General features: G+C 38.4%; 6 protein-coding genes, 1 long non-coding RNA gene and 1 pseudogene across 8 annotated transcripts; 6 read left to right on the top strand and 2 right to left on the bottom strand.

Moving 5' to 3' along the window:
- The first annotated feature begins 32681 nt into the window (after positions 1-32681).
- Positions 32682-34471, top strand: LOC132255070 (uncharacterized). Its single transcript, XM_059742703.1, has 2 exons — positions 32682-32865; positions 33240-34471. Exons 1-2 carry the CDS (start codon positions 32682-32684, stop codon positions 34469-34471), a joined length of 1416 nt encoding a protein of 471 aa, XP_059598686.1.
- A 29721-nt stretch (positions 34472-64192) lies between these two features.
- Positions 64193-77591, top strand: LOC132255043 (disease resistance protein RPS2-like). The gene is made up of 3 exons (XM_059742627.1): positions 64193-64303; positions 74225-74776; positions 76664-77591. Exons 2-3 carry the CDS (start codon positions 74585-74587, stop codon positions 77105-77107), a joined length of 636 nt encoding a protein of 211 aa, XP_059598610.1. The 5' UTR covers positions 64193-64303; positions 74225-74584; the 3' UTR covers positions 77108-77591.
- Positions 77592-84611: 7020 nt separating this feature from the next.
- Positions 84612-90145, top strand: LOC104881536 (uncharacterized). Its single transcript, XR_009467628.1, has 6 exons — positions 84612-85457; positions 87843-87998; positions 88108-88253; positions 88328-88415; positions 89605-89698; positions 89807-90145. It is a non-coding gene; the product is annotated as an uncharacterized LOC104881536 (long non-coding RNA).
- Positions 90146-93250: 3105 nt separating this feature from the next.
- On the bottom strand, positions 93251-104944 carry LOC100254907 (probable disease resistance protein At1g61190). Of its 2 annotated transcripts, XM_010661997.3 has the most exons (4): positions 101663-104944; positions 100658-101176; positions 95019-95844; positions 93251-93790 (listed from the first exon to the last, which is right to left on the bottom strand). In XM_010661997.3, the coding sequence occupies exon 1, from the start codon at positions 104451-104453 to the stop codon at positions 102831-102833; it is 1623 nt and encodes a 540-aa protein (XP_010660299.1). In that variant the 5' UTR covers positions 104454-104944; the 3' UTR covers positions 93251-93790; positions 95019-95844; positions 100658-101176; positions 101663-102830. The 2 variants fall into 2 exon arrangements, with proteins under 2 accessions (XP_010660299.1, XP_010660302.1); XM_010662000.3 differs by lacking the exon at positions 95019-95844.
- Positions 104945-112615: 7671 nt separating this feature from the next.
- On the top strand, positions 112616-168854 carry LOC100260005 (probable pectate lyase 10; annotated as a pseudogene).
- Positions 168855-171280: 2426 nt separating this feature from the next.
- LOC104881578 (uncharacterized) lies at positions 171281-173001 on the top strand. The gene is made up of 2 exons (XM_010662150.1): positions 171281-171448; positions 172321-173001. The coding sequence occupies exons 1-2, from the start codon at positions 171281-171283 to the stop codon at positions 172999-173001; spliced, it is 849 nt and encodes a 282-aa protein (XP_010660452.1).
- Positions 173002-216958: 43957 nt separating this feature from the next.
- LOC109123847 (uncharacterized) lies at positions 216959-217609 on the top strand. The gene is made up of 2 exons (XM_019224842.1): positions 216959-217213; positions 217346-217609. The coding sequence occupies exons 1-2, from the start codon at positions 216959-216961 to the stop codon at positions 217607-217609; spliced, it is 519 nt and encodes a 172-aa protein (XP_019080387.1).
- A 21803-nt stretch (positions 217610-239412) lies between these two features.
- LOC100251445 (glucan endo-1,3-beta-glucosidase 2) lies at positions 239413-244430 on the bottom strand. Its single transcript, XM_002265360.5, has 4 exons — positions 244070-244430; positions 240076-241329; positions 239888-239915; positions 239413-239787 (listed from the first exon to the last, which is right to left on the bottom strand). The coding sequence occupies exons 1-4, from the start codon at positions 244122-244124 to the stop codon at positions 239640-239642; spliced, it is 1485 nt and encodes a 494-aa protein (XP_002265396.3). The 5' UTR covers positions 244125-244430; the 3' UTR covers positions 239413-239639.
- Positions 244431-288358: the final 43928 nt, after the last annotated feature.

Below are 288358 nucleotides of genomic sequence, written 5' to 3'. Positions count from 1 at the left end.
AAGACAAAGCTACTATAGCATAGTGGCTCTAGGATCGTTCACTGGGATGAGTTTTCACTTTGCAAATGATATTAATTCAAAGCTGAATTGGTGCCTTTTCATTTCAAGGTTAGCTTTAAAAGAAAACATAAAGATGTTTGAATGAAAAAGGTTTAGATTTAAACTAACCAAAAATAGTAACTGATTTTACTTACAAAGAAAAGTGTTTCTTGGAGTTTCAGATCACTAGGCTCATATTCCTCATACAAAAAGGGAGTTTCGGTCACTTGTTTCTTTTCCTCGCATTAGAGAATTAACATATAGTCAATTCTCTAACCGGTGTTGTACAGATGCTTCCCATTAATGGGTTCAAACATTAAATCCCTCTCACTGATGCACCTTGCAATGACTCATACCTCTCACCTAGCACTTGCCATTCAAGGTGATCTTTAACCTTGGATTACCCGTCAAAAGCTCGCAAGAGATAACTAATGGATGTCTCCTTGGAGTCCAAAAGCTTACCAAGTGTTGGCTATTCTAGAAAATCCTACCTTCAAACCACCTACCAAAAGCTCGCAAGAGATAAACTAGTGCATCTCCATGGACGGAGATCACTTGCCTTACCAAGTGTTGGCTCAGGTGAATTAAAGGTGTTTTAAGTTAACTAAAAAGATAAAAACCATTAACGGGTCACACTTTCTCTTCATTAAAAACTAAAACAACAAAACTTCCAAATTATGCATGTGGAAACTTACCCGGATTTCCTTCACTCCAAGAGACAAAGAGCCTAGCCTCTCATCCTCTGAGGAAAAATCCTCAGAGTTTGGTTGGCTAGAAATAAAAAGAAATGAAAATGAAAGAGAAGGAAAAACAGAGCAAGGCTCTATATATTCTATATATTTATATATCTATCTATATCTTTTACAGTGGATGCAAGGGAATATATATAGAGATGTTTTTCCAACCTTCCTAACTAAGAAATCTTATGGTTGGTGGATTACAAGGAGAAGAATGGAAATTTATACAAAAATATCTGAAGAAAAGATCTAAAAGAGTCGGTGCACAAATATCGGGAAGCACTAAGGACCATTTCGCAGGTGAAAAAGAGGTCTGCGAGATTTCGCAGATGCACAAAAAGGGCTGCGAAATCACTTCGCAGCAAACGGCTGATTTCGCACCGCTGCGAAGTGGTCTTTCAGCTTGCGATGTTCGGCTTCCAACGTGTCGGGAAACTTCAGGGGGAATTCCACAACACTATGCAAAAAGGCTGCGAAATCATTTCGCAACAAAAGGGTGATTTCGCAATGCTGTGCAAAATTCTTCCTTCAACTTGGAGTGATCGGCTTGCAATGGTTGTAACTCTTTCATTTCAACTCCGAATTGCAAACCGTTTGAAGCATTGGATTCTTGACTTCCTGAGCTTTCAAAATGGTATATAGCATGTAGAAAATGGACTCCGGGAAGTGCTCCAAAAGTGCGAAAGAAGACTGCAGCTGCTGTCCTCTGTTTTCTTCACTCTGTTTTTCCTCTCTCCGTTGTTCTTTCCTTGCATGCTTTGAACGACTTTCGAAAAGGGCTATGGAGCTCCAAATCTTGGTTCTTCATGAATTTGAGCTTCCAAAAGCTTTGCCATGAACTATATACAACTCTCCCTCATTCTTGGATTGCTTTGGTGATCAAAAAGCTATTAAAACACCAAAACTTAACACAATTTGATTAGAATTGATTGCAAGGGTCCTTAACATGTTAATTGGGTTAAAAGGCAATAACTACTACTCAAAAGTGTTTAAAAGAGTTAATTACAAGCTATCAAATAACACTTTTTGAGTAGTAATCAAGGCCCTCCATCGGCCCGAACCATTTCAGCGAAGAATCGTTTGATTACATGGCTTCTTCTCATTTTCATCCGAAGTCAAGCTATGTCCCCAATCGAGAGAAGGTATGTCCATGCAAGACTTCATGACTTTCGAGATGGTAGAAGTGGTAAGTCGCCTCCCCTTTTCTACTAATTTTGCCTTAGCTTTTTGTTTTACAACAGTTTCCCTGTTGTCCCCTCAGGTGATAGCTAGAGTCCGGAATCTCATACGGTTGCGTGCTCAGCTCTTCTACAGGGTTGGAAGTAGCTGAGACCATGAGGGCATACCTTGCCCATCATATGGACCGGAGTGAAGCTCTTCTCGCTAGCTTGAAAACAACGAAGAGTGAAGTTGCAGCTGCCCGGAGAATTGTTGAAGAATGAGTTAACCTGCTAAGGAAGGCAGAGGAAGAGAATGAGGCAATTCGAGCTGAAGCTCGTCAGTTGGCCGAGGAAAAGGAGGCAATGGAGGTCAGCAAGAAGAAAACTGAGGAGGAGACTGAACGGCTGAAGCAGGAGCTGTAGGATCTCTAGGCGGGGTTTGCCGCTCAGAAAGAAGAGTTAGAGGCTGAGTACCAAAAGCAAGTGGATGACATGTCCTTCTATGGCTATCAATGTTGCATAAAAAAGCATGGCATTGCCCAGGATACACCCAATTTCCATTCAGATGATGAGGATGAGGCTCTAAGTGGCCCTGCCCGAGGACGAGGAGATGTTTCTAGAGCTGGTCCCTCTAGCGAGCAGGCTTGATCTTGAATTTATTTACTCTGTTCGGATGTGGCCTAAACTACTAAACTTGTAAAGACAATGGTTGCCTTATTTATTTGAATATACTTGCTTTATCCGTTTCTCATATATTATTTTCGTAAGCAACTTTATTGAAAGTATTGTTTTAAATAGGATACATTCCACAAGCGAAGCATGGGTATGTTGTTTAGTGTTTGAAGATGGTATGCCCCTAAGTCTCCAGTCTTAGTCAAAACATACGACCCTTTCCAGTTAGCTTGAAGCTTTCTAGGCCCTACTTCGGCTATGTTCTTAAAGATTCTTCTGAGGACTAGAGTTCTTGTCCAGAAAAACCATGGTCGCCCTTTTTTGTTGTAATGAGCGATTACCATTTGATGGTAAGAAGTCATCCGGATAGCAACGTCTTCTCGTATTTCATCTGCCCAATCCAATTGTCTTATGAGTTCTTCATCATTGTCCCTTTGATCTTGCACAGTCGTTCTAACAGTAGGCAATTTCAGTTAGAATAACAACCTCCATCCCATAAGCAAGGGCGAAAGGAGTAGCTCATGTTGGCCATCTAGATGTTGTTCAATAAGCCCACAAGACTCCGAACAGTTCATCCACCCATTTCCCTTTAGTGTCTTCCAACCTTTTCTTATGTGCATTCACTATAGTTTTGTTTGTTGTCTCTTTTTTCTCGTTGCTTTGAGGATAACAAGGCATTGAATACAGGTTTCTAATGTTTAACTTCGAGTAGAACGTTCAGAAGACAATACTGTCAAATTGTGGCCCATTATCCGCCACAATTGCTTGTGAAACTCCGAATCGGCACACGATGTTTTTCCAGACAAACTTGGAGACGTCCTTGTCTTTGATGCTGGCATAGTGTAGACCCCCATTTTGGGGAGCTGTGATTTTTCTCACGTTTCCTTTCTTGCAGCTAGCTATGGCCAGATGTCACCATCCTAGGAGTCCACATGCTGTCCTAAGATTGGCTGTTGTGGAATCAAAATAGTGGTTTTAAGAGCCAATGAGAAGGTGACACGGGGTGAGGGAATCTGCAAAAGCTGCAGACCGTTTTGCCAGCTGCAGGGAGAAGCGGATGGGAGGGGGGAGATGCTTTTTCCATTAGAGGGAAGGCTGCAGAGATTTTTAAGGGGAGAGGAGCTTTTGTTTGGTTATTTAGAGAGGAGAGAGAGATATTTTTTGATTAGGGGGGATTTTCTGGAGCAAGAAAAAAAAGAAGAAAGCTGAGAGGAACCACAGAGAGAAGGTAAGAAAAACAGAGAGAGGAGGAGGTTTTCTGAGCAGCTTAGAGAGAGAGATTTTTGAGGGCATTGCTTGAAAAGCAAGCCGGACTGGCAGAGAGAGAGGGGGATAATTTTCTTGCCGGTTTTCAGAGAGTCTTGAGCTTCAAGAGAGGTGCTCTGAGTTAGAGGAAAGGAGCTTGGTCGGAGGCAGGATAACTTGGAGTCCTGTTGGTCTTTGCTGGAGAAAAACTCCCTCAGGTATGATTACTACAGGCATATTGATGTTTTTGGCTGTTTATCTCTCTTCCATATCTCTTTTTGATATCTGGATATTTGTTGGTTTGCTTGGGGTGGATTGATGAAGGCCACTTGTTGCTTGTTGATATATAATCTTGAACTCATGTTTGCCATTGTTGATCTTAATGCACCTTGCTTCTATTCCGAGATACCTATGAGAATGCTCATAGTTGCCTTTGAAATGATTTTTCTCACCTAATCAGAGGGTTCACGGATGACTCATGAAGTGAAATCTCTGAAAATCACCTTTACTCATTTTCTTTTGTGTTCTTTTCAATGGATTTTTCTTTGTTGTGTCCAATACTTTGCTTCTGGGCCTCGTTCAATGTAAAGGCTGTAAGAAAGTAGATCTGGGTCTGGCTGTGTACTCATTCAGAGATCAAATATGATGGGAAGGGACTATGATTAGGTGATGAGATTCTACTATGAGGTTCAAAGTGAAGGTGACGATCTCTAAGGGGAAGAGGAGTTCAATTTTTCCGTTGATGACTTTCATGATAAGCTTAATATGACAATGCGTGATTGGGTTTGCGCATCATTTCTCTTCTCTATTCCGGCACTAAGATTTGATATCAACCAAAGGGGAGTGGCTCTCTGTGGAGTTCTCTTTTCCCTGTTGAATGTCTCCAGTTGGTTTTGAAAGGACCCCACCAAGAATGTCATGCTCTTCATCAACTCCACTGGTGGTTCCTTCGGTGTTATAGTGGCAATTTATGACATTGCACAGTCGGTTGTTCTGTCCAAAACAAGATGTATGAAAACTGAAATAGGCTGACATTGAGTCCTTCAAGTCGGACAAACGATTGATGAGGTTGTCTTCAAGAAGCAATACCATAGTCAGCATCTTGTGTTTGTTTATCCTCTCGTTCAGTTTCGGTTTTGTCGAAATCTGGGTGGCGCTGACCATGACATCGATAGTATTTGATGGCTTGTTGAAAGAAAGGGACATTGCTATCATTTGGACCCACAGTAGTCACCTTGGCTTTCATCCATTGTTGATACCCACTATCACCGAAATACCCATTAAACTTTCCCTTCATCCTTCTATCTTCCATACTCATCTTCATGCCCACTACCCTTCTCATTGACCACCATTCCCATGCCCACTTCCAGCACCCCATACCATCACTCCCATGCATGCATCCACGGCCATCAAACCCACCTCAAGCTCACCATCACACTTACCACCATGCGTTCAGCTATCACGCTTCCTGCATGGCATATTCATTGCCTTTGCACCGTGCACACCTATTTGACTCACCTTTTTCATCATACCCATGACTCTATTTCCATTATACCCCCATGCATTTTTCATACCCATTCTCATTCTCACCACCTACTGTGCACACGTACTCCCCTCCTCCTTGCTCATAGAAGAAGTCCCAAAACCCAAAGAAATGTGTCAAAGCCCAAGGTTGTTCTCGGTATCTCTACTAAGGAAAGGCCAAGTCAATCACGCTAAGGTCTTCAAGGCATCGAAGTGATTCAGCGGGCTGAACTGACTTTTTCTATACAACCAGGTGCACCAAATATCAAGCCCAATGAAAATCTGGGCTGTTCTCATTGATTTGGGCCTGGGACTTTGGACATAATCAAGTAATAAGTCCAAGACATCAGCAGCCTAGAGACAAGACAGAGTTGTAAAATTTGGAAGGTCATCGGGACTTTTGATGCAAGGAGAGGACGTTTTACAAACTGGTTGAGGAATTGAAAAGAAGGCCCCGAACAGTTTACATCCTCTCTGCAAATGGTGTCATCTGCAATGTTATCCTTCGCCAGCCAGCTATGTCTGGTGATACTGTTTCATATGAGGGTTGTGGCCATGCTGCAGCTACAGAGGGTTCGTGATGTCCGCGATGGTTGAAGGTGAGAGAAAAGGCAGTAAGCCATCAGTGGAGACCAGTGTGTACCACATGAACTGTACAGAAGATGCAAAGTTTCATGCTATCAAGTCTCTTAATGAAGCTAATTTTCCCAAGGAGAAATTAAAGATTGCATAAGGACTTCGTGTTAATCATCAGCAATTTCATCAGATCCTTAGTTACACAAAATCTGGTATTGAAGCTGGTGCAGTTTTTGGTGTCAGATGCGGGAAATTTGGTTCTAAAAGCTATTATATCCAATCCACCGACTTCTCAAATGTCCATGGTAATATGTTGATAGCAACAGAAAAGATTCTTATACCGGTGCAGTTCATTTTGAAATTCAAGAACCTGGAATGTATGCTGTTGGTGATGAAAGAAAAAGGGGAACCTTTCCTGAAGCCATTTCCAACAACGTGCTTGCAATGGAAGCTGCCTTTGGGACGAGAAGACTCGCTACTGAAGTCAAATTCAATGATGATGAATCGAAGTCTGGAACATGGTTTCTGTCAGCGCCTTCTTAGCGGCAAGGAATGATGAGCCTTTGCATGGCAGAATGCATGTTATTTGTGACACATGGCTGACTATGAAGCTCCAGACATGAATGAATCAGAGCAACATCCGATTGGTGAAAATCTAGGAACTCATGAGCTTGAAGTACTCTTTCAACATGCTATAGTCAAGGCGAAGACCCTTTTTGGCAGACAATCAGAAATCCCATTGATTGGTCCGAATTATCTTGGATTTATCAAGCTCAAAGGACGCAAGATTGGAATTGTGCCTGGATGCATCCATGAACTAAGACATGTGGCAATCGTTTCCCGATCTGATACACTGACGCATGGAAGCGCCCTTTCAAATTATTGCAGTCGGATTGAGGGTAATTTACTCTTATAGGAATTGTTGGGAATATTAGGTGTTTTGCTGCTGCATGGGAATTTTATCTGTCGTTGTCGATGCATGCTGGTTCTTGAAAGTCACTACCATTTTATACCAGTATAAATCCCACTTCTTTGGAGTGTGCTTTTGCCTTACTACAGCTCCGACGTCTTGCACTGTCCATTACAGAAAGTCAGTTGAAAACAAGACATCTGAAATCGATCGGATGGTTTATAATGATGAAAATGTCGTGGGTAATGGGAGTTTTCATTCCTTTGTTGGAAAAGTGGCCTAGGAGAATACGTTGGAAGTAATGTGGCAGGGATTATCCTGGCTATGGGCTGCTGAGTGGTAACAGGAAGATTGGGTTTCGGCGATATTCTTTCTCTCTCAACCAGGGCTCCAAATTTGTTATCATCAGTCCAAAAGGGTTAAAACTGGCAGTCCTATTCCTCATTCGAGCACTCCCCTTGGCCCTCCTGCTATTTCTTCACCTGTCCATTTATCTGGCCCAGTGGTATTGGAATTAAATGGTTCACGAGTGATCTGAGCCTGTAGCTAAGGGCCTGCAAAGTGGAAACAGCAAAAGTTTGCACCAGTTTTGAGCATTCAGTGTGTTGGGGTTCAAGTCTACATGGCCGAAACACTAATGCAGAGATGGAATAATATGCAGTCAGTGCTCAAGGTGCCCCAAGTTCGCATTTCTAGTCTGCACGGCTTGCTTAGTCACCCCTATACCACGTGTCACCTCCCATTCCATCCACCTTTTGGCTTAGAAAAATAATTTTCTGACTCCTTTCTTGCAAATAACTTTTTTTAAACATCGATTTTTCAAATAATTTCAATATTTTCCATCTTTCATCCTTAGGTTTTCTTTAGGTTCCAAAATTCTGTTTTTAATAAAATTTGCTGCCATCTCTCTTCGGCATGCGACTTTCATAACTTCTCTGATTTTAAAACGTTTTAAATAAACAAGCATTAAATCTTGTAATTCCTAGTGATGGAATTTACAGATTTGATTCATGCAAAATAAAAGGGCTTTGGTGGGGGCCCAACATCAAATAAATTTTCTTTAAAATAAAATTGAGTGAAATGACACATGTGCTATTGATGATTTTGTATTCAGTTTAGTGACATGTATGCTATATCTTGTGATCATTGTTTTGTACTAATCTCATTTTCATGATAGCGCATAGCGGCTCGCTGCTCAGGTACACACTCATTCCCACTCTGGTTAGTCTATATGCATTTTCTAACTCTCATATGTGCATGATTGATTTGAGTATTCATTGGTTTTCGCATTGATTGCCATGTCAGCTTCATCTCATTAGTAGAGACCCGATTTTAGGGGCTTAGAGGGGTGCTACGGTCTTTACCGTACCTTCCCGATAAGTAACCTGACCCCCGAACCTGATCCGGTTTTTCACAGAGCACCTTTTCCAAAATAAGGAGTCACACTTAGGGTTTTTCTTTCTTATTTTGTTTACCCTTTAAAAATAAAACAAAAATAAGTGGCGACTCCAAGTCATTTTCAATAAAAATCAATTTTTCTTTTTCAAATAAAAATCGAGTTCGCCATCGAGTGGGAAACGCATTCGAGCGATCGAAATGCGGGGTCCACACATAGGCTTCTGCTTCCACCCATTTGTTGAAATAATCGGTTGCTACGAGCAGAAATTTCTTTTGCGCCGCTGCAATGGGTACGGGGCTGACTATGTTCATCCTCCACTATGCGAACGCAAGGACTTATGACCAGGTTGAGAGCTTTAGAAGGTACTCGAGGAATGGGAGAGTATATTTGACACAAGTCACATCTCTTAACATAATTTTCAGCATCTTGCTTCATAGTGGGCCAATAGTACCCTTGCGTGTGAGCACGATGTGCCAGGGTTTGTCTGCCTAGATGATTGCCACACACGCTTTCATGGAGTTCAACCAGGATATATTTAGCTTATGGATCGCTCAAACACCTTAGATACGGACTTCCGAATGATCGTCTATAAAGTTGGTCATTGATCAAAATGAAACAGCTTACCTATACATAGAGTCTGTGTGCCTGCTTTCCATCTTCTGGTAATTTCCCCATTTGGAGGCATTTCACGATGTCATGCATCCAGCCGGGGTCCGCTTCATAGGTACTGCACGTTGGTTAGGGTACGGTTGAGGGCATGGCTTGGAGATAAACGGGCAACATCACTACTTCTTTTATAGGGAGAGTGGCGACTATGCTAGCCAGTGTGTCTGCCTTCAAGTTCTCTTTGCGGGTCCCTCGTCTAACAATTCATTCATCTAGTTGTTTCAAGCGATCTTCCACCATGGCGAGGTAGTGAGTCATGCATTCATCCTTTACTTCATACTCTCTTTGAATTTGCCCAATAATTAGCTGAAAGTCGCTCCTAATTTCCAACCTTGTTACAGCCAATGTTAGGGCAAGGTCTAGCCCTACTAGGATAGCCTCATATTCTGCTTCATAGTTGGAGGCAAAAAGAGACATATAGCTTGTTCTACCAGTTCTCCGGTTGGTGATTACAGGATCAAACCTATTCCAGACCTGGATGCTCTGGATGTTCCGTCTACTTGAAGTGTCCACCATTGTTCTCTAAGGGGATTAGTTAGATGTGCCGATTTTTGAGGGAGTTCGACTATAAATTCAGTCATAACTTATCCCTTTAATGATAACCTAGGTTGGTATTTGATTTCGTATTCATTTAACTCGATGGCCCATTTCAACATCCGTCCGGACAGATCCGGTTTGTGTAGGATAACTCGGAGTGGTTGATTTGTGAGGACAGTCAATTGGTGAGCTTGGAAGTACGGGCGAAGCTTCTAGGGGGCGTTTTTCAAGGCTAGGGTCGTTTGCTCTATTATGGAGAACCAAGTATTTGCGTCTACCATTGCTTTGCTCATATAGTAGATGGGCATTTGCTTTTTATCTTGCATGTGCCGAAATAAGATGGCATTAATAGCACAGTCATATACAACCAGATACATGTAGAGTTGTTCGTCGGATTTAGGGCTGCTGAGAATGGGCGGTTCAATGAGGTAGTGTTTGACTACTTCAAATGTCTGCCTGCACTTATTGGGGCTACTTGAATTTCTTTGATTTTTGCTGATTGGGTTTTTTTTGGTGTTTGGACGGGTGTTTTTGGCACTGTGTTGAGAGTGGAAAAAAATGGAAGCAATTAGAGCAGTTGAAGTAGGACATGGGTAGTGGCAGGTTGGAAAGGACTTCTCCTTGAAGAGTTAGAATTTTTTTTTTTTTTTTTTTTTTGTATATATTGGGATATCTTCTATAAAAATGGGTGGGAGGGATAGGCATAGGAAATCCTAGTTCTCTCTTCTCTTTCTCGGTTTTGTTTTGTATATATTTACTGTGAGGAGAGATTTATTTTGGGATGTTTTTGGAGCTGCTGAGAGATTGCAATTTTTGTTGGGGCATTATTGTGTAGGTATACTCGAATCCTTCCCCTCATTTTGTTATATTTTTCATCTTTCATTTTATTTCGTTTAGTTATCTATTTATCTTTATCAGTTTTATGTAAATATTGTTTTTTGATATTTAGATTTTATTCATCATTGGAAAAAAATGTATGAATAGTGTAATTGTACGAGATATTATCATTTGCTTTGAATCTTTGTTCATATCTTGTTATCTCATTTTTTTTAAAATATTTTTTTTTTGTTATTATCATCATCATTATTCTACTTGAATTTTCATGTGTTTTATTCTTTTCATTTTTTGTTTGTTAATAAATCTGAAATAAAACTTTTTTTTTAAATGATAAAGTTTGAAAACCTTTTTTTATAATAAACTTGTTTTTTTATATGAAATTAAAATAAAGTAACAAAATGATTTGTTTTTACAATATTGAAATATTCATTCCTTTTTTTTTTTTTAATAAATTGGAAAACTTTTCTATAATGAAACTTTAAAAAAAAAAGCAAAAAAGGACTTTTTATTTGAAATAAAATTCAAAAGCTTTAAATCTTTTTTTATCTTTATTTTATTTTATTTAGTTATCTTATTTGTTTTTCTCTTTACTTTTTTTTTTATTAAAGAATTGAGTGAAACATTTTTTTTTACCTTAAATAAAATCACTTCATTTCTTAAATCAAGCTCCTTTATATATATATATATATATATAACTACTATCACCAACTCCCATTTTTTACACTTTAAAAAGAAAAAAGAAGGAAAAATCACATGAATAAATATGTGATTACAAATACTAGACAGGTAAATATCTTGGGAGAAGATCTATTTCTATTATTATTTTTTCTTCAAAAGCATTATTTTTTCCTTAAACTCACACTTTAAAGTCTATATATCTATATATGTGTACACATCTACTAAATTTATTAGTTAATGAGTATGACTTCATTATGGTATCTGATGCCTTCTTTCGTAACTTAAAAATTAATGTTACATTAACTTCTTGGAAAATGTAAGAGAAAAATAAAAATATAGTATGGAAGAGGGTGCAATGAGAATGTGAGAGATTTTTGCATGAAAAATGTTTATGCATATAATGATTAGAAAATCTTAATTATTTACTTCCATAATTAGTTTGAGAAGAAGGTAAGATTTAAGTTCTAAAATATAGTTTTTCCAAAATGAAACTCTTCTTTAAGCATATGCCCTCATAATTTCTATAATATCAAAATTAGAAATAAAAATATTAAGAGTTAAATATTTCAGAAAAAGAATAAATAATTATTGAAAAAATAATTTTAATCTCACTTTTTGAAATTAATATTTATTATTTTTACGATTTAAACACAGTGGGATTATTTGTCTATGAATTCAAATGTTTAAATCAGATCAATGGTGGACCTCATCCTGTTGTTAAGGAGTCATCTATTTGTACATGTCACACTTGTCTCCTTCGTTCTTCGATCTTTTTAGAAATATTTAGTTAAAAGGGATGAAATAATCCTCAGAAATTTTTAACATTTTTCATGTTTTTTTTAGAAAAATAACTAATTTTTGACGTAAATATTTTTTTTATTTTAAATATTTATATGTAGGTTTTAAAAGAAAATGTTATTTTTATAAGAAAATGACGAGGACCTTTTTTTTTTTTTTCCAAATGATGTAAAAAAAATGGGGAGGTTAAATTTTGGATTTCAAATAACCCATCTTTTTACCACTTATCCGTTACGAATTCAGGCGACCGTTGGACATGTGCAGCTGGCTTCAGCTTCAGTCTTCACGGCTTTCACTCGACTTTTCGGACAACGTTATTTTCTTTGATATAAAACCCTGAGAACAAATTCAAATGAGCGGCCTCAATCTCAATTTCTCATCCTCCTTCTTCACTGCCTCTGCCTCTAATCCAATCCCAAATTCCAAACCCTAAATTTCCTCGATTCCAACATACTCTTTCAGAAATCGACAGACTAAACGATGTTGTTTCATCATAGTACCACATGCTAGCTCTTCCGATCTTTTGCTCCTCCCATTTGATATAAACCAGGTGAGTTTCAGAACCGATTCTTCTTTCTCTTCCGTGCGCCTCTCTTTGTTTTTCTGGAAAGGGTTTTTGGAGAATTTCTTTTCTTTCTCTTTTCTTTTAAGAAATAATTTTGCTAGACGTGTTTGGAAAATGTTGGTCTTGATGATTCTTTGTTGGTTGTCTGTCTTCCTGGAAAATGTTGTCTGGGATAAGAAAATTATTTTTCTATTATTATGGGGGTTGGAGAATTTCTTTTTATTTTTATGGAAATAATTTTTTCTTGACGTGTTTGGAAAATATTGATCTTGATGAGTCTTTGTTCGTTATTTGTTTTCGTGGAAAGAATTTTCTGGTATACGAAAAAAATAATTGGTTTTATTATGGTGCTGGATAATTTTTTTTAAGAAAATAATTTTTCTAAATGTGTTTGAAAAATGTTAGTCTTGATGATTCTTTGTTAGTTGTTTGTTTTCGTGGAAAATGTTTTCTGGGATAATAATTATTATTTGTTTTGTTATGTGGTTTGGGGAATTTCTTTATTTTTTTTTTCATAAGGAAATACTTTTTCCAGAAGGGTTTGGAAAATGTTGGCCGTGATGATTCTTTGTTGGTTGTTATGCTCCTATGGCTCTTCGCCATGTTTTGCTATCTGAAGTTGGATTGCTGCAAGTTTTAATTGTTTCAATGACAAATTCTTTGTTTTCCCGGATGGGTGTTTGGAAAATTTCTTGGAAAATGATTTTCTTAAAAAAATATTAATCCAAGTGGGTTTGGAAAAAGTTGGTCTTAACAATTCTTTGTTCATGAGGAAGGCTGTGATTCTCATATCTGGATGGTTAATTATTCACTTGTAAATTTTTATTGATTTATCTTGTGCCAACAGGCTCCTAAGGTGGAATTGTTGCAAACATGTATTGCAACTCCTTAATGTGGGCAGAAAAGGAGCCTTCTGTCGATTGTGATGAAGCTTTTGTTCCATCATTGGCTGAACGAATATCCTTTGCAGCACTTCAACCTGTAACAGGTAAATGTGTCTGTGATCCTTTCCACTTTTCTATTGCTATAGAAATTTACCTGAGTTCTATGTCAAGCCATATTCTTTGTTAGATCCTTAGACACTGCCTTGACTAAAGCTTTTTCATCCTTTTTCTGCCTTCAATTCAAACCAAATTATGTGTCCGGTGCACTTTAGTGAAACCAAGTTAGAAAGCAAGGGGATGGACCCTTTTGCATAAGGAGAGTAGAATCTTTATCATGCCAAAAATATGGAATAGAAAAAGAAAAACAGGAAAAGAAAGAGAAAATACAAGACTTATTCTTATCTGGGGAACAACCTAAACTATTGATGAATCCATGAGAGAATGCATCATGCCTATCAAACAACCCCAAACCAAAAATTGCATGACTAAAAAACCCTTCTTTGAACTTGGGACTGTCAGGCTTAATCCCTTCAATAGTTCTCCTATCTTTGCCTTTCCAGATGCGCGCTAGGTTTCTAAGATTTATCGTAACCAACTTAGCATGCAGAATTCTTTGGCGTTTCTAGTGAATCTCTTATACCCCTTTTTTTTTTTTGTTCTCTCTATTGCATCATCGTGTAAAATTGGACTGTGAATGTAGTTTCTCCTTGTCTCAATATCTGTATCGTAGAGTTGAATTAGAATCTGAATTGTGTTGCAAGGAGGTGACTGGGTCAAATCCATACTGTAGTTAGGTTCTATTTGTGCAGGCTGAACTGCAGAATCTCCAGATTTGTTTAATTGGGTATCCAAAAAGATGGAATGTAGCAACTTTCTTGCTAGCCTTCTGGTACAAAGTTAATAAGCCTCCATAGCAAATGGGTCTGCCTTGTGACTGCTCAGAAGACCACTCGAAGCTTGTTGTCCTGTGGACAGAAACTTCCTTGAACTGCATTGAGGTGGTAAGAAGAAACTAGTTAAAATAAGTACAAGAAAACTAGGCAAAAAAAAAAAAAATGTTACATGATTAAAGAGACGCTGCAGCCATAGATACAAACAGACTGTGGAAGCCTCACTCTTTAACTAAAAGAGAAACTTAGAAGATAGTAAGTTGCAAGATTAAAGAAAGTTGGGGGGCTAAAGAGAGAAACTTCCTCTGTTTGATTCAGTCAGTGCAAACCTGTGTCAGTTTGCTTCTGCTGTTTCCTGTTTCTTCAAAGGAAACAAATTTTGACAAAAACCGGGTTAAAGAGAGAAACTTCCTCTGAGTGAGTGTATTCCTAGCTCCACAGTCATTTTAGTTTGATACTTCTTTTTCCTCTATCTTTGTTTATGGTATTGGAGCGAAGATAACTCCACTCGACCACAGGGCACAAGCTCACAATAAAACAGGGCAGTTCCAATCAATTAAGACTGCACAAAGGCTACCAAGCCTTAAGACCAATAGAAAGAATAACTCCCCTTTTAGCATTCTTGAAACTTTAATAGTGAATATATGATGGGACTTTTTGGTTTTTGTTTTGAATTATGGGCAATTATAATATTAACTTGCTTAATATCTGATCGAAGAAATACATTGATGGGCATAAAACTAGTGTTGAACAATTGGAAACTAGACAACATGGTTTCCTAAATACAAGCTCAGATCCATGATGAGCCATGTAGAGACATCTCCTTCAAATATTTCACGATTATCTTGGTTGGATGACCCATAAGGCACTATGAGGATGAGGAAAACCAAAAAGATAAAAATTAAAAAATTAAAAATAGAAAATTGTTTTTGAGTTTGTATGAAAAGGCAATCATGGATTGTAATTTATAGAAAACATGGTCTAAGAGGTCTAAGAGTGGACTGGTGGGTGGAAAAGGAATGGAGGCAACATAGAAGGCAAAAGAGAATGGTGGAGAGGGGGGGGGGGGGGGAAGGGAAGGGTGAGGTGGTTGTTTGCTTTTTAACATTGCATTGATTATGTACCCTAAGTACCAAGTGTTGAGCTACAGTGATAATCTATTAAGCCTGGTGTTGATCCATAAGGGAGGTTGCGCTGGAACTAGAAGGGAGGCTGCGTTGGAACTAGAGTAGACGCTGTGCTGGAACTAGAGTAGAGGCTGCGCTGGCTCTAGAGTAGAGGCTGCGTTGGACCTAGAGTAGAGGTGGAAAGATAACAAAGAGGACATGTCATAATGATGTGAGGTGTTGTGATTTTCTAAGTGACATAATGAAATAGACACCAATAAAACCTATAACTTTAGCTATGTGGCAACACTTGGGTTGGTTGAAAAGGTCCCACATATATATGGTCTATTTGGTTGAAAAGGTCACACATATATTATTTGTATCTTGTTTTATTGACTCGGATCTCTTGGTTGGTTGAATTTTTAGGCAGAAGATTTTTCCATTAAGATTCATTCAAAAACTCTTCTCAAGTACTTACATCTTAATTTAAGAACCTGATTTAAGCATTGGAAACTCTTCATTCTTATCTTGTGGTCTTCTTGTCAAACTTGAACATTAAAAAAAAAAAAAAAAGAACGATTTTGAAAGTTCTAATGCAACTAAATTGGAAAAACTCCCCATTCTTGTCTTGTATCAAATCTTGGACTTCTCAAACTTGAACATCCAAAGAAAAAAAAAAATGGTTTTTTTAAAGTTTTAAAGCAACTAAACTAAACACGAGAACACTTGCTTGCCATATAACACCAAAGAACTGAACTGCTACTACACACCATGAATCTGCTGAAAAATTTAGCTGGGGGGTGCTATTGGATTTCTCCTTATGAAGCCGAAGCATAGACTCCTCTATTAGACTCAAATATGACTTTTTATGTGTTTTACGAAACCCTAGGTTCAATGACAGATGTTAGGATTGCTGGAGTCAAACAAAATTAAACAGCTCAAATGCATCTCCACTTAGTGTAGCTACCCCACAGGTAGGCACAAAAGGCTGACCAAGGGCATCCCACCTAAGGTGGTGGCTAAGGTGGTGCACCCACCACAAATGGGCACTCAAGGTGGCACAACAACCTTGTTTTGTGTTGTATGTTGCAAATATTTGCTTTGCATTGCTGCTTTGCAGCTTGATTGATTCTCATTCTTGAGATTTTGTGCACTCCTAACCAAAGATTAATTCCATAACTTCCAATTTTGGTTGCTTGGTGATGCACCTGGAAAACATTGCAAAAAGCTCAAAGAACTTGAGAATACCCCACATTGGGAGATGCACCCACCACAAATGGGGCACTCAAGGTGGCACAACAACCTTGTTTTGTGTTGTATGCTGCAAATATTTGCTTTGCATTGCTGCTTTGCAGCTTGATTGATTCTCATTCTTGAGATTTTGTGCACTCCTAACCAAAGATTAATTCCATAACTTCCAATTTTGGTTGCTTGGTGATGCACCTGGAAAACATTGCAAAAAGCTCAAAGAACTTGAGAATACCCCACATTGGGAGATGTACCCACCACAAATGGGGCACTCAAGGTGGCACAACAACCTTGTTTTGTGTTGTATGCTGCAAATATTTGCTTTGCATTGCTGCTTTGCAGCTTGATTGATTCTCATTCTTGAGATTTTGTGCACTCCTAACCAAAGATTAATTCCATAACTTCCAATTTTGGTTGCTTGGTGATGCACCTGGAAAACATTGCAAAAAGCTCAAAGAACTTGAGAATACCCCACATTGGGAGATAACTTAAACTTTAGGAAATGAGACTGCTCCAAAATATAACTAAATATTGATCGTGGGAGCAATTGAGATTATTATTGGTTCAATATATAGTGAAAGTTATGGCCTTCTTAGAGTGTAACGGTAAACTAGGGTTTAACTTAAACTTGAGGAAATGAGACTGCTCCAAAATATAACTAAATATTGATAGTGGGAGCAATTGAGATTACTATTGGTTCGATATATAGTGAAAGTTATGGCCTTCTTAGAGTGTAATAGTAAACTAGGGTTTAAATATAAACTTACGAAGAGAAATTGTAAATGAAAAAAATATCATATAAGAAAATGAAAACAAAATTTGAAACTTAAAATAACATTGTTAATAATCACAAAATAACAAACTTATCAGGAAAAATTACTTGCAATGTAAAGGGATGAAAATATATGCGAGGAGTGGAAGCTTTGAAGCTTACATTTGAAAGGGGAATTTTGAGTGATGGCACGGCGTCATGCGTGGCACATGTCCTCGCGTGTGCTGTGCACGATGGTGGCATGTGTCACGCGTGGTGGAAGACTTCTTGGCACGCGCGGTGGCACGCGTCCTTCTGCGCGCAATGGCTTGCGTCTTGGCACGGACGGTGGCACGTGCGGCGCATGGACGGTGGCACGTGCGGCGCACGGACGGTGGCATGGGCGGCGCATGGATGGTGTGACTCCGTGTGACGTCGCTTCTTGTCAGCCCACTTCTTCATTTTCTTAGCGGCCTTGTCCAAGTATGAGCGCGCTATGTCAGCTTGCTTGTGCCACCCTTTCGCGAACTTGAAAGCCGCTGGACTTCTCCCCGTATAGCCAATCGTTAAAGTGTGAGGAGTTAACGGTTGCTGCCCTGTGGCTAACTCGAACGGGCTCTTATTGGTTGCCTCACTCCTCTGCAGGTTGTACGAGAACTGGGCTATGTCTAACAGCTTAGCCCAATCCTTCTGGTTGGCACTCACGAAGTGCCTTAGGTAGAGCTCCAGTAAGGCGTTCATCCACTCTGTTTGCCCATTCGTCTGTGGGTGAAAGCTTGTGGAGAAGTGAAGCTCCGAACCCATAAGCTTAAAGAGCTCCGTCCAAAACTTCCCAGTGAAACGCGGATCGCGATCACTGATGATGAACTTAGGCAACCCCCAATACTTGACTACGTGCTTTAGGAATAACCTCGTCATCTCTTCCGCAGTGCAGTCAGTCGGGGCTACTATGAAGGTTGCATACTTAGAGAACCTGTCCACTACCACTATGATAGAGCCGTTGTCCTCTAACTTGGGTAGCCTGATGATGAAGTCCATGGTGACGTTGTCCCATGGGCGCTCTGCTATAGGTAGTGGCTCCAACAGGCCTCTAGGCTGTCGTTGGTCCACCTTGTCTTGTTGGCACATTAGACAAGTCTTCACATAGGCCTCAACCTCATCTCGTATTTGAGGCCAGTAATAAGCCAACTCGAGTAGTGCCCTTGTGCGTTGTTGCCCAGGGTGCCCAGCCCACTTGGTGTCATGGCACTCCTTTATCAGATTCCGCCTTATGTTCCCCCACTTAGGCACATAGAGTCGTCTCCCCTTGGTGTAGAGTAGGCCGTCCTCCACCCAAAACCTCTTAGTCTTTCCTTTATGAGCCAGGGCGATGAGACTCTTAACCACTGGATCATGTTGCAGTCCCTCCCTTAGAAGATTCATTATGTCTCCTTGGGGCTGACTCGTCATGAACGCTAGCTCTGCTTTGCGGCTTAGGGCGTCGGCCACATGATTAGCACTTCCTGGCTTATACTCCAGCGTATAGTCGAACTTGGCCAGGAAGTCTTGCCACCTAGCTTGTTTGGGACTTAGCTTCTTTTGTGTCTGGAAGTAGTTAGTGGCAACATTGTCGGTCTTCACTATGAAGTGAGACCCCAGAAGATAATGCCTCCAGGTGCGCAAGCAGTGGACGATGGCGGTCATCTCATTTTCTTGCACCGTGTAACGCCTCTCCGTGTCATTTAGCTTGCGACTCTCAAATGCGATCGAGTGCCTTTCTTGCATAAAGACTCCCCCAATAGCAAAGTCTGAGGCATTTGTGTGTACCTCAAAAACCTTGGTGTGGTTGGGTAGTGCCAACATCGGCTCCTCAGTCACAACCTTCTTAAGATCTTCAAAGGCTTGTTGGCACCTTTCGTCCCATTCCCATGCCTTATTCTTCTTAAGAAGATCAGTGAGTGGAGCTGCCCTTGCCGAATAACCCTTGATGAACCGCCGGTAGTAATTAACTAAACCAAGGAAAGATCTGAGTTGAGGTACTTTGGTTGGTGGATCCCATTCCTAGATGGCTTTCACCTTGCTATCATCCATCATCAGCTTGCCATCCTTAATATGATGCCCTAGGAAGCTCACTTCTAGGGCAAATGAGCATTTTTTTCCCTCTTCACGTATAGCTCATTCTGCCTCAAGATCTTAAAGACCTTCCTCAAGTGCTCTACGTGCTCTTTTAAGGTGTTACTGTAGATGACTATGTCATCCAAGTATACCACCACGAACTTGTCTAAGTATGGGTGGAAGATCTTGCTCATGAGGGTGCAAAACGTTGTTGGGGCGTTGGTGAGTCCGAAAGGCATCACTAAGAATTCGTATGAGTCGTACCTAGTCACACACGTGGTCTTCGACTCGTCCCCCTCCGCAATCCTGACTTGGTAGTAGCCTGACCTTAAGTCTAGCTTTGTGAAGTACCTTGCCCTTCCAAGTTGATCGAATAAGTCAGCAATGAGCGGGATAGGATACTTGTTCTTTATCGTCACTTTGTTGAGTGCCCGGTAGTCGATACACATCCGTAGGGATCCATCGTGCTTCTTCTGAAACAAGACCAACACGCCATAGGGAGCCTTGGATGGTTGGATGAACCCTGCGTCTAGCAACTCCTTAAGTTGTCTCCTTAGCTCCTCCAACTCAGGCAGTGCCATCCTATATGGCCCCATAGCAGGGGGCTTGTTTCCCGACTCCAACTCAATCTTGTGATCTTCCTCTCTCGTAGGAGGAAGTCTCTTAGGCAACTCAGGTAGCATCACGTCCTTGAACTCATTAAGGACCCCCTCGATTTCCTTAAGCATGGGTTCTCCTGACTCAACATCCCTTTCTTCCTTCAGGGTGGCGAGGTAGGTCACCTCTTTCCTCTTTAACCCCTTCTTAACTTGCATAGCTGATAGCATAGGGGTCTTGAGCGTACCTTCGGTGACCGTAGGGACCATGCATGGCTTCTCGTCCCTTAGGATAGCCATTGAGCGTAGGAAAGGTCAGCACAGCCTTGACCTTCTGCAAGAAGTCCATCCCTAGCACCATCTTGAAGTCATCCATGGGTGCCACTGTGAAGTTGACCCTTCCTTTCCATGAGCCGATGTGCATAGCCACCCCGCGAGCTACTCCATGTGATGGCTTGGCAGTTGAGTTAACTGCCTTGAGCCATCCTCCTTCCTTGGATGCTTGGAGCTCTAATCTCTTTGCCTCATCCCCCGAGACAAAGCTATGAGTGGCACTAGTGTCCACCAGGGCCTTGGTGGCCTTCCCATTCACAAGGGCCTCTACGTACATTAGCCCTTTGCTTTGAGGCGTCTTAGGCATCATCTTGGCCTTAAGGGCATTTAGGAGCTGCAACGATCCCACTTTAGCATCGCCTTCCTGCTCCTTTTCCTCAATCATAGCATTTAGAGCTTTCCTCTTAGGGCAGTTCTGATGCGACTCATGGTATCTTAGCTTTAAAGGCGTATCAACAAAATTTATACCTTAAATACTATTACTAAAGTAGCCAAGCTACTATAGCATAGTGGTTCTAGGATCGTTCACTGGGAAGGGTTTTCGCAAACACTAATGATATTCAAATTAGAAAAATAGGTGATTTTCTTATGGATGTTAGCTTTAAAAGAAGATGTAAATGTTTTAGAAAGATTTAAACTAATCTAAGTTAACATTAAAGACTAAAATGAAAGAGTGTAAAAACAAGTTTCTCAAAGATAGGATAGCTATGCTCTGGCTCTTATGCAAATTGGAAATCTCAAGATAGGCTCCTCGCGTTGGGGTTGCAACTATGGTGATGCTTGCTTCCCTAACCGGTATGGATTTAGCAAATCAAGTTTTAATCCTTTAAAATGGCAAAACAGATGGTAGTGAATTTCATCAATGGTTATTCACCTTAGACTTCCTTTGAATGGCTTGTAAGAGATAACTAATGGTCTAAAGCCAAAAGCTTACCAAATATTGGCAACTCAAAGTCATTCCAGGTGATAAACTCACCTTTCAATGGCCATTGAAATTGGTTCTAACGGATTAATGCAAAACTTGGAATTGAAAACCTCACCTTCCAATAGCTCGTAGGAGATAACTAATGGATAGAAATCCAAAAGCTTATCAAGTACTGGCCGTTGGAAGTTGTCCAAAGGAAATAAAAGCCAAACTTTGCATTAATGAACCATTAATGAAAAACGACTACCTTACCTTTTAGGTGCGAGAAATTTCCATGGGATTGCATCCAAGCCATCACATAACATCCATACTTTGAGAAACTAAAAGTTTTAGCCAATCATCCTCTGAGGAAAAGCCCTCAGAGGCTGTTTGGCTACTAAGAAAATAGAAATGGGGAAGAACAGGAGAAGAGAGAAAAACAGAGCTTTATATATTTCTAAGTTAATGTACAGAGGATCGATCCCCCAATCATCCAATATCTTTTGGAGGTGTTGTGCACCTCTATATATAGCAAAATTACAAGATAAAGCCTTATGTCGGCTGAATACAAGGTTACAAAAGGAATTTACATGAGAAAATATCAAGCTACAAATATCTGGGAAGTCGGTGGTGCGTGCGTGGAGAAACAGAGGAAATTTGGCAAGGGGAAAGATGAAGGGTCCAAATTTCGCAAGGTGAAAAGCCACATTGCGAAATTTCACAAGGTGGTTCTTCATGGTGCGAAGTGGCCAAATTTCGCACCATGAAGAAAATCTCCTTGCGAAATGGTGTTCCCATGACTTGATGCAGTTGTCTTCCGAAGGCCATATCTTCCTCATTTCAGCTCCAAATCGTACACGGTTTGAAGCGTTGGATTTTTTACTTCCTGAGCTTTGAAATGGTATATAGCATGTAGAAAATGGACTTCGGGAAGTGCTCCAAAAGTGCGAAGGAAGACTGCAGCTGTTGTCCTCTGTTTTCTTCACTTTGCTTGTTTTTCCTCTTTGCTTCTCTCCTTTACTTGGCTTATCTTAATGATCCAAAAAGCTGTCAAAACACTAAAACTAGCCACAAATATGATTAGAAGTCATTGCTAAGTCCTTAACATGCCAATTGGAATAAAGATGGAGAACTACTACACAAAAGTGCTTAAAACATAGTGAATTAAAGGTGTAAAATAACACTTTTTGGGTAGTAATCAAGTCCCGTGCCCAGTGTGGACCATCGCAAAGGAAGCAATTGGTCCTGGGCGTGAACTCCTTCCGCTTATCCTTGCCTTTGCCATCCTTGCCACTAGGGCATTTGCTTGATCTTTTTCCTTAGAAGTGTGGCCTCGTGATCCCTTATCTCCCCCACCTTTGGCTTGGTTACCCTTGGATGGTGGCTTGGGCTTGGAGGAGTCTCCCCTTCTATAATCTACCAAGGACTCTGCTATTGCCATGGCCGTGGCTAGGTCTTGGACACCACGTCTCCTCAATTCTTGCTCGGCCTAGCTTTGCAAGTTGTCCATGAAGTTAAATAGTAACTCCTCGGCCATGTTGGGTATCTCAAGCATAAGCATAGAGAATTCCTTGACATACTCACGGATTGAGCCCGTGTGCTTAAGACGCTTCAAACTCTTCCTTGCTAGGTAAGCCACATCTTCGGGATAGAATTGCCTTTTGATTTCTCTCTTAAAGGCGGAATTGTCTATGGTGCACGTCCCTTTCTCTATGTCGGCAAACCGTCGACGCCACCATAGAGTAGCATTATCGGTGAGGTAGAGGGTTGCGGTGCGTACCTTAGTGGCTTCATCCGTCAATGCAATGGCCTTAAAGTAGCGCTCCATGTGCCATAAGAAATTATCCAGCTCCTTAGCATCCCTCTTGCCACTGAACGTGTGTGGCTTGGGCACCTCCACCCTTGGTGCCTCATGAGTGGCCATGACTTGTGTTGACATCGTAGTCTTATAGATGGCCAGCTCTTGACGAATCTCTTGGTCTCGGGTCTCCATGCGCGTAGCCAAGGCCTCCATCCTTGACTCCACACTAGCAAACATGGTCATAACCTTGTCTTGGAAGGACATGAACTCCTCGTGTGACACCGGTTGAACTTGTGAGCCTAGCACCCCCTCGCGAAGGTCTTGGATCTGCTCACTTAAATCCTCTAAGCCCTTCTCCATGCCTTGCTCGATCAAGTCCACCCCTTCCCGGGTGTCCGCCATGGCTAGCTCAATCTTGGCTAGCCTTGCCTCCATTTGGCTAAGGCGTCACGAAACTTATCCTTCCTGCCTCTGCCCCGGGCAGTTTGCTCCATCTCCCTTCCACGGGTTTGCTCGCTAGTTTCTTCCACGTTAGAGCCCGACATACTTCCTTTGCTATGCCCACCTCGTAATTGCGCTCTGATACCACTTGTCACGGACTTAGTCGTTCACTAAGCTCGTGCGGCACTTAGGCAAGTCAAGACGCTTAATCTTGTTAAGTTAGTCTTGCTCCCCAATGCTTAGCTTGCTCGGTTAAGGCACTCGCGACTCAAAAGCTTAAGAAGCTTAGTAGGCAACTCTTTAAAGAATGGAAGCTTTTACTAACTCAAGGAAACCTTTACAAGTGCTTGGAAGCTCACTTGCTTGGTGCCTTGGCCAGATGAGGCCCTCACCTATTTATAGGCATTTATAGGCACCAATGGAACTCTCTGGAACCTTGGAGGGTTCGTTACAACTCAAGTATATTCTAGAATGTCCTACATCATTCTAGATACAAGCCTATGTACAAGGATATACAAGAGACTTCTGGAATTCTCTAGAAAACCCTAGACTCCTCTCATGCCTTCCACCATAGTGTAGAATTGTGTGGATTCCTTTAGGCTTTTCTAGAACCTTCCACACTCTTCCCACTCTAGGAGTCTCCAGAAGCTTCCTGGCTCTATATAAGCCCATGGGGAGGCTTATTTGAATTAGCTTGTGACATAAAGGCTCTGATGATGCAGGAAGGTCAGGCTGAGGTGGAGGCAGAAGACCCAAGTGCTGCTGGATCTGGCGAAGTATAGTAGTCTGTTGGTTCGGCTGGGAACGCATCTAAGCCATCTGCTGGAAGAGAGCAGCGTGTGTGGTGGACAGTGTCTGCAAGGTAGCTACAAGGCCGCAAAACTCCAAAGCAGAGATGGTGATGGAAGGCTCGGATGTAGTAGGAGCAACAGATGGAACAGTAGGAGTCAAAGGGGGAGCAGTAGAAACAGCCTCAGGCATGGGCACTGGTTGTGCTGAAGTAGGTGATGCAGGGGCAGGTGGTATAGTCTCTGTCAGAAGCTCGCCCTGCTCTGTAGGTACTGGAGTAGACTGTATATGCTCCGTCTGTGGGGGTTCTAGAGGTGATGCTATGGGATGGGCTCCTGGAGGTGCAAAATAGCCCGCCAACTGATTCCATTTGTCAAAAGTGAATCACTCTCGACAAATGCGGCGACGCTTGTGCTGAGGCTCAGTAGGAAAGCCCATATGCTCCAAGATTTGGCAAAGCAACCTCGGGAATAGCAATGGAATGGTGTCCGCCCTCTGAAGCTTCTTCCTATGGAACTTCTCCTTAAAGTGGATGAGGGAGGCCATGATCAAGTGGTGTGGGCCAAAGTAGAAGCCTTCTGATATGCGGAAAAAAACATCCAAGATAGCTCCTCGCCTCTGTACCGAATGTTGTAGGGGAAAGAGGTTGGAGCGTAGCACCACATCTACGAAAAGCATCTCAGGTGGGGAAGCTCCTTCCGAAGAAGGATCGAATCTGTAGAGGTCCCCTTGGATAAAATGCGGATCATGTTCCTCTGAGATACTGGGGACCATTGGCGGAAAGCAGATGGATCAACTAGCTAGAAAGGAATCTGTAGAGCCTCTGCAATATCTCTGGCCTCGAGGATACCATGATGTCCATTAATGGTGAAGTGAATCGAGGTAGGACTCGGGATGCCATGAGTAGTCATGGACTGGTAAAAGTCTAATGCTACTCTAGGATAAAAGCACTTTCGAGGAGTCATAAGTTGATCAAGATAGTACCTCTGCAGTAGGCCATAAGAGTCTCGGAGCTCATACTTCTGTCAGAAGGCCTCCTAATCAAAATAGAACTCCGAATGGAAAGGTCTTGATCTGCAATCTGAGTTGCCCTCAATGGGCGGTGCTATGAGCATCGGGCGTCTGATAATAGATCCCGGTGACATGTCGGAAGGAAGCTCAGAATCTGCAGGAGCTCGAGTATGTGTAGCAACAGGAGGCTCAGGTTGTGAAGCTTTGGATGACTCGCCTGGGCATGAAGTCCTGGCTCGAAGGGGGGTGTCGAATGGGAGAGGGACGGAGGAGTGAGATGTGAGAGGGGGGGGGGGGCGTGTGAACAGAGGCATGGGGTGACACTGTGAAAAGGCCGCAAGGTGGCAGAGAGATTCGCAATGGGAGGGTGCTTGCGATATGGGGGAAAAAATAGGGGAGTTAGGGTTTGGGAGGTATTTTAAAATAAATTTGCAAGGTTGTTTTGCACAGTGTTAGGTGTGCGAAATGGGTTAGCAGACCCCTTAGATTTTCGCACAGTGTGCGAACTGGTGTTAGGTGTGCAAAATGGAATTTAAAGGGCTCAAAATTGGCAGTAGCCGACCTTACTATTTGAGAAAGGTTTCGCATACCCTGCGAAATTTTTGCAAGGGTATGCGAAATGTCTTGGTGAATTTTTTTTCTTTAGGGTTTTTCCTCTGCCAAGAATCTTTAAGGACATGCCCAACAGCTTTGAAGTCCCTCCTGAAATTGATCATAAAAAACCTAAGTTAAATCAAACCAAAATAAAATTAAAGTGAGAAATCAAAATTAAAACAAGTTACAATACAAGAAAACTCTCAAATAAAAAATAAAACAAAAAGATATGGACTTGATAGTCTTTAGAAAGACTAAGTCCATTCAAAAACTGGTCTTGTCAAGCTTGATGTGGATCAAGGAGGATGAATTCCTCCTTGTCACGAGAAAAAGGCTCCACAAAGGGCTTGAGACGGTGGCCATTCACTTTGAAGCTACTGGTGCTGTTGGAGTTGAGTAGTTCCACTATTCCATTTGAATGCACTTGGTGAATGATAAAAAGACCTATCCACCTTGATTTCAGTTTGCTCGGAAAGATGTGGAGCTTAGTGTCACAGACTTAGTCGTTCACTAAGCTCGTGCGGCACTTAGACAAGCCAAGACGCTTGATCTTGCTAAGTCAGCCTTGCTCCCCAATGCTTAGCTTGCTAGGCTAAGACACTTGCAACTCAAAAGCTTAAGAAGCTTGGTAGGCAACTCCTTAAAGAATGGAAGCTTTATTATCTCAAGAAAGCCTTTACAAGTGCTTGGATGCTCACTTGCTTGGTGCCTTGGCCAAATGAGGCCCTCACCTATTTATAGGCACCAATGGAACTCTCTAGAACCTTGGAGGGTTCCTTACAATTCATGAATATTCTAGAATGTCCTACACTATTCTAGAATATTCAAGAGACTTCTAGAATGTCCTACACTATTCTAGAATATTCAAGAGACTTCTAGATTTCTCTAGAAAGTTTTGGACCCTTCTCATGCCTTCTACCATAGTGTAGAGTTGTGTGGACTTCTCTAGGCATTTCTAGAACCTTCCACACTCTTCCCACTAGTGGCTAAGTGTGGATGTCTCCAAGGGTCTCTAGAAGCTTCTCACCTCCTATATAAGCCATGGGGAGGGTCATTTGAAGCATCTTGTGACACTCTCCCCCACTTAAGCCGCAGACGTCCTCGTCGTGTCTTCTGCCCGGAACCGCTCAATCTGTTCCTGGAACTGCCATAGTGCATTTGCTGGCTCCCAACTAGCCTCGCATTCTGGTAGTCCCTTCCATTTCACTAAGTACTCCGTAGTAGGAGGCACACCACGCCTTCTGATGATTCGGTCTGCAATGATGTGTTCCATCTCCTTGTCATAGGAGGTCACAACCGCTGTAGGTGCCCTCTTAGAAAGCCCTCGGCTTGGATCATCATTGTCTTCGTGATATGGTTTCAAGTAACTCACGTGGAAGACAGGGTGAATCTTTAACCTTGGCGGTAACTCCACTTTGTAGGACACCTTGCCGACCTTTCCAAGTATAGGGAAGGGTCCTTCATACCTCCTCACAAGGCCCTTATGCACTGGCCTTAGGGATTTGAATTGTTGAGGAAGGAGCTTGACAAGCACCATGTCTCCGACCTTGTACTCCGTGTGACGTCGCTTCTTGTCAGCCCACTTCTTCATTTTCTTAGCGGCCTTGTCCAAGTACGAGCGTGCTATGTCAGCTTGCTCATGCCACCCCTTCGCGAACTTGAAAGCCGCTGGACTTCTCCCTGTGTAGCCTATCGTTAGCGTGTGAGGAGTTAAGGGTTGCTGCCCTGTGGCTAGCTCGAACGGGCTCTTGTTGGTCGCCTCACTCCTTTGCAAGTTGTATGAGAACTGGGCTATATCTAGCAACTTAGCCTAATCCCTCTGGTTGGCACTCACAAAGTGCCTCAAGTATAGCTCTAGCAAGGCGTTCACCCTCTCAGTCTGCCCATCTGTCTGTGGGTGAAAGCTGGTGGAGAAGTGAAGCTCCGAACCCATAAGCTTGAAGAGCTCCGTCAAAAACTTCCCAGTGAAGCGCGGGTCGCGATCACTGATGATGAACTTAGGCAACCCCCAATACTTGACTACGTGCTTTAGGAATAGCCTCGCTGTCTCTTCCGCAGTGCAGTCAGTCGGGGCTGCTATGAAGGTTGCATACTTAGAGAACCTGTCTATCACCACTATGATCGACCCGCTGTCCTCTGACTTGGGTAGCTCGATGATGAAGTCCATGGTGACGCTGTCCCATGGGCGCTCTGCTATGGGTAATGGCTCCAACAGGCCTCTAGGCTGTCGTTGCTCCACCTTGTCTTGTTGGCACATAAGACAAGTCCTCACATAGGCCTCAACCTCATCCCGTATTTGAGGCCAATAGTAAGCCGACTCGAGTAGTGCCCTAGTGCGTCGTTGCCCAGGGTGCCCTGCCCACTTGGTGTCATGGCACTCCTTAATCAGGTTCCGCCTTATGTTCCCCCACTTAGGCACGTAGAGTCGTCTCCCTTTGGTGTAGAGTAAGCCATCCTCCACCCAAAACCGCTTGGTCTTCCCTTCATGAGCCAGGGCGATGAGGCTCTTAGCCACTGGATCATGTTGCAGTCCCTCCCTTAGAAGATCCATTATGTCTCCTTGGGGCTGACTCGTTATGGACGCTAGCTCGGCTTTGCGGCTTAGGGCGTCGGCCACATGATTAGCACTTCCTGGCTTATACTCCAACGTATAGTCGAACTCGGCCAGGAAGTCTTGCCACCTAGCTTGTTTAGGACTCAGCTTCTTCTGTGTCTGGAAGTAGCTAGTGGCCACATTGTCGGTCTTCACTATGAAGTGAGACCCTAGCAGATAGTGCCTCCAAGTGCGCAAGCAATGGACGATGGCAGTCATCTCCTTTTCCTATACCGTGTAACGCTTCTCCGTGTCGTTTAGCTTGCGACTCTCAAATGCGATTGGGTGCCTTTCTTGCATAAGGACTCCCCCAATAGCGAAGTCTGAGGCATCTGTGTGTACCTCAAAGACCTTGGTGTGGTCGGGTAGTGCCAACACTGGCTCCTCAGTCACAGCCTTCTTCAGGTCCTCAAAGGCTTGTTGGCACCTTTCATCCCATTCCCATGCCTTATTCTTCTTCAGAAGATCAGTGAGTGGAGCGGCCCTTGCCGAATAACCCTTTATGAACCGCCGATAATAATTAACTAAACCAAGGAAAGATCTGAGTTGAGGTACCTTGGTTGGTGGATTCCATTCTTGGATGGCCTTCACCTTGCTATCATCCATCATCAGCTTGCCATCTCTGATGCGATGCCCTAGGAAGCTCACTTCCTTCTTAGCAAACGAACACTTCTCCTTCTTCACGTATAGCTCGTTCTGCCTCAAGATCTTAAAGACCTTCCTCAAGTGCTCTTCGTGCTCCTTTAGAGTGTTACTATAGATGACTATGTCATCCAAGTATACCACCACGAACTTGTCCAAGTATGGGTGGAAGATCTTGTTCATGAGGGTGCAAAACGTTGCTGGGGCATTGGTGAGTCCGAAAGGCATTTCTAAGAACTCATATGAGCCATACCTGGTCACACATGTAGTCTTCGGCTCATCTCCCTCCGCAATCTTGACTTGGTAGTAGCCTGACCTTAAGTCCAGCTTCGTGAAGTACCTTGCCCTTCCAAGTTGATCGAACAAGTCAGCAATGAGCGGGATGGGATACTTGTTCTTCACCGTCACCTTGTTGAGTGCCCGGTAATCTATGCACATTCGTAGGGACCCATCATGCTTTTTCTGAAATAGAACCGGCGCGCCATAAGGAGCCTTGGATGGTTGGATGAACCCCGCATCTAGCAACTCTTTGAGTTGTCTCCTTAGCTCCTCCAACTCGGGTGGTGCCATCCTATATGGCCCCATAGCAGGGGGCTTGGCTCCCGGCTCCAGCTCAATCTTGTGATCTTCCTCTCTCCTAGGAGGAAGTCTCTTGGGCAACTCGGGCGGCATAACGTCCTTGAACTCATCAAGGACCCCCTCGATTTCTCTAGGCATGGGTTCTCCCGACCCATCATCCTTTTCTTCTTTTAGGGTGGCGAGGTAGGTCACCTCTTCCCTCTTTAACCCCTTCTTTACTTGCATAGCGGATAACATAGGGGTCTTGAGCGTACCTTCATTGACCGTAGGGACCATGCACAGCTTCTCCTCCTCTAGGATAGCCATTGAGCGTAAGAAAGGTAGTGGCATGGCCTTGACCTTCTGTAGGAAGTCCATTCCTAGCACCATCTTGAAGTCATCCATGGGTGCCACTGTGAAGTCGACCCTTCCTTCCCACGAGCCGATGTGCATAGTCACCCCGCGAGCTACTCCATGTGATGGCTTGGCGGCTGAATTGACTGCCTTGAGCCATCCTCCTTCCTTGGATGCTTGGAGCTCCAACCTTCTTGCCTCATCCTCCGAGACAAAGTTGTGAGTGGCACCTGTGTCCACCAGGGCCTTGGTGGCCTTCCCATTCACAAGGGCCTCCACATACATCAGCCCTTTGCCTTGAGGCGTCTTAGGCATCGGCTTGGCCTTAAGGGCATTTATGAGCTGCAACGATCCCATCTTAGCATCGCCTTCTTGCTCCTTTTCCTCGATCATAGCATTTAAGGCCTTCCTCTTAGGGCAGTCCCGTGCCCAGTGCGGACCATCACACAAGAAGCAATTGGTCCTGGGCGTGAACTCCTTTCGCTTGTCTTTGCCTTTGCCATCCTTGCCACTAGGGCCTTTGCTTGATCCTTCCTTAGAGGTATGGCCTTGCGACCTCTTGTCTCCCCCACCTTTGGCCTGGTTACCCTTGGATGGTGGCTTGGGCTTGGAGGAGTCTCCCCTTCTATAATCTACTAAGGACTCGGCTACTGCCATGGCCGTGGCTAGGTCTTGGACACCACATCTCCTCAACTCTTGCTCGGCCCAGCTTTGCAAGTTGTCCATGAAGTTGAACAGTAGCTCCTCCTCAGCCATGTTAGGTATCTCAAGCATAAGAGTAGAGAATTCTTTGACATACTCACGGATCGAGCCCGTGTGCTTGAGACGCTTCAAACTCTTCCTTGCTAGGTAAGCCACGTCTTCGGGATAGAATTGCCTCTTGATTTCTCTCTTAAAGGCATCCCATGTGTCTATGGTGCACGTCCCTCTCTCTATGTCGGCAAATCGTCGACGCCACCATAGAGTAGCATTATCAGTGAGGTAAAGGGTCGCGGTGCGTACCTTAGTGGCTTCATCCGTCAATGCAATTGCCTCAAAGTAACGCTCCATGTGCCACAAGAAGTTATCTAGCTCCTTGGCATCCCTTTTGCCACTGAACGTGTGTGGCTTGGGCACTTCCACCCTTGGTGCCTCATGAGTGGCCATGACTCGTGCTGATACAACGGTCTTATAGATGGCCAACTCTTGTCGAATCTCTTGGTCTCGAGCCTCCACTCGTGCAGTCAAGGCCTCCATCCTTGACTCCACACTAGCGAACATGCTCATGACCTTGTCTTGGAAGGACATGAACTCCTCGTGTGACACCGGCTGAACTTGCGAGACCAGCACTCCCTCGCGAAGGTCTTGGATCTGCTCCCTTAGATCCTCTAAGCCCTTCTCCATGCCTTGCTCGATCAAGTCTACCCCTTCCCGGGTGTCTGCCATGGCTAGCTCCACCTTGGCTAACCTTGCCTCCATGTTGGCAACAACATCACGAGATGTATCCTTCTTACCTCTGCCCCTGTCCCGTGTAGTAGGCTCGGCCTCCCTCCCACGGGTTTGTTCGCTAGTCTCCTCCACGTTAGAGCTCGACATGCTTCCCTTATGCCCGCTTCGTAGCCGCGCTCTGATACCACTTGTCACGGACTTAGTCGTTCACTAAGCTCGTGCGGCACTTAGACAAGCCAAGACGCTTGATCTTGCTAAGTCAGCCTTGCTCCCCAATGCTTAGCTTGCTAGGCTAAGACACTTGCAACTCAAAAGCTTAAGAAGCTTGGTAGGCAACTCCTTAAAGAATGGAAGCTTTATTATCTCAAGAAAGCCTTTACAAGTGCTTGGATGCTCACTTGCTTGGTGCCTTGGCCAAATGAGGCCCTCACCTATTTATAGGCACCAATGGAACTCTCTAGAACCTTGGAGGGTTCCTTACAATTCATGAATATTCTAGAATGTCCTACACTATTCTAGAATATTCAAGAGACTTCTAGATTTCTCTAGAAAGCTTTGGACCCTTCTCATGCCTTCTACCATAGTGTAGAGTTGTGTGGACTTCTCTAGGCATTTCTAGAACCTTCCACACTCTTCCCACTAGTGGCTAAGTGTGGATGTCTCCAAGGGTCTTTAGAAGCTTCTCACCTCCTATATAAGCCATGGGGAGGGTCATTTGAAGCATCTTGTGACATTAGTGTCACAAGATGATTCAAATGAGCCTCCCCATGGGCTTATATAGAGCCAGGAAGCTTCTGGAGACTCCTAAAGTGGGAATAGTGTGGAAGGTTCTAGAGATGCCTGGAGAAATCCACACAACTCTACACTACGGTGGAAGACATGAGAGGAGTCCACAACCTTCTAGAGAATTCCAGAGGTCTCTTGTATAAGAGTACATAGACTTGTACATAGAATGATGTAGGACATTCTAGAATATACTTGAATTGTAAGGAACCCTCCAAGGTTCCAGAGAGTTCTATTAGTGCCTATAAATAGGTGAGGGCCTCATTTGGCCAAGACACCAAGCACGTGAGTCTTCAAAGCACTTGTAAAGGCTTCCTTGAGTAATAAGAGCTTCCATTCTCTAAGAGTTGCCTACTAACCTTCTTAAGCTTTCGAGTCGTGAGCATCTTAGCCTAGCAAGCTAAGCATTGCGAGCAAGGCTGACTTAGCAAGATCAAGCGTCTTAACTTGCCTAAGTGTCGCATGAGCTTAGTGAACGACTAAGTCCGTGACAAGTGGTATCAGAGCGCGGCTACGAAGCGGGCATAGTGAAGGAAGCATGTCGGGCTATAACGTGGAGGAGACTAGCGAGCAAACCCATGGAAGGGAGATTGAGCCTACTGGACGGGGCAAGGGCAGGAAGGATAAGTCTCGTGACGCCTTAGCCAACATGAAGGCAAGGCTAGCCAAGGTGGAGTTAGCCATGGTAGACACCCGAGAAGGGGTGGACTTGATCGAGCAAGGCATGGAGAAGGGCTTAGAGGATCTAAGGGGGCAGATCCAAGACCTTCGCAAGGGAATGCTAGGCTCGCAAGTTCAGCCGGTGTCACACGAGGAGTTTATGTCCTTCCAAGACAAGGTCATGAGCATGTTCGCTAGTGTGGAGTCAAGGATGGAGGCCTTGGCTGCACGTATGGAGACCCGAGGCCAAGAGATTTGTCAAGAGCTGGCCATCTACAAGACTGCGATATCAGCATGAGTCATGGCCACTCATGAGGCACCAAGGGTGGAAGTGCCCAAGCCACACACGTTTAGTGGCAAGAGGGATGCTAAGGAGTTGGATAACTTCTTGTGGCACATGGAGCGCTACTTTGAGGCCATCGCACTGATGGATGAGCCACTAAGGTACGCACCGCGACCCTCTACCTTACTGATAATGCTACTCTATGGTGGCGTCGACGGTTTGCCGACATAGAGAAAGGGACGTGCACCATAGACACATGGGATGCCTTTAAGAGAGAAATCAAAAGGCAATTCTATCCCGAAGATGTGGCTTACCTAGCAAGGAAGAGTATGAAGCGTCTCAAGCACACGGGCTTGATCCGTGAGTATGTCAAGGAGTTCTCTACGCTTATGCTTGAGATACCCAACATGGCCGAGGAGGAGCTACTATTTAACCTCATGGACAACTTGCAAAGCTGGGCCGAGCAAGAATTGAGGAGACGTGGTGTCCAAGACCTAGCCACGGCCATGGCAGTAGCAGAGTCCTTGGTAGATTATAGAAGGGGAGACTCCTCCACGCCTAAGCCACCATCCAAGGGTAACCAAGCCAAAGGTGGGGGAGATAAGGAATCACGTGACTACGCTTGTAAGGAAGGAACAAGCAAAGGCCCTAGTGGCAAGGATGGCAAAGGCAAGGATAAGCGGAAGGAGTTCACGCCCAAGACCAATTGGGTACGGGACTGTCCCAAGAGGAAAGCCCTAAATGCTATGATTGAGGAAAAAGAGAAGGAGGGTGATGCTCAGGTGGGATCGTTGCAACTCCTAAACGCTCTCAAGGCCAAGCCGATGCCTAAGATGCCTCAAAGCAAAGAGCTAATGTACGTAGAGGCCCTTATGAATGGAAAGGCCACCAAGGCCTTAGTGGACACTGGTGCCACTCATAACTTTGTCTCGAAGGATGAGGCAAGAAGGCTGGGGCTCCAAGCATCCAAAGAAGGGGATTGGCTCAAGGAAATTAATTCAGCTACCAAGCCATCACATGGAGTAGCTTTCAGGGTGACTATACACATCGGCTCATGGGAAGGAAGGGTCGACTTCACCGTGGCACCCATGGACGACTTCAAGATGGTACTAAGGATGGACTTCTTACAGAAGATCAAGGCTGTGCCACTGCCTTTCCTATGCTCAATGGCTATCCTAGAGGAGGAGAAACCATGCATGGTCCCTACGGTCACCGAAGGTACGCTTAAGACCCCTATGCTATTAGCTATGCAAGTTAAGAAGGGGTTAAAGAGGAAAGAGGTGACCTACCTCGCCACTCTAAAGGAAGAAAGGGATGATGGGTCGGGTCGGGAGAACCCTTGCCTAAGGAAATCGAGGGGGTTCTTGATGAGTTCAAGGACGTGATGCCGCTCGAGTTGCCTAAGAGACTTTCTCCTAGGAGAGAGGAAGATCACAAGATTGAGTTGGAGCTGGGAGCCAAGCCCCCTGCTATGGGGCCATATAGGATGGCACCGACTGAGCTTGAGGAGCTAAGGAGTTGCTAGACGCGGGGTTCATCCAACCATCCAAGGCTCCTTACGGCGCGCCGGTCTTATTTCAAAAGAAACATGATGGGTTCCTACGGATGTGCATAGACTACCGGGCACTCAACAAGGTGACGGTAAAGAACAAGTATCCTATTCTGCTCATTGCTAACTTGTTCGATCAACTTGGTAGGGCAAGGTACTTCACAAAGCTAGACCTAAGGTCGGGCTACTACCAAGTAAGGATTGCGGAGGGGGACGAGCCGAAGACTACATGTGTGACCAGGTATGGCTCGTATGAATTCTTAGTGATGCCTTTCGGACTCACCAATGCCCCAACAACGTTCTACACCCATGAACAAGATCTTCCACCCATACTTAGACAAGTTCGTGGTAGTGTACTTGGATGACATAGTCATCTACAGTAACACCTTGAAGGAGCACGTAGAGCATTTAAGGAAGGTCTTCAAGATCCTAAGGCAGAACGAGTTATATGTAAAGAAGGAGAAGTGCTCATTTGCTAAGGAGGAAGTGAGCTTCCTAGTGCATCGCACCAGAGATGGCAAACTGATGATGGATGATAGCAAGGTGAAAACCATCAAGGAATGGGATCCACCAACCAAGGTACCTCAACTCAGATCTTTCCTGGGTTTAGTTAATTACTACCGGCGGTTCATAAAGGGTTATTCAGTAAGGGCAGCTCCACTCACTGATCTTCTTAAGTAAGGCATGAGAATGGGACGAAAGGTGCCAACAAGCCTTTGAAGATCTTAAGGGGGCTGTGACTGAGGAGCCAATGTTGGTATTACCCGATGATTCGTGCCCAATTGGTGTCTCAGCTGATTCGTGTCCAGCTGGTGCTCCTTGATTGAGGGAGTAATCAACAAAATTTATAACCTATTACACCATTTACTAGGGTAGCAAAGACAAAGCTACTATATCATAGTGGCTCTAGGATCGTTCACTGGGATGGATTAGCAAGCTATCAATGATACCAATTCCAAGTGAATTGGTCTTGTTTCATTTCAAGGTTAGTTTAAGAAGTAAAACACAAACTTTGATTGGTAAAGGTTTAGACTTAAACTAACTAACATAACAAATGTTTGGAATAACTTAGGAAGAAAAGCATTCCTTGGAGAGTTAGGTTCACTGGGGTGGTTCCTTATGCAAAAGACATAGCTCCGGTCAGATGGTTCCTTTCCTCGCGTTAGAGATTCAACATATAGTCAATTCTCTAACCGGTGTTGTACAGAGACTCCTTCAATTAGATTTCACTTTAATTCTCTCACTAATGCAACTTGCAATGGTTTAAGCTTCTCACTAAGCCGTAACCATTCAAGGTGATCTTTAACCTTGGACTTCCCTTCGCAAGCTCGCAAGAGATAACTAATGGATGTCTCCTTGGAGTCCAAAAGCTTACCAAGTGTTGGCAATTCCAGAAAATCCTACCTTAAAGTCACCTCCCAGAGGCTCGCAAGGGGTAAACTAGTGCATTTCCATGGTTGGAAATCACTTGCCTTACCAAGTGTTGGCCCAGGTGACTCTAAGGTGTTTTAAGTTAACTAAAAACATAGAAATCATTATAGGATTTCACTTCCTCTTCATTAATAGCTAAAAGCACAAAGCTTTGCATTCTTGCACTTGGAACCTTCCCCGACAACCTTAGCTCCAAGGAATTAGAGGTTTAGTTACTCATTCTCTGGGGAAAACTCCTCAGAGAGTTCATAACTTAGTAAGAAAATGAAAATACAAAGTGAGAAGGTAAGGCAATACAAAGAACTGAACTTTACTTGCTTACCCAAAACTTTACAAAAGGATCTCCCCTCTGAGAACAGGCTCCCGAGAGGTATATATATGTACATAATATAAAACTAATTATTACATAGATATTTAGTCTTTTTACTAACTTAAAAGCTAAGGAATCTTGTAATTGGTGGCTTACAAGGAGTATTTTGGGATTTAGACAACAAAAATCTGATGTAAAATATCTCCCAATGTCGGTAGCAAATATCGGGGTGCTTTAGGAACCATTTCGCAAGAGAAAATGGTGTCTGCGAGATTTCGCAGACACTCAAGAGGGCTGCGAAATCATTTCGCAACAACATGCTATCTTCGCAGGGCTGCGAAGTTGGCTTCCACCTTGAGGTTCCAAGCTTCCCTCTCGCGGTATATGTCGGGCACCTTTAGAAGGAAATACACCCTACTGTACAAAAAGGCTGCGGAATCACTTCGCAACAAAAGGGTGATTTCGCAGCACTTTGCAAAATGCTTCCTTCAGCTTGGAGTGATTGGCTTGCAATGGCTGCAACTTCTTCGTTTCAACTCCGAATTGCACACCGTTTGAAGCATTGGATTGTTGACTTCCTGAGCTTTGAAATGGTATATAGCATGCATCAATTGGACTTCAGAAAGTACTCCAAAAGTGGCTGCTACGACTGTCATCAAGAATATGCTTTATGGCAGATTCTCTTTACTTTTTCTCCTTGCAATCCGGATTTACTCTTGGCAAATGACTTCTAAGCTTTGCCCAAGATTCCTCATAGCTCTCCTCAGTCTTGACTTGCTTCGGTGATCAAAATACTAACAAAAACACCAAAACTTACACAAAGTGATTAAAATTGCTTTAAAGGATCCTTAACATGCCAATTGAGTTAAAAGGGCTAAACTACTACTCAAAAGTGTTTAAAAGGATTAATTATAAGCTATCAAATAACACTTTTTGAGTAGTAATCACCCGACCACACCAAGGTTTTTGAGGTGCACACAGATGCCTCAGACTTCGCTATTGAGGGAGTCCTTATGCAAGAAAGGCACCTGATCGCATTTGAGAGTTGCAAGCTAAACGAACGGAGAGGCGTTACATGGTGCAAGAAAAGGAGATGATCGCCATCGTCCATTGCTTGCGCACCTGGAGGCACTATCTTCTAGGGTCTCACTTCATAGTGGAGACCAACAATGTTGCCACTAGCTACTTCCAAACATAGAAGAAGCTAAGTCCTAAACAAGCTAGGTGGCAAGACTTCCTGGCCGAGTTCGACTATACGTTGGAGTATAAGCCAGAAAGTGCTAATCATGTGGCCGATGCCCTAAGCCGCAAAAGGAAGCTAGTGTCCATGATGAGTCAGCCCCAAGGAGACAAAATGGATCTTCTAAGGGAGGGACTGCAACATGATCCAGTGGCTAAGAGCCTCATCGCCCTAGCTCATGAAGGGAAGACTAAGCGATTGTGGGTGGAGGACAGCTTACTCTACACTAAGGGGAGACGAATCTACGTGCCTAACTGAGGGAACATAAGGCGGAATCTGATAAAGAAGTGCCATGACACCAAGTGGGCAGGGCACCCTGGACAACGACGCACGTGGGCACTACTCGAGTCGGCTTATTACTGGCCTCAAATACGGGATGAGGTTGAGGCCTATGTGAGGACTTGTCTTGTGTGCCAACAAGACAAGGTGGAGCAACGACAACCTAGAGGCCTGTTGGAGCCACTACCTATAGCAGAGCGTCCATGGGAAAGCGTCACCATGGACTTCATCATCGGGCTACCCAAGTCGGAGGACAGCGGTTCTATCATAGTAGTAGTGGACAGGTTCTCTAAGTACACGACCTTCATAGCAGCCCCAACTGACTGCACTGCAGAAAAGACGACGAGGCTATTCCTAAAGCACGTAGTCAAGTATTGGGGGTTGCCTAAGTTCATCATCAGTGATTGCGATCCGCGTTTCACTGGGAAGTTTTGGACGAAGTTCTTCAAGCTTATGGGTTCGGAGCGTCACTTCTCCACAAGCTTTCACCCATAGATGGATGGGTAAACAGAAAGGGTGAACGCCTTACTAGCCTCCTGCTACGGAATACTTAGTGAAATGGAAGGGACTACTAGAAAGCGAGGCTAACTGGGAGGCAGCAGATGCCCTATGGCAATTCCAGGAGCAGATTGAGCGGTTTCGAGTAGAAGGAGCGATGAGGACGTCTGCGGCTTAGGTGGGGGGAGAGTGTCACAGGATGATTCAAATGAGCCTCCCCATAGGCTTATATAGAGTCAGGAAGCTTCTGGAGACTCCTAGAGTGGGAAGAGTGTTGAAGGTTTTGGAGATGCCTGGAGAAATCCACACAACTCTACACTATGGTGGAAGACATGAAAGGAGTCCACAACCTTCTAGAGAATTCCAGAGGTCTCTTGTATATTCTTGTACATAGGCTTGTACATAGAATGATGTAGGACATTCTAGAATATACTTGAATTGTAAGGAACCCTCCAAGGTTCCAGAGAGTTCCATTGGTGCCTATAAATAGGTGAGGGCCTCATTTGGCCAAGACACCAAGCAAGTGAGTCTTCAAAGCACTTATAAAGGCTTCCTTGAGTAATAAGAGCTTCAATTCTCTAAGAGTTGCCTACTAAGCTTCTTAAGGTTTTGAGTCGTGAGCATCTTAGCCTAGCAAGCTAAGCATTAGGAGCAAGACTGACTTAGCAAGATCAAACATCTTGACTTGCCTAAGTGCCGCACGAGCTTAGTGAACAACTAAGTCCGTGCCATTAGAGTCATAGAGCAAGACTCTTTGTCCCTTTTGAAAATCTTTGCGGGAAACCTACTGATCATGTCACCTCTTCAATCTCTCTTTTGCAATTTTTGAATTGATGTAGGCATCATTTCTCAGTTCCTCCAACTCATTGAGGTCTAAGAACCTCTTCATCCCAGCTCTGCTCAAATCCATGTTGAGCTTCTTGATGGCCCACCAAGCCTTGTATTCCAATTCCATAGGGAGATGACATGCTTTGCCATAGACTAGGTGATAAGGAGACATCCCAAGAATGGTCTTGTAAGCTATTCTATATGCCCATAGTGAATCAAGGAGCTTGGTAGACCAATCTTTTCTGTTCGTGTTCACCACCTTCATCAATATGTTTTTAATCTCCCAGTTTGCTAACTCAACTTGCACACTAGTTTGAGGGTAAGGTGTAGCTACCTTATGCTTCACCCCATACTTGGCTAGGAGAGTTTTAAAAGGCTTGTTGCAAAAATGAGTACCCCCATCACTAATTATGGCTTTAGGCACCCCAAATCTTGAGAAAATGTTCTCAACCCACTTAGAAACATAATCTACTCCCACCAAGATGTAAGAGTAGCTAAAAGACATAGAGAATGGTCCCATGAAGTCAACGCCCCAAACATAAAAAAGATCAACTATCAAAATGGGGTTCAAAGGCATCATGTTCCTGCGTGTCAACTTCCCAACCCTCTGGCATCAATCACAACTCTTGCACATAGTGTGGGCATCTTTGAAAAGTGATGGCCAACAGAAATCCGATTGCAACACCCTCATGGCTGTCTTTTGAGAAGCAAAGTGGTCTCCACATGCATTTTCATGGCAATGACTGAGGATCCCCTGTTGCTCTTCTTCAGGAACACACTTCCTTATTATCTGATCCGCACAATACTTGAATAGAAATGGTTCTTCCCAATAGTAGGCATGAATTTTTGTAAAGAAGTACTTTTTATCTTGTGCTTTCCACTCACTTGGAACTTCTCCTGTGACTAGGTAGTTAGCAATGTGAGCATACTAAGGAGCAACTTCCACCAACATGAGAGACTCCTCTGGAAAATCATCATTGATGGGCAAACCATGGGAATTATGTGCGATAGCTAGCCTTGAAAGGTGGTCTGCTACCACATTTTCCACTCCTTTCTTGTCTTTGATCTAGAGATTGAACTCTTGAAGCAAGAGGATCCATCTAATCAACCTTGCTTTAGCATCTTGCTTAGTCAACGGATACTTCAAAGTAGAGTGATCAGTGAAAACCACAATGAAGGACCCCACCAAGTAAGCACGAAATTTATCCAAGACAAAAACTACAGCTAACAATTCTTTCTCGGTGGTTGTGTAGTTTTTTTGCGCATCATTCAATATCTTGCTTGCGTAGTAGATCACATAGGGTTTTCCATCTTCTCTTTGCTCAAGAACAGCTCCTATGACAAAGTCACTGGCATCACACATTACCTCAAAAGGTAGTTGCTAGTTAGGAGCCCTCACTATTGGAGCAGTTGTCAAAAATAGCTTCAATTCTTCAAAACTCCTTTGGCATCTATCATCCCATATGAATTTAGCATCCTTCACCAATAGTTCACAAAGAAGCTTTGCAAGCTTAGAGAAATCCTTGATAAACCTCCTATAGAACCCGACATGGCCAAAGAATTGTCTGACTCCTTTAACATTTGTTGGGGATGGAAACTTGACAATGAGTTCAACCTTTGCTTTGTCAACTTCAATGCCTTGCTTGGAGATGATGTGCCCAAGGACAATCCCTTGTTGTACCATGAAATGACACTTCTCCCAGTTAAGCACTAAGTCTTTCTCAATGCATCGGTTCAGAACAGCTTCTAAGTTGACCAAGCATTCATCAAATGCACTTCCATATATGATGATATCATCCATAAAGACTACCATAATATGCTCCACCATATCACTAAAAATGCTTAACATGCATCTTTGGAAAGTTGCGGGTACATTGCATAAGCCGAAAGGCATTCTCCTGTATGCATAGGTGCCAAATGGGCACGTGAAAGTGGTCTTTTCCTGGTCTTCAACATCAATTTCTATCTGAAAGTACCCGGAGTAGCCATCCAAGAAACAATAAAAAGGATGCCCAGAGATCCTCTCAAGCATGTGATCAATAAAGGGCAACGGGAGGCATGTAGAGACATCTTCTCCCTTTTCATTTTGCACCACCGTGATCCTATACTTCTTTGGCACAACTTGAGTAGGACTCACCCATGGGCTATCTGATATGGGGTAGAAAATACCGGTCTAAAGCAGCTTAAGAACTTCAACTCACACCACCTCTTGCATGTGAGGGTTCAACCTTCTCTGAGGTTGACAAACTGGCTTAGCTTCATCCTCCATGTAAATATGATGGGTGCAAACTAAAGGGCTGATCCCTTTCAAATCAGAAATTTGCCACCCTATTGCCTTCTTACATCTTCTAAGGACTTCAAGTAGACAATCCTGATGAATGGTAAGAGCTGAAGATATAACAACAAGGCACTGCTTGTCTTCTTCCAAGTATGCATACTTCAACCCTGTGGGTAGTGGCTTAAGAATAAGCTTTGGGGGCTCCTCCTTAGCAGCTCTTTGTGTCTCCTCCTCATTGAATAAGAGTAGAATTTCTTCTCTCCTCCTCCAAGGAGACAGGGTAGCAAGCAAATCTGAGGGTTCAGGTAACCCTTCATCAAGATCCCTAAGACTCTCAATCAAATCCTCCTGCATTCTCTGATCACAATGCTCCTCCACTAAAGTGTCAATCATGCACACTTCCTCTGGACCTTCTTCTTCTTCCGGATGGATATGCTTCTTGCACGAATGGAAGATGCTGAGCTCTAATGTCATGTTGCCAAACGTGAGTTGCATGACTCCATTCCTACAATTGATGATTGCATTTGATGTAGTTAGGAATGGTCTTTTAAGTATGATAGGAACATAATTAGTTCATTTGACAATCGGATTCGTATCAAGAACAATAAAATCCACTGGATAGTAGAATTTGTCAACTTGAACCAAGACATCTTTGATCATCCCTCTTAGAATCTTCACTGATCTATCTGCCAGAGATAGAGTTATGGATGTTGGCTTTAACTCTCCAAGTCTCAACTGCTTGTAGACAGAGTAGGGTAGAAAATTCACACTTGCTCCCAAGTCCAACAAAGCTTTCTCCACACAAGTCCCTCCAATACTCACTGAGATGGTTGGGCAACCCGGATCTTTGTACTTCAATGGAGACTTGCACTGTATGATGACACTCACTTGCTCAGTCAAGAAGGCTTTCTTGTTCACATTCAACCCTCTCTTTACAGTGCACAAGTCTTTCAAGAATTTTGCATATGTCGGCACTTGTTTGATCATGTCTAGCAAAGGAATATTGGCCTTCACTTGCCTCAACACTTCAAAAATTTCTGATGCATTATTGGTTCCCTTTTTGCCATGCAAAGCTTAGGGGAAAGGTGGAGGCATGTGTTTCTTCATCATATCTTCCTTGATGACTATCCTCTCGGGTTCTTCATCCACACTAGAGTCATGGTCATCTTTCTTTGTACTTTTCCCTTTTCTCTTTCCTTTAATTTCCTCACTCTTCTCTTTTTCTGCTACACTCTCTTCATCATGCTTTAACTTCCCTCACCTTTGAAGATTCTCCCTTTTGAGCCTCCACTTCAAGGATACCCTTGGGATTTTGATGAGGTTGAGAAGGAAACTTTCCTTTCTCTCTTGCACTGTGTTGAGATTGGTAAGCCTTGAGATTGCGTATTGGACATTGTCTATCTTCTTAGACATATCATTTTGCATCCCATCCATCATTTTGTTCAATGTACTCTCCACATTTCCAATTCTCTAATTCAGTTGAGCATTGATGGACTTCTGATCTCCCACAACCTTGCTAAGGTTCACAATAGCTTGTTCAAGATTCGAGGTTTGCTGAGGTGCTTGACCAGGTTGTGTGTATTGAGGTGGCTTTGGTTTTTTAAGAGAAATTTGGATGGTTTCTCCAATTTGAATTGTAGGTGTTGCCATATGAAGCATTGTTATTGAGCTTGAATTGACCAATAACATTTGCTTGATCACCAAACATCTCTCTCACTACTGGAATGGTAGGACACTCCTCCACCAAGTGCTCATAAGATTGACAAATGGAACAAGGCATAACTTGCACTGATGTCTCAGAAATGACTTGCACTTCTTGTACCTTCTTCATTTCTAGCTCTTCCAATCTCCTTGCCATAGCTGCAACCTTTGCCTTCATGTCAATGTCTTCATTAAAAACATATCCCACTCTTAGCATTAGGTTGAGACTTCATTCTTCCCACCTCTCTAGCGTTTGGTTCATCCCATCCTCTTGAAACTTCAACCACATAACTCAAAAAGTCCATAGCTTCCTCCGGATTCTTACTCATGAAGTCTCCTCCACACATAGTTTCTAGGAGTTGCTTCATTGAAGAAGACATACCATCGTAGAAATAGCTCACTAAGAGCCATGTGTCAAAGTCATGGTGAGGACAAGCATTAATAGCTTCCATGTACCTCTCCTAACACTCATAGAATTTCTCATTCTCTTTAGCTGAGAAGTTTGAAATTTGCCTTTTCAAACCATTGGTCCTATGAGTAGGGAAGAACTTCTTGAGAAACTCGGCTTGCAAATTAGTCCAAGTTAGGATACTCCTTAGCCTTAGAGAATTGAGCCAAATCTTGGCCTTATCCTTCAAGGTGAAAGGAAATAGCTTGAGCCTCATCAAGTCAATTGAAGCTCCTCCTTCTTGGAATGTATTACAAACCTCCTCGAATTCCTTAATATGCGAATAGGGATTCTCACTTTCCATCCCATGGAAAGTAGGTAGGAGTGGCACAATGTGAGATCGGATTACTAGCTGCTCAGTGGGAGGCACTATGCATGAAGGTGCACTCATACGAGGTGGATGCATGCGGTCCCTCATGGATTAGTTTGCATTGAAATTATCCTCTTGACCATGTTGGCTATTCTGGTCTTCAGGTGGAACATCCATGATGTTCAAGCACACTTCTAACTCAGTTTCTTGAGGAGTTTCAATCTTCACAAGTCTTCCCTCAATATCTCTTATCCAATAGGGCATGCACAACTAGAGATCACTGAAACAAAAACAAAGAAAAAAAAGAAATACAATTCTAGGAAAAGGTTAAGGTTTGCTAAAAACTAAATAAAAGATAAGCTAAAATAGAGACAAAGAAAAAGAATTAGTAAAAAAAAAATCACCAAACTTGTGATGAAGATCACAAGTGTTCACCAAAAGTAATGTCAATGTACTTTGGCACCATCCCCGACAACGGCGCATTTGATTCGTCCCCAGCAATGACGCCATTTGATTCTTGTGCCAAACGGGTGTTATTAACAAAATTTATAAAACCTAAATCACCTTACACTAGGGTAGCATGGCTACTATAGTATAGTGGGTCTAGGATCCTCCATAGGGATGTGTTTTCTTCGTACAAGTGACTTTAGTGAAGGTAATGAAATGGTGCTTTTCCTTATGAAAATTAGCTTTTAAAGAAAATGGAAATGTGGTTGAAAAAGTTGATTTTAAGTTAAGCAAAAATAGCAATTGAAGTTACTACAAAGAGAATGTCTCTTGGAGCTTTATGTCATGGACTTAGTCATTCACTAAGCTCGTGCGGCACTTAGGCAAGTCAAGACGCTTGATCTTGCTAAGTCAGCCTTGTTCCCAATGCTTAGCTTGCTAGGCTAAGACGCTTACGACTCGAAAGCTTAAGAAGCTTAATAGGCAATTCTTTAAAAAATGAAAGCTCCTATTAACTCAAGGAAGCCTTTACAAGTGCTTGGAAGCTCACTTGCTTGGTGCCTTGGCCAAATGAGGCCCTCATCTATTTATAGGCACCAATGGAACTCTCTGGAACCTTGGAGGGTTCCTTACAACTCAAGTATATTCTAGAATGTCCTACATCATTCTAGGTACAAGCCTATGTACAAGGATATACAAGAGACCTCTGGAATTCTCTAGAAGGTTGTGGACTCCTCTCATGTCTTCCACCATAGTGTAGAGTTGTGTGGATTCCTCCAGGCATCTCTAGAACCTTCCACACTCTTCCCACTCTAGGAGTCTCTAGAAGCTTCCTGGCTCTATATAAGCCCATGGGGAGGCTCATTTGAGTCATCCTGAGACACTCTCCCCACCTAAGCCGCAGACGTCCTCGTCGCGCCTTTTGCTTGGAATCACTCAATTTGTTCCTGGAACTGCCATAGTGCATCTGCTGGCTCCCAGCTAGCCTCGCTTTCTGGTAGTCCCTTCCATTTCACTAAGTATTCGGTAGCAGGAGGTACACCTTGTCTCCTGATGACCCGATCTGCGAGGACGTGTTCTACCTCCTTATCATAGGAGGTCACGACCGCTGTAGGTGCCCTCTTAGACAACCCTCGTCTTGGATTATCCTTGTCTTCGTGATAGGGTTTCAAGTAGCTTATGTGGAAGACAGGATGAATCTTCAACCTTGGTGGTAGCTGAACTCTATAGGACACCTTGCCGACCTTCCCAAGTATGGGGAAAGGTCCTTCATACCTCCTCACAAGGCCCTTATGCACCGGGCTTAGGGATTTGAATTGTTGAGGAAGGAGCTTGACAAGCACCATGTCTCTGTCCTTGTACTCCGTGTGACGTCGCTTCTTGTCAGCCCACTTCTTCATTTTCTTAGCGGCCTTGTCCAAGTATGAGCGCGCTATGTCAGCTTGCTCATGTCACCCTTTCGCGAACTTGAAAGCCGCTGAACTTCTCCCCGAATAGCCAATCGTTAGAGTGTGCGGGGTTAACGGTTGCTGCCCTGTGGCTAGCTCGAACGGGCTCTTATTGGTTGCTTTACTCCTTTGCAGGTTGTATAAGAACTGGGCTATGTCTAGCAACTTAGCCCAATCCTTCTGGTTAACGCTCACGAAGTGCCTTAGGTACAACTCTAGTAAGGCGTTCACCCTTTCTGTTTTCCCACCCGTCTGTGGGTGAAAGCTTGTAGAGAAGTGAAGCTCTGAACTCATAAGCTTGAAGAGCTCCGTCCAAAACTTCCCAGTGAAACACGGATTGCGATCGCTGATGATGAACTTAGGCAACCCCCAATACTTGACTATGTGCTTTAAGAATAGCCTCGTCGTCTCTTATGCAATGCAGTCAGTCAGGGCTACTATGAAGGTTGCATACTTAGAGAACCTATCTACTACCACTATGATAGAGCCGCTGTCCTCCGACTTGGGTAGCCAGATGATAAAGTCCATGGTGACGCTGTCCCAAGGGCGCTCTACTATAGTGGCTCCAACAGGCCTCTAGGTTGTCGTTGCTCCACCTTGTCTTGTTGGCACACAAGACAGGTCCTCACATAGGTCTCAACCTCATCCCGTATTTGAGGCCAGTAATAAGCTGACTCGAGTAGTGCCCTCGTGTGTCGTTGTCCAGGGTGCCCTGTCCACTTGGTGTCATGACACTCCTTTATCAGATTCCGCCTTATGTTCCCCCACTTAGGCACGTAGAGTCTTCTCCCTTTAGTGTAGAGTAGGCCGTCCTCCACCTAGAACCGCTTAGTCTTCCCTTCTTGAGCCGGGGCAATGAGACTCTTAGCCACTGGATCATGTTGCAGTCTCTCCCTTAGAAGATCCATTATGTCTCCTTGGGGCTGACTCGTCATGGATGCTAGCTCTGCTTTGCGGCTTAGGGCGTTGGCCACATGATTAGCACTTCCTGGCTTATACTCCAATGTATAGTCGAACTCAGCCAGGAAGTTTTGCCACCTAGCTTGTTTAGGACTTATCTTTTTCTGTGTTTGGAAGTAGCTAGTGGCAACATTGTCGGTCTTCACTATGAAGTGAGATCCCAGAAGATAATGCCTCCAGGTGCGCAAGCACTGGACGATGGCGGTCATCTCCTTTTCTTGCACCGTGTAACACCTCTCCATGTCGTTTAGCTTGCGACTCTCAAATGTAATCGGGTGCTTTTCCTGCATAAGGACTTTCCTAATACCGAAGTCTGAGGCATCTATGTGTACCTCAAAAACCTTGGTGTGGTCGGGTAGTGCTAAGACCGACTCTTCAGTCACAGCTCTCTTAAGGTCTTCAAAGGCTTGTTGGCACCTTTCGTCCCATTCCCATGCCTTATTCTTCTTAAGAAGATCAGTGAGTGGAGTTGCCCTTGTCGAATAACCCTTTATAAACCGCCGGTAGTAATTAACTAAACTAAGGAAAGATCTAAGTTGCGGTACCTTGGTTGGTGGATCCCATTCTTGGATGGCTTTCACTTTGCTATCATCCATCATCAGCTTGTCATCTCTGATGCGATGCCCTAGGAAGCTCACTTCCTCCTTAGCAAATGAGCACTTCTCCTTCTTCACATATAACTCGTTCTGCCTTAGGATCTTGAAGACCTTCCTTAAATGCTCTACGTGCTCCTTCAGGGTGTTACTGTAGATGACTATGTCATCCAAGTACACCACCACGAACTTGTCTAAGTATGGGTGGAAGATCTTGTTCATGAGGGTGCAGAACATTGCTGGGGCATTGGTGAGTCCGAAAGGCATCACTAAGAATTCGTATGAGCCATACCTGGTCACACATGTGGTCTTCGGCTCGTCCCCCTCCGCAATTCTGACTTGGTAGTAGCCTGACCTTAAGTCTAGCTTTGTGAAGTATCTTGCCCTTCCAAGTTGATCGAATAAGTCAGCAATGAGCGAGATAGGATACTTGTTCTTTATCGTCACCTTGTTGAGTGCCCGGTAGTCAATACACATCCGTAAGGATCCATCGTGCTTCTTCTGAAACAAGATCGGCGCGCCATAGGGAGCCTTGGATGGTTGGATGAACCTTGCGTCTAGCAACTCCTTAAGTTGTCTCCTTAGCTCCTCTAGCTCGGGTGGTGCCATCCTATATGGCCCCATAGTAGGGGGCTTGGCTCCCGGCTCCAACTCAATCTTGTGATCCTCCTCTCTCTTAGGAGGAATTCTCTTAGGCAACTTGGGCGGCATCACGTCCTTGAACTCATCAAGGACCCCCTCGATTTCCTTAGGCATGGGTTCTCCCAACCATCATCCCTTTCTTCCTTCAGGGTGGCGAGGTAGGTCACCTCTTTCCTCTTTAACCCCTTCTTAACTTGCATAGCTGATAGCATAGGGGTCTTGAGTGTACCTTCGGTGACCGTGGGGACCATGCATGGCTTCTCCTCCTCTAGGATAGCCATTGAGCGTAGGAAAGGTAGTGGCATAGCCTTGACCTTCTGTAGGAAGTCCATCCCTAGCACCATCTTGAAGTCATCCATGGGTGCCACTGTGAAGTCGACCCTTCCTTCCCATGAGCCGATGTGCATAGTCACCCCGCGAGCTACTCCATGTGATGGCTTGGCGGCTAAATTGACTACCTTGAGCCATCCTCCTTCCTTTGATGCTTGGAGTTCTAGTCTCCTTGCCTCATCCTCCGGGATAAAGTCATGAGTGGCACCAGTGTCCACCAGGACCTTGGTGGCCTTCCCATTCACAAGGGCCTCTACATACCCTTTGCTTTGAGGTGTCTTAGGCATCGGCTTGGCCTTAAGGGCATTTAGGAGCTGCAACGATCACACTTTAGCATCGCCTTCCTGCTCCTTTTCCTCAATCATAGCATTTAGAGCTTTCCTCTTAGGGCAGTCCCGTGCCCAGTGTGGACCATAGCACAGGAAGCAATTGGTCCTGGGCGCGAACTCCTTCCGCTTATCCTTGCCTTTGCCATCCTTACCACTAGGGCCTTTGCTTGATCCTTTCTTAGAAGTGTGGTCTTGTGATCCCTTGTCTCCCCCACCTTTGGCCTGGTTACCCTTGGATGGTGGCTTTGGCTTGTAGGAGTCTCCCCTTCTATAATCTACCAAGGATTCTGCTATCACCATGGTCGTGGCTAGGTCTTGGACACCACGTCTCCTCAACTCTTGCTCAGCCCAGCTTTGCAAGTTGTCCATGAAGTTAAATAGTAGCTCCTTCTTGGCCATGTTGTGTATCTCAAGCATAAGCATAGAGAACTCCTTGACATACTCACAGATCAAGCCTGTGTGCATGAGACACTTCATACTCTTCCTTGCTAGGTAAGCCACATCTTCGGGATAGAATTGCATTTTGATTTCTCTCTTAAAGGCATCCCATGTGTCTATGGTGCACGTCCCTTTCTCTATGTCGGCAAACCGTTGACGCCACCATAGAGTAGCATTATCGGTGAGGTAGAAGGTTGCGGTGTGTACCTTAGTGGCTTCATCCGTCAATGCAATGGCCTCAAAGTAACGCTCCATGTGCCACAAGAAGTTATCCAGCTCCTTAGCATCCCTCTTGCCACTGAACGTGTGTGGCTTGGGCACCTCCACCCTTGGTGCCTCATGAGTGGCCATGACTCGTGCTGATATCGTAGTCTTGTAGATGGCCAGCTCTTGACGAATCTCTTGGTCTCGAGTCTCCATGCGTGTAGCCAAGGCCTCCATCCTTGACTCCATACTAGCGAACATGCTCATGACCTTGTCTTGGAAGGTCATGAACTCCTCGTGTGACATCGGCTGAATTTGCGAGCCTAGCACCCCCTTGCGAAGGTCTTGGATCTGCTCCCTTAGATCCTCTAAGCCATTCTCCATGCCTTGCTCAATCAAGTCCACTCCTTCCCAAGTGTCCACCATGGCTAACTCCACCTTGGCTAGCCTTGCCTCCATGTTGGCTAAGGCGTCACGAGACTTATCCTTCCTGCCTCTGCTCCGTGCAGTATGCTCCATCTCCCTTCCACGGGTTTGCTCGCTAGTCTTCTCCACGTTAGAGCCCAACATGCTTTCTTTGCTATGCCCACTTCATAACCACGCTCTAATACCACTTGTCACGGACTTAGTCGTTCACTTAGCTCGTGCGGCACTTAGGCAAGTCAAGACGCTTGATCTTGCTAAGTCAGCCTTGTTCACAATGCTTAGCTTGCTAGGCTAAGACGCTTACGACTCAAAAGCTTAAGAAGCTTAGTAGGCAATTCTTTAAAGAATGAAAGCTCTTATTAACTCAAGGAAGCCTTTACAAGTGCTTGGAAGCTCACTTGCTTGGTGCCTTAGCCAAATGAGGCCCTCACCTATTTATAGGCACCAATGGAACTCTCTGGAACCTTGGAGGGTTCCTTACAACTCAAGTACATTCTAGAATGTCCTACATCATTCTAGGTACAAGCCTATGTACAAGGATATACAAGAGACCTCTGGAATTCTCTAGAAGGCTGTGGACTCCTCTCATGTCTTCCACCATAGTGTAGAGTTGTGTGAATTCCTCCAGGCATCTCTAGAACCTTCCACACTCTTCCCACTCTACGAGTCTCCAGAAGCTTCCTGGCTCTATATAAGCCTATGGGGAGGCTCATTTGAGTCATCCTGTGACATTTAGGTCACTAGGATTGGGTGCCTTAGGCAAAGGGGGAGATTCCAGATCTTCTCCTCACATTGGGGATGATAACATAAAGGATGGTTATCTGCCGAACCGGTTGTGTATTTAGCAATTAAGATTTGATCCAAAGGGTTCATGAAAAATGGTAGTTGCTTCCCATTAATGGCTTCAAACACTAAAGACCCTCAACTTGAACCACCTTCCAATGACTCTTACTTGATAACTAATGAACATTCATGGATCTAGCAATAAGCATCCATAGAATCCGGAAAGCTTACCAAGTATTGGCCATTCAAGGTGATTCTCACCTTGAACCACCTTCCAATGGCTCGTACTTGATAACTAATGGACATCCATGGATCTAGCAATAAGCATCCATAGAATCCGAAAAGCTTACCAAGTATTGGCCATTCAAGGTGATCCTAAGGGATTTAAAGTTAAACTTTGAAATAAAAACCATTAATGGTTAACAACTACCTTCATTTAAAGCAAGGAAAACTCCCACCTTTGCATCTGGGTCCTTTACCTAGTTTCCATCACTCCAAGAAACGTAAAACCTAGCCACTCATCCCCTAAGAAATCATCCTCAGAGGTTGTTTGGCTAGAAAGAAAAATGAAAACAAAATGAGAAGGAAAGACAGAGCAAGGGCTTTGTATATTTCTTCCTACGGGAATTACAAGTGTCGTCTCCTACAAAAGATTATACAAAAAGATATTATATAGAGAGGTCTGAAGAATTTCTGAATTCCTTTATTTTATTTTTTCGGTACACACCATACACATATATATACACAAATGACTGAATAAGAAAATATCAATCTGGCTTGATTCTCTCCTAAAAAATAGGAAACTGAATCCTAAGGAAATATCCTAAATGATCTCTCCTTTTTTATTCCTAAAATACTTTCCTAAATTAAAATCCTAACTTTGAATGCCAAATTTCAACAAGGTCTTTCCAACCCCCCTTTATAGTTTCTAACTAAGAAATCCTATCATTGGTTGATTACAAAGAGAAAATAGTAATTTACACAAAAATCTGGAGATAAAAATCTAACGGAGTCGGTGCATAGGATGATTTCGCAGACCATGCGAAGTTTTGCATGGTGTGTGAAATTCGTTTTTTGTTGCATCTTATGGTTTTGCAGGGTGTGCGAAATTTCACACAATGTAGGAAATTGTCCTTCACTCAATCTTGCAACTGCTCCTCCTCTTGATTTCGCATGCTATGCGAAAATTTCGCATAGACATGCGAAATTGCTACATGTTGGATTTCTTCCTCTGGTTCTCTTCCTTGCATCTCTGATTGGCTTGACAACCTATTGCCAAGCTTGGCAAAGGGCTATGAAGTGCTCCAAAACTCGGATTCTTCATGTATTTGAGCTTCAACTTGCATTGCCATGGATTGCACAAAATTCTCCCTCATTCTTTGCTTGTTTTAATGATAAAAAAGCTACCAAAAACACCAAAACTAGCCAAAAACTAATTAGTAACCCTTGCTAGGTTCCTTAATGTGCCAATTGAGTTTAAAAGTATTAACTACTATTCAAAAGTGTTTAAAACAATTAATTTCAAGCTATAAAAGAGCACTTTTTGGGTAGTAATCAGTAGCCAATCTCTGTTCTTCCTGCAGCAACTCTCCATGACAAATATCCAAGGTAGGAACTGGATTTCGGTTTAATAACCCAGCCCGTGTAATCTCATATTCTGCCCTTAATTTCATCAGAAATTGATCACGTCTGCTGTCTTCATGAACTGTCTGAAGTTTGGACAGCGCCTCCTTGAGTATGCAGAATATTCGCCCCACAAGTTCAAGAAACCATAATAATACTACTCAATAGAAAGTTACCTTGAGTGAAATTTGCTATCTCCAATTCCAACTAAAAATGGTGTGCATTGTTATCTTGATTATATATCCGCCCTAGATATTCCCACATCTCATTAGCTGTAGAAAAAGACCTTAAGTTGTTCACCATATGTGGTTCACCTAGCCTCCCATAGACTGAGTTCCCTGGTGTCTTCAAGGGCTGAAGATGTCCCATCAATATGTCCCCACAACTCCTTTCCTTTCACAAACATCTTAAACTAAAACTCCCAACTAAGATAGTTTTTGCCATTGAAACAAACAATAGAATTTTCTCTAGACATTACAAAGATAGAAATAGCTTAGGAAAAAATATATATATATATCGTCAAAGAGCCTAAATATGAGAACAAACCTCCAAATAATCAAAGATCTCGAAGAGCCTAGAAGTGAAGAAACCCAAAGAAAACTCCAAGATTGCACCACAGATGTGCTGCCATAACCACCAGAAAAAAAAAAAAAAAAAAAACCCAAAAGTTGGCCTAGAATCTGAGAACCCCTAGGGCTAAATCCGAGAAAACCCAAAGAAAAACTAGAAAGCGTGTAAACTCTAAGTTCAGAACACAAGCTTTGATACCATATAAAATTGACTGAATGCCCCTCACCATTGTGAGAATTCCATTAAATAGAAACTCTGGTAGCTATACATTGAAAACTAGTTATACACAAAAACTATGCATTCACAACTATACATGACAAAGCTAAGAAAGGAAAAGCAATCTGTACAACTAATGTAAATAAGGTAAGAAAGATATAGATAGAATCTGTCGATCCTATTGACAGATATTAGAGGTGGGCCCACAATATATATCATGCAATCTAACACTTAATATATAAAAAATAGTTATAATACATAAATATATTATTGCACCAAAGGAGCTTTAGTCAAGTGGTTGGAGCTAGCCATGCCAAACCCAAGGACCTACGTTCAATCCTTGGTCTTAATTGTGCTTAGTGTCACACCCTCGAAAATCACCCTAAATTTTTCACCTGGTGCGCGGTGCTAAGGACCCCTCCTTAACCAACCTTCCTTCCCAGTCTTCACAACACTCACACACACAAGCAACAGCAAACCAAAGAGGAACAAGGACACACGAGATTATAGGAATTTCTTCCCAACTTGTATTAGTTCTCAACCTACAAGATACAAAATTGTTCCTTGAGCCAGAGGATAATGCTTACAACCCAAGCATTCAGAGATCCTCTTTCTCTCCTTCCTCTCTCTCCCAAGGCTGCAGGAGTCCTATTTAAAAGACTAGCTCTGCAGTTTTCCCCTAGTGGTGGTGCAACTGCTCAGAACCGCTCTGAACTGTTGGTATAACTACCCACCACCCAGATGGTGGCCTGCTGAGAAACCACCCACTTGCATCAGCATCAGTTTTGCCTTAGCCCACTGTCAGTCTATGCAACTCCTTGACTTGCTCACTAGCTGTCCCAGCTGTATCAGTGTGCCTCCCTCACGCTGATGAGTGAGCCCAAGCCATGTCGAGGTGCCCATGGTCTGGGCCTGTTGCTTTCCCTTCCTGTGTCAGGTTCCGCTTCAACGAGCCATGGCATTGCGCCCCTGTGCTGTGCATAGGCATTCGGGTGCTAGTCGGCTGTTTGTTTGATGCCCCATCTGGCCATGGCATTGCGCCCATGGTCTTCTTGGTTGGTTTGCTTGCACAAGGTTTAGGCGCCCTCGTGCTGGCGAGGGGAGGGGCTAGGCCGCATCATGCCCCGTGCTGCTGCAGCCACGGGTTGCATGCCACACATGTCGTGGAGCCCATGTGTGCATGCTCAATTGCCATGCCAGGATGCCTTCTTGGTGAGGTCAAGGCTCGCCCTTGGTGCGGTCAAGGCTCGCCCTTGGTGCTCATCTCCCTTGAGACACCCACCCCCCCCCTCCCCCCCTTAAAGAGCAATACGGGCCGTTTTCAAAGTTTCTGGAGGAGACATCAATATGTCTGAGGAGACATAATGGAAATATTTAAATAAATACAAATTAATTTAAATTCCCAAAATATCCCTCTGCACCACTCCTTAGCCCAAGTGCCTTCAAGGTGCGCACGGTGCCTGTCTGGCTTGCCCTTGGTGTGCGCCTGGCTCGTCCGTGGTGCGCGCGCGGTGCGTGTCTGGCTCGCCCGCGGTGCGCACTGTGCTCGTCTGGCTCGCCCGCGGTGCGCGCGCGGTGCTCATCTGGCTCGCGCGCGGTGCTCGTCTGGCTCGCCTGCGGTGCGCGCGCGGTGCTCGTCTGGCTCGCCCGCGGTGCGCACCTGGCTCGTCCGCGGTGCGCGCTTGACTCCTTTGTGATTCTCACACTAAGCTTCAAGGATTCGAACCACCAACCCTCTAGGCTTCCCTTGCTTTCAATCCAGGCTCTCATGGGTGCAAGGCCTACCCATGAGGCCTATTTTTCCCAGTCTAGATCAAGTGGCTAAGGGGCTGACAAACCCACCCCCACCTACTGAAGTCGACGCCCTCGTCGACTTAGACCGCCAATAAGCCTGGACCTCCTTCTCAAATTGCCACAATGTAACATCTCTTTCCCATGAAGCTTCAACTTCTGAAATCCCCTTCCACTGAACCAAGAAATCAGTTCGTCGGTTCTTTTTGCTATGTCCCATGGTCCTATGATCCAATATCTTTTCTAGCTCTCGATCAAATTGTTTCATGACCAAGGGAGGTGCTCGCTTTGTCTGCACCCTTTCTGCATCCAGATCCTCATGGTAAGGCTTCAGAAAGCTCACATGGAAGGTCGGGTGAAGCTTGAGCCTCTCAGGCAGCTTCAACATATAAGCCACCTGGCCAATCCGCTTTATCACTTTAAAGGGTCCATCATATTTGGGAATAAGGCCCCTCTGCCTTGTCTTGCTGCTGATCTTCTTCCATATTTGGGGAGTCAATTTCAGGAGGACCCTATCCCCAACCTGAAATTCTAAGGATCTTCTATCCCGGTCTGCATACTTCTTCATACGTCTGGCTGCCTTCTCAAGGCTGTCCCGAGCTTCATCAAGCATCTCTTGCCGGGACTGCATCATCTTATAAGCTGCAGGGCTGTTACCTCCTACCTTCTGCTTTGCCACCTCTAGAGGCATCCGAGGTTGTACCCCAATGGCTAACTCAAAGGGACTCATCCCTGTTACTGAGCTTCTCTGCAAGTTGTAACACAACTGTGCAGTGTCCATCAAATCCACCCAATTCTTCTGAGTTGCCGTGACATAGTGCCTGAGGTATTCCTCTAGTAATGCATTGATCCTTTCTGTCTGCCCATCTGTCTGAGGGTGGTTGGCTGTGGAGAACTTTAACTCTGAGCCTAAGAGTTTGAACAGCTCAACCCAGAACTTTCCGGTGAATCTTGCATCCCGATCACTGACTATATCCCGCGGTAACCCAAAGTGTTTAACAACATTGCTGAAAAACAACTTAGCCGCTTCCTCCGCCGGGCAAGTATCAGGATTAGGGATAAAAACAGCATATTTTGAAAATCTATCCACAACAACAAAGACAGATTTAAAGTCACGAACCTTTGGAAATCCAGAAATAAAGTCCATAGAGATACTCTCCCAAGGTTTCTCTGGAATGGGGAGGGGCTGCAGCAACCCAGCAGCCTTCTTCCTTTCAGTCTTGTCCATCTGACAAACTAGGCAAGTCTTTACATAGGCTTGCACTTCCTCACCCATCTTAGGCCAGTAATAGGATCTGGCTAGTAGTGCCAGTGTCCTTTCTTCTCCGGGATGGCCTGCCCACTTCGCATCATGAGTCTCCCGTAGTAGTTCCTTTCTCAAGCCGCCTGCAGGTACATACCACCTTCCTCCTTTTGCCACAAGGAGGTCACCTTCTAGCCAATATCTCCTGATCACACCCTCCTTTACTTGCTGCCTCAGCCTGCCATATGCAGCGTCCAGCTCTGCAGCATGTTTGATCTTCTCATTGAAGTCAGAGATGACTTCTGAGAGGGCTGTGATGTAAGTGATCAATTCCTTCCTACTCAAGACATCAGCCACAGTGTTATGTCTCCCTGGTCGATGCAGCCATTCAAAATTGAAGTCAACCAGGAACTCCTGCCACCGTGCTTGTCTGGGGCTTAGCTTCTTCTGGGTTTTGAAGAAAGTGTTGGCCACATTATCAGTGACCACGGTGAAGATACTCCCCAGCAAGTAGTGCCTCCACTGCCGCAGGCAATGCACCACAGCAGTCATCTCCTTCTCGTGAGTGGAGTATCTTTGTTCGGCATTGTTCAGCTTCCTGCTCTCAAATGCCACGGGGTGTCCTTCCTGCACCAAGACTCCACCCAAGGCTCTATTAGAGGCATCCGTTTGGACTTCAAAGGGTAAGTCCAAATCTGGCAACCGCAGCACAGGCTTTGTGGACATGGCTTCTTTCAGGCTTTCAAAAGCCATCTGACACTGCCTGCTCCAATCCCACTGGTTGTCCTTCTTCAATAGGTCAGTAAGGGGAGACACCGTCTTTGAATATCCCTTAATGAACCTTCTGTAATAGTTGGCCAAGCCAAGGAAGGACCGCAGCTCTGTCACTTTGGAAGGCACTGTCCACTCCATAATGGCCTGCACCTTGCCCTTATCCATTCTGATCAGGCCTGCACTGATCTTATGTCCTAGAAACGTGATCTCCTCCTGAGCAAACTCACATTTCTCTGGCTTTACATAAAGCCTATTCTCCCTCAATCTTTGAAACACCAATCTCAGGTGTTTCTCATGTTCTGTTAGTGTCTTGCTATAAACAACAATGTCATCTAGATACACTACTACAAACGCATCCAAATAATCAAACAGAACATCATTCATTAAATTGCAGAATGTAGCAGGGGCATTGGTTAATCCAAAAGGCATTACCAGAAACTCGTATGAGCCATACCGAGTTACACAAGTTGTTTTCCCCTCATCTCCTGCTGCAACCCGTACTTGCCAATAGCCCGATCTCAGGTCCAACTTGGTAAAGTAAGAAGCCTTTGATAGTCGGTCAAAGAGCTCTGCAGCCAAGGGGATCGGGTACTTGTTTTTGATGGTTACCTTGTTGAGTGCTCTATAGTCCACGCACATGCGGAGAGAGCCATCATGCTTCTTTTGGAAGAGCACTGGTGCACCATATGAAGCCCTTAAGGGCTGGATCAGGCCTGCATCCAACAACTCCTTCAGTTGCTTACATAATTCCAGCAACTCCGCAGGGGACATTCTGTAAGGAGCTTGTGCAGGGGCCTTTGTTCCAGGTAGCAATTCTATCTTGTGGTCAATAGGTCGTCGGGGTGGCAATTCCTTGGGGAGTTCTGCAGGCATAACATCACTGAACTCCTTAAGGATTTTGACCACAGAATCAGGGACCTCCATAGTCTGTCCCTCCTTGATCTCGATCAAGGCTGCAACGTAAGTCTCCTGGCCCCTCTTCAATCCCTTCTTCAATTGGATGGCAGACAACATCTCTGGTTGGCCCTTGCCACCATCCTTTGCCCTCAAAGCTTGCACAAAGCAGGGCTGCTTTTCTTCCAACACCATCAACCCACCAAGGTGGGGAATTAGGGCCACCTTAGCCCTCAGGAGGAAATCCATACCCAAGATCAAATCAAAATCATCCAAGGGTACGCAAAGTAGGCTACACATACCTTCCCAATTACCAATTTTCATGGGGACATTCTTGGCTACCCCTTGGATTTTCTGAGCTTTACTGTTCACAGCTTTGATCCTGCTAGTGTCCTCTTCCAACCTTAGTCCCAACCTGGCTGCTTCCTTGGTGGCCACGAAATTATGAGTGGCACCACTGTCCACCAAGGCCTTCACTTGCACACCGTTCACCATTGCATGTATATGCATTAAGGACTTCTGGACAGGGGTCTCACCATGAATCACGTTCAGAAGTTGCAGGGGGTTGACTCTTGGAGGAGTCTCTGGGTCAGAATCTCCCTTGTCCTCTGCAGTCACCAAGGCTGAGAGTTTCTCTCTTTTGGGGCAGTCCTTGGCTCGATGAGGGCCATTGCAGATGAAGCACCCCATCATCCGGGTGGTCTGTTGCACAACCTTTGTGGTTTTCTCCACTGGTTTTCCTCCTACAGCGGGCTTTTTGCCCTGTTTCTTCCACCCAGACTTCTGAGAAGTCTTGCCCTCAAACTTAGCCTTCTTGCCTCCTTCCGACCTGGGTCTCTGTGTGGTGGAGATGGCGCCACCCATCTTGTAGTCCACCAAACAATCTGCTGCAGCCATGGCAGCAGGGAGATCACGAACTCCTTGTCTCCTGAGTTCCGTCTGAGCCCACCCTTGCAATCCCGACATGAAGTTGCACAGCTTGTCCTCCTCTGACATGTTCTTAATATCCAGCATCAAGGAACTGAACTCCTTGACATATTCCCTCACAGATCCGGTGTGCCTGAGTCTTTTTAGTGCCTCCCTGGCCACCCATGCCGTGTTGGTGGGGAGGAACTGATCCTTCAATTCCTTCTTCAGAGTCTCCGAAGTGGTGATTTGGGGCCTTCCCGACTCTGCATCATCTTCCATCCTGGTTCGCCACCACAGTTTGGCATCACCAGTCAAATACATACTGGTGATGGAAACCTTCTCGCCATCAGGAACATGAGCAGCCTTAAAGAACTGCTCGATGTCCCACAAGAAGTTCTCCAATTCCTTCGCGTTTCTGTTGCCATTGAAGCCTTTGGGCTCAGGGACTCGAACTTTGGAAGGGGCTTCAGGGCTTGAGGCAGATCCCTGCAACACCGCCTTCTTCAGAACAGCGATGTCTTCTCCATAGGTCTGCAGGGTCCCCTTGAACTCATCAATCCGAGACTGCATCTCGGTTTTGAACTCAGCCATTTTCTCCTCAAAGAAATTGTCATGGGACTCCAACAGATTCCTCTGTAATTGGATTTCTCCCATGGTGTTTTCTGCCCACGAAGCCACAGTGCCATCATCACGTGGCCATTCTCCCAGCGCCTCCTCTAATTGAGTCATCCTCTCCCGCAAGGCCTCCATTGCACTGCCACCAGCCATCTCTGGTGCTTGCTCTGATACCAACTGTCACACCCTCGAAAATCACCCTAAATTTTTCACCTGGTGCGCGGTGCTAAGGACCCCTCCTTAGCCAACCTTCCTTCCCAGTCTTCACAACACTCACACACACAAGCAACAGCAAACCAAAGAGGAACAAGGACACACGAGATTACAGGAATTTCTTCCCAACTTGTATTAGTTCTCAACCTACAAGATACAAAATTGTTCCTTGAGCCAGAGGATAATGCTTACAACCCAAGCATTCAGAGATCCTCTTTCTCTCCTTCCTCTCTCTCCCAAGGCTGCAGGAGTCCTATTTAAAAGACTAGCTCTGCAGTTTTCCCCTGGTGGTGGTGCAACTGCTCAGAACCGCTCTGAACTGCTGGTATAACTACCCACCACCCAGATGGTGGCCTGCTGAGAAACCACCCACTTGCATCAGCATCAGTTTTGCCTCAGCCCACTGTCAGTCTATGCAACTCCTTGACTTGCTCACTAGCTGTCCCAGCTGTATCAGTGTGCCTCCCTCACGCTGATGAGTGAGCCCAAGCCATGTCGAGGTGCCCATGGTCTGGGCCTGTTGCTTTCCCTTCCTGTGTCAGGTTCCGCTTCAACGAGCCATGGCATTGCGCCCATGGCTGTTCCCTCTTGGTGCACAGGGCATTGCACCCCTGTGCTGTGCATAGGCATTCGGGTGCTAGTCGGCTGTTTGTCTGATGCCCCATCTGGCCATGGCATTGCGCCCATGGTCTTCTTGGTTGGTTTGCTTGCACAAGGTTTAGGCGCCCTCGTGCTGGCGCGGGGAGGGGCTAGGCCGCATCATGCCCCGTGCTGCTGCAGCCACGGGTTGCATGCCACACATGTCGTGGAGCCCATGTGTGCATGCTCAATTGTCATGCCAGGATGCCTTCTTGGTGCGGTCAAGGCTCGCCCTTGGTGCTCATCTCCCTTGAGACACCCACCCCCCCCCCCCCCCTTAAAGAGCAATACGGGCCGTTTTCAATGTTTCTGGAGGAGACATCAATATGTCTGAGGAGACATAATGGAAATATTTAAATAAATACAAATTAATTTAAATTCCCAAAATATCCCTCTGCACCACTCCTTAGCCCAAGTGCCTTCAAGGTGCACATGGTGCCTGTCTGGCTTGCCCTTGGTGCGCGCCTGGCTCGTCCGTGGTGCGCGCGCGGTGCGTGTCTGGCTCGCCCACGGTGCGCGCGCGGTACTCGTCTGGCTCGCCCACGGTGCGCGCGCGGTGCTCCTCTGGCTCGCCCGCGGTGCGCGCGCGGTGCTCCTCTGGCTCGCCCGCGGTGCGCGCGCAGTGCTCGTCTGGCTCACCCCCGGTGCGCGCGCGGTGCTCGTCTAGCTCGCCCGCGGTGCGTGCGCGGTGCTCGTCTGGCTAGCCCGCGGTGCGCGCCTGGCTCGTCCGCGGTGCGCGCCTGACTCCTTTGTGATTCTCACACTAAGCTTCAAGGATTCGAACCACCAACCCTCTAGGCTTCCCTTGCTTTCAATCCAGGCTCTCATGGGTGCAAGGCCTACCCATGAGGCCTATTTTTCCCGGTCTAGATCAAGTGGCTAAGGGGCTGACACTTAGCTTCTTCTTAGGTTTAATTTACTAATTCCACATCAGAAATCCATTTGTGGCCCAATATTAGCAACTTGGAATTTTGGCATTAAATGGAAAAAAGTGTTGACTTCAATGTCGAAAAACTCAATGATATTGGCAAAAAATTGGTAAAATATTAGTGATAAGCCAATAAATCGTGAAAAAAAAGGATCTAATATGTGATATGTTGGTGACATATTGTTGATATAACCCAACATTTTTGTCCTTGTGCATCCCTATTATTGTATGTCCCTAATTGATCATCAATTATGTCATTAGTTTGGCAAGGGAGAGTGGCAATTCTTGACTTTCCTTTCAATTCTTGACTTTACTTTGGCTTCTTGACATACAACAAAAGGCATATCTTCATGAAGGCCTTGAATACCACCTTAAGAGGGTAGACAAACTCTGCCATAGCCATATGGGATGGAATTTTGAATTTGGTTCCCTTTCTAGTTGAGTCAGATTCAAATGAGGTAGAAGTTCATGTTGATTGCTAAATCTTGAAGCCAAAGATCTTCTAGTAGATTCTAATTCATGATGCACCCTTGCTTTAACTCCCATCCCCATGGACATTACCTTATCCATTTCCCTTACATCTAGTTTCCTAGCTTGTCTCATAAGCTTTTTAGGCTTTCTTGGAAAGGGGATCTTCAGTGCTATTTTTGTTTCTTTAACACCTAGCTAGTATTGGAAATTGCCCACAGTGATCATGAAACAATTTCCCTTCTCATTATACATCATGTCTTGATAAAAAGTATATTCTTGATATTTTAAGAGAATTTAGAGCTATGACACAAGAAATAGGTGAATTACTTTGGCGGAAAATAATTCTTGATGATCCAGGAGTGAAGTGGAATGAGGCTATAAAGCTATATTGCTTTAATAAAGTATTAATTAATATTGCTCACAACCCAAGTCAACATGATTGTACCAAATATATTGAAGTGGATCAACATTTTATCAAAGAGAAGTTAAATAGTGGATTGATCTATCCTCCTTATGTTTCAATTGATAGACAACTTCTTGATATCCTAACAAATGGTCTATCAAGTCGATCATTCCAAAAGATGACTTGCAAATTGGAAGCAAATAATATCACTCACCAGCTTAAAGGGCAGTGTTAACTAATCTGATTAAGATACCAAGGAATTGACTCCCTAATTTTTGAAATTTGATTGAAAGGGAATTAATACTTTGATTTATAGTATTGTACAGTTATATTTCCTATTTTATTTTTTCTGATTTGTAGGGTATAAGATTTCTAAACTTTCTTTGTATAATTCAGTTTCCTAATTTTGTTGAATTGTACACTATAAATATTGTATCATTTTGTTGGAAATGTAATGAATAAAATCATTCTTTTTCATATGTTGAAAGGATGCTACTTTTTCGAGATTTAAATGATGGAAGATAATCAGTAAAATGATATTTTAAGGTGCTATTGTTTGTCACTTCTGTTTTCCATGGCTCAAGCAGATGATATTTGTGTGTTTTGGTGTTTTTGGGTCTCCTCTGCAAAGGATGCAGTTGATATTTAGCTGGCATGGTAATTTGTTGGATTTTCTTCTCTATCTTCCTTCTTTCATTAATCCCTTTCCCTTGGAAACCCTTCTTGACCTGTCAAGTGAAGTTCAATATCTCCAGTAAATTTCTCTAAAAAAAAAAAAAAACACATGGGGATGAAAAAGTAAATTTCTCCAAAGAAAAACACATGGGGATGAGAATTCATTTCTTTAGGGCCATCTGAAAGGATATTATTTCACCAATTTGTACTAAATAATTAGATAGACTTTCTAATCAAATTCACTGTAGCTCTCATAATAATGATTTGATTCTCATAAATAAGTTGCATCATCATTCATAATTCAAGCTGCACCACAAGCAATATCTGGACTTGCATTAATGCAAGAATCAGGCCAACAGTCAAGTCATCCATGTACTTTTTGATCCATTTCTTTTTACTTGATATATTTTTCACTTTGATAAGAAGGATTGGGAGAAGGCTTTTGGAGATAGGCATGTTTTAGCTTCATTTAACAAGTCAGGATATTATTTGGGGGCATCTGAAAGGATATAATTTCACCAATTTGTACTAAATAATTAGATAAGACTTTCTAATCAAATTCACTGTAGCACTCATAACGATGATTTGATTCTCATAAATAAGTTGCATCATCATTCTTTATTCAAGCTCCACCACAAGTAATATCTGAACCTGCACTAATGCAAGAATCGGGCCAATAGTCAAGTCATCTATGTACCTTCTTGTCTGTTTCTTTTTATTCAACATATTTTTCACTTTGATCAGAAGAAACCCACAACCCTTGGTATGGCATGGTGGTTATGGAAGAAAGGATTGAGTGTATGATTGTAGGGATTTGTTAGACGACCGATTTTTTTTAAAGCTTAAACTTGTAGAATTTAGGCCCACAATGTATATCAATGCACTCTTAACACTCTCCCTTACATGAAGCCTCCTTTGGGCTAAACAAGTTGGGGAATAAAGTAGCTCTTTTGGGTTTAATAAATTGAGGAAATAAATTTATAGTGATATTCAAAGACATGACCTTTTTCCAAATAAGGCTTTGATACCATGTTATACAACTAATTTTCCTAAAAGCTTAAACTTGTAGGATTTGGGCCCATAATGTGTATCTTGTAGTCTAACATAATCAAATTTAAAAATGAAAGCTAAAACAGTATATTTGCAGTTCGTGTCTATTTGGATCTGGGCTCTACACCTGAAGGAAAAGGAGTTATGTTGCTACCCTTATAAATTTAGATTACTAAGTATTTTTTTTTTTTCAATTTTATTGATGGTAGAAACCACTTTGAGCCTTAATGCTCATTTTTGGACTGTTTGTTTTTTTTTTTTTGTGTTTGTTTTTTGTTTCTTTTATTTATTTTTCATTTTTAAATTTCTTTTACCTTTGTTGACTGTAACTTGCATCAGTCTCATGTGCTTTGGTTCCATCCTTCCAGTGTGTTTTCATATATCTATTTATTTATTACCTCAAAATTTCTCTCTCTCTCTCTCTCTCTCTCTCTCTCTCTCTCTCTCTCTCTTTTCTTCTTTTTTCCTAATGATATTATTTTTTTCAATATCTCCTCGATGGTAAATTTTCCATATTCCATTTTCTAATTTTATAATTAAATTCCAAATTTGTGGTAGTTTGAGTTTATGTACTACAATTTTTATCTTATATATTCAACTTCTTCTTGTAGTGGGTCTAAGATCTTCCCTGCATTTTTATTGGTTTCCTTAAAAGCAAAGACCCCAGTGATGGGACAGAGCAGGCATTACTGAACAAGCTAGCTTCTTTTGATGATTATATAAAAGAAAATGTGAGTCTTCTACTTCATTTATTTTTTCAGTGATCTATTTCAGTTTCAATGGTGAGATAAGGCTATCAGTTACTTAATGATAATTGTTGTTGCCTTTAACTTATTTAGCCTCCCATGATTTGAGTAATAATATTGGAAAAATGAAAGTCAGACTTGAGGAATGACATTTTCAAAATCATGTTGTTTAAAATTTACAGGGTTTTAGACCAGATTGAATGTTCCTGAATACCATTTTAACTTGCCTTAAAAATTCTGTTGAATATAATGTATGTATAGTATACTATCTTTTCTTATTAATATAGGTCATATGTATGGTAGTTAGGACTCCTAGCCTTGTATATATATATATCTCTCAATTGTAAGTAGAAAATATATGAATGAAAATAAGGTTTTTCTCCTTTCTCTCTCTCTTTCAACATGGTATCAGAGCCAAGGAAGAAAACCTAATTCTTTCCTGTTTTTCCGTGTCATCAACTCCGGGAAACCTTCCGGTGACCGTGTTTCTTTCCGGTCACCTTTCCCATCTCCCAATACTTTCCGGTCAGTCGGATCGTCGTTAGAAACCACTCACCGCCGGCGAAATTTTCCGGCGAAATTTTCCGGCGAACTTTCCGGCGAACTTTCCGGCGAACTTTCCGGCGACCTATTTTTCCGACACCGACCATACCAGAAGGAGCGCCTGGAGGAGATCTCCACCTTTTGTGAAGACACCAGCACCAAAAGAGGAGCCACGCGCCGTCCACGCACGAACCTTTTCTCCATTGATTGCACCTCTCACAGCCGTGGTTTCACTTTTTTTTCTCTCTCCGCCGAAATCTGAACCCATCTTAGGGCTCTCTTCGATCCAAATACGTGAATATGACCACCAAAAATCAGATCTTTACCTCTGTTATCTCTGGATCTCCTATGATTACCTCAGAGAAATTGGTTGGCAGTGAGAATTATCTCTCCTGGTCTGCTTCTGTTGAACTTTGGTTTATGGGTCAAGGATATGAGGATCACTTGGTTACCCAGGAGGCAGATATCCCTGAGGTTGACCGCGTACAGTGGCGGAAGATAGATGCACAGTTATGTAGTGTATTATGGCAATCGGTTGATCCCCGGATTCTTCTTCATCTTCAGGCCTATAAAACTTGTTTTAAGTTTTGGACTCAGGCCAAAGGATTATACACGAATGATATCCAGCGTCTTTATAAGGTGGCTTCTGCTATTGTCCATCTCAGCCAACAGGACTTGGACCTATCTACTTATATTGGTCAGATTGCCTCTCTTAAGGAGCAGTTCCTGACTGTGATGCCTCTTACTCCTGATGTTGGGGCTCAACAAACACAGCTTGACAAGTTCTTCATGGTTCTTACTCTTATTGGCCTCCGTCCGGATCTTGAGCCTATTCGTGATCAGATTCTTGGCAGTTCATCAGTTCCGTCCTTGGATGATGTGTTTGCTCGCCTCCTGCGTATCTCGTCCACTCAGACTTTGCCATCTGATAGCGCTTCAGATTCTTCTGTGTTAGTTTCTCAAACTACCTCTCGAGGAGGACGCAGTGGTACCCGAGGTAGAGGCCAACGTCCTCAATGCACCTATTGCAATAAACTTGGCCACACTCGCGATCGTTGCTATCAGTTACATGGAAGACCTCCTCGCACTGCCCATATGGCCCAGTCCTCTGATTCTCTGTTGCCTCAGCCTCCGAGCTCCTCCGCATCTCAGACATCTCAGGCTTCTATTGCCTCTGTTGCCCAGCCTGGTAATGCCTCTGCCTGTCTTACCCACACATCTTCTCTTGGACCCTGGATTCTAGATTCTGGAGCATCTGATCACCTATCTGGTAATAAGGATCTTTTCTCCTCTATTACTACTACCTCTGATTTACCTACTGTTACCTTAGCTAATGGTTCTCAAACTGTGGCTAAAGGTATTGGTTTGGCCCTTCCTCTGCCTTCTCTACCTCTCACTTCTGTCCTTTATACTCCTGAATGTCCTTTTAATCTTATTTCCATCAGCAAAATCACTCGTACTCTTAATTGTTCTATTACATTTTCTGATAAATTTGTGACCTTGCAGGACCGGAGTACGGGGAAGACGATTGGCATAGGACGTGAGTCTCAAGGCCTCTATCACCTCACCTCAGATTCATCTCCTGCAGTTTGCATTTCCACTGATGCTCCTCTCCTCATTCACAATCGTCTGGGCCACCCTAGTCTCTCCAAGTTCCAGAAGATGGTTCCTCGTTTTTCCACTTTGTCGTCGCTTCCGTGTGAGTCATGTCAGCTTGGGAAACATACTCGTGTCTCGTTCCCAAAGCGTTTGAATAATCGGGCAAAGTCTCCTTTTGAGCTTGTCCACACTGATGTTTGGGGTCCTTGTCGGGCTGCGTCTACTTTAGGATTTCAGTATTTTGTCACTTTCATTGATGACTATTCTCGATGTACTTGGTTATTTTTAATGAAAAATCGAGCTGAGTTATTCTTAATTTTCCAGAAATTTTATACTGAAATCCAAACCCAGTTCAATATTTCTATTCGTGTGTTACGCAGTGACAATGCCAGGGAATATTTTTCAGCCCAATTTACTTCGTTTATGTCTCATCATGGGATTCTTCATCAGTCTTCTTGTGCTCATTCTCCTCAACAAAATGGGGTAGCTGAACGCAAGAATCGACATCTTGTTGAGACAGCTCGTACTCTCCTCCTCCATAGTCACGTTCCTTTTCGCTTTTGGGGGGACGCTGTTCTTACCGCTTGTTATTTGATTAATCGTATGCCCTCCTCTGTCTTACATGATCAGATTCCTCACTCCCTTCTTTTCCCTGACCAACCACTTTATTTCCTTCCTCCTCGTGTCTTTGGTTGTACTTGCTTTGTTCATATTCTCACTCCTGGACAGGACAAGCTTTCCGCCAAAGCCATGAAGTGCCTCTTCTTGGGATATTCCAGACTTCAGAAGGGTTATCGTTGTTATTCCCTTGAGACTCATCGGTACTTTATCTCCGCTGATGTCACCTTTTTTGAGGACTCACCCTTCTTTTCCACCACTTCTGAGTCTCTTCCTGTTTCTGAAGTCTTGCCCATTCCCATTGTCTCCCCACCTGAAGCTATGCCCCCTCGACCACTTCAGGTTTATCATCGTCGTCCTCGTGTCGTTGCTCCTCTCCCTTTTCCTGAGGCACCTACTGACTCACTTCCTATCCCTTCGGCTTCACCTGCCCCGGCTCTGCCTTCTCCTAATGACTTACCCATTGTTGTTCGGAAAGGTACTCGCTCTACTCGTAATCCTCATCCTATTTACAATTTTTTGAGTTATCATCGATTATCTTCACCCTATTCTGCTTTTGTTTCTGCTATATCCTCTGTTTCTCTTCCCAAGAGCACCCATGAAGCTCTTTCCCATCCAGGCTGGCGACAGGCAATGGTGGATGAAATGGCTGCTCTGCACTCTAATGGCACTTGGGATCTTGTTGTTTTACCCCCTGGTAAATCTACAGTTGGTTGTCGTTGGGTCTATGCAGTTAAGGTTGGTCCTGATGGTCAGGTTGATCGCCTTAAGGCCCGCTTAGTTGCTAAAGGCTATACTCAAGTTTATGGTTCTGATTATGGTGACACATTCTCCCCTGTTGCCAAGATTGCTTCTGTCCGCTTGCTTCTCTCCATGGCTGCTATGTGTTCTTGGCCTCTTTATCAGTTGGATATTAAAAATGCCTTCCTTCATGGTGATCTTGCCGAGGAAGTTTATATGGAGCAACCTCCTGGTTTTGTTGCTCAGGGGGAGTCTGGTTTAGTGTGCAGGTTACGCCGTTCTCTATATGGCTTGAAACAATCTCCTCGAGCATGGTTTAGCCGTTTTAGTTCTGTTGTTCAAGAGTTTGGCATGCTTCGCAGTACAGCAGACCATTCAGTTTTTTATCATCATAACTCCTTGGGGCAGTGTATTTATCTGGTTGTTTATGTGGACGACATCGTCATTACAGGCAGTGATCAGGATGGTATACAGAAACTAAAGCAACATCTTTTTACCCACTTTCAGACCAAAGACTTGGGGAAACTCAATTATTTCTTGGGAATTGAGATAGCTCAATCTAGTTCTGGTGTGGTCCTTTCCCAAAGGAAGTATGCTTTAGACATCCTGGAAGAAACCGGTATGTTAGACTGTAAACCGGTAGACACACCTATGGATCCGAATGTCAAACTTGTACCAGGACAGGGGGAGCCTTTAGGAGACCCCGGGAGATATCGACGACTCGTAGGTAAATTGAACTATCTCACCATTACTCGTCCAGACATTTCTTTTCCTGTGAGTGTTGTTAGTCAATTCCTACAGTCACCATGTGATAGCCATTGGGATGTCGTAATCCGTATTCTTCGATATATCAAAAGTACACCAGGCCAAGGTGTATTGTACGAGAACAGAGGTCATACTCAAGTTATTGGTTACACAGATGCAGATTGGGCTGGCTCACCCACAGATAGACGTTCCACTTCAGGGTACTGTGTTTTTATTGGAGGTAATCTAATATCTTGGAAGAGTAAGAAACAAGATGTAGTGGCCAGATCTAGCGCTGAAGCCGAGTATCGAGCTATGGCTTTGGCAACATGTGAACTCATATGGTTGAGACATCTTCTTCAGGAGTTGCGATTTGGAAAGGATGAACAGATGAAACTCATCTGTGATAACCAGGCCGCATTACATATTGCATCCAATCCAGTCTTTCATGAAAGGACCAAGCATATTGAAGTTAACTGTCATTTCATTAGAGAGAAGATCGCATCAGGATGTGTTGCTACAAGTTTTGTCAATTCAAATGATCAACTAGCAGACATCTTCACTAAATCTCTCAGAGGTCCTAGGATTAAATATATTTGTAACAAGCTTGGTGCATATGACGTATATGCTCCAGCTTGAGGGGGAGTGTTGAATATAATGTATGTATAGTATACTATCTTTCCTTATTAATATAGGTCATATGTATGGTAGTTAGGACTCCTAGCCTTGTATATATATATATCTCTCAATTGTAAGTAGAAAATATATGAATGAAAATAAGGTTTTTCTCCTTTCTCTCTCTCTTTCAACAAATTCGTTAACATGACTTTACCAAATTAAATTTATTGGAATCATATATTTTATTTTTAGTTTGTAGGCAAAGTTTCAATCAGTGTTGTTTGTGGAAATAAGTACGTTTACTTATTCAATGGAGACATTGTACCCAAAGTCACTGCTATTTGTACATATTATTGAAGTCATATATTTCTGCTTTTTTTGGGTCTGAAAATTTGGAGTGGAGTGCATTCTTGTTTACATTTTTTCTTACTGCAGTGGCCTGGAAGGATATGGGAAATAATACGTGGATAATGATGCTCACCTATGTGTGCATATGAGATCCTTGAAATTTTGCTAGTTATTTATTTAATCTATTCTTTTCTAATTAAGAAAAATTAAAGTTGTTCAAGCCCTTGAGGCTTGGCTCATGCGACTAGTGTATGGGGTGGAGATATGCAATGTTCCATGCTCTAGTCCCAGCAGGGACAAAAAATGTTACCTATAACAGAGCTTTGTTCTTGTTTGGTAGCTTGGTAGCACCCCTACTTATTTTTACCTCTTGATGTAGGTACATCTAAGATTATGGTCCAATTCTCAATAAGGTAGGTATGAGTCTAGACTCCTCCAAGCCAACTGTTAGCGCTTTTGGAAAGTACACTAGTGCAAAGTTTGGAAATTCTAGCATTATTGGGTAAAATCTTGAAGACCTATTCAAAAACTTTCGTCTTTGAGTCCCTATACCTCATAAAAAGGACTAGAAAGTCATGTATGGCTATGTGATCTCAAGGATGCAGCCCTCATGGAGATCCTCCTATGCACAGTCCCTACAGAATCCACAATGAGGCGTGTTGGGAAAGCCTTCAGAAGATGCAGTTCACTCTCTTCAACATCCCTTCAGAAAACTCTAGTGTTAATCTCCACCCAGAAAATTCATGGTGCGTGTTGATTCTAGGTAAATCATTCAGATGGCCGCCCTCTTCATGGTGTCAGTTGAATTCCTTTCCTCTCCATTCTTATGCGGGTTGTCTACCCTTTTCAGAAAATCTTGTCCGTGTTCCTCCAAAACCCTCTCAGAAACGTGTATGATACCCCCCTCGAATTCCCAAACTGTGTGCATGTTTTTCTGGTGTGTCTATTCTCCCCTCTAGAATTTCTGGTGCGTGTGCATTTTAAGTGACAAATCCCATCTTTCCAATGGTCGTTCCCCCTTGTATGGCAGCCCACAATTCCATTAATGACATGATCTCTAAAAGAATTCCCCTCATCCGTGAATCCATTCTCCATTCTCCAATAATAGTTTCCCATTTTTCCTTCTTTCTCCCATCTTCCCATCCAAAGTCCCATTTCAGTTCAAATTCTCCTTTTTATATTCCAAAATACATGTAGTTGGGGACTCTCAATTATTCTCAAGGAGTTCAATTTTCCTTAAACTCCCAATATCCATATCTTCCTTACCAAAACATATCCTTAGAATTTCAAACTTCCCAAAAACGCCTTCCAAGGAGAGTCTCACTTTCCTTGGACTCCCATGCCATCTTCATATCTTCCGCACCAAGACAAATCCTCAAAATTTCAAACTCCCCAAAAACGTCTTCCAAGGAGAGTCCCACATTCCTTATCCAATGGTAAGTTTCCTTGCAAAATCATGAAATTTATTAAATTAAATAATTGAATGAATAAATAAATAAGTAAATAAATTAGAAAAAGATAAAACAATAATAAATAAATAAGTTAATTAAAAAATAAGAAAAATAATATAAAAAGAAAGATAACAAATAAAAATAAACAGGTGATTGATAATAATAAAAATAGAAATAAAAATAAATAAATAAATAAAAACTGAGCCACACAAGCCATGTAACCATGCAAGTCATACAAGTCATGCTAAAAATGTCTAATGGGCTAAGTGTGTCTAAGTGGGCCTAAGTGACCTAGATGGGCCTAATGAGTCTTAAGGGGCCTAAGGGTGTCCAAATGAGTCTAAGTAACCTAAATGAGCCTACCTAGGGGTGTCCAAATGGGTCTAAGTAACCTAAATGAGCCTAAGTGAACCTAGATTGGCCTAAGGTGGTATTTAATGGGCTAAATGTGCCTAAGTGACCTAGGTAGGCCTAATGTGTCTTAATGGGCCTAGGTGGTTTAGGACAGTGTCTAAGTGACCTAAAGTGATCAAGACATTGTCTAAGTGACCTAAACATGCCTAAGTGTGCTATCTTAAAAGTGCACTTAAAAGCTATCCTAAAGAGGAAGGAAAAGCCTAAGTCTAAATTAGGGTTGCAAAGAGTTACAATGGGGTTAGATAAATCCCTCAACCAATGTCTCCAGGTGGCTAAAGAAAAGGTAAGTAGTATGAGTAGCAATGGGCCACTAAGGAACTATTGTGGAGCACTAGAAGTGAACTTAGAGACATGTACTAAATGGACAAAATGGAGGGTCTACAATCACATTAGTGATCCCATTTTGAAAATGCCAAATACATTTTTTGAAGGGATGAAAAAGCTCAAAGTTTTAGATCTCACTAATATGAATTATCACTCCCTTCATCACTTCACTGCCTTGCAAATCTTCGAACACTGAGTTTAGATTGGTGCATATTGGGAGAAATTAGAATCTCTTAGCCTTATAGGTTCTAATATTGAAAAGTTGCCCAAATAAATTGGGCAAGTAATCCATCTAAGGTTGTTGGATTTGAGTAATTGTTCCAAACTTCAAGTAATTCCACCAAATATCATATCAAGCTTGTTAGAGTATGAGTATGGAAAATAGCTTTACAGGATGGGAGGTTGAAGGATCCAATGATAAAAAAAACTAATGCTAGCCTTGCTGAACTTAAATATTTGTCTCGCTTGGTCACTTTAGATATAGAAGTACCAGATGCCAAGTTACTGCCAAAAGGCATACTCTTTGAGAACTTGATAAGATTTAAAATACTTACTGGTGATGTCTGGAGTTAGTGTGAAAATTGTGAAACCATAGAATCACTGAAGCTCAATAAGCTCAACACAAGCCTCCATTCCATGGATGGTATTAGTAAATTGTTGAAAAGAGCAAAAGATCTATACTTACATGAACTTAGTGGTGCTAATCATGTTCTTTCCGAATTAGATAGGGAAGGTTTTCCAGCATTAAAGCATTTTCATGTTGAAAGCAGTCCAGAAATTCAATATATCATGCATTCAGTGGAACAAGTTCCAGGAAATCCTGTCTTCTCTGCCTTGGAGTAATTATCTCACAAAGCTGATTAACTTGCAAGAAGTGTGCCATGGACAACTTCCACCAGGGTCCTTTGGTTACTTAAGAATTGTAAAAGTTGATGATTGTGATGGAATTAAATATCTCTTTTCAATATCTTTGGCTCGAAGCCTTCCACAACTCCAAGAAATAGAAATAAAAAGATGCAGGGTTATGGATGAGATGGTTGAACAATATGGCAAAGAATTAAAAGATGGCAATGATGTAGCTGATACAATTTTGTTCCCTTAATTATGATCCTTGACATTACAACATCTACCAAAGCTGCTAAACTTCTGTTCAGAAGTGAAGGCACTGCCTTCCATTTATGTAAGCATGAAAGAATTGAGGTAAACTCAAGTAAAGTCTAAAGGAATTTGTTTGGAGGGTGAACCTGGTACTCACATATTGCTTTCCAGAAAACAGGTATTTTATGCTTAATAGTCCTTTCTATGGCATCTTATTTTCCCTTGTCAATTTAGGTAATGTTATTCTTCAAGCAGAAATTCTCAGGATGTGCTAGTCAAACAATTGGGCCAACAAGCCCCACTTCCACTTCAAGTCCTAAGTGATATAATCTATAACCCTTATTCTTACAGCACTTTACCAGCAAAGATATTGACCCTTGATATGAATGATTGTCTATTGTACTAAATTTCAATCTTTTAATGAAAGGCAAGGAAAATAATGCTTACCTAATAGGTATTTTATAAAATACATAAGATAATACTAGTATTTCAGTCTTTGAAGCTCTTCATCAAAGAGTTGTACCTTCATGAAACACACTTCAATAATATTTGTATGTTTCTCCTTTATATGATCATTCATTGTTAGTATCTTATGCTTCATGCATTATACATGAGGGGCAGCAGGACAATATGGTGCATATGTTATGGATACATACCTCTGGTTTGCTTTGTCTTTAGCTCAAATAGCAATTTGCTTACCATAACAAGTGGCATTCGAAATTATTATAGGGAAAGATGTAGAAAATAATCTCAACTTATTTTTTATTTCCATTGTCCACTTACAAAGTACTTATAAAAAGTTGCTTGGTTCTAGCTCAATTCAATCTTTTTTCATTGATGTTTAATGAGAAAACTATTGTAATCCTCACAGAGCCTATGAGGTTTTTGTTGGTGATTTAGCCACATACCACTAGTTATGGAGAGGCTTGGTGTAAAATTCTCTTGCCAATTTATTCTGGTTTATCAATGCAATGTGAATGGGTTGACCCAACCCATTCAGGGATTAGTATAACACAAAGGCAATGTATGTTGGTCATCCTGACCCAACTCCAACCTAACATATAACTATGTTAGACCTAACATATAATAATGTTATTCTTTTATATTATGTTCCATGGAAATTAATGATATTTTATAAAATTAAGCTGTTATTTTTTTTAATTAAAAAATGCAAATGCCTAAAATTATGAGAAATCAGACCTTATATTTAACATTTTAGCAATTATATACATGCATGACAGGACATTGATTCCACTGAGATCTCAATTATCATTGATACATGTTAAATTATGATTACTGACTAAACATATTTATTGCAGTTCTGTTCTTGTCCTTGCAAGTTTGATATATGCAATTACTGCAATATATTACTGTACTGATCCTGTCTAAAATTTCCATGTTGTAGGAGGTATGGCATGGTCAAATTCCATTTGAGTCCTTCGGTAACCTCCACTCACTACATGTCGAGAATTGTGCATCACTATTGAAATTCTTGCCATCCTTTTTGCTACGCAGCTTACGGAATTTGGAAGTAGTAATTTTAAAAAACTGTGATCTACTAGAAGAAGTATTTGATCTTGAAGGTATAGATGTTAATAATGAATATGTTCGGCTGCTCTCTAAGTTGAAAAAATTAACCTCAATTGGTCTTCCTAAGTTGAGGCATATATGCAACAAGGACCCTAGAGACAACTTGTGCTTCCAAAACCTGAAATGGCTGAATGTGGACAACTGTGGCAGCTTGAGAAACCTTTTCCTTCCTTCTATGGCCTCAGATCCTATGCCACTTGGAGGTGTAGAAGTGATGGCTATAGGCAATATCGTATTTCCTCAATTAACCCACCTTTCACTAGAATTTTTGCCCAACCTAACAAGTGTCTATCCAGGATGTCATTCTCTACAACAGCTTGACCATGGAAACCTAGATGTGCCCTTTGGAGTGCTCTTCAATGAAAATGTCAGTTTGGCTCTTAAAATCCTTTACTTTACCATCTCATGATATTTCTTTTTAACACTCTGTTTAGGGTAAAATGGTTTGAAATTTGCACATGGAACATTTTAAATTCCTTGGAGGTCTTGGTTTTGTTGAGGGTAAGCTTTTTTTGCTTGGGAAGCATCGTGGAACAGAATCTTGACCATTGATCAGCTCAAAAGAAGGGGTTAGAATATGCCGAATAGGTGTTACTTGTGTAAAGAGGAAAAGGAAACCTGTGACCACCTGATCCTATTTTGTAAGAAGGCTACAATGCTGTAGAGCTTGCTTTTCTCTCTATTTGATTTGCAGTGGGTCCTGCACTCCTCAATTAAAAGGAATTTGATTGGTTGGCATGAAACTTTTGTGAGTAAGAGAAGAGAGATGGCTTGGAGGGCTGGCCCCTTTGCTTGATGTGGACCTTATGGAAGGAAAGAAATGAAAGAGTGTTCAATGACATTGAACGGTCTGACCAAGCTTTAAAACATTCTTTTTTGTACGCTTTTATGAATTGGGGTAGGGTGTATTTAGAGGATCATTCTTTGTCCATGATTGTTTTTATAGAGTGGCTTTTTGTCTAGTTAGGAGAAGGGTTTTTCATCTTTCTTTTTGCCTAGCTTCTTGGGCGTTGTTTGTATACTTTGTGTGTACTTTTTTCGCCACTTCTAGGTGTTGCTATTACAACTCTTATTTACCTATCAAAAAAAAAAAAATTGATCATCTCATTCTTGATTTTCTTCTTTAGGTTTGTTGTATCTACAACACACTCCATATCACATTGGCTAGAGAAAATCAAGGTCTTGCTAATTAGCGTAAGGAGTAGAAACATTGCTGGTCAATGTCTTCCCTTGTTGTCTAGTCTCATGTGTCTTGTGACTAGGTTTGTAAATCTGGGAAGCATCACTACCATTGAAATAAGTTTGAGTCATAGCATCCTAAGTATCATCAGTTGTAGGAAGTCAAAGAAAAGGTGAACTAATATCTAAAGTTATTGAATTAAGAAGACATGACATCAACATTGCATTCTCCTCAGCCAAGTATAGACAAATGAATTAGAAAAAATTGGCTGTTTCTTTTGCCTATTCAAGTATCCCAACTTCCCCTTTCCTGCAGCTTCACAAACTAGGACCATGCAGAGTAATTCATACCATCAAGTTTGTTAGAAGTCATCTGTATGTACATTATCATGTTGAACTGTTACAGTAGAAGGAATAAGCAGTGGTGCTCCAGAACCAGAAACTTTTGTCACCAATTCAAACATGGTTCTTTGTGTGAGGGCAGTTGCAAACTCAAACAGCAAGGATAGGAGGCAAGGGGAATAGGTCATCAGTAAAAGCATCAAACTAATAGAGGTGTCTTTGGTACCATGATGATTTAGAGAGAAATTTTTCTGTACATTTACTTCATAGCTTGTGCAATATATATAAGAAAAGAGAAAAACTATATATAAGGCTGAATCTAAAACAAATAATCCCTACGGGAAATTTGGAGAAAAGTCTTTAGAGAAAAGTCATTCTTGGAAATTTGGGGAGGTAGAGGGGGTTGGACCACTAGAGAGGTGAGGGATTCTTACAGGTTAAGTCTTTGGAAAGACATTAGAAAAGGCTGGGATAAGTTCACTCTTAGAACCAACATCCACATTGGTAATGGTACACGCACAAGATTTTGGTGGGATAGTTGGGTTGGGGAGATTAAGTTGAAGGATGTTTACCTAACTATTTTCAAGCTTTCTTCCCACAAGAATGCAACAGTGGCAAATTTATGGGGAAGGGGAAGGGGTGGAGGTGGATGTTGGGAGGTTTCTATCATCTTTATGTCATTCATTTGGAATATATAGATATCATTAATAGAATGGTTAAATGAATTCTGCAGGTAGCATTTCCTAGCTTGGAATTATTAAATGTCTCAGGCCTAGATAATGTGGAAAAGATATGGCACAACCAACTTCTTGAAGATTCATTTTCCCAACTAAAAGAGATTAGGGTAGCATCCTGTGGAAAACTGCTGAATATTTTTCCATCCAGTATGCTGAACAGGTTACAGAGTCTACAGTTTCTGAGAGCGGTGGACTGTAGTTCATTACAAGTGGTTTATGACATGGAGTGGATAAATGTTAAGGAAGCTGTAACAGCCACTGTGTTGAGCAAACTGGTTTTATATTTTCTACCAAGCCTTGAGCATATATGGAATAAGGATCCCTATGGAATTCTCACCTTTCAAAACTTGAGGTTATTAGAAGTTGGTCATTGTCAGAGTCTAAAATACCTTTTTCCAGCCTCTTTAGTTAGAGACCTTGTGCAACTTCAGGACCTGTAGGTATCATCTTGTGGAGTAGAGGAACTTGTTGTGAAGGAAGATGGAGTGGAGACAACTCCTAGGTTTGTATTCCCTATATGACCTCTCTGAGACTGTTGAATCTGCAACAAGTCAAGAGTTTCTACCCTGGGACACATACTTCAGAATGGCCTTTGTTGAAAAAGCTGGAGGTGCGTGAATGTGATAAGAGTGAAGATATTTGCTTACAAAATTCCAACATTCCAAGAAGTACATCTGGAGGGCAATGTTGATATCACAATTCAACAACCACTTGCCTTATTCAAGACAGTATGAATTCCAACATTTCTGGGTTTAATTAGCCTCAAGTTGCATACTTGCCATGTTTCATTAAATTTTCCATTTGGTTCATGTCATGTCAACAATTAGTATACATGTCAAAGGACAGCTTTGCTGTCCACCCTTCTTTCCTTATTTTAGCCCACAATTGTTTCCTTATTTCTCCATTTATTATTCTGTATAGTTAGCATATATTATTTGACAGATTATAGTTTACATGTATAGGGCTAGAATCATGCTGGAATTTATTTGCTTTTATTTACTTTCCATGTAAAGCATCCTTGTAAAGTCTATATATAATATACAAAACTCAAGGCCAAGGTATTCGGTCATTCACACAATATTTTGACATGGTATCAGAGCAAGGTTGCTAATTTTTCTTCCCTCAAATTCTTTTTTGTCTTTTCGGTTTCGAAGGTGCCTCTCGTGTTTTTCGGTCAAGTCTGTGTTGATCCGTGCTGCACCCAACCACAACCATTTTTCTCAGTATTTTTGTGGCTATCGTGGGTCAGTTTTCTTTTGGGATTTTTTTTTGTCAATCCTTTTGTCTCGGGTTCTATTTATTTTCTATGGATTCTGCACCTTTGTGTGTTAAGTTTACAGGCACAAATTATTCTACTTGGGCATTTCAGTTTGAACTTTTTCTCAAGGGAAAAGACCTTTGGGGTCATATTGATGGCACAGATGTTGAAAAACCATCCACTTTTGACAAATCTCAGGATGTTGGGTCTTCTCCTTCATGGGCTATGCTTGATGCACGCATCATGTCTTGGCTTCTTGGTTCAGTGGAGCCTCACATTGTCACCCACTTGTGGCCCCATCGCTCCGCTCAATCTATGTGGGCTTATTGGAAGAAAGTTTATCATCAGGATAACGATGCTCGTCGCTTTCAATTAGAACATGCGATTGCCATGTTTCAACATGGTAGTCTTTCCATCTAGGACTACTACTCGGCATTTCTGACTTTTTGGCATGAATATGCTGATTTGGTTACAGCAGATGTTTCTATTGCCGCTCTCTCAACTATTCAGACTATTCACGCGACTACCCGGCGTGATCAGTTTCTTATGAAACTATGTCCGGAATATGAATCTGTCTGCTCCTCTTTACTGAATAGATCTTCTGTTCCCTCTCTTGATATTTATTTTGGTGAGTTACTTCGCGAAGAGCAACGCCTTAGTACTCAAGCTATTTTGGAGCAATCTCATGGCAGTTCCGGGACGGCAACTGTAGCTTATGCTGCCCAAGGACGCGGACCACCTAAGCATTCTAAAAACTTGCAGTGTTTTTGCTGCAAGGAATATGGGCATATTGCTGCCACTTGCCCTAAGAAGTTTTGTTTTTATTGCAAGAAGAAGGGTCACATTATCAAAGAATGTTGTATTCGCCCCCAGAATCGTCAGGCCCAAGCATTTCAGACTTCAGTTATTGTCCCTCCTGTAGCAACTTCTGCAACACACGACTCTCCTTTAACTGTGTGCTCTGTTCCTACACCTCCTGCACCAGATTACTGCACCTCATAAATGGTGCAACAGATGTTAATTTCAACATTATTAGCAATGGGGTTTCAAGGTAACAATTCTACTAAACTCTGGTACGTGGACTCGGGGGCCTCTAATTACATGACTAATAATCCCACCGCTTTGTGTCATGTTCGGCCCTACACTGGTCAATCTTCCATTCAGACTGTCAATGGCAGCTCTTTGCCCATAGCTGCTATTGGCGATGCCTCTTCTAAGTTCACTGATGTGTTTCTTGCTCCTCAGCTTTCCACGAATCTTATTTCAGTTGGCCAATTAGTTGATAACAATTGTGCTGTCAATTTTTCTGGTAATGGTTGTGTTGTGCAAGACTAGGTAACGGGAAAGCCGATCGCGAAGGGACCTAAAGTGGGGCGCTTGTTTCCATTATTTTTACCTGTTCCAGATTTTTCTCCACTTTCTCCTATTAAGTCTTTTTCTTGTAATAATGTTTCAGATCTTAGTATGGTGTGGCATCGTCGTTTAGGCCATCCTAATACTCAGATCTTATCTCATGTATTGAACTCTGATTTACCTGGTAATAAGGATCGTTATTCTTTATCTCTCGAGTGTGATTCTTGCAAACTTGGTAAAAGTAAAACTCTTCCCTTCCCTTTGCATGCAAGTAGAGCATCTCACTGCTTTGATCTTATCCATAGTGATGTTTGGGGACCTTCCCCGATTAGTGCACATGAGAAATTTAAATATTATGTGACTTTCATTGATGATCATAGCAGATTTACTTGGGTCTACTTTCTTCGCTCTAAATCTGAGGTCTTTCGTACTTTCACTGAGTTTTTAGCGTATGTTGACAATCAATTTTCTACTTCTATTAAGACATTACGCACAGATTCTGGTGGTGAGTATTTGTCTACTGAGTTTCAAGCATTCTTGGCTTCTAAGGGTATTATTCATCAACGCTCATGTCCCTCTACTCCTCAACAAAATGGAGTTGTCGAACGCAAAAATCGTCATCTTTTAGATGTGGTACGTACTCTCTTGTTAGAATCTTCTGTTCCATCCATGTTTTGGGTAGAGGCTCTAAAAACTGCTACTCACTTGATTAATCGTTTACCTTCTCAAGTCCTACATATGGAGTCTCCCTATTTCCGCTTATTTGCTAAGCAACCTAGTTATGATCACCTTCGTATTTTTGGTTGTGTATGCTTTGTTCATTTACCTCCTCATGAGCGACATAAATTATCTGCTCAATATGTTCGATGTGCTTTCTTAGGATATAATATGTGTCAAAAGGGATTTGTTTGCTATGATCCTACATTACATCGTATACGTATTTCTAGGAATGTTATTTTCTTTGAAAATCAACATTTCTTTCCTATATCCTCTTCTATTGTGTCATCCTCTTCTATTGTGGTCCTTCCCTCCTTTGAGCAACAGTTCTCAGATCTTCACCCAGTCAGCTCTCGCTTTCAACCAGGTATTGTGTATACGAGACGCTCCCGCCCACAGTCTCTTTCGGTGGCTCACCCGATATCTGATCCTACCACGCTCCAGATGCAATCAGTTGCAGCACCTTCAGTACGTCGCTCTTCTCGAGTGTCTGTACCTTCGAATAGGTATGGATTTCCCTCTTCTAGTTCTGGCAATTCTATTTCAGCCCTTACTGCTCATTGTCCAAATTTGATATTCCCACATGCTACTCACATGCTGCTAAGCATGATTGTTGGCGACAAGCTATGCAGGAAGAAATTGCCGCTCTAGAGGCCAATCACACTTGGGACATTGAGCCCTGTCCTCCCACTATTATTCCTCTGGGTTGCAAATGGGTTTACTCAGTCAAGGTCCGATCTGATGGAAGTTTGGATCGTTACAAAGCTCGGCTTGTTGCACTTGGAAATAATCAGGAATATGGTGTCAATTATGAAGAGACCTTTGCTCCTGTGGCTAAAATGACTACTGTTCGTACGATTCTAGCTCTTGCTGCTTCCAGTGATTGGCCACTACATCAAATGGATGTAAAAAATGCTTTTCTTCATGGGGATCTTAAAGAGTGTATTTATATGAAGCCACCCCCGGGATTGTTTCCCTCTCCGACTTCACATGTGTGTAAGCTTCGTCGCTCTCTTTATGGTCTCAAACAGGCTCCGAGGGCTTGGTTTGATAAATTTCGCACCACTTTATTAAAATTTTCATTCAGGCAGAGCAAGTATGACATTTCCTTGTTTCTTCGAAAATCAAACATGGGTATTGTTGTTCTTTTGGTTTATGTTGATGATATTGTGAACACTAGTTCCGATTCTGCTTTACTTGGTCAGCTCAAAACTCATCTCTCCGAGTCCTTTCATATGAAAGATCTTGGGTCTCTCACATATTTTCTTGGTCTTGAGGTGCATCATAGTCACTCTGGTATTTCCCTCAATCAACATAAGTATGCGAGTGACTTGGTGGTTACAGCTGGTCTACAAGGGGCTACTTCTGTTGATACTCCCATGGAATTAAATGTCAAGCTTCGCAAAGAGGAGGGCGACTTACTTGCTGATCCCAGTTTATACAGAAAGTTGGTGGGTAGCCTTGTTTATCTCACCTTTACTAGACCAGACATTTCTTTTGCTGTACAGCAAGTCAGCCAGTTCCTTCAGACTCCTCGTCATCTTCATTTGGCTGTTATTCGTAGGATCACACGCTATGTTCAAGGCACTTCTACTCGTGGCTTGTTCTTCCCTACAGGCAATTCTACTCGCCTTGCTGCTTATAGTGATGCTGATTGGGCTGGTTGTGCGGATACCTGTCGCTCCATCACTGGTTGGTGTGTGTTCTTAGGTGATGCATTAATATCTTGGAAAAGTAAGAAGCAAGATAGAGTCTCTAAGTCATCTGCGGAATCTGAGTATCGGGCGATGTCTCTTGCTTGTTCTGAAATCATTTGGCTTCGAGGTTTGCTTGCGGAGTTAGATTTTTCTGAGATCGATCCTACACCTCTACATGCCGATAATACAAGCGCTATTCAGATCACGACCAATCTTGTCTATCATGAGCGCACAAAGCATATTGAAGTGGACTGTCACTCTATCCGTGAAGCCTTTGAAGCTCGTGTTATCACTCTTCCACATATTTCCACTGACTTACAAATTGCTGATATCTTCACCAAGGCTCTCCCTCATCATCGACATTGCTTGCTAAGTAGCAAATTGATGCTTGTTGATCAACCTGCATCAATTTGAGGGGGGCTGTCAAAGGACAGCTTTGCTGTCCACCCTTCTTTCCTTATTTTTAGCCCACAATTGTTTCCTTATTTCTCCATTTATTATTCTGTATAGTTAGCATATATTATTTGATAGATTATAGTTTACATGTATAGGGCTAGAATCATGCTGGAATTTATTTGCTTTTATTTACTTTCCATGTAAAGTATCCTTGTAAAGTCTATATATAATATACAAAACTCAAGGCCAAGGTATTCGGTCATTCACACAATATTTTGACAATACACAACATCAGTTACATCAATTTGATCGTTTCATCTCTTTGAGAAAATTCATATCAAATCTTTGAATTGTCAAATGACTGCTCTAAATGTTCTGAAGGAAATGGATTGCAAAATTGTAAGGTTAGACTTAGTCATCTGATCAGATCTTTCTTATTTTTTTATTTTTTATTTTTACATTTTGGGTACCAAGTAAGACCCCCTAAAATAGTAAGCTTGAACCCTTTACTACAGAAATGGCGTAGCTTTAACTGTAAATCTTGAGCATTCTAGGGCTTGAGGCAACCCGTTTCTTATTTTGAAGTCCAATCATTGCACACACCTTCATGCGGCCCTGTTTGTTAACTGTTCTAAAAAATAGAAACACCCTTTTTAGATGGAAAACAGGTTTGGCTGGAAGAAGATTGGAAAACGGTTTTTTGGAAACTCTTCCCAAAACATGGTGTTTTCAGATAACATCTTTCAGTTGTTCTTTTTTCTTATTTTTGGTACTGTTCTAAGAACAAGAGAACAACATGAACAAAAGAACACACCAGAACCTCTTGTTCTTCAGCCTAGTTCTTGTGAAGGTCCTCACAGATCTCAATTATAGAAAAAAATACATCATGAAATGGTTTTTGAGTTGAGCATCGGGAGGTGGGTCTCCATCAAAATGCATCTTCAAATTTGTTTGGTTTCCTAGAAAATGCAGGAAAAATTATATATTTTTACTTCTGAAAACATTTTTTTTTTTTTTTTTGTTCTCTCTGTTTTTTCAAAGCACTTTCACTCCAAAAAAGATTGAATTTGAATCTCCTTTTCTAATCTTTTGTTTTTCTCATCCTTCAACTCCCATTTTCTCGAAATCCCATTCTTTGAAGTATTTTCAGTTTTATCTTTTGTCTTTGTTTCTATTTTATTTTTGTAAAAAAAATCATGTAAAATTTTCAAATGTTGTCCCTCACTTTTACAGCTTACAGCCTTAGAACTCTTACCACTTCTGCTAAAATGCATTACAGTTTTTGTTTCTCAAGACATGCTTTCATTTTTGTGATATCTTGATTTGTTATTGTTTGCTTCACTTGAGTTTTAGTGTTTGCTTGCTAAGAAAAGAAATGGGAGGAAAGGAAGTGTTGAGTTTTATGTTAATATCCAAGAAAAGTGAGACTATCATCAGCTTAAGCGTGGGTATAGTCCTTTTCTACCTTTTTCTCACCAACAACCAGAGGTGGCGCTATTAAATCTTTGGGTGGAGGCTTTGATATGATTTGAATTGGTATTGATTGAAAATAGAAAGCAAATCAAGAAATGTTTGAATCATATCTGAACCATAGTTGCTGCTGAGTCTTGCTATTTTTCTTGAAGCTAATAGAAATCCGGGCTATTGTATGTGGGCCATTGTTTTCTTATGCTTATTTATTAATTGCAATGAATTATATATAGATATTTTTCAAGTAACATTTTTGTCAAATAGTATAAATGAAGCAAAATGCGGCTGAAATTTTGGTCAATTTATCATTTGCATGTGTGAATAAAAATTTTGAAATTGAATGTCTACGCTATAATGATTTGTTTTGAAGAAGGATGAAATTATTTAAAAATGGATGCGTGTAATTTTTATGTTTTAATTAAGTACATATTTATGTTTAAAAAATTTAATTTTATAAATCTATACATTATTTATTTTGATCATGTTGATCATCAAAAGAAAACTCTCAATTTTAGAAACTAACTTCCAAACGAGTTTTTTCTTTATTTGGTTTATAAAACCATTTCTAATAAGTTAACCAAACATTTTTTTTTTTTTTTTTAAAATAGAAAACTGTCTTTTAGAATTTAGTTTCCAAACTTAATTTTGTTTTTGAAAAAAGCATAAAATTGTTTTCAAAAGCTATTTTTTTATAACTATTTTAAAAAAGATTCCAAACTGGGCCTTACATATATTTTTTTGCCAAATTAACAAGGAAAATTGAACCTAAAATATAGGGTATAATCAAGTTTCATCATACCGTATTACTAGGGTAAGCATAAGGATTTCCTCAGTCGATTATGCAGTCAATTGAACTTATTTTGCCAATATGATTCCAACTTTCATGGACCTATAAAATGTGACTTTATTGCTAAGTGATTTAACATTTCATCTCCTTCAATAGTCCTAGTGGAACTCCTAATCTTTAAGACATTGCTACCCACCGTGCCCATCGTCACTTTCATATATAAACAACATCACATGTTGTATTAGTTTTGCCATGCCTTTTGTTTGAGGGATATATCAGGTTGCATTTCCTAATTTTGAGGAATTGACATTGGATAGTAATAGCGCCACAGAAATACAGCAAGAGCAATTTCCAGTGGAGTCCATTTGCAAACTTCGAGTTCTGAATGTACTTAGATATGGAGATAATTTGGCTGCAATTCCATCCTTTATGCTTCATACGTTACATAATCTGGAAAAGCTCAATGTGAGAAGATGTGGTTCAGTCAAAGAGGTTGTATAGCTTGAAGAACTTGTTGATGAGGAAAGTCATGCCATGGCACTTGCTAAGTTAAGAGGAGTACAACTGCACGACCTACCTGAGCTGACGCATTTGTGCAAGGAAAACTTCAAACGAGGCCCTCGTTTTCAAAATCTTGAAACTCTTCAAGTATGCAACTGTGACTGTTTGATAAGTTTGGTACCAAACTCAGTGACATTCCAGAACCTAGCAACTTTAGATGTATGGTCTTGTGGAATTCTGGTTAATTTGCTACCACCATCAACAGCTAAAAGTCTGGTGCAACTCAAAAACCTCAAAGTAGGTGGATCAGATATGATAAAAGAAGTAGTTTCCGGAGGAGGCGAAGCAACAGAGGAGATTGATTTTTGCAAATTAGAACACATTGCACTTGTTTGTTTAGCAAACCTGACAAGCTTCTGTTCAGGAGGCTATACTTTCACATTCCTATCCTTGGACCATCTGGTAGTGGAAGAATGCCCGAAGATGAAAGTTTTCTCTCAAGGCTTCTCAACCCACACCAAGGCTAGAGAGAGTAGATGTGGCAGATAATGAATGGCATTGGGAAGGTGACCTCAATACCACCATTCAAAAGTTGTTTATACAGCTGCATGGTATGTACCAATTCTCCAAATTTGCTTTCCATGAACGTTTATAATGATCATTTCCCTCATGTGTTTGCTAGTTAGGCACCAGGGCACTCTATCCATTGCTATGCTTTTCCTAGCAGAAATATTTTTAGTAGCTTAAAATGATTGTCATTGTAATATGAATGAATGCACTACTACAAAAATTATATCCTTGATGACTTAGGCTCCAATCTTGATCTTTAGGAAAGGGGATGAATTGTACAGAGGACCCAATCTTGACCCTCTTTAATAAGCATAACCTTTGGTTTGGTCTAATATTGATGCTCTTAATAAGTGCCTAAATATAAAAGGCCCATATCTGCTCTCAAACACCACATCTTGATACTTCTTATTTTCATTGCCCCTTCTTTTCAAACCCTCTCAACATCTCTCCTGCCATCATCCTCAGCTGCTCCAGATACATCCTTCACCACCAAATCCCATTTCTTTTGGTCCACAGATGCCACAGATGTTAACTAATTCGGACTTCAGTTCTATGACTATGTCTAGTTTCATCAAATCATAAACCAACTCCTCCTTTCAAGGCCATCTTCAGTGGAGATTTCTGTTTTCAGTAATTCTGATTGCTCTTTCCCTGCAACAGCTCTCTTCCTTCAAAACCGAGAGATATGGAGTTTGGGCTAGTGTTTTCTATTCTCTTTTGGAAATGGGTGGGTTTAGAGTTTTGATTTTTGAGATAGGCCATACAGAACTTGGATGCAATGTGATTGTCTGGGTTAAGGTTTTGGTTTCTTAGTAACTATGTGGCTATGTGGTTGTTGCTCCCTGAGGTTGTTTGGTGGTGATCTTGAAAAAGATTAGAAGATGGTAGTCTCACTTCCTCATGTTCAACATGTGTTTTGTGTAGGCTATTACCAGTATCAAAGTGAATTTGGGAGGGTTTTTTGTTGTGTGATGCGAGTTATAAGTGAGAGCAAACTCGAAAGACAAGCTGAAACATATAAGCAATGTGATTTATTAAGTTCGTCTTGAGAAGTTAATCCCATTATTTTTCAGTTTTCCTTTTGAAAAATTACTCTAAAATCCAAATATGGTTAGAAGTTTTTCTCTCCTTTAATAGACAATATATGATTTAATATTATTTTATTAATATAGAAAAACTTGCATCAGATTTTCAGATTTGAGAATGGAACAAGCAACATGCTGATATGGCAATTAGACTTACAGCTAAAGAGGCATCTAAAGTAATTGAAAAGACCCAATCACACTGTTAATTGTAGAGAAATGGAACTCTACATAATTATAAAACATAATAACTAAGATCAATCTCACATTTGGCTAGAGGGCTGTCAAGAAAAAAAGAAGGAAATAAAGCAAAATAAAGGGAACCTTATAAGACTCTTCTACATATGCAGGGTACTATGTATTCCATTCCCATTAATAGATCAAGCAAAAGCCTAATGGCATTTCATCCTTTTATTTCATCTTATCTTTTAATTTATTTTTCATTAACCCCGCTTCCTTGCTTGAGTTATGGAGCTTATAAGGATAAAGGTGGGATATGTGAGTGGAGGGGGACTGGATTCATATTTTTTTTTTATAAATGAGCACAAAATATATTAAAAAAGGGCGGAAAGCCACAAAGCATACAGGGAGTATACAAAGCATCCACAAAGCAAAAAAGGCATAAACAGAACAACCTCACCAGCCCTTAAGGAGCTGCTAACCACTCCAAGAAGCCTAAAAGCGAAGAGGACTCCTCTCCCATATACACCCTAGCCCAACTCCACAAACTACATACAAAAGAATTCTTGAGTGTCTGAATAGCTAAAGAACCCCCTCTAAAAGCTAGCCTATTTCTTTCCTTCCAAACCGTCAAAAAAATACACAACGGGATGGAATTCCAAATCTTTTTCCTCTTTTTACCCACAAAAGGGCCCCTCCAACAAAATAACACCTCTTTAACCGTCTTTGGGAACACCCACTGAGCCCCAAACAAGGCAAGGACGATCTCCCACAGGACCCTGACCACTGTACAATGTAAAAGAATGTGATTTACAGGGGAACTGGATTCATATTGGACCTTGTTGTATTACATAATGGCTTTATCCTTGGCCATTACAACCCATCCATCTATACATGAGTCACTTCAAGCAGAATTTGGAAAATTCCTGTGAATTGGTTAATGTTTTTGGTGAATGGAATGTTTTGGAAAAAAGTACTCTGCAAATGGTTGAGTTCCATATGCTAATTCTAAACATGCATTTCTAGGTCTCATTTGGTTGATGGATGCAAAATATCAACTTTGAAGTTCTATATAATTTTGATCTTATGTTACATATTTTTATTATGCAACATGGGGATGGATTTTGTTCTAGGATGTAAAGGAAAAGTAAATTCATTGTGCAGGTTGAGGTAGAAGTTTCTTGGTTGGAATAGCTGAAAACAAGGAAAATGAAAGGGCTTGTTCTAAAGAAGAGTTCACAGCTAGAAGAGAGTTCACAGCTAGAAGGGATTTGTAGGAAGGCAAATGTGGTCCTAGAAGCAGATAGAGCAATGGAATATGTAATTGATGCTATGGAGTCTGCCATTAGACTTTTATAATATAGAAGTTTAATATTGCTGATATGTTTATGATTTATTGATTGCTTTTGTAACATCCCTTTTGTTGCAGGAGCTGTCCATGGTTTTTTGTCCTTGAATAAATTGAGCATCAAGTTGCCGAGGTTAAAGAGGAAGGTTTTATCTGGAAAGAAATGCTTGAAACAGTTGAGAAACGGTTAGCAGCATGTGAGAAAGAGAGTTGGTTCGAGAAACAATGTTGGGTGTTTTCTCATCTTTGTATTGATTCTTTGTTTCATTATATCCCTCCTTATTTTTTGATGGCTGTTCAGGATGATAATTGATGCATTGGTGGAAGCGTTACTCAGCTTACTCCCAGTCATGTTGAGAAATCTTGTTCTTCAGTTAATAAACTTCCAGGTACTATGGTATCATACTTTATACCGAGTACTATTTTAGTAAAATTGGTAAACTTGGAATCATACTGGTGGTTTCTATGTTTGTTGAATTTCAATTACATTGAAATAATATCTATTCTGCTAACCGATTTACCAGATCAATTGCAACTGTTCTCATTGATGAAAGTTTCAATACTTCAAATTGTTCCTTATATAATCTGCTATATGTAATTGGATAAAAATTAAAAGACAAAAATTTCAAAAGATAAGTAAGAAAAAAGTCTACCTTTCTTCAGAATCCACTATATATACTACTGCCCCCAAAGAATTGATTACAATATCGGCTATGATTAAGTTATCAAATCAACCACAATTCACTATTACCTAAAGTAGCTCAATTAGAATCTCCTGTTGGTCAGTATAGACAACTTAATTACAACAACCCATATAGGAAAATATGTTCCTCTTTTAGTCTTTCTACTTTTCTCAAATTGATGCTGAGAGAATAGGGCATTAATTTTATAGCAATAAGATTTTGTGGAGGCCGAGGAACTGTTTTAATGAAGATATCAACAATCAACACCAAGGATTGTTTGATCTTTTGATTGTTGAAAAAGGCCAAACAAATGGAGACAAAACAAATAATTGTCCCAGAAACATGATTAGAAGTTGTGAAAATTGAAGAATGGATCAAAACCATATTCAGAAGTTGTCGAAAAACAAGTAGGAATGGTCTGTAGAAGTTACTAAAAAATGGGATCAAAATCATGATTAGAAGTTGTCAAAAGAACGAAATGAAGGCAAACTCAGAAGTTAATCATAAAAAGGCTCAAAACCATGCTCTAATATCATATTAAGCTTCTAATTTGGGCTAAAAGTTTAAGCTTTTAGGTGACAAGTGAACCATATATCTTTAGGTCTTCATGTAGGCTCCATAAATAAGGAATAAATATGGATGAGGTTCCAACTTCCGACTAATAACCTTTCATAGATTAAAGCTTTTTAACATCATGTGATGGTAAATAGTAGCTTAATAGAAGATCCTATTGTTGGTAACTACATGCAGCTTATATGCATGAAGATATATTCCTGTTTTAGTCTTGATGTCATGAATGATAAGATTAATTTCTATGCTATATATAGTAAAGTACCAAGCTCATGTTAAAATTTTCCAAAATTTTCTTATCAGCTTTTTTTTTGTCTGCCCACAGTGGTGATCATGATATGGTATTCGATATAATGGGTATCCAAGATAGATAGCATAATATTTCTGATGATTGGAAACCCCATTAGTCAAGTTTCCAGGTAGGTATCTAAACTTTCAAAGAGCTATAAATTGCTTCTAATCAGAAACTCCACTACTATATCTCACAGTTGTTTCCTTTTCCTTTTTTCTTTTTTGTCTCCATGCAGATTCATAGTTTATCTCTACTTTTTAGCCTTACATTTTCTCATGTGTAAGATGCCTTTTGAGATATTTATCTTGTTCTGATTCAATGAAAAGTAACTAAATATATTTAGTCCAATTTTATTTTTCTATTCAAATTAGGGATATGCATGTCAGGGTCAGTAATAAACTAAACATTAGTTGGTAGTCCATGTAACAGTGGAGGTCATTTTATAGTGATTGAGAGTGAGGCTAGCTGATGAGGCATAAACAAATTCTGAACTTTTATTTTAATGGAAGGTGATTCTCTCAAGTTGGTCACATGTAAGTGCCTATGCTAATTTTAATGCTTCTTTAATCTGCAAATCCAGGACCCTTATTAATGATAATATTTTTTTTGCTTTTCAAGATAACTTTTGTTCTTTACTTTCACTCATCACTTGGGGTCCATCTCTGAACCTCAACCTCGGGTTTGGTTTGTATGCCTTTACCATCCAATTTTGTTAGAGAATTCACTACATTGGAATTAAACAGATTCATGGGTATTAGCTTTACCCTCAGGCTATGCATGTGGCAATTCTACCATGGGAGGTGCTAAAGGAGTTGATGAATCAACAATTTCGGCTATCTTTCTCATTATGTTCATTGCTGATTTTGCATTCTGTTATTGCTTCTTTCAGGAAGTTACTCATGCACTGAAGATTTTTGTAAAATCTTCATCCCTTGTTTGTGAGGTAGTAATGGGTTGACCTCTACACGCATCACTGAGCATCACCAAAGCCTATGGCAATGACCCAATAAGTGGTGCTACAAGTAGAGTAGATGAAATCTACAGTAGCTGGTAGCTCTTAGGGAAACCATGATCGGAGTGTGGTGTTTCAGAGGTGGTAAGGTAATGCTGACTAGTGGTGCAAACGTAATAACAGGTAGATCCTGGGGAGTGTGTAGTCAATTTATAGATGTAGATGGTAAAAATTCACGGCAACCTCTCCGTTTAACCTCTTCGATTAAGCCCCTCTCTCTAATCCAAACACCTAATTGATACTACATATGCCTCACAAGAAACCTTGAAGAAGTTTTTCCCACATATGATATAAGCTTATGATGGATGTTTTGAATGACCATGAAATTAGGTGTTTTAAGAAATATAGAATAAAAAAAAAAAAAAAACATAGTAGAAAAACTTACGAGGTATGGTTGAGAAGAAGGTTCAGATGTGCCTTTAATTATAGTTGCAACTTGAGCTAATTAGAAGGCTAACCCATGTCAAACCCGCATAAAACCCAACCCGAGATTTGATTCTACTATTAATAGCGGCTTTAGCAATGTTTCTTACTACAAAAGGTCATGGGCATGACAATGGCTTGGTTTAAGTCAATAGTACACTGGTGAATTTATATTTAGATGGTTTGAGATCATATTAGATATTATTTGTCTTATGGCTATAGATATAAAACCAAGTGATCCATAATTGAGGAAGTTCCCTAATAAAATAAAAAAGGATAATTGATATTGGCTATATTTTATTAGGATTGGTAACAGAATGTGTTTTGGATAGGCCTCTAGCTAGATGGATCTTTGTAACACATGGCCACAAGGGCACACATAAATTTGGTGATCCAAAATAGGGTTTGTTCAGCTACACTAGAATTTCAATCACTCTAAGCTACTGAACAAATTCCCTGGTAGGAGTTCTAGTGCAATAAGAAAAAAGTCACGATAAATGAAGATTGATGAGTCAGAACGAACCATATGCCTTTATCAACAACTGTTGGATGGTGTTGTCAAGGTCATCCTTCCAGCGCCCCTCATCATCTGCCCCTTCTACTCTCTCTAGCTTTGGTGTAGCCAGGAGGCCCTGAGAGATAATTTTCATCTTGGGGATTTGGCAAGTGACGGAGCACCATTTCTTCTAATTTACAGAAAGTAATTTCATCTGTTTCTTCCCCTCCTTCATTGGCAACTACTTCCATCATATCTCATCCCTCTATTTTGTGATTTTTGAGTTGCATCAGACTCTTAGCTATTGAGGGCAGGTAACAAATTTATTACAAGACCATATGTCTAGAGTTGCGAGATTCCGCAAGGACACTGAGGCTGGTACCAAATATAGCAAGTTGTTACAGTTCCATATTTGAATAGTCTCAAGATTTTGAAAATCAGGACCTAGCTTAGAGTTTTCCTGCCACAAATATTTCAGCTCAAGTAGATTTTGAAATGATTTTCCTCATCAACTAGCCCCTCAAGTTGGACCGCCTCTTTCACAGAACCACAGCTTCTTGCTGGAGTGTAATATTCGAAGCATAACGGATGGAATGACAAACAAAATCTCTCTATATTCACACATATTCAGAACTCTTAGTCTGCAAAAGGACTCCACTGGAAATTGCCCTTGCCATAGTTCGGTGATAAAAATAGCCATCCGGTATCAATTCCTCCAAGTTAGGCCATGCAACCTGGGAAATGGCTCAAACAAAATAAGTTTTTGTTTTTGTTGGGAAGATAAAGGGAGAGATCTAGAGTATTCACCTGCCCGTTAAAAGATTCCTCTGCAATAATAACCACCACTCAACAATAATAACAACATAACAAAAATAAAGAATGATAATCAAGAACATTCAACCAAAAAAATGGGACACCAAATATACTGTGGAAAAACCCTTCAAATAGAGGTAAAAAACCACAGAGAAAATTTCTTCCACTTCAATAAAATAGGGATACAATAATTAAGTCCTCACTAGTTTCTCCACTTTTAAAACTTGTATAAATATCTCAATGCTTGAGGTGAGAATCCATCATCCTATAAAACAATTAATAGAATGAAATCAGAGAGAAAACATACCATAGAAATTCCCAAAAAGGTTGATCAAGGAACCTATTCCTTCATCCTTGAACCCTAAAACAGTGCCCAAAAAACAACCATGATCTTCCCCTTCTCTCCTTAATACCAAAGCCCTAATGCTATTTACATATATATATATATATATATATATATATATATATATATATATATATATTTGGGCTTAAAGAATACCCAAATATAAAATTGCCTAATATATGGGCTCGTGGGCTGGACAAACATAATCCAACAATTTTGTCAATAAAGAAGTACAATTTTATTCCCCTGACCAAATTCTCCTAATAGATTTCTTTCAAGAAATATATAAGAAATTCATCAGCTAAAATGATCTCCATTTTCATCAAGTTCCTATTTATAGGCTTGGAAATATGAAATAATAGTGGTAGGAGTAATCCTATGTGATCCCCTAAGGAAATTAATAATGATTGCCACAGTAATAAAGCTAATGTGACTGACACTTTTTAATAATAGAGCACAAGTCCAAGGGTTTGGATTACCTCAAGTCCCGCAATCCTCAAGTAATTAAAATCATGTTCTATTCAACAATAAATTATCAAACCTTTATGATTAGATGAGTCCCTCTTGTGCCCAAGAGGGGAAAAAAAGTCAATTTGATCAGAGTAGTAGTGTAAATCTTACACTACATTCAGGATTATTTTCTACTATTCAAAGAGTATGACATAAATTTTCCCAAGTCAATCATATTTATGTTTCTATATGCATGGTGCTGGCATATCAAGAATTATTGATCTAAAATTTAAAGAAACTTGAAGAGATGAAGACAGGGCTCTTGCCTGTTGGGCCATGATAGGGGGCTGTTGTATGTTGGAGTTTCCCTCCAGATGTATTCCTTGGAATGTTGGAATTCTGTATCCACATAAGTTGACTTTAAAATATTTATCCACTCTAAGTTGTTTCAACAATGGCCATTCCAAAGTATGTATTCCTGGGTACTAGATGGTGAAGTGTCAGATTCTTCAGTTCAGGAAATACAAAACTAGGCATTGTCTCTATCCCATTTTCCTTTGCAACAATTTCCTCAACCCCACAACTTGACAACAGCAGCAACTGAAGTTGCACAAGAACTAGACATGGTGTAATCGCATTGCTGAAGCAGCTCCCAATTCCACAATCTCAAGATCACAATCGCCTAAAAGAAAACAAACACAATACTATGAGTGGGAGTTCAAAATATGATCAAGCAGATTACATAAAATTTGTATTCACAAATAGCATCATTTTCAATTTATTCCAAAACATCCCTTTAAGTTGATTGATTTATTAGCTAATAAAATAATCAATTCAACATGATAACAGCGAAATTGAAATCATGGTATTAAGCAATCAGAATGACACAACATCCTGGTATCCGGCATTGGCTTAGAGAAGGTTAGGCTACATCTCAGATTCAGGGTATTTACACATCCCAGCATCAAAATATCACAAAGCATCTAGCATTGGAAAGCTCAATAACAGTGACATTCTATAATAAGAGACCATTCTCACTGGGTTTTTCATGTGATATACAATTCGAAGAACCTCTTATGTTTCTGAATAGAGCTTTCATATTTATTTCAAAATATATGAATAAAACATTCTGCAATAGCATTTCCTTGATCATAGGATAAATATTTCAGAAAAGAGCCACAAGCTTTCATTTTGATGGCTGCTAATAGGTATAACAATAACATGTTAAGTACGAATTGCAGTTGACTTTGATCTTAATGAATCAAACAAGATTGGCAGTGTCTCTCTGACAGCAACACTGTTTAACATTCACTGAAAGTGAAGAAAAGCTTAATACTCATCCTCTGCACCTAAGAAATAGACAGTGAAGATGAAAGGTCCTACCATTATTGAAATACAAATGAATTAGAGAAGTCAATGCAGTGTCCAAATCCTGGAAATTCAGCACACATTGAACATGAGAGTAGAAAAGGTGAGAATCAGTGAAGTTATGCATGATTAGTAGGTACATTCATTAGGAAAAAATTATAAATCAAGGGAAGTCCCAATAATTTGCAGTTGTGGGTTATTTGATGTTGACTGGGAGCACGGTTTTGACAATTGAACACTTAAAAATGAACCATGGTTCTGACTTGCTTTCAATTCCTTTAGTGAAAGAAATGTGCTTGGAATATGCCTCTGACTAGACTGATCTTTGTAACATTGGCCAGAGAGGCCCACCTTAATTTGGTGATTCAAGACAGGGGTTGTTCAGCTACACTTCAATTGCAATTATTCTAAGCTACTAAACAAATTTTATGCTAGGAAAAGCATCCATCTATAAATGGAACATAAAAAATTTCTACTGCACTACAAACAAGATCACCATAAAAGTTAAGGGACACAATGAAGATTGATGAATCAGCACGTACCATGTGTTAAATAACAGGTGGATAGTGGTGTTAAGGTCATCCTTCCAATGCTCTTTATTATTTCCAACTTCTACTCTGTCTAGCCTTGGTGTAACCAAGAGGCCCTGAGAGAAAATTTTCATCTTAGGGCATTCTTCCACCACCACACGTTCCAAGACTGGGAATGATAATGAATAAACCCCTGAACAGAAGCTTGTGAGGTTTGGCAAAACACAAAGCTCAATTTCTTCCAATTTGCAGAAAGTAATTTCATCTCCTGCGTTCTCTCCTTCATTGGCAACTACTTCCTTCATCATATCTGATCTACCTATTTTGAATATTTTGTGTTGCACCAGACTTTTAGCTATCAAGGGTGGTAGCAAATTTATCAGACTGCAACAGTAGGATATGTCTAGACTTGCTAGATTATGGAAAGACACTGAGGATGGCACCAAATTCATCAAGTTGTCACAATCCCATATTTTAAGAATCTCAAGATTTTGAAAATGAGGGCCTACATTAGAATTTTCCTTCCACAAATATTTCAGCTCAGGCAGATCATTCAACTCTAATTCCCTTAACCTTGCAAGTGCTCTGAAATGATTTTCCTCATCAACAAGTCCCTCAAGTTGGACTACCTCTTTCACTGAACCACAGCTTCTCACAGTGAGTTTTTCCAGCGTATGTAATCTTTGAAGCATAGAAGATGGAATGACAACCAAAATATCTCTATACTCACATATACTCAGAACCCTTAGTCTGCAAAAGGACTCCACTGGAAATTGCTCTTGCCATATTTCTATGATTCTACTGCCATCCAGTATCAATTCTTCCAAGGGAATGCAACCTGGGAAATCTCAGACAAAATAAATATGTTCCATCAAATTTACAATTACTACATAAATAAAGTATCCATATCTACAAAGAATTACACTTCTACTCCCCTAATTCAAGCAAACAGTTTGACAAAATCAATACAATATGTTACTGATATTTGATCAAATTCCTGCAATAGATTCTTTGATGAAATATATAGAAAATTCATCAGCTAAAATGATTTCCATTTCATTAAGTTCCTATTAGCATATTTTATAGGTTTGGAAATATTAAATAATCATGGCACAGAAGTAATCTAATGTGATCCCTTAAGGAAATTAATAATGAATGCACAATTGATTTTATCTTATATTTTAGTCATAGAACATAAATCTACGGCTTTGTGAACATTCTAGATCTTGCTTATAGAATACCTACAGGGGGTGAATAGGTAGTTCTTACTTTTTGGTCAAAAAATTTATTTTTAAAATTTCTCTTTAAGAATAAAAGATGATGGTTTACTTGGAAAAACACCCATAAAGTCTCCCAGAATGATGCGAGAGCACATACACCCCCAAAAATTAAGCTAGTGGAGGGTAGAGGTAGCCCCTCATATAAGGCTCAACCAATGTTAGTAATTAGCTGATGTAGGATGTTAGACTTTCGTTTGCCCTATATCAGACACCTCAACTCAATAGCTGACGTTTACGTTGGCGAGCATGTGGTGAGTAAAGCCAAACCTCACTATGATACCAAATGATGTGGGACCACATACACTCCCAAAAGCTTAAGCTAATGGGAGATAGAGGTAGCCCTTAAAATAAGGCCTAACCAATGTTAGTAATCTACCAATGTGGGACATTGAACATCTATCTGTCTTACATTAAAGAGACTTTGCAGATGTAAAAAACACAATATCAAAGACCGTAGAGCTACAATCCACTAAATACAAAGAAAAGGTACACAAATTTACCTGATGATTGCTATTCCCTGAGAATTACACCCCTGAACCTACACCTAATCACATATCCGTGATGCAACACCATTGGGAATCTCTCTCAACATCTTGAGGGGATGTGAATCTCTCTCATGAACCCAATAAAAAGAATCACAAACAATCTAAGAATTTTGGGTTAAGCGCAAAAGAATTGACCTAAAAGCTTAGGTACATAAGTTCTTAAGAGAACTCTCCCAATAGGCATATATAGAGAAAAACTAATGGACTTGCAATTAATTTAGAAATCATATGTTATTGAAAAACAATTTAGGAAACTTAAGAATCGTAGAAAGATGTTGGAAAGATTTCATATTTATTAAAAAAACAATTTAAGAAACTTAAGAATATTAATAAATTCGGAAAGATTTTCTTTTTTAAGTTCAAAAAGATTTAGAAACATTCTCCTTTTTAAATCCTTAAATTAAATTCCTTTCCGATTTTTTCAAAGATTTGGAAAGATTTTCCTTTCAAAATTTTCAAGTTAATTTTTTTTTTGTAAATCGTTTTTATTATTTGAAAAGATTTTCCTTTTTAAATTCTTAATTTAAAATTCTTTCCAAATTAATTTTATTCCCAATTTTCATATAAATCCACTCCGTCTTTTATGTCATTATTTGCAATTAACTCAATAATACTTACCTATTTAATTCCAAGTTAATTCTGTAGTAACATTGAATCTTCACAAAGAGTGTAGGTCATAGTGCAAACCAGGATGGATAGAACAAAATTGTTAACTTAATCTAAAAAGTCTAATGCACTATCAGTTTGGATTACCTCAAGTCCCACAATCCTCAAGTACCTTAACAAACCTTTACAATTAGATGAAAAAAAATCAATTTGATCAAAGAATTAGTATAAGTCCTACCTTAAAATTTATGTGATCATTAATATAAAATTTAAAGAAATTCGAAGAGATGAAGACTGAGGCTCTTTGCCAATTAGACCAAGAAAAGGAGCCACTGAATGTTGGAATTTTCCTCCAAAATGTACTCTTGGAATATTGGAATTATTTATTCAAATGCATGGACTCTAACATCTGTCCACCTTATGTTATTTCAACAGAAAAACGCCATTCCAAAATATGTCTTCCTTATAGAAACTCTTGAGTTGAGCTAGACCGTAAAGTTCATAAGAGTTTAGTTCAAGAGATACAAACCTAGGCCCTGTTTCTTTATTATATTTTCCTTCACAACAATACCCTCTTATGCCACAATTTGTATTAGAAAATGATTCAAATTCCTAATTGATATATATTTTTTTTTATAAAGAATATTAAATAAAATATTTACCATATTGATATGTTATTGTAATATTAAATTTCCTTATAGAAAGGGAAAAGTTGTGAAAAATATCTCTATAAATATTCTATGTTATGAGGAGAAAAAGTTATGAGATGAAGATGTATTTATGAAGGCTACGTATTAGATAGAGATGTAAGGAAGAATGGGGGACATCTGTGAGCCCTTAGTGGTAGATATATATATTTTTCTATATTCTATAATATTTTCTATAATATAGTAGAATGCATTTTCTATGATATAGTGGAATGATTCTCTCTTATCTGTCATTTGTATGTGGATGTAGGCATGGTTGATTAAGTCATATTAAAACCTTCGGTATCTTTATGAGTTGATTGTTTTTCTTTGTGTTCTTGCAGTAATATATATGTTAACCTCAAAGTTTCTGTCTATGCAACAAGTGTAGCAAAGCTCAACTAGAGATTTCTAAAGAGCCAAAGATAACAAAACACAAAAGAGGATTACAAAAGAAATTTTAATTGATGGTGAAGTCAATTATTCTCTCATTGGAATGTGATATAGGAAACATGCATTTTGTTATCCGGAACAAATGTAGTTTCTCTTATATACTTATCACATCTTGAAAAATGAAAATTGCGAAGTGGTAGAAATTGCAAGTCATGTGCACTAAAAGCTTGTATCATAGAAAATTGGAAGATTGAATTTATGGAATTTGATCTAAAGTAGAGATTATTGGATAGTATCTTAAATTTCTAATTGGAATATAATCCTTTTGATAGAGAATAATGTATAAAATAATTTCAATCTTGATTGTCATTAGAATATTAGATTTCCTTGTAAAATAGAGAAAGTTCTTAGGAATATATTAGTCAATATTATGGGTTATAAAAGGAAAAAGTACTTATGACATGCATAGAGACATATTTGTGAAGACTAAATGTATTAGATAGAGGTATGAGAAAGAATGGGAGACACCTAGTGAAGATTTGGCTTACGATTCAAGATATAGATACAAAGTGTAAGGAAATATGAGATCTTTTATGGTTCTATGGTTGTATCTATTTTTCTATCCTCTATAATATTTTCTATGATATAGTGGAATAATCATCTTTCATCCAATAGTTTAAATACGGTTAAGTGAAAGATATTAAAATGTCATGTACCTTTGTATAATGATTGTTAGCCTTAAAGACTTCTAGTCAACAACAATTTGACACCCACTACTAAAGTTGCACAAGATGTCTAACTAAAGAGGCTAGAAAAAGGATTTTAGACTATCACAATTATCAACTTCTAGTAATTGTAAGTTTTGAAAGCTAAGAAGTCCATAAGGATTCTTATTCCATTTTTTCCTAACTTTTGGTATATATCTCCTAGAATCAAGTCATGCACTTAGCTAAGTGACCATTACAACTTCATTCACATTTATCCATTTCATATAAAAAATCTCTTCTGATGAGTTACAATCCACTTGTTCCAAAAATTGTAGACTTTGTAAACTTTTCATAATCCTAAATGGAAAAATATTCACTACTTCTTCATAGAATATTTGTAACAACTCGCTCTTAACTATGTAGATATTATCCACTTTAAGCCTAAGGAGCCCTCATGACTTTAAAACATGTCAACATGGTTAAGAAGAACTCATACATATATAAAACTAAGAACTTTTTCCCCCCATCCGATACAGGATATCACAATCAACACCCCCCATCCTCCCTCGCCCCATGCACCCCCCCACCCTAATGCGGACACAATGTCCTTATTGTGTTCCATAGGATTACAAAGTCAAACAGACATACACCCCTTATAAGGCCAAACAAACTCTCACATCAGGGTCAAGGATTGGCTTTGATGCTATTAGTAATGACCCACTCTTAATTGTGTAGATATTGTTCTTTCTGGGCCTAATGACCTCTTACAATTTTAAAACACGTCTATATGGTTAAGAGGAATTCATACATAAATAGTGCCAAAAACTGTTTCCCCTATCTAATGTGGGATATCACAATGCAAGGTTGAGAGCGGGGGTTGTTGCAAAATTATGTTCACGTCTTTTAGTTTGGGAGAGGAATCTTGAGGAAGTGTTACTGCCATATCTTTTTTACATGATCCAGGCCCAATATATTTAATGACTCCAACCTAGGGAATGCAACTGCGGAATTCATTCCATCATTTTGTTATCTTATATTTTCTTAATAATCGAGATAAGAACACAAAGGACACACGAGTCATATGAGAAAAATACTCACGTTTACAACCAGCCAGAATTGGGCAAAGAAAAGAAAATTTCATTGTTTAAAACCAATAGAACTTATAAAGAGAATTCCAATTGCTTTTTAATACATTTTGCCTTTTACCGATCAAAAAATAATAAATAAAGAGAATTCCAGTCAGAAAATAGCAGAACTTGGATGAAATTCATTTAAAAATAAATAGAAAAGTGCATGATATTTAAAGCGTTCCAAATGCGAGATTCAATCTAGATTTTTGTTCTTTTCCTACAATAATTTGATTCTGAACAGTGCTAAAAGGAAAATTAAAATTATAACAAGTAAAAAGAAAAGGATTCTAAGAGATAAACTGACCCTTTCATTGAAGAGCATTGCAAAAGGGATATCAAGGTCTGCATGGTCAAGCTTTTGGAGAGTATGATATCCAGGAGAGAAACTTGTCAGCCTGGGCAAAAATTCCAGTGAAATATGGGTTAATTTAGGAAATATGATATTGCCTATGGAACCTGAGGCCATAGAAGAAGGGAAAGTATATCTGAAGCTGTCACATTCACACACTTCCAACCATTTCAGGTTTTGGAAGCACAAAATTTCTCGAGGGTCTTTGTTCCATATATGGCTCAACTTAGGTAAACCAGTCAAACACATTTCTTCTAACTTGGGGAGGAGCCCAACATGTCCACCATCAACATTTAGCCCTTCAAGATCAAATATTTCTTCAAGTTGATTACAGTTTTCCACTTTTAGTACTTCCAAATTCTGTAAGCTTTGGAACAAACTGGATGGGAATACTTTCAATAGTGACATGCAATTCTGCATCATTAGAGACCGGAGATTGCCGAAAGAAAGCGAAAGTTGGCCATTCCATACCTCCTATAGCATGAGAACCTCCAAGAGCATAAGAACACTGATGTATTACATTATATGCATAAAATTGCAATAAATATATACTGAAAATAAATACAATCCAATGCATGCTAATATATAACTTCATTCGATTTAAGATCATCCAACTTAAGTTGCATATGTGTGGCATTAATCTTCCATTGGATGGGGTCAACCCATCCAAAGTTCAATTGACTAAGCAGGACAGATTGGTAAGGGCTAGATTTCATTTGGATATAGCACCCAAACAACCTCATAGGCTCTGTTTGGATAGGGGATATTTTATCTTGCTGGTGCATTCTTGTCAGAAGAGGGATTAAAAATGAAAGGTTTTGGTATTTAAATGAAGAGAGACTTGCTGACTTGAATCAATTAAGTGGGTAGTCTTCAAACACTTGGACAAGAGTAGCATTATTTAAATTGAAGTGATTAAAAAAACAAGTAGCAAGAAAGGATTATCAAGGTTTGACATACCGCTTGGTTGAAAAGTGATGTACTACGACCAGCAATTGTGCTTACAGGCTTGGAAAGCATCAGGTTCTCCTCAAAGCAGAAATTAATGAGCTTGGGTAAGTCCTGTAACGTCAAGTATCTCAATTCAGGGAACAAAGGCACATTAACAGCATCATCCCCATCTTTTATTTCTTTCCTTCCTTGGGGAACAATCTCACCCATACTCTTGCATCTAGTCATTGTTATTTCTTTGAGTCGTGAAAGGCCTCTAGCCATGGACAATGAGAAGAGAAATTTCAAGCTATCACAATCTTCCACTTCTACTTTTCTCAAGAAACCAAAGGACCCTGATGGAAATTGGCCATGGCATACTTCTTGCAAGTTAATCAGCTGTCTAAGAAACAATGTCTCCATCACAGGAAAGGCATGATGTGATGGAGTCAGATCCATCGAGTTCATGATAGATCGAATCTCTGGACTGCTTTCAACATTAAGATGCTTTAATTTAAGAAAGCACTGCCTATCTAATTTGGAAAGAATATTAGTAGTGCCACGCAAGTCATGCAAGTGTAGATCTTCGGTTCTCTCAACAACTTGCTTATACCTTCCACCAGATGAAGGCTTGTATCGAACTCGTTGAGCTTCAATGTTTTATTGGTTTCACAGTTTTCTTCCCAGCTCCAGACATCACCTACAAATATTCTATATTTCATCAAATTATCGAAGACTACGTCTTTTGGAAACAACTTGGCATCTGGTATTTGTATGTCTAAAGTGGTTAAATAAGACAAATGCTTCAACTCAGCAAGGTAAGCATTACTCTTTCCTTCCACCTCCCATTGAGTATAGCTATTTTCCATACACAAATCCTCTAACTGGGACAAGCTTGATATGACATCTGGTGGAATTACTTTTAGTTTGGAAGAACCCTTCAAATCCAACAGCCTTAGATGAGTCAACTGTGATAATTCTCTGGGCAACTGTTCAATATCAGAATCCATGAGGCTAAGAATTTCTAATTTCTTTAGCTCTGCAATTATAGTAATGTCTCCCAACTTGCATGCATCCAAACACAATGTTCGAAGATTTGCAAGGCAGTGAAGTGATGAGGGTAGTGATGGAAGATGCATATTAGTGAAGTCTAATACTTTGAGTTGTTTCATCCCTTCAAAAAACGTGTTTGGGATTTTCAGAGACGAATTGTGGTTTGAATAACATTCAAAAGTTCAAGCTTTGGACATACCAGCCCTTCTGGAAGTTCACGAATATCACAGCAGTCCAGATATATCATGGTGAACTTTTGGAGTTCATCCATATTTGGCCATTCTTCCATTCTAACACCTGTCTGGAATGTAAACACGTGATGCTCCTTGGATGCAATTTCTATGGCAACATTCTGAACAACATCATGCATTCTAAAAACTGCGTTATAGCGTGTTTCTAGTAACAAATTTGAGGCTTTGAGGTTGTCAACCAATGTCTCTATTCTATTTTTTGCTTCCTCCAATGTATTAGTTCCTTGAAATAATCGCAGACCCATACCATATTTCAACAAGTCCCTAATATCAATATAATTAGAAAATAGACCACAAAGCAAGAACAATGACTTCACTTCATCTCCCTCCAAGTGTTTGTAGCTCAACTTCAGAGTTGAGTATACCTTTGTTCCCATTCCTGTTATGTTTGTAGAGGTTTGCGTTTTCAGTTGTTTCAGGGCATCCTTCCAAATAGACACATTCTTGTTTTTCAATGCCTTTGCCACTGTTACTATTGCAATTGGCAAACCCGTGCATTCTTTTGCTACATCAGTTGCTATAAGTAGCAAATCTGGATTCTCAATGGAATCACCCACCATATTCTTAAATAAAATCCATGCTTCATCTCCTTGTAAATGTTCAACTCCAAAATCCTTTTGAGTACTCATCTCATTTGATAAGACGTGTTTATTTCTAGAAGTTAGCACTAATTTGCATCCCTTGTGGTTGTCTGGAGAAGGAATTCCTATTTTCTCCAACTCAAGTTCCGCCCAAATATCATCCAAGATAATGAGGATGGTCTTCTCTTCGTTGATCTTCCGATGTAGTCGAGCTGCTCTTCCCTGTTCACTCTCCTCCTCAAATTTCATACCTAGCATGTCTGCAATTTCTCCTTGAATTCTTCTGAAGTCTGGAGTCTGGAACACAGATGTCATGACCACCTTGTCGAATAGCTTCTCTTGCGCAGCTTGTTCAGCCACTTGTTTCACCAACGTGTTCTTCCCGACGCCACCCATTCCCCATATCCCGATTGTGTTGATATCAGCATCCCTTAAGGCCTTCATAACTTCATTCAAAGTCAACATTCTAGATTCTAAAACTTTGCTAGCTTTGGGAGGTGCAGACCCTATCTCTAGCAGAGGGGGACGATAGGATACCCTCTCAAATTGGCCATCTCCATGGATTTCAACAGCAACCCCTGCCTTCTTCCTTGCTTCCTTGCTTAGCTGGTACCGGGACTTCAAATTAGGGCACAACCCATTGAAACAAGTCTTCTGTGCTTCCTTCTCTTCTTCTAGGAATTTGCAAGCAACTTGTATGAACCCATCAGCACGTGTAAACCACTTGCAAACATCATCCTCGATTTTATGTCCCTTCCTAATAGCTTCATCCACAGAATGCTGCTGCCTAGCCCTGGCATCCCTCAGCTTGGCAACCTGTTGAGAGAGGTCCTCAACGTTGGTGCGGTAGTTAAACAAGTGACCCAGCTGACGTCCAACTGGAGCGACCAGGTACTCTGAAACTTTTGCTGCAACCGAAACAACAATTTCTACCATTTTCTACTTGGGATTCTTTTTTTTTTCCCCCTCTTTTGGACCACAAATGACAGAAAACAAAAAACACCAGGGGTAAAGCAACCACAGGCTGCCAGATATGGGAATCAGTATTGCCGAGACCGATATTAAGGAAATTGAGACTTTTATCAGGAAAAGGAGCAGAGCGAGACCCACATCAGAAAAATGATAATGAAAATGGTGTTTGGGGAGTGAAGCAGGGATAGTGAAACTGAATATAAGATCAATAAGGACTGAGAATGGGCTGGTGAGAAAGAAAACAAGAAAATGAAAGGCAGTCACCACAATCAGAGGAGAAGAGAGAGTTCTCTGCAGCAAGATGAAAATGAAAATGGAAAATGGAAATGGAGAATAGGAGTTGCAGGGTAGAGGGTCAGGAAAGAAAGGTCAAACCATTTCCTATCATTAAAAGTTCAACCTGAAACCAAATCCGCTCTCGGATTGTGTTTTCTTTGGTCGGGTCAAGGCGTGCTTCAAAGTTTGTATGACAGAAAAAACAGAAAGGAAAAAAAAAAAATGGGAGAATTATGTTTTGGGGTAGATAGCCCAAATTAATAAAAGGTCCATGTAATTTTTTAAATTGAGCCCAAGACTCAATGAAAATATGGAAATTAAGTTGAAGGATATCATCCTTCAGTATTTTCAAAAATGCCCTTTGTTGATTTTGAGAAAAAAAAAATATTTTTTATTTAATTTAATATTTTTAAAAAATACTTTTATGTAATTTAATATTTTTTAAAATACTTTTATTTAATTTAATATTTTTTAAAACTACTTTTATTTAATTTAGTATTTTTGAAAAAAAATTATTTAACTTAATTTTATAAAATATTTTATATGTGTTCTTAAAGGGTATATTTGTCCATTACTATTTCATATCCTTCAACTCAATTTGAAGAGTTATATGAACCTTTTATTAATTTGGAGGCCCATCAACCCCTAGATAATTCTCCCAAAAATTATTGGATCTGTCACAATGACTTTGAAAGGCATGACTCTTATAAAGGATGATAGAAAAAGAAAAAAATTTCCTTAAAGTCCATTAGCCAAATAACATGTTAAGATTCCAAAAATATCCTTTAATTAAAATAATATAGATAATAAAAAATAAAAAATAAAATAAAAATAAAAATAAAAAAGAAAAAAGAAAAAAAGAAAGCGTTGGTTCATGCACCCCATATTAGATGTAATCACCAGATAATTTTTAAACCAAATTGTGATTTTTAACCCCTTTTAGATTGGAATGTATGTATAATTTGGTATCCAAAACCAAAATGTTTTTGTACCCACATCTCAAGTGTTTTTGCAGACATTTCTATTTTTACCTTTATTTTAAAAAATTCATGTTCCATAATTATATAAGAAGAATATCAATTTTTTTTTCAATTTTAAATTAATAAATCATATTTTTGCGATGAGTTTGACGAAGATTAAGGGCCCGTTTGGTAGTGTTTTTAAAATTATTTTTAAAATAAAGAACCAAAAACAGTTTTTTTAGAATTTTTAAAAAATTAGAGCATTTGACAAGATGTTTTAAAAAATAGATTTTTTTTTTTTTAAAAAAAGAAATTTGTTTGAATGAAAGAATTTGTATTGTTTTTAAAGACAATGTATTACTTTTATTTTATAAAAATTTTATAAAATTAATTTATAATAATATGAAATCAGATTCAAATTAAGTCTTATTAAAAATAAAAATTAAATTTACAATTATATATGAGTTAAAGATAAATAATTTTTTAAAATTATGAAACAATTTTTTTTATTGTAGTGAAACAAAAATTTCTATAAGATAAAAATAATTTTAATATTCATTTTTAATATAAGTCAAATAAGTACTTTAATTAATTTTTTTTAAATTTTTTATTTTATCATGATTTCTCATGCTCTTTTGTAGAAACTTTTTTTTAAGTTAAAAAAATAAAAAATAAAGTTTTTAAATGTTTTATAAAATTAAGGATATTTGGTAAGTTATTTTTATAAAAGGATTTTAAAAATAAAAATAAAAAAAGACTTGTTCTAATAAATTGTTTTTTTTTTTAAAAAAATTGTTTTGATTTTGTAAAAACATTTTAAATTCAATTTATATAATATTAATTAATTTAATTTAATTGAAGTCTTATTGAAAATGAAAATAATTTGGTAATTACAAATAAATGAAAAATATATAGTTTTTACTAAAACATAAATAGTAATATTATAATAAAATCATAAATTATATTTTTAGTTGAAAATATACTACTTTATTATATGTTAGAAAAATGATATTTTATTATAATCATAAATTTATGGTATTAATAAGTTTATTATTTAATTTTTTTCATTATTTTTAGAAATTAATAGACTTGTTAATAAATCCAACGCATTAAGTTTTATTTAATTTGGAGTTAATTTGCCTAGCAAAAAAAAAATTGAAAAATAATAATTCTATGTAGAAGATAAATAATAGAGTGTATGTGTTTTTCTATTATTTTTAAAAACCAGTCGAAAACAACTTTTACTTATTTTCTAAAAGGTGTTCTTCATTTCATTTTATTTTTAAAATCTGGAAACAAAGAACAATAACCAAACAATGTTATGAATTTTTAAAAATTATTTTCTATTTTTAAAAACAGAAAACTTTTTCAAAAACTCTGTTAAACAGACTCTAAATGTCTAATTTTTTTAATTCAGATATACAAAAAGAAATGTTGGATAAGGGTTTAAGCAAAAATCAATTTATTGTACAACAGAAAAAAAAAAAGTTAAAATATTTAATCGTTTTTAGTTTTTTATAATAAAATAATTTTAAAAAATTATATAGTTTTTATATTTTTCTTATTTTTCCTTTGTATGGTGTTTTTTTCTTAATTTTTTTCTTATTTATTTATTTATTTATTTATTTTCTCTTTTTTTCAATGTACCAAATGGATGATATTAATGATATGATGCATTGATACATTACAATATGACCTAATTTATCATCAAGGAAACCCTTGTTTGAACCATATAACTAAACATAATAACATCACCAAACATGAGCTTAATATGCAAAAAAAGTTCCAACATCCAAAATAAAATCTACTAAACTGCTCCCTAATAATAATTTTTGAACATAACCATTAAAAAAGAGCGCTGTTTTTATCAAACAACACCTTAGCTCCCTAGTCCCATTTCTTCACATTCTTCTAACAACATTTCCTTGACCTGTCTACCACACAATTATCGTCACCCATAGCAATATGAGAGATGGGAACAATGGGATCTATGCTTTCCTTTTTATAGTATTCCAATGGTGGGTTGGAAAGATTGGTGGAAGATCAAGTAGTGATGATGAGGGGTGGAATACTTACAAATACATCACCTAATTGAAGAAACCAAACCAAATCTATACAATCATCCTTACATCACCTAGCCTCTTTATGTGCATCTCATCCTTTAATTCTTTTCATCATTCTATCTTCTAGGGTGCTTCTTTAGGCTTCAACCATTCTTTTATGATATGTGTTTCAAATAAAACAACATTTGCATACCTTGGATTGGATTTTGTCTTGTTGTCAAACTTTGGGGTTGGAATATAGTTTCTTCTTTGACTTGATTGCACTTACAATGGGTTCCAAGATGTAGGCTACTCTATCATGGGCTTGTAGATATAACTGTTGTCCTTGGTGAACTAACTTCAATAATTCATTATCTTCCATATTCAAGTGGGGCTAACTTTCTTTAATTGGTTTCTTCTCCAATCTTATCTTGCAACTTCTCTTCAAAATCTTTAGTATTAGGCATTATTATTTGTTGTGTTGCCCACCAACATGTATGTCCATTGAATGCAAGAGCAACTAGTTATAGGGTCGCGATATCTCCATAATTTCCTTTCACCAACATAACCCACAAAAATGTATTGGAATTCCTTTTTACCAAGCTCGCTCTCAAGTAATGAGGCATGATTGCATAGTAAACACAATCAAAACTTAAAAATAAATCATTGTAAACTTGATATTTCATAACTTCATTAATGTTGAACCAATCATTTACTTGTGGTTGTTGATTGATCACAAGTTAATTATAGTTCTCATACACTCAATCAAAAATCTATTGGGCACATTTTCGTTATGTAGCATATTTTGATATATTTTTCCAAGATATCAAATTTTCCTTTGAGCTACATCATTCTATCATGGGTTGCTTGAGTAAGGCAATTGATATTGAATTTTGTGTTCCTCAAATATCTTAAGAATTCACCTAAAGCACTCCTTCCCATTAGTTGTGCATAAGCATTTGGTTTTCCTTCTAACTTCACTTTCTATTTTGCCTCAAAGTTCTTTAAATTTCTTTAATACTTCCATTTAATATATATATATATATATATATATATATATATATATATATATATATATATATATATATAACCACAAAATAAGAATTGAAATTTATTAAATACAAATTTCAAATAGTTATTTAAAAATAATTAGCATTTCATACACTTTTTAGTTAAAGGTACTACATTTGACTATTCATGTACTACCTTTTAATCATATAAGTACTACCTTTCACCATCTCATGCATCACCTTTGACCGGTAAGTGGATAAAACTTAAATTATTTTTAGAGAATTTCTATTTTGTAATTATTTTTACATGAGTGTGAAAACTCACTTTTTTCTAAATTTAATTATATTTCATTTTCTTTCGTATTTCCTATTATATAATCAAACATGATAAAATCATTTTCTGTAATATTTTTTTCTTTAAGATTATGTTTGGTTCCAAGGAAAATGAGAAGGAAACAAATAAAGGAAAAAAATATATTTAAACTTATACATTATTTTTAAATGTTATATCAAACTTATTTTCACTTATTTCAACTCTTCTATATATAAGTTTTCAACTAATTATAATTATATTTGAATTCTTTTTTTATATTTTTCATGATAAAATCAAATATGAGAAAATAATTTTTTTTTCTTTTCTTAGCACATATTGAACGTAAAAAATAAGCTAATAACACTATGAGTTTTTCTTAGAAAGTCTTCTGGCTCTATTTAGATTTTAAAATAATTTGAGAAAAATTAAAATGAAACAAGAAAATAAAAAATAAATAAAACTAGGTTTGAAGTTGATAAAATTTTATCATATGATTTGTCAAATTTATTTATTCCTTATTTTTTTATGTAATATTTTTTTAAAAAAATAAATCAAACAATACTTTTGGGTAATTAAATATATGGTACTAATAATTTAATTACGCATTGATGTAAATAAAAGATATATCATCAATAAGTCTTCAATCTTTCCCTTGCTTAGTACCAAGATGATAAAAAATCCTAATAAATAAATATGATTTTTTGGAGCCTCCTTTGTGTCCAAAAGAATGGTTTCCAACTCAATATCTATCAGTATGAATTATAGTTGTGGACCTTTCTCCAAAAATGCCATTTTGTCATTTGTTTTTGCTTTGTTTTTTCTCTTTTGGAGCCTCTTTTGTGTTGTGAATCCTTTCCAACAACAATTTTATTCTCTTTATTGTTTTGTTTTGTTTTTTTTTTCTCTTTTGGAGCCTCCATTATACCAAAGAGATTGGTTTCCAGCTTAATATATATCAATATGAATTATTATTATGAACCTTTTCTCCAACAATTTCGTTTTCTCCTTTTTTTTGGTCTATTTTGTTTTTTGTTTTTTGTTTTTCTCTTTTGGAGCCTCTTTTGTGTTGTGGATATTTTCCTCTTAACAATGCTATTTTTTTTTTGTTATTTTGTTTGTTTTTTCCTCTTTTTGGAGCCTCCTTTGTGCCAAAAAGCTTGGTTTCAATTTAATATCTATCAATATGAATTATTGTTATGAACCTCTTCCTCCAACAATGCTATTTTCTCTTTTGTTTTGTTTTCTCTTCTAAAGCTTCCTTTGTGCCAAAGAGATTGATTTCCAACTCAATATCCATTAGTATGAATTATTATTTTGGACTCCTTTCTCCAACAATTTTTTTTGCCTTTTTTAGAGCCTCTTTTGTGCCAAAGAGATTGATTTCCAACTCAATATATATTAATATGATTTTTTCTTTTGGTATGATAAGATTCTATCATTTTCTCTCCGTTTTCTTTCGGTATGACAGGATCGTGTCATTTTCTTTCCAACAATGTCATTTTCTCATTTTCCTTTTGGTAGGATAGGGCTCTCTCTCTCTCCTTCAATATTCATAAACTAATACGGTTTAAGAAAATCAGTAACTTTTTTTTTCATATTTAATTTTACTATAAAATATAAATTGTAAACCCTTCTTTGGACTAAAGTTTTTTTTTTTCTCACCACTTGTTGGCCACTTGGGAATAGCTGAACATTTCATTTAGAGTGGGGGACGACTTCCATGAACGAGCTATTAAGACGTGTGGCAAGGACCACCAACTTGCCATGGTGGTGGTTGAGAGAGGGACATCTCTAAACAAGGAATGATGGTTGGAATAGAGTTTTTCTTCACTAAGCTAGATGATCGCATTCACATGTTGAGTTGGGATGATTCTGAGCCAAAGCCTATAGTAGTGGATGAGAGCTATGAGGTTGATGGAGTGATCTCAGACCCATAGACCTCTTCACCGTTTAGATTGGTTCTTGACACACCACCAATGTAGTTGACTATAGTTGGGTCGTTGATTCGCCCATGCTAGAACATTCAGTCTCCGTTTATACTGAGTCGAGGTCTTGATGAGACGGTTACTCAAGATGTTCAATATGTCATCCGTGGAGGCAGGGTGGTACGACAACAACCTTCCACAGTTGCTAGACCTTTAGAGAGTGATGCCACTGAAGAGGAGACCAAATGAGAAGACAATGAGATCTTGAGGCACCTTCAGAGCACTCAGGCATGTATCTCCATTTGGAGTCTTTTGGCATCATCTACATCTCACCGAGAGGCACTGGTCAGGGAGTTGAGATATCTATCCCCCATTCCTGAGGGATTGATCCATATGTTGATAGCTAACAGGGCCACATGCATTGTCTTTTCTGTTGACGATTTACCCTTTGGGGGTTCTGACCATACTCTACCCCTTTACATTTTTGTTGGTTGTTCTAGGCATCGAGTTCCATCTGTCCTTCTTGACAATGGCTCTTCCCTAAACGTTTGCCAGCTAGCTACAACAGTCGCTCTCGACTTCGGACTTTCAAACTTTGAGCCATATTCTTAGACAGTTTGAGCCTATGACAATACACGTAGAGAGGTTTTAGGTACGTTGACATTGGATTTGAAGATAAGCTCGATCATATTCTCTGCCTTATTTTAGGTTTTGAGGATTCCCACATCCTTTAACTTGTTACTGGGCTGACCTTGGATCCATAGAGCAGGAACTATACCATATTCCTTTCATCAGAAGGTGAAGTTCATACATGAGGGCAGAGTCATTACTATACAGTCTACTAGAGACACTTATTCTACTTCTGAGCCAGTATTGGAGATTAGTCATGGCGACGATGACCTATTTTTGACTGGCTTCACCTTTGATGAGATACAGACTATGGAGATTGAGTAGTTCTGTAGAGATCATGTGGCGTTTGCCTTTGATGAGCATAGTAGTATAGTGGTTTTGGACATAATGAGATCTATGTCTTTCTTACCTAGCTTGGGTTTAGGGCGTCGTTAACATGGCTCTAGAGAGTTCATTACTGTAGTTGATCATGATACTCGTTTCGATCTTGGTTTTGTTCCTACAGAGGCTGATCACTTCTACGCAAGGAGAGACTTAGAGCTCGTTTGCTCCACATGCCATTTGACTATCCTGTTCACCCATAAAGAATGAGCTTAGTAGATTATTTTGTGAGGGAACTAGAGACACAGATGCATTCAAAGAGGATTACCATTGGACTTAGTGTTGATCAGAAGACTGAGCTTGATTGTCTAGTTCATCAATTGCAGTTGAGTGACAAAGCTCCTTACTTCCACTTCTATTTTGGTTACTCCTCCATCTCCAGACCATACGAGCCTATTGATGCTTTATTTCCTAGAGAAGACTGATGAGTATGGGACATCTGTTGAGATTACAGGCATGATATATGGGGCAATTCCACATGAAGAGTATAGCGATGAGATGCTCATGGTGACTTGAGTTAGATTACTGATGATGTTCAGCCAGAGACTACTTCTCCACTCAATTTTTTTGGGGTACTTGCTATCGAGATGGTTGAGAATGTTCAGCTTGTCCTTGCTCCAGGGCTGCTTACTACTGTTGCTCATGATGATGATGTACTTGAGGGCATTATTAGCCTAGTTGTTGTAGAGTCCGAGCATGTGGACCCTCCACTTTCTTTTGATGTATTGTCGGGATTTGTCTCCCATTCTGATGATGTACTTACTCTTTATTCATATATATATATATGAGTCTTTTTGAGTATTTGCCTGTCTCTTGTGACATCATTTTATCTACATCTCATTCATCCACATCACAGAAATTTGATATAGATGATGAGATTGTATAGCACGATTCAAATAAGGACTCTTCTTCTACTTTTAATTCGAGTCCCAGTGATCAGAGAGTTTCACCTACCATAGGAGGCATTGAGATTGTTGATTTTGGTATAGTAGACCAGCTTAGGGAGCTGAGGATTGGAATGGATTTATCTACATATGAGAGGGATAGCCTTGCCCAGTTACTCAAATCATATTTGGATGTTTTTGTATGGTCTTATGAGGACATGTCGGGCCTTGATCCATCCATAGTCCAACATCACTTACCACTTCTACCTCATGTCAGACTGGTTAAGCAAAAGTTGATATAATTACATCCTCATTGGAGTTTGCAGGTGAAGGAGGAGATTCAGAAGCAGCTCAGTGTGGGATTTTTATTAGTGGTCGAGTATCCCAAGTGGCTGGCCAATTTTGTCCCTGTTCCCAAAAAGGACGGCAAGGTGAGAGTCTGTGTTGATTTTCGAGATCTCAACAAGGCCAGTCCCAAGGATGATTTTCCTCTCCCACATATTGACATGCTAGTTGATAGTACAACAGGTCATTCGATGTTGTCATTTATCGACGGGTTTTCTAGGTATAATCAGATCCTGATGGCTCTAGAGGACATGGAGAAGATGTCTTTCATTACTGAGTGGGGTACTTATTGCTACAAAGTGATGTCCTTTGGTTTGAAGAATGTTGGAGCTACCTACCAGAGAGAAGTGACCACCATTTTCCATGATATGATGCACCGAGATGTCGAGGTTTATGTGGACGACATGATAGTAAAATCCCGAGATGGATCGGATCACCTGGCAGCTTTTGAGAGGTTCTTTGAGAGGATTATATAGTTCTGATTGAGATTGAATCCTAAGAAGTGAACTTTTGGAGTGACTTCTGGAAAACTACTAGGATACATGGTTAGTGAAAGAGGCATAGAGGTAGATCTAGATAAGATCAGAGCCATCCTTGACATGCCCGCACCGAGTACTGAGAGAGAGATCAGGGGTTTCTTAGGTAGATTTCAGTTCAGTACATTAGTAGATTCATCGCCCAGATTGACAGATATTTGTGAGCCCATTTTCTAACTCTTGAGGAAGAGTTAGCCTATCGTTTGGGATGATCAGCGCCAGCGTGCATTCGAGAGGATCAAGAAGTATTTGTTGTCGCCTCCAATTTTGGTGCCTCCTACACCAAGTTGTCCCTTACTCCTATACTTGTCAATCTCAAACATAACCTTGGGATGCATGTTAGCTCAGCTCAATGATTTAAGAAAGGAGCAAGCTATTTATTATTTGAGCAAGAGATGTTTGATTATGAGACGAGATATGTCGTGATTGAGCGCTTCTGCTTGGCATTGGTTTGGGTCCATGTACGATCCATACTAGATCTGACCAACTGCCCATCCTACCTCCTCTACGTTCTTGACAGCCCATCTTTGTCTCAGTAGAGTCTTTCAGTGGCATGTTTCGATCCTCTTCCCCATTACTTAGAAAAAGTGAGCCACCGGTTCAGGTACAAAAGATACTATCATTACCGCCTGGACAATTAGACATCCAACCCGTAATCGCAACGACCCAATTGCAAGAGTGGAGCTCTACCAACTGAGCTATATCCCCCGAGCCAAGTGGAGCATGCATGAAGGAGTTAGATGCTTCTTCTATTCTTTTCCTTGGAACTCATATTTTACAAGAGATGCTTACTTACTCGGAGATTGAGACATTACATGACAGAGTATTCAGTGCACTTGATATCTCATTTAGACCCGTTGAGATATTTGTTTGACAGGCCTGCTATGATTGGTCGACTTATGAGATGGTTGGTACTCTTGACTGAGTTCGATATTCATTATGTCACTCAAAAGTTTATCAGAGGGAGCATTGTTGCTTATTACTTAGGTTCATTACTGATTTCTGGTGGTAGAGTGATTGATGATGACTTCCCATATGAGGAATTAGCTGCAGTGACTAGTTTTTTTCATGTTGGCGCATGTATTTTGATGGTGTGGCTAACCATTTTGGATACGGGATGGGTATTCTGTTGATATCCCCTCATGGTGACCACATTCGTAGATTTGTTCATTTGGGGTTCTCTGATCGACATCTTGCCACGAACAATATTGTTGAGTATGAGGCTTGTATCTTGGGATTAGAGACAATTATTGAGCTCGAGATTAGACAGATGGAGGTGTTTGGTGACTCCAATATGGAATTGATATAGATTCAGGGCCATTGGAAGACTAGAAATGTGAAACTCAGGCCTTACCATGCATACTTGGAGCTACTGGTCAAAAGATTTGATGATTTGAGTTATACACATTGATCTACCTAGAGCGCAGAGCCAGTTTTCTGATGCCTTGGCTACTCTAGCTTCCATGATTAATATTCCTACCGATACCACTATTCGCCCTTTACTGATTGAGTCGAGATCGGTTCCTACCTATTATTGTTTGATTGATGAGGCAGAGTTGGATGATGGTTTGCCTTGGTACCATGACATATATCAGTTTTTGAGACTTGGCATATACTTGAGGTCACCATGACCAAGGATAAGAGAGCATTGAGACAGTTAGCCACTCAATTTGTGATTTGTGGGGAGACACTATACAAACGATCAGTTGATGGGATGTTACTATTGTGCTTAGAACGTACCTCTGTCAATCGAGTAATGAGAGTGGTTCATGTGGGAGTCTTTGGACCACATATGGGAGGACATATGTTAGCCCATAAGATCATGAGGACCGGGTATTTTTGGTTGACTATGAAGATAGATTGTTGCCAGTTTGTTCAGAGATGTCCAGAGTGTCAAATACATGGGAACCTCATTCATGTGCCATATTCAGAGTTACATGCACTAACTTCACCAGGGCCATTTTAAGTATGGGGTATAGACATTATTGGAAAGATTTCGCCGAAGTCTTCCAGTGGTCATGAATTCATGTTGGTCACCATTGATTACTTCACCAAGTGGGTGGAGGCTGCCTCGTATGCGAGATTGACATCATTTGGGGTTGCTAGTTTAATCAGATCACACATTATTTGTCACTATGGAGTCCCTCATGAGCTAATTTCAGATAGAAGAGTACATTTCAAAGTAGATGTTGACACTTTATTGCAGAGATACGGTATCCAACATCACATATCATCTACGCATAGGTCGCAAACTAATGGGGTAGTAGAGGCCACGAATAAGAATATTAAGAGGATCTTGCGGAGGATGATTAAGACTTATTGGGATTGGTCAGAGAAGCTTTCATTTGCATTGTGGGCTTATCGGACTTCTTTTCGCACCTCTACAGGAGCCACACCCTATTCCTTGGTGTATGGTATGGAGGTAGTGTTACCAGTTGAGATAGAAATGAGTTCATTACCGGTAGTATTGGAGCAGTAGATTTTTGAGGTAGATTGGGCCCAAGCTCGATTAGACCAGCTCAATCTCCTAGATGAAAGGAGATTGTGGGCAAGGGACCATGTTCGTGCCTATTAGAGGAAGATGGCCCGTGCATTCAAAAAACGGGTTAAGCCTAGACCACTACAAAGAGGTGACTTGGTTTTGAAGGTCATTAGAGGATTGATTAGAGATCCTAAAAGGAAGTTTAGGCCCAATTGGGGAAGTCCTTATTTCATTAGGGAGTAGACCCTAGAAGGCATTGTATGGTTAATGAATCTAGATGGAAACCGATTCTCAAAGCCAACCAAGGATGAAAATATCGGTAATTACGGATATATCGATACTTCGATTTTACAAATATATCGGATATATCGGCGGATATTTGGAAAAAAAATATCGATAAGCCTAAAATTGATCAAAATTTATAAAAATACAAGAAAAACTTCATAAAAATGTAATTAGAAGTATATTGATATTTTTAAGTTGTTTTATTAAATAATTTGATATATGTATAATATGATTTATCATATTTGATAATAATATCGTATGCATCGATAAAAATGTGAATTTTATAAGTGTACATTTATTATTAAATTACATCTAATATTATGATATTTGATTGTAATATGTCTAATTTTAAAATATATATTAATATTAAAATTATGATCCATTTAATTCAATTGTATTAAACAATATAAAATAAATTATGATATATGTATAATTTTTTAATATTTAATTAATTATTAATGATATTAAAAACATTATGAAGAAAATTATATAATTTTTATATTTTTGGTAATCAATTAAAAGAAATTTTTGCATTTAATTATAAAATAATTATAATTAATTTGCTCTTTAAAATATTCTTTTAATATTTTCTTTATATAATGAGTTTAACTATATATATGTATAATGCATATTATATAACAAGGGTGAGTTTGCCTGGATGGTTAGTGGTTTGAACCTCAAACCTTTTGGTTTGGGGTTCAAATCCCATCAGCAACAAAAGCCATTTTTAGGCACTATAGGTACTATAGCGCATTGACTTCATTGTAGCGCCTTTGACCTCCGTTGACCCGTGTTGACCATGCGATATATAAGGAAAAATCGACAATATATCATGAGATATCGCTGATTTTTGGGGATTTCTCGCGAAATATTGCCGGATCGATATTTCTCCATGAAATATCGTGTCGACCCCTCCCGATACACGATATATCAATAATATATCGCGATATTTTCCTCATTGGAGCCAACCAATGTAGATCAGCTAAAGAAGTATTATGTTTGAGACCATGGTTGCAAGATGGGTGGCCATCATTTCGGTTAGCCACATACCTTGTAATCTCATTTTGACATACAGATTGTTGCTAGCCTATTGAGCCTCGGATGTGCATCAAAGCTTTTCTTTCTTATTATCTTGCTTACACTTCTACACCAGGATAGGGGCCTTTTAGTGTATGCATGCTTCATTTAGGAATTTCATGAGCTTTGGGCCTACGAGCGCATCTTTCTCTCATTATTTTTCCTACCATCACACTACTGCATTCCATCATATCTCATTGGTTGTGTTCTTCATCTCTTTTCTTGTCTCATTTGCTACTTGTTATGTTTCATCTTTTCTCCACTTTGAGTGGTGATCCTCCTCAGTTCATTACATGGAGAATGGTCACATCATTTCCATTATCTATACAACAAACATTGATTCGAAGACCCTTTTTTTAAGAAGGTCATCTCATTAGAGAGAGTTTATGTTACTTTAACACTTGAGAGTGTGTCTATCCATTATTGATATCATCTTTGGAGCTTATTTTGTTCATGTTCAGGGTATGTACATTTGTATATATGTAACAAAAAAAAAAGATGAAAAAAAAAATGAAAAGAGAAGAAAAATAAGCACATGTGTGTATGTGTATAGTATTATCCATCATTGAGCATGTATATTGATAACTGATGGTCTTTTTATCGAGTATGTTTGTTGTTGAGAGTTCGTATGTGAGCTTTCCGAGATCCTCTTTTCTTTGTATTCACTTTGTCATATCTCTTTGAGAGTGAGATGAGAAACCTTCTCCTAAGGGCTTTGGGTCATTGTCTTTTCCATCATTACATTCATTGTTGGTGTGACTTCATTCCATGTTTGATTTGAGTTTATCATCACTTTTCTTCTTATATTCATTGTTTCGCTATCATCCTCGTTATTGTTTTTGATTCATCTTCTTCGTTTCACCTCCTTGTTCTTTTCTTATAGTGACCTATTCTAGGTTCACTACCCTCTTTACATTATTTTTATACATCTTATTATTAGTTCAATTTTCTTCATTTATCTCTTCATTGATATTATATTCACATTGGGCACTCTTGGGTCCATGGCTCACAAACTTTTCTATACATGTTGCATTTTATACATGAGGGCATAGGTTTTGATTATTGGGTATTTGGGCCTAGTTTTCCTTCATTTCTATTACCCTATCACCCTAGCCTACATTACATCCCATGTCTTAAGACCACCCTGAGGCCATGGGATCAGATGTTGTCTTTGCCAGCCCCTACTTGGATAGGTGTTTTAGATTTGGTTGATATTTGGTTATCATCATGCTTCTTCTTCTGGGAGACGCCCCTTTGATTTTTGGATCAGATTTAGTTGTGGATATGGATGTCTGGGATTACACATTTGATGATGGATGTTTCGATGTTGTCTGATTTTCTAATCTACCATACATCTGATGCCATATTGGGTCATATTTCCTTTTCGGTTGAGATTTATAAATCTTCAAGGATTTGTAGGATCATCCCCACTTACGAGATGCATGTTGAGTTGATGGTCTACTGTTATCTTATCATGATCCCCTAGTGGAGTCTCTCTTGGGCCATTTAGTCAAGGTCACACTTTTCGACATTTAGATATCATCATGCTTCTTCTTATGGGAAACACCTCTTTGATTTTTGGATCCAATTTAGCTGTGGACATGGATGACTAGGAGTAGACATTTGATGTCATTTGATTTTCTGACCTACCACACATCTGATGCCATATTGGGGCATATTTTTGTTTTGGTTGAGATTTGTAGATCTCCATTGATTTGCATGATCATCCCTATTTACGAGATATATGTCGAGTTGATGATCTATTTTTTATTTTACGATGATTCCCTAGTAGAGTATTTCTTGTGTCATTCAGTCAGGTTCATACTTTCTAATATTGTCATGATTCTTTGATGGGGTTATCTCAGGCGCATAAAATCCCGTATCATCATTTAAGTGGAGTACATGTTAGATCTCTTATACATTCCCATTGAGTTATTCTCGAGTCATCAGAACAGACCAGATGTACTAGTTGCTATATTGGGGCATATTCCCCATTTTTTCTATTGTCGAGATGATTGATTTCACATTTAGCTTTTATGACCTTCTTTTCTGATCATAGTTTTGATGATTCTGTCGAGACGAGCCTTCAGAGGAGCATGACCTTTGACTTTTGACCGTCCCAGTACATATGACTCCCTAGTAGATCGTTAAGTTGAGGCGATTATAGTTTCCCTAGTGGACTATTTTATTTTAGACCCTTTTAGTGGATCGAAAGTTGTGGCAACACGCCACATTGGGGCATTTTTCCCCTCATCATTTTCTCTATAGGCGTTCAGAGCCACCTTGCTCAGTTTATGGTGTTTAGAGCCACCATATCTCTACAATTTGGTGTTCAGAACCATCATTCATAGTTTGGCGTTTAGAGTTGTCGTTCACAGTTTGGCATTCAGAGCCGTTGTTCATAGTTTGGCATTTAAAGCCGCCGTTCACAGTTTAGCGTTCAAATCCATCATTCATAGTTTGGCATTCAGAGTCATCGTTCATAGTTTAGCGTTCAGAGCCATCGTTCATAGTTTGGCATTCAGAGCCATTGGTCAGTTTGGTGTTCAAAGTCGTATTTTTTAGTTTAGTATTCAAAGCCATTCCCCACTTAGGCATTTAGAGCCATTTCTCAATTTGGTGTTCAGAGTCGCCTTCCACATTTTAGGCGTTCAGAGCCACCTTCCCTAGTTTAGGCGTTCAGAGCCACCTTCCTTAGTTTAGGCGTTCAGAGCCACCTTTCTCAGTTAGGCGTTCAGAGCCACTTTCCACAGTTTAGGCATTCAAAGTTGCCTTGCTCATTTTAGGCATTCAGAGCCACCATGCTTAGTTTAGGCATTCAAAGCCATCATCTTTCCATAGTTTAGGCATTCAAAGCCACCTTCATCAACTTAAGCGTTCAGAGCCACTTTCCTTAGTTAGGCATTCATAGCCACTTCTCCAGCTTAGGCATTTAGAGCCATCTTTTTTGGTTTAAGCATTTAGAGCAATCTTCTTCAGTTAAGCATTCAGAGCCACCTTTCCCACTTAGGTGTTCAGAGCCACTTTGCTCAGTTTCATCTTACTCAACTTAGGCGTTCAGAGCCACTTCGCAGTTTTAGGCATTCAGATCCACCTCTTCTAGCTTAGGCATCATAGTCATTTCTTTCAATTTAGGTGTTCAAAGCCATAATTTTAGGCATTTAGAGCCATCTCTTCCAGTTTTAGGCGTTTAGAGCAGCAATTTTAGGCATTTAGAGCCACTTTCTTCAGTTAAGCGTTCATAGCCATCTCGACATTCAGAGCCATTATCTTTCCATAGTTTAGGCATTCAAAGCCACCTTCGTCAACTTAGGTGTTCATAGTCACCTTTCTCAGTTAGGCGTTTAGAGCCACTTTTCCAGCGTAGGCATTTAGAGTCACCTTGCTCAGTTAGGCGTTCAGAGCCACTTCTTCAGCTTAGGCATTAAGAGCCACCTTGCTTAGTTAGGCGTTTAGAGCCACTTCTCCAGCTTAAGAATTCAGAGCCACCTTCTTCGATTTAGGCATTTAGAGCCACCTTCTTCAGTTAGGCATTCAAAGCCACCTTCCTCACTTAGGCATTTAGAGCCACTTTGCTCAGTTCCACCTTACTGAGCTTAAGCATTCAGAGCCACTTTGCAATTTTAGGTGTTCGGAGCCATCTTTTCCAGCTTAGGTGTCATAGTCATTTCTTTCAATTTAGACATTCAGAGCCATAGTTTTAGGTGTTTAAAGCCATCTCTTTAGTTTTAAGCGTTCAAAGCTACAATTTTAGGCATTTAGAGCCACCTTCTTTAGTTAGGCATTCAGAGCCATCATCTTTCCATAGTTTAGGCGTTCAAAGCCACCTTCATCAACTTAGGTGTTCAGAGCCACCTTCCTCAGTTAAGCGTTCAGATTCACTTCTCCACCTTAGGCATTTAGAGCCACCTTGCTTAGTTAGGCGTTTAGAGCCACTTCTCCAGCTTAGGCATTTAGAGCCACCTTTTTTAGTTAGGCATTCAAAGCCACATTCATTAGTTTAGGCATTCAGAGCCACATTTTTCAATTGGGTGTTCAGAGCCACATTCCTCAGTTAGGGGTTCAAAGCCACATTCTCCAGCTTAGGCATTCAAAGCCACCACTTTTTTTCGTAGGTGTTTAGAGCCATCTTCCATAGTTTAGGTGTTCAGAGCCACCTTCTCCAGTTTAGGTGATCAGAGCCACTTTCTTCATATTAGGTGTTTAGAGCCACTTTTATTAGGTTAGGCATTCAGAGCCACCAGGCGTTTAGAGCCACTTTGCTTAGTCCCACCTTCCTTAGTTTAGGTGTTCAGAGCCACTTTCTTGGTTAGGCGTTTAAAGCCGCTTTTCTAGCTTAAGCATTTAGAGCCACATTCTTCAGTTAGGCATTCAGAGCCACCTTCCCTAGTTTAGGCGTTTAGAGCCACATCCTTCCGTTAGGCATTCATAGCCACATTCCCCAGTTAGGCTTTCAGAGCCACATTCCTTAGGCGTTCAGAGCCACCGATTTTTTTCATAGGCATTCAGATCCATCTTCCATAGTTTAGGCGTTCAGAGCTACCTTGCTCAATTAGGCATTCAGAGCCACCTTGCTTAGTTTAGGTGTTCAAACCCACCTTCTCTCACTTAAGATTTCAGAGCCACTTCTCCATCTTTGGTGTTCAAAGCCACATGCATTTAAAGCCACCGTCTTTGATAAGCATTCAGAGCCACCTTCTCTAGTTTAAGCGTTTAGAGCCACCTTCCTCAGTCAGGCATTCAGAGCCACCTTCCTTAGTTAGGCGTTCAAAGTCACTTCTCCAGTTTAGGCGTTCAGGGCCATCTTCTTTAGTTTAGGCGATTAGAGCCACTTTCCTCATATTAGGCGTTCAAAGCCACCAGGCATTTAGAGCCACTTTGCTTAGTCTCACCTTCCTCAGTTTAGGTGTTCAGAGCCACTTTCTCAGTTAGGTGTTCAAAGCCATTTTTCTAGCTTAGGCATTTAGAGCCACCGTCTCTCCTAGGTGTTTAGAACCACCTCACTCAATTAGGCATTCAGAGCCACTTTCCTCAGTTAGGTGTTCAACTGAGTGTTCAGAGCCACATTCTTCAGTTAGGCCTTCAGAACCATCATTTCCTTCATAAGCGTTCAGAGCCACCTGGCTCAGTTTAGGAGTTCAAAGCCACTTCTCTCACTTAGGCGTTCAGAGCCACTTTTCCACCTTAGGCGTTCAAAGCCACCATTTTTCTTCATAAGCATTCAAAGCCACCATCGCTCTCACATTGGTAGCCAAAGTCATCACTTTCATAGGCATCCAGAGCCACTTCTATAGTTGTAGGCATTCAGAGCCACCATTTTCATAGGCCTTTAGAACCGTTTTCCTTTATAGGCATTCAGAGCCATAGGCGTTCAAAGCCACCATCTTAGATAGACGTTCAGAGCCACAGTTTTAGGCATTCAGAGCCATCATTTTCATAGACGTTCAAAGTCATTTCCTTCATAGGAATTCAGAGCCACAAGGCTTCAGAGCCATTCCTCCCACAGGCGTTCAAAGCCACAAGCCTTTAGAATCATTCCCTCAATAAGTGTTCAGAGCCATCACTTTCTTTCATAAGCATCCATAGCCATTTTCACCCTTTAGGAGTTCAGAGCCACCACTTTCTTTCATAGGAGTTTAGAACCATTGGCCCTTAGAGCCCTTTCATCATCTTAGGCGTTCAAAGCCATATTCCTTACTTAGGCGTTCAGAGCCATTTCTCAGTTTGGAGTTTAGAGCCATTGCTTATAGTTAAGCATTCAGAGCCATAGTTTAGTTGTTCAAAATTGTTTGTCTCAGTCTAGACGTTCAGAGCCACATCTTGGGTGTTCAGAGTCATGATGTTCCAAAGTTTGTCCTTCTCCATTTTGTGTGATATAGCTCTTTAAGCTCGTAGCATATGTCTTGATTGTATTGTTAGACACCCTACGCCTTGTGTCCTCATATGATGCACGTATGGTTTTTTCCCATTGTGCTCGTCCCTATGCTCCTAAGTGGTTCGAATGCTACTCAACGTTGACATCAAATTTTGAGTCATGTCTAGAGACATCTTAGAGGGAGTCTGGATCCCTAGTGCAACTTTAGAGGCATTCTGAGAGTTACCATTCTCTTAGGATTTTATAGCCTTTTTTGTTCGTTTGTTGGTTTGAGCAAGTTTGTGTTCTACTTGTGTACCTTTAGGGGTCTTTCTTTTTCTTCGGTAGAGTTCACTTTGTTCCACTCACTATTCACACTTTCTTTTCACTTTAGTGTTCATATTCCTTATACTCATGAACTCTATTGAAGATGGGCATATTTGTAGACCCCTCTTTGGACCAAATTTTTTTTTTCTCACCACTTGTTGGCCACCTGGGAAGAGCTAAACATTTCATTTGGAATGGGGTAGACTTCCATGAATGAGCTATTGAGACGTGTGGCAAGGACCACCAACTTGCCATGGTGGTGGTTGAGAGAGAGACATCTCTAAACAAGGAATGATGGCTAGAATAGAGTTTTTCAGAGGAGAATGAGCTAAGCACAGGGCAGAGACAGGGGAGGGATTGAAAATAAAAATAAAAATAGAGGAGTGAGATAGAGGTTTTGAGGGGTGAGAGTTGTGGGTCTGGGGATATTCTGGAGGGGCAAGAAACATGGGATGTTTTGAGAGAAAAACAGAGAGCTGGGTGAGGAGATTTTGAGAGTAAAAACAAAAAGGAGTATCTAGTTAGAGAGCAGAGAGATCTGGAGCTATAATGGCGTGGAACATCTTCAAATTTTGTACGACACTACATGGCCTCGGCTCTGTCATGATCTTCATAGTCCTGGGTGTTTCTTGCTTTTGTTTCATTCTTTGTTGGTGATGTTGCTATGGAGCTACTTTTCTACTATTTCCATGGATCCGGGTGGTGTTCCACTGAATTGGAAGTCCATGGTGGATGAGGAGAAAGGAGATGTTAATCAATTGATGGGTTCAGAACACACTGGTGCAGGCTTAGGTGTAGACCAGGAAAATATGGTTGCTAACCCAACAAGTGAAGTAGTTTGATTTTGTTGAAAGTGCAACCTATTTAAACCACCCTGGTGCCATCACTACTCTGTTTGTGGGAGATGCATATTGAAAATGGACCATCACTGTGTGTGGGTTGTCAATTGCGTTGGGGCAAAGAACTACAAGCATCATTAAAGCCATTTTTCTTACTTTTGTTTTGAACTTGGCATTTGCATTGTACTAGGCTTTCTGATCATGCACATATCATTGGTAGCCAAGTCACTCTTTGCCTAATGGGAGCTTTCTAGGGTTGAAGAAAAGTCGGAGCAGTTGTAGAGTTTGGAGAACTCCATAATGGCGGAGAGGTTGGATAAAAGTGAAGGGTGTAATGAGTGGAATAAGCACACCGTGGAAAATCCAGAGGATGTTGCTTCCATGGTTGATATGAGCATCCGTAATAGTACAAAAATGAGGAACATGGGTTATTTCTCATGTGGAATTGGAAATCCCATTGATGACTACTGGCATTGTGACACACACTGGCCGTAAGCGCCTTGTTGACTATGGCATTGGCTTTGGACGCAATGTCATTGGTGGTTAGGATAGACAGTACTATGTGGTGACAAACATTGGTGATTATAACACTATCAATCCCCGACCTGGCACTCTTCGCCATGTTGTCATCCAGAACAGGCCTTTATGGATCGTGTTCAAGCTGGACACAGTGATCAAACTGAAACAAGAGCTGATCATGAACAGTTTCAAGACAATTGATGCTCATGAAGTGAATGTCCACATCGCCAATGGGGCTTGCATCACCATCGAGTTTGTCACCATTGTGATTATCCATGGTCTCCATATCCATGATTGCAAGCCCACTAGCAACTCCAAGGTCCGAAGCTGACCTAGCCATTATGGATGGAGGATAATGGTCGATGGTGATGCCATTTGAATTTTTGGCTCCAGCCACATCTGGATTGATCACAACTCCCTCTCCAACTACGCTGATGGCCTTGTTGATGCTGTGATGGGATCCCCTACCACTACCATCTCCAACAACTCCTTCACCCACCAAACTGAGGTGATGCTATTAGGTTATAGTGACTCTTACACAAGAGAACAAGCCCCACTCTTACCAACAACCTCTCCACCCCGGGTTCACATCTGCATGGCCATGCATGGCCACCTACTAGTGTATTACCCCCATAGGCCAAGTGGCGTACTCTTAACTCTTCATCTTTTGGTGATAAATTTATTTATTTATTTATTTATTTTTAAAAAAATTCCATTCTCAATTAATTTTTCAAAATACCAATTTTCAAAACTTCCATTTTCAAATAATTTTTCAAAATTCCAAATTTTAAATATAATTTTCAAAACTTCCATTTTCAAATAATTTTCTAAAATTCCAATTTTCAAATTTAATTTTTAAGAAATCTCATTTTCAAATAATTCTTCAAAATTCCAATTTTCAAAACTTCCATTCTCGAACAATTTTCCAAAATTCCGATTTTCAAATTTAATTTTTAAGAAATCTCATTCTCCAATAATTCTTCAAAATTCCAATTTTCAAAACTTCAATTCTCAAATAATTTTCCAAAATTCCAAGTTTCAAATAATTTTGAAAACTTCAATTCTCAAATAATTTTCAAAACTCCAATTCTCAAATTTAATTTTCAAAACTTCGATCTTCAAATAATTTTGAAAACACCAATTTTCAAATTTAATTTTCAAAACTTCCATTTTAAAATAATTTTCCAAAAGTTCAAATTTCAAATTTAATTTTTAAGAAATCCCATTCTCAAATAATTCTCCAAACTTCCAATTTTCAAATTTAATTTTAAAAACTTCAATTTTCAAATAATTTTCCAATATTCTAATTTTCAAATTTAATTTTTTAAAAATTCAATTCTCAAATAATTTTTCAAAATTCAAATTTTCAAATTTAATTTTCAAAACTTCCATTTTTAAATAATTTTTCAAAATTTCAATTCTCAAATTTAATTTTTAAAACTCTCATTTTCAAATAATTTTTCAAAAATCCAATTTTCAAATTTAATTTTCAGAACTCCCATTTTCAAATATTTTTTTAAAATTCCAATTTTTAAATTTAATTTTTAAGATTTCAATTTGCAAATAATTTTCAAAACTCTAGTTTTCTTTCAAATAATTTTAATTCCACTTTAGTTTTCAAATATTTTTTAATTCTACAGCTTTTCAATCTTTATTAGGGTTTTAGGTAAAAAAAAAAATCTCGTTTTTAATAAACTTGTTACATTTCCCTTCTGGTAAGCACTTTCACAAATTTTCTTTGATTTTCAAATAATCTTTTATTTATCTTGACTTTAAATAAGCATGAATATGATTTTTAGAATTCCAAAACAATGGAATTTGTGGGATTGATTCAAGCAAAATCAATTGGGCTTTGGTGGAGACTCAACATTCATAATATTTCTTTCAAAAATAATTCAAGTGATTTGCATGGTTGATATTATTTGATTTTGATTGGTTTTGTGTGAGATATTTTACACTTATCATTGTGCACTAACCTTGTTTCCATGACAACACATTCTTATTTGCTGTTAAGGTACGCTTCTGCTCCTACTTCATTTATTTATTCATTCTCATGCTCGATTTGTTTTATTATTTGATCATTTCATTGGTATCTATTGATTTCCTCATTAATTGCCACACTTGTTTGACCTTCTTTAGTAGAGACTCGTTTTTAGGGACTTAGAGGGGTGCTACTGTCTTTTTACTATACCTTCCCAATAAGTAACTTGACCCTTAGACTCGACTTTGGTTTTCCATAGATTGTCTTTTCCAAATAAGGAGTCACACTTAGGGTTTTCTTTCTTATTTTGTTTTTCCTTAAAAATAAAACAAAAAATAAGTGGCGACTCCAAGTCTTTTCTAAAAATCATATTTTCACTAAATAAATAAAAAGTGAGTTGCGTCATCAAGTGGGAACGCATCGAGCAAAATGCGGGGTCCATAATAAATATAAAATAAATATAATTAAAAATTATTAAAAACTTGTCATCTTCTCTTCAATAGTGTTATTTTCTCATTTATCTTTTTGTAGGATAGGACTCTCTCTCTCTCTCACTATTCATAAACTAATGCGGTTTCAGAAAACTAATAAAAAAATATTTTTTTCATATTGAATTTTACTATAAAAATATAATATAAAATTAAATATAATTAAATTTTATTAAAAATTTGTATATTTTAAAATTATTTAATTTTTATATAAAATGTTAAATTTCAGTTAGATAGGTGTGAAATAATATATATAAAAAATTTATTAATTTAAAATTAATTTTTTTATATATATAAAAATAATATAGAAAATGGTAGAAATTGTTGTTTCGGTTGTAACAATAGTTTCAGAGTACCTGGTTGCTTCAGTTAGACGTCGACTGGGTTACTTGTTTAACCACCGCACCAACATTGAGGACTTCTCTCAATAAGTTGAGAAGTTGAGGGATGCCAGGGCTAGGTAGCAGCACTCAGTGGATGAAGCTATTAGGAAGGGTCATAAAATTGAGGATGATGTTTGCAAGTGGTTGACACGTGCTGATGGGTTCATACAAGATGCTTGCAATTTCCTTGAAGATCAGAAAGAGGCACGAAAGAGTTGTTTCAATGGGTTATGTCCTAATTTGAAGTCCGGGTACCAGCTAAGCAGGGAAACAAGGAAGAAAGTAAGGGTTGCTGTTCAAATCCATGGAGATGGCCAATTCGAGAGGGTATCATATCGTGCCTCTCTCGACCTTCCAAAGCTTGCAAAGCTTTAGAATCAAGAATGAGGATTTTAAATGAAGTTATGGAGGCCTTAAGGGATGCCGACATCAACATGATCGGAGTATGGGGATGGGTGGTGTCAGGAAGACCACGCTGGTGAAGCAAGTGGCTGAACAAGACGAACAAGAGAAGTTATTCCACAATGTCGTCATTGCGTCTATGTTCCAGACGCTTGACTTGAAAAAAATTCAACAACAAATTGCAACCTATAGCAATTGAAGTAGCAAAAGAATGCGCGGGTTTGCCAATTGCAATAGTAATAGTGGCAACGACATTGAAAAACAAGAGCTTGTCTATATGGAAGGATGCTATGCAACAACTGAAAAAGCCAAGTCAAAGCTTGGAACACAGAAATTGAAACTGAGAAAGAGACAAAGACTCAGTAAACAAGTCTGCTGGTTGTTCCTGAGAGGGTATATAGCAAACTTCAAGAGAACGGTGGAGAATCTTTTCTCGGATGAAATGGACATCCACCTCAATATGTTTAGTGCGTGAATGACAAACAGGATTGTGGGTAAGAGCATGCATGCCCAGGTTATCACAACAAGCTATGGGACAGTGCTGTAATGGAAGTTGAAGTTCATCCAGTAAAGATTTTATCCAAAGTAGTTCCATAGTAACACTAGCCAGTGCTTAATACTTGGATTCAGTACTAGACCTTGCAACGACCTATTGTTTGCGAGAACTCTAAGTTACTAAATTGCCACCAAGAAAAACACAATAACTGGTCGTAGATCTTCTGTCATCAATATTACATGCCCAATCCGCATCTGAGAAGCCTTCAAGTGTAAATCGAGCAATAGGTCAGAAAGATAAACCAAGAGTGCGGGTACCACTAACATAGCACAAGAGATGTTTACAAGCACTCCAATGATGTTATGTAGGAGCCTTAAGAAATTGGCTCAACTTATTAACTGAGAAAGATATGTCAGGCCGAGTTAAAGTTAAGTATTGGAGAGCACCAATGGTGTTATGATACAAGGTGACATCGGGAAAAGGAACACTGTCTTTAAGAGCAAGTTTCTGACCAAGAGCCATTGGTGTAGAGGATGGTTTAGCATGAACCATGCTTGTCTTGACAAGTAAATCAGAAATATATTTGGCTTGATTGAGATAGAGACTGGAACTATCTCTAAATGCTTCAAATCCAAGAAAGTAACTAATAAAACCAAGAGTCTTCAAAGCAAACCGAGAAGTGAGAGCCTGAATCATAGAATGAATAAGTGAAGAACTGTCACCAGTTATTAGGATATCATCAACATATACTAATACCAAAACCAAATGACCATTCTTTGGAGAGTGAAATAAAGAATTATCATAAATGGAAGGTTGAAATCCCCATGAGACTAAAGCACTGTGAAGCTGAACAAACCAAGCTCGAGGAGCTTGCTTAAGCCCATGGAGTGACTTAATCAGCTTGCAAACATGAGTAGAATGAGTAGAACTAAAAAACCCTTTAGGTTGACACATATAGACATCTTCATGAAGAATGCCATTTAGAAAGGCATTATTGATATCGATCTGCAGTATGTCCCAATTGTAAGCAACAAGAAGAGTAAAAATTATCTGAATAGTAGAGGCTTTGACAACTGGACTAAATGTGTCTAAGAAATCTACACCAGCATGTTGTTGAACCCCTTAGCAACCAATCTGGCTTTGAATTTATCCAAAGAACCATTAGCCTTCAACTTGGTTTTAAAGATCTATTTGTTTTGGACAATATGCATCCTTCAGTTTTAGGAACTAGCCACCAAGTACCATTGCGAACAAGGGCAGAATATTCAGCCTCCATTTTCATTTTCCAATGAGGTAATTTTAAAGCTTGTCGAATACTAGAGGGCTCTTGGAAGTGATCTGGCAAAGCAACAACAGTTGTGTAAACCTTAGGCTTGTAGATGCCACTTTTAGACCTTGTCTGCATAGAATGAATATTGGTAGAAGTGTGGAGGAGAAGTTGAGACATAGTAGCAGTAATAGGCTGAACAACATGCGTGCAAGGTATGCAAACTATGTTGTTAACAATAGGAACTGTAGTGCCAGTAGTAAGACAGGAGGGCAGTGAAGCAGAACCTGTTATAGAATTAGAAAAACTAGAGCACGCATTGTTAGATAAAGCATTAGAGACAGGTAGGGCAAGAGCCATTGGAGTATTGGTAACAGTTGTAGTAAAAGTATTAGACATATTAGCAAAAGAATAAATATGGCATTGAGAAGATGAAGTAGGTAAATGAGTAGAAGGTGGAGTAACCGAAGGACAATAAGGCAATACCTATGATGGACAATTGAACTTGTGGATAAAAGACTGATGTGGAGTATTGGGTTGAGTAAACATCGTAAAGTAAGGAAAGTCATTTTCATTGAATGTGATTGACTTAGCAACATAAATCCGACCAGAAGGACTAAGGCATCCATACCCTTTATGAGCAGGGCTATAGCCAAGAAAAAGACACTTGGTGGACTTGAAAGAAAACTTGTGAGAATTGTAAGGATGTAAGTAAAGATAACAAGAACAACCAAAAACTTTGAAAAATGAGTAATCAGGTTTAGAACCAAAAAGAGTTTCAAAAGGAGACTGGAAATTTGCTAGAACTTTTGTAGGTAACCGATTGATGATGAAAACAGAAGACACACAGACATCCCACTAGAATGTCAAGGGTATAACAGCTTGGGCCAGAAGTGTGAGGCTAAGATCAATGATATGACGATGCTTTCGCTCAACTCTTCTTTGTTGTTGATGGGTGCAGAGACAAGAGTGTCAAAAAAGAATACCAGAATTTTCAAGAATAGGTAATAAGGGCCGAAATTCCCCTCCCCAATCTATTTGCAAGGCTAAAATTTTAGAAGAAAGTTGTTTTTCAACAAAAACTTGGAATTTAAGAAATATAGAAGGTACCTCAGACTTGTGTTTCATAGGATATATCCAACAAAAATGACTAAAATCATCTACAAATAGTAAGTAAAATCGATAACCTTCAATGGAAATATTAAGAGGAGGACCCCACACGTCCGAGTGTATCAATTGAAGAGATTTATTAGTTTTGACAGCAATAGAAGAAAAAGATTCTTGATGAAGTTTGCCTAGTTTACAAGCATCATAAAACATCTGATGAGAAGATGTTGAGATTGACATAGAATGTAAGATTTTATTGAGAACAGAAACAGATGGATGCCCCAATCTATTATGCCATAGAGATTTTACAGGAGAATCTTGAACAATAGAAGTATTACAACTGTCATGTGATTTATTTGGAAAGGAAACATTACAAGCCACAAAAGAGTGACAATAAGCAGTTTTATTGTAAAAACATGAAGAACAAGATCCAGGTTGACTAGAATGAGCAATGAATGCCTGTGTAGTACGAGTAGGAGACAACTTAAGATGATAAAGTCCACGATCATGTACTCCCTTCAGTAAAGTGGCCCCTGTGATCAGATCCTTAACATAACAGTAAGAAGGTGTAAATTAAATAGAAACAGAGTTGTTAGTGGTAAATTTGGAAATACTAACAAGGTTTTTGGTAATATGATGAACATGTAAAATGTTATTAAGACGTAAAGATTTGTAAGAATGATTAGAAAGAAATTCGGAATTGCTAATATGACTAATATGAAGTTTAGAACCATTACCAATAACCAATTTCTCTTTGTCGTTATAATCATTCTTGCTAGCCAAATTAGAACTGTCAACTGCAATATGATGCATAGCTCCACTGTCTAGAAACCAAGAATTGTTGTTTGGATCACCAAAACTTAGTGCAACCATGTAAGCTTGAGGATTGGTATATGTTGTAGATGAAGTATTAGCTGAATTAGCGTTGGTAGCAGCTTCTTGACCTTGATAGGGATGCCCATGACTTTGCTAACATGTTCTTCATTGACAGTGACAACATTGCTGATTGCCATATTAAGTCTATGATAGGTAAAGTCATATTGAGATATGAGCCACTCGCATAACTCATATCTCAGTCCCTGATTACTACTCAAAAAGTGCTATTTCATAGCTTGTAATTAACTCTTTTAAACACTTTTGAGTAGTAGTTATTACCTTTTAACTCAATTGGCATGTTAAGGACCCTTACAATCATTTCTAATCAAATTGTGTTAAGTTTTGGTGTTTTTGATAGCTTTTGATCACCAAAGCAAACTAAGATGAGGGAGAGCTTTATATAATCCATGACAAAGCAAATGGAAGCTCATTTACAAGAAGAATCCAAGCTTTGGAGCTTTTTAGTCATTTGCCAAAAGCAAATCAAGAATGCAAGGAGGAAAAACAGAGAAATCTAACATGAAGAATTCAAGAGGACAGAAACTATTGGACACATTTCAAGTACTTCCTGGAGTCCATTTCATACATACTATATCTCGTTTCGAAGCTCGGGAAGTCAGGAGTAAATGAATCAAAATCAAAGATATTATTGGGATATTTCTTAGAAAATATCTTCTCTATATATATCTTTGAACAAATGTAAATGAATCCATGATGTAATCGATCATAGTAAGAAATATATTTTACAGAGCACTTGCTTTGTTTTTCCTTCATATTTTTGTTTTCTTGTTATTTTTATTTCTAGCGAATCAAGCTCTGAGGATGTTTTCTCAGAGGATGAGTGGCTAGGCTTTTTGTCTCTTGGAGTGAAGAAAGACAGGTAAGTTTCCACATGCAAAAATTGGAAGTTTTGTTGTTTCAGCTTTTAATGAAGAGAAAGTGAGACCCATTAATGGTTTTTATCTTTTTAGTTAACTTAAAACGCCTTTAAATCACTTGGGCCAACACTTGGTAAGGCAAGTGATCTCCATCCATTGAGATGCACTAGTTTATCTCTTGCGAGCCTTTGGGAGGTGGTTTAAAGGTAGGATTTTCTAGAATAGCCAACACTTGGTAAGCTTTTGGACTCTAAGGAGACATCCATTAGTTATCTCTTGCGAGCTTTTGACGGGTAATCCAAGGTTAAAGATCACCTTGAATGGCAAATGCTAGGTGAGAGGTATGAGCCATTGCAAGATGCATCAGTGACAGGGATTTAGTGTTTGAACCCATGATACGTTCCCAATTGGTGTCTCAGCTGATTCATGTCCTCTCAATGGTCCCTAACAGTGGTACCATTTGATTCGTGTCTAGCTGGTGTCCCTTGATTTTGGTCCTCAGGGAGTAATCAACAAAATTTATAACTTATTACACCATGTACTAGGATAGCCTTAGCTAGCATAGCATAGTGGCTCTAGGGTCGTTCACTGGGATGGGTTTTCACTTCACAATTGATATTACTTCAAAGATGAATTGGTGCCTTTTCATTTCAAGGTTAGCTTTAAAAGAAAACATAAAGATGTTTGAGTGAAAAAGGTTTGGTTTTAAACTAACCAAAAATAGTAACTGATTTTACTTACAAAGAAAAGTGTTTCTTGGAGTTAGATCACTAGGCTCAGATTCCTTGTACAAAAAGGGAGTTCCGGTCACTTGTTTCTTTTCCTCGCATTAGAGAATTAACATATAGTTAATTCTCTAACCGGTGTGGTACATATGCTTCCCCTTAATGGGTTCAAACACTAAATCCCTCTCACTGATGCATCTTGCAATGGCTCGTGCCTCTCACCTAGCATTTGTCATTCAAGGTGATCCTTAACCTTGGATTACCCGTCAAAAGCTCGCAAGAGATAACTAATGGATGTCTTCGTGGAGTCCAAAAGCTTACCAAGTGTTGGCTATTCTAGAAAATCCTACCTTCAAACCACCTCTCAAAGGCTCGCAAGAGATAAACTAGTGCATCTTAATGGATGGAGATCACTTGCCTTACCAAGTGTTGGCCCAGGTGATTTAAAGGCGTTTTAAGTTAACTAAAAAGATAAAAACCATTAACGGGTCACACTTTCTCTTCATTAAAAACTAAAACAACAAAACTTCCAATTTATGCATGAGGAAACTTACCTGGCTTTCTTCATTCCAAGAGACAAAGAGCCTAGTTGCTCATCCTCTGAGGAAAAATCCTCAGAGTTTGATTGGCTAGAAATAAAAAGTAAATAATATATAATACAATCAAAACGAGAAGGTAAGACAGAGCAAAGGCTCTGTATTTTACTTCCTTGCAAAATTGTACAAAGGATGCGTCTGAGAACAAACTTTCGATTTGATTCTCTTTTGTAAAGAAAATTACAAACTATATATAAGAGGTTATTCACCCTTTGTTCTTACTTAAAGACTAAGGAATCCTATGATAGGTGGGTTATAAGGAGAGTTTGAGGATTTAGACATCAAATATCTAAAGCAAAATATCTCAAAATGTCGGTCGCAAATATCGGGAAGCTTTAGGAGAACACCGCAGCCGTGCGTGCAAGAGGGCTGCGAAATTTCGCAGCAAAAGGACACCATTTTCGCAGCCTAAGGTTGATTTCGCAGCTGTGCAAAATTTTCCTTTAGCTTGGAGTGATCGGCTTCCAATGGTCGTAACTCCTTCATTTCAACTCCGAATCGTGCACTATTTGAAGCATTGGATTGTTAACTTCCTAAGCTTCAAAACGACATATAGCATACATAAATTGAACTCCAGAAAGTACTCCAAAAGTGGCTGACATGACTATCATCTAGAATGTTTCATGTTAGATTTCTCTTTGCTTCCTCTCCTTGCATTCCGGATTTGCTTATGGCAAAGGACTTCAAAGCTTCGGTTCTTCATGTTTCTGAGCTTTCCATTGCTTTGACATGGATTCCAAATAACTCTCCTCAATCTCGGATTGCTTTGGTGATCAAAAAGCTATCAAAACACCAAAACTTAACACAATTTGATTAGAATTGATTGTAAAGGTCCTTAATATGTTAATTGGGTTAAAAGGTAATAACTACTACTCAAAAGTGTTTAAAAGAGTTAATTACAAGCTATAAAATAACACTTTTTGAGTAGTAATCAACCCATTAAGGGGAAACATCTGTACCACACCAATTTGGGAAATAACTATATGTTAAATCCCCAATGCGAGGAAAAGAAACAAGTGACCGAAACTCTCTTTTTGTATTAGGAACTTGAGCCTAGTGATCTGAAACTCCAAGAAACACTTTTCTTTGTAATTAAAATCAGTTACTATTTTTGGTTAGCTTAAAACCAAGCCTTTTTCAACCAAAGTTTATGTTTTCTTTTAAAGCTAACCTTGAAATGAAAAAGCACCAATTCATATTTGAATTAATATCAATTGTGAAGTGAAAACCCATCCCAATGAACGATCCTAGAGCCACTATGCTATGCTAGCTAAGGCTATCCTAGTACATGGTGTAATATGTTATAAATTTTGTTGATTACTTCCGTCTGAGGACCAAAATCAAGGGACACCAGTTGGGCATGAATCAAATGGCGCCGCTATCGGGGACCATTGAGAGGACATGAATCAACTGATACACCAATTGGGAACGAATCAGTCCCTGACAAGCAAAGGTCAGCAGGCCTCCAAAGCCCATGTCTCTAATGACTTGCTATTTTTCAGGTGCTAGGCGTGCAATGGAAGTTATGAATTTCTTCCCAGAATAGCGGGACTTAGGAAGTTTTTCCTACAGTTAAATTGTAGAATATTGGTTAGTGACATAAAAATGCAATATATGGAAATTTACAATTAAGGTGAAACTGAAGATTCAATCCATTGTTCAATGAAATATGTTTTCCCGACCTGTGTGCATGTTGCTGGAACATGCTCATTCCTTTTTCTCTTTTCTATTGCCATGTGTATAATCAGATGACCTTATGTTCGGAATGGGATACTGCACACGCAAGTTTTGAAACCTACAAAGTAAGTACTTTTATTGCACAAGCAATGAGGAAGTTCATTTACAAATAAATTGTTAGAGTGCAGGGAAAATGAACATAAGGTCAAGTAAAAAATTCAACAATACAATAATCAATGAAAGCTACGAATAAGGAAATTAACAAGTTTTCTTCTTAACAAACCAAATAGGTTACTATTAAGGACAACAACACTAAATATTACATGAAATTTTGTAGGTAGTCAATGGCATTATGAACATTAAAGCGTATGGATATGAAAGCTGTACAGAGGAGTAAAAATGAGACAGTTATGCTTATAAAAAATATTATTGTGATTTATGTGAGTGTCATTGGTCTAGCACACGATCAATAGTGATGAAACATCAAGAAGATAACTTGATTCGTATTTTCCCAGCTGGCGTACCTTGATTTTGGTCCCCTGATGGGAGTAATCAACAAAATTTATAACCTATATCACCATGCACTAGGATAGCATAAGCTAGTATAGCATAGTGGCTCTAGGATCGTTCATTGGGAAGGGTTTTCAACTTACAACTGATACCAATTCAAAGTTGAATTGGTGCCTTTTCATTTCAAGGTTAGCTTCAAAAGAAAACATAAGCTTTGGTTGAAAAAGGTTTGGTTTCAAGCTAACTAAAAATAAAGTAATGGGAATTACTTTATAAAGAAAAAGCGTCTCTTGGAGTTTTAGGATCACTAGGGTTAGGCTCCTCATGCAAAAACAGAGTTCCGGTCACTTTGGTTTTTTTCCTCGCATTGGAGAATTAACATATAGTTCATTCTCCAACCGGTGTTGTACAAATGCTTCCCTTTTATGAATTTCAGCATTAATTCCCTCTCACTGATGCATCTTGCAATGGCTCGTGCCTCTCACCTAGCATTTTCCATTCAAGGTGATCATTAACCTTGAACTTCCCTTCTCAAGCTCACAAGAGATAACTAATGGATGCCTCCTTAGAGTCCAAAAGCTTACCAAGTGTTGGCAATTCTAGAAAATCCTACCTTCAGGTCACCTCCCAAAAGCTCGCAAGAGGTAAACTAGTGCATCTCCATGGACGGAGATCACTTGCCTTACCAAGTGTTGGCTCAGGTGAATTGAAGGCGTTTTAAGTTAACTAAAAACATAGAAATCATAAACGGGTTACACTTTCTCTTCATTAATAGCTGAAACAACAAAACTACCAATTCTTGCATTCGGCACCTTCCCTGGCTACCTTAGCTCCAAGAAACAAAAAGCCTAGCCACCCATTCTTTGAAGAAACATCCTCAGAGCTTGTTTGGCTAGTAAATGAAAAATACAATCAAATTGAGTAGGTAAGGCAGAGCAAAGCTCTGTATTTTACTTCCTTTCAAAACTATACAAAAAGTTGATTCTCTGAGAACAAGCTCCCGAGAGATCTCAAATGAACACTACAAAACAATATATATGAGGTTATTCACCCTTTTGTTCTTGCTTAACAACTAAGGAATCCTATAATTGGTGGATTACAAGGAGAGAATTGGGATTTAGACATCAAATATCTGAAGCAAAATATCAAAAAATGTCGGTCGCAAATATCTGGAAGCACTCAGGAGAATTTCGCAGGTGCACAAAACGGCTGCGAAATTTCGCAGACGAACAAGATGGCTGCGAAATGATTTCGCAGCCAAAGGCTGATTTCGCAGTCCTACGAAATTGGCCTTCAGCTTGATGTGATCGCCTTCCAATGGCTCTAACTTCTTCATTTCAACTCCAAGTCGTGAACCGTTTGAAGCGTTGGATTTCTGACTTCCCAAGCTTTGAAACGACATATAGTATGCAACAATTGGACTGCAGGAAGTGCTCCAAAAGTGTCAAACAATTGATGTCCTCTTGGATTCTTCATGTTTATGAGCTTTCCATTTCTTTGCCATGGATTCCAAAGAACTCTCCTCAATCTCGGATTGCTTTGGTGATCAAATTACTATCAAAAACACCAAAACTTACACAATTTGATTAGAAACGATTACAAAGGTCCTTAATATGTTAATTGGGTTAAAAGGTAATAACTACTACTCAAAAGTGTTTAAAAGAGTTAATTACAAGCTATCAAATAGCCCTTTTTGAGTAGTAATCATAACTATGAAAAGTTTTCAGAATATTGTTTTTTTTCCCATAATTTACAGCACGCTATTGTTTAACTAGTTTAAAGTCAGTATGCAATAATGCACAAACCAGAATTGTAAAAACTATGTCAAGACTGACAAACATATACTGTAGTTTGGTTACACTATTTTAAGCAAGGTAATGGGAGCAAATACATGCGGTTGGAGTAAATACTAATAAAAGAAGATGTGGTGCAACCATAGTTCAGACATTTTGAAAGAAATTAATAATCAGAGCAATATAATTTAACTCAATTAACATAGCAAGTGAAGGCAAAGGTACAAAATATTCAAATACTAACGCTGATTTGGTGACAACCAGTTCACTTAAGTTAGTTGAAATAGAGTAATACAAGATCTACAGAATTGAATAAGGTGAAAAATATGCATTTAGGGCAAAGGATTCCTACAAGTTTTTCTGTTGTGGCCAGACATATGACAACGAGAGCAATACACAATCCATTTATCGTGAAATTGGGACTCAATGCGCTTTTTCCTTGGCCTTCCGGGAGTGCGCTTTATATGTGGAGGCTTTATAGAGAAGAAAACCTCCCTTGTGATAGATCGAACCAAACCATCATCATCCACACTAGGCATGTCATGGGTCTCTATGCCGGAGAAAGAGCCCCCATATATCAACTCTTGCATCGAGTATTTATACCAATCATCAACGAAATTAGTAACGTTTTGACCAATGGAAATAATGACGGCTACGACATGTTCACAAAGGATTCCCAACATTTGCCAACCCCTACAAGTGCATGTACGGTTCATAATGTCTACATTCAACAAGGATCTCCCGATACATACCCCAAATACTCCATTCATGAATGGAGTGACTGGATACACCTCTCCCTTTGCAATATTTTGTAGCACCTTATCTTCAATTTTTGGGCCTATACACCCTTTCCAATTCTTCGACTCTTCTTTATGCTTCACAAGCATAGAAGCTAACTTGGACATGTGCTCCAATAAAAAGTTACAAATGGAGTGATGTCTTTCATTCCATAACCAAGGATTAAATGACTCGGCAATGTTGGAAGTCATTTTATCCCATCTTTGTTTTGGGAATTTGGACATGGCCCAATGTTGCGGCGCATTTTCTTCAACCCATGTGGCTAAAGCCTCGTTGTATTTTTTTAGTTCAAACATGGAAACGTTATAATCATGTTCTAACCTTCCATACGCAAGGCTATCTAGGAATTGCAATGCATTTTTTTTACCCTTATTCCCTTGTGTGTTATGCTTGGACAAGAAACTCTTAAAATTCTCTTTCAGGTGATGGTAGCAATAGGCATGGTTTTCAAGGCCAAACACCTCAAGAACACTACGAAATAGAGCAGGATGTCTATCTGAGATAATAATAACTTCCTTGTTTCCCACAACTATCTTCAGTTTTTCCAAGAACCATAACCAATCTTCATAATTTTCTGAGCTCATCACTCTAAAGGTTAAGGGAAACATGGAGTCATTAGCATCGTAGGTGGTGGTTGAAAATAGAGCACCGCCATAAGGCCCACTCATATGGGCCGAATCAATTGCAATGATTGGTCGACACCCCCTTACAAACCCTTCGATAGATATTGAATGAGCAACAAAAACTGCTCAAAATGGCCATCATCAGAATAACTCAACTCAACACTGGATCCCAGATTTGTTGCAAGCATTCTTTCACACATCTATGGCAACAATTTGTAATAATTCTGGGGGTTGTCAAATGCACTCCTTAGCCTTCTCCTTCAGTTGCGATGCTTGCAGGTAAGTCAACTGGATGCCATGTTGCCTTACAAAGTCCTTACAAATTTGTCGTGGTTGGTATTTAGGAGTAAATCAAATGACATCATCAATGACCAAGGAAGCACGAGTGGATCTCACTAAAGGTTGAGACAAGGCAACATCTTCCAAGCAATGGTTATGCAGATTTCAGAATGTGTGTACTTGAACAATGTTCGAATCCCTTATTGCACGTGCAGTGATTTTCCAAGGACAATCTTCAATTGTGCATACTATGGTAATGTGTTTTGGACTATTTCTTTTGTAAGAATATCGGAATTTTCTAGCCAAAGACATCAAATAGATTGCATCTCAAAACTCTGAGGCATTTGGGAAGGTCTGTCCACTACCTATAATTGAATGTTCGAACCGGCTTGGTTGTAGTTGAATGATATTTGTTTCAGCACATCTTTGGGAAAACCCAAATGACTCAATTGTGGGCGACTCATTAGACATGTGCAATGGGGGCTTGCCAATAGAGGAAACATGAGCTGAGTTTGAAGCAACAATAGGTGTTGGGGCACTGCAAAAAACACAGGGAAAGAAATTGCTCATCCATCCACCTAGGTGTGAAAAAAGCTTATACAAAAAGGGAACATTATTGTGGAAATACATTAGGTACCTAGTAGGGAAAATGAAGCCATCACCACCTTCAGCACATTGGAAGACATAGGCATGACAAAACATGTCGTTGAATTTGAACATCTTCACTATGTTGACATCATTATGCAATGGGAGTAGACATGATAGGTCAAAACTTCACTGTGAAATCCAATTTTATTGAATTGGGCTCCAAGTTATGTTCATCACATACTTTTGAAACGAATTAGGAATGTGAAATATTCTTGCTAACAACAATGCAATTGGTCCGACCACCCTTATATTCGACGGACCCAACAGTTGTCTTAACAAGCTTACCACCTTCATGAATGTAACAAAACATCTCCTCTTCCATTTCCTTAGTGACATAAAGATTTGTTACAAACAATACAACAACGAAAGATTGAGGAATTATGTATGTTGATTCCATATACTTTGGTGTAGGAAATATATAAGCGTCACATATGCACTTTCGAAGATTCCAACTAGGAACTACGCAATTAAGGTTCAAACATGATAATTACATGATGCACACAAGTCGTGTGCAAGTCCAACTATGGTAGTACCTAAAGATTACTAAGGTTAGACCTAAGGTTAATTAAGATAGTACTTATGGTACAATCTATAGTAAGGGTAAGGGGAATCAAATGAGTAGAGTAATCAAACACATAATGTCATGATAAGTTGTATGTGGAAGTGAATACAATTTAATTTATGCATGGCTTGAAAAAAGCATGTGGGTCCTATGTTTCACAAACTGACCCCATTGGGTTAAAAATAAAGACAACTTTTATTCACATATGAATTATCTACAATTGAATAAAATGCAGTTTCCAATCGTCACACAGCTAGTACCCAAGGTGGGCTCAGGTAGTACTTGATGTGACTAAGGCAGTACCCACAGTCGATTAAGGTCGTACTTTCAGGAATAATGAACTAGTACATAAGGTTAACTTAGCAGTAGAATAAGGTTAACCAACTGATCACCAAAATAAAACACGATGAGCAATTGGGTATGTTTTATGCACGTAACCCATGCAATGGGACGGATTGGTTATATCTTTGCGAAACGGCCTACGTATTGACAAAGGAATTACCTAATGTTAAGGAATGAAGTTACTAAGGCTAATATGAGAAGTGAACATTTTCTAACTAACACACCACAACGGAATCGGAACAGCTTTATGGTCAGCCATAGAGATCTGCTTCCTCCCCACACTGTTTATTCATAAAGAACCATTTATCTGAAGATTAGAGTGTCATAAAATTTTCATTTCTTAATTTACATTAATTAAAATTTAGTTACTTCATTTAAGGGTTACAATTATTACTTGTATATATAAAATATAAATTTGACTAGATAATTTTAATTGTTGAAAACCCATATCCTTTTTTCTAAGCATTTATAGCAACTGCCTAATAGTTAAAGTAATTTTATATAAATATATGAAAATCAAACTGATAAAATTATCAAATCTACGTCATTTTGTGCTAAATGAGAGCAGCCACAAACAAACAAAAAAAAACAATATATAGATCAAAATGCATTTCATCCATTCTACTTGCATTCCCTAGTTCCAAAAAAGTTTCGAAGGAAATTAAACCACTGCATGGATACCAATAGTTCTTATATAGTCATTCCTATTTCCATCTTCTAAAAGAGATCTCTAAATCAATATCAATTACTAATCAACAAGAAGAGTAACATATACCAACTAAAAAAATTTGAAGTAATGGGATGTGAATTTAAACTATACATATAAAAAAAAAAAAAAAAAAACAATGAAAACTTTAGCACCCATCAACCATCAATATCACAAAAACCCAAAAACCTGAGTAAGTTGGAATCTAAAAATCACCATTTCCCAAGCACTTATTTCGCTCTCAAAAGAAAAACATCATCCCGAAAAAGTGTTCCCTTTTGGTATGGCATAGCCCAATCCAAAAACACAATCCAATAAATGGGTTTCACTAAAAATGCATTATTTCCCAATACCCAAAAACAACAAGGATTTTTTTTTTCCTTTTTGGCAAATCAATTCAATATCTATTTTTCCCAATTCTAAACCACAATAAAAACAAATGGGTTTTTCAGCAGAACAATTCCCAACCCATATTCTTGCCTTCATTTTATATCAAAACAACAGAGTTTCGAGAATTTGACAATCCAAAAAAAAAATAGTAGAAACTCATATAATCCAATGGAATTGAAAAAGATGATGATGATTCATTACGAACAGATTTAAAATTTCAGTACCAAATCCTAAATGCCAACATTTGAGCCACACTTAGTTTAGAAAAAACCCACACAAACAGCAGATTTTCATGAATGTGAATGCCAATGCAAAACAAGGAAGGAATGGGTTACCTCGAGAGAGAAAATCTGAGATGAGACAAATGAGATTAAGGCCTTCTCAACTGAAATGACAGAACTTTTTTAAAACTCTACACGCTTCTCTACTTCCCCTCGGTCACAGAGTGAAGAAAGATGAGAGGAATGGGTATCAAATGAAAGAGAGGAAAGAAACAACCATCGACTTGGGTGTTGAACCATTGACTTCACTGTTTTTATGGGAAGCTCAAATCGCCTCGATGACGGAGTGAAGATAGATGAGAGGAATGGGTATCAAATGAGAGAGATGGAAGAAATAACCGTCAGCTTCACTGTTTTTGTGGGAAACTCAAATTGCCTCGATGACTGAGTGAAGACAAATGAGGGGAATGGGTATCAAATGAGAGAGAGGGAAGAAAGAACTGTAGGCTAGGGTGTTTTTATGGGAACCTCAATATTTGATTTTGGAGTTTTAGCCCATGCTGATGTGCCCTATGGATGCTGCTGACCTGGATAGCGAGAGGGGCAATCTTGGTACAAAAAAGACAAGTGGCTCAGAGTGCATGAAACTCATATAAGTTTCCACATTAAAAGATGTTTTTAATATTTCACAAACTTGGGTTCCAAAAACCATATATTTAACAAATTGGCCCACCAAAACACAACTTTCCCTTATTTTTATTTGCTTTTATTTAATTTTTTTTTTGATTTTTTACAACTTTATTTACAAAAGTATCTCAATTTGATTTTTATTTACAAAAGACTTAATTTCTTCACAAACTTAATTTACGAAAATATTTTTAATTCAATTTTATTAAAAAAATGATTTCTACAACTTTAATTTGCAAAAATCACTCTCCTCCTATTCTCATTAAAAGTTTGTTTAAGACATTTATTTACAAAAATTATTTTTAATCTCATTGTAATTAAGGAAATAGAATTTCTTTTAAAAAAACATTTTTTTGACAATCTTATTAAAAATTACCTTTTGGGCAATTTGATTAAAAAACAATTTTTTAGGGATAATTTTTATTAAACAAATAAATTTTTGGACAATTATTACTAAAAACAATTTTTTGAATTTTCATTAAAAACAAATTTTCAATTTCCTTGAAACCATTTTTTGAATTTTTATTAAAAAAAATCTTTTATTAAGAGCAATATTTTACGAACTACTATTTTTATTAAAACGTGTTTATTGAATTGTTCCTCTTATTTAAACAAAATTTCTGATTTGTTCGATATTCAATTTTGTAGACAATGAGTAAATATATATAAAAAAATATTTATAGAAATCAATAAAAATAAAGCTAAATAGTAGTGAGAAATAAAACGTGTACCCAAACAAGCTTACAAAAAGTTCAATGTTTTCCTACAACTTTTCGAGTCTCACTTTCTTCCATGAAATTCCATACTCCACGTATCATAAATTTGTACTCAGCCAACAAAATTATAGAATAGGCCCATACAAAAACAAAAATAGTCTAAATATAAATATCCAGAAATGTACAAAGTCCAAAACAAATATTCAAGCCCAAATTCAAACTTTAAATTAGTCCAATAAATTAAAATGGACCCAAATTTACAATAATAACCCAATTGAAATTTCCCACATGCCATAAGCCTTGGTCCAAATTTTCAAATTAATGGCCAATTATGGACCTCGCATTGCACCGCACGCGTTTCCACTCGAATGGTGAGACTTGTTTTTTATTTTGAAAAATGATTTTTGAAAATTTTTTGGAGTCGCCACTTATTTTTGTTTTATTTTTAAAAGAAAAAAAAAGAATAAGAAAGAAAAACCCTAAATGTGACTCCTGAAGGAAAAACAGGTCTGTGAAAAATAGAGTCTGGGTTCGGGGGTTAGGTTACTTATCGAGAAGGTATGGCGATAAGCCATAACACCCCTCTAAGCCCCTAAAAAATTAGTCTATTAATTAGTTAAGGCAAGCATGGCAATTGATTGGGAAATCGTGGATACCAAACAATGATCAAATAATAAAATGAGTCATACATGATAACGAATAAATAAATAAGTATGATCAGGTATGAGATGCACCTTAGTAGCAAATAATGATGTGCTATCATGGAAATAGGGTTAGTGAATAAGCACAGAATAATCGCATGCATGTCACGAATCAAGGCAAAGATCAGTCAATATTCGATCAAATATAGCAATAGAAAATCAACCATTGAATGGAGAATGTCTTATATGTTAGGTCCCACCAAAGCCCAATTTATTTTGCATGAATAAATTTCATAGATTCCATTATTTGGAATTATAGAATTGTATTCATGCTTATTTAAAAATGTTTAAGAAAATAAAAGAAAGTTGTGAAATATGCCTGCCGAAGAGAAAATGGCAGCAAATAATTTATTAAAAATAGGATTTTAGAGTCCTAAAGACATCTAAAGATGAAGTTTTAAAAGAAGAAGGGTCATTTGAATAAGTTCCAGAAACCGAACTCAAAACATAAGAATTACAAAAAAAAAAAAAAAAAACCTCAATAGAAACACAACATGAGGAAAAGATAGCCATGCTAGCCATGCAAGGGTGGGTCCCAGGGGTTTATGAGGTGGCAGAAAACAAGGGATGAGGTTCTAGACTCTAGATGGTGCCTCGTCTTTGTCAAGAATTCACATAGCTTTCACCCATAGGTCAACCATATGGGTGCCCATTCGGTTGCCCTGTAATTTGCTGAAATAAGACTGATCCTACACCAATGTCCACTAAGAATATATTGAGGCCCAAACCCAAGAAACATCCTTTAAGGAGGGATCCACACTTTTGTGGTCCATGTACCTAATCCTTGGGAACATTCTTCCCCAAGTAAGGCTTGTAAGTTGAAAAAATCTTTCTCACATCAATCAATGACGACTTTCCATCAACTAAAACTAAAATGAGCTTGGGAAAATCAAATGCGAGGGAATGAGCAAGACTAGAATAAGGAATCCACATTGAAATGTTCAACATAGTCCTATATGCTCACAGTCAAGCTGAGTTGCATGTGGCTGCAAGCGAGCTATAGCGTTTTGCCAACTTTGGATGATATGTGTGAAATGACTCTAGGCATGCTGAAGGTGGCCATGCAGATTGGAAACATATGCTTTTGGGCTCGGGGTAGAGAGATTAAGTGGTGAGAGGATATTTGGGAATCTGGTACTGATCAAGCTTTTTCCTGGGAGGGGCACTAAACAATTCCTCTTCATCATTTACATACCAGTTGTGGGCTTTGAAAATGACACACCCAAAGGTGGCCATACACTTCTATGCAGAAATGGGTGGCCCAGGGGACTATGGTTGAGCATTGGATATGGATTTCAGGTCTTCTAATCTTGGATCGACTTCTGATGGTTCATGATACATGGAAAGTGTCGTGAACATGGGGAATGCCTTAACATTTATGAAATGAGAAAGAGAGAGAATGAGGGTGGTAATGTTGGCAAATTAGGGGAGCTTTCCTGGTGAGCTACTGAATTTATGGAGAAAGTAAAGAGTGAGGAATGCATGATGGAAAGGTGCTAAGGGGATTGAGTGGTGTTTGGTGAGTATGAAGAATGGGTTAGGTTAATGGAGGTAAGTATGGTATGTGATTACTACCAAAAAGTGCTATTTTGTAGACCTAATTATTATGGTTTTAAGCACCTTTGAGTAGTAATCATATTCATTTAACCCAATTAATTCATTAAGGTCCTTAGTAATTGGTTTTAACCATTTTGTGGCAAGTTTACATGTTTTTATCAGCTTATGAATCAATTCAAGCATGCCAAATGATGGAGAAGCTACTTGGACAAGTTATGGCAAAGCTTTTGGAAGCTCAAATTCATGAAGAACCAAGCTTTGGAGCTTCATAGCCCTTTGCCAAAGTCGTTCAAAGTATGGAAGGAAAGAACAATGGAGAAGAGGAAAACAGAGGACAGCAGCTGCAGTCTTCTTTCGCACTTTTGGAGTACTTCCCGCAGTCCATTTTCTACATGCTATATACCATTTCAAAGCTCTGGAAGTCAAGAATCCAACGCTTCAAACCGTGCATGATTTGGAGTTGAAATGAGGAAGATATGGCCTTCGGAAGCCAACTGCTCCAGGTTATGCGAAAATTTCGCATAACACAAGGTGTTATGCGAAATTCGCATAACACCTTCAAAATTCGCATAACCCATGCATGTTGCGAATTTTCCTCTGCTTTTGCCGACTCCACTTTAGATATTTTCCTTTGTATTTTGTGATGTAATTTCCTTTCTTATCCTTGTAACTAACCAATCACAAGCTTTTGCTTTTGTAAAGACTATATAAGGGGTGGAAATCACCTCTTGGAATATATAGAATAAATATAGAATAGATATTACGTTTAACACTTAGAGAATAGATACAGAGCTTTCTCTCATTTCTCTTTTCTCTTTACTATTTTATTTTCTTGGAAGCCAAACAGCCTCTGAGGGCTTTTCCTCAGAGGATGATTGGCTAAAACTTTTAGTTTCTCAAAGTATGGATGTTATGTGATGACTTGGATGCAATCCTATGGAAATTTCTCGCACTTGGAAGGTAAGGTAGACGTTTTTCATTAAAGGTTCATTAATGCAAAGTTTGATTTTTTGTTTCCTTTGGACAACTCCCAACGGCCAATACTTGATAAGCTTTTGGATTTCTATCCATTAGTTATCTCCTACGAGCTATTGGAAGGTGAGGTTTTCAATTCCAAGTTTTGCATTAATCCATTAGAACCAATTTCAATGGCCATTGAAAGGTGAGTTTATCACCTGGAATGACTTTGAGTTGCCAATATTTGGTAAGCTTTTGGCTTTAGACCATTAGTTATCTCTTACGAGCCATTCAAAGGAAGTCTAAGGTGAATAACCATTGATGAAATTCACTACCATCTGTTTTGCCATTTTAAAGGATTAAAACTTGATTTGCTAAATCCATACCGGTTCGGGAAGCAAGCATCACCATAGTTGCAACCCCAATGCGAGGAGCCTATCCTGAGATTTCCAATTTGCATAAGAGCCAGAGCATAGCTATCCTATCTTTGAGAAACTTGTTTTTACACCCTTTCATTTTAGTCTTTAATGTTAGCTTAGATTAGTTTAAATCTTTCTAAAACAATTACATCTTCTTTTAAAGCTAACATCCATAAGAAAATCACCTATTTTCCTAATTTGAATATCACTAGTGTTTGCGAAAACCCTTCCCAGTGAACGATCCTAGAACCACTATGCTATAGTAGCTTGGCTACTTTAGTAATAGTATTTAAGGTATAAATTTTGTTGATACGCCTTTAAAGCTAAGCTACCATGAGTCGAATCAGTATGGGGGATAAACTAAAAGTAGTGGGTGTGGTGACGGGTTCAATGGGTATGAAATATAGGAAGGTGGTGAGCATGGTATGGGAGATGAGCTGAAAGTAGTGTGTATGGAGGACGGTGAGATAGAAATGATACTAGGTACATTTTTTCATCAATAAAACCCATGCTGAAATCACTTCCTTTTGATGTTTTAGAAATTCCTGCCTTTCAAAAATCTGGTGTTGAAGTTTGAACAAATATGTAGGTAAAATTTGGCCTTGCTCTAATGGTAAGTCATTTACATTAAAGGCTCATCTACTTTCCTTCTTCATCACCTCATTGCAAATTGATGAACTAAGTTGCAACTGCTTGCAATCCCACCTAGTGTTTTTTTATCCAATTATTGACAAGATGGCCGACTGTCCAAATAAGAACATAATTTGTGTGGTAGGCACAAATGATGCTCCACCTTTGTATGAAGAGATGAACCAAATATCTCATGTGCCAACATTGAAAAGCAAGTTCTATAACAGGCAATTCTGGCTTTATCCTTTGAACCAAATGATGAGGATCATTTGTCCTTTTCCAATCTATTGTATAGCACAATCTCCTTAAGAGCCTTGTTGTTATTCATGTAGTGATTACAATCCAAGTTCAGCAGATGGGGTGCCTTTGTAAGCATAGTAGAGACTCTGATAAAAGCATTCACAACACTAACATTCTCACGATAATTAAACCCAGGTCTCTTTTCTCTAGACTTTCTAATGCCATCCACATTGTTTTTCAGGCACCCAAAAATTCCCAACCGTATGAAAAGTGGCTCTCATGGGGCTCTCCCAAAAGCACCCCAACCAAGATGGCCAACCTTAAATGAGACACTTAACACCCCAAACACAGTAGAAATAGAGGAATAAAAGTAAAGATAGGAACCAGAGTAAAAATTGAGGGTAGAGCATATAGGAGAACATGCAACATACAAATGTATATGGCCTCATTTTAGGTGACATCCATGGGCTTGTAACAAGTGGGATTAACAAAGAAAATAAGAACGATTCTTACATATCAAGTTTAGAAATAAATCCATGCATCAGTCTTATATGGGGGAAATAAAAGAAAACCCAAAACAGAGCATGTATACAAAAGATTAGATTCAACTAAAACAATCAAATAACTCTTCATATCGCACCAAAACAAAAAATTAATGCACAAAACAACAACTAAAAATGTCAAGATGAGCTTAAATAGAAGTTAAAACATGACTCCTTGAACATCAATCAGAAAACAATATTCAAGAATCTATAGAAACACTGAGCGATGATTAACATCCAATAATCAAAATGATAAGAGAATAATGGAAGATGAAAGGCCTAAGGATCATACTTGGAAATCGCCTCTCTATCAGCAAGACTAGTTGGGCTTCAAGCCATTCTGTTTCTTCTCCTAAACCTAAAATCCACTCAGCTCCAACATCTACTTCTATTCATTTTTCTCTCACAACTCAACTTACTCTCTCTCTCAAGCTCTCAAATTCTTCTTACCTTCTCTCCCAAGCTCTCTAACTCTTTTTCCTTTTTCCAGCCTCTTCTCAATTTTCTCTGTTTTGCTCTAAATCTCACAAAGTATTCATCTCTCAAGCTTTTATTTCCTTAAAAAAAAAAAAAAAAAGGCTCTCCAACATCCTCACTTTTTTTCTATCCCACAATCCTCTTTGCTCTCACTCCCATGGTTTAAGCTCAGCTCACCATGGTTTCTTGTCTAGAATCCTTACCCCTCACCTCTTTTCCACTCCCTCTCACTTCGGCTCCTTAATTTCATGTTGTCCTAACCCACTCCAAACAACCTCTTAATCCTAATGCCATGTGTCATCTACTGGTTCTCCACAAAAAAGGTCACTACTTTAGTCCACTATGTTAAAGCCTACTACAAAAAACTCCTAAAAGGTGATCCCAAAATGACCAAAACTTGTAAAATGAGGATTTACAAATATGCCCCTCTTTAGTAGAGATCACAAGTGTAATGAATGGATCATGAATATGTGAAAGATGAACGGAATGAAGTGAGCTGTACTGAAGAATAGAAAAGAACCCAAATTTTGGTTTAAACACATAACACGATAAGCTCAAAATCAAGGGCACATACAAAGGAAGTGAGACTCTAAATAAAGATGCAGACGATGCAAGGCTATATATATGATAACGTATGTACAATGAGTAACACCAAACTATGATACGATGAATGACTCAATGATAAGCAAGATAAGGAATGATTGATCTTCAGAAAGAATGAACTCAAAGAAAGAAGTGTAACTCAAGATCGAACAAGACTCAACTAGGTAGGCGCGACTCGAAGATGAACAAGACTCAACTCAATTGACAAGACAATGATTGATCGATATAGGTGCAGTCTCAAAAACTCAAACTCAAACTGACCAGACAATGATCAATCGATATAGGTGCGGTCCTAACTCGAACTAGACACAAACTGATAGGAAATTGGCCTATCAATATAGGTGCGACCCTAAAAATGCGAGCTCACATTGACAAGATGATGACCAATCGATATAAGTGTGGTTTCAACTCGAACTAAAAACAAATTGAAAAGACAACAACTGATTAATATAGGTGTGGTCCCAAAAACTCAAAACTTTACCTAACATAGATAATGACCGACCGATATAGGTGTAATCTCAAAAACTTAAACTCAAACTATTAATACGATGACCAATTGATATAGGTGCGGTCCTAAAAAAAAATTCAAACTCATGCTTAAACTGACATGGAAGATGACCGACTGATATAGGTGTGCGATCCTAAAAAAAACTCAAACTCATACTCAAATTGACATGGAAGATGACCCATCAATATTGGTGAGGTCCCAAAAACTCAAACTAAACTCAAACTAACATGAACAATGATTGATTGATATAGGTGTGGTCCCAAAAAACTCGAACTAAACTAAACTAATAAGAAGATGACCGATCGATATAGTTGCGGTCCCAAAACTCAAGCTATATTGACGAGACAGGATGATGACAGTTCGATATAGGTGCAGTCTCAAAAAACTCAAACTAAATTGAATTGAAGAGAATATGGTCGATCGATATAGGTGCAACCTAAAAAACTCAAACTGAGTTGAAATGAAGAGAAGATAGCCGATCGATATAGGTGCGACCCTAAAAACTCAAAATGATCTAACATGATGATGATATGATCAAGTGGCTCAAAGCCAAAGGATAACTAAGATAACGATGAAAGCAAACTCAACAAGAGAGGATATGCCCCAGTATGACAACTCATAAGGATCGACAACTAGGTCAAAAGATAATGAAGTTTGTGAAAGTTCTGATGATCCCAAGGAAAGAGGGCATGCCCTAGTATGCAACTCGTAGGGGTCAACAACTAGATCAAAAGGTGAATTAAAGTCTGCTAAAAGGTTTGGTGCTCTCAGAGAAGGGGGTATGCCCTAGTATGCAACTCGTAGGGGTCAACAACTAGATCAAAATGTGAATGAAAGTCTGTTGAAAGGTTTGGTGCTCTCAAAGAAGGGGGTATGCCCCAATATGTAATAGTGAACAAACTGAGATACAAAATGCCTCAAAACTACTGTACTCTGAAATATGCTCATCCATCATGTAATGAAAATGTCCAACCTCAAATGGGTAATGCAAAATAGGACCATGTATCATGATACCATGCTAACAAAACAAAACTAACTGATGAATAAAAACAATGATGACCAGTGGTCAAAATACAAAAAGCAAGCAAGTCAACACTTAGCATGCCAACTGTCAAAATGAAAGCATCATCACTAATAAATCAACAATCTGTCAGGCCTTGCCATTAGGGAAGATGTTGAACCTAAAGTCCAAAAGATGTATGAAAACACAAAAAATAAAAATAAAAAAGAGGACTGATCTACATCTTCTCCTAATCGAGAGAGGGATGTGAGGTCATGTGTCATGGTGAGATGTGTAGGATAAAAGAAGGTAATGATCAAGCTCTGGTAAGATAGAAAGCATGAAAGTATCAAGGGTGAAATGTCTAAGTACGAAATGAAAGGTAGGTAGGTATCTGAGATCATCCAAGTATATTGAGAAAACTAAACCCAAGGTATCAATAGCTCCATAATCTATCAAAAGCAGTAATCATAAATAGAAAGTCAATTCTCGATGTCAAAACATCCAACTAGGTGGCTATGCCTTAGAATGCAATGAGGACAACATGAAACAATCCAATGATCTCTATATCACTTGTCAGATGCTCTAATGTAAAGAATCAATCTGATCTCCCTCCAAAAGATGGATATGCCCTAGTGTAAATGATCCAATAGGGTGGCTATGCTCCAATGACAAATACTCTCCATCCCGGCTATGCACTAGTACAACTAGTGTATCTGAGTCAACAACTGCTGAGTAAGATCATGCCTAGTGTGCATCAATAAATCAATCAATCTCTACTCCTGGTGCTAAAAATGGAAACATCTCAACATAACCCATATAAATCAGAATCCCCGTGCTCTATGAATGTGAATGAAATGGTTATGCCCTAGTATAAACCTGCTGAAGTGCCTATGCTCCAAGATAAATCAAAGGTCATCGCCAATGAGAGGGTTATGTCTCAGTATGTGTCCTCAGAACAAGGTCAATCTCATTCCTCAATGCTAAAAATGAAAATACCAATATAATCTCAACAAACCCTAATCACCTCATGCTCCATAAGAAATAATAGAGTGGCTATGTCTACTATGCACAATCTCTAAATCAAATGTGTCTCAAAATAAACCATCATCTCAAAAATCAACCATCGATGAGTGGAGTGTGTCCCAATGCAGAATATCGAGTAGAGTGATTGTATTTCCAATAAAAGTGCTCTTTGAAAAGGCTATGCCCCAGTGTAGGGTCATCCCACAACTCCTAATCCATCATAATCCAAGTGAAGAAGTGAACTGACTATGCCTCAGTGCAAGGCATCATCCTGAAAGAAAATGTCATCGACGAGTGGGATATGCCCCAGTGTAGATCACATCACCTCCAAAAATCCATCACTGATAAGAGGGGTATGCCCTAGTGTAGTCCATCACCTTAACTCCTCATTCATCATGCTCCAAGAAATAATCTCCAACCAATCTCGAGTATTGCCCATGTGTGAGCTGTCAAGCACAATATGTGAAGTCATGGGCTCAGGGTGGTCTTAAGACATGGGACGTAACATAGGCTAAGGTAATAAGGTGAAAGAAACAAGAGGAAATTAAGCTCAATAATCCTAATGACATAATCCCCATACCCCTTATGCATAAAATGCAATGCGTAGAAAACCTCATGAGGCACAAACCTAAGGATTCCCACACGAAAAGTGATGATAAAGGAATGACTATATCAAATATAAGCAAGAATAAATTATGGATGTTGAACCTAAGTCAAACATTAAGCAGGATGAGAAAAGAAAGAAATCAAATGAGGTAGAGTAAAATGGAGTAATAAAATAAAGATAGAAAAAGGCAAAAATATAGGAAAGAGAGTGATGGTCAACCTTCATCAAAGCATGGAGATAAGTCACATAAAAATGGATGTAATGATTTATAAAGCAAGGATCCAAAAATCCTAAAGAAAGGTCGTTCACCTTTCACAAAAATTGAATGGGTGACTCATACTCTCACTCAAAATATATACCAAGATAGAATCTCAGAAAGAAGCTCCCATACGAACTCTCTCACACACATAAACTCAATGAAGCAAACTAGCACATCCATTCATGTGCTCAGTGGAAAACGATACAGTGAACAATGCACCCTATCTTTTTTTTTTTTTTTTTTTTTTTGTGCACACTCTGATCAATAATGAATGATCTCCCACGAAAATGCAATCACATGAGTAAACTCTCCCCACATACTAATGTAACATGAACCCTTACTAACAACACAACCCCTCAAAATAAGATCTCTGAACCACCACCCATGAGGTGAATTGGGGGAAGGATGTGATTGCCCTTCATATAGTGATATGTGAAAAACCACCACTCAAGGTGAAACAAAGATAGTGTTGAGTAAGCAATGATGAGGAAAAAAAGAAAGAGGATGAATATAACAAGTGGTGATATGTGATGTTAGAAAATAGTGATGAGCTGATGTAGTGGAAAATATCACAATCAAAAGGGAGAGATAAGACTTGAATGTGTCTATCAGGTTCAATGCTCATGAGGCACCTAATCAAAGCATGAAAGCACTATAGGGTCCCTAACCCAGTGTAATAGGTAAATGAGGTGATGAGAGAAAAGGCTATGGTACTCGTGTGAGGCGCAATGGGCATATGTAAGGGTGATAAGGTAAATGGGCTCGTAAAATGATGGTCACCCATCCTTTGACCACTACCTCGAACATCATGCTTTCAAGATCTCACATGGTTAATACTAAAGACTGGCATCTATCAACATGAACTATAAACAACGACTCTAAACCAAAACTAGAGTCAACAAAACAAAAATAACTCTGATGAACTAAAAACTGGACTCGACAAAACAGAAATGACTTTGATGATGACCATAATCAAAATGAAAAGTTCTTCGAGCATAACTATTGCAAAGTGATGTACCCATGTCAACTAAACCAAGTGCTTAACCCAAAATATCCCAAAAATATCATATGACCATCAATACCATCAACATCCAAATCAATCTATTGAAGACTAAGAGGAGGAAGAGCTGCATGTGTAGAATGTAGGGGCAGGGAATTGGTGGTCACACTTGGCTCAGACAAGTTGACCAACCCTAAAATCAATCAAGTCCTGTATCGCATGATGAAGTGTCGCACAATGCTTAGTATCATACCCTTGAATCTAATGATATAAGCAATGCTCGTGTAAGTGGAAATGAGGAGGAATATGATGTGGCAAGGGGTGTGACGCCCAAGGAACAATCAAACCAACGTCTTTGCGCTTCTCAAAAGCTCTAGTCAAAGTCATGCCCAATAGAGTGAACTATCTCATGGGACTTTGTGCATATGGTCTAGGTGGTGTGCGAGTAGTGGCTCTCAGATGTGGTGGTCGTGGTTGCATGCTAGTCTGAGCAATGTAAGGTTGTTGAATATAAACTGGTTGATACAGATACTGTGGATGAGATAAATGAGCTCTAACTATAGGAAGCCTATAAGGTGAGTGATGTGCGGGCCTCTGATGTTGATAGCTAATAGTGCCAACCTCTCTAGATCTACTAGATGATCCAACTGGCTTCTTTCCCTTACTGTCAGGGGAAGGAGTAACATTTGTCCATAATTCTTGAGCGATGACCTTCTCAACACTGAAAGCTGCGTGAACTAGACTCTTAAGATCCTAAAATGGAATGCCTACAAGGTGTCTAGCAAACCTTGATTGTAGGTTCCGAAGAACCATATCAATCTGATCCTGCTCTTTAAGCCGATTTATCATACCAACCACTTTTGCCCTCCAACGACTGACAAAGGAAGAAATAGACTCATTTGGCCTCTTTCTGATGACCTCCAACTCTCATCTAGATACATCAATTTTGGCACTGAAAGCAAACTGAGTTAAGAACTCATGAGCCACATTCTCCCAGGTGTGAAGTCTCAAAGGCTCAACTAAGGCAAACCATCTTTGAATTGCCCCACTAAGTGACATGGGGAAGAGGGTCACCAATTGTACATCATCTATCCTGTGTGCTCTCATGACTGTGCTATATAGTCTCAAGTGGATCTTGGGACAACCAATCCCACTATAACACTTAATGTCTAGCATGCAAAACTTGGCAGGCAAGCTGGCTGCCGATATGCCATCCCTATCATCCCAAGTTAAACCTCCATAATGCAATATGATCTGTCTTATCCTAGACTCAAGTCTCTCAACACTAGCTTCCTACTCGGGCAATCTAGTATCACCAATAGTAGGAACAATGGGGGGTGGCACTATGACAGTAGGTGGTGGAATGGTCTCATAATGACCTACCAGATGGAATGGAATACCATATGAAGTCCCAGGTGGAAGAGCTTTTGTTGTCTGAGATGCATGAGGAATTGTCTCAACAGTGACCATGCCAATTGGATGAGGATCCTGGTGAGAAATCTTTATCTAATCTAAGCATCTATTAACTCCTGCCATGAACTCCTAAAAAAAAGCAAGTGTAGAATATAGCTTAACTAACATCTCAACTGAACTGTCTGAACTATAATATGAATTTGATATGATCAATTGACCTCTAACTCTCCTCCAAGAATGTGACTCTAGACTTAACTACTCCTAAACTGACTCCCTACAATGCAAACAAAATGGATGAAGGACTCAAGATAAGATCCTAAAAGGCAATAGTACGACATGCAAGCACATGGTCCTGAGGTGGCAACCCAAAATCTGGATATATGATAGGGACTCTAGAGTCATAAAGGTGTCCACTGTGAGATGGCTACAATTGTGACTAAAGAATTCGTATCAATAATCCAAGATGAAAGAGGTGTGAGAAACACACCATCATGTGATCGATACTCCATTTATAACCAAATATCTTTGACTCAATTTTCAACTCGAGCTCCATAAAGAGAAAAAATGATAAGGTGACCAAGGAAAACCTCTTGAAGAAAGTGTAAATGTGAAAACATGCATTTCATTTTCTGTAATGAAAATATGTGCATCGAGTCTAAAATTGAATCAAGGATTGTACAAAGAATAGGGTATTAGGCCTATGATAGGTGTATGATGTAAAAAGGTGATCATGATCAATGAACATATCCCAAAACATCCAACAAGTGACAATAAAGTGAAAGGATGTGCCAAGCCAAAAAAGAAAGACGAAAGCCCTAGGGAGAAAACATGTTAAACTCATCCAACGGGAGAAAGAATCTAATGCAACAAGGTAAGAGGTGATCCAACCAATACTCAAACTCGTACTGATATCAACTAGAAACCAAATGAGAAAACAATAGGTCCAGGTAGTGACTAAGACAGCCCTAAAGGTTCTCAGATGCACCCATGTGTGAGAAAGGAGTCCTAATAAAATGATCTAAGCCCATCCTATAAGGTCAAGGTGGCTTTAAAAAGAGAAAGATAGGCTTTCAAGGGTCCTTAGTAGAAGCAAACGTACTCTCCGATGGTACGCAACCCTTTGCACGCCTCCGAAGAGATGGTACGCTTCCATGCAAGGTAGTCATCACCTCCACACATGCACTATCTCGTATCTCGGGATGTTTCTATGGTGAAGGCTCTTGTATCTCTCAACAATCAACGATGATCTAGAGTGTACAATGAACTGGGTAGGTGCATCCGAAAATCTTATCAAACTAAGAAGAAAACACACTGGCCACACAAATATTATAAAATCTAGCTCTGGGTTATATAAGTCTTTAAAGATTGGACTCTAATTTGCATCAATGTGTCGGCCACCTCTAGAACGCTCCCAAACATAGATATAGCCCATCACTAGACCTTAATCCAAATCACTAGCTCAGTTAGAGAGCAAGCAAAGCAACAATTCTCATATCAAATACGAGATCAAGGGAAACAAGGTCAACCGAGACTAGGGACGGAGTTGGAGATAAAGTGATAGGTGTGTGTCCCACATAGACAAGCAACTCATGCAATCACATGGAAGGAGAGAAGTCATGCAACAGAAAGTCATGCAAAACATGTGTATATAATCCAAATCCACACACAAGCTAAGCAAGAAATATGATAATCATGATGAATATCTAGCAAGGATAGCATGCTATATGATAATCATGATAATATACAACCAAGAGAATCAATCATGTCAAGATGAACGAGATAAGCAACAACAAGAATGTACATATCAAGGTGAGTAGAGTAATCATACAGCAAGGAGAGTCAATATGTGAGGATAGGCGAAAGGATCAATCAATATAATTAACATGTCAATGCCTCAAATGAATACAATAACCAAGCACGTATCAAGGATAATGATATCAGAGCTCTTAATGTGCAATCAACAGTCAAGCAAACAAAAACACAAAGAGCTAATTGACCAATCCAATGCCACATTTGTTTAATTTATGTTCAAGCTTCACCCTCTAGTGATCCCCAGTGGAGTCGCCATTTTGTGGACCCCACATTGCGCCATACGCATTTCCACTCGAATGGCAAGACTCGCTTTTTATTTTGAAAAAATGATTTCTGGAAGGTTTTTGCAGTCACCACTTATTTTTATTTTGTTTTTAAAGGGAAAAATAAAATAAGAAATAAAAACCCTAAATGTGACTCCTGAAGGAAAAATAGGTCTGTGAAAAACCGAGTCTGGGTTTGGGGATTAGGTTACTTATCATGAAGGTATGGTGATAAGCCGTAGCACCCTCTAAGCCCCTAAAAAATGGGTCTCTATTAATTGTTAAGGCAAGCATGGCAATTGATCAAGAAATCGTGGATACAAAACAATGATCAAATAATAAAACAAGTCATGCATGATAATGAATAAATAAATAAGTACTAAGTATGAGACGCACCGACGAATAATGATGTGCTATCATGGAAATAGGGTTAGTGAATAAGCACAAAATAATCGCATGCATGTCATGAATCAAGACAAAGATCAGTCAATATTCGATCAAATATAGCAATCAAAACTCAACCATTGAATAGAGAATGTCTCATATAATTCCAATTTATTTGGAATTATAGAATTGTATTCATGCTTATTTAAAAATGTTTAAAAAAATAAAAGAAAGTTGTGAAGTATGCCTGCCTAAGAGAAAATGACGGTAAATAATTTATTAAAAATAGGATTTTAGAGTCCTAAAGACATCTAAAGATGAAGTTTTAAAAAGAAATAATTTGAATTAAGTTCTGGAAACCCAACTCAAAACATAAGAATTACAAAAAAAAAAAAAAAAAACCTCAACAGAAACATAACATGAGGAAAAAACGGCCTTGCCAACCATGCAAGGGTGGGTCCCAAGGGTTTATGAGGTGGTAGAAAGCAAGAGATGAGGTTCTGGACTCTAGACTGTAGCTCATCTTCATCTAGAATTCACATAGCTTTCACCCATGGGTCAGCCATTTGGGTGCTCATTCGGTTGCCTTGTAATCTACTGAAATAAGACTAATCTAGCACCAATGTCCACTGAGAATATATTGAGGTCCAAACCTAAGCAATATCCTCTGAGGAGGGTTCCACACTTTTGTGGTCCATGTACCTAATCCTTGGGAACATTCTTCCTCAAGTAAGGCTTGCAAGTTGTAAATAAGCTTCCTTACATCGATCAATGACAACTTCCCATCAACTGAAACTGAAACGAGCTCGGGAAAATCAAATGCCAGGGAATGAGCAAGACTAGAATAAGAAATCCACATTGAAACCTTTAGCATAGTCCTATATGCTCACAGTCAAGTTGAGTCGCATGCGGCTACAAGCGAGCTGTAGCGTTTTGCCAATTCTAGATGATACGTGTGCAATGACTCTAGGCATGCTGAAGGTGGCCATGTAGATTGGAAACATATGCGCATGGGCCCGAGGTAGAAAGGTTAAGTGGTGAGATGATATTTGGGAATCTAGTATTGATCAAGCTTTTTCCTAGGAGGGGAACTGAACAAGTCCTCTTCATCATTTGCATACCAGTTGTGGGCTTTGAAAATGACATACTCAAAGGTGGCCATACACTTCTATGCAAAAATGGGGGGCCCGAGGTGATATGGTTGAGCATTGGATATGGATTTCAGGTCTTCTAATCTTGGATTGACTTCTGATGATTCATGATACATGAAAAGTGTAGTGAACATGGGTAATGCATTAGCATTTATGAAATGAGAGGAAGAGAATGAGGGTGGTAATGTTGGCATCTTTGGGGAGCTTTCTTGGTGAGCTATTGAATTTATGGAGAAAGTAAAGAGTAAGGAATGCATGATGGAAAGGTGGTAAGGGGATTGAGTGGTGTTTGACGGGTATGAAGAATGAGTTAGGTTAATAGAGGTGAGCATTGTATGGGAAATGAGCTTAAAGTAGTGTGAATGGAGGACGGGGAGATAAAAATGATGCTAGGTGAATTTTTACATCAATAGGACCCATGTCGAAATCACCTTCTTTTCATGTTTTAGAAATTCCTACCTTTCAAAAATCTGGTGCTGAAGTTTGAACAAATCTGAAGGCAGAATTTGGTTTTGCTCTAGTGGTAAGTCATTTACATTGAAGGCTCATCTACTTTCCTTCTTCATCACCTTATTGCAGATGGATGAACTGAGTTGCAGCTGCTTGCAATCCTGGCCAGTGTTTTTCTATCCAGTTATTGACAAGATGGTCGACTACCCAAATAAGAACATAATTTGTGTGGCAGACACAAATAATGCTCCACCTTTGTATGAGGAGGTGAATCAAATATCTCATGTGCCAACATTGAAAAACGGGTTCTGTAACAGGCAATTCTGATTTGATCCTTTAAACCAAATGATGAGGACCATCTGTCTTTTTCCAGTCCATTGTATATCACAATATCCTTAAGAGCCTTATTGTTATTCATGTAGTGATTACAATCCAAGTTCAGCAGATGGGGTGCATTTGTAAGCACAGTAGAGACTTTGATCAAAGCATTCACAGCACTAACGTTCTCATGATAATTAAACCCATGTCTATTTTCTCTAGACTTTCCAATGCGATCCACATAATTTTCAGGCACCTGAAAATTTCCAACCGTATGATAAGTGGCTTTCATGGGGCTCTCCAAGAAGCACCCCAACCAAGATGGCCAACCCCAAATGAGATACTTAACACCCCAAACATAGTAGAAATGGAGAAATAAAAGCAAAGACATGAACCAGAGTAAAAACTGAGGGTAGAGCATATAGGAGAACATGCAACACATAAATGTATAGGGCCTCATTTCATGTGGCATCCATAGGCTCGTAACAAGTGGGATTAACAAAGAAAATAAGCATGATTCTTACATATCAAGTTCAAAAATAAATCCATGCATCAGTCTTGTACGAGGGAAATCAAAGAAAACCCAAAACAGAGCATGTATAAAGAATATTAGATTCAACCAAAACAATCAAATAACTCTTCATATCCACACTAAAACAACAAATTAATGCTTAGAACAACGACTGAAAACGTCAGGATGAGCTTAAACAAAAGTTAAAACATGGCTCCTAGAACATCAATCAACAAACAATATTCAAGAATCAACAGAAACGTTGAGCGGCAATTCACATCCAATAATCAAAATGATAAAAGAATAATGGAAGATGAAAGGCCTAATGATCATACCTGGAAATTGCCTCCCTACCAGTAAGACTAGTTGGGCTTCAAGCCGCTCTGTTTATTTTCCTAAACCTAAAATCCACTCAACTCCAGCATCTGCTTCTGTTCATTCTTCTCTCACAACTCAACTTACTTTCTCTCTCTCAAGCTCTCAAATTCTTCTTACCTTTTCTCCCAAGCTCTTCAACTCTGCTTTCTCCTTCCAGCCTCTTCTCAGTTTTCTCTGTTTTGCTCTAAATCTCACAAAGTATTCCTCTCTCAAGCTGTCATTTCTTCAAAAAAATGGCTCTCCCACATCCTCACTTTCTCTCTATCCCATAGTCCCCTTTGCTCTCACTCCCATGGTTTAAGCTCAGCTTACCATGGTTTCTCATCTAGAATCCTTACCCCTCACCTCTTTTCCACTCCCTCTCATTCTGGCTCCTTAATTTCATGTTGCCCCAACTCACTCCCAACGACCTCTAAATCCTAATGCCACACATCACATGTTAGTTCCCCACAGAAAAGGTCACTGCTCTAGCCCACTATCTCAAAGCCTGTTGTGAAAACCTCCTAAACGGTGACCCCAAAATAACCAAAACCCATAGACCAAAAATAAAGGTTTACACCAATATATAAGCATAATCAACCAAGTCCAAAAATTCGATAATTAAAACAAATTCCATTCGGCCTAAATTTAATATCCCATAATCTAAAATAAATGAGCCCGATTTAATATGTAAACCCGAAATAACATCCAAAATATACCACAACTATCTCATGCCCAAATTAAATATTTCAAATGGGTAAAACTCATATCAATTATCACCCAATCCAACAAATTTTATCCATAGCAAATGAGCCAAAGTTTCATACTGATTCATCAATAACAAAAATTCCATATTAATTCACCAACCCAAATCTCACAAACATTACTATTGAAATCAAAGAAAATTAAAATAAAATAAAAATTACAGTGTTAAGATGGAAAAATAAAATTTAAAAATAAAATAAAATGAAAATATAAGAGAATGAGAGGAAGAGAGTGGTGATGTGAGAGATGGGTGGAGGAGGTGGTCGTTAGCTGCTCGGGGTGGTCGTCAGCTACTAGAGATGGTGTTGTTGACAACAGCTCGCCGATGATGATTGGTCGGCCATGGTATGGAGATGGGTTTCATGAAGAACAAAAGAATAATAATAATAAAAATAAAAAATATATAAATATATATATTAAAAAAAAATGGAATGATGAAAATAGGAGAAAATGGGGAAAGGAAGAGGGGGTGTGTAGTAGTGGAGTGTGGCTAGAGGTGTTGTCCTTTAGAGAGGAAGAATGGCAGCCCAAAAATGGGGTCTTTCTGAAGAGAGGAAGAAGATAGGGAGAAAAAAAATAAGGGAAAAAACCTCCCTATGGGGCCCTCTCAAAAATGGGAAGAAAAAAAAAAGGGAAAAAATGAAGAGAGAGGAGAGGGGGGTATGGTCTTTAACATGGGGATATGGGTAAGAGAGAGAGTATGGGTAAGTGGTTGGAGAAGGTATGGGAGAGAGAGAGAGAGAAGGGAAAAAAGAAAGGAAATAAATGAAAATAAAAAAATTAAAATAATAAATAAAATAAATAATAAAATATAATATAATATAAAATACAAAATAAAAAAAAATAAAAATAAATTTAAAGGGTATGAGTGGACGAGAAAAATCAAATGTATTCGGGTTTAAAATCTAAGGATAAAATTGACCTCAAAATCAATGTAAAAATAAAATTTGGACAAATTTTGGGGTTTGCACAATTGTTGCTTATAACTGTTGATAAATCCATGTTACTTAAAAATTTTATTTAAATGTATAGTTTTTATTCTTTATGATGTATATATAATTGTTCTCAGAGTCATTTGTTGCTTATAACTCTTGATTAATCCATATTACTTAAAAAATTTATTTACATCTTTAGTTTTGATTCTTGATAATCCATGATTGTATATAATTTTTCTTGAAATCATTTTTTGCTTATAACTCTTGATTAATCCATTTTATTTAAAAAATTTATTGAAATATTTAGTTTTGATTTTGATGATCCATCACTATATATAATTTTTTTCAAAATTTTATTTAAGAACGTAATTTAAATTTTAGTTTCGATTCATGATGATCCATCATTGAATATAATTTTTCTCAAAATCATTTCTTGCTTATACCTCTTAATTAATCCATGTTATTTAAAAAAATTATTTAAATCTTTAGTTTTTATTTTTGATGATCCACGATTGTATATAATTTTTCTTAAAATCATTTGTTGCTTATAACTTTTCACTAATCCATGTTATTTAAAAATTTTATGTAAATCTTTAGTTTTGTCTCTTGATGATCCATGATTGTACATAATTTTTCAAAATCTTTTGTAACTTTTAACTCTTGATTAATCAATGTTATTTAAAAAAATTTATTGTAAAAATTTTATTATAATCTTTAGTTTTGATTCTTGATTATCCATGACTGTTTAATTTTTTACGAAATCATTTGTGTATAGTTTTTTGAAATTTATGTGTGTAATTAAAATATATGTATTATACCGTGAATAAGTGTTGTTACTAATTTCTCATAATTTAGAATCTTGTTAAAGCACTAATTATAATCATTTATTCTAATTTAATAGAATTAAGAAAAGAAAATGAAAAAAAAATTGAATTTCACATTTTTTTAATTAATCCATATATTAGAAATAAAATTCATGATCCTAAGACCTTTTTCTAATAACTTTTTCTCCTAAGTCTTGTCATTCATATATGAAGAAGCAAAAGGTAAATTCAAATTTTGAAATCAATAAACGGTTATTGCTTACTTGTGTCCAACTCTTTTTTTCTCTCTTTTAAGACATCTCTCATCTCTCATGCTCTCATTCTCGTTTTTCTCTCCCTTAAGACAACTCTCATCCCTGAGTCACTCATTCTCCTTTTGGTTCTAATTTGCATCAACACATAATTTTTCTATCAAGAGATGTAGAGATCAAAGCTTGGGGATAAAATATTTAAAAGGTATGGATTCAAAACCCTATTCCTTTATAGTTTCTATAGAATTTCTTGTAAATCTTTAATGTTTCTTACAAAAGTTATTCAAGGTTTCTTGGCTTTTTTCCTTAATTGGAACACGAATATTGCCATTTTTGGACTTCAATTAATCCTATTTAAGATTTTAGTTTTTGAACTTCATAATTTCTTAATGAAAGGAAATAAGGCCAAATATGTTTGTTATAGTTTTCTCTTAGCAACTAAGGAAGAAAGATCCATTAATGGGCAAAATCGGAAATGGGGTCATTTAATATCCATCAAAGAAAATTATGTGGTTGACCCATGTGACATAACATGTCAATTTCAATTAGATGTAAAGCACAAGAAATTAATATGTTTGAGCTCCATGCCCAACCTGCCTATTTACCCTACTTTAAAAATATTCAAACATATCATATCTTAAAATCACTGCCCTATTCAACATGCTACAATCTTATTAGACAGTTTTAAGTCCTTTGGATTTGATTTTTAAAAAATCATATCATTACTTAAATGCATTTCCAATATATCTAATAACTTATTTTGTTAAAATAAAAATTATTTGATTATTCTAGTGTTGGACACAACTATATCTATAGCTAGTATATATAATGTTTTTATGCTTGTCATGTGTTTTTTTTTTCTATTTATTTATAAATAAAATCAAAGCCAAATGGAGACACAAGTAATAACAATTATTAGTGAAAAGAAATGTAAGAAGAATAACCCGAAAATCAAAATTAAATTTTTTTTTGTGTAATTCTTTTATTATAAATAAAATGTATGGATGATACTTTGGTAATTGTATGGAATTTATGTGTATAATTAATATATATGTATTATAACTTGAATAAGCATTGTTAATAATTTCTCATAATTTAGAATCTTTTTTAAGTACTAATTATAATCATTTATTTTAATTTAATTAAATTAAGAAAAGAAAATGAAAAAGTTGAATTTCACATTTTTTCAATTAATCCATATATTAGAAATAAAATTCATGATCCTAATACCCTTTTCTAATAAATTTTTCTCCTAAGTCTTATCATTTACATAAGGAGAAGCAAAAGATAAATTCAAATTTTGAAATCAAGAAACGGTTATTGCTTACCTATGTCCAACTATTTTTTTCTCTCTTTTAAGACAACTCACATCTTTCATCTTTCACGCTCTCATTCTCATTTTTCATTCCCTTAAGACAACTCTCATCTCCATCACTCATTCTCCTTCTGGTTCTCATTCTCATCAACACATAATTTTTCTGTCAAGAGATGTAGAGATCAGAGCTTGGGGATAAAATCTTTGAAAGGTATGTTTATTACTTAATGTTTCTCTATAGTTTCTATAGAATTTCTTGTAAATCTTTAATGTTTCTTGGCTTTCTTTCCCTAATTGGAACACTGATATTCCCCTTTTTGGGCTTCTCCTCTACTCTATCCCATTTAAGTTTTTAATTTAAGTTTTTGGTTTTTCAACTTCTTCTTCTTCTTGTTTTTATTTTTTCTCTCTCTCATTTAAGTTTTTAGTTTATGAACTTCTTTTTCTTTTTATCCTCTCTCCTCTCTATCCCTTTTAAGTTTTTAGTTTTTGGACTTCTTCTTCTTCTTCTTTTCTTTGTTTTTACCACCTTCTTGCCACATGTAAGGGAGACTTTTTCTTAAGGCTCATGGGATTGTTTTTGTATAAGAGGGAAACATGTTTTAGCCAACCCTTCGGGAGACATATAGAGAGAGAGCTTTTTGAAAGAGTAGGAGTCTTTGAGAGGAAGATAAGAAGTTGGCAGAAAAGAAGGAAGATGATAAAAAAATGAGGTTTTAGAAAAAGAGAGAGAGAGCTATGAGCAATGAGGATTTTTTCAGATTGTTTTTGGAAGGGGGAGACATTCAAGAAAACATTTTCATGCTGCTTTTAAAGAGAAAAGAAAGTTTGAAGCAAAGCTTGCATGTTGCTTGAGTGGAGATTACCCAAGTATGGTTCCTACTATATCTTCTGTGTTTTCAGTTATATCATGTTCTTTTTCATTCTTTCATTGTTTCTAAGCATTTTATTTTGTTGTTTAGGCGTGTATAGTTGATTTCTGATCAATTTTTTTTTTCTCAGTTCATTTATGATTCAATTGCATCTATTAATTGTTTATACTTGATTAAGGAACCTATGCATGAAATCATCCCTGATTGTCCATGGTTTCATGCTTATTTTTCTTAAAATCATTCTAGCATGCCCATGGAGGACACATGAAATAAGGCTTCATATGTTTATTCGGTTATTATTTTTTGTTTTTATTTATTTTTCTCTTCCATGGGTTTTCCCTTGTTTCTATTTTTGTTCACGGATCCTTTATTCCCCTGTGGTTTCAGTCTTTGTCTATGTATTTGGGTAGTATGAGGGACGAGTAAATAGCAAGAAAGATAGAGTTTTGAATGGCAATTCTAGAATTAGCACTTGAAGAAGAATGTCACTAAACAAGGGCCCAATGTGGCTCGTCAGAAACCTAGACCTACAAACAATATTTAAGCTCCTTCTAGCTGAAGTTGTTGGGCATATCTATTCATGTATCCTATAGATGCAGCCATGATTAAGTTTAACAAGATTAGAGAAGCTGATGTGGAGACTAGGCTTTTGAATTTTGATGTCATAAAAATTTTGTGTTTAGTTTAGATTTTAGTACAGATGGACAATTGCTTGTATCTAGAAGCTTTGATGAGCTTGTTAAAATCTAGATGCATTTTTAAGAGACCTCAAGTGCACACTTGAAGGCCTAGGTGAAGGTATTGAGTGGGTCAAGTTGCATTCAAGAGGACATTTGGTTTTGGCTGGTTCAGAGGATTGCAGGGTTTGGATGTGGAACGTTGACAGGAGTGCCTACCTTAACATGTTTTCAGGTCATGTTAATAGTGTGACCTGTGACAATTTTACTCCTAATGGTAAAACTATTTTTATTGGTTTCAATGATGCAACCTTAAGAATATGGACTGGAAGGAAGATAGTCCTTCACCAAAATTAGATTCTACCGTTAAAGTGGAAGTTCAAGTGCACCAGCAATGTTGATGACCTTGAGATTTTTTTTGTGGAATCAAGGTCAAAATCCCAGAATGGCTCATTGTTATTAAAGTCTGGAATCACTAAGATTGTATCCCCTTTACCAAATGCTAGTGATTTTTGGTGGTTGGTTTTTAGTCCACACCATGGCTCCCACTATGACGTCTTTGACATGATCTACAGAGGTTAACCTTATAATCCTGAGATACCCTTTTATAGCTTCTTGGAGGAGAGCAAGTCATTGATTGACTGAGAATCAATGAAAATGAAGTTCCAATTTACTGAGGATAGTAGGAATGTAAAAAGGTATTGAATATGACACTGTGAAGGGTTTGCTAATCAATTAGTATACTTTAAAAGTATAGGGATTTTTGAGATTTTGGTGCTCTAAGAGAGCTTCAAATTTCATTATTATGGTTGATGGTTCAGTTTTGGGTTTTGAAATTTAGGGGCATTGCTTGCATCTCAAAAATCACAATCAAGGGCAAAGCTAGCATAGTGTCACATGATGCACAAATGACCCTTCCCATGGGCTTATATAGGAGGTGGGAAGCTTCTGGAAACTCCTAGAGCCATCTACACTAAGCCATTGGTGGGAAGAGTGTGGAAGCTTCTAGAGAAGCCCAGAGATGTCCACACATCTCTACACTATGGTGGAAGGCATGAGAAGAGTCCAAGGCTTTCTAGAGAGTTCCAGAGGTCTCTTGTATATTCTTGTACATAGAATTGTATAGAGTGTTCTAGAATATTCATGAGTTGTAAGGAGCCCTCCAAGGTTCCAAAGAGTTCCATTGGTGCCTATAAATAGGTGAGGGCCTCATTGGCCAAGACACCAAGCAAATGAGCTTCCAACCATTGTATAGCTTCCTTTGAAAGCAATAATACTTCCATTCTTTAAGTGTTGCCTACTACGCCCTCTAAATCTTCTAAGTCAAGTACATTTTAGCCTAGCAAGCTAAGAATTAGGAGTATGGTTGACTAAGCATGACCAAGTGTCTTGGCTTGTCAAGTGTCACACAAGCTTAGGAAAATACTAAGTTCGTGATAGTTGGTATTAGAGGATGGCTACGAAGTGGGCATAGTGAAGGAAACATGTCAGGCTCCAATGTGGATGAGACTAGTGAGCAAACCCATGGAAGGGAGACCAAGACTGCTGCACAAGGCAGGGGCAGGAAGGATAAGTCTCATGATGCCTTATCTAACATGGAGGCAAGGCTAGCCAAGGTAGAGCTAGCCATGGCAGACACCTGGGAAGGAATTGACTTGATTGAGCAAGGTATGGAGAAAGGATTAGAGAATCTTAGGAAGTAGATCCAAGACCTTCATGAGGGGGTGCACATCTCACAAGTTTAGTCGGTGTCACACGAGGAGTTCATGTCTTTCTAAGACAAGGTCATGAACATGTTTTCTAGCATGAAGTTAAGGATGGAGGCCTTGATTACACGTATGGAAGCCTGAGACCAGGAGATTCGACAAAAGCTATCCATCTACAAGACCACAGTGTTAGCATGGGTCATGGCCACTTATGAGACACCAAGGGTGAAGGTTCCAAAGCCACACACTTTCAGTGGTAAGAGGGATGCCAAGGAGCTGGACAACTTCTTGTGGCACATGGAGAGGTACTTTGAGGCTATCGCACTAATGGATGAAGCCACTAAGGTACATATCATGACCTTCTACCTCACCGATAATGCTACCCTCTGGTAGCATCACAGGTTTGTTGATATAGAAAAAGGGGCGTACACCATAGATACATGGGATGCCTTTAAGCGAGAGATCAAGAGGCAATTCTACCTTGAGGATGTGGCCTACCTAGCAAGGAAAAACATGAAAAGTCTTAAGCACATAGGCTCGATCCGTGAATACGTCAAGGAATTCTCTAAGCTAATGATCGAGATTCCTAACATGTACGAGGAGGACTTGCTACTCAACTTCATAGATAACTTACAAAAGTGAGGGAGACAAGTGATCATAGGGCTACACTCCTAAGGAAGGATCAAGCAAAGGCCTTAGTGGCAAGGATGGCAAAAGCAAGGACAAGTGGAAGGGGTTCACGCCCAAGACCAACTGCTTCCTATGTGATAGTCCACATTGGGCACAGGATTGCTCCAAGAAGAAAGCCCTAAATGCCACGATCGAGGAGAAAGAGAAGGAAGGTGATGCTCATATGGGATCATTACAACTCCTAAATGCCCTCAAGGCCAAGCTGGTGCCTAAGACGCCTCAAAGCAAAGGGCTAATGTATGTAGAGGCCCTTATAAATGGGAAGGCCACCAAGGCCTTAGTTAACACTAGTGTCACTCATATCTTTGTCTTGAAAGATGAGGCATAGAGGCTACAGCTCCAATTATCCAAGAAAGGAAGTTGGCTCAAGGCAGTTAATTTAGTTGCCAAGCCATCACACGGTGTAGCACGCAGGTGGCTATGCAAATTGATGCATGGGAAAGAAAGGTCAACTTCACAGTGGCGCCCATGGATGATTTCAAGATGGTATTGGGAATGGACTTCCTAAGGAAGGTTAAGGTCTTACCACTACCCTTCCTATGCTCGATGGCTATCTTGAAGGAGGAGAAGCCATGCATGGTCCTTACGATCATTGAAGGCTCGCACAAAACCCTAATGTTATTGGCTATGTAAGTTAAGAAGAGGTTAAAGAGAAAGGAGGTGACCTACCCAGCCACCCTTAAGGAGGAAAAGGATGATGGGTTGGGGGAACCCATACCTAAGGAAATCAAGGGAATCCTTGATGAGTTGAAGGACGTGATGACGCCCGAGTTGCACAAGAGACTCCCACCTATAAGGAAGGAAGACCATAAGATTGAGTTGGAGCTGGGAGCTAAGCCTCCTACCATGGGGCCATATAGAATGGCACCGCCCAAATTGGAAGAGCTAAGGAGACAACTCAAGGAGTTGTTGGATGCATGATTCATCCAACCTTCTAAAGCTCCCTATGGTGCACCAGTTTTGTTTTAAAAGAAGAATGATGGGTCCCTACGGATGTGCATCAATTACTGGGCACTCAACAAAGTAACGGTAAAGAACAAGTACCCCATTCTACTTATTGCTAATCTATTTGATTAACTTGGTAGGGCAAGGTACTTCACTAAGTTGGACATGAGATCGGGCTACTACCAAGTGAGGATTGTAGAAGGAGACGAGCTGAAGACTAAATGTGTGACATGTTATGGCTCATACAAGTTCTTATGATGCCTTTCAATCTCACCAATTTACCAACAACATGTTACACACTCATGAACAAGATCTTTATCCCTATATAGACAAATTCGTGGTGGTATACTTGGATGACATAATCATCTATGGTAGCACCCTAGAGGAGCACGTGGAGCATCTAAGGAAGGTCTTCAAGACCCTAAGGCAGAATGAGTCATATGTAAAGAAGGAAATGCTCCTTTGCGAATGAGGAGGTGAGCTTCTTAGGGCATCGTATCAAGGATGGTAAGCTGATGAGGGATGACAGCAAGGTGAAAGTCATCCAAGAGTGGGATCCACTTACTAAGGTACCTCAGCTAAGGTCTTTCATTTTCCTGGTTAACTATTATAGATAGTTCATCAAGGGTTACTCTACAAGGGTAGCTCCACTCACTGATCTTTTTAAGAAGAATAAGACATGAGAATGGGATGAGAGGTGCCAACAAGCCTTTGAATATCTAAAGAAGGTTGTGACTGAGGAGCAGGTGTTGGCACTACCTGACCACACTAAGGTATTTGAGGTACACATGGATGCCTCAAACTTCGCTATTGGGGGAGTTCTAATGCAAGATAGGCATCCAATAGCCTTCGAGAGTCGCAAGCTTAATGACATAGAGAGGCGCTACATGGTGCAAGAAAATGAGATGACCACCATCGTCCAATTGCTTGCGTACATGGAGGCATTATCTCCTAGGGTCTCACTTTATAGTGAATATCGATAATATTGCCACTAGCCACTTCCAGACATAGAAGAAGTTAAATCCTAAGCAAGCTAGGTGGCAAGACTTATTGGTTGAGTTCGACTATACGCTGGAGTATAAGCCAAGAAACGTTAATCATTTGGCTGATGCCCTAAGTCGTAAGGCGGAACTAGCATCCATGACAATCTAAGCCTTAAGGAGATATACTAGATCTTCTAAAAGAAGGGTTACAACATGACCCAATGGCTAAAAGCCTCATTGCCTTAGCCTGGGAAGGAAAGGCTAAGCAGTTTTGGGTAGAGGACAACCTACTCTACACTACGGGGAAATGACTCTACGTGCCTAAATAGGGGAACATAAGGAGGAACCTGATTAAGGAGTGCCATGACAACAAGTGGATTGGGCACCTTGGGTAACAATGCACAAGGGAACTACTTGAGTTAGCTTACTACTGGCCTCAACTACGGGATTAAATTGGGGCCTATGTGAGGACTTGTCTTATGTGCCAACAAGATAACATAAAGCGGTGACAACCTAGAAGCCTGTTAGAGCCACTATCTATAGAGGAGTGTCCATAGGAAAGCGTCACTATGGACTTCATCATTGGGTTGCCTTAGTCGGAGGGCTATGGCTCGATCATAGTGGTAGTAGACAAGTTCTCTAAATATGATACCTTTATAACAGCCCCTAAGGACTGCACTGTGGAGGAGATGACAAGGTTATTCTTGAAGCACATTGTTAAATACTAGGGGTGCCCTAAGTACATCATCAACGATCGCAACCTGTGCTTCATTGGGAAGTTTTAAACGAAGTTCTTCAAGCTTATGGGTTCAAAGCTTCACTTCTCTACAAGCTTTCACCCACAGACGGATAGGCAAGCTGAAAGGGTGAATGCTTTGCTAGAACTATACTTAAGGCACTTCGTGAGTGCCAACCAAAAGGATTGGGCTAAGTTTCCAGATGTAGCCCAGGTTTCATACAACTTGCAAAGGAGTGAAGCAACCAACAAGAGCCTATTTGAACTAGCCACAGGGCAACAACCATTGACTCCTCACACACTAGCGATGGGCTATACGGGGAAAAGCCTAGTGGCTTTCAAGTTTGCTAAGGGGTGGCACGAGCAATCCGATATAGCTCGCTCATACTTGGACAAGGCCACTAAGAAAATAAAGAAGTGGTCTGAAAAGAAGCAACGTCACACTGAGTATAAGGTTGGAGACATGGTGTTTGTCAAGCTCCTTCCTCAACAATTCAAATTGCTAAGGCCGGTGCATAAGGGCCTTTTGAGGAGGTATGAGGGACCCTTTCCCATACTTGGGAAGGTCGATAAGATATCCTACAAAGTTAAGTTGCCACCGAGGTTGAAGATTCATCCTGTCTTCCACATGAGTTACTTAAAAACATATCACAAAGACAATGATGATCCAAGCCGAGGGTTATCTAAGAGGGCACCTATAGCAATAATGACCTCCTATGATAAGGAAGTAGAATACATAATCGCAGACCAAGTCATAAGGAGACGAGGCATGCCTTTGACTACAGAGTAGTTGGTGAAATGGAAGGGAGTGAGACTAACTGGGAGCCAAGGGACGCACTATGGCAATTTCAAGAGTAGATTGAGCGGTTCCAAGCAAAAGGCGCGACGAGGACATTTGCGACCTAGGTGGAGAAGAGTGTCACAGGATGCACAAATGACCCTCCCCGTGGGCTTATACAGGAGGTGGGAAGCTTCTGGAAACTCCTAGAGCCATCTACACTAAGCCATTGGTGGGAAAAGTGTGGAAGCTTCTAAAGAAGCCTAGATATGTCCACACATCTCTACACTATGGTGCAAGGCATGAGAAGAGCCCAAGGCTTTCTAGAGAGTTCTAGAGGTCTCTTGTATATTCTTGTACATAGGCTTGTACATAGAATTGTATAGGGTGTTCTAGAATATTCATGAGTTGTAAGGAACCCTCCAAGGTTCCAAAGAGTTTCATTAGTGCCTATAAATAGGTGAGAGCCTCATTTGGCCAAGGCACCAAGCAAGTGAGCTTCCAACCATTGTATGGCTTCCTATGAAAGCAGTAAAGCCTCTATTCTTTAAGTGTTGCCTACTATGCCCTCTAAATCTTCTAAGTCGGGTACATCTTAGCCTAGCAAGCTAAGCATTGGGAATAAGGCTAACTTAGCAAGACCAAGTGTCTTAGCTTGTCTAAGTGTCGCACGAGCTTAGGAAAAGACTAAGTATGTGACAATAGGCTTAAGGGGGCACATGACCCCCTCAAATTTAATTTAATTTTTTTTAAAGAATTTTGGAAAGTTAAAAAAAATGTTAAAACGCAAGTTTCCCCCCCTAAAATGTAAAAATATAAATTAAAAAATTAGATAAGTATTTTGTATGTATATTAAATAGATATATAAAATGTTTGTTTGTTTTTATTTTTAATTTTATTTAATATTTATAAAATTAAATTTATTCAAATCCTTATACATATATATATGTATATATATATATTATTCTAAAAGAAATTATTTTTTTATATAATTTTGTATTTGATATTTTATTAAATATTTTTTAGTGGTGAGTTATCTTTTATTTGATTTTGAGATTTTAAAATTTTTTGAACTTTTAGGTTTAATCAAATATTTACTAATTTATGAATAACTACATAATTATTTAAATTATATGTTATTTAATGGTTGATAAAATTTTATTTCATTTAAATATTTGATATTTTATCAAATATCTTTTTTTATTGGTGGGTTATTTCTAGTTTAGTTTTGAAATTCTTGTAATTTTTTTAACTTTAAAGGTTTAACCAAACATTTATTGATTTGTAAGTGGCTACCTAAGTTTTAATGATAACATTATATTTATATCATAGATAAGTTTTAAATAAAATTTTATCACTATCAAGTGATTTATATTTAATTATTTTTAAAAAATCAAAGAAAAATTATTAGTGAAATCATTGAATTTGTCTAAAAAGTTCTATAGCAAAATATTTCTAAGAATTATTAAAAATATATTTAGCCATATTTCTTACTATATTTTAAGACTTTTCCGAAAATATTATTTGAATTTTTTGATAAACTTTTATTAAAATCCAAAACTATTTAGTATTTTTATGATTTAATTTGATAGATTATAAATTCTTCTTTTCTTTTACGGTTAATGTTAATAATTAATTATTTTATTAAATGATACTGTTTATTTTATTGAATGGAACGATGTCGAGGACCCATTTTCAAAATATGAAAAATTATTTATATTTATTATAATAAACCAATATTTTACCTTGCCTCCTCTCACCAAAATTTCTGGCTCCACTACTGTTCACAGTATGGTGTTCCTTATCTTAGTAAAAATATTTTAGCCATATTTCTTACTATATTTTAAGACTTTTCCGAAAATATTATTTGAATTTTTTAATAAACTTTAATTAAAATCCAAAACTATTTAGTATTTTTATGATTTAATTTGATAGATTATAAATTCTTCTTTTCTTTTATAGTTAATGTCAATAATTAATTATTTTATTAAATGATACTGTTTATTTTATTGAATGGAAGGATGTCGGGGACCCATTTTTAAAATATGAAAAATTATTTATATTTATTATAATCAACCAATATTTTACCTTGCCTCCTCGCACCAAAATTTCTGGCTCCACTACAAAATGTGGGTTCAAGACAAGGTTGTTGTTTCCATGGAGCATGAATTGGCCCTGACTATGTTCATAATTTTTTTAGTTCAAACATTCCACTCTTATAGTTGTTTAAAGTGGATACTATTTGAGAAGCTTAATGGAAGAAAGTGGCAACTATCTAATTGCTGGATTAATGAAGAATTCATGGCTGATTTCATAGTGAAATTTGGTGGAAAGTCAGAATAAAATGGTTGCATATATGGTTCTTTTCATGGCTGAATTCACGGATGTGCACACATGAGTTAATGGCTGCATAAGTAAGAATTGTGGTTGTAGTCTTATGGTAGAAATATGGGAGTTCGGTGGCTGCATATAAAGGAGTTCAATGGATGAAAATTCAAGCGAGAAATGTTGATTTTATGTTCAGAATTCATGAAGAATAATGGAGGATGCAGTGGCAATTTGAAACACTTCCCTCAACTTCAAGGACATCTAAGCATTAACCAAGTTTTGGACACTTTGAGATAAGTTATATAATTTTACTAACTTTGATTTAATTTTCCATAGCTCCCTATCTATTTATTTCTTTTGATCTTATGATTTTCTTTTGAATACTTCAGATTAGGATTGGTTGCGGACAAATCAGGCCACACATGAGTGTTCGATAGAATTTGATATTTAATTAGGAAATTGTGTGATCGAATGTTGATTGTTTGATAAATCATGATTGAAATTAAGTTAATTTTTTTTTCAAACTCTTTTATTTGAATAATAAATTGGATAATTGCATGATAGTTAGCTTTTAATAAGTGCATTAATTTGGATTCACGCCTCCTTGATTTTTCATTTTCGGCTAACGCAAGTTTTCAACTTACCTATCACAATTCACATACAGTTGACACCAATAGATGATTACTTGTCTAAGCTTGATTAGGCATACACTTAGGACACTTTTGTATCATAATTTAAGACCCAAATTAAGACACATTTAGTTTTAAATGTAGCTGCACCTTAGGTCAATACTTAGGACACTTGAGTTTCACCTTGGCACACACTAGAATTCACATATACACACTCTTTTTTGATAGTTTGTGTTTAAGATTCTGTGTTTTAATTTTTTTTTTAAAATTGTTTTTAACTTTTTTTTATATATCCAAATTAATCTTCTAACTTCATTTTAAAATTAATCTTAGATCAATTAGGTAAAGAAATGTCAATTTTTTTAAATTCATACAACCAATTTTATTCGGCTTGCATATTTGAAAAAAGTTTTAAAATGAATTCTAATTTTGAATATACATGAATAAAATTTCATTGCTCCAATCAATGGAGTATTTATGGATAAATTCTTGGAAATTAAAATAAGATTTAATAGATCCCTACATACAAAGTTTTTTTCCAAAACATAGTTTTTTTAATTTGAAATTGTGGATGGTTCACTGTACTTTTGCACTCGTAAATTGGAATTTAACAACATAGAAACCCTTTAAAAATTTTATAACTATTCTATAACATTCTAGACTCCTTCAACTTCATTTTAGAATATTTCTTGGGTCAAATATGGTTTTCCAATTAGAAGATATAAATCAATCTTTCAAAAGGTTCAGTTTTCACTTTGTTTTTGACACTCAATTTTGTTTTGAAATATTAAATTACTAAACGATGTCCTTAATTTCTTTGAACATTTTTATCTTAATTTAGACTTCTTAAATTTAATTTTTGAGACATAAAATATTAATAAATAATTTCTAAATGAGAGATATAATTTTTTCTTCTTTCACCCACTATACAAGTGGTCTTCTGGAGCTGAGAGATATTTATTTATTTTAAAATATGTTATTGATTTCGTGCCCAGTTGGTGTATGTCTTGTTGATTGGTGATCAATCAACTAGTGTACCTTGATTTTGGTCCTTAGACGGGAGTAATTAAAAAAATTTATAACTTATTTCACCATGTACTAGGATAGCCTCAGCTAGCATAGCATAGTGACTCTAGGATCGTTCACTGGGAAGGGTTTTCAAATTACAACTTATATTAATTCAAAGTTGAATTCGTGCTTTTTCATTTCAAGGTTAGCTATAAAAGAAAACATAAACTTTGGTTGAAAAAGGGTTGGTTTTAAGCTAACCAAAAATAGTAACTGAAATTACTTATAAAGAAAAGTGTTTCTTGGAGTTTTTGGATCATTGGGGTCAGGTTCCTAATACAAAAAATAGAGTTCCGGTCACTTGAATCTTTTCCTCGCATTAGAGATTTAACATATAGTTATTTCTCGAACCGGTGTGGTACAGATGTTTCCCTTCTATGGATTCAAACACTAATTCCCTGTCACTGAATCATCTTGCAATGGGTCGTGTCTCTCACCTAGAATTTTCCATTCAAGGTGATCCTTAACCTTGGATTATCCTTTAAAATCTCGCAAGAGATAACTAATAGATGTCTCGTTAGAGTCCAAAAGCTTACCAAGTGTTGGCCATTTTAGAGAATCCTACCTTTGAACCACCTTCCAAAGGCTCGCAAGAGATAAACTAGTGTCTCTCAATGGGTGGAGATCACTTGCCTTACCAAGCGTTGGCCCAGGTGATTTTAAGGCGTTTTAAGTTAACTAAAAACATAGAAACCATTAATGGGTCACACTTTCTCTTCATTATAAGCTGAAATAATAAAACTTCCAATTTTTGCATTTGGCACCTTACCCGGCTTCCTTAACTCCAAGAGACAAAAAGCCTGGCCACTCATTCTCTGAGAAAACATCCTCAAAACTTGTTTGGCTAGTGAGAAAAATACAATCAAAATGAGTAGGTAAGACAGAGCAAAGCTCTGTGTATTACTTTATTCAAAACTATACAAAAAGTTGGTCTTTGAGAACAAGCTCCCCGAGATATCTCTATGTAAAGAAAATTACAAATGATATATACGAGGTTATTCACCCTTTCTTCTTACTTCCTAACTAAGGAATCCTATGATTGGTGGATTACAAGGAGAAAATGGGGATTTAAACAACAAATATCTAAAGAAAAAAATCTAAAAGAGTCGGTCACAAATATCTGGGAGCACTCGGGTGGATTTCGTAGCTTGCAACATGGCCTGCGAAAATTTCACAAGCTGAAAGTGTCAATTTCGCAAGAAAATGCTGATTTTGCAGCTTGCAAAATTGCCTTCCAGTTTGGTGCGATTGTCTTCCAATGGCCATAACTTCTTCATTTCAGCTCTGATTTGTGCACCATTTGAAGCGTTGGACTCTTGACTTCCTGAGCTTCGAAACGACATATAGTATACATAAAATGGACTCTAGGAAGTGCTCGAAATGTGTCCTACAGTTGCTATCCTCTTGAATTTCTTCATGTTAGATTCCTCTCTTTGTTTATCCTCCTTGCATTCTTGATTTGCTTTTGGAAAAGGACTATAAAGCTCCAAAGCTTGGATTCTTATTGTAAATGAGCTTCCATTTGCTTTGCCATGGATTATATAGAGCTCTCCTTCAATCTTAGATTGCTTTGGTGATAAAAAAACTATCAAAAACACCAAAACTTAACATAATTTGATTAGAAACGATTGCAAGGGTCCTTAACATGCCAATTGAGTTAAAAGGCAATAACTACTACTCAAAAGTGTTTAAAAGAGTTAATTACAAGCTATAAAATAACACTTTTTAAGTAGTAATCACTCACCCTAACCGACATATTACTAGTCTCTTAGCAATGAAGGAGAGAAAAAGAAAAATAAATAGTACTAATTTACAAAATCATGCTGATCACTTCAAAAAAATTTAAGTGGCATGATTATCAAACTCTCACATGGAACATTAAAGATATAAAACTCAAACTTTAACAAGAGTTATCAAATACCTTGCCTAATCACAATTCATAAAGAGAAGGTATTATGCAAATTTTAGCTTTGAAAGAGTTACCACTCCCAAAGGGTCAAACCTTAATCTTCCACAAAAATCTAAGTGTAATGCGCCGACTTGATATTTTGGCATTATCATCACAAAGAAGAGCTTTCGGATTTTTATTCTTTCGTATCTTCATATAAGATTGAATCCTTAATCAGAAGATTAAGAAGTTTGAAACTTTCTATTATATATCCGTTTCAACTGGTATTTGAGTGTTTCTGCTTGAGCTGTACGAGATGAAATTCTCATATACGGTTCTCAGAGGGGGAGCCCCCTTGGTTTACCTATCTCAATAAAGTCTATGATTGGTTCGAAGAATGTCTCGAGATTCAGGCGATTGCAGATGATATAACTAGTAAATATGTTCCTCCTCATGTCAACATATTTTATTGTCTAAGAGGAATTACGCTTACTTGGTAGTTTCCGAAAATAATATGCTGAACTAATCTCTCCCCCCAACCTAGTTCTTTTTCAACACTTAGCAAACTGACAACCTTCAATAGGCTAAGAACACACCTCTTGGTTCACAATTTTTTTTTCTTTTTTGTAGGAGTACAAGGCTTAAAGGTATTCTTTTCTAAATTTTCCATTTAACGGGGGTTCATCGATGACTCCCAACCAATCAAGGTTTAGGGCATCAAGCTTTAAGGATCTTTCAACCACTAACTCCTCAGATTTTACCCCAGACTTTTGAGATTGGAATTCAATACCCAAGCACCTACAATATGTTAAACTCCACCTATTCACCCTTGTAACGAGCATTGAGGTCGGTGACTCCCAACCAATGAAGGCTTAGGGCACTAGGTTTTAAAGATTTTCACCATATACCCCTCAGACCTTGCTCGGGTTTCAAGACATGTAAACATTTTTTTTTAAAAGGCTTATTGGCCTTTTATAAGGTGTCCCAACACTATTAAATGAGGTCAAAAGTACCAAGTCTAAATTTTCCTAAGTAAAAAACGGTGAAATAGTTTTTCATCTTATAATCGGAATCTAGTGTACCTCTAGAGTGACATTGAGTCTGAGTCGTCTAGGAGAAACCACATGATTCAAAAACAACAAAAAATTATGAGTAGAGGAAATAAAATGAGATTATGCCAAGTATACTAAAAATGATGGATATGTATTACTTTAAGAAAGTACACTATGAATCAAGAACAAGTAATACATCCAATCCCAATATATAAAACATAAAAAATATGGGATTATGAGTTCTACTATAATAAGGAAATACAAAAAAGAAAATAGATAAATGATCAGGTGGTGGTGGGAGGATCATGTGGAGACAATGGCTCGGTTGTAGAAGTTTGAGTGCTCGGGATGGGTGTCTCTATTGGTCCTGTATTCGTCTCCTCAGGGGGCACAGTCTACTCTGCTAGAGGAACGTCCTGGGATGGATCTGTAGGCTCTAATGGGCCAGGCATATCATGCTCAGGTGGTGATAGAATACCAAAATACTGTTGTATCTGCCTAAGGATGGCAGTATGCTGGGTCTGGGTGGCGATAAGCTGATCTTGATGTGCACGTACGGTTGCTATCTATTGGGCAAGGACGCTCTGAGTAGCGGTCAATGTCTGCAAAGTATGACATAGGCCTCTGAAGTCTGAAATAGATATGGTGATAGTAGACTCATATGGATAAGGCGCGGATGTAACTGGTACAACTGGTGGAGTCCTAGGAGTGGTAGGAAGAGCAAATGATGTGGCCTCAGGCGTAAGTCCTATAGAAGGCACTGCAGGGGCAAGTGTTATGATCTCCGTAGGTATCTCAACCTACTATGCCTATTGTGGCTCCTTTGGTTGTGGTATTTCTAGATGCTCTGGTCCAACTGGGGCTCCTGGCTATGGAACATAAGCCATCATACTAGTTCATTTGTCGAGAGTGAATATCTCTCGGCAAATGCATCTGCGCTCAAGTTGAGGCTCAGAAGGATAGCCCAAGTGCTCTAATATCTGACAGAGCAACATCGGGAATAGTAATGGAATCGCATTTGCTCTCAGTAGCTTCTTTCTGTGGACCTTTTCTTCAAAGTAAAGAAGAGCGGTCATGATCAAATGATGAGGGCCAAAGTAAAAACCCTTTGAAATCCTGAATAAGGCCTCTAGTATAGCTCCCCTCCTCTGCACCATATGTTGAAGTGGAAATATGTTGTGGCTTAGGAGTGCATCCAGAAGAAACATGCTGGGTGGAAGCTCCTTCCTCAAAAGATATGAGTGTGTGGATGTCCCCCTGGACAATATATGAACCATATCACTTTGAGAAGGATAAGCCCACTCTCTATAATCTGCTAGATGCACTGGCTCATATGGAATGCGCCGAGCCTCTACTATGTGTCTGGCTCCTAAGATACCATGACGTCCATCAATAGTGAAGTGGATGATAGTAGGATCCCAGACGCGATGCGTAGTCATAGATTGATAAAAGTCTAATGCTACTCGAGGATAGAAGAAATCCCTTAGAGTCATCAAGTGCTCCAAATGGTACCTCTGAAGTAAGTGGAATGAATTTCTGAGCTCTGGTTGGTGTCTGAAAGTCTCTCTGTCAAAACATAGCTTAGAGTGGGATGGCCTAGCCCGACAATCCAAATTGCCCTCTATGGGTGGCTGAGTAACCATAGGTCGCCTGATAACCACCTCCGAAGTTATCCCAGAAGGAATCTGAGACTCTGTAGTAGGCGGTTGAGGCTCTGATGGCTTTATTGGAGCTGAGACTCTGGCTTTCTTCGTAGGAGGGCGACTAGCTAACTTCTTGGGACGTGATGAGCTTGCCCTTGGTGTAGTGGGTGGTCTCTTGGTCTAATATCTTCGCTGAGGAGGACTAGACATCACTGCATCTTTGGAAGGTGGGATGGTAGGTGGCTGTGGAGGCTTAGTCATGAAGTCTCGCACAGGTGAGGCTCTCAGTGCTCTGTTGTGGGTTGATGGAGATGGGGTCTTGGCTCCTCTTGTTTTGGCCATGGCTGAAGTGAAGAGGCTTTAGAGGGTGGGCGGAGGTGCGTGGGGTGCTATGCTTCAGATGGATGTCCTCTGGACTTCCCTTGGAGAGGCCCCTCTAATTTTGGTTGAATTTCGCACTTGAAGGGGCTTTTCGCAGGTCAAAATAGCTGTGCGAAATGAAACTTAGGAATTTAGAGGCTTAAATAGGTGTTCAAAAGACGGTTGAAATTTTCGCAGGTGGAGGGCTACTTCGCATACAAAGGGGGATTTCACAGCAAATGGGGGATTTTGCAGAGGGTTTCGCAGCTGCAAAATGGGCTTTTGGGCTGCGAAATGGCACACGTGTGCCTAGGGGTGGTTTCGCAGCTGCGAAATTTTTCGTGGGGAGAGGGGGGTCTTGTGGCTGCGAAATTGTTTCACAGGGGGACCCTCTTTTCGCAGCATAACCCTAATTTCGTAGGATGGTTCTTTTGGCTGCGAAATTTTTTCGCAGGAGAAGCCTCTTTTCACAGGGTGACTCTTTTGGTTGTGAAATTTTTGCAGGAGAACAAATTCCTCTGTTTTTGTGCTTCTTTGGTTCCCTATGGCTTCCTTTCACTTCTTTTGAAATTCCTCTTGATTTTGATCATTAAAAAAAAATCTAAGTTATATCAAAATAACATAAATCAAAACTAAGATCAAAATTAAAACAATTAATAAAGCTTTTAAATTAACAAAATTAAAACAAAAACATGGACTTTGGCAAGGCCAAGTCCATCTAACCCCTTTTTGGTCAGGATTTCTATGGCTCAAGGAGGTTGACTTCCTCCTTGTCTTGATTGAATGGCTCCATGAATGGTTTGAGACGGTGGCCATTGAATTTAAAAGTGTCTGTGCTATTGGAATTTAGTAGTTACACCACTCCATTGAGATGCACTTGGTGAATAATGAAAGGGCCTATCCACCTTGACTTTAGCTTTCCAGGAAAGATAAGCCTAGAGTCATAGAGTAAGACTCTTTGTCCCTTCCGGAATTCTTTGTTGGAGATTAATTGATCATGCCACCTCTTCATCCTCTATTTTGCAACTTTGGAATTGATGTAGGCATCATTTCTTAATTCCTTCATCTCATTAAGGTCTAAGCACCTCTTTGCCCTGGCTTTGGTCAAGTCCATGTTTACCTTCTTGATTACCCACCAAGCCTTATATTCAACTTCCACAAGGAGATGACATGCTTTTCCATAGACTAGGCGATAAGGAGACATTCCAAGAATAGTCTTGTAAGCTGTTCTATATGCCCATAGTGAATCATGGAGATTAATATACCAATCTCTTCTGCTCGTGTTTACCACCTTCATCAATATATTCTTGATTTCCCTATTTGCTAACTCAACTTGCCCAGAAGTCTGAGGGTGATAAGGTGTAGCTACCTTATGCTTCACCCCCATACTTGGCTAAAAGGGTTTCAAAAGGCTAGTTGCAAAAATGAGTACCCCCATCACTGATTATGGCCTTGGGTACCCCAAACCTTGAGAAGATGTTCTCTTTGAGAAACTTGAGAACAACTCTGTGATCATTGTGTTTACATGGGATTGCCTCAACCCATTTAGAAACATAGTCTACCCCCACCAAAATGTAAGAGTTACCAAAAGACATTGGGAAAGGTCCCATGAAGTTAATGCCCCAAACATCAAAGAGATCAACTATTTGAATGGGGTTTATAGGCATTTGATTTCTTCGTGTCAACTTCCCAAGCCTTTGGCATCTATCACAGCTCCTACACATGGTGTGGGCATCTTTGAAGAGTGATGGACAACTAAAACCTGATTGTAACACCTTCATGGCTGTTTTTTGAGAGGCAAAGTGGCCTCCACATGCACTCTCATGGCAATGACTGAGGATTCCTTGTTGCTCTTATTCAGGGACACACTTCCTTATTATTTGATCTGCACAATACTTGAAAAGAAAAGATTCTTCCCAATAGTAGGCATAAATCTTTTCAAGGAAGTGCTTCCTATCTTGTGCTTTCCACTCACTTGGAACTTCACCAGTAACTAGGTAGTTAGCAATATGAGCATACCAAGGAGTATTTTCTAGCAACATAAGTGATTCCTCTAGAAGTCATCATTAATAGGTAAAACATGGGAATTATGTGCTATAGCCAACCTTGAAAGGTGGTCGGCTACCACATTCTCCACTCTTTTCTTATCTCTAATTTGGAGATTGAACTCTTGTAGTAAGAGAATTCATCTAATCAACCTTGCTTTTGCATCTTGCTTTGTCAATAAATACTTCAAGGCTGAATGGTCAGTGAAAACAACTATGAAAGACCTTACTAGGTAAGCATGAAACTTGTCTAAGGCAAACACTACAACTAACAATTCTTTCTCTATGGTTGTGTAGTTCCTTTGCGCTTCGTTCAATGTCTTGCTTGCATAGTAGATCACATAGGGCTTTCCATCTTCTCTTTGGCCAAGAATAGCTCCTATAGCAAAGTCACTGGCATCACACATCACTTCAAAGGGTAGTTGCCAGTTAGGAGCACTCACTATTGGAGCGGTTGTCAAGAATTGCTTCTATTGCTCAAAACTCCTTTGATATATCTCATCTCATACAAATTTAGCTTCCTTAGCCAATAGTTCACAAAGAGGCTTTGAAAGCTTAGAGAAATCTTTTATAAACCTCTTGTAGAACCCTGCATGGCCAAAGAATTGTCTTACTCCTTTTACAGTTGTTAGGGATGAAAATTTCACAATAAGTTCCACCTTTGCTTTATCAACTTCAATGCCTTTCTCGGAGATGATGTGGCCAAGGAAAATTCCTTGTTGTACCATAAAATGGCATTTCTCCTAGTTGAGCACCAAGTCCTTTTCAATGCATCTGTTCAGAACCGCTTCCAAGTTGACTAAGCATTCTTCAAATGTACTTCCATAAATGGTGATGTCATCCATGAAAACCTCCATAATTCACTCCACCATATCACTAAAGATACTTAACATACATTGTTGGAATGTTGCAAGTGCATTGCATAAACTAAAAGGCATTCTTATGTAGGCATATGTTCCAAATGGACATGTGAAAGTGGTCTTCTCCTGATCTTCAACATCGATTTCTATTTGAAAATACCTGGAGGAGCCGTCGAAGAAACAATAGAAAGGATGGCCTGAGACTCTCTCCAACACTTGATCAATAAATGGTAATGGAAAATGATCCTTCCTTGTCACAACATTCAATTTTCTATAATCAATACACACCCTCCAACCTGAAGTGAGGCGTGTAGCAACTTCTTCTTCCTTTTCATTTTGCACCACCGTGATACCTGACTTCTTTGGTACCACTTGAGTAAGACTCACCCATGGGCTATCTGATATGGGGTAGATAATACTTGCTTGAAATAGCTTCAGAACCTTAGCTCGCATCGCCTCTTGCATATGAGGATTCAATCTTCTTTGAGATTGACGAATTGGTTTAGCTTCTTCTTCTATGTATATATGATGTGTACAGACCAAAGGACTGATGCCTTTCAAGTCAAATATTTGCCATCCTATTACTTTCTTACACTTCTTGAGAACTTCAAGTAGACACACCTCCTGAGGAGTAGTAAGAGATGAGGATAAAACAACAAGGCACTTTTTATTCTCTTCTAGGTATGTATATTTCAAATCCGCGGGCAGAGGCTTCAGATTGAGCTTTGGGGTCTCCTCCTTAGCAGCTTCTTGTGCCTCCTCTTTATTGAACAAAGGTAAAATTTCTTCTCTCCTCCTCCAACCTTGTAGAGCAGAAGCAAATCTGAGGGTTCAGGCAACCCTTCTTCAAGATCCCCAAGACATTCATTTAACTTCTCTTGCATTTTCTGATTACAATGCTCCTCCACTAGAGTGTCAATGATGCACACCTCTTCTGGACCTTCTTCTTCTTCCGGAGTGATTGGCTTTTTGGACATATAGAAGATATTAAGCTCCAATGTCATGTTCCCAAACGTGAGTTGCATGAGTCCATTCCTACAATTTATGATTACATTTGATGTAGCTAGGAATGGCCTTCCAAGGATAATAGGAACATAATTAGTTTCCTTGACAATTGGGTATGTGTCAAGAACAACAAAGTCTACTGGATAGTAGAAATTATCAACTTGAACTAAGACATCTTCAATTATCCCCCTTGGAATTTTCACTGATCTATCTACTAGAGATAGAGTGATTGATGTTGGCTTCAATTCACCAAGTCCCAATTGCTTGTAGACAGAGTATGGTAGCAAATTCACACTTGCTCCCAAGTCTAACAAAACTTTCTCCACTACAGTTCCTCCAATCATAACTGAAATGGTAGGGCAACCCAGATCTTTGTACTTCAATGGAGACTTGCACTGTATGATAGCACTTACTTGCTCAGCCAAGAAGGCTTTATTATTCACATTTAACCCTCTTTTGATAGTACACAAGTCCTTCAGGAATCTTGCATAAGTTGGAACTTGTTTAATCATATCTAGCAATGGGATGTTGACCTTCACCTGTCTCAATACTTCAAGAATTTCTTATGCATTTCTAATTCCCTTTTTCCCATGTAAAGCTTGAGGAAAAGGTGGAGGTGTGTGTTTCTTCATCACATCTCCCTTGATAAGTACTTTCTCCGGAGTTGCTTTCACTGTTGAATCATGGTCCTCTTTCCCTTCACTGTTATATTTCTTCTTTCCTTTGATTTCCTCCCTCTTCTTTGTCTCTTCTTCTTCTTCCTCTTTCTCAACATGTGGCTTAGGTGTTGGTAGCTCAACCTTTTTACCACTCCTTAGAGTGATCAAGACTTTGACATCTCTCACTTGTGAAGACTCTCCTTCATGAGTTTCCACTTCATGGATACCCTTGGGGTTTTGGTGAGGTTGAGACGGAAATCTCCCCTTCTCTTGCACTGTGTTGAGGTTAGTGAGCCTTGAGATTGAATATTGGAGATTATCTATCTTCTGAGATAAGTCATTTTGTATTCCATCCATCCTTTTATTCAATGTATTCTCTACACTGTCAATTCTTTGACTGAGTTGAGCATTGATGGATTTCTGATCTCCAACAAAATCTCCCACAACCTTGCTTAGATTCACTATTGCTTGCTCAAGATTTTAAGCTTGTTGAGATGCTTGAGCTGGCTGTGTATATTGAGGTGCTTTTGGCTTCCAGGAGAAATTTGGATGGTTCCTCCAATTTGAATTGTAAGTATTACCGTATGAAGCATTGTTGTCGGGCTTGAATTGTCCAATGACATTTGCTTGATCTCCAAACATTTCCCTAGCAGCTAGAATTGTAGGGCACTCCTCCACCAAGTGCTCATATGATTGACAAATAGGACATGGCTTGAGTTGCACTAGTGTCTCAGCAACAGCTTGCACTTCATGTATCTTTTTCAGTTCTAGCTCCTCTAATCTTCTCGTCATAGCTACAATCTTTGCTTTCATATCAATATCTTCATTCAAGGTGTACATCCCAGCCTTAGCATTAAGGGCATTTTGTTGAGACTTCTTCTTCCCCACTTCTCCTTTGTTCGGTTCATTTCATCCCCTTGAAACTTCAGCCACATAACTCAAGAAGTCCATGGCTTCATCCAGATTCTTACTCATGAAATCTCCTCCACACATAGTCTCGAGGAGTTGCTTCATTGAGGAAGACATTCTATCATAAAAATAACTCACCAATAGCCATGTATCAAAACCATGGTGAGGATAAGCATTGATGGCGTCCATGTATCTCTCCCAACACTCATAGAATTTCTCATTCTTTTTAGTTGAGAAGTTTGAAATTTGCCTTTTCAAGCCATTTGTCCTATGAGTAGGGAAAAATTTCTTGAGGAATTCAACTTGCAAATCAGTCCAAGTTCGGATACTCCTTGGTCTTAAAGAATTAAGCCAAATCTTAGCCTTATCCTTCAAAGTAAAAGGAAATAGCTTTAGCCTCATCAAGTCGATTGAAGCTCCTTCCTTTTGGAATGTATTACAAACATCTTCAAATTCCTTGATATATGCATAGGGATTCTCACTTTCCATCCCATGGAAAGTAGGTAGAAGTGGAACAATATGTGGTTTAATTGCTAGTTGCTCTATAGGGGGCACTATACATGATGGTGCACTCATACGAGGTGGATGCATGCGGTCCCTCATTGATCTGAATGCATTGGGATTATCCTGGTGACCATGGTGACTATGCTGATCTTCAGGTGTAGCTTCCATGATATTCAAGCTCAATTCCAACTCCTTTTTATGAGGTGTTTCAAGTTTCACAAGCCTTCCTCCACTGTCTCGTATCTAATTTGGCATACACAACTAGTATTAGCTATAACAAAAACAAGGAAACAAAAGAAGCAAAAGAAAACAAAAGAAAACAAAACTACAAAAAGACTAAGATTAACTAAAACTAGATTAAAAGATATGCTAAAATATGAAAAAGTAGAAGAAACAATTAAAAAGAGTTAGTAAGATGAAATAAAAATCACCAAACTTGTGATGAAAACCATAAGTACTCAGAAAAAAAATAATATCACTGTAAAGTTGGCACCTTCCCCGGCAATGGCGTCATTTGATTTCGTGCCCAGCTGGTGTATGTCTTGTTGATTGGTGATCAATCAACTAGTGTACCTTGATTTCAGTTCTCAAACGGAAGTAATCAACAAAATTTATAACCTATTTCACCATGTACTAGGATAGCCTCAGCTAGCATAGCATAGTGGCTCTAGGATCGTTCACTGGGAAGGGTTTTCAAATTACAACTTATATTAATTCAAAGTTGAATTGGTGTTTTTTCATTTCAAGGTTAGCTTTAAAAGAAAACATAAACTTTGGTTGAAAAGGGGTTGGTTTTAAGCTAACCAAAAATAGTAACTGAAATTACTTATAAAGAAAGTGTTTCTTGGAGTTTTTGGATCACTAGGGTCGGGTTCCTAATACAAAAAATAGAGTTCCGGTCACTTGAATCTTTTCCTTGCATTAGAGATTTAACATATAGTTATTTCCCGAACCGGTGTGGTACAGATGCTTCCCTTCTATGGATTCAAACACTAATTCCCTGTCACTGAATCCTCTTACAATGGCTCGTGCCTCTCACCTAGCATTTTCCATTCAAGATGATGTTTAACCTTGGATTATCCTTCAAAAGCTCACAAGAGATAACCAATGGATGTCTCCTTAGAGTCCAAAAGCTTACCAAGTGTTGGCTATTCTAGAGAATCTTACCTTTGAACCACCTCCCAAAGGCTCGCAAGAGATAAACTAATGTATCTCAATGGACGGAGATCACTTGCCTTACCAAGTGTTGCCCAGGTGATTTTAAGGCGTTTTAAGTTAACTAAAAACATAGAAACCACTAATGGGTCACACTTCCTCTTCAATATAAACTAAAACAACAAAACTTCCAATTTTTACATTCGGCACCTTACCTAGCTTCCTTAACTCCAAGAGACAAAAATCCTAGCCACTCATTCTTTAAGGAAACATCCTCAGAGCTGGTTTGGCTAGTGAGAAAAATACAATCAAAATGAGTAGGTAAGGCAAAGCAGAGCTCCATGTATTACTTCCTTCAAAACTATACAAAAAGTTGGTCTTTTAGAACAAGCTCCAGAGATGTATTGTGTAAAGAAAATTACAAAATATATATATGAGGTTATTCACCCTTTCTTCTTACTTTCTAACTAAGGAATCCTATGATTAGTGGATTACAAGGAGAAAATGGGGATTTAAACAACAAATATCTGAAGAAAAAATCTAAAAGAGTCGGTCACAAATATCTGGGAGCACTTAGGTGGATTTCACAGCTTGCAACATGGCCTGTGAAAACTTCGCAAGCTGAAAGTGTCAATTTCGCAAGAATAGGCTGATTTCGCAGCTTGCACTTTGTGATTTCGCGGCTTGCGAAATTGCCTTTCAGCTTGGTGCGATTGTCTTCCAATGGCCATAACTTTTTCATTTTAGCTCTGATTTGCACACCATTTGAAGCGTTGGACTCTTGAATTCCTGAGCTTTGAAACAACATATAGTATGCATAAAATGGACTCCACAAAGTGCTCGAAATGTGTCCTACAGTTGTTGTTCTCTTGAATTTCTTCATGTTAGATTCCTCTCTTTGTTTTTCCTCGCATTCTTGATTTTATTTTGGAAAAGGACTACAAAGCTCCAAAGCTTGGATTCTTCTTGTAAATGAGCTTCCATTCGCTTTGCCATGGATTATATAGAGCTCTCCTTCAATCTTAGATTGCTTTGATGATAAAAAAGATATCAAAAACACCAAAACTTAACATAATTTGATTAGAAACTATTGCAAGGGTCCTTAACATGCCAATTGAGTTAAAAGGTAATAACTACTACTCAAAAGTGTTTAAAAGAGTTAATTACAAGCTATAAAATAGCACTTTTTGAGTAATAATCAGTTATGAATGTGATATTTCCTTGTGATTTTTTTCCTATAAAATAGAAATATTAAGCTAATTTTTTGAAATTTTCTATGATTTTGTGACATTTCTAAGTTAATTAGGAAAATAAATTGTTTAATACCTTAAAAAAATGCCTTATTCTGGACCTATTATCATCATTATGAATTCTAGTACTAAATGAGGGTAGTTAATTAATTTGGTCACTTAAATGATAAACTAAACATATAGGAGATGTTCTTTGAAAATTTTCATGATAAAATTGACTTCTGGATATTTGTTTTAGATTTATTTTGTAAAGTATTCTATTCTAATATGTGCCAATATTTCTATGAAGTAACCCACTTGTGAATAAATTCGATATTAATTAGAATATAATGAATTAATTTGGCCTATTAGATGTTAACCTATACATGTTAAAGATATTACATAATTTTTGTTTTGGTGAGACAAGAGTTCTTGATATTTATTTAGAGTTTATTTTATGAACTGATATTCTACCCTATTAATGATAATTCCTTTGCTTTTGATAATTTGGTCACTTTTAAACATGCTTGTGAACTTTCCTTGATTTGAGACATGTTATATATATATATATAGGTTTAGTTTTTTATTATTATTATTTGTGAATTAACCTCATTTTTATAGAAGCGTCGATGCATGTTATCTAGGTACGCTCTCTATCTTCCAATTTCAAAATCTCATGAATATGTATGTCATTGAGAACCATATCCACGTTTGATATTGACCTTGGGCATGCCTTGATGTTTGTTTGATTTCCTCTGATAAAATGCATGTTGATGATATAATGTCTAAACTAACTTTGATGTTTTGTGATAACGCTTAAGTTGTGGATTCAAGTGTGTATATTATCATTCCTCAATGATTGTGTTTTTCTAAATTGACATATTAGTATCAATGGAGTTTTGAAAATCACCTTAGCCTACCAAGATACACTCAATCAACTGATTGATTACAATATGTCCCTCAACTTAGCTAGTAGAAACCTCGTTAAGGCTTATCAAGGTGCTACCTTTTTAGAGGCATCTTCCCGATAGGTAACCTAATCCTTGGAACTAGACTTGAGTTTTTCGCAAACAAGTTGTCCAAAAGTTAAGAGTCATTTTTAAGGGTTTTATTCTTACTTGATTTCCCATTTTAAAAATAAATAAATAAAAGTGAGTGACGACTCTAAATTTTAATGAAAAAATAGTTTTTTACAAATCAAAAGTGAGTCTCGCCTTACGAGTGGGGACGCACGTGAAAAATATGGGTCCACAATAACCTGACCCCCAAACTTGGACTCAGTTTTTTCATAGACATGTTTTTCCTTTAAAAGGATTCACTCTTAGGGTTTTATTTCTTATTTTATTTTCCCTTAAAAAAAACAAAAATAAGTGGTGACTCTAAATTTTTGAAAAAATTGGTTTTTCACAATAAAAGGCGAGTCTTGCCACCAAGTAGGGGGATGCATGTGAAAAATGCGAGTCCACACTATCAATATGGGGTACCATGGTACACAACCACTAAGTAGTCTTTGTGAGTTGGTTTCAAATGACGAAATTCATTTATGTACAATACACCAACTAATGGTCTTGTAAAGACATTTAATAAGACCCTTTATAGTTTATTAAAGAAAGGTATAGATAAGTCAAAAAGGAATTAACATGAACAAGTAAGAAGCACTCTAGACATACCCAACAATATATCAAACACCCACACAAGTAACCCCTTATCCCCTCATTTATGATGTAGAAGTTATACTGCCCCTTGAGTGTCAAATCTCTTTATTAAGGATTTGTATACATGAAGGACTAATTGATGAAAATAATGTCAAGTTATGTCTTCAAGAGTTAGAAGCACTAGACGAAAAGCAACTTGAAGCCCAGCAACGCTTAGAGTGTTATCAAGCACACGTTTTAAGAGCTTTTAATAAGAGGGTTCACCCTCAATCCTTTCAAGTTAGAATTCTAGTTCTTGCTATCCCATTATTACAACACATAAGACTAGCTACAAATTTCCATTAAAGTGGGATGGACCTTATGTGGTGTAAGAGGCTTACACCAATGGTGCATATAAGGTTGCCACTAATAACATATTAAGAGTTGACTCCATCAATAGCAAATTTTTAAAGTGTTATTATGCTTGAGTCACACCATGCTCCTAGCCAGCATGAGCTTAAGTTGCATACAACAATAAATAAATAAATAAATAAATAAAAAGCTTGTTAAGTTGAAAATATTAAATGTGACTTAAGCAAAAAAAATTAGGACATTCTCATAAGATTAAATTCTTTAATCTTGGCAAAAGTTAGAGTAAAAGAATTAACTCTGTAAAGGGAACATAGGCAACTTGAGGAAACTACCTAAGTTCACTTACCACTACCTAAAAAAATGATAAATAAAAGAAGAAATACATGGGTGTTAAGTGCAGGTCCATTTTCCACAAAAACTTTAGTTCAATTAGAGCTCGTTGAAGCTCATCCAAATCTGGAGCACTTTGGCTTGTTTTAGTCATTTCTCCCTCATCCGAGCTCAGAATTGTGAAACTTTTTTTTTTATTATTCCTTACTCTTCAAGGAATATTTTGTCAAAATTTGAGAATTTTTCTCAACCAGGTCGATCGGTTTGGCTCATCCAATTCATTGGGGCAGCTCGCTGAAGCCCATTCAAATTTAGAGCACTTTGGCTTGTTTTTGTCATTTCTTTCTTATCCGAGCTCAGAATTGTGCACCATTTTTTTGTTGGATTCCTTACTCTTCAAGGAATATTTTGTCAAGATTTGAGAATTTTTCTCAACTGGCTGAGCCGATTCGTCGAGGCAGCTTGCTAAAGCCCATCCTAATCAAGAGCACTCTGGCTTGTTTTAGCCATTTCTCTCTCATTTGAGCTTAGAATTGTGCACTATTTTTTGTTGGATTCCTCACTCTTCAAGGAATATTTTATCAAAATTTGAGAATTTTTCTCAACTGACTCGATTGGTTTTCGGGTTGATTGCAACCCACCCTGAATCCATGTGGATTCTTGACAGGTAAGCAATGGTGGATTTATGAGGGACAGCTGCCCACCTCATGACTGAAGGAGGAGTTGAATAAGTTGGAGTTTTGAGGCTGATGGTGGGGGATTCCAAGGCTGAAGGGGAAGAAAAATGAGGTGGTGCAGATGCTGAGGGGGACAAACTAGTATAAAAGGCATTTCAGAGAGAGTGTGAAGGAGGTTTTTTGAAATTTTGGGTGGGGATACTCTACTAGGGTGACGACTGAAAGTAAGTGTGTGTGTGTGTGGGGAGGGGGGGGGGGGGGATTCTTAGCATCTCTGAGGGCTCTACGTCTAAAGAGAGAAGAGAGCAAGATAAAAGAAAGAAGAAGAGGGGAGACGTTTGAGAAAGGGAAACTGATTTTGTTGTGGTTTGCTGGAGGTTTTAAATAAATAAATAAAATAAAATAAAAACAGTTTGGAGCCCAGCTATTCTCATTAGAAGGAGCCTTTCCAGGTGTGTTTGTTGTAGCTTCTTTGATCATTTCCACTCATTACTCTATTTTTCTTTCATTCTCTCTGGTTATCTTTAATTTTCTAAGCATTGTTCAATTGTTTGGGGTGTGGATGTGGTGTTGTAATACTTTTCTCTCTCATATATATATATATATATATATATATATATATATATATTATCTAAATATGACTACTCTCTCTACAATTCACTCATTTCTCTGTTTCTACTACATTTTCATCTCTGTTTGGTTTTCTATCTACTGTTAGGTTGGGTTGTGTTGGTTCTTTTGAAGGGCATTTAATTTGGCATACTTTTTCTTTGTTGTTCAAGATTGGATCATACTTGGGTGGCCCCTAGTTTGATTCATCTTCACTTGAAGTAGACTCAAAGCCTTGAAACCCCTTGTTGATCCTCGTTTTTTTTTAGTCTTGGTGGTTTTGGACAGTGGATGATCACAAATTATCAAATCTGAGAGGGGATCGTCAACTCTTTGTACTTGATTTTTTTCTTTGTAACTTCCTATCTTTTTTTTGTGCTTGAATCAGAAACATGGCAAACTGGTAGTTGGCACTTTTAGCAACTGAAAATCTAATTTTAGTGGCCATAAATGGGTGAATTATGGGAAATTATGGAAAGAGTGGCCTTGTGTGTGTGAATTTCTATGGCTAAATTTTTTAGAGAAAAAATGGAGAAAAGTGGTCACATTAATGGATATTCAGAGTTGAATTTTAGTGGTTGTGTTTGCTAAATAAAGCGGCTAAATTTTATGGAAGTTTCAGTAGAGAAATGCTGAAATTTTAATAAAAACCATGACTGAAATTCAAGTGATTATTTGCTAAAAATTTTAATAAAAATCAAGGCTGAAATTTCAAGTATAGATTTGCTAAAGTTTTAAATGATGTAATTGGCTAAAATTCAAGGTTGGACATGGAGATTTAGGGTAGAAGTTCATGCCACATTGGTAAGTTTAATGGAAAAGGTGGCAGCAACATGGTGAGACTTTTGGAGGCTTGAATTATTATTTTCATGGTAAGAATGAGTGAAAACAGTGGGTATTAAACATTTGAATTGATGAATCTTTTTTTTTAATGAAAAAATGCATGTGACTTTCATGAAATCGGTGGCCTATAATTGATATTTGGCAACTGAATTTTTATTTTTATTTTATGGAGAATTATGGAATTTGTGGATGTTAGTGGATGAAATTCAAGTGGAAAAGATGTTAATTCCCAACTAAAAGTCAATGGAATTGGAATAGCTAAATTTCAGCCACGTAATGAAGTTTCATGGCTGCATTTTGGTGGTCGTTTGGTGGAGACTAGAGGTTACATATATAGGGTTTGGTCATGGCCAAAAATTCTCTTAATTTGAGTAGAAATATGACTAAATTTTAGTAGATTTGGTGGTTGCATATGTTGTGTGCTTGTGCTTATTGACTCACCATTTTCTACAACGCATGGCTAGGAACCTCAGGTACACATCATTGTTATGATTGTCGATTTCCTATGCATGTCGAATACCAAGTAGGATTGTATGAGTCTTGTCATCCATGTAGCCTGGGGGGGATTGATTGTTCTTTGACCCATATGCTCCAATGTACCCAATTCACTAGTAGAGACCGAACCCTAGGCCTAGAGGGGTGCTACCTCACATGAAATACCTTCCTAATAGGTAACCTGATCCCCGGACCCAAAAATCGAGTTTCGTGGACTATTTTTTCTTAACTAGAGTCATTAAGGGGTTTTTGTTCTTACTTAATTTCCCCCATTTAAAAAATAAATAAATAAATAAGTGGCGACTCCAAACAAAATCATTCCTCATCAAGAACGGGTTTTCCAAAACTCGAAAACCATATTTTTTTCTCCACATATTTTTAATCGCGAGTCACGCTGGTCGGTGGATCGGGGGAGAGTCCACAAATTAGCGACTCCACTAGGGATTGAACCCAAAATCTCTGGTTTTATAAGAGGATCAAACTTGAACTTGAGTTGGGTATATTAGAGCACATGGTTCATTGACCAGTGGACTTTTAGGCCATTTGGATGACTGATGAGCACTTATTTGGTTGGCATTTGACTTACACTTGTGATTTGTTGTTGACTGTGTGTTTAGCTAATTGGTTGTAGCATGTTCACTCATTGATGGTAGTGCTTGGTCTTAAGGTTCATGATAGGCATAGATGATTAGTTTGTGTGTAGATTTTATGGTAGGCCAGCTCTTTGCTCATGACTGTTTGCTACATGACTCACTATCTCTTGCATGACTGCTTGATGCTTGTCTTTGTGGGATGCACATGTATCCTCTTACATCCGGGTTTCTAGTCTTGGTCAACTATCCCTCACTTGTTTCTCGAGTTGTATGGGAATCATTCCCAATTGTTTGCCTTCGACTAAGATAGGGGTGATTCGTCCTCAATTGGCGTTCTACTTAATTCAGTCCTCAGACGGGAGTTATCAACAAAATTTATAAACCTAATTCACCATATGCTAAGGTAGCATAGCTAGCATAGCATAGTGGTTCTAGGATCGTCCACGGGGATGGGTTTTCATTTCACACATGATATTAGTTAAAGAACTGAAATGGTGCCTTTTATTTTATGAGTTAGCTTTAAAAGAAAACATAAAGTTGGTTGAAAAGGGTTAGTTGTAAGCTAACCAAAAATAGTAACTGAGATTAATTACAAAGAAAAGGTTTCTTGGAGTTTTAGGTCACTAGGCTCAGGTTCCTTATACAAAAGGGGAGATTCCAGATCTCTTCCTGGCATTAGGGATTTAACCTATAGTTATTTCCCAAACCAGTGTGTTACAGTTGCTTCCTATTAATGATTTCAAACACTAAAGTCCTCTCACGGATTCATCTTGTAATGGTTCATACCTCTCACCTAGTATTGGTCATTCAATGTGATCCTTAACCTTGGATTACCCTTCAAAAGCTCGCAAGAGATAACTAATGGATGTCTCTAGGGATTCCGAAAAGCTTACCAAGTGTTGGCTATTCTAGGTAATCCTACCTTTAAACCACATCCCAGAGGCTCGCAAGAGATAACTAATGGATTTCAATGGATGGAGTCTGAAAAGCTTACCAAGTGTTAGCCCAGGTGATTTTAAGGGATTTTAAGTTAACTATAAAAATAAAAACTATTAACGGGTCACAACTTCTCTTCATTTAAAACTGAAACAAGGAAAACTCTCATTTTTGTATCTGAATCCTTTACCTAGCTTCCTTCAGTCCAAGAAACACAAAAGAGCCCAACCACTCATCCTCTGGAAGAATATCCTCATAGATTGTTTGGCTAGAAAGAAAATAAAATCAAAATGAGTAGGTAAGGCAGAGGAAAGCTCTGTATATTTCTTACTAAAAAGAATGTACAAGTCTTCTCTGGAATTTCTTCCGAGAGATTACAAGTGATCCCAAGAATTTCTTCTGAGATTCTGAGATATTACAAAAGAGATATTTTAACACATATATAGAGAGATATTTTTAACCCCTCAATTAGATATCCTAAATATCTAAAAAGATCTTTAGCTAATTATAAGGAGAGAATAGGTAATTACACAAAATATCTTGAGATAAAAATCTAACGGAGTCAGTGCAAAAATATCTAAAGATTACAGGAAGATTTCGCAATGCTTACGAAAATTTTGCAAGGGGTTGCAAAATTCCTTCTTCTTAGTTTCGCAAGGCTTGAAAAATTTTCACAAGGGTGCGAAATTCATTCATCATAGCCTTGCTCTCTATCTTGTAGCTTGTACTCCTCTTGGGCATTTCGCATACCCATGCAAAATTGTTGGATGTTAGATTCCTTCTCTGATTCTCTTCCTTGCATACTTGATTGATTTGGCAAAGGCTTCGAAGCACTCCAAAACTTGGATTCTTCATGTAATTTAGCTTCAACTTGCTTTGCCATGGACTACACAAAGTTCTCCCTTATTCTTGGCTTGTTTTAATGATAAAAAAGCTATCAAAAACATCAAAACTTGCCAAAAACTGATCAGTAGCCCTTGCAAGGGTCCTTAATGTGCCAATTGAGTTAAAAGGTAATAAATACTACTCAAAAGTGTTTAAAAGAGTTTATAAAAAGTTATAAAAGAGCACTTTTTGAGTCGTAATCAAGGGGCTTGGAGTAGGGTCTAGCGTAGGGGCTATATCGATGTTTGGGAGCACTATGGAGATGACAGATATCCGAGCAATGAAGACCTATATAGCCTTGAGCTGGATTTCATGGATACATGTGTGGCCAGTGTGTCACTTTGTGTGTTGGTTATGATCTTAGGCTGTGTATCCCTTGTGGGTGTGGTTGTCTAGTCTTTAGGTCATGTTTTCCCCTATCATTAGTTATAGAGCTACCTTACCCTTAGATATTGCCATGTCAGAGTTCTGTCCCCGCACATAGGGTCATGTATTAGTTTAGTTGTTGGCATCACATGATAGTTCATTCCCTCAAAGGATGTAGTTATGGGATTACATTAGTGGTTTGATTTCGAGTTTGATAGTCACGAGGGTTGATACCTTCCCTTTCATTACAGGATTGTTAATTGAGAATACGACCTGGATTCTAGAGCTTGGATCAAGGTCGGATGTAGACTTGTGAGAGAATCAGATCAATACATCCAAATAGGATAGCCATTAGTTCATAGAGATATGGACCCCTAGTATGCTACTGTTGACCAGCTAACCGAGATCATAAACACTATGGCATTGCTCAGAGATGCTATCTTAGGATTGGGACAAAGGATTGATGGGCACCAGGCCTAGCCAATGTCGATTCAAGAGAACACCCCACATGACTTTACTATACCACCACCACCACCATCTGGCCATACCATACAACAGAACCACACGGTTCCTCTGCCTCCACCACCACCGATTCAGTCAACTCCACAAGCTGGGGCATTTGTTCTACATGGGCAGACTAAGACTACGCCACATTATGTTATGGCACCTATGAAGGTTACAAATGATACTCAGGCCCACATTGATAGAATTGAGTAAAGGATGAGGTTGTTGCATGTTTCAAATGCAGTTATGAGTTGGGATGGATATAATGATTTATCAGTTGCAGCATTGCCTGTTAAGTTCCTCATACCAAATATTGAGAGAAACACGGGGATCGGGTGCCCCCGTATCCACTTACAGTTGTACAACGCTGTTATGCACGGGCATAAATGATTATGTTGTTTCCCCTATCATTGAGTGGTGTCGTGCAACTTTGGTTTGATTCACTAGACCCCTTACGTCGTAGGACCTAGAGTGATTTAGCATAGGAATTCCTTAGACAATACTCTTTTAACACAGTAGTGGATGTATCACGAAGAGAGTTGGAGACCCTTAGACAAATGCCAAATGAGTCAATTACCTCATTCATATCCCGTTGGAAGGAGAAGATATCTCAGATTATTGACAGACCTTTAGAGCAAGATCAGATCAGTATGATTACGCGTAGTCTTCTGCCCTAGTTTGCCAAGCATCTCATAGGTTTTCCTCGAACTAATTTTGGCTCATTAGTACAGGCCCTCTATGGCATTGAGAATGGTATAGCTAGGGGATTATGGGCAAACTCTTCCCCTTATAACTCAAAAGGGAAGAAACCTGGGTCAAGCCCCAGACCATCAGATGTTCGTACTATTAGCATAATGGGCCATAGGTCTTCATGACACCCTTAGACTCAGAGACATTTTATAGATACTCCTTATTCGACAATACAATATGATCAATACAGACCACTTGTCCCCACCAGGCCAGCAGAACCTGCTTATCTACACCCGCCACTATAGCCAGTATATGCCACTCAAGCGGCTCAGAGGCCACCTATGCAATTCCATCATCAATATAGAGCACCGCCTCCACCGAGGTTTGTTAGACAGTTCTCACTGCTTGAGATGCCCTTTAGCCAATCCTTTCAAAGGTTAGTTAAAGGGAGACTGAATGCTCCATTATCACTCAGACCACCACCACAGCTAGCCTCACCGGGATATCGAGCAAATCTTCATTGTGCCTACCACTAGAGGGCAAGTCATGACACAGACAGTTGTGCAGTTTTGAGACATGTTATTCAGGATTTGATTGATCGGGACTTAGTTGACTTGGGATGACCTGGTGTGACCACATACTCACTCCCCACTCATAATACTACAGTCATACCTTCACCCCTAGGAGGGGTACATTTGATTGAGTCCGTAGGGAATGAGATATTTATGATGGGATGGGATGGGATGGGATGGGATGGAGAAGCTCCTCAACCAATCAGTTTGTATGTGGATTCAGACATCATTGGATATACCTCTAACCAGCAGATCCCTAGGCCATTCAGATTAACCCCAAACAGGATTCCCAAATAGCATTCAGTATCACCAGTGTATTTGCAACATGTGCCACCCATGACACTTTTCATTCTATTCCCTGAAGAGTACGAGCCCGCTCACAAATATGTTCAAATAGTTGCACAAAGTGGGAAAGTAGCCCAGTCTCTACCCGTTGACAGGCCATTTGCTGGTACAACCACCAGAGAGGAGCTTCAGAGAGAGGATGACTAGATTTTGCGCTAGCTGCACACTATAAAAGCTCACATATCCATTTGAAGCCTTTTGGCCTCATCTAGTACACACAGAGATGCATTAGTTAGAGCCCTTTGATTACTACTCAAAAAGTGTTATTTTATAGCTTGTAATTAACTCTTTTAAACACTTTTGAGTAGTAGTTATTACCTTTTAACTCAATTGGCATGTTAAGGACCATTGCAATCGTTTCTAATCAAATTATGTTAAGTTTTGGTGTTTTTAATAGCTTTTTTATCACCAAAGCAATCCAAGAATGAGGGAGATCTTTGTATAGTTCATGGCAAAGCAAGTTGAAGCTCAAATTCATGAAGAAACTAAGCTTTGGAGCTTCATAACCCTTTGCCAAAACCAAATGAGGATGCAAAGAGGAAAAGCACAGAAGAAATCAACCATCTAGCAATTTCGCAAGTTGTGGAATCCAACTTGCGAAATAGGAAGAGGAAAGGAATCGCTGCAGGACAGAGAGTTGATAAGTTGCAGGACAACTTCGCAACTTGCAAAATGGATAATTTGAATTTGCAAAATTTTCGCAAGTTGCATTTGAACTTGCGAAATCCACCTGTAATTTGAGATATTTGCCCACCAACTCTGTTTGATATTTATCTTCATATATTTGTGTGTAAATCCCTATTTTCTCTTTGTAACCCACCAATGACAAGTTTTCTTGGTTGGGAAGTTAGCAGGAGGGGTGAATAGCCTCTCTATATAATATCTATTGTAATTTTCTTTTAAGAGATCGCTCGGGAGTTTTTCTTGAAGACGACACTTTGTATAGTTTGTAGAAAGTAATACACAGAGCTTTTCTCTGCCTTACCTTCTCACTTTGTTTTCTCGTTATTTTTATTTCTAGCAAATCAAACTCTGAAGATGTTTTCCCAAAGGATGAGTGGCTAGGCTTTTTGTTTCTTGAAGTGAAGGAAGCTAGGAAAGTTTCCGAATACAAAAGTGGAAGTTTCGGTGTTTCTATTTTTAATGAAGAGAAAGTGTGACCCGTTAATGGTTTTTATCTTTTTAGTTAACTTAAAATCCCTTAAAATCACCTAGGCTAACACTTGGTAAGGCAAGTGGTCTCCGTCCATTAAGATACACTAGTTTATCTTTTGCGAGCCTCCGGGAGGTGGTTTAAAGGTAGGATTATCTAGAATAGCCAACACTTGGTAAGCTTTTGGACTCCCAGGAGACATCCATTAGTTATCTGTTGCGAGCTTTTGACGGGTAATCCAAGGTTAAAGATCACCTTGAATGGCCAATACTAGGTGAGAGGTATGAACCATTGCAAGATAATTCAGTGACAAGGATTTAGTGTTTGAACCCATTAAGGGGAAGCATCTGTACCACACCGGTTTGGGAAATAACTATATGTTAAATCCCCAATGTGAGGAAAAGATCCAAGTGACCGAAATCTCCCTTTTTTGTATAAAGAACCTGAGCCTAGTGATCTAAAACTCTAAGAAGCATTTTTCTTTGTAAGTAATTTCAATTACTTTATTATTGGTTTCACTTAAAACCAACCTTTTCAAACATATTTATGTTTTCTTTTAAAACTAACCTTGAAAAGAAAAAACACCAATTCAGTTTTTGAACTAATATCAGTTGTAATTTGAAAACCCATCCCTGTGGACGATCCTAGAGCCACTATGCTATGCTAGCTAATTCTACCCTAGTATATGGTGAAATAGGTTTATAAATTTTGTTGATTACTACCGTCTGAGGACCGAAATCAGAGTATACTAGTTGATTGAACACCAATCAACAGGGCATACACCAACTGGGCATGAATCAAATAGCACCATTGCCGGGGATGGTGCCAACTTTACAGTGATATAACCTTTTCCAAAACACTTGTGATCTTCATTACAAGTTTGGTGATTTTTCTTTTCTTTTACTAACTCTTTTTAATTGTTTCTTTTACTTGTTCATATTTTATCTTATCTTATAATTTAGTTTTTAGTTAATCTTAGTTTGTTTTTTTTGTAGTATTGTTTTCTTTGTTTTTATTACAGTTGTTACTAGTTGTGTATGCCATATTAGATACGAGACAGTGGAGGAAGACTTGTAAAAATTGAAACACCTCACGAAACAGAGTTGGAATTGTGCTTGAACATCATGGAAGCTACACCTGAAGATCAGCATAGTCACCATGGTTAGCAGGACAATCCTAATGCATTCAAATCAATGAGGGACCGCATGCATCCACCTCGTATGAGTGCACCATCATGCATAGTGCCTCCTACAGAGCAACTAGTAATCAGACCGCATATTATGCCACTTCTACCTACTTTCCATGGGATGGAAAGTGAGAATCCCTATGCGCATATCAAAGAATTTGAAGATGTTTGTAATACATTTCAAGAGGGAGGAGCTTCAATAGACTTGATGAGGCTAAAGTTATTTCCTTTCACTCTGAAGGATAAGGCCAAGATTTGGCTTAATTCTTTAAGGCCAAGGAGTATCCGAACTTGGACTGATTTGCAAGCTGAATTTCTTAAGAAATGTTTCCCTACTCATAGGACCAATGACTTGAAAAGGCAAATTTCAAACTTCTCAGCTAAGGAGAATGAGAAATTCTATGAGTTTTGGGAGAGATACATGGAAGCTATCAATGCTTGTCCTCACCATGGCTTTGATACATGGCTATTAGTCAGCTACTTTTACAACGGTATGTCTTCCTCAATGAAGCAACTCCTAGAGACTATGTGTGGAGGAGACTTCATGAGTAAGAATCCAGAGGAAGCCATGGATTTCTTAAATTATGTTACTGAAGTTTCAAGAGGATGGGATGAACCGAACAAGGGAAAAGTAGGAAAAATGAAGTCTCAACCAAATGCTCTTAATGCTAAGGCTGGGATGTATACCTTGAACGAAGATATTGACATGAAAGAAAAAGTTGCAGCTATGACAAGAAGATTAGAGGAGCTAGAACTGAAAAAGATACATGAAGTGCAAGCCATTTCTGAAACACCAGTGCAAATTATGCCTTGTTCCATTTGTCAATCTTATGAGCACTTGGTGGAGGAGTGTCCTACAATTCCAACTGTTAGAGAAATGTTTGGAGATCAAGCGAATGTCATTGGACAATTCAAGCCCAATAATAATGCTTCATATGGAAATACCTACAATTCAAATTGGAGGAACCATCCAAATTTCTCCTGGAAACCAAGAGCACTTCAGTACATGCAACCAGGCCATGCATCTCAACAAGCTTCAAATCTTGAGCAAGCAATAATGAATTTAAGCAAGGTCGTAGGAGATTTTGTTGGAGACCAGAAATCCATCAATGCTCAACTCAGTCAAAGAATCGACAGTGTAGAGAATACGTTCGATAAAAGGATGGATGGAATGCAAATTGATCTACCTCAGAAGATAGATAATCTCCAATACTCAATCTCAAGGCACACTAACCTTAACACATTGCAAAAGAAGGGAAGGTTTCCTTCTCAACCTCACCAAAACCCCAAGGGTATCCATGAAGTGGAGGCTCATGAGGGAGAATCTTCATAGGTAAGAAATGTCAAAGCCATGATCACTCTGAGGAGTGGTAAAGAGGTTGAGCTGCCAACACCCAAGCCACATGATGAAACAGAGGATGAAAAAGAGACAAAGAAAAGGGAGGAAATCAAAAGAAAGAAGAAAGGAAGCAGTGGAAGGAAAGAGGACCATGATTCAATAGTTAATGAAGATCCGGAGAAGATAGTTATCAATGGAGATGTGATGAAGAAACACATGCCTCCACCTTTTCCTCAAGCTTTGCATGGGAAAAAGGGAATCAACAATGCATTAGAAATTCTTGAAGTATTAAGGCAAGTGAAGGTCAACATCCCATTGCTAGACATGATCAGACAAGTGCCGACTTATGCAAAATTCCTGAAGGACTTGTGCACTATCAAAAGAAGGTTGAATGTGAATAAGAAAGCCTTCTTGACTGAGCAACTAAGTGCCATCATACAGTGCAAGTCTCCAGTTAAGTACAAAGATCCGGGCTGCCCTACCATCTTAGTGATGATTGGAGGGGAGTTAGTGGAGAAAGCTTTGTTGGACTTGGGGGCAAGTGTGAATTTTCTACCATACTCTATCTACAAGCAATTGGGACTTGGTGAATTGAAACTAACATCAATCACTCTATCTCTAGCAGATAGATCAATGAAGATTCCAAGAGGGGTGATTGAAGATGTGTTAGTTCAAGTTGACAATTTCTACTATCTAGTGGATTTTGTTGTTCTTGATATAGACCTAATTTTCAAAGGAACTAATTATGTTCCTATTATACTTGGAATACCATTCCTAGCTACATCAAATGCAATCATCAATTGTAGGAATAGACTCATGCAACTCATGTTTGGCAACATGACATTGGAGCTCAATATCTTCTATATGTCCAAGAAGCCAATCAATCTGAAAGAAGAAAAAGGTCTAAAAGAGGTGTGCATCATTGACACTTTAGTGGAGGAGCATTGTAATAAAAAAATACAAGAGAAGTTGGATGAAAGTCTTGGGGATCTTGATGAAGGGTTACCTGAACCCTCAGATTTACTTGCTACTCTACCAGGTTAGAGGAGGATAGAAGAAATTCTACCTTTGTTCAATGAGGAGGAAGCACAAGAAGTTGTTAAAGAGGAGGCCCCAAAGCTTAATCTGAAGCCACTACCCAGGAGTTGAAGTATGCATACCTAGAAGAGAATAAGAAGTGTCATGTTGTTATATCCTCATCTCTTACCACTCCTCAGGAGGAGTGTTTACTTGAAGTTCTCAGGAGATGTAAGAAAGCAATAGGATGGCAAATATCTGACTTGAAAGGTATCAACCCTTTAGTCTGTACACATCATATATACATGGAAGAAGAAGTTAAGCCAATCCATCAACCTCAAAGAAGATTGAATCCTCATATGCAAGAGGTGGTGCGAGCCGAGGTTCTTAAGCTACTTCAGGTCGGTATTATCTACCCCATATCAGATAGCCCATGGGTGAGTCCTACTCAAGTAGTGCCAAATAAATCAGGGATCACAGTGGTGCAAAATGATAAGGGAGAATAAGTTGCTACACGCCTCACTTCAGGTTGGAGGGTGTGTATTGATTATATAAAATTGAATGTTGTGACAGGAAGGATCATTTTCCATTGCCATTTATTGATCAAGTGTTGGAGAGAGTCTCAGGTCATCCTTTCTATTATTTCTTCGATGGCTACTCCGGGTATTTTCAAATAGAAATTGATGTTGAAGACCAGGAGAAAACCACATTCACATGTCCATTTGGAACATATGCCTACAGAAGAATGCCTTTTGGTTTATGCAATACACCTGCAACATTCCAACGATGTATGTTAAGCATTTTCAGTGATATGGTGGAGCGTGTTATGGAAGTTTTTATGGATGATATCACCATATATGGAAGCACATTTGAGGAATGTTTAGTCAACTTAGTAGCTATTTTGAATCGATGCATTGAAAAGGACTTAGTGCTTAATTGGGAGAAATGCCATTTTATGGTACAGTAAGGAATTGTCCTTGGCCACATTATCTCCAAGAAAGGCATTAAAGTTGATAAAGTAAAGGTGGAACTTATTGTCAAGTTTCCATCCCAACAACTGTAAAAGGAGTGAAACAATTCCTTGGCCATGTTGGGTTCTATAGAAGGTTTATTAAAGATTTCTCTAAACTTTCAAAGCCTCTTTGTGAACTATTGGGTAAGGATGCTAAATTTGTATGGGATGAGAGATGTCAAAAGAGTTTTGAGCAATTGAAGCAGTTCTTGACAACTGCTCCAATAGTGAGGGCTCCTAACTGGCAACTACCTTTTGAAGTGATGTGTGATGCTAGTGATTTTGCTATAGGAGTTGTTCTTGGTCAAAGAGAAGATGGAAAGCCCTATGTGATCTACTATGCAAGTAAAACATTGAACGAAACGCAAAGAAACTACACAACCACAGAGAAAGAATTGTTGGCTGTAGTTTTTGCCTTGGACAAATTTCGTGCTTATCTGGTAGGGTCTTTCATTGTGGTTTTCACTGACCACTCAGCTTTGAAGTACTTATTGACAAAGCCAGATGCAAAAGCAAGGCTAATTAGATGGATTCTCTTACTACAAGAGTTCAATCTCCAAATCAAAGACAAGAAAGGAGTGAAGAATGTTGTAGCTGACCACCTTTCAAGGTTGGCTATATCGCATAATTCCCATGGTTTACCTATTAATGATGATTTTCCGGAGGAGTCACTCATGTTGTTAGAAGATGCTCCTTGGTATGCTCATATTGCTAACTATCTAGTTACTGGTGAAGTTCCAAGTGAGTGGAAAGCACAAGATAGGAAACACTTCTTTGCAAAAATTCATACCTACTATTGGGAAGAACCTTTTCTCTTTAAGTATTGTGTAGATCAAATAATAAGGAAGTGTGTCCCTGAACAAGAGCAACAGGGGATCCTCAGTCATTGCCACGAAAGCGCATGTGGAGGCCACTTTGCCTCTCAGAAAACAACCATGAAGGTGTTGCAATCAGGTTTCAGTTGGCCATCACTTTTCAAAGATGTTCACACCATGTGTAGGAGCTGTGATAGATGCCAATGGCTTGGGAAGTTAACATGTAGGAACCAAATGCCTATGAACCCCATTTTAATAGTTGATCTTTTCGATGTTTGGGGCATTGACTTCATGGGACCTTTCCCTATGTCTTTTGGTAACTCTTACATTTTGGTGAGGGTAGACTATGTTTCTAAATGGGTTGAAGCAATCCAGTGTAAACACAATGACCACAGAGTTGTTCTCAAGTTTCTCAAAGAGAACATCTTCTCAAGATTTAGGGTGCCCAAGGCCATAATCAGTGATAGAGGTACTCATTTTTGTAACAAGCCTTTTGAAACTCTCTTAGCCAAGTATGGGGTGAAGCATAAGGTAGCTACACCTTACCACCCTCAAACCTCTGAGCAAGTTTAGTTAGCAAACAGGGAAATCAAGAATATATTGATGAAGGTGGTGAACACAAGCATAAGAGATTGGTCTATTAAGCTCCATGATTCACTATGGGCATACAGAACAGCTTACAAGACTATTCTTGGCATGTCTCCTTATCGCCTAGTCTATGGAAAAGCATGTCATCTCCCTGTGGAAGTTGAATACATGGCTTGGTGGGTAATTAAGAAGGTAAACATGGACTTGAACAGAGCCAGGATGAAGAGGTGCTTAGACCTTAATGAGATGGAGGAATCGAGAAATGATGCTTACATCAATTCTAAAATTGCAACACAGAGGATGAAGAGATGGTATGATTAGTTAATCTCCAACAAAGAATTTCAAAAGTGACAAAGAGTCTTACTCTATGACTTTAGGCTCCACATCTTTCCAGGAAAGCTAAAATCAAGATGGATAGACCCTTTCATTATTCACCAAGTGCATTCCAATGGAGTAGTGGAACTACTCAATTCCAACAGCATAGACACTTTCAAAGTCAATGGCAACCATCTCAAGCTATTCATGGAGCCTTTCACTCCAGACAAGGTGGAAGTCGGTCTCCTTGAGCCACAACAGTCTTAACCAAAAAGGGGTAGATGGACTTAGTCTTTTAGAAGACTAACCAAAGTCCATGTTTTTTGTTTCAATTTTGTTGATTTAAAAGCTTTATTATTTGTTTTAATTTTAATTCTAGCCTTAATTTATTTTATTTTGATCTAACTTAGACTTTTTGGATGATCAAAATTAGGAGCAAATTCAAAGGAATTGGAGAAAAGCCTTAAAGAACCAAAGAAGGAGAAAAAGCCTAAAAACATAGCAATAGCTCAACTTGCGAAAATGGGGGCCAATTTACGAAATCCTCAAAGCTTAAATTTGCAAGTCCACTATTCAACTTGCAAAAATTTTCACAGCCTGCGAAAGCACCTCCAGGCACACGTGTGCCATTTCACAACTTCAAAATCTATTTTCGCAGCCTGCGAATCAACTTGCGAATCAAGTTGCGAAATAAGGCAACTTGCGAACCAACTAACAAATTCCAGCCAACTTACGAAAATACTAACCATTGTTTCAATTCCTATTTTAACCTCTCATTTTTTTTTTCATTTTCATTTCACACAACCATTCCAAGTTGTGAAAAAACCCTATAAGTTGTGAAGCCCCCAAATTCCAGAGTTGGAAGGCCAGAGGTCGTGCGTCTGAAGAAGAAGCACTTCGCGCACCCTGTGGAACACAAGCCTCTCCATTTCAGCCATAGCCAAGACAAGAGGAGCCCAAGCCGCATCTCCATCAGCTCGCAATCCCAGGTTGAGAGTTTCACCTGTGCGGGATTCCACATCTGAGGCTCCACAGGCCTCTGTCATTCCACCTTCTAAGGGTGGAGTGCCATCTAGCCCTCCTCAACGTAGGTACGAGACGAGGAGACCACCCATTACACCTAGGGCAAGTACTTCGCGCTCCAAGAAATCAGTTCGTCGTCCTCCTACAAAGAAAGCTAGAGTTTCAAGCCTAGGAAAGTCATCTGCACCTCCACAGCCTCAGCCACCTACTACAAAGTCTCAGATTCCTTTTGGGATGACTCCAGAAGTGATTATCAGACGACCTATAGTTACATAGCCACCTATAGAGGGAAATTTGGATTGCCGAGCCAAGCCATTCCATTCCGAGCTATGCTTTGATATGGAGACTTTCAGACAACAGCCGAAGCTTAGAGATTCATTTCGCCTACTACAAAGATACCATTTGGAGCACCTGATGACTCCTAGGGACTTCTTCTATCATAGAGTAGCACTAGACTTTTATCAGTCTATGACTACACGTCGCGTCCGGGATCTTACTGTCGTCCACTTCACTATTGATGGACGCCATTATATCCTTGGAGCCAGACACATTGCAGAGGCCCTGCACATTCCATATAAGCCTGTGAGTCCAATAGATTTCAGAGAGTGGTCCCATTTTTCTTAGAGAGACATGGTCCGTATATTGTCCAAGGGGACCTCTACACGCTCATTTCTTCTTAGGAAGGAGCTTCCACCTGGGATGCTTCTTCTGGATATGGTGTTGCGCTCCAACATATTTCCACTTTAGCATATGGTGTAGAGGAGAAGAGCTATATTGGAGGCTTTATTCCGGATATCAAAGGGTTTTTACTTTGGCACTCATAATTTGATTATGACCTTTCTTCTCTACTTTGAAGAAAAGGTCCACAAGAAGAAGCTCCAAAGAGCAGATGCCATTCCATTACTTTTTCCTAAGCTGCTCTATTAGATATTAGAGCATTTGGGCTATCTTTCTGAGCCTCAGCTTGAGCGCCGTCGCATTTTTTGAGAGCTATTCACTTTCGACAAATGGAATCATTTGACGGCTTATGTTGCACCCCTAGGAGCCCCAGATATGCCAGCACCTCTAGAGCCACCACAGGATGAGCAGCCACCACAGGCACAATAGGCTGAGATACCTACAGAGATCATACCACCTGCCCTTACAGCACCTTCTATAGTGCCCACGCCTGAGGCTACATCTTATGCTCCTCTTACCACGCCTGAAGCTCCACCAGTTGTACCAGCTATATCAGCACCTCCTCCATTTGAGTCTTCTATCACCATATCTAGTTTAGAGTTTAAAGGCCTATGTCATACATTGTAGACATTGAGCACTACTCAAAGTGTTCTCGCCCAACAGATGACAGTCATACGTGCACTTCAGGATCAGCTTATTGCCATGCAAACCCAGCATACCGCCATCCTTAGTTAGATACGGTAGCATTTGGGTGTTCCGCCACCACCTGAGCATGATATGCCTGGTCCATCAGAGCCTACAGCTCCATCTGAGGAGGTTACTCCAGCTGAGCAAGCTATTCCATCTCAAGAGGCTATTCCAGTAGAGCAGACTATGCCCCATGAGGAGACTACTATAGCATAGGTCGAGACTTCGATCCAAAGCACTCAGGAGACCACAGTAAAGCCATCGTCTCCACATGATCCTCCTACCACTACCTTATCATCTATCTACTTTTTGTATTTGCTTATTATAGCAGAACTCTTAATCCCATGTTTTTTATGTTTTATATACTGGGATTGGATGTATTACTTGTGCATATTTCATATTGTACTTTCTGAAAGTAATACATATCCATCATTTTTTACTATACTTGGCATATTTTTATTTTATTCCCTCTACTCATATTTTTGTTGTTTTTTTAAATCATGTGGGTTCTCCTATACAATTCAGACTCTATTCCACTCAAGAGGTACCACTTCCTCCCTTTATTTTCAATTGCTCTTCAAACATTGAGGGCAATGTTCAGCATGGTTGGGGGGAGTTGAGGAAGGAAGTATTGTTTATAATGCTAAGTTATAAATGGCAATTTAGTTACTTTTTGTGTAAATTTAAAAAAAAAAAATTAAATACTCTTCATGGTTATCAAGAAAAATTCTCAAAATGAAATGGGAGAAATTGAATTTTTGTCTTTTTACTTAACTTAGAGTTTGTATTATGCTTATTAAAGTTGATGAATTGTTTAAACTTCTATTAAATTCAACCTTATTTCGTCCACTTTAAGCTTACCACACACTGTGCACACTAGGTTCCAATTATAAGATGAAAAACTATTTCACCCCTTAACTTAGGAAATTTTAGACTTGGTACCTTTGACCTCATTTTAATAGTGTTGGGACACCTTATAAAAGGCCAATGAGCCTTTGAAAAATGTTTTACTTGCCTTGAAACCCGAGCAGGTCTGAGAGGTATATGGTGAAAATCTTTAAAACCTGGTGGCCTAAGCCTTCATTGGTTGGGAGTCACCGACCTCAATGCTCGTTACAAGGGTGAATAGGTGGAGTTTAACATACTGTAGGTGCTTGGGTATTGAATTCCAATCTCGAAAGTCCGAGGTAAAATTCGAGGAGTTAGCGGTCGAAAGATCCTTGAAGCTTGATGCCCTAAACCTTGATTGGTTGGGAGTCGTCGATGGACTCCCATTACATGGACAATTTAGAAAAGAATACCTTTAAGCTTTATACTCCTACAAGAAAAAAAAAGTGAAATAAATGAGGTGCGTTCTTAGCCTATTGGAGGTTGTCAGTTTGCTAAGATTTGAAAAAGAACTAGGTTGGGAGGAGAGATTAGTTCAGCATACTGTATTCGAAAACTAATAAGCAACACTTAGATTTTTGTGGAAGAGTAAGGATTGACCCTTTGGGAGTGGAAATTCTTTTAAAGCTTAAATTTGCATAATGACTTCTCTTTATGAATTGTGATTAGGCAAGTTATTTGATAACTCTAGTTGAAGATTGAGTTTTATATCTTTAATGTTCCATGTGAGTTGATCATCATGCCACTTGAAATTTTTTGAAGTGATTAGCATGATGTTGTAAATTATAGTACTGTTTATTTTTATTTTTCTCTCCTTCATTGCTAAGGGACAAGCAATATGTCGGTTGGGGGGAGTGATTACTACTCAAAAAGTGCTATTTTATAGCTTGTAATTAACTCTTTTAAACACTTTTGAGTAATAGTTATTACCTTTTAACTCAATTAGCATGTTAAGGACCCTCGCAATCGTTTCTAATCAAATTGTGTTAAGTTTTGGTGTTTTTGATAGCTTTTTGATCACCAAAGCAATCCAAGAATGAGGGAGATCTTTGTATAGTTCATGGCAAAGCAAGTTGAAGCTCAAATTCATGAAGAAACTAAGCTTTGGAGCTTCATAACCCTTTGCTAAAACCAAACGAGGATGCAAGGAGGAAAAGCACAGAAGAAATCAACCATCTAGCAATTTCACAAGTTGTAGAATCCAACTTGCAAAATAGAAAGAGGAAAGGAATCGCTGCATGACAGAGAGCTGATAACTTGCAGGACAACTTCGCAACTTGAGAAATGGATAATTTGAACTTGCGAAATTTTCGCAAGTTGCATTTGAACTTACGAAATCTACCTATAATTTGATATATTTGCCCACCGACTCCGTTTGATATTTATCTTCAGATATTTGTGTGTAAATCCCTATTTTCTCTTTGTAACCCACCAATGACAAGTTTTCTTGGTTGGGAAGTTAGCAAGAGGGGTGAATAGTCTCTCTATATAATATCTATTATAATTTTCTTTTAAGAGATCGCTCGGGAGTTTTTCTCAGAGACGACACTTTGTATAGTTTTTAGAAAGTAATACACAGAGCTTTGCTCTGCCTTACCTTTTCACTTTGTTTTCTCATTATTTTTATTTCTAGCAAATCAAACTCTGAGGATGTTTTCCCAGAGAATGAGTGGCTAGGCTTTTTGTTTCTTGGAGTGAAGGAAGCTAGGTAAGGTTCCGAATACAAAAGTGGAAGTTTCGTTGTTTTAGTTTTTAGTGAAGAGAAAGTGTGACCCGTTAATGGTTTTTATCTTTTTAGTTAACTTAAAATCCCTTAAAATCACTTGGGCCAACACTTGGTAAGGCAAGTGGTCTCCGTCCATTGAGATACACTAGTTTATCACTTGGGCCAACACTTGGTAAGCTTTGGAGCTTCATAACCCTTTGCCAAAACCAAATGAGGATGCAAAGAGGAAAAGCACAGAAGAAATCAACCATCTAGCAATTTCGCAAGTTGTGGAATCCAACTTGCGAAATAAGAAGAGGAAAGGAATCGCTGCAGGACAGAGAGTTGATAAGTTGCAGGACAACTTCGCAACTTGCGAAATGGATAATTTGAACTTGCAAAATTTTCGCAAGTTGCATTTGAACTTGCGAAATCCACCTGTAATTTGAGATATTTGCCCACCAACTCTGTTTGATATTTATCTTCATATATTTGTGTGTAAATCCCTATTTTCTCTTTGTAACCCACCAATGACAAGTTTTCTTGGTTGGGAAGTTAGCAGGAGGGGTGAATAGCCTCTCTATATAATATCTATTGTAATTTTCTTTTAAGAGATCGCTCGGGAGTTTTTCTTGAAGACGACACTTTGTATAGTTTGTAGAAAGTAATACACAGAGCTTTTCTCTGCCTTACCTTCTCACTTTGTTTTCTCGTTATTTTTATTTCTAGCAAATCAAACTCTGAAGATGTTTTCCCAAAGGATGAGTGGCTAGGCTTTTTGTTTCTTGCAGTGAAGGAAGCTAGGAAAGTTTCCGAATACAAAAGTGGAAGTTTCGGTGTTTCTATTTTTAATGAAGAGAAAGTGTGACCCGTTAATGGTTTTTATCTTTTTAGTTAACTTAAAATCCCTTAAAATCACCTAGGCTAACACTTGGTAAGGCAAGTGGTCTCCGTCCATTAAGATACACTAGTTTATCTCTTGCGAGCCTCCGGGAGGTGGTTTAAAGGTAGGATTATCTAGAATAGCCAACACTTGGTAAGCTTTTGGACTCCCAGGAGACATCCATTAGTTATCTGTTGCGAGCTTTTGACGGGTAATCCAAGGTTAAAGATCACCTTGAATGGCCAATACTAGGGGAGAGGTATGAACCATTGCAAGATGATTCAGTGACAAGGATTTAGTGTTTAAACCCATTAAGGGGAAGCATCTGTACCACACCGGTTCGGGAAATAACTATATGTTAAATCCCCAATGTGAGGAAAAGATCCAAGTGATCGGAATCTCCTTTTTTTGTATAAGGAACCTAAGCCTAGTGATCTAAAACTCCAAGAAGCATTTTTCTTTATAAGTAATTCCAGTTACTTTATTATTGGTTTCACTTAAAACCAACCTTTTCAAACATATTTATGTTTTCTTTTAAAACTAACCTTGAAAAGAAAAAGCACCAATTCAGTTTTTGAACTAATATCAGTTGTAATTTGAAAACTCATCCTTGTGGACAATCCTAAAGCCACTATGCTATGCTAGCTAATGCTACCCTAGTATATGGTGAAATAAGTTTATAAATTTTGTTGATTACTCCCGTCTAAGGACCGAAATCAGAGTACACCAGTTGATTGAACACCAATCAACAGGGCATACACTGGCTAGGCACGAATCACCCTCAGCCAGATCAGGATTGACACCTCTACTACCCCAGAGGGGCTCATGCACATTTTGACAGCTGATAGAGCCACATGTATTGTGTTCTCTGATTAAGACCTATCATTAGAGGGATCATATCATGTTCATCCCTTGTATATTAATGTTGCATGTTCAGGCCATCGAGTGCCATCAGTCGTGTTGGACAACAACTCTGCCATGAATGTTTGTCCTTTGGCTACATCCATTGCTCTTGGTTTTTCTCCATCTGATTTTGGACCTTTTACATAGACTGTTAGATCTTATGATGGGACTCAAAGGACTATTATGGGTACACTTACTACACATGTTATGATTGGGCTAGTCAGATACTCTGTGCTATTCCAGGTTTTAAGGATCCAATCATCCTTCAACCTACTCTCGACCATCCTTGGATTCATGAGGCTAGTGCCATACCATCTTCCCTTCACCAAAAGGTAAAGTTCATACATGAGGGATGAGTCATCTCGATATAGTCTGACAGGGATGTCATCACATCCTCTGAGCTTGTGTTGTAGATTAACCACAGTGATGATGACTTGCATTTGACTAGGTTCACATTTGATGAGGTTCAGGTCGTCAGCTTAGAGGATGATAGTAGAGACATGGTGTCTATGTCGTTTGATCAGTATAGCAGCACCTTAGTCCTTAGCATGATAAGAGGCATGCCCTCCTTACCTGACTTAGGATTGGGTCGTCGCCAGTAGGGGCCACATAAGTTTGCATTCATAATTAATCATGACACGCTCTACGGTTTGGGTTACACTCCTATAGAGGAAGATGCATGTCACATGGTGTAACTACGCATGGACAGGGTGAGGGCTTGTTTGTCTGGCATTCCATTTGATTATCCTCTTCGCTCGTATACCTTTCGCTTGGCTGAGTACTTTATCAGAGGTTCAGAGCATGTACCCCACATGGAGGGGATTGACCATATTTCGGAGACAATAGAGATTCAGGATATCCAACAAGCACTAGGTCAGATGCATTTGAGTTTGGGATCACCTAGGCATCCGATGTTGTGATAGTTGCACCCTCGTCGTCGGGTCGAGCCAGCATATTCTCAATGTGTTTCCCGGATGAGGTCTTTGAGTATGGATTGCCCATGGATTCTACAGGTGGAACCGATGGAGTGACCCTTGATAATGCCTACACTGACGAGATGGACATGATAAGCATAGGTCGTATTCTTGACACAACTCCACACGGACCTCATTCTTCTTTTGATCTGTTTGGAGTTTCTATGCTTGAGTTAGATGGAGATGACTCTATTATTGATGTTGCTACTCCTAATTTTACTTCTATTGAGGGAGCGTCTGATCCCGTGGACCCACCTCTTTCTTTTGACTCTATGTTTGGGTTTGTCACCTGCTATGATGTTATGTTTGATGGAAATAATAATGATATGAGCATTTTCGAGTACTTACCTGTGTCATAACATTTCCCTTTGATTGCACCTCAAGCACCCACAACACAGATACATGATATTGATGATGTGGGAAACCCAAATGGCCCACTGAGTGGTTAGTCAGATTGTGATTCAGACTCAGAAGAAAGGAAAGTTACACCTATTTCTGGTAGCACCGAGTCAGTGGATTTCGAGACCTCTGATCAACCCATGGAGCTTAAGATTGGCTCTTCCTTCTCTCTTAGCGAGAGGAGTAGACTAATTGACCTGCTTAGGTCATACCTGGATGTATTTGCATGGTCATATGAGGACATGCTAGGCCTTGACCCCTCTATAGTTCAACATCACCTGCCCATTTTTCCATATGCTAAACCAATTAAGCAGAAATTGAGAAGACTGCACCCTCGATGGAGTTTACAAGTTAAGGAGGAGATTCATAAACAACTAAGTGTTGGTTTCTTATCAGTGGTTAAGTATCCTAAGTGGCTGGCTAATGTCGTTCATGTTCCTAAGAAGGATGGCAAGGTTAGGGTTTGTGTCGATTTCAGGGATCTTAACAAGGCCAATCCTAAGGATGATTTTCCCCTTCCACACATTGATATGTTGGTTGATAGCACTAAAAGGCATTCTATGTTATCATTTATGGATGGGTTTTGTGGGTATAATCATATTTTGATGGCTCAGAGGATATGGAGAAGACATCTTTCATCACTAAGTGGGGTACTTATTGTTATAGGGTCATGCCATTTTGTTTGAAGAATGCAGGAGCCACTTATCAGAGAGTCGCTACTACTCTATTTCATGACATGGTGCACAAAGATGTTAAAGTATACGTGGATGACATGATAGTGAAATCCTAAGACAGGGCATATCACCTAGTAGCCTTAAAAAGATTCTTTGAGAGGATCAGACAGTTCAGATTGAGATTAAATCCCAAGAAGTGCACCTTTGGGGTAACTTATGGGAAGTTGCTGAGGCATATCGTCAACGAGCGTGGTATAGAGGTTGATTCGGAGAAGATCATAACCATACTTGACATTCCTGCTCCAAGGACTAAGAGAGAGGTAAGAGGCTTTCTAGGTAGATTATAGTATATTAGTCATTTCATTGCTAGATTAACAGACATATGCAAGCTTATTTTCCGTCTTTTGAGAAAGAACCAGCATACAATTTGGAATGATGATTGCCAGCACACTTTTTAGAAGATTAAGGAATGTCTCCTTTCTCCTCCAGTTTTAGTGCCTCCCACCCCAAGGCGCCCTCTGCTCCTATATATGTCGGTTTCATACATGGTCTTAGGGTGCATGTTAGCTCAACTTGATGATTTAGGGAAGAAGCGAGCCATTTACTACCTGAGTAAGAGAATGCTTGAGTATGAGTGCATATACATTATGATTGAGTGTCTCTGCTTGGCACTGGTTTGGGCCACCAAGAGACTAAGGTACTACGTGATAGAGTACCCCATACGCTTGGTCTCGCGATTGGATCCGTTGAGATATCTGTTCAACAGGCCTGTTCTGATTGGTAGGCTCATGAGATGGTTGGTACTATTGACAAAGTTTGATATTTAGTACGTCACGCAGAAATCAGTGAAAGGTAGCATTGTCGCAGATCACTTAGCTTCATTACTGGTATCCGATGACAGATCAATTGATGACGATTTTCCTTATGAGCAGTTTGTTTCAGTTGCTAGTATTGCAGGATGGCACTTGTACTTTGATGGAACCACCAATCAGTCGGGATTTGGCATTGGCATCTTGTTGATATCACCCCAGGGTGATCATATCCCCAGGTCTGTTCGATTAGCATTTTATGATCATCATCGATTGACAAATAAAGTTGTGGAGTATAAGGCATGCATCACAGGTCTAGAGACTGCACTTGATCTTGGGGTCAAACAGTTGGAGACCCACAGGGATTCCAACTTAGTTATACAATAGACTTAAGGTATTTGGAGGACTCGGGATGAGAAGCTGAAACCCTACCATGCTTACTGATTACTACCAAAAAGTGCTATTTTTTAGACCTAATAATAATGGTTTTAAGCACCTTTGAGTAGTAATCATATTCATTTAACCCAATTAATTCATTAAGGTCCTTAGTAATTGGTTTTAACCTTTTTGTGGCAAAGTTGACATGTTTTTATCAGCTTATGAATCGATTCAAGCATGCCAATTGATGGAGGAGCTACTTGGGCGAGTTAAGCAAGGATTTTGTACGTTTATAGGCTTGAATTTCAAGTGGAAACACGAGCACAAGCAATGGAGAAGAGGAAAACAGAGTGAAGAAAACAGAGTGAAGAAAACAGCTGCAATATTCCTTTGAACTTTTGGAGCACTTCCCAAAGTCCATTTTTTGCATGCTATATACCATTTGAAATCTTAGGAAGTCAAGAATCCAACGCTTCAAACCGTGTATGATTTGGAGATGAAATGAGGAAGATATAGCCTTTGGAAGGCAACTGCATCATGCCAAATGACCAATTTCGCAAGGTGAATTTCACATTGCGAAAATTTTGCAAGGAGATTTTCTTCATGGTGCGAAATTTTGCCATTTCGCAATGTGAATTTCACATTGCGAAAATTTCGCAAGGTGAATTAACTCATGATGCGAAAATATGGCACTTCGCATCATGAGTAATTCACATTGCGAAAATTTCGCAATGTGCCTTTTACATTGCGAAATTCCTTTGAATCCTCTGTTTCTCCACGCATGCACCACCGACTTCCCAAATATTTTTAGCTTGATATTTTCTCATGTAAATTCCTTTTGTAACCTTGTATTCAGCCGACATAAAGCTTTATCTTGTAATTTTGCTATATATAGAGGTGCACAACACCTCCAACAGAGAAGAGGGGATGAGAAGGGGATGTTTGGGGATCGATCCTCTGTACATTAACTTAGAGATATATAAAGCTTTGTTTTTCTCTCTTCTCCTGTTCTTCCCCATTTCTATTTTCTTAGTAGCCAAACAGCCTCTGAGGACTTTTCCTCAGAGGATGATTGGCTAAAACTTTTAGTTTCTCAAAGTATGGATGTTATGTGATGGCTTGGATGCAATCCCATGGAAATTTCTCGCACTTGGAAGGTAAGGTAGTCCTTTTTCATCAACGGTTCATTGATGCAAAGTTTGGTTTTTATTTCCTTTGGACAATTTCCAACGGCCAATACTTGATAAGCTTTTGGATTTCTATCCATTAGTTATCTCCTACGAGCTATTGGAAGGTGAGGTTTTCAATTCCAAGTTTTGCATTAATCCGTTAGAACCAATTTCAATGGCCATTGAAAGGTGAGTTTATCACCTGGAATGACTTTGAGTTGCCAATATTTGGTAAGCTTTTGGCTTTAGACCATTAGTTATCTCTTACGAGCCATTCAAAGGAAGTCTAAGGTGAATAACCATTGATGAAATTCACTACCATCTGTTATGCCATTTTAAAGGATTAAAACTTGATTTGCTAAATCCATACCGGTTCGGGAAGCAAGCATCACCATAGTTGCAACCCCAACGCGAGGAGCCTATCCTGAGATTTCCAATTTGCATAAGAGCCAGAGCATAGCTATCCTATCTTTGAGAAACTTGTTTTTACACCCTTTCATTTTAGTCTTTAATGTTAGCTTAGATTAGTTTAACTCTTTCAAAAACATTTACATCTTCTTTTAAAGCTAACATCCATAAGAAAATCACCTATTTTCCTAATTTGAATATCACTAGTGTTTGCGAAAACCCTTCCCAGTGAACGATCCTAGAACCACTATGCTATAGTAGCTTGGCTACTTTAGTAATAGTATTTAAGGTATAAATTTTGTTGATACGCCTTTAAAGCTAAGCTACCATGAGTCGCATCACTTACTTGGACTTGTTGATTGATAGATTTGATGGATTAAGGTATATACATATGCCTAGGGTAGAGAATCAGTTCGCTGATGTGTTAGCCACCTTGGCTTCTGTGATTGAGATTCCTATAGGGATGACTATGCGACCATTGTTGATTGAGACCAGATCCGCACCAGCTTATTGTTGTTTGATTGGAAATATTGAGGATCAGGCTGAGCTACCATGGTATCATGACATTCATTAGTTTCTAGCATATGGTGCTTACCCTGAGTCAACCACGACTAAAGATAGGAGAGAATTGAGACAATTGGCCACCAGATTTGTTATTTGTGGGAATGCCCTTTACAAGAGGTCATCAAATGGCATGTTGTTGTTATGTATAGATCAAGCCACAACAAATAGGGTGATGAGAGAGGTCCATGCAGGAGTCTGCGGACCACATATAGAAAGTCACATGTTGGCACGTAAAATCATGAGGACTGGTTACTTTTGGTTGACTATGGAGACAGATTGCTTCCAGTTTGTATAGAGATGTCCAGAATGTCAGATGCACGAAGACTTAATACACGTACTTCCATCTGAGCTACATGCACTTACATCCCCTTGGCCATTTTCAATGTGGGGTGTTGATGTGATCGGAAAAGTCTCTCTGAAATCCTCCAGTGGTCATGAGTACATCCTGGTAGCTATTAATTATTTCGCCAAATGGGTGGAAGTTGCTTCTTATGCCATCTTGACAGCTGCTAAGGTGGCCAAGTACATCAGATCACATATTATCTGTCGATACGGGATTCTTCATGAGTTGATCTCAGATAGAGGGGTACATTTTAGAGGTGAAGTGGATACACTAGTTTAGGAATATGGTATTCAGCACCATCGGTAATCTGTGTACAGGCCGCAGACTAATGAGGCAGTTGTGGCTGCAAACAAGAATATCAAGAGGATTCTACGAAATATGGTCGAGATGTCTCGAAATTGGTCAGAGAAGCTTCCTTTTGCATTATGGGAATATCACACATCATTTCTCACATCCATAAGGGCTACTCCATTTTCGTTCGTGTATGCCATGGAAGCTATCCTACCTGTTGAGATAGAGGTGGGTTCATTGAGAATAGCTTTGGCTCATTAGATTGCTGAGAGGGATTGGTTGCGAGTTAGGTATGACCATTTGAATTTACTTGATGAAAAGATATTGAGGACCATATATCACATGCATGCTTATCAGAGGAAAATGGTATGTGCATTCAGGAAAAGGGTTAAGCCTAGGAAATTTCAAAAAGGTGACCTAGTCTTGAGGGTCCTCAGGGGATTGATCAGTGACCCTAGGGGTAAGTTTAGACCAATTTGGAGCGAGCCTTATGTTATCCAAGAGTTGACTCGAGAGGGAGCCTAGTTGACAGATTTAGACGAAAATCAGTTTTTGGAGCCAGTCAAGGTGGATGAGTTGAAGAAGTTTTACGCATGAGATCATGGTCGAAGAATGGGTGGCTATCGTTTTTAGTAGCCATATCCCTTTTGCATATCCATACATTGATATATCCAGTTGCTAGCTCATTGATTCGTTCCCAATTGGTGTCTTAGCTAATTCATGTCCAGCTGGTGCTCTTTGATTGAGAGCATAATCAACAAAATTTATAACCTATATCACCATGCATTAGGATAGCTTTACCTAATATAGCATAGTGGCTCTAGGATCGTTCTCTGGGAAGGGTTTTCAACTCACAACTGATACCAATTCAAAGTTAAATTGGTGTTTTTTTTTCATTTCAAGGTTAGCTTAAGAAATAAAACACAAACTTTGGTTAGCGAGGTTTTGTTTCAAGCTAACTAAAAAGAAAGTAACGGAAATTACTTATGAAGAAAAACATTCCTTGGAGGTTTGGGTTCATAGGGGAGGTTCCTCATGCAAAAACAAAGCTTCGGTCATTTGGTTCATTTCCTCGCATTAGAGAATTACCATATAGTCCATTCTCTAACCGATGTTGTACAGATGTATCCTTTAAATGGATTTCAGCTCTAATTCCCTCTCACTGATGCAACTTGCAATGGCTCGTGCCTCTCACCTAGCATTTGCCATTCAAGGTGATCTTTAACTTTGGACTTCTCTTCTTAAGCTCGTAAGAGATAACTAATGGATGTCTCCTTGGAGTCCAAAAGCCTACCAAGTGTTGGCAATTCTAGAAAATCCTACCTTCAAGTCACTTCCCAAAAGCTCGCAAGAGGTAAACTAGTGCATTTCCATGGACGGAGATCACTTGCCTTACCAAGTGTTGGCTTAAGTGAATTGAAGGTGTTTTAAGTTAACTAAAAAAACTAGAAATCATTAAAGGATCACACTTTCTCTTCATTAATGGCTGAAACCACAAAGCTATAAATTTTTGCACATTGAACCTTTCCCGGCAACCTTAGCTCCAAGGAACTAAAAGTCTAGCCACTCATTCTCTGAGGAAACTTCCTTAGAGCTTGTTTGGCTAGTAAGAAAAATTAAATGAATATAAACAATCGAAACAAGTAGGTAAGGTAGAGTAAAGGCTCTGTATTTTACTTTCTTCCAAAACTGTACAAAAAGATTGATGCGTCTCAGAACAAACTCCCCCTTTAAATATGGGTTTATTTACCCTTTGTTTTTACTTAAAGACTAAGGAATCCTATGATAGGTGGGTTACAAGGAGACTTTGGGGATTTAGACATCAAATATCTAAATAAAAATATCTCAAAATGTTGGTCGCACATATCGGGAAGCTTCAGGAGAACACCGCGGCACTGTGCAAAATGGCTACGAAACTCTCCGGGTAAGCACTATCAGAGGATCTGGATATGTCTGACCGGGGAAGTTGAAACGCCCTCCTCTCCCATCCGGCGTCAGGCGCCGGATGTGAAATATCCGGAGAAGGTGGAATGTCGACCGGAAAGAATTCCGGATGTGAGATATCCGGAGAAGGTGGAACATCGCAAGGGGGACCGTCTGCGTGTGCAAGGTGTAGGGACCCCTCCCCCTAATGACACGGAGCGCGCATCGCTATCCGAAGCAACTCCATCCAGATTCCCCAAGAGGACACGTGGCGCACTCCCCTATCCGGACTCCTTCAGGGAGAAGCACACGGCACTTGCGATCATCACACCCCGGACGATAGCATATCCTATCCGGATATGTTGTCCGGATCATTGACTAAAGTGCACAAGCCTTGCTACGTCATTCCAACAGCCTGCCACAGCCCACGTTCCGCCACCCTCCGATGGTGTGTTCGGACGCCCTATCCAGACATCTTTTGCAGGGAAGACTGAACCAGAACTCAATCTGGGTTGAAAGCGTACGTCCACTTGGCAGCTACATGGATCACTGGGACACAAGGCATCAACACAAGGGAGAGAAAGCCACGTGGCATTTTTTAGGGAGGATCCCATACTCCTTGCATTCCGGATTTGCTTATGGCAAAGGACTTCAAAGCTTCGGTTCTTCATGTTTATGAGCTTTCCATTGCTTTGCCATGGATTCCAAAGAACTCTCCTCAATCTCGGATTGCTTTGGTGATCAAAAAGCTATCAAAACACCAAAACTTAACACAATTTTATTACAATTGATTGCAAGGGTCCTTAATATGTTAATTGGGTTAAAAGGTGATAACTACTACTCAAAAGTGTTTAAAAGAGTTAATTACAAGCTATGAAATAACACTTTTTGAGTAGTAATCACTCCCCCCAACTGTCATATTGCTAGTCCCTTAGCAATGAAGGGGAGAAAAATAAAAATAAAAAGTATTATAATTTACAACATCATGCTAATAAAAAAAAAACAATTTTCAAGTGGCATGATGATCTAACTCTCACATGGAACATTAAAGAAATAAAACTCAAACTTCAACAAGAGTTATCAAATAACTTATCTAATCACAATTCTTAAAGAGAAGGCATTATACAAATTTAAGCTTTAAAAGAGTTTCCACTCCCAAAGGGTCAAACCTTACTCTTCCACAAAAAATCTAAGTGTTATTTATTAGCTTCCAAATATAGTATGTTGAACTAATCTCCCCCCCCCCCCCCCCCAACCTAGTTCTTTTTTCAAAGCTTAGCAAACTGATCAACCTCCAATAAGCTAAGAACGCACCTCTTTTCTCAAAAAGAAAAAATTTTCATTGTAGGAGTACAAGGCTTAAAGGTATTTCTTTTCTAAATTGTCCATGTAACGGGGATCTATCGATGACTCCCAACCAATTAAGGTTTAGGGCATCAAGTTTTATGGATCTTTCAACCACTAACTCCTTGGATTTTACCCCGGACTTTTGAGAATGAAATTTTAATACCCAAGCACCTACAGTATGTTAGACTCCACCTATCCACCTTTGTAATGAGCATTAAGGTCGGTGACTCCCAACCAATGAAGGCTTAGGGCACCAGGTTTTAAAGATTTTCACCATATACCCCTCAGACCTTGCTCGGGTTTCAAGGCAAGCAAAAAAATTTTTTTTTTTATTTTTTTTTTCAAAGGCTCATTGGCCTTTTATAAGGTGTCCCAACACTATTAAATAAGGTCAAAGGTACCAAGTCTAAATTTTCCTAAGTCAAGAGGGAAATAGTTTTTCATCTTATACTCGGAACCTATTGTGCACAATGCGTGGATAGCTTAAAGTGGCAGAACTAAAGTTTAATTCAATAGAAGTTTCAATAATTCATCAACTTTAGTAAGCATAATACAAACTCTAAGTCAAGTGAAAAGCAAAAGTTCAGTTTCTCCCATTTTAATTTGAAAATTTTTCCTTAGAAACCATGGAGATTAGAGAAAAACTTTTAAAATTAAGCAAAAAGCAACTAAATTACCAAAATAACTTAGCATTAATAACAAAAACTTCCTTCCTCAACTCTCCCCCCAACTTAGCTGAACATTGTCCTCAATTTGATAAAAGTGATTGAAAAATAGGGAGAAAGCGGTACCTCCTGAGTGACGTGGAGTGATGCTGTGGAAATGATAGCTCAACTGCCTCTCCTGTAGGAGGCTCCTGATGAGGCATAGGTTGATCAACAAAAGAAGGGGCCTATGATGGCTCTGATGAGCTGGGAATGGCATGCTCAGGAGCTGATGTAATGCTGAGATGATGTCGGATCTGCCTCAGGATGGTAGTGTGCTGGGCCTGAGTGGTAAGCCATTTGATCTGGCATAACAGCCTAGGGAAAAGGAGTGGAATGGCATCAGCTCGGAGCAGCTTCTTTCGATTTTCTTGCAATTCCTCCTGATTTTAATCATTCAAAAAAAAAATTAAGTTAGTTACAATTAACATAATTTAAGACCAAATTTACAATCAAATAATTTACAAAACTTAAAAATTAACATATTTAACAAAATTATGGATTTTAGTGAAACCAAGTCCATTTAACCCTTCTCTGATCAAGCTTTTTGTGGCTCAAGGAGGTTGATTTCCTCCTTTTCTAGCTTGAACGACTCAATGAATGGCTTAAGGCGATGACCATTGACTCTAAAGGTGTCTATGCCATTAGAATTTAGTAATTCCACCACTCCATTGAGATGTACTTGGTGAATAATGAAAGGACCTATCCACCTTGACTTGAGCTTCCCTGGAAAGATATGGAGCCTTGAGTCATAGAGTAGGACTCTTTGTCCATTCCGCAATTCTTTGTTGGAGATTAGTTGATCATGCCACTTCTTCATCCTCTATTTTGCAACTTTGGAATTGATGTAAGCATCATTTCTTAATTCCTCCATCTCATTAAGGTCTAAGTACCTCTTTGCCCCAGCTCTGATCAAGTCCATGTTCAACCTCTTGATTGCCCACCAAGCCTTATATTCAACTTCCATAGGGAGGTGGCATGCTTTGCCATAGACGAGACGATAGGGGGACATGCCAAGAATAGTCTTATAAGCTGTTCTATATGCCCATAATGAATCATGTAGCTTAATAGACCAATCTTTTCTGCTTGTAATCACCACTTTCATCAGTATGTTTTTTATTTCCCTGTTTGCTAGCTCCACTTGCCTGGAAGTTTGAGGATGATAAGGTGTAGCTACCTTATGCTTCACTCCATACTTGGCTAATAGGGTTTCAAAAGGTTTGTTGCAAAAATGAGTACCTCCATCACTGATTATGGCCTTGGGCACCCCAAATCTTGAGAAGATGTTCTCCTTAAGAAATTTGAGAACCACCCTATGATCATTATGTTTACAGGGGATTGCCTTCACCCATTTAGAAACATAGTCCACCCCCACCAATATATAAGAGTTACCAAAAGACATTGGGAAAGGTCTCATGAAGTCAATACCCCAAACATCAAAAAGATCAACTATAAGGATGGGGTTCATGGGCATTTGGTTTCTTTTTGTAAGCTTCCCCAGTCTTTGGCATCTATCACAACTCCTACACATGATGTGGGAATCTTTGAAAAGCGATGGCCAAGTAAACCCTGATTGCAAGACCTTCATGGCTGTTTTCTGAGAGGCAAAGTGGCCTCCACAGGCATTCTCATGGCAATGGCTAAGGATCCCTTGTTGCTCTTCTTCAAGGACACACTTTCTTATGATCTGATCTGCACAGTACTTGAAAAGGAAGGGCTCTTCCCAATAATAAGCATGAATCTTTGCAAAGAAGTGCTTCCTGTCTTGCGCTTTCCACTCACTTGGAACTTCACCAGTAACCAAATAGTTAGCAATATGAGCATACCAAGGAGCTTTCTCTAGCAACATAAGTGATTCCTCAGGAAAGTCATCATTAATAGGTAATACATGGGAATTATGTGCTATAGCCAACCTTGAAAGGTGGTCAGCTACCACATTCTCCACCCCTTTCTTGTCTCTGATTTGAGGATCAAATTCTTGTAACAAAAGAATCCATCTAATCAACCTTGCTTTTGCATCTTGCTTCGTCAATAAATACTTCAAGGTCGAATGGTCAGTGAAAACAATGATGAAAGACCCTACCAAATAAGCTCGAAACTTGTCTAAAGCAAACACCACAACTAATGATTCGACTCATGGTAGCTTAGCTTTAAAGGCGTATCAACAAAATTTATACCTTAAATACTATTACTAAAGTAGCCAAGCTACTATAGCATAGTGGTTCTAGGATCGTTCACTGGGATGGGTTTTCGCAAACACTAGTGATATTCAAATTAGGAAAATAGGTGATTTTCTTATGGATGTTAGCTTTAAAAGAAGATGTAAATGTTTTAGAAAGATTTAAACTAATCTAAGCTAACATTAAAGACTAAAATGAAGGGGTGTAAAAACAAGTTCCTCAAAGATAGGATACCTATGCTCTGGCTCTTATGCAAATTGGAAATCTCAGGATAGGCTCCTCGCGTTGGGGTTGCAACTATGGTGATGCTTGCTTCCCAAACCGGTATAGATTTAGCAAATCAAGTTTTAATCCTTTAAAATGGCAAAACAGATGGTAGTGAATTTCATCAATGGTTATTCACCTTAGACTTCCTTTGAATGGCTCGTAAGAAATACTAATGGTCTAAAGCCAAAAGCTTACCAAATATTGGCAACTCAAAGTCATTCCAGGTGATAAACTCACCTTTCAATGGCCATTGAAATTGGTTCTAACGGATTAATGCAAAACTTGGAATTGAAAACCTCACCTTCCAATAGCTCGTAGGAGATAACTAATGGATAGAAATCCAAAAGCTTATCAAGTATTGGCCGTTGGAAGTTGTCCAAAGGAAATAAAAACCAAACTTTGCATTAATGAACCTTTAATGAAAAACGACTACCTTACCTTTCAGGTGCGAGAAATTTCCATGGGATTGCATCCAAGTCATCACATAACATCCATACTTTAAGAAACTAAAAGTTTTAGCCAATCATCCTCTGAGGAAAAGCCCTCAGAGGCTGTTTGGCTACTAAGAAAATAGAAATGGGGAAGAACAGGAGAAGAGAAAAAAACAGAGCAAGGCTCTGTATAGTCTATATATTTATATATTTATATCTCCATCCGTTTTTTTTTTTTTACAATGGATGCAAGGGAGTATATATAGAGAAGTTTTTCCAACCTTCCTAGCTAAGATATCTTATGGTTGGTGGATTACAAGGAGAAGAATGGAAATTCATACAAAAATATCTGAAGAAAAGATCTAAAAGAGTCGGTGCACAAATATCCCAATTTCGCACGTTGCATGGTGACTTGTGAAAATTTTGCAAGTTGATTTCGCAACTTAGAATCCATTTTCGCACGTTGAGATCCAAGTTCGCAAGTTGCAAAATCACTTTCGCAAGTTGGGTTTTAATTTCGCACGTTGGAGTTCCAAATTCGCAAGATGCGAATTTGTCCTTCAGCTGGATGCAGTTGTCTTGTGAAGGCCATATCTTCCTCATTTCAGCTCCAAATCGTACACGGTTTGTAGAGTTGGATTCTTGACTTCCTAAGCTTTGAAATGGTATATAGCATGTAGAAAATGGACTTTGGGAAGTGCTCCAAAAGTGCGAAGGAAGACTGCAGGTGCCGTCCTCTATTTTCCTTACTCTATTTTCCTCTTCTCCATTGTTCTTTCCTTGCATGCTTTGAACGACTTTGGCAAAGGCTATGGAGCTCCAAAGCTTGGTTATTCATGAATTTGAGCTTCCAAAAGCTTTTTCATGAACTATATACAGCTCTCCCTCATTCTTGGATTGCTTTGGTGTAGCTAAAAGCTATCAAAAACACCAAAACTTAACACAATTTGATTAGAAACGATTGCAAGGGTCCTTAACATGTCAATTGAGTTAAAAGGTAATAATTACTACTCAAGAGTGTTTAAAAGAGTTAATTACAAGCTACAAAATAGCACTTTTTGAGTAGTAATCACTCCCCCCAACCAACATATTGCTAGTCCCTTAGCAATGAAGGAGAGAAAAACTAAGCAAACATAATAATATACATAAAAGAGGTCATGCAAATCACTCCAAAAAATAATTGAGTGGCATGACTGATATCAAAACACATCTCACATGGTGAACTAAAGATATGAAGATTCAAAATGCAATAGGAGTTGTCAAAGCTAAAACTTAAACAAAAAGTACAAAGAGTGGAGATTATGCAATTAAGTATCAAAAGAATCTCTACTCTCAAGATTCCAAATCAAACTCTTCCATAATGAGCTAAGTGTTAATGAGATTAGCTTCCAGATATAGTATGTACAACTATCCTCTCCCCCCAACCTAAGCTTTTCTCGAACATTGGCAAAATTAACCAACTCTTAATAGGTTAGGAACGCACCTTCTTATTCACAATTCTTTTTACTCACTAAACTTAACCAATTCACCTATGTAGCAAGCGAGAAACTTATTCTTCTTTTTTTTTTTTTTTCAAAGACTCATTGGTCTTTATGAGGTGTCCCAACACTATTAAAGAGAGGTTAAGTAATGAACCAAGTCAAAATTTTCCTAAGCTTAGAAGGTGAGAAAGTTTTACATCATATATCCGGGATCTAATGTGCACGGTGTGTGTAACACTATTAAAGAGAGGTTAAGTAATGAACCAAGTCAAAATTTTCCTAAGCTTAGAAGGTGAGAAAGTTTTACATCATATATCCGGGATCTAATGTGCACGGTGTGTGTAAAGCTTGAAATGGAAGAAATAAGTTCGAAATCAAAAAGAGCTTCAATAGATTATCAACTTTGAAAGCATAAAACAAACTCTAAGACTTAAGTAATTAAGTTAAAACTCGACTTATCCTATTTTATTTTTGAGAAATTATCTTTAACAACCATAGAGAATGATTCAAAAAACTTTTAAAAATTTTAAAAATTAAGCAAAAATCAACTAACTTATCAAAATAACTTAGCATTAGTAACAAAATTTCCTTTCTCAACTCTCCCCCCAACCAAGCTGAACATTGACCTCAATGTTTCAAGAGCGATTAAAAAAAATAAAGGGAGGAAGTGGTACCTCCTAAGTGGCATGGATAATTCAACTCCTCATGCATATTCTGATCATAATGCTCCTCCACTAGAGTGTCAATAATGCATACCTCTTCTGGACCTTCTTCTTCTTCCGGAGTAATTAGCTTCTTTGACATATGAAAGATATTAAGCTCAAGTGTCATGTTGCCAAAAGTGAGTTGCATAAGTCCATTCCTACAATTTATGATTGCATTTGAAGTAGCAAGAAATGGCCTTCCAAGGATGATAGGAACATAATTAGCTTCCTTAACTAAAGGATCAGTATTAAGAACAACAAAATCTACTGGATAGTAGAAATTATCAACTTGAACTAAAACATCCTCAATTATCCCCCTTGGAATTTTCACTGACCTATCAGCTAAAGATAGAGTGATTGATGTTGGCTTTAATTCACCAAATCCCAATTGCTTATAAACAGAGTATGGCAACAAATTCACACTTGCTCCCAAATCTAACAAAGCTTTTTCCACTACCTTTCCTCCAATCATAACTGAAATGGTAGGACATCCCGGATCTTTGTACTTCAAAGGAGATTTGCATCGTATGATGGCACTCACTTGCTCAGTCAAGAAGGCTTTCTTATTCACATTCAACCCTCTTTTGATAGTACACAGGTCCTTTAGGAACTTTGCATATGTTGGAACTTGCTTAATCATGTCCAGCAATGGAATGTTGACCTTCACTTGCCTCAATACTTCAAGGATTTCTGATGCATTTTTTATCCCCTTTTTCCCATGCAAAGCTTGAGGAAAAGGTGGAGATGTGTGTTTCTTCATCAATTCTTCCTTAATAAGCTCTTTCTTCGGATTTGCATTCACTGTTGAACCATGGTCCTCCTTCCCTTCACTGATATCTTTCTTCTTTCCTTTCATTTCCTCCCTCTTCTTTATCTCTTTGTCTTTCTTCTCTTCAACATATGGCTTGAGTGTTGGTGGCTCAACCTTTTTACCACTCCTTAGAGTGATCAAGGCTTTAACATCTCTCACCTGTGAAGATTCTCCCTCATGAGTTTCCACTTCATGGATACCCTTGGGGTTTTGGTGAGGCTGAGAAGGAAATCTACCCTTTTCTTGCACTGTGTTCAAATTAGTGAGCCTTGAGATTGAGTATTGGAGATTATCTATCTTCTGAGATAAGTCATTTTGCATCTCATCCATCCTTTTATTCAAAGTATTCTCTATATTGTCAATTCTTTGACTGAGTTGAGAGTTGATGGATTTTTGGTCTCTAACAAAATCTCCCACAACCTTGCTGAGATTCACTATTGCTTGTTCAAGACTTGAAGCTTGTTTGGATGGTTGAGATGGTTGAGCCGGCTGTTGGTACTGAGATGCTCTTGGCTTCCATGAAAAATTTGGATGATTCCTCCAACTTGAGTTGTAAGTATTGCCATACGAAGCATTGCTATTGGGCTTGAATTATCCAATGACATTTGCTTGTTCTCCAAACATTTCTCTAGCAACTGGAATTGTAGGGCATTCCTCCACCAAGTGTTCATAAGATTGACAAATAGAACATGTTTTTACTTGCACTGGTGTTTCAGCAACAGCTTGCACTTCATGCATATTTTTCAGTTCTAGCTCCTCCACTCTTCTTATCATAGCTGCAAATTTTGCTTTCATATCAACATCTTCATTCAAGGTGTACATCCCAACCTTAGCATGAAGAGCATTTGGTTGAGACTTCATCTTTCCCACTTCTCCTCTGTGCGGTTCATCCCATCCCCTTGAGACTTCAGCTACATAACTCAAGAAATCCATAGCTTCCTTAGGATTCTTACTCATGAAATCCCCTCCACACATTGTTTCAAGGAATTGCTTCATTGAGGAAGACATCCCATCATAGAAATAACTCACCAATAGCCATGTATCAAAGCCATGGTGAGGACAAGCATTAATGGCTTCCATGTATCTTTCCCAACACTCATAGAATTTCTCATTCTCTTTAGCTGAGAAGTTTGAAATTTGCCTTTTCAAGCCATTTGTTCTGTGAGTAGGAAAGAACTTCTTGAGGAATTCAGCTTGTAAATCAGTCCAAGTACGGATACTCCTTGGCCTTAAAGAATTAAGCCAAATCTTGGCCTTATCCTTTAAAGTAAAAGGAAATAGTTTAAGCCTCATTAGGTTGATAGAAGCTCCTCCCTCTCAGAATGTATTACAAACATCTTCAAATTCCTTGATATGGGCATAGGGATTCTCACTTTCCATTCCATGGAAAGTTGGTAGAAGTGGCACAATATGGGGTCTGATCACTAGCTGCTCTGTAGGGGGCACTATACATGATGGTGCACTCATATGAGGTGGATGCATGCGGTCCCTCATTGATCTGAATTCATTGGGATTGTCCTGATGACCATGGTGACTATGTTGATCCTCAGGTGTATTTTCCATGATATTCAAGGTCAATTCCAACTCCTTGGTATGAGGTGTTTCAAGTTTAACAAGCCTTCCTCCACTATCTCATATCCACTTTGGCATACACAACTAGTATCAACTGTAACTAAAATAAAAATAAAAATAGAGGAAAACAAAAACAAAGCTATCAAAAAGAGTTCGATTAACTAAAACTAAATTAAAAGGTATACTAGAATATAAACGAGTAAAGCAAAAAAAAACTAAAAGAGTTAGTAAAATGACAGAAAACTCACCAAACTTGTGATGAAAACCACAAGTACACTGAAATAATATCACTATGAAGTTGGCACCTTCCCCTGCAACGGCACCATTTGATTCGTTCCCAATTGGTGTCTCAGCTGATTCATGTCCAGCTGGTGCTCTTTGATTGAGAGCGTAATCAACAAAATTTATAACCTATATCACCATGCATTAGGATAGCTTTACCTAATATAGCATAGTGGCTCTAGGATCGTTCTCTGGGAAGGGTTTTCAACTCACAACTGATACCAATTCAAAGTTAAATTGGTGCCTTTTTTTCATTTCAAGGTTAGCTTAAGAAATAAAACACAAACTTTGGTTAAGCGAGGTTTTGTTTCAAGCTAACTAAAAGAAAGTAATGGAAATTACATATGAAGAAAAACATTCCTTGGAGGTTTGGGTTCACAGGGGAGGTTCCTCATGCAAAAACAGAGCTCCAATCATTTGGTTCATTTCCTCGCATTAGAGAATTAACATATAGTCAATTCTCTAACCGATGTTGTACAGATGTATCCTTTAAATGGATTTCAGCTCTAATTCCCTCTCACTGATGCAACTTACAATGGCTCGTGTCTCTCACCTAGCATTTGCCATTCAAGGTGATCTTTCACTTTGGACTTCCCTTCTCAAGCTCACAAGAGATAACTAATGGATGTCTCCTTGGAGTCCAAAAGCCTACCAAGTGTTGGCAATTCTAGAAAATCCTACCTTCAAGTCACTTCCCAAAAGCTCGGAAGAGGTAAACTAGTGCATCTCCATGGATGGAGATCACTTGCCTTACCAAGTGTTGGCTCAAGTGAATTAAAGGTGTTTTAAGTTAACTAAAAAAACTAGAAATCATTAAAGGATCACACTTTCTCTTCATTAATGGCTAAAACCACAAAGCTATAAATTTTTGCACTTGGAACCTTTCCCGGCAACCTTAGCTCCAAGGAACTAAAAGTCTAGCCACTCATTCTCTGAGGAAACTTCCTCAGAGCTTGTTTGGCTAGTAAGAAAAATTAAATGAATATAAACAATCAAAACAAGTAGGTAAGGTAGAGTAAAGGCTCTGTATTTTACTTTCTTCCAAAACTGTACAAAAAGATTGACGTGTCTCAGAACAAACTCCCCCTTTAAATATGGGTTTATTTACCCTTTGTTTTTACTTAAAGACTAAGGAATCCTATGATAGGCGGGTTACAAGGAGACTTTGGGGATTTAGACATCAAATATCTAAATAAAAATATCTCAAAATGTTGGTCGCACATATCGGGAAGCTTCAGGATAACACCGCGACATTGTGCAAAATGGCTGCGAAACTCTTCGGGTAAGCGCTATCAAAGGATCCGGATATGTCTGACCGGGGAAATTGAAACGCCCTCCTCTCCCATTCGGCGTCAGGCGTCGGATGTGAAATATCCGGAGAAGGTGGAATGTCGACCGGACAGAATTCCGGATGTGAGATATCTGGAGAAGGTGGAACGTTGCAAGGGGGACCGTCTGTGTGTGCAAGGTGTAGGGACCCCTCTCCCTGATGACATGGAGCGCGCATCGCTATCCGAAGCAACTCCATCCAAATTCCCCAAGAGGACACATGGCGCGTTCCCCTATCTGGACTCCCTCGGGGAGAAGCATACGGCACTCGCGATCATCACACCCCGGACGATAGCATATCCTATCCGGATATGTTGTTCGGATCATTGACTAAAGTGCACAAGCCTTGCTACGTCATTCCAACAGCCTGCCATAGCCCACGTTCCGCTGCCCTCCGATGGTGTTTCGGACACCCTGTCCAGACATCTTTTGCTAGGAAGACTGAACCAGAACTCAATATGGGTTGAAAGCGTACATCCACTTGGCAGCTACGTGGATCACTGGGATGCAAGGCATCAACACAAGGGAGAGAAAGCCACGTGGCATTTTTTAGGGAGGATCCCATACTCCTTGCATTCCGGATTTGCTTATGGCAAAGGACTTCAAAGCTTCGGTTCTTCATGTTTCTGAGCTTTCCATTGCTTTGCCATGGATTCCAAAGAACTCTCCTCAATCTCGGATTGCTTTGGTGATCAAAAAGCTATCAAAACACCAAAACTTAACACAATTTTATTAGAATTGATTACAAGGGTCCTTAATATGTTAATTGGGTTAAAAGGTGATAACTACTACTCAAAAGTGTTCTCCAGCATCGTGTCTGGATCCCCTATCTTTTTTGTGGTTCTCCGGCATCATGTTCAGATCGCTTTTCTTTTCCACGGCTCTCCAACTTCGTGTCCAAATCCCCTATCTTTTTTACGGCTCTCCAACATCATGTTTGAATCCCCTTTCTTTTTTACGGCTCTCCGGCATCGTGTGTGGATCCTCTATCATTTCGGCAGCTCTCCAGCATCATGTCCAGATCCTCTATCATTTCGAAGGCTCTCCGACATCGTGTCTGAACCCCTATCTTTTTTACAACTCTCTAACATTGTGTTCGGATCCCCTTTCTTTTCGGTGGCTCTTCGGCATCATGTCTGAATCCCCTTTATTATTTTTAACAACTCTTCGACATTGTGTCTGGATCCCCTATTGTTTCGACGACTCTCCTACATCATGTTCGGGTCCTCTATCATTTCGAAGGCTCTCCGGCATCGTGTCTAGACCCTCTATCTTTTCGACAGCTCTCTGGCATCGTGTCCAGATCCCCTTTCTTTTCAACAGCTCTCCGGCATCGTGTTTGGATCCCCTATCTTTTCGACAACTCTTTGGCATTGTGTCCAAATCCCTTTATTCTTTTCAACGGCTCTTTGACATTGTGTCCAGATCCCCTATCGTTTCGACAACTCTCCAACATCGTGTCCAAATCCCCTATTTTTTCGACGACTCTCCGACATCGTGACCGGATCTCCTATCTTTTCAACAGCTCTCCTGCATCGTGTCTGAATCCTCTATCTTTTTTACGGTTCTTTGGCAGCGTGTCTAGATCCAGTTATCTTTTCGACGACTCTTTGGCATCGTGTTCTGATCCCCTATCTTTTCGGTGGCTCTCCGACATCGTGTCCAGATCCCCTATCTTTTCAGCAGCTCTCCAGCATCATGTCCGGATCCCCTATCTTTTCGATGGCTCTCCAGCATCATTTCCAGATCCCCTATCATTTCAGCAGCTCGCTGACATCATGTTTAGATCCCCTATCCTTTCGGTAGCTCTCCGGCATCGTGCCCGGATCCCTTAGTCCTTAATCATTGTGACCCGGCTCCTTTGGCCTTCGGTATTGTTGTGTGGGGACAAAATTGTTGGCCTTTGATTTCTTCACTATAGTTCATTTCTACTCATTCATCACTTGTGCTTTGTGCTCACAAATCACTCATTCATTCACTCTACTAAAGAGGGGCATATTTTTAGACCCTCAATTTTGTCCCTTGCCACTTGCATGTATCTTGGGGGTGTTGCCCGCACCCAATTTTTGTATGTCATAGCCATGGAGTCCTTGTTGGGCTTAATCGGTTTTTGGATCTCATGTGAGTTCACCTATGGTTCAATTTAGTGAGAGTGTTTGGTCCATTATGAAATTCTGTCATGGCCAATTCTTGGTTCATATCATGCTATAGGATAGAGGTTAGGGTCTCCACAAAAACTTCAGTTCAGTTGGAGCTTGCTAAAGCCCATCCAAATCTGGAGCACTCTAGCTTGTTTTAGTCATTTCTCCCTCATACGAGGTCAGAGTTGTGCACCGATTATTTTTTTATTTTTTATTTTTATTCCTTACTCTTGAAGGAATATTTTTAAAATTTTGAGAATTTTTCTCAATCGGGTCGACCGGTTTGCAACCGGCTTAGTCGGTTCGTCAGGGCAGCTTGCTGAAGCCCATCCAAATCTAGAGCACTCTGACTTGTTTTAGTCATTCCTCCCTCATCCGAGCTCAGAATTGTGCACCTTTTTTTTTTTTTTTTTTGGGATTCCTTACTCTTCAAGGAATATTCTATCAAAATTTGAGAATTTTTCTCAACCAGGTCAACTAGTTTGCAACCGGCTCAGCTGGTTTGTTGGGGCAGCTTGCTGAAGCCATCCAAATCTGGAGCACTCTGGCTTGTTTTAGTCACTTCTCCCTCATCCAAGCTCTGAATTGTGCACCATTTTTTTTTCTTTGATTCCTTACTCTTCAAGGAATATTCTATCAAAATTTGAGAGTTTTTCTCAATCGAATCAACCGGTTTGCAACTGGCTCAGCCGATTAATCGGGGTAGCTCGCTGAAGCCCATTCGAATCTGGAGCACTCTGATTTGTTTTAACTGTTTCTCCCTCATTCGAACTCAGAATTACGCACCGTTTTTTTTTTTTTTTTTTTTTTTGGATTCCTTTCTCTTCAAGGAATATTCTATCAAAATTTGAAAATTTTTCTCAATAGGCTCAACCGGTTTTCAGGTTGATTGCAACCTATCCTGAATCCATATGGATTCTTAACGGGTTAGCAATGGTGGATTTATGAGAGGCAGCTGCCCACCTCATGACTGAAGAAGGAGTTGAATAAGATGGTGTTTCAAGGCTGATGGTAGGGGATTCTAAGGTTGAAGGGGAAGAAAAATGAGGTGGTGCAGATGCTGAGGGGGGCAAGCCGTATAAAAGGCATTTCAGAGAGCGTGAGAGAGGTTTTTTGAAATTTTGGGCGGGATACTCTGTTGGGGTGACGGTTGAAAGTGTGTAAGGGGGGAGGAAGGGAGGGATTCTTAGCATCTCTAAAGGCTCTGCGTCTAGAGAGAGGATGGAGCGAGAGAAGAGAAGAGAAAGAAGAAGAGGGGAGACGTTTGAGAAAGAGAAGCTGATTTTGTTGTGGTTTGCTAGAGGTTTTTTTAAAAAAAGAAAAAAGAAAAGAAACAAGGCAACTTGGAGCCCAGTTGTTTTCGTTGGAAGGAGCCTTTCCAAGTGCGTTTGTTGTAGCTTCTTTGATCATTTCCACTCATTACTATGTTTTTCTTTCATTCTCTCTGGTTAACTTTAATTTTCTAAGCATTGTTCAATTGTTTGGGGTGTGGATGTGGTGTTGTAATACTCTTCTCTCATATATATATATATATATATATATATATATATATATATATATATATATATCTAAATATGACTACTCTCTCTACAATTCACTCATTTCTCTATTTCTACTACCTTTTCATCTCTGTTTGGTTTTCTGTTTACTATTAGATTGGGTTGTGTTGGTTCTTTTGAAGGGCGTTTAATTTGGCGTACTTTCTCTTTGTTGTTTAAGATTGGATCATACTTAGGTGGCCCCTGATTTGATTCATCTTCACTTGAAGTAGACTCAAAGGCTCGAAACCCCTTATTGATCCTCATTTTTGTTTCTTTTTAGTCTTGGTGGTTTTGGACAATGGATGATCACAAATTATAAGATATAAGAGAGGATTGTCAGCTCTCTATTCTTGATTGTCTTCTTTTTAACTTGCTATCCTTTTTTTGTGCTTGAATCGAAAACATGGCAAACCGGTAGTGGCCTCTTTCAGTAGTTGAAAATCTTATTTTAGTGGCCACAAATGGGTGAATTATCATGACTGGTTTTTTGTGGAAAATTATGGAAATAGTGGCCTTGTGTGTGTGAATTTCTATGGCTAATTTTTTTAGAGAAAAAAAATGGAGAAAAGTGGTCACATTAATGGATATTCACAACTGAATTTTAGTGGCTATGTTTGCTAAATAATCACTCGAATTTCGGTCATGGTTTTCATTAAAATGGTTGTTGTTAAACATTTGAATTGATGAATCTTTTTTTTTAATGAAAAAATGCATGTGACTTTCATGAATTTGGTGGCCTATAATTGTTCTTTGGTAGCTAAATTTTTTATTATGGAGAATTATGGAATTTATGGATGAAATTCAAGCGGAAAAGATGTTAATTCCCAACTGAAAGTCAATGGAATTGGAATAGCTAAATTTCAGCCACGTAATGAAGTTTCGTGGTTGCATTTTGGTGGTCGTTTGGTGGAGATTATAGGTTACATATATAGGGTTTGGTCATGGCTGAAAATTCTCTTAATTCGAGTAGAAATACAACTAAATTTTAGTAGATTTGGTGGTTGCATATGTTGTGTGCTTGTGCTTATTGACTCACCATTTTCCGCAACACGTGGCTAGGGACCTCAAGTACGCATCATTGTTCTGATTGTCGATTTCCTATGCATTCCTAATACCAATTTGGATTGTATGAGTCTTGTCATCCACGTAGCTTGGGGGGATTGACTGATCTTTGACCTATATGCTCCAATGTACCCAACTCACTTGTAGAGACCGAACCACGGGCGTAAAGGGGTGCTACCTCGCATGAGATACCTTCTTAATAGGCAACCTGATACTTGGACCTAGAAATCGAGTTTTGCAGACCGTTTTTTCTTAACTAGAGTCATCAAGGGGTTTTTGTTCTTACTTAATTTTCCCTATTTCAAAAATAAAAATAAAAAGTAAGTGGCAACTCCAAAGAAAATTGTTCCTCATTAGGAACGAATTTTCCAAAACTCGAAAACCACATTTTTTTTTCTCCACATATTTTTAATCGCAAGTCGCATCAGTCGATGGATCGGGGGAGGGTCCATAGATGGGTTTTACACATCGAACATATGGCATGCAACTCAAAAGGTAACACGTAGAAAATTTGGAAGGTTATGAAATTAAGTTTTCAAAATTGAATAAAATGAAACAATTGAAGTCAAAAGAAAATTAAAAATAATATTCTCTTATTCATAAATTTTCTTAAAATTGAATAAATATTCTCTTATTAATAAATTTATAGGAATGAAGGAGAAAATTTGTTGAAATCAAGTAAGCAAAGTCCATGAATTAAGTTTTGATAAAATCATTTGAAAACAAGTCACTCTAAACTTTTGATTAGTCTTCAAAAGAAAGAAACACTTTCATCGTCGTCTTTCAAATTATGGTCAAAATTAATGAATCAAAAGAAAAATATTCTTTTATAAAGAATATTATTATTGATTTTATATCCCATAATTATTTTTAATACAAAGTTTTATTCACATATTTTTTCTATAATCATTTCACGAAATTTGTTTTGTCGAATTTCACAAAATTTGTGTACATAAAGTCATCATTTCAAATTAAGGATAATTTTTTATGAGTCTTTAAAAATTACTATAGATTTAGAAATAGTTTATTTAAAAAAAGAAAACTGTATATTTTTCAAAATCCCTACACCCTAGTGAATATGGGCTGAAGTTGAAGAGAATAAGCTGAATCCCATTGAAAAGAGAATAATAATTTTACAAAAAAATATACAGTTGGGTACGGAACAGTTGGGTAGGGATTTTGATATACCGTTTTTTTTCAAAAAAAAAAAATTACAAAATTATGATGGTTGGGAAACTATTTCTAAGCAATCAATAATCCCATTGAAAAGAGAATAAAAATTTAGTTGAACAACCAATTACAGGGCCTCGATATTGTTTTTCTACAAAAATTCATTGGCTGACTTCCCTCAAACTATGTGCTTATATTAATTAGGCTATTCCAAACCTACCCTATCTCTCTTGGAACAACAAAACAAATTCTTGGGAGAGAAAACTTTTACAACCACCAGCATGAGTCCGAAAATTTTCAAATTCTAAGGCAAACTCATCTATAAAAAAAATGCACTCCAAATTAGGACTTTGATAATCATTATCGAGCTTATCGAGCTAGTGAAAGCATAGCAGGCAGCAGAGCTCGTACTTGTGGAATTCATAGATGGAGCTGTCCCATTTACAAAGCTGCCATTCTTGCCACCACTGCTTGCACAAAATAAAGCACAGATAAGAAGTGTGAGTGGGATTATTTCATCAATTGGAGATTACGAGTAAAGACAATAAAAAATGTAGTGAACGTTACCTTCCTAGAAATCTACACGAACCATGACCTGTACACAACAGAGAAACAGCAAAACTATCATAATAAAAGAGAAGGTGCAAGACACATGGCCTGAGCCCAGTATTGAAATTTTTAAAATGGGGAAGAAGTAGAAGCACTCGAACAAAGATAAGATAATAGTTTGCCCATACTCTCAAGTTCAGTCTTACTTGGATCTGTGGTAGTGATTGCAGCAACCCCATTGAAGTCACAGGTCCCAGGAGCCTTCCCCATCTTATGATAATATGTGTCAAATGCGAATGTTGCATGTGCAGCCACATTATCTGGTTCGTAGCAGTCTTTCCCTTGCAGCAAAGGAGAACAATCCACCTTGCCAGGTCCACAAGCCCAATCCAGAGCAGCCTGCAGCATCTTCTCATCAGCACCATCCTTTGCAGTACAGTAAGTCTGGTTCAGAGTATCATTTGCTAGTACTAATCCCGATCCTGTCAAGTGTAATATGTAAATGGGTGTTCCATTTGCATCAAATAGTCCCCAATTCTTTTCTGATATTGGGCCAGATTTCATATCCTCATTATAGAGTTCATAAATATATGTACTAACAGCAATTCCGGGGTGTTTGGGCGTTCCGGTTTTGTTCAGAACGTGTCTTATCAAATTGCTGTTATAAGTGTTTGCATTGTCAACAGTGGCATCTGGCTCATTGGAACCACCTTTTGATGGCCAACCTGATTCGGTCACCATAACAGGAATGTTAGTGAAATTTAGATATGCCATGGCAAAATAAGCTGCATCAACCATAGCATCAAAGACATTGGAATAATGGAGGAGTGTGTTAGCATCAACAGCTTCCTTGTTAGGAAGAAGAGGCTTGAAGAGTGCATAATCTAATGGAATAACACCATTTGATTGCATGTAGTCATAATATGGGTATATATTGAGCATGAGAAATGAGCCTGTTGACTGTAAGAAATTTAGCATGGGGACCATAACTGGATTCCATGATCGGTTGAAGAAGGCTTGGGAAGGTGGAAATGAATCAAGGATGATAGAGGAAGAAAGGGGTGTTGAAACCTTGATCTGGCGATCAAGATTGGATGCCAGCAAGGCTGAGTGAATGAACTTGAGGGCATTGACAAGAACAGGTGCTGCATTTGGTAAGGTGGTTAGAACCTCGGAACCAATCGCAATGGTGGTTATGTTGGTGGCAGGGTAATGAGCTACAATATTGCGAGATACCCAATTAGCTGCTGTGGAATTTGATTGACCTACACCAAGGACCTGCTCATTGGGGATGGCGACAGTGACTCTTATGCCTGTATTGGCCAATGCAGTAAGCATGGCAGGCTCAGCATTGAATAGGCGGACATGTCGAATTTGCTGGGCCTTGAGGAGGGCTACAACTTGAGTTGGGTGTGGCATGTCAGATAGGTCTGTTCCAATATTCACACCGATAAATGCATCTGCAACAAAGAAATCAGGGTCATTGTAATTGCACCAATACTTAAAACTTAAATTGTCAAGGACAAGCTTGGATTTAGATACATGAAACATCAAGGAGTGCTCCTTTTTATCATTATTGTTATTTTTTAATTTGATGACTCATAACAGGTTTTTGTCCAAGGAAACCCAAATGCAAACTTTTTTTGTTCTCCAAAAATACCTTAGAGAAACTATGTCTTCATAGATGTCTTGCTCCCAAAAGATGAGGAGATCAGCCTAATTCAATTAGAAAAAGGAAAAAAAAAATAACAAAATTGTTCAGCAAGCCATAATTCTATTAGGCTATTTTTGGTTCCTGGAAAAGTAGCAAGGAAAGAAAAAAAATGCTAAGATAATTTCATGTTTGGTTTTATTATGAAAAATATGAAAAAAAAAAAATCAAACATAATTAAACTTACTTAAAAGTATGTACATTTTTAAATTATTAAATCTTTATATAGAAGAGGAAAAACAAGTAAAATGAGTTTCAAATAGCATATTAAAATCAGTTATTGATTTTAAATCTATTTTTTATGTTCATTTTTTCTTTCCTTCTACTTTTCATTTCTATTTTCTTTCCCTCGCATTTTTTCCCTCAAATTTTCCGGAAACCAAACATAACCTTAGAGAATGGTTGACTTGTTTTCTCCCAAGGAAAAATGTTATTGAAGGAAAGTTAAACAAGAAGGTAAAATGATATTTGAAAGAGTAAATCCACTACTACTGAATATAATATAATCAAATCAACTTCAAATTTATCTTAGCCTTTTTAAAAATGGGGAATTGTCTAAGAGCAATCAGATTTAATAGCAAGACTTGGTTCTTGTGAGATTTAATACCAAGGGAGATAAGAGGCCATATATTATGTGAATCCATGGATGGAAATGTCGGGAAATATCGCCGATATTTCAATGATATTTCTTGTATCGAGCCTCATCTGATGATAGATTTATCAGAATTTTTTTGGAATTATCAGCAATTTATGGGATATTATCTAGATTTTTGGCAACATTATCACCTCATTTGACCGATCACTCGAACCTAGGTCTTCTCTAGAAACCCACAAAATGCTAACCAACAGGTGTCTTAGCCTTATGAAATATTCATGAACATGATAAATATATATAATTTATATTTAGATTTTATCTTTAGTTAAATTAATTTTAATATATATATATATATGAGAAAAACAATATATTAAATTAAAATTTAATAAAAAAATGAATTTAAAAAAAATAACAAATATATCATCATTTTTTTATATTATTGAATATAATTAAATTAAATATATCATTATTTTAGTATTAATGTGTTTTCAAGTTAACTTATATTATATTATTGTCAATCATTACAAATTTCATTATATATATTATCATTTTCTTCACTAAAACAATTTTAATATGTGTATCATTGCTTCCTTTATTATTTTCCGGTGTTTCCCTAAGATTTTTACGAGTTTTGATTAATTTTCAACATATTGATATTTTTTTGTAAAATTTCCTTTGATATATCCATAAAATTAAATTACCGATGTATCAATGAAAACCAATATTTTCATCTTTGTGTGAATCACGTGATGACAATGTTGTAACTCACATGATGCCATGGCAAAAGAAAACCCTAATCTAACTGATAAGTCAAAATAATAATGAAAGAGAAAGAAAAAAAAAACCCCTCATAACTCAAAAACAAAAAACTTACAAAATTAGAATTTCCATTCGAAAAATACTAACATTATTCGCCTTTTTAGAACACTATTAATGTCACTTATCATGTGTCAAATTATATAGCATCACTATGGCATAGAAACAATGTTAATTACATGTGAACTTTGCATGCTAATGTCATGATGATATGGTGCAGAGATAATATTTTACTAAAAGGACACTGTTGCATCAACCAATATTCAATTCAACAAAAGATCTAGCCTGTTAAACATGTATGATAAGATCTTAATCGTTGAATAAGTTACAAATGAATGAAACCAAGGTATAAGGATTATAAAAGAATGAGACCTAGGTACAAGGTACAGACAAATGAGATCAGGGTATAAATAGTGAGACCTAAAAATGTATACATGCACCACCCGACTGAAAGTGCACTTCGTGGGCAAACCCAAATATATGGGATCATAATTATCAAGTGATAAAAGAAAGAGAAAAGGTTGATAAGAGAAGTAGTAGGCAAGGCAGAGTGAAGCATTGTATGTTCTCGTATCTCCACCCAAAATGCCCAAATCCTCTCATTCTTGACCCTTAGCAGTATCTAGGAAAGGGTATTTTAGTAATATGAAAAGAGATAAGATACAAGCATTAGAACCAAATGGGCTGGAGGACACCTCTGTTAGGGTTTCCTTTTAATTCATTGTTTATTTCATCAAATGGAAGGAAGCCGGCATTGTGGAGATTATGGGCAAAAGCAATAGCAGAAGCAGCTATTCTCTATTTTCACACTAATATACTTCTGATATTTGTATATATATATATATATATATATGAACAGAGAGATCAATCTTTTATAGCTTTTTAAGATTTCAACAGCCCAAAATCCATAAGGGAACAATTGTACACTTGTATGTTTCGAAACAATAAGCTCAAATACAAAAACAAGGTTAGAGAATGAGTGTTTAAAATGACAATTAACAAATACCCACAAGCATAGCAGCCCAAATCCACAAGGAAACAGAGATAAGCAACAGAAGAAACTAGGAAAAAGTATTACCATCATCAGCAGCGACAAGAGAGATGAGCAAAACAAACAAAAGAAGTAGAGCCATTGTTTGAGGTTTAATGGAAATCCTCAATCCTCAATCCTCCAGAAGCAAACCCAGAAATTAAAACAGAGAGAGAGAGAGAGAGAGAGTTGTACAGACAGGGGAGAAGGAAATGAAATTAATAAAACGAAGAAAAGCAAGTGGGGTACGAAGCAGTGGGCGAATTTAAGAGAGAATGGTAGACAGCGATGAGGTGGAAAGCCCGAAAGAAGATCCAACGGCAGAGGAATGATCGTGTGGATTTGTTGTCGTAGCCGTTACAGGCTTTTTCAGGTGGAGATTGTGGTAAATGTGCCCACAGCCAACCAGACAGAGTGGAGTAGGGACCACTCTGTTACAATTACAAACAAAACGACACTATGACTTAGGAACTCCATCACACTGCCCCTCACAACGGTCACATTTCGTACACTTTTATTTTCACTATTACAATTATTTTATCGGGTGCTGCCCTCCATGTCATTTGTTTCTTTCCCGTCTTTCGTATTCTTCTTCCCTAGTCTCTCTCCTCTCTGTAAATTTAACCTTTTTTTTTTTGTAGGCATAATGGCATAAGAACAATTAAAAAATATCGCCTATCTTTTACCTTTCTTGTACGAAAAGATTAAATTAATTAATGACATTCTATTGAAAAGCTTATAATTTTTAAGAGCAAAATATTATTATGAGTAGCAAGTCATTAACTTATCATATACCTACAAAATCCTTAACACCAAATCTAAAATTATATACCCACGTCATCTCTCTCTCTCTCTCTTTTAATTATCTTCAACAATTTCACTTACATTTTCACCCTCATTGATGCTCGTTGTAATGTGTTTAGTTATTATTATTATTTTTGCATCAAAACCTTAGTACCATTATCTCTTTTTTATTTTGTTTTCTATGATGGTTTTTTTAATATATTAGATGATAATATTGGAGTTTTTTTTTGTTGATTATAATGTTGCTTTTTGCTTATTTGGCAATATTATCTTTTGGTTGTTTGATACAAAATACGTGGATTAGTTAAAAATATATATATATTTGAGCTAATATTTATTTTTTATTTTTAATCTTAGAGTAAAAAATAATATTTCCTTAAAGTGTGTGTGTTAGAGTTAGTTTTAAGTGTCCAAATGGACTCCAAGATCCTCTCTCTCAAAATGTGAAAGGATAAGTTTTTGAAAAAAGTTTTATTTTCTAAAGTTTTTGCCTACTTTTTTCATGAAAATGAATGTCAAGATATTTGTACTATAAAAAGAAAATAATTCTGGTATTTGTAATTCTATTTATGATTTAAGACAATAAAATTGATATATATATATATATGTATTGAATCATTTGTATGAATGCAGTCTTAATATCCAAGGAAGCATGTCTAACTTAAATAAAAAATTTATTTCCAAAGGCATTTGTACATCAAGTGTATTAAACAATTTCACACCTAGTACCTTAACGATACAAGTTTGTTAAAAATATTTAAATCTTTTTAGCTTTTTTTAATCACTTGGCCCACTACAATTGAAAATATATATATATATATTAACCCTACCATTCTAACAATTCAAATGCATTATTAGAATATTTCAATTTTTTATCTCTCGCTATCCATAACCCTTTCATTCCCCTTTTCTTCTTATACATATTTGTTTCTTTCATTGTATTTTAAGTTAAAAAAAGAGTGAAGTTGAATAGAATTGTAATTGAAGTCTTAATGACTCTTGTGAAGATAAAAGACCTTTTGGTCATGTTTTCTGATTTTTTTTTTTTTTTTTTAGTTAAAGAACAAAAACTAACTTTTTGGTATTTTATAAAAATAGGGTTTGAAGATTTTTTTAAAAAACAAGTTTCCAAGAATAAAAAGCAAAAACTTCTTTTAGATAAATAAATTTTATTTGGTTTAAAAATAATTTCATATATTGATTTTTTTTCAATTTATACAATATTAATCTAATTTAATTATCTCTTATTAAAAAAATAGTTTTATATTGAAAATAAATTCAATATTTTTTAGTAAAATATGAATACTAATAGTATAATTAATCATAGTTATAAAATATGGATATTAATATCTTTATAAAAATAACTGATTTTTTTATATAAATAAATAATAAAAATTTTTAAAAGTAATGGTTAATAATATTTTATTCAAAATGAATTTAAAAATAAAAAACTTTAATTTTTTTCCTTTTTAATATGTAAGTAAGCTAAGTTTTTTTTTATATATGTATACATTTAATACTCAATTTACGAAAAGAAAAAAAAAATCTAGGAATAGTTTTAATTCTATTTTCAATTAATTGATTCAATTTTTTGAATTTCAATTTATTCCTAAAAATTAATTAATTCATTATAGGATTTAAAGTATTAAGTCTCCCTTGATCTTGTCACTCTTGATTCAAAATTTATTTGTCCAGTAAAAAAATTCAGAAAAATATAGTCATATGCAAAGGAGAAATAATAAAGTCATAAATCATTTTAGGCTAATTTTCATCTATTATTTTTTGTAGTACTGATTAGGTACACCTCTAAGTTCTAGATTATTTTAAAAAAATTATTAGACTTATTATTTCATTCAATTTGAATGAGAAAAATCATATAAAAAATTATTTATATGCAGAAGTTCAATCCATGAATTTTTAATAATGGTTAGGTTATTTTTTTAGTTCCAAATTATTTCATAAAAATTTAAATACTTGTTTACGAATCCAATATATTAAGTATTTCTTGATTATGTGTCTATTTTTCTAGTAAGAAAATTAGGAAAAATATTGTTTCATGCAAAAGAGGAATAACACAATCATTCTAAATTAATTTTTGTTCATAAATTGCGAGTATTAATTGGATTAGTATTCAGTTTCAAATTATTTTTAAAAATGACTAGATTTCCTATAAATTTAATTCATTAGGCCTTATTTGATTGTAGTTTATTTATTTAATAAAAAAATATAATGAGGCGTAAAGAAAAGACTAGCAAATTTATTCAAGAAAAGTTTTAGTTTATGAATTTTAATATTAATTGAATTAGTTTGAGTTTCACAACCTTTTAATATTAATTGCATCAATTTTTAAGTTTCAAATTATTTTTAAAAATTAGTAATCATATGTATCAATTGTCACTTGATTTGGAATTTATTAGTCTAATAATAAAAAAATTAGAGAATGTTGGTGCACGACCAACAAGAAGAGTCTGACTACTCTCCAAAGCTTAGATGGCAATTCAGCCTACACAAAGGAATGTCCGAATGAGTTTTTCGGACAAACTCCTCCAAAGCTTAAGTCAAAGATTGAAGACTTGAGTTAGATAGGTTTGTTTGGAAAAGTGGCAGCATACCTTTCTTATGGTCACAAATGACTATTTATCCTTGTTCAAGTGTAGTCTTCTCAGGTGCCTCAAGTGTGCCTTCGATTGAGTATTACCATCTTTATTGTCAATGATTGTCGGCCCATAACCGTTGTCATGCCTTGATGAGCCTTAAATTTCGGCATTTTAGCCTTGTAACGAGTGCATCAACAATGGCGCTTAATGCCCATTACAATTAATTCTTGCCAGGTGCCAATCTACAGTGCCCAATTGGTCATCCGTTTGGGACCCTAGGGTGGATGGATAAGGCTACATGGCTTTTGTGCTATCATGCCTTGTGGTAGACAATGCTTGGGAATCATGCTAAACAGGGGTGAATGTCTCACAATGCCCCCTAATCCTTACAATAATGTCTAACTAGACTTCAGACGACCAAGTGGAATGATTCAATTGCTTAAGCATTTGAAATTTTTTATGTCACAAGACATGTGTATTTTGTACGCGCCATGAGGGGTCACATCAATTAAGGTGATTTGTGAGGTAGTGTGTCTCCTTGAACGCCTCAATGTGCATGCCTATGCCCTATATAGGAAGGTTGCCTTTTGGGTTTTTCTTTTTCATTCCATTTTCCATTTCTTGTTCATTGTTCGTGCCATCTCTGCATTTCTCCATTACCATTGGTGGTACTAGGATTGTTAGTGTTTTTTGTTGGCGGCTCTCTACATTATCGTCACCAATCTCTATTTTTCCTTGTAAAGTCAATTTTTCTCTATACTAGTGAAAGACTATTGTTGGTTTATTCCTTTTGCTTTGCCTTTTGTTTTCTACATCTAAAGATTGTTCTTGTCACTGTTTCTTATGACAGTTTTTTTATTGTTTGTGAGCTTGTGTAGCCTAGAGTAGTTAGTCAAATATGTTTTTGGCTCTCTTAGAAGAGAGTGTTGCCTCTAAGGGAGGTTTGGCCAGCTTCAGATGACTTGCCCAACAAGTTTCTATTATATGTAGTTTGTCTAGGTTGTATTCTCTATTATGGGGAAGCATCCCCTCTTTAATAGTTTGGTCGACTATGGCATCCCCGTGGTGACTAGTTTTCACTTTTGCCGCATAAGTGTCTACATGGCCTTTAGTCTATCTACCAACATGGACAGAAAAGGGGGTCCTTCCACAAATGGTAGGTCACAACAAGGCAGGGTAAAGGCTTCTAAGTCCGGGCACTCCAAAATGGATCCGGTTTTAGGCTATTTGAACTATCTGAACTGGGATGAGCTATCTAAACCAGAGTTTCAGGCTCATTTTTATATCCCTGATGCCATCGTCGTCTAGTTATTAGACAAAGAGGCTTCATCAATAGATGGTCTTTCTCACAATATGATATATTTCATGAACGAACAGTTCTTAGCTAGCCTCTATCTCCTAATTCCATCTTTGTTCAAACAATTTCTACTTTTTCTATGATTCTGCCTACCTTCGTCCATCTGAAAGTTATTTGGATTATGACAAGATGTAGTGTATTGGATGTGCTATACCAACTGGATCTCTCTCTTTTAGAGATGCCTCTTCATCTATACCATCACGATGAGCCCCAAGGAGTGGTTTAGCTTGTCGGCTCACACTCTGTCTCTTCAATTTGTAACCGGCCTACCTAACTCAAACAAAGGTTGGGCCAAATGGTATGTCTTGGTATCCGACCCTTGGGATGGTTCAACAAAGTAGCCAGATTAGTTGTTCGAACCAAAACATTCCCTAGCATTGCCAAGTATATTCTCCATTTATGTTGATTTTTATTGTGAGTGCTTTGTATGATATTTTGAACGGATATATGACATTTTCCTCCATGCAGGCAATGAAGGGTGTCATCTGGTTGAGTGGGTGGACAAGGTTTCGTGGACTCATCTAAAAAAACTATTTGAGATCGACTAAGCTGAACAAAAGTGCTTTGTGCTGCTAACGTAGAAGAATTTGAAAAGCTTATTAGAGCACCCTTCGTCATTTTTTATTTTAGTTTTCCTGCGACTTGCTCCTCTCACACTTATTCCTAATGAGAATTTCATCTTAAATAACTTTTCGTTCTATGAGGTTGCACAACTTGATAACACTGAAGCAAGGTAGACCTATCTAGACAAGCATGAGAAGAAATGTCAACTGGCTTCTTCTTCCTGTTTAACTCAAAGCTCTACTCCCCGACCATCCAAACCAAGACTTGCACCTCACCTGGTCGAGAGGAGCCAGACACAAACTCTTGTGACTGCCTCTGACAAGGCTACTATACTAGACAATGTTGATCATACTGACGCTCCTGACAACGTTATCCTACTAATAGTCACTAAAAAGGTAGAATAATAAGAAGAAGAAATGTCGCCAACCTTCGAGCTGGCTTTGCAAGAGGCAACAAAAAAAATGCTATCTAAGTGTCTTAAGGTTAGATCTTCCTCGACCAAGAGAGGGATGATAGGTGTCAACAAGGGTTCGACTTCCAAATTCATTCCTATTCCCCTTACTGTTGTTGGTTTTCTAGCTACCTCAACTGTTAAACTGTTTGTTGAGTAGATCCCATTTCATGGTATGAGAAAGCCTATGACCATTTTGAGTGAAGTTGTCCCAAGCACACAAGAACCCTTAGTTGCAACCGCATCTATAGATGTGCCTAGCTGAGAAGAACTAGATGAACTGTTGGAGCGCTTCTCCATGTTCATAGCTATGAAGTCTCCCATCACAAACATGAACGATTTTTTTTCGGCCACTTTACCGATCCCAGTTAAGGTAGACAACGATCTCAAGCAAATTTTCACCGCACGGGGTCCCACAAGACTTTGGGTGAGGCTGTGGAAGCGATCATGTGAATAAAGGACTACACAACCTTCAGATGATGGAAGTGGTAAGATTGCTTGTCTTTTTTTGTGTTTTTTTTCCTATACTTTATTTGATTTTGGTTTATCTCAAATTGTAGTTGGGGTTTAGAATCTGATGCACCAGGGTGCCCATATGTTCCAAAGGCTAGAGGCAACTGAGAAAATCAAGGCTTATATAACTCACAACATAGACAAAAAGCAGGACCTGTGCGAAGAATTGGAGACGACAAAGGCAACTATAGCTACAACCTGAAAAACTACTAAGGAGGAGGCTAGCTTGATGAGGAAGATGGAGCTAGAGAATGCCTTCTTAGGCTCCGCCAAGGCCAAGGCAGAAGAATAGGGTACCCAGTTGAAGCTCGAGCTTGAGTAGAGCTAGGTTGGCTTTGTCAAGCAGAAAAAGGACCTTGAGGTAGCTTATTAGAAGCAAGTAGATGACATGCTCTTTTACGACTACAACTACTACATGAGGAAACACAAAATTATGGACGACATTCACAGTATTTCATTTGTTGATGAAGAATAATTGGGTAAGGAGGCTCTAGTGGTGGATGGACATGATGTGAATGAAAAATCTAGTAAAGCCTAATCAAGTACCGTTGTTGACTAGAATGTTTTGGTTGACAGGCTTCTCTCTCTTATTCTTTTTTCTTTGTTTAAGATATGTTTTTTTTTTCTTCTATGAGATGAAATAATTTATTTTAGGTTGGTCTAAGATCATAAATTTGAAAGGCTTTAAAACGAGTAAAAAATTTTGGAAATTTATATGGACAGGTCATTTCCCATTTTGGTTCTTGTTGAGGAATCAGTGGTTCTTTATTGTGTTTTATGTAAACATGGTGATAGGTTGGCACTATTGATCCATCGGTTCGAAATAAAGGTGGAATGGTTTCAAAATAAATGTCTATCTATTTTTCAGGTTTTAAAAAGATAGGTTAAAATATCTTTTAATTTTTATGGGAAATTTTCAGGGATTTGAGATACATGGTTCATAAAAATATTTTTTAAAATTCCCTGATCCATGAATTAGGGTACTAAATCAAAATTTTCTTTATTTACAATAGCCATATTTACATAAGCTAAATGTATAACAAAGAAAAATTCAGGGTCATGATATGCCATATACCCTGTTTTTATCTTGACATTTTTGGTTCTAAAATATTTGTACAAAAGTTCTCGATTTTTAAATACTTTGTTATATTATGTTTACAAACAGAAGATCTGATTTCTTAATTAAACTAAGCATTTCAGGTTGACTATTTGAACAAATGGTTTGACTCATTGACACTATATTGGTTTTCAAATCCTTTATCAGTCTTTCTTGATTCTCGAAGAGGCATTATGTAAGTGATTTCCATGTTTTGCTGGTATATGAATGCAAAAGAAGAGAATCCTTGTCATAGACACTTTTTTTCTCCATACTTTATGTAAACATGGTGATAGGCTGGCACTACTGATCCATCAGTTTGAAATAAAGGTGGAATGGTTTAAAAAAAAATGTTTATCTATTTTTCGGGTTTTAAAAAGATAGGTTAAAATATCTTTTAATTTTTATGGGAAATTTTCAGGGATTTGAGATACATGGTTCATAAAAATATTTTTTTAAATTCCCTAATCCATGAATTAGGGTACTAAGTCAAAATTTTCTTTATTCACAATAGCCATATTTACATAAGCTAAATGTATAACAAAGAAAAATTCAAGGTCATGATATGCCATATACCCTGTTTTTATCTTGACATTTTTGGTTCTAAAATATTTGTACAAAAGTTCTCGATTTTTAAATACTTTGTTATATTGTGTTTGCAAACAGAAGATCTGATTTCTTAATTAAACTAAGCATTTCAAGTTGACTATTTGAACAAATGGTTTGACTCATTGACACTATATTGGTTTTCAAATCCTTTATCAGTCTTTCTTGATTCTCAAAGAGGCATTATGTAAGTGATTTCCATGTTTTGCTGGTATATGAATGCAAAAGAAGAGAATCCTTGTCATAGACAACTTTTTCCTCCATACTTTGGGGTGAGGTTTTTTTCTCGAGTACACCAAATCTTGTCCCCAATATAAGATACATGTATCGTTTTAGTTACACATTGTTACTATGATCTCAAATACTTTTACAGGAAATATGTGATTCAATGAGCAAGTCAACCTCAAAATCAACACTAAAGAAAAGATTAGGTGGCTATTGTGTTGATCTTGAACGTTGCAACCAGGTAATGCTTGGCTAGTGTATTGATTACATAGATTGATGACAACTATTTGTAATTTCAAATTTATACTTCAAATATTTAAGCCTTAACTGTTGTTATGATGATTATATGTTTTTGTAGTTTTATATCCCTTTATTCCAATTTAATGAATGGGTGATCATGGTCATCAATTTGGAGGCTAAAAGGGTGGATCTACTTTCATCATATCATAGCATGCAACAAATTCACTTTGTTAATGAAGCTTCCAAGGTTGCTGGATTTATATTGTAGTTATTAAAAAATCCCTTCAAACGGAATGATGTCAATATAAATAATTTACATCTATAGTATGCAGATATCGTAGGAAATCCAAAATTGTCAGTTAAATTTGTTTTTTTTTATTCATGTATTTATTTTCAATCCTAATTGGGTCTTACGTTAATAACATGTCACAGATCATGCTCGTTATTATAGATGTCATATTAGGATGTATGCTATTCTCTACATGCAATATTAGGATGGAAGTGGTCTTAGCCATTAATTTTGTAAGTTGTTAAATATGATATTATGCTTTTATTTTCAAATCTACATGTTCAACGTTACTAGGATGTAGGGCCTAACATAAGTTTAATGTGTAGGAACGCATGAGCCTTGAAAGATTTAAATTTGCAATTCAAATGGTTCTTGATAGGGAAAATGAATTTGGTGAAATGGTTGCAACTAATATTTGGTCAACCAACAATGCTTAATAGTATTGGGTAACCTTCACAATTCATTTGTGTTGTTATATTTCATTCAATTATTTAACTAAACATTCTAATATAAACTCTTACTTGGCCATCAGTAGTGAATAATAGAATTTGAGGCTATGTCATGCCTTCTTTATGGTACAATAAAATGGATAAGTTATCAATACCTCTAATTCCAGTGCATGCATGCATGATTCATTTTACTACCAGATTAGCTAATATTCCCTCCCTATATATATATATATAAATATAAAACTATAGTAAATGACATATTTATTTTTTCATGTTATATTATTGACAATTTCTTTATGCTTCAATAAATTAGTGTTTATTAGGAGTATAGTTGTGTTGTACTCATTCTTTGTAATTGAAACTTCCATACAAGGCTTATATGAAAAGCTAAATTGACAAGATTTAAAACCCTCTCAATTTTCTATACTTGCAGACCAATGGATAATACATATAGACACCTTGCAAGACAATTATCTTAGTAGTTTCAGCTTCATCAGTAAATAGATGCAGCATTTGCAGTGGGTCCAATTGTGATTAAGGCTCTTCAACAAGTGGTTCAGACTCAGAAATCTATGGTCTATTACAATCAGAAGGTGTTTCTGGGATCTTCGCAATCACCTTAGTAAAGATAGTTACTGTTATTTGATAATTAGGTATGGAAAATCAAAAGGCTCTTCATCAAGTGTTTTTCTTTTTGATTAGTTTGCATTTAAATGTTTTTCTTCTTTGGTTAATAGATTTAGAGTAATTGGTACATGTATTTACCTCCACTGCAAAGGATTTTTTCTTTGGTCTTGATCATAGTGGACATTCCACTACTTTATTATTTCTATTTGTAGAATGAGAAATAGAAATTGTTTTTTGAAGCTATCATATGCTATTTGTTATTTGTTTTCTTTTTGTGTTATTGTTGAAATGAATTAAATTTGTATATTATCATATGATATTAGGATCCCATTGAATATGTCCTCAAATAATATTTCTCCCCTTGCATTTTTTGTCCAATTGAGAAGCAAAAGTGGTTTTATGCCCGTGCCAAGCAATTGATTTAGAGGTTGATTTATGTCAATGAACTTTTCCATCAATGTGGATGTTTCTTACCACGCATGTGTATCATACAAGCTTCAATTGAATTTTTGTTTCATTCTTTACAGCCATGACATACAATTCACCATTGTGAGGCCTTTTAGCAGGATTAGGCGTATAATGGAATTTATTCATGGCATGGATGGTCCATTGAGGCCTTTCGAAGGGTTCTACCATGCTTCAGTAATGTTTGTTTCAACATCTATCATAACATGTACGTTTAACTGTATTTTTTTTTTCCTTATTACTAATCTTGATTTTTTCCTTCCATATTTGTTGTATGCACTTAAATCTGATTAAATTTCATTTTTTAAGTGGTTGAGAATACTTCATGGACTTTGACTTTTTATTTTTTATTTTTTGTGTTAAATAATTATGATTCTTGGATCAAATTTTAATTACATTTGGAACATAAAACTAGTTGCTTGAAGAAAAAACAATTATATGAGCTGAATTTATAGAAGAAACGGATTGCCTAAGGAAATCTTTTGGAAATCAATTTTGTCTCCAAATTTAAATTATGGCAGTCAAATAAATTAACAAAGTGGCAAACAAAATTGAATGCATTTTCTAACTTGTTTACATACTCATCAATTGCCTTTTTCTTAGTAGTTGCTGCCCTCTTCTTACTTTCCATTCTTCCCAATCTTTTTATTGCATCATACCTCCTCTTTCCTTCTAATCACATCTCTCACTCTATATCTTTGTCTCTCTATCTCTCTCTACCTATGAGCCTAACCATTAAAGAAAAATCTTTTGAATAGGAATTTCTTAGTACGTACTTTCTCTCAGTTAAGTTTTTTAATTATTATGGATGGGTATCATCATTAATTTGTGGTAGTGTTATTTTCTAGGTTTGTGTTTAATGGGTTTGTAAATGCAATTATTTTTTACCTATTTCATTGGATTTAACAATGTTAGCTTTTGGAAATGGGTTTTGGGTGGCATGGTTCTGTGTCATTATAAATTGAGATTTGAGAAATGAATAGTTTATAGTGTTCGTAGGAACCTCTTTAAAAAAATATCAGTACTACGATTCCCATTTCTACAGTCCATGTGGGTTCTGGATGGAAATGAATCCTTGTTGATTTAATATCAGAGATTTTTAAATTTTTTTTTAAATATTTATCATTTTTTTAATTTTTTTAATTATTCATTTTTAATTTATTTTTTATTTTAAATCTATATTATCATTTTATTTTATATTATCTTTTTTATTTTTAACTACTTTTTATATTTATCTCACTAATGCTATTTTTTAAAAATTACTATCACTTTATTCTTAATTTCTTTTATTTATTCGTTTACTTTTATTTAATTTTAAATGTTTTTATTTTTAAATATTAAAAATTAGTTTTACTAAAAAAGTGCTACAATATAAAAAAAATTAATGAAGTCCTAATATTTTATAAATCAAAATTAATTTGATAAGATAAATAATTAATAATTTTAATTATTTAAATAAATTAATGTTAATAGAAAAATTGTCACCATATATTTGTAATAAATTTTTAGAAATCAAATCTCAAATAAAATATTTTATATAAATCAATTTAATTTTTTTATTTAAAATGTAATAAAATATGTTTTAATAAAAGTATTTTTAAAATTTTAAAATAAATCTCTTAAATATATTAAAGGAATTTACGCTAATTTTTTTTTATAAAAATTTGATAAATATTATCTTTAATCGTACTTATATCAATTACACTTACAAAATAACTTTAATATATATATATATATATATATATATATATATTCTTACTTATTTTATGATTTTTTGGAGTTTTTTCAAGCATTCTTGTGAATTTTGAATAATTTTCATTTCATCAATATTTTTGTTAAACTATCCACTGATATTTTCGATATATTTGTAAAATTCAAGTACGGATATATCCATATTTACCGATATTTTATACCTTGTATACAACAACCCATCCCAAATTTGGCCACTTATGTCCAAGAGAAAAAAGATTGGAAAACTGTTGTAGCATTTGATTTGATTGTACCACAGTGGACCATTAATAACTACAAGTAACCTATTACCAATATTTATGATGCACCTACCACATAATAACTTCACATTCATTGCACATAATCATAGTCCCAAATGGTAGGGTGGTAGAAGACTCCATTCATGTAGTGTCATCCCATCCAACTTGAGACTTGTAACTATGCACTCATTATGGAACATTAAATGCATGTATGTACTAGCTACATCTCTTAACAGGCTGATCTCCATCCCAACTTCAACCATTTACTCAGTTTGGTTTACACCACATCCGCATCAACTCTCATTCATTCCCATTTACACCTCATATTCTACCACCTATACACGTTGCACATCGTAACCATTAGCTTCCACCCACCCATTTCCTCCATTGTAGTTAACTTACCCATTCACTCTCAGAATTTCACGACCATACTCGTTAACAGTTACTATCGTTACAACACTAATAAGGTTTGTCTTTCATATTCTGTTACATTATCTTTTTAACTTCATTCCCATTCTACACATATTTTATCTTGGACGTTTCGGCCACTCTTTTGGGAGTTGCATGAATTTTTTTTTAAACTATTTTTTGTTGGGTTGGATGCAATGATTTGATACTTTTTATCTCTACTTTGCATCACTGAATTTTTAATTAACATTCGATATGTAGTGCCATTACAAGCACCAAACACCATGCCTCCTAAAAAGAAGGTTAGACATGGCTCAACGTCAACTGCACCTGAGGAAGTCCCACATGACCCTTTCATGCCTCGCCACCCACTAGATGAAAATGGATGTGATAAGCTCATAGCAAAACGTCTAATTGTTGTAGAGCATATCATAATGATTGGTGGTTTTCAAGAAGATGGTGTCGTTGAGTTACTTGACTTTTACAAGTTGAGACCATTTATATAGGTAATGCAAGAATGTTATCTAACTCTTGTGTGAGCATTCTACAGCAGTATCAGAAATGTTAACAAGGAGAAATATTCGTTTAACTTTTTGTTCAAGGGGGGTGCTATACGAGTATTGATTCGTGCCCAGTTGGGTATTTTAATAAAAAATATTTATAAATCCTATGACCTTATACTGGCGTAGCAAAGCTACTATAGTATAGCAGCTCTAGGGTCGAACTCTGGAATGGGTTTTCACTCTACCAGTGATAGACTCAAGATTAGAAATTGAGTCTGATGATTTCCTTTGTCAAAAACTTAAAGTTTAAAAGAAAATAAAATTTGTTTTGAAAGTGGTGTTTGAAACTAAACTAACATAGAACTAGGTAAAAAAAAAAGAAAAAAAAGAAAGAAAGTCTCCCGGAGCTAAAGGTTGCTAGGATCAAGTTCAGAATGCAAAGTGGGAAATTCTGGATTTTTCTCCTCGTATTGGGGACAACAACATAAAGGATGGTTGTTTCCCGAATCGGTATAGGTTTAACAATGAAAATTTAATCCATAAAAAGTCAAATAGAAATGGTAGTCAAGTTCCATTAATGGCTTTAAACACTAGGGGTCTTCACCTTGAGCCACTTTCCAATGGCTCGTACATGATAACTAATGGTCTTATGTGGATCTAGCAATAAGTATCCATAGAGACCTAAAAGCTTATCATGTATTGGCCATTCAAAGTGATTCTAAGGGATTTAAAGCAAAACTTTAGATTTAAAAGCCATTTATGAACTCCAACTACCTGTATTTAATGCACGAGAGTTTTCCACTTTTGCATCTGGACTTTTCACCTAGCTTCCTTCACTCCAAGAAACCAAAGGTTTAGCCTCTCATCCTCTAGGAAAACATCCTCAGAGGCTGTTTGGCTTCCAAGAAAAAGAAAATAGAAGAGAGAAAAGGAAAGCAAAGAGAGCTCTGTATTTCTCCTTCCAAAACTATACAAAAGTTGGTCTCCTGGAACAAGCTCCCCAGCGAGAGTTTTTTAAGTGTTTACAAGAGAGTTTATATAGGAAGGTAATTTACCCTTCCTTGAATACTTCCTAGCTAAGGAATTACATGAGTGGCTGAATACAAGGAGAAAATGGAGATTTAGACACAAAATATCAGAAGAAAAAGCGTCGGTGCACAAATATCCCAGTTTCGCACGTTGCATGGTGACTTGCGAAAATTTCGCAAGTTGATTTCGCAACTTAGAATCCACTTCCGCACGTTGAGATCCAAGTTTGCAAGTTGAAAAATCACTTTCGCATGTTGGGCTTCACCGCAACTGCACAACTGCCATCCACTTTAAATTTCGCACGTTGAAGTTCCAATTTCGCAAGGTGCGAAATTGTCCCTCAACTTGATGCAGTTGTCTTCCGAAGGCCATATCTTCCTCATTTTAGCTCCAAATTGTACACGGTTTGAAGTGTTGGCTTCTTGACTTCTTGAGATTTGAAATGGTATATAGAATGTAGAAAATGGACTTCGGGAAGTGCTCCAAAAGTGTGAAGGAAGACTGCAGCTGCTGTCCTCTGTTTTCTTCACTCTGTTTTCCTCTCTCCATTGCTCTTTCCTTGCATACTTTGAACAACTAAGGCAAAGGACTATGAGGATCCAAAGCTTGGTTTATTCATGAATTTGAGCTTCCAAAAGCTTTGCCATGAACTATATACAACTCTCCCTCATTCTTAAATTGCTTTGGTGAGCAAAAAGCTATCAAAAACACCAAAACTTAACACAATTTGATTAGAAACGATTGCAAGGGTCCCTAACATGCCAATTGAGTTAAAAGGTAACAATTACTACTCAAGGGTGTTTAAAAGAGCTAATTACAAGCTACAAAATAGCATGTTTTGAGTAGTAATCAAGTATCTCCATTCCTTATTGCATGCACCTTCTCTCTAGAAACACTCAAGAAATCGATTAACTTTTGTATTCTAGAGATTGATATAAAGGCAATGTCAGACACAATAACAAAGGAATTATGCAGCCATTCTTTTCAATTAGGTACAAGTGTTGAACACAGATCCCTTCTGCTAAAATACAGGATACTCAGTCTGATATTGTTTCATACCATCTTGAATAAGAAGGGTCATCTTAATGAGCTTACACTATTTGTTCTGCACATTTTGTTCCACATGGCATGTCGTCGTAAAATTAATTTCCTTGCACTTATTTTCCATAACATGATTGAGGCATGACATAGTAATGTGAGCACACGTGCATTACCATATTGTTCAACTGTTTGCTTGCTTTTACAAAATGCAGGGTTTGATTTCAAGTCACTACCTTATGAGTCAATGTCGAGCATGCAACCTATGCGCATGAAACAATCAATGGACAAACAAACGAAAGCCTCTTCTTCATGTAGGTTAAGTAAAAGTTCCTAGCTTAGGGACATTTACGCAATGTGCAAATCAATGAACAATCAATTGAAGATTGTGCGTCAACAATGCCATCGTTCCATTGTGACATGGAAAACATTGCACCCTGATTCTCTGCCTCCTATGCCATCACACATAGATGACGAGGAAGATGGTGATGATGATGGTGGTGATGAAGAAGACGAAGATGCACTAGCTGATGGAGAAGAGTAATCTTAGTTTTTGGTGGTCTTACAACCGAATGCTTATGTGTGTGCAAAACAATTTCATGGATTTTGTAATAAGTTTTTAAATTCTCGTTCTCAAACAATTGCTAAGCTCATTTTACTTTAACGTTTTCCAATGCTTATCTACATGTATGCTTTCATTAATCATCACTAAAATTTATAATCTCTGGCAACAATTGTCAACAGTCAATGCAATATTTATGTGTAATTGTGATGCTAGTTATGATGTTGGTTTAAATTATTTTGAACGCGAGGATGAAATTTTGCCCTTTTCCTCATCTTAGTAGGCAGTGGCTCTATATTTTAGGCTTTAACACATATGAAGCAACTGTCCATGTATTTTATTACAATGTGAACGTCTAGGGCCAACCCTTCATGCTTTGGGTCTGCCTCCTCTGACCATACTGGCCAACCCACATGTTAGATATACTCACTATGAAGGCATGCCACTTGCACAATGGGCGTGCCTATCTTTTTGTTACTACACATAGAATAATGACGATTAGGTTTTCACCCACTTGCATGCATCTCATAGGAAAGGTGTGCCCCTATTTTCCCTACTGTACATGGCATATGAATATACTACTTTGACACAGGCATGCCTGTGAAATAAAGGGTGGGCCCTTACTTTGTGTATTGCATATAACATAAGATTCCAATGTTATCATACCATTGGGGATGGCTATGACATGAAGGGTGTGGCCCTAGTTTTCCTTCAAGCCCATTCCTACAAAAACGTTATCATTACCTAATACTTTGTCATCCATTGGATTATATTATCAGTATTTGTCCCAATCATGTATACATGATTATTCACCCTAGTTTTAACTTCAATTTTTACATTTTTGATAAAGACGATACCACATATTGAACTTTATTTGTCATACAGGTTTTTTTAGCAGTACATCTATATTACATGAAGGACCTAAAATCATTTTTTTTTTCTTCAAATTTTTTATATTATCCACGTAAAAACAATAGTGAAAATAAAACCTATGATGAAAGGAGTTATGAAATGTTGATGTTTTGCCCAATGCATTCCCTTATCCCCTTTATGTTTCATAAGAGTTGGGAGATTCACTTCCTCTCCAAGGTTTGGCGTAGATGTGTTTTCCATATGGTTCCAACATGGTTCATAGAACACCCAAGTCCGTCTAGCCTCTTCAAATGTTTTGTACAACTTATACACATTTCCTTTGTACTCAACGATTTGTTCTTGACATTCTAGCCACAAATTGTAAATATCTCTTTTTTGACTAGCGAAAACTACATAATATACTTCATTGGCCATCTGTAATAACTGAAAAATAAGAAAAATTCATTTCAAATTAGGGTATTGGCATGAACAAAGTGGATTGACATGATTGCAAGACTTGCGAATCATATGTTATAATATTTACATAAAACAAATGTTCGAATAGAATTTTAAAACACATTCAACCACCACCTACCCTACCAAACCAAACTATTTTCCGATGTGGATTTGCTCAAGTAACGCTCCAAATTTTGCCTCCAAATGTGTGGTGTTCTGTAAATGTTTCACACATGGAATGAACTATTTGTTGGCTCACCCATTTTATACACCTCTATCATGCATATAAGGGATTATTCATCTGGTTTAATTTACCCGTGACAATGTCGTTGGAGGTTGTATCTTCCTATCAATCCCTTCACATCCATATGTACGTCTATAGCCTTGTCCTCCCTACCGATGAGACAATGGGATGTCATCATACACACAGGGGGAATATATTCCTTCCAAATAGGTTTCCATGCCCAGTTGTTTGGTACATTAGACCTTCTACATAGTGTAGGTAGGGAATATATTCATCTCCAAATTCCCACAATATATGGAACCTTATGTACATATACCTGATGTATTGTTGTAGGAGGAATATATTCCAACCATCATTAATGTTGAACTATATACATGTGATGTTCTGTCAGAAGAATATATTAGGATGATCATTCCTAGCATAATGTAACACAATTTTAACATAACCGCTTTGGAATAATATAATTATATAGAGTGCGGAGGCATTCACTGACAATGGCTCACCGTAACATAGTGGAATATGCGGCAACTGTTTTACAAATAAGAGAATAAAACATTCATATGCTAATTCGAAAGGCATTATATTACATCTTCAACGCTGCCACAACAAACGCCGAGGATAATAATAGAATTCTATTTGACATAGAGGTCAACTATCACCATATAGCTCTGATTTTCATATGTTAGAAGTTGAAGCCGAGTAATGAATGGAAATAATTATGCCACAAAATTTTGTTACGATGAGTTCTAACAATGTAAAGTAGGTAGGTTTTTATGGTAGTTATGGCAAAACAAATTGTGACTTCCCACATATGGTTCGTGATTTCAGTTTGGAACCCATAAGTGATTAGGGGTCGATCCCCACCTCAGAACGCACTTTGGAACCCTTGGTACATCCTTCAAAAAATTTAGTACATCCTTTATAAAATTTGATACATCCAATCCTATTGCTTCCGAGACCTCCATATGAATATGGATGGTCCATAATTTCATTTTGGAACCCATAAGGAAGTGATTGGGGGTCAATCCCCACCTCATAACACACTTTGGAAACCTTGGTACACCCTTCACAAAATTTGGTACATCCTTTGTAAAATTTGGTAGATCCCATCCTATTTCTTTTAAGACCCCAATCTTATCACCTAGGGTCCATAATTTCATTTGGGAACCCATAATGAAGTGAGTGGTGGTCGATCCCCACCTCATAACGCACTTTAGAACCCTTGGTACATCCTTCACAAAATCTGGTACATGCTTCACAAAATTTGGTACGTCCGATCCTATTGCTTCTAAGATCCCCATCTAAACATGGATGGTCCATAATTTCATTTAGGAACCCATAAGGAAGTGATTGGGGGCTGATTCCCACCTCTGAATGCACTTTGGTACCCTTGGTACATCCTTAACAAAATTTGGTACATCCTTTATAAATTTTGGTACATCCGATCCTATTACTTTCAGGACCCCCACATGAACATGGATGATCCATAATTTAATTTGGAAACCCATAAGTAAGGGATTCATGGCCGATCCCCACCTCAGAACACACTTTGGAACCCTTGGTACATCATTTACAAAATTTGGTACATCTTTTATAAAATTTGGTACATCCGATTCTATTGCTTCCAGGAACCCCATCTAAACATGGATGGTCCATGATTTCATTTTGGAACCCATAAGGAAGTGATTGGGTATCGATCCCCACCTCAGAACGCACTTTGGAACCCTTGGTACATCCTTCACCAAATTTGGTACATCCCATCCTATTGCTTCCTGGACCCCCATCTTATCATCTGGGGCCCATAATTTCCTTTGGCAACCCATAAGGAAGTGATTCATGGTCGATCCCCACCTCGCAACACTCTTTGGAACCCTTGGTACATCCTTCACAAAATTTGGTACATCCCATCCTATTGCTTATGGGAACCCCATTTTATCAGCTATGGTAAAAAATTTCGTTGGGAACCCATAAAGAAGTTACTGGTGACCGATCTCTATCTCAAAATACACTTTGGAACCCTTGGTACATCCTTGACAAAATTTGGTACATCTGATCCAATTGTTGTCGGGACTCTCATCTTACACTTATGGTCGATAATTTCATATTGGAACCCATAAGGAAGTGATTAGGTGTCAATCCCCACCTCGGAATGCACTTTGGAACCCTTGGTACATCTTTCACAAAATCTGGTACATCATTTACAAAATTTGGTACATCCTTTGTAAAATTTGGTACATCTCATCCTATTACTTCTAGGACCCCCATCTTATCATCTAGATTGGTAAGAAAATTTGGTATTTCAAAGCCTCATGCTACCGAATGCCTATAGGAACTGATGGGAAGTCGTTCACCACCATCTAATGGAGTTTCAAACCCTAGTAACATCATCCATAATGTTCCGTATATCTTTAAGATCAATTCGTTCCTTATTAACTTTAATAAAGTAATGTACATTTTTTTAACATCAATCCGAGACCTCATGCCCTCTTACTTTAATACATATAAATGTGTGTGTGTGTGTGTGTTCATTAATATGTGCAATAATACATATATTCCTTACAAAAAGACTTACATCATTTATAAAATAAGCAAAATTATTTTAATACCTTCTTTGGACCCCATTAGGTATTTAATTGCTTACAACAATGTTTGTAACTAACCTCGCCAAAATTAATTAACTATAACAATTGTCACATTCACACCTATTGTCATTATGATTAATGCCTCATTTAGATTATAAACAATACAACTCAACTTCATTAACACTAGATGGTATGACTTTAACGTGCTAAACATTAGAACATATGGTATCTATCAAACATCTGATAATGCATAATTTTTGTTCATTTATTCATTTGGTGGTCACTTATTTCATATGAATTTCAAGGGTCAACCTTTCAAGCTATTAGCATGCCTCCATTTGCCTTATTGCCCAACCCACACCTCAAATCTAGTCATCTTGAAGACATGCCTCTGATAAAGAGTCATGCCTATTTTTTTCCTATTGCACATAGCTTAACAAAATTAAGTTTTTCACCCACATTCATGCGTCTTCCATGAAGGTTGTGCTCTTAGGTTGACTAGTGCTCATAACTTACCAATATAATGGTTTCACCAATAGGCATGCCTCTAAAATCAAGGGTGTCCCCCTAGTTTGCATACTACATATAGTATACCAAAATAATGTTATCATACCTATGCCCATGCTTATGCAACGAAGGGTGCATCCTTACTTTGCCTTCTGCATATAGCATAGTAATATAATGTCATTCACACATAGGCATGCCTTTCAAATGGAAAGTGCGCCCCTAGATTGCCTTTTGCACATAACATACCAAACTAATGTTATTGTATAAAAGAAATTCCATTGATTCTAAGGGTACAATGTAAATGTTTGAATGCATTCCCATGGTGTTAATGGGTCAACCTCCCTTTTATTGACTCCTCACATAACACAAAGCCAATTTTGAATAAGAAAAATGATACGACTACCTATGACCTAATAGGCCAACCCTTATTTTGGCTACTGCCCACTTCTCACAAAACTAAATAATATGATCAAGGGCCATCAGCCAAAAAGTGATAGCCCCTACATGTAAAGGTTGGCCACGATTATGCCCACTGGTTAACAATATGTTTTTTTGCTAAGAACGCCATATGAATCTATGTGACTTCAATGGCATCTTTGAACAATCATGACCAAGGTACAGATTTTGCTATTAAAATTACATTATCATGTAACATATCCTCTAATATTGAAGAACAACATACAATCACAATATACATACACCAAACACCACAAATCCAATAAATTAGTCATTGCTTATAATCAAGGAAACAACAACGAAGATTACCAAACTATTACATACTAATATAAAGTCGATGTTACACTATGAAGTTTAATCAAATAGTTACGGCAATGGGTTGTTACATGTTGCACGATTATGCCTAGGCTTATTACAATGAGAACATTGAACCATTTTTTTTTACATGAATTGAGACTTGATTCGACGTTTCCTAGGTCTTCCAGGAGGTCGCTTTGTGGTTGGAGGATTAAGAAAGAGATAAGTATGACCCAAGGCATCACGAACGATTCCATCTTCATCAATCATTGGCATGTCATGTGTTACCAAAGTATGTATGCTTCCAGAGTATATTTTCTCTTGCAAAATTGTACTTATACTAGTCATCAACATAATCATATACATCAAATCCCATTCGCCGTATAGTTGCACAAGCGTGATCACATGGGATTCCAGACATTTGCCCTGCTTTACATGTGCAAGTTCGCTCCATTAAGTCCACTTCTAGGAATGTTTTTCAATTGGATGCTTTCATCGAACTACCTAAGTGTAAATAAGTGATATAATTTTCACCTTTTTGTAATGTTCAATGCAATATTTTCTTTTGTTTTAGGACCAATACACCCATTCCATTTTACAAGTCCATTTTTGTGCTCTACTAAAAGAGATCCTAACTTATCCATATGCTTAATGAAGAAAACACAAATGTTATGGTGTCGTTCACGTCTTAACCAAGAATTGAAAGACTCGGCCATATCACTTGTCATCTTATCCCAATGCATATTCTTAAATTTAGAGATTGCCCAATGTTGAGGGTTATTTTCTTCAACCCATTTTGCCAAATCATGATTAAATGTCCTTAAAGTATCCATTGCAACCTCATAATCACAATCTAACCTAGCATAGGTGATAGAATCAAGCATTTGCAAAGGATTTTCCTTCAAATCCTTGAAACAAAATCATTATATGTCATTGATAGTTCTAAACTTAGACCCTCTCGTCTCTTACCCATATATTCCATATTGCCATGTTCACCCCTTACTAGTTTTCCTCTAATGTGAAGATAATAATAAATTCTATTACTTAGATCCATTTAAATGGTACTCGATCATGTGCAACCCCTGTTTAGAAACATGAACCTTTAGTCAAGCTGAAACAATTAACTAATTTCTTAATAACACTGCCTAAACCAACTTACTTATAACAAAATTGATTATCATGCCTATGACCATCATATATTAATACATCGTTTATCTTTGGAACTTTCCAAAGATTAAGCAATGCAATTATTCTATTTTATTTGGTAGTAATTTGCTATGTTATATAAGTTGGGGAGTGAACCTCTCAATTCATGGGCCAACCATTGTTTTGGTAACTCTTCAAGCCAAATTGTGCTAATGTCACTGTCTTTGGGCTAGCCCTTGAAATAATAGGTCTTCCTTTATTTTGCCCACTACCCAGATTAAACCACAACAATGTTTACAACTAAAGGCCTACCTCCAAATAAATGAGTCAGCCTTTAATTCACTTACTGCAACCTCTTACGAAAACGATTATTTCATCCAAATGTCATTACTTGAATTACGATCAACCCCTTCATCCAAGGGTAGACCCTTGCTATGACCACTACACACATAAACAAAACAAATTTCATAGTTGTGGCTACGACCATCAGATTTGCACCTAAGGCTCCAATTGCTATTTTCCCTAATTCCCACATAAATTCATGTCTGCTTTACTACATTTGTTTTATTTTCTTCTTCAATTCAACCCTCATTCATTACAAATTCAAAACTTTTATGAAGAAATTTATTCAAACTTTACTCCCAATCATTTTTAAATTTTATACTCATCTACTCATGAATAAACATGAATTCTTTTCCCATGCATTAAATTCACCAATTAACAACTATAAAAAATCACTCAACCTACTCTTTTTGGAATCCCATATAAACAACATTAAACAACAAAACATCTCAAATCCCATCTAAACAACGTTAAACAAAACAAATTGGTTGAACATTCCTAAAAATTGTATTCCCTTCTCATGCAATTGTCATATTTTTCTTTTCTTTTTCGTATTCTTCCCAAGAACCACATATAACATAAACACAACAATTCAGAAAATAAAAAAAAATCAATATAGCTTACCACCATCTCATTTTCCCATCATTTATCAAATTTTAAACCATATTTCATTTGAAATAAACCCTAAATAAATTTAAATATAAAATTAGATACAATATTAATGAACATTCAACATGTAGAAATATGCGATGTAATCAAGTTTAAATCACAAAATTGCACAAATTACATAACTATGACAGTATTCATATCTCAAAGAATCAAAATGACAAATCAAAATAAATAGTTATTCCAAAATTTAATAAAATACATATATCACCTAGAAAAACCCTTGCTTTAAAAGATAAATGCAACTACAATGTTTATATGCTTTGTTCTCTCGTTCTCTCAATTGCTTTCTTTCTCCTTCTTCGATGTAAAAGCAAAAGAGGAAGTACAACAAGGAGAAAAATGACTTTGTCGATGCTAAAATGAGAAGAAGGAAAGGGTTCTTTGTCTACCTGGACTTTGTTAGGGGGTTCACACTTGGACTTTTGTTTTCAAATTGATGTTTGGTGGGAAAATGACTATTTCGTTTTCCTTATGGTGATGGAGGAGAAACAAAATAAGGGATCAAGTTTGGAGGTTCATTTGGGTTGATGGGTTATGGCGAATTGAGAAGCTACCAAAATTTTTATGGATCATTTCGCCTTGTGATGGGTTGTGCATGTGAAAGAAGAAGAAAAAACATGGGTTTTTGGAGTTAGGGTTTAGTTGAAGAAAGAAGAAGACATTTGGGGGTAAATATTTTTTAAAAATCAATCCATGTGGAGTGTCTAGTTGGATGGTGACATGTACATGATCCATGTCATTAGCTTTAGTAGGTAGCTGACTTGGACCTTGCTTATGTGACTTTTCCAAGTGGGTGATCCAACTAGGAGAGCTGTCAAAGTGCAGGAGGGCATTTTTGGAAGAGTCTCAACATTACTATTACAGTGTATGAAAGCTCATTTATTTTCCCTAAAATCCACTGAATTTGAAAAGTAAAAAAGAAAAGTTTCTAAAAGGCAAAATTTTGCCCCTTGGTGTATGGTTACATAAATTTCCTTAAATTTTATAGTTGGTACGGTCTAGGTGCAGCAACTATGAGCGATTAGGGAATGTTTTTGTCTATTTTAAATTAATGGATTAATAGGCAAACTAATGCACCTAAGATTGATGGCTAAAGGAGTGCTCTTTATTTTTATTTTAGATTGTGAGAATGATGACAAAAAAGATAGAAATCATAACATTAATAGGCAAGCTAATGTACCTAAGATTGATGGCTAAAGGAGTGCTCTTTATTTTTATTTTAGATTGTGAGAATGATGACAAAAAGATAGAAATCTAGCATGTTATGAAAGTGGAGATTTAGTGCAATGTTATTGGATAAAAAAATAACTTATCTTATTTTTTTAAAATATGGATTTAATATTTGTAAGTCATTTTAATATATATTTTAATTTAATGTTTATAAAGTTCTAAAATAAATATTGTTCTAGCATGATTTAAAATTTTAAAACATATATTTGATGATCATAATATATTAATTCCTAATTTACTTAATTAATAAACATAGTTAGTATATCAAATTTTGTAATTTATAAAATGATTTTAACAAAGTAACTGATCATATTAAACCATAATTATAGAAGATTTTGTCTTAATTCAACAACAAACCCTTATTATATTTTATATTTTTAAAGAAATGAGACCAATTATTAATTAATTTAAATCATGAGTTTCTTTTCTAAAAACAAAATTTCTTTTTTACTATTCTAATTATAGTTAAAAGAAATAATAAGTTCAAGCAACAAAAAAAATTCTAAACTAAAAAAAAAAAATCAAAAGTTTATGTGATCACATCAAAATTCCATAAATTTCCTCCAAGAAGCTCTTGAGGAAAAATTAGAGACTACAAGTCAATGAATTATGATAATTTACTAAGAAAGTAACCTATATGGGTGAAGGGAAAGATGAGGGGTCTACAACTTCATCAAGATCTTTGTTCAATCCCATTAGGAATTTAAACACACATTTCTTCTCGATGATCTGTTTGTACAATGCTTCATCTTTGGTACACTTCCACTCGAGCACTTCAAACAGGTCAAGTTGTTGCCACTAATGCATGAGGGAATTGAACTATTGGTTGATAGTAGAATCTCCCTACCAAAGTTCATGAACGATACTTTTGATAAAAAATAGTTATGATGTATTTTTAGAATTGGAATAGGTTTCTTTGGTTGCATTCCAAATCCTTTTTGCAATACCATAGAATAGGAAATTTTCTCCTATCTCATTGGTCATAGAATTAATCAACCAAGACATTATCATATTATTTTCTAATTTCCATACTTTCAACATTGGATCTTCTTTCTTTGGAATGGTTATTGCTTCGGTAAGATGATCATCTTTGCTTTTCCCATAGATGAACATCATCATAGATTGGGACCATTGGTGGTAGTTATGGCCATTCAATTTGTGGCTTGTGATAGGAAGAAAGCTACTTTTAGACCCTTTAGTAGATCTTATGATGACAACTCCTGGAGCAGACATGACCTCATATGTGGAGTTTTGTTTTTTAGTGTCCATCCTGTATTTTTTCATTCGAAAGAAGAGGTTTTAGAATCAAGCTCTGATGCAATCAAGAAACTACAATAGAAAGAATATTGATATTTTTTTCTTATTTGAATATATCCCACATAGGTTCACCTAGGCCCACTCTAGTTCATATCGGCCCATTTAGGCACACTTAGCTCGTTTAGGCACACCTAGGCCCACTTCGGTTCCCTAAGCCCACTTAGGATCACTCAGGTCACTTAGAGGTTGTCTAGGCTTAAGTTCACTCATCTTGGATCTTGGTTTTTATTAATATTTTAATTGCATAACTTTGATTTTTAATTTGCAGTTGCATGTTTTTTACTTCGATCTTTATTTTGTCTTGCATGGGATTGGAGTGCTGCAAGTTAGAGCAGATCCCTTTGGTGTACACAACTTTCACAATAATGGGAACAAGATCATGACACTTTGAAGATATTTTTGGATGAAAGAGATTCATTTGGCTTTTGTTTTTGGGAAATATTTTCAATAAGCACACATGTATGGAAGGATTTTGATTCAGAAATGGGCATGCGTTGCCATAAAAATGGAAGGACAACCACACGTGATGGGAAGACACCCTATTGAGAAAGGGAAGAGTCATGCATAGAGAACCGGGATGCACAACCACATCCCGATATTCCCCTAACCATTCTTTGATTTTGATCGACCTTTCCAATTTCCTCTGATATCCTCCATAGCCATGATATAAAGGATAGTCCACAAGCATGATAAAGAGGGGGACTTTCCAAAATAACAACCGTTAGATTTTTGAGAGAATCTATATGAAGGCATCTTGGATAGAAGAAAGAGGAAGAGCAGAACAGAAGGATAGAGGGGAACAAAAAAGAAGGGTTGTGAGGAATAGAGTAAAGGGAGAGAAGAAGAGCATAACGAAGAGAAGGTGAGAGGAACCAAAGGAACGATAAGAGTCAAAAGAGGAAAAATAGAGGAAAAGTTGTGTTGTGGAGGAGAAGACAGTGAAACATTGGAAATTGAGCATTAGAGCTTAAGCGAATCCCACCAAGTGTAGTCATTGTATACTTCATTTTCTTCCATTTTCACACTATTTTATTCCATCTCTTATTGACATTTGAGATTCATTTTGATGATTAAGGGTGGACATTATAAATCATGTCTGTTTATATGGAATTTGAGATCACTTGTGTATATTTTATGTTTGATTACTATTTCTATAGAATATGAGATTATGCTCTATTTCTTTTGTTTTGTTTTGGTTCCCTTGTGAGATGCATGTAATCATACTTTTGGTTTTTGATTAAAAACCCAATCGGTTTCAATCACTTGTTTAGGCCCGTTAATTAAAGTATGAGACGGGGCTTTGTTTAATGATTTGTTGTTTCATTTCATTTTCTCCATCCATGCTCTATTTTTGTTGTTTACACTCTATTCCTGGTGCTCGCTTTTCTTGAAAGCATTAGACTATAATTGGAATCCCGTTGATCAACTGTCCTGGGCTATGCATGCCCATCATTTCTTTATGGGTCTAGAGACAGTGGTGGTGTTGGTGCTCTCCTTGGCCATAGTTTTGATTCTCATTACTCTTGAGGGATGCCCTTAGTTGCCTTTGGAATCATCTATTTAAGAATGCACTGAGAAGTTAGAGATTTTGTCTGATTTTTTCTAGTGCCATTTGTTTGAGATTTTCCTAACTATGGGCTATTCAAGGAGAGACTTGAGAAATTAAAGAAGCTTAGACATGGAAGGAAATATAGTCCACATGCGCTACTTGAGCGGGAAGAAAAAAAAAGTAGCAGAGGAGTATTGGGAAGGACTTCAAATTTTTACTCTAACTTATATTTCTGCTTTCATTCCTCTGTTTCTAATGTGTTTGGGTGCTAAATATTATGGCTGGGTTAGCCATCTTGGTTGGGGTGTTTTTTGGGAGATATGTCTAGATATTTCTGGACTTTTATATAGTAAGCTTCATTAAAATGGTGACATTCTTGAGTCAAGCCTTGGTGAATGATTCGTGATTCCCAATTGGTGTCTCAGCTGATTCATGTCCAACTGGTGTTCTTTGATTATAGTCCTCAAAAGGGAGTAATTAACAAAATTTATAACCTATATCACCATGCATTAGAATAGCCTTAGCTAATATAGCATAGTGGCTCTAGGATCGTTCACTAGGAAGGGTTTTCAACTCACAATTGATACCAATTCAAAGTTAAATTGGTGCTTTTTCATTTCAAGGTTAGCTTAAGAAGAAAACATAAACTTTGGTTGAAAAAGGTTTTGTTTTAAGCTAACTAAAAAGAAAGTAATGGAAAGTACTTATGAAGAAAAACATTCCTTGGAGTTTTAGGTTCACAGGGGAGGCTCCTCATACAAAAACAGAGCTCCGGTCACTTGGTTCTTTTCCTCGCATTAGAGAATTAACATATAGTTAATTCTCTAACCGGTGTTGTACAAATGCTTCCCTTTAATGGATTTTAGTACTAATTTCCTCTCACTGATGCAACTTGCAATGGCTTGTGCCTCTCACCTAGCATTTGCCATTCAAGGTGATCATTAACCTTGGACTTCCCTTCTCAAGCTTGTAAGAGATAACTAATGGATGTCTCCTTGGAGTCCAAAAGCTTACCAAGTGTTGGCAATTATAGAAAATCCTACCTTCAAGTCACCTCCCAAAAGCTCGCAAGAGATAAACTAGTGCATTTCCATGGACGGAGATCACTTGCCTTACCAAGTGTTGGCTCAGGTGAATTGAAGGTGTTTTAAGTTAACTAAAAACATAGAAATCATTAATGGGTCACATTTTCTCTTCATTAATGGATGAAACAACAAAACTACCAATTCTTGCAATTGGGGCCTTATCCAGCAACCTTAGCTCTAAGGAACTAAAAGTCTAGCCACTCATTCTCTGAGGAAACATCCTCAGAGCTTGTTTGGCTAGTAAGAAAAATTAAATAATAATATACAATCAAAACGAGAAGGTAAGGCAGAGCAAAGACTCCATATTTTACTTCCTTGCAAAACTATACAAAGTTGTCTGAGAAAAAGCTTCCCATCGTCCTCTCTTCTTGTAATGGAAATTTACAAACAATATATATGAGGTTATTTACCCTTTGTTCTTGCTTAAAGACTAAGGAATTCTATGATAGGTGGATTACAAGGAGAGTTTGGGGATTTAGACATCAAATATCTAAAGCAAAAAAATCTCAAAGTGTTGGTCGCAAATATTGGGAAGATTTAGGAGAATTTCGCAGCATGAAGGACACCATTTCGCAGCCCTGTGAAATTGTCCTTCAGCTTGGAGTGATCGGCTTCCAATAGCTATAACTCCTTCATTTCAACTCCGAATCATGCACCGTTTGAACCTTTGGATTGCTAACTTCCCGAGCTTCGAAAAAAAATATAGTATGCATAAATTGAGCTCCAAGAAGTTCTTCAAAAGTGGCTGATAGTGACTATCCTTTTGAATGCTTCATGGTAGATTTCTCTTTGCTTCCCCTCCTTGCATTCCGGATTTGCTTATGGAAAAGGACTTTAAAGCTTCAAAGCTTTGGTTCTTCATGTTTCTGAGTTTTCCATTGCTTTGCCATGGATTCCAAAGAACTCTCCTCAATCTCGGATTGCTTTGGTGATCAAATTACTAACAAAAACACCAAAACTTACACAATTTGATTAGAAATGATTGCAAAGATCCTTAATATGGTAATTGGGTTAAAAGGTAATAACTACTACTCAAAAGTGTTTAAAAGAGTTAATTACAAGCTATCAAATAACACTTTTTGAGTAGTAATCACTCCCCCCAACCGACATATTGCTAGTCCCTTAGCAATAAAGGAGAGAAATAGTACTAAAAAGTAATATACTTTACAAGATCATGCTTATCACTTCCAAAAATTTTTAAGTGGCATGATGATCAAACTCTCACATGAAACATTAAAGAAATATAAACTCAAATTTCAACAAGAGTTATCAAATACTTTGTCTAATCACAATTCATAAAGAGAAGGCATTATGCAAATCGAAACTTTAAAATCATTTCCACTTCCAAAGGGCCAAACCTTACTCTTCCACAAAAATATAAGTGTTAGTTGATAGTTTCTGAATATAGTATGCTAAACTAATCTCTCCCCCCAACCTAGTTCTTTTTCAACACTTAGCAAACTGACCAAATTCAATAGGCTAAGAACGCACCCTTTTGTTTCACGATTTTTTTTCATTGTAGGAGTACAAGGCTTAAAGGTATTCTTTTCTAAATTGTCCATGTAACGGGGGTCCATCGATGACTCCCAACCAATTAAGGTTTAGGGCATCAAGCTTTAAGGATCTTTCAACCACTAACTCCTCGGATTTTACCTTGGACTTTTGAGAATGAATTTTAATACCTAAGCACCTACAGTATATTAAACTCCACCTATTCACCCTTGTAACGAGCATTGAGGTCGGTGACTCCCAACCAATTAAGGCTTAGGGCACCAGGCTTTAAAGATTTTCACCATATACCCCTCAGACCTTGCTCAGGTTTCAAGGCAAGCAAACATTTTTCTCTTTTTTTTTTTTTTTTTTGTCAAAGACTCATTGGCCTTTTATAAGGTGTCTCAACACTATTAAATGAGGTCAAAGGTACCAAGTCTAAATTTTCCTAAGTCAAGAGGGAAATAGTTTTTCATTTTATAATCGGAACCTAGTGTGCACAGTGTGTGGATAGCTTAAAGTGGAAGAACTAAGGTTGAATTCAATAGAAGATTCAACAATTCATCAACTTTAGTAAGCATAATACAAACTCTAAGTCAAGTGAAAAACAAAAATTCAATTTATCCCATTTCAATTTGAAAAGTTTTCCTTAGTAACCATGGAGAGTAGAATAAAAAACTTAAATTTTTTTTAAAATTAAACAAAAATCGACTAAATTACCAAACTAACTTAGCATAAATAACAAAAAACTTCCTTTCTCAACTCTCCACTTCCCCCAACTGAGCTGAACATTGTCCTCAATGTGGCATGAGCGATTGAGATTATAGGGAGGAAGTGGTACTTCCTGAGTGATATCAATTTCGAGTATCGATTGGAGAAACCACATGTTTCAAAAACAATAAAGGATATGAGTAGAGGAAATAAGAATAAAATAATGCTAAGAGTGATAAAAAAGTGATAAATTTGTATTACTTCAATTCATGTAAGTACAAAATGAAAGCAAGTAATACAAGTAATCCCAATATATAATATCAAAAGCATGAGATTTCATAAAGGAAGTACATAAACGAAATACATAATCGAAATATAAAAAGGAAACTATCAAAATGATCAGATGGTGGGTGGAGGATGCTGTGGAGATGATGGCTCAGCTGCCTCTGCCTCTCCTGTAGTAGGCTCCTTAGGAGGCATAGTCTCATGTATGAAAGGAGGGGCCTGTGATGGCTCTGGTGGGCTAGGAGTAGCATGCTCAGGAGTTGATATAAGACCTAGATGATGCTGAATCTGCCTCAGGATGGCAGTGTGCTGGGCCTGAGTGGCAATAATCTGCTCTTGATGAGCACGAAGAGTTGTCATTTGCTGAGTGAGGATGCTCTGAGAAGTGGCCAATGCCTGGAAAGTGTAGCATAGACCTCTATACTCGATAATGGGTATAGCTATCCTTGGCTCAACTGAAGGAGATGGCTCTAATGTGAGTGGAATAACAGGGGAAGTCTGTGGTGTGGCTTGAGGAACAGAGTGTGGAAACTCTGTTATATGCTCTGTAGGGGCCACTACAGGGGCAGGTGGCTGAGTGTCAACAGGTATGTCAACTGGCTCTTCTGGCTGCTCTGGATGCTCTGGTCCAACTGGTGCTCCCTGGTTTGCACCACCATAAGCTGTCATACTGGTCCATTTGTTGAGAGTGAATATCTCTCGACAAATGCGTCTACGCTCATGCTGAGGCTCTACTGGGTATCCCAGGTGTTCCAATATCTGGCATAACAGTCTAGGGAAGAGAAGTGGAATAGCGTCCGCTTGAAGTAGCTTCTTCCTATGGACCTTCTCTTCAAAGTACAGAAGAGCGGCCATGATGAGATGGTGAGGGCCAAAGAAATATCCCTCAGAGATCCTAAACAATGCCTCCAACAAAACTCCTCTCCTCTGCACCCAATGTTGAAGTGGGAAAATGTTATGGCGGAGGAGTGCATTAATGAAGAACATGCTGGGAGGAAGCTTCTTCCTCAGGATATAATGGCGTGAGAATGCCCCCCTGGACAGGGTATGAACAATGTCGCTCTGTGAAGGATGAGTCCAGGCTCGAAAATCCTCTGGACATGCTGGCTCATAGGGGATATGGAGTGCCTATGCTATATGTCGCGCTCCCAAAATACCATGGTGTTCATCTATGGTAAAATGGATGACTATAGGATCTCGGACCTGGTTTGTGGTCATGGACTGATAGAAGTCCAATGCCACATGGGGATAGAAAAAATCCCTGGGAGTCAGCAAGTGCTCCATATGATACCTCTGTAGCAGATGAAAGGACTCCCTAAGCTCAGGTTGAAGTTTGAAAGTGGCTATGTCAAAATAGAGCTCAGAGTGGAATGGTCATGCCCTGCAATCCAAATTTCCTTCAATTGGCGGCTGTGTAACCATGGGGCGTCTGATAGTTACCTCAGGAGTCATGCCTGAGGGAATTTGAGATTCTTTGGCTGGTGGCTGAGATGGTTGAGATGGCTGAGACTTCTTGGCAGGTGGTAGAGACTTTTTGGCAGGCGGTGGAGATGGCGTAGGCTCTAATTCAGGCTCTGAAGACGACTTTGTTAGATCAATTGGCTTAGAGACCTTGGCTTTCTTCTTTGGGGGACCGGTACCTGATTTTTGGCCTCTAAAAGAGCTCGCACCGGTGATGGTAAGTGACCTCCTTGTGTTATAACACCTGGGCGGAGGACTGATGGGTGCGTCCTCAACCGAAGATGGGACGACTTGTGGTCACGGCGGCTCGGAGGTGGAACCTTGGACAGGCGTGTCTCTTGGGATTCTCAGGTGAGTTGATGGGGATGAGGACTTAGCTCCTCGAGTTTTAGACATGGTTGTGTCGGAGAAGATGGCCGGAGGTGTGCGTGGCTTGCTTAGGCGCAGGAGGCAGACGGGAGGGTGCTCTGGCTTGGCTCCTCTTGGTACCTTTTTGAATTTCAAATGACCGGTTTAGAATAGGAAAAATGGAATTTATATCGTTTAAAGGGATGCCAAGGGTCACTGTTCAGTTTCGCAATAGGAGGGCAATTTCGCAGCGGGAGGTGGATTTCGCAGAGGGGGGGCATTTCGACAACATTTTTGCAGCCCATTTCGCAGCTGCAAAACGGGGGTGCGACACTTTGAAATGGCACTCGTGTGCCAAGGGGTGGTTTCGCAGCTACGAAACACCCCATGAAAAGGAGTCTTGGCTGCGAAATTGAGGATTTCAAGGCGTGGAGGTTTCGCAACCATTTTGCAGCTGCAAAATGGGTGTACGAGGTTGCAAAATGGCACTCGTGTGCCAAAGGGTCACTTCGTAGCTGCGAAAATTTTCACAGAGGGTGCTAGGAGGCTGCAAAACCATTTCACAGTGGGAGGCGATTTTCGCTGCAGGAGTCGGTTTTCATAGTGACCCTTTTTAGGCTGCGAAATTTCATAGACCATGCTTTGTCCTTGTTTTTGAGCTCCTCATGATTCATAGCTTCCTTTTTTTATTTTCTTTGCAATTCCTCCTAATTTTGATCATTCAAAAAGATTAAGTTACATATAAATAACACAATTTAAGACGAAAATTAAAATCAAAACAATTTACTGAGCTTATAAATTAACATAATTAAACAAAAAATATGGATTTTGGTGAAACCAAATCCATCTAACCCTTCTCTGATCAGGCTTTTTGTGGCTCAAGGAGGTTGATTTCCTCATTCTCTTGCTTGAATGGCTCAATGAATGGCTTGAGACGATGACCATTGACTTTAAAGATGTTTGTATCATTAGAATTCAGTAATTCCACCACTCCATTGAGATGCACTTGGTGAATAATGAAAGGACCTATCCACCTTGACTTGAGCTTCCCAGGAAAGATATGGAGCCTTGAATCATAGAGTAAGACTCTTTGTCCTTTCCGAAATTCTTTGTTGGAAATTAATTGATCATGCCACCTCTTCATCCTTTGTTTTGCAACTTTGGAATTGATGTAAGCATCATTTCTTAATTCCTCCATCTCATTAAGGTCTAAGCACCTTTTTGCCCCAACTCTGATCAAGTCTATGTTTAACCTCTTGATTGCCCACCAAACCTTATATTCAACTTCCACAGGGAGATGACATGCTTTGCCATAGACTAGGTGATAGGTAGACATGCCAAGAATGGTCTTGGAAGCTGTTCTATATGCCCATAATGAATCATGAAGCTTAATAGACCAATCTTTTCTACTCGTGATCGCCACCTTCATCAATATGTTCTTGATTTCCCTATTTGCTAGCTCCACTTGCCTGAAAGTTTAAGGGTGATAAGGTGTAGCTACCTTATGCTTCACTCCATATTTGGATAATAGGGTTTCAAAAGGTTTGTTGCAAAAATGAGTACCTCCATCACTGATTATGGCCTTGGGCACCCCAAATCTTGAGAAGATGTTCTCCTTAAGAAACTTGAGAACCACCCTGTGATCATTGTGTTTACAGGGGATTGCCTCAACCCATTTAGAAACATAGTCCACCCCCACCAAGATATAAGAGTTACCAAAAGACATTGGGAAAGGTCCCATGAAGTCAATACCTCAAACATCAAAGAGATCAACTATTAGGATGGGGTTCATGGGCATTTGATTTCTTCTTGTTAGCTTCCCGAGCCTTTGGTGATTCGACTCATGGTAGCTTAGCTTTAAAGGCGTATCAACAAAATTTATACCTTAAATACTATTACTAAAGTAGCCAAGCTACTATAGCATAGTGGTTCTAAGATCGTTCACTGGGAAGGGTTTTCGCAAACACTAGTGATATTCAAATTAGGAAAATAGGTGATTTTCTTATGGATGTTAGCTTTAAAAGAAGATGTAAATGTTTAGAAAGATTTAAACTAATCTAAGCTAACATTAAAGACTAAAATGAAAGGGTGTAAAAACAAGTTTCTCAAAGATAGGATAGCTATGCTCTGGCTCTTATGCAAATTGGAAATCTTAGGATAGGCTCCTCGTGTTGGGGTTGCAACTATGGTGATGCTTGTTTCCCGAACTGATATGGATTTATCAAATCAAGTTTTAATCCTTTAAAATGGCAAAACAGATGGTAGTGAATTTCATCAATGGTTATTCGCCTTAGACTTCCTTTGAATGGCTCGTAAGAGATAACTAATGGTCTAAAGCCAAAAGCTTACCAAATATTGGCAACTCAAAGTCATTCCAAGTGATAAACTCACCTTTCAATGGCCATTGAAATTGGTTCTAATGGATTAATGCAAAACTTGGAATTGAAAACCTCACCTTCCAATAGCTCGTAGGAGATAACTAATGGATAGAAATCCAAAAGCTTATCAAGTATTGGCCGTTGGAAGTTGTCCAAAGGAAATAAAAACGAAACTTTGCATTAATGAACCTTTAATGAAAAACGTCTACCTTACCTTCCAGGTGCGAGAAATTTCCATGGGATTGCATCCAAGCCATCACATAACATCCATACTTTGAGAAACTAAAAGTTTTAGCCAATCATCCTCTAAGGAAAAGCCCTCAGAGGCTGTTTGGCTTCCAAGAAAAAGAAAATAGTAAAGAGAAAAGAGAAACGAGAGAGCTCTGTATATTTCTCTAAGTGTAAAACGTAACACGCATGTTCTCTTATATTCCAAGAGGTGATTTCCACCCCTTATATAGTCTTTACAAAAGCAAAAGCTTGTGATTGGTTAGTTACAAGGATAAGAAAGGAAATTACATCACAAAATACAAAGGAAAATATCTAAAGTGGAGTCAGCAAAAACAGAGGAAAATTCGCACCACGCATGGGTTATGCGAATTTTGAAGGTGTTATGCGAAATTTCGCATAACACCTTGTGTCGTGCGAAATTTTCGCACAACCTAGAGCAGTTGGCTTCCGAAGGCCATATCTTCCTCATTTCAGCTCCAAATCATACACAGTTTGAAGCGTTGGATTCTTGACTTCCAGAGCTTTGAAATGGTATATAGCATATAAAAAATGGACTTCAGAAAGTGCTCAAAAAGTGTGAAAGAAGACTGCAGCTGCTGTCCTCTTTGCTTCTCTTCACTTTGCTTGCTTTTCCTCTTTTCCATTGTTCTTTCCTTGCATACTTTGAACGACTTTGGCAAAGGGCTATGGAGCTCCAAAGCTTGGTTCTTCATGAATTTGAGCTTCCAAAAGCTTTTCCATAACTTGTCCAAGTAGCTCCTCCATCATTTGGCATGCTTGAATTGATTCATAAGCTGATAAAAACATGTAAACTTGCCACAAAATGGTTAAAACCAATTACTAAGGACCTTAATGAATTAATTGGGTTAAATGAATATGATTACTACTCAAAGGTGCTTAAAACCATTATAATTAGGTCTACAAAATAGCACTTTTTGGTAGTAATCACACCCCCCAACCGACTCATTGCTAGCAATGGAGGAGATAAAAACTAAGTAAACTATAATAATATACATAAAAGGGATCATGCAAATCACTCCAAAAAATGATATGAGTGGCATGATGGACATCCATGGATCAATAAAGATGTGAAACTCAACCTATAATAAGAGTTGTCAAAGCATTCACTTGATCATAGAGTACAAAGAATGGATATTATGCAAGTTTAAGCATCAAAAGAATTTCCACTCTCAAAAGATCCAAATCAAATTCTTCCACTAAAAGCTAAGTGTTAATGTGATTAGCTTCCGAGTATAGTATGGATAACTATCATCTCCTCCCAACCTAAGTCTTTCTTTAAGCTTAGAAAAATTAACCATCTCTTGATAGGCTAGGAACGCACCTCTTATTCACAATTCTTTTCACTTACTAAACTTAACCAATTCACCCATGTAACAAGCAGAGGATCGGTGACTCCCAACCAATAAAGGCTTAGGGCACCAGGCTTTAAAGGCTTTCACCACCCCTTCGGACCATGCTCAGGTTTCAAGGCAAGCAAAGAAGTTTATTCTATATTTTTTTTCTTTTTTTTTTCTTTTTCTTTTTCTTTTTTCTATTTTTTTCAAAGACTCATTGGTCTTTATGAGGTGTCCCAACACTATTAAAGAGAGGTTAAAGGTGTCAAATTATGATTTCTCAAGCTTAGAGGGTGAGATAGTTTCACATCTTATAACCGGAATCTAATGTATGTGTGTGCGAATAGCTTAAGGTGGAAGAGATAAGTTTGCATGCAATGGGAGTTTCAACAATTCATCAACTTTTAGAAGAGCATAATACAAACTCTAAGACTCATGTAATCAAGTTGAAACTCGACTTCTCTCATTTAATTTTGAGAGTTAATCCTTAATATCCATGGAGTTTAAAGCAAAAATTTTAAAATTTTTTAAAAAAAGTAGCTAATTTAACTAAGTATGATAAAAATTTAAACTAATACTTACTTCTTCATCTCTCCCCCTAACCGAGATGAACATTGTCCTCAATGTTTGAATCGAAAATAAGGAGGAAGGAAGTGGTACCTCATGTGATGTGGACTTGGAGTTGAGAAGGTTGAACCACCTGTTTCAAAATTCAAAAATTGAATGAGAGAGAAATTTATACTAAATATTTACAAAAATGATGAGTGGGCCCCACTTTGAGCAGCTGAGGACAGGGCTCAAAGGCTTGGGATTGGGGAGGGTAGGGATGAAGAAGCTAAAAAATTCGCACAAAGGAAGAGTGGTGCGAAAATTTCGCACAAGGGGATGTGTTGTGCGAAAATTTCGCACAAGGCACTATTCACCCGCCCAAATGCAAAATTGGATTCTTTCAAATAGTCATAACTTCTTCGTTTCAAATCCAAATCGCACACCGTTTGAAGCACTGGACTCCTGACTTCCTAAGCTTCAAAAAGAGATATGGTATGCATAATTTGAGCTCCATAAAATGCTCCAAAAACGTGTCCAACAGTAGCAAAATGGGGTGCGGATGCAACATTTCCATTCAGCTTTGCACAGTCCTCTTCAAACGGCCATAACTTCTTCGTTTCAACTCCAAATTGAGCACCGTTTGAAGCTATGGACTCCTGACTTCCCAAGCTTTGAAACAAGATATAGTACACATGAAATGAACTTCGGGAAGTGATCTAAATGTTCCCAACAGTTGCCGAAATGGTGTGGTGCGAATTGCTCTGTTTTGGCTTTTCTCCCCTGTTTTCCCTTGTTTTCACCATAACTTCGATTTTTGCAAGCATCATACATGCATGAACACTTCAAAACTCATCTTAAAAACATATTAAAACTAAATTAAAGCTAAGAATTTAAATTAAACATGCATAAATTTAAAGAAAGCATATAATTAAATGAAGCTGATAGCATGTACCCCAAAAAGAAGATGAACTATTTAGCTCATCCTCACTCACACACCCACTTCATGCTGAATTCCCCCTGGATCCCAAACAAAATTGGCATCCTTCCCATTTGGTCTAAGGGAATTCGTTTCTCTTCTCTTCCCTGGAGAAGTGGATGCTTTAAAGGGTTCAGGTGACCCTTTATCATCTTGAACCTTATGATTTTCAATGGAAGGTTGGTCCATAGAGTTGTCATAGCAATCCCCCACCAAAGTGTCGATCTTCAACACTTTCCTTGATCTTTTTGCATTGGTTCCTTGAAGGTTATGGTGGGGTTGAGGAGGAAGCTTCCTTTTCCCCCTTGCTATGTCGAGATTGGTGAGCTTCTCAATGGAGTCTTGAACTTTTTCTATCCTTAGTGATAGATCATTATAAACCCCCTCCATTCTTACATTTATTAAACTCTCCAAATTATCAATCTTTTCATTAAGATGAGAGTTGATCTTTTGTTGCTCACCTACAAAGTCCTCCATGACTTTGCTTATCTTCAAAATGGCTTGCTCCAATGAAGATGTACTCATTGATGGTTGAGGTTGAGGTTGGGTTGTAAGGTTGGGATGGTTATTCCAACTTGAGGTGTAGGAGCTTTGGTAACCGCACATGTCTCTCATAGTTGGAATGGTAGGGCACTCCCCTACCGTATGCTCATATGAATCATCTCCATTCAAAGCATACTTACTATCCCATTGGCTTTGTTGAACTTGCCTTTTCCCCAATTCAATCTGATCCCTCATGGATAGGTATGCGAATTTGTCCTTCTCATGATCATAATGAGAGCTTTGATCATCATGTGGAATTTCCATTTCTAAAAAAAAATGATATTCAACTAAGGCTCTTTTCTTCAACTTGTACCAGGGTTCCCTCTTGGTCTCGAATCCAACAAGGAATGCACAAATTGAAATTAAAACAAAAATAAAAGAAAAGAGAATAATAAAATAAAAATTTAACTAAATAAAAACTAAACAAAAAAAAATTATAAGAAAACTCACCAAACTTGTGATGAAGATCACAAGTTACCCTTAATGGTTGCTTCACTGTGCTTGTGGCACCTTCCCCGGCAACGGCGCCATTTGATTCGCGTGTAACTCAGTTGGGTCACTTAATAAAAAACATTTATAAAACCTATGACCTCATACTAACGTAGCAAAGCTACTATAGTATAGTGGTTCTAGGATCGTTCACTGGGAAGGGTTTTCGCAAACACTAGTGATATTCAAATTAGGAAAATAGGTGATTTTCTTATGGATGTTAGCTTTAAAAGAAGATGTAAATGTTTAGAAAGATTTAAACTAATCTAAGCTAACATTAAAGACTAAAATGAAAGGGTGTAAAAACAAGTTTCTCAAAGATAGGATAGCTATGCTCTGGCTCTTATGCAAATTGGAAATCTTAGGATAGGCTCCTCGCGTTGGGGTTGCAACTATGGTGATGCTTGCTTCCCGAACCGGTATGGATTTAGCAAATCAAGTTTTAATCCTTTAAAATGGCAAAACAGATGGTAGTGAATTTCATCAATGGTTATTCGCCTTAGACTTCCTTTGAATGGCTCGTAAGAGATAACTAATGGTCTAAAGCTAAAAGCTTACCAAATATTGGCAACTCAAAGTCATTCCAAGTGATAAACTCACCTTTCAATGGCCATTGAAATTGGTTCTAACGGATTAATGCAAAACTTGGAATTGAAAACCTCACCTTCCAATAGCTCGTAGGAGATAACTAATGGATAGAAATCCAAAAGCTTATCAAGTATTGGCCGTTGGAAGTTGTCCAAAGGAAATAAAAACGAAACTTTGCATTAATGAACCTTTAATGAAAAATGTCTACCTTACCTTCTAGGTGCGAGAAATTTCCATGGGATTGCATCTAAGCCATCACATAACATCCATACTTTGAGAAACTAAAAGTTTTAGCCAATCATCCTCTGAGGAAAAGCCCTCAGAGGTTGTTTGGCTTCCAAGAAAAAGAAAATAGTAAAGAGAAAAGAGAAACGAGAGAGCTCTGTATATTTCTTTAAGTGTAAAACGTAACACGCATGTTCTCTTATATTCCAAGAGGTGATTTCCACCCCTTATATAGTCTTTACAAAAGCAAAAGCTTGTGATTGGTTAGTTACAAGGATAAGAAAGGAAATTACATCACAAAATACAAAGGAAAATATCTAAAGTGGATTCGGCAAGAACAGAGGAAAATTCGCACCATGCATGGGTTATGCGAATTTCGCATAACACCTTGTGTCGTGCGAAATTTTCGTACAACTTGGAGCAGTTGGCTTCCAAAGGCCATATCTTCCTCATTTCAGCTCCAAATCATACACGGTTTAAAGCGTTGGATTCTTGACTTCAAAATATTTGAAATGGTATATAGAATGTAAAAAATAGACTTCGGGAATTGCTCCAAAAGTGCGAAAGAAGACTACAGCTGCTGTCCTCTTTGCTTCTCTTCACTTTGCTTGCTTTTCCTCTTTTCCATTGTTCTTTCCTTGCATACTTTGAACGACTTTGGCAAAGGGATATGGAGCTCCAAAGCTTGGTTCTTCATGAATTTGAGCTTCCAAAAGCTTTGCCATAACTTGTCCAAGTAGCTCCTCCATCATTTGGCATGCTTGAATTGATTCATAAGCTGATAAAAACATGTTAACTTGCCACAAAATGGTTAAAACCAATTACTAAGGACCTTAATGAATTAATTGGGTTAAATGAATATGATTACTACTCAAAGGTGCTTAAAACCATTATAATTAGGTCTACAAAATAGCACTTTTTGGTAGTAATCATTTGGCATCTATCACAACTCCTACACATGATGTGGGCATCTTTGAAAAGTGATGGCCAAGTAAACCCTGATTGCAACACCTTCATGGCTGTTTTCTGAGAGGCAAAGTGGCCTCCATATGCATTCTCATGGCAATGGCTGAGGATTCCTTGTTGCTCTTCTTTAGGGACACACTTCCTTATGATCTGATCTGCACAATACTTGAAAAGAAAAGGTTCTTCCCAATAATAAGCATGAATCTTTGCAAAGAAATGCTTCCTATCTTATGCTTTCCACTCACTTGGAACTTCACCAGTAACCAAATAGTTAGCAATATGAACATACCAAGGAGTTTTCTCTAGCAACATGAGTAATTCCTTAGGAAAGTCATCATTAATAGGTAAGACATGGGAATTGTGTGCTATAGCTAACCTTGAAAGGTGGTCAACTACCACATTCTCCACTCTTTTCTTGTCTCTGATTTGGAGATCGAACTCTTGTAATAAAAGAATCCATCTAATCAACCTTGCTTTTGTATCTTTCTTTGTCAATAAATACTTCAAGGCTGAATGGTCAGTGAAAACAATGATGAAAGACCCTACCAAATAAGCACAAAAATTGTCTAAGGCAAACACCAAAGCTAACAATTCTTTCTCTGTAGTTGTGTAGTTCCTTTGAGTTTCGTTCAATGTTTTGCTTGCATAGTAGATCACATAGGGCTTCCCATCTTCTCTTTGGCCAAGTACAGCTCCTATAGCAAAGTCACTGGCATCACACATTACTTCAAAGGGTAGTTGCCAGTTGGGGCCCTCACTATTAGAGCGGTTGTCAAAAATTGCTTCAATTGATCAAAACTCTTTTGACATCTTTCATCCCATATAAACTTGGCATCCTTAGCTAAAAGTTCACAAAGAGGCTATGAAAGCTTAGAGAAGTCTTTTATAAATCTCCTATAGAACCTTGCATGGCCAAGGAATTGCCTTACTCCTTTTACAGTAGTTGGGGATGGCAATTTGACAATAAGTTCCACCTTTGCTTTATCAACTTCAATGCCTTTCTCGGAGATGATATGGCCAAGGACAATTCTTTGATGTACCATAAAGTGGCATTTCTCCCAGTTGAGCACCAAGTCTTTTTCAATGCATCTGTTAAGAACCGCTTCCAAATTGACTAAGCATTCTTCAAATGTACCTCCATATATGGTGATATCATCCATGAAAACCTCCATAATTCACTCCACCATATCACTGAAGATACTAAGCATACATCTTTGGAATGTTGCAGGTGTATTGCATAAACTAAAAGGCATTCTTCTGTAGGTGTATGTTCCAAATGGACATGTGAAAGTGGTCTTTTCCTGATCTTCAACATCAATTTCAATTTGGAAATACCCTGAGTACCCGTCCAAGAAACAATAGAAAGGATGGCCAGAGACTCTCTCCAACACTTGATCAATAAACGGGAGTGGAAAATGATCTTTCCTTGTGACGACATTCAATTTCCTATAGTCAATACACACCCTCCAACCTGAAGTGAGGCGTGTAGCAATTTCTTCTCCTTTTTCATTTTGAACCACATTAATCCCTGACTTCTTTGGTACCACTTGAGTAGGACTCATCCTAGGGCTATCAGATATGGGATAAATAATACCTGCTTGAAGTAGCTTCAGCACCTTAGCTCGCACCACTTCTTGCAAATGAGGATTCAATCTTCTTTGAGGTTGACGAATTGGTTTAGCTTCTTCCTCCATATATATGTGATGTGTACGAACCAAATGACTGATTCCTTTCAAGTCAGATATTTGCCATCCTATTGCTTTCTTACACCTCTTGAGAACTTCAAGTAGAGAAATCTCCTGATGAGTAGTAAGAGATGAAGATATAATAATAGGGCATTGGTTATTTTCTTCCAAGTATGTATATTTCAACTCCATGGGCAGAGGTTTCAAATTAAGCTTTGGGATCTCTTCCTTAACAACTTCTTGTGCCTCCTTTTTATTGAATAAAGGTAGAATCTCTTCTTTCCTCCTCCAACCTTGTAGAATAGCAAGCACATCAGCGGGTTCGGACAACCCTTCTTCAAGATCCTCAAGACTTTCATTCAACTTGTCTTGCATATTCTGATTACAATGCTCATCCACTAGAGTGTCAATAATGCATACCTCTTCTGGACCTTCTTCTTCTTCCGGAGTGATTAGCTTCTTAGACATATAAAAGATATTAAGCTCAAGTGTCATGTTGCCAAAAGTGAGTTGCATAAGTCCATTCCTACAATTGATGATTGCATTTGAGGTAGCAAGGAATGGCCTTCCAAGGATGATTGGAACATAATTAGCTTCCTTAACAAAGGGATCAGTATTAAGAACAACAAAATCTACTGGATAGTAGAAATTATCAACTTGAACTAAGACATCTTCAATTATCCCCCTCGGAATTTTCACTGATCTATCAGCTAAAGATAGAGTGATTGATGTTGGCTTCAATTCACCAAGTCCCAATTGCTTGTAGACAGAGTATGGTAGCAAATTCACACTTGCTCCCAAGTCTAACAAAGTTTTTTCCACTACCTTTCCTCCAATCATGACTGAAATGGTAGGACATCCGGGATCTTTGTACTTCAAAGGAGACTTGCATTGTATGATGGCACTTACTTGCTCAGTCAAGAAGGCTTTCTTATTCACATTCAACCCTCTTTTGATAGTACACAGGTCCTTTAGGAATTTTGCATATGTTGGAACTTGCTTGATCATATCCAACAATGGAATATTGACTTTCACTTGCCTCAATACTTCAAGGATTTTTGATGCATTTTTTATCCCATTTTTCCCATGCAAAGCTTGAGGAAAAGGTGGAGATGTGTGTTTCTTCATCAGTTCTTCCTTAATAAGCTATTTCTCCGGATTTGCATTCATTGTTGAATCATGGTCCTCTTTCCCTTCACTGATATCTTTCTTCTTTCCTTTGATTTCTTCCATCTTCTTTGTCTCTTCTTCTTCCTTCTCTTCAACATGTGGCTTGGGTGTTGGCAACTCAACCTTTTTACCACTCCTTAGAGTGATCAAGGCTTTGACATCTTTCACCTGTGAATATTCTCCCTCATGAGTTTCCACTTCATGGATACCCTTAGGGTTTTGGTGAGGTTGAGAAGGAAATCTACCATTCTCTTGCACCGTGTTCAAATTAGTGAGCCTTGAGATTGAGTATTGGAGATTATCTATCTTATGAGATAAGTCATTTTGCATCCCATCCATCTTT

The sequence above is a fragment of the Vitis vinifera genome, chromosome 14 (assembly GCF_030704535.1).
Source record: "Vitis vinifera cultivar Pinot Noir 40024 chromosome 14, ASM3070453v1".
Lineage (NCBI taxonomy): Eukaryota > Viridiplantae > Streptophyta > Magnoliopsida > Vitales > Vitaceae > Vitis > Vitis vinifera.
The sequence above is the reverse complement of the archived record's forward strand: the minus strand, read 5'-3'. Positions and strand labels throughout refer to the sequence as shown.

Excerpts from the sequence above, each read along its gene's own strand:
- LOC132255070 (XM_059742703.1), top strand. The coding sequence starts at position 32,682 with ATGTCGGGCTATAACGTGGAGGAGACTAGCGAGCAAACCCATGGAAGG. Across the intron at positions 32,866-33,239 it reads GGTGGACTTGATCGAGCAAG|CCACTAAGGTACGCACCGCG; the intron begins GCATGGAGAAGG and ends CTGATGGATGAG.
- LOC132255043 (XM_059742627.1), top strand. The coding sequence starts at position 74,585 with ATGGCCTCAGATCCTATGCCACTTGGAGGTGTAGAAGTGATGGCTATA. Across the intron at positions 74,777-76,663 it reads GAGTGCTCTTCAATGAAAAT|GTAGCATTTCCTAGCTTGGA; the intron begins GTCAGTTTGGCT and ends TGAATTCTGCAG.
- LOC100254907 (XM_010661997.3), bottom strand. The coding sequence starts at position 104,453 with ATGGTAGAAATTGTTGTTTCGGTTGCAGCAAAAGTTTCAGAGTACCTG.
- LOC104881578 (XM_010662150.1), top strand. The coding sequence starts at position 171,281 with ATGGATGCCTCAAACTTCGCTATTGGGGGAGTTCTAATGCAAGATAGG. Across the intron at positions 171,449-172,320 it reads TGGAGGCATTATCTCCTAGG|ACGGATAGGCAAGCTGAAAG; the intron begins GTCTCACTTTAT and ends TTTCACCCACAG.
- LOC109123847 (XM_019224842.1), top strand. The coding sequence starts at position 216,959 with ATGGTCTTAGGGTGCATGTTAGCTCAACTTGATGATTTAGGGAAGAAG. Across the intron at positions 217,214-217,345 it reads GTAGGCTCATGAGATGGTTG|TTTGTTTCAGTTGCTAGTAT; the intron begins GTACTATTGACA and ends CCTTATGAGCAG.
- LOC100251445 (XM_002265360.5), bottom strand. The coding sequence starts at position 244,124 with ATGGCTCTACTTCTTTTGTTTGTTTTGCTCATCTCTCTTGTCGCTGCT. Across the intron at positions 241,330-244,069 it reads TCTTGTCGCTGCTGATGATG|ATGCATTTATCGGTGTGAAT; the intron begins GTAATACTTTTT and ends TCTTTGTTGCAG. Across the intron at positions 239,788-239,887 it reads TCGTGTAGATTTCTAGGAAG|TGGTGGCAAGAATGGCAGCT; the intron begins GTAACGTTCACT and ends TTGTGCAAGCAG.